The 256038-nt window shown below is 37.7% G+C and overlaps 1 protein-coding gene across 16 annotated transcripts; it reads right to left on the minus strand.

Annotated features, from left to right (window-relative positions):
- Nucleotides 1-5293: 5293 nt before the first annotated feature.
- On the minus strand, nt 5294-226807 carry RPS6KC1 (ribosomal protein S6 kinase C1). Of its 16 annotated transcripts, XM_031001493.3 has the most exons (16): nt 225977-226077; nt 206413-206448; nt 204467-204583; nt 199627-199747; nt 172830-172945; nt 159972-160065; nt 147495-147857; nt 110594-110709; nt 102068-102160; nt 48138-48185; nt 46441-46573; nt 36386-37981; nt 36025-36114; nt 17034-17116; nt 15867-15962; nt 5294-6237 (listed from the first exon to the last, which is right to left on the minus strand). In XM_031001493.3, exons 7-16 carry the CDS (start codon nt 147784-147786, stop codon nt 6127-6129), a joined length of 2658 nt encoding a protein of 885 aa, XP_030857353.2. In that variant the 5' UTR covers nt 147787-147857; nt 159972-160065; nt 172830-172945; nt 199627-199747; nt 204467-204583; nt 206413-206448; nt 225977-226077; the 3' UTR covers nt 5294-6126. The 16 variants fall into 16 exon arrangements, with proteins under 16 accessions (XP_030857353.2, XP_030857349.2, XP_055227329.1 ...); XM_031001489.3 differs by lacking the exon at nt 204467-204583 and having other exon boundaries at nt 225977-226807; XM_055371354.2 differs by lacking the exons at nt 204467-204583; nt 225977-226077 and adding an exon at nt 215938-216078.
- Nucleotides 226808-256038: the final 29231 nt, after the last annotated feature.

Genomic DNA, 256038 nt, shown 5'->3' on the forward strand with positions numbered 1-256038 from the left:
CCACATTCTGCCCTACTTATTATTTATGCTTCTTTCTTTCCCCTGTGTTTTATAAGATCCTTGAAGGCAGGTGCCATATCTTTTATTCAGAGACCAGAGAAGCCCATAATGGGAGGGAGGGGTGGATGAAGAGGGGATGAAGAGAGAAAGAAGAATTGAGAGAGCAGTAGAAGCATATGGTCGGGGGAAGAGTTCAATTTTAAAGAAGTTTTCTTAGTCATTTAGAATCCTTTTGCTAAAGACAGACCCTTCAAATATCTAACACATTTTCTCCCTATAACAATCCTGAGAGACTCAAGTGTTCTACAAATTATCTTAAATGTCTTGCAAACATTACCTCTCCTTTTCTTCTTGTTTTCCATTGGATCAATTTTATATGTATATCCCACATAATAAGGGCAACAACACACTTCAGTCATTATATTGGCACTGAAACAGGCTCCAATTCTTCTACAGTCCCCTTTGACATCTGTCTCTTGGTGGGGTTAATCAAACATCTGTCTTGTGGATTCCTAACCAAATACCCAAACTTTAGGAAGTTTTTTTTTTTTTTTTTTAAGTCTAGGTCACAGTCTGTTGCCCAGGATGGAGTACAGTGGTGTGATCGTGGTTCACTGCAGCCTTGACCTCCCGGGCTCAAGGAATTCTCCCAACTCAGCCTCCCAAGTAGCTGGGACTATAGGTTCATGCCACCGTGCCCAAGCTAATTTTTGTATTTTTTGTAGAGACAGGGTCTCTTCATGTTGCCCAGGCTGGCCTCGAACTCCTGGACTCAATCAATTCACCCGCCTTGGCCTCTCAAAGTGCTGGGATTACAGGCGTGAGCCACTGCACCCAGCTTTAGGAAGAATTTGATCAACAGAGTTGATATGAAATTTTTGATGTGTTTCAATTTGACATTTACAAAAGCAAGATGCCAGCAATTCTAAATGTGCCCCAAAGCTGGCTCATTTGTCATTCTTTCCTACCACATTAAGAGGCATTCCTGCCCAAAAGAAATCACAACAGCCCTTCGCAAACACTCATGGCCTCTGCCTTAACTACCAGTTGTACCAGCTGTCTTTAGCAAGGAGATGGAGATAGAACTGACTTAGGATAAGCATGTCAATTAATTCTTTCCTAAAAGGCAGGTTGGCCATCTCTTTTCCTGGGATAGTAGAAATAGTGTCAGTTTTTGCCTCACCCTTCCTTGGGGAAGAACAAAGAATTAGACTTTAAATCCAGATGAAGAGCCAAAGAAGGCTCTCTATTGCTCCAGGTACCTGGGCCAACATGCCTGCCAAGTGCTCTGCTGCATCTCCCTGGCCCAACTTACTCACTCAGGTTACTTTCTCTCTTACACCGCCACAAATTCTCTCTGCCTCCATTTCTCCCTGAGATGAGACAGCTAGATCAAGGTGGCAAATCATGTGATAGGGACCAAAAATACAAGGCCAAACCATCTGACTACATATCACCAGCAGGATCATAAATCTTACCAAAAAGGAAGCTTGCTCTCCGGTTTCCTATTTACTGTCCTTGAGAGAGTAAGTGATGCTGAGTCACAAAAACCTGTAGTACTCTGCTTTCCATTTCCCTGCTGCTATTCTGTTTACAACTTTATTTAGAAATAGCTGACTTCACAGCTTTTGCCATTCAGTAACCCTTCAACGTGAGGGCTTAATATGAAATCCTTAAAATGAGCCTAGTGGACATAAAATAATCAAAAATCTAAATTACCAAACTGGTAGAGGTTAATGTTCTGCACTAAATAGGAACAGAAAGTATCCATTTTTTACTCTGATTATGCCTGCCAAAGGACTGAGTCAAATAAACACACAAAATATGACAGATGAGGGCAACAGGTGTACAAATACCACCATAGTTACTGAGAAAGGTCTAGGAAACAGGCAAATGTAGGTGTGGCCCTAACCTCCTTTCACCTTTATGTACTGCTATCTGGACCTTCAACTCTCCTTTTCCAGTGTAGAACTGAATGAGAAACAACCTTTTAATATCTCATTTTAATTGTAATTTTATAACTATATAACCACCAAGGGCTATGCTACTGAGCAGATGTACGGCAGCAACCCAAGCATCTAGGATTACTAGAAAAACAATAAGAAAACAGTTAAGTACCAATTTAAGACTTTCATTAACCTTGCCTTTCCTATAATGTTGTTTTATCAAATTAGCTCACTCTGAAAAACCAAAAATCCATCATATACTTGTAAAGCTTAGAACTCACCTACCCTTTCATTCTATAGGTAAGGGAACAGGTCCAGGAGAGTGTTATTTGATTAAGGTTACATGGCTAATTAGTCACAGAGACATGACCAGGACACCACTCTAGACTTTGCATTATTGCACAATTCTCGAAGAAAGAGCTTGAAATACCAGGCTCCACTGCCCAGACCATTTAGATACACCAGAGTTTAAATCAACTCCTCTAAAGAAAAAAGATGATCAGTTTTATGCTTAGGCCTTTACTAGAAAGATATCCCTAAGTGAATCCGATAAATATGCTCTGAAGAGCCTTGGGAGGCAGAATCTCAGGGCTCTAGTCAGACCTCTTGCTATTTGGATTCCAAACTTGTGGGCAAGTAAATTCAATCAAGGCATACTAGGTGTGGAGCTCTAATATAGTGTTACTGGTTATAGCATGAGTATGATCTATACATTTTATGCTCTTCAGTGCATGCACCATTTGAAAGCAAAGGTCAATCAATCTTGGTTCACACTGACCTTGAAATAAGTGAAGACAGGAAAAGCATGAAGGTCAAAACACAATAGGTATTGCAGCTGTTTAAAAGACAGGTTTAAATATATTATCAACAGTTCAGTTAATTAATAGAAGTAGAAAGTAAAATGGTGCTTACCAGAGGCTGGGGGCCAGGGGAGAATGAGGTAAGGGGAGACATTGGTCAAAGGGTAAAAGTTTCAGTTAGACAGGAAGAATAGGTTCTGGCAATCTACTGCATAGCATGGTGACTACAGTTAATGACATATTGTATATTACAAAATAGCTAAAAGAGTGGATTTTAAATGTTCTCACCACAAAGAAATGATAAGTATTTGAGGTGATGGATAAGTTAATTAGCCTGATTTGATCATTCTACAATGTATACATGTATAGAAATATCACATTGTACCCCATAAATATACATAACTATTATTTGTCAAATAAAAAAAAATGTTGTCATTATAACAAGTTGAAAAGGTCCATGTCTCAAATAGTATTATTTCATGTCACAGTTAAATGGCTAAAATGACATTCTTTTCACTCTTGGGAAGCTTAACTTATCCATCTTTGACATAGAAACAGTAGATTTTTATATTATATCTTAGGATAAGTGGCACTGCACCATAATGGCATTTGCAATCTATCTGGAAAAACCCTTCTATAAAGATCATGGTAGAATAATAGTGAATGATATTGGTAATTTTACATAAAAATAAAACACAAAATTGAATGACAGAAAGCAGACTCAAATATCTGTACATCAATATTCATAATGGCATTATTCACAACAGCCAAAATGTAGAAACAATTCAAATGTCTATTGACAGATGAATGGCTAAACAAAATGTGGTAATACATATGATGGAATATTATTCAGCCTTAAAAGGGAGGAAATTCTGATAAGTGCTACAGCATGGATGAACCTTGAAAACTTTTTGCTACGTGAAATAAGGACAAAAAACAAATATTGTATGATTCTGCTTATATGAAGTACTTAGAACAGTCACAGTCAAATTCATAGAGACAGAAAGTAGAATAGTGGTTGCTAGGAGCTGGAGTGTGGAATGGGGAGGAGTTATTGTTTAGTGGGTACAGAGTTTCCATTTGAGGTGATGAAAAAGTCCTGGAGATGGATAGTGGCGATGTCGCACAAAAATGTGACTGTACTTAATGCCATTACTGAAGTGTATATTTTAAAATGGTTAAAATGGTGAATTTTATGTTACGTATATTTTACAATAAAAAAATCAAATGAGAAACACTCATGGCAACTTCTTTTATGATTTTGACCCCATATTCCGCTCTTCTGCTTAAACAAACAAAATATAAAAAAAAAAACCAACCACAAAAATCAGTACCATTCACAGAAGTACAGCTTAAAATATGTACACACCATAAAATAAAAACAGCCTCTGGTTCATCACCCCAAAGCTATTTATCCTGTGTTTATTACTAAAATAATTAATGTCCATTCTAATTATGAATGACGTATTTACATTAGGCACAAGCTCCAACCAAACATATAGAGAGAAAAGGGGAAAAACTGAAGCAATGGAATTGTGTCAACAGACTGACATGGCAACCATCTGTTGACATTAATGTCCTTTGAATCCAAGAGACTCAAATCATGTGGTAGGGCAGGGATCTTCACCTTAGTCGTGAAGTCCTACTTTCATGTCACAGGGCACTTCTGGAAGGAAGTTCTGTAATGGCCAGCTCTAAGTACTTGCAGATTTCCTACTAGTCCTACACAGGAAGTCATTCTTGTGTCTCACCTGCATAAGTTCCTGTTATGAGGCCAGGGGACTAGTGAGTTGAAATCTAGTTCCAGGGAGTGATGTCATTTTGACTGAACTATGATCCTGGTGACCTGCTCCCCAACCTGGTGTTGTTGCAGCCTTTCAGCTGGGGTTTGTATTATAAGGGGGCCAAAAAGGAAAAAGGGAAATAGAATAATAGAAAAAGGAAAAATGCTTGCACATTTCCTTTGTTTCACTAGAGCATTTTCTGTTCCATTTAATTTGATGAGAGGACCTGGTCGATGGCAGATGGAAGCTGTACAGATGCTCCTGGAGTGGGGTTGGGCTCTCACACAGATCTCAAAAATACAAAGAAGATTAGAACATATCAAAAATTTCAATTATTTCTGGTGGTTTCTAACTTGGAAATAGTGACTTCTTTGGCTAATGTTTAAAAAAAAAACAGATGTTAACACTTTTAAAACATTTGTTAATTTTTGCAACAATGCATAACTACAGGAGCTACCTTAGCAACAAAAAGAAGTAACAAATACAAATGTTTGGAGATGTGTGAATACTTACATTCTTTCTAAATCATGTCAAATAGATTAGTTCAAATCTGAAAATCTCATCACCATAAGTAACAAACTAGGACTGCCATTCAATTCCATTTAGATGAGATCCTTTGCTTCTTAGTATACCAAGCCAAAAAGTAAAACAAAGTCAAGCATGAGAAGCAATGGTAGAAACTGATAATATTTCACAAGGAAAGGAACAGAGGCATTTCTTCAAGGAAAAAAAGGGGGGAGGGTTATTAAATGAAGAAGAGATCTAATGTTTCACCATGTTTATTTGATATCATGATTTCTTAGTCCTTACACAAAGGGAAATAAGCACTCCCTTCCCTTTTTTGTTGCATGTGTGTTAGCAGGAGTCGGAAGAACAGAATATGAGGGAACAAGCAGAGGGTGCAGAAAATGGAAAGATGGGGAAAGAAAGATGCTGTTGAAGACACAGAGTGAGTGTTTATATGAACCCTTCTCTAAATAAGCAGTATCAACAAAGAGTACAAAGCTGACAACATGGAGTGTCTTCTTACAGAAATAATCTGGGACCACATTCAACATACATTAATTATACAGCATCAGGGTACAGGTTTTCCGTCAGAAATTATGTGTATATTCTTTTTTCTCACTTTTAAGTTGCATTGATGACATTGTTCATATACTTTTAGTGTATTATTAAGCAAATATTAATTTAATCATATAAACCAATCCTGGTCAGCAAAAAGCACTGTTAGCTGCCATGTAAAGGTCCTTCTGTCAAGTAAAACTTCATTCTACACTTCTAGCTTCCTATCAGAGGAACCTCTTGAAGGAACTCTTTCAGTTGGCTTTACAACTCATCTGCAACACCAAATGTGGATTAAATTCAGATCACACCTTGGTCGAAGTTATGTATATAACAGCCCCTGGCACAATTAGCTAATATCTTGTAATTGTAAACGAATTGTTCTCTTTTAGCCATTTCCCCCCCATTTCCTATAACGGTCTTTATCCAAATGCTTTGGTGCTCCATAAGTAACTGTGAGGCAGAGGTGCCTCAGTGCTGGAGATGCCTGTCACAGAGAAGATCAGAATGTGTGAAGATAACCCTGTATTACGTTCATCTCATCAGTTCTGCCCAATCCACAGGGGTAAAAAATGGATGAGATTTGATATCTTCAACACCAGCAACTCCAGCACCAAGTCGTTCCAGAGGATTGAACTGCAAGAGCTAAAAAAAGACGGACTTAGTGAGTAACAGGAATCCAACTGGCAAATCAAAGGAAAACCAATATTTGAAAAGAAACAACTTCTAAATTCAACCCTGGTAACAAACAGTCTTGATTAATAGCCAAGTGACCATTTTTCTTGAAAGGGAGCTATGTCTAATACCACTCTAGCTGTGGGGTGTGAGAGACACCTGAACTGAGTTTATGGCTTTTCAACTGATGGGAAACATGGCCTTGAGTAACTTACTTCGTTTCCCTCATTTTCATGTAATATAATAGGATAGTTATACCTATCAATTTCCTACCCCAAAAGTACACCATGACATTAATTAGATATTGCACTAGATTCTGAGATAGCCAGTTACTTCCTTCATGATTAGAAAATTTGGGAAGCACAGTAAATCTTTTGACCCCTAATCAACTAGGTATGTATTGAGACTAAACTTTACCTAAAGTGTGAATAAGCTGATTAGTATTCCAAAATCACTAGTCTTTGGCATAGTTGACACAAATGAAATAATTTAATATAATGAATGAAACAAGTTTTGGTTTCTTCAGAAACAGGAATCATGTGTAAAATAAGTAAAAAAAATTTTGTGGTTTAATAATGTCAAATTTTTGTGTTAACAACTTTACTGAAGGATAATTTATATAAATTCATCCCTTATAAGTGTACAATTTGATCACTTTTAGTAAATTTAAAGAGTTGTGCAACTAGCACCACAATCTAGTTTTAGAACATTTTGATTACCCTAAAAAGTTTCCTCATGCCATCTACAGTTAATCCCCACCCCCATCCCCAGCCCTAGGCAACCACTGACCTGACTTTTGTCTCTATAAAGTTGCCCTTTCTGAACATTTCATATAAGTGAAATCATAAAATATGTAGTCTTTTGCTGCTGCCTTCTTTCACTTATCATTATGTTTCTGAGATTCATCCACACTGTAGCAGGTATCAACAGGCCATTCCTTTTTCTTAGTATTCCATTGTTTGGATGTCCACATTTCATTAATCCATTCACTAGTTTTTAGATACTTAGACTTTCCAGTTTGGGGCTATAATGAATAATGTTGCTATTAACGTTCATGTACATGTCTTTGTGTAGACATATATTTTCATTTTTCTTGATTACACTGCTAGAAGCAGAATTGCTGGGTCACATAATAAGCTTATGTTTAACTTTCTATAAAATTGCCAAACTTTTCTAAAGTAGTTGTACCATTTTACATTCCCACAAACATTTATGTATGAGGATTTCGGTTTCTCCACATCCTCAGCTCTTGGTACTGTCATTTTGATAATAGCCCTTCTCCTGATATTAGTAGTATCTTGTTATGGTTTTAATTTACAACCCCTAACAACTAATAATGTTGAGCATCTTTTCATGTGCTCGTTAGCCATTCAAATAGCTTTCTTGGTGAAATATCTAACTTTCTGCCCATTTTAAAACTGAATTGTCTGTCTTACTTAATTACAAGAGTTCTTTATATATTCTGAATATAAGTCCCTTATCAGATACATGATTTGCAAATATTTTCTCCCAGTCTGTGACTTGTCTTCATTTTCCTTCTTTAAAATTTTTATATTTTTATTATTTATTCATAGAGGCGGGGTCTCACTATGTTGTCAAGGCTAGTCTCAAACTTCTGGGCTCAAGAGGTCCTCCTACCATGGCCTCCCAAAGTGCTGGGATTACAGGTATAAGCCACCACACCCACTCTATTGTCTTCATTTTCTTAATGGTGACTTTTGAATGCACAAGTTTTTAATTTTAAGGAAAACTACTTTATCAATTTTTCCTTTTATGGACCATGCTTTTGGTATCACATCTAATACTTCTTTGCCTAACTCAACATCAAAGATTTTCTCCTTTGTTTTCTTCTACAATTTTTATGGCTTTAACTCTTACATACAAATATATGAGCTATTTTGAGTTAACCTTTGCAAACAGTATGAAGGGTCTAAGTTCATTTTGTTTTTAGTATGTGCATATTCAATTTCCCAGTGCCATTTGTTAGAAAAACACTGTGGTCTTAAAACTATCATGGTTTTATAGTTAGTGTGGAAATCAGACAGTGTAAGTCCTCCAACTTTGTTCTCTTGCAAAATTGTTTTGGACATTATAGGTCCTTTGCCTTTTTATGCACAGTTTGGAACCAGCTAAAGGTTTCCCAGTTTTGCTGATCTTTGCAAAGAACTACCTTATGGTTTTACTTTTCTTATTCTTCTGTTTTCTATCTTACTGATTTCTGCTTCCTTTCTTCTGCTTGCTTTGGATTTACTTTGCTTTTTACAGTTTCTTTTCGTAGTTTCTTTCTTTTTTAAATTTAGAGACAGGGTCTCACTGTGTTTCCCAGGCTGGTCTTGAACTCCTGTACTCAAGTGATCCTCACGCCTCAGCCTCCCAAGCAGCTGGGACTACAGGAGCACACAACCACATCTAGCTTTGTTTCATAGTTTCTTACGGTGCAAGCTAAGATTCTGATTAAAAACATTCCCTTTTTTTCTGATATAGGCATTTAAAGCCATAAATTTCCCTTAAGAATTGATTTAGCTGCATCCTATACATTTTGATACATTGTGTTTTCCTTTTCCTTCCATTTAAAACCTTTTTTAGTTTTCCTTGGTATTTCTTCTTCTGACCCATACATAACTTAGAAGTATACTGTTTTAATTTTCAAATATTTGTGGATTTAGCAGATCTCCTCCTCTTGTTGATTTCTACTTTGATTGTTATGGTTATTATAATCAGTGTACAACGTAATTCAGAATACAGTGTATGAATTCAATTCCTTTAAATGCTAAAACTTGTTTTATGGCCTAGCATGTGATCTATCTTGGAGATTGTTTTGTGTGTACTTGATAAGAATGTGTGTTCTGCAGTCACTGGGTGAAGTGTTCTACACATGTCAGTTACAGTTTGTTCAAGTCTTCAATGTCCTTGCTAATTTTCTATAAACCGTATTGAGCCTCCACTTACTATTACTAAATTGTCTATTTTTCCTTTCAATTCAGTTCAGTTTTGTTTCCTATATTTTGAGGTCATTATTAGTGCATATACATTTGTAACTGTTACAGCTACCCCTGTACTATCACTATGAAACATGTGTCAGACCCTAGTAAATCTATCTTAATATCCATTTTATCTGATATTTAATATTGCCACTCCAGCTCTTTCGTGGTTACTGTTAGTATGGTTTATCCTTTTCCATCCTTTGTCTTTCAATCTGTTTGTGTTTTTGAATTTAAGGTGTGTCTCTCACGCACAGAAGATCCAGCTTAACAGAATCTGCCTTTGGTTTGGCATATTTAGATATTCACTTTATTGACACGGTGGGTTTATATTTGCTATTTTGCTACTTGTTTTCTAGATTTACTGTCTTATTTGTTCTTCCTTTACTGCCTTCTTTTGTGTTAAATGCTTTTTGCTGTACCATTTTAGTTTCTCTACTAATTTTCATTTAGTATTTAGTTTTTAGGTTTTTTTTTTTAAGTGGTTGCTGTATCCCTACAATATGCATCTTATCACTTAATATATCACTTATCTTATAAGATCATTTATCTACTTCAAAATAATAGTAACTTTAATTTAGCAAAAGGTAGAAACTTTGCTCCACCATAGCCCCCTTCCTTTGTCTATTCTTGTCATAAATATTTAGATATTGCTTCTATATATGTTAAACCCAATAGCATGGTTTCATAATTGTTGCTACATGCAATTTTATGTCTTTTAAATAAAAAATATATATTTATATATACAACATATAAATATAATATATAAATAAAATATATATTATATATAAATAAAATATATATTATATATAAATAAAATATATATTATATATAAATAAAATATATATTATATATAAATAAAATATATATTATATATAAATAAAATATATATTATATATAAATAAAATATATATATTTTTTAGTCTTTTCTATGAACTCATATCTACAATTTTCAGTGTTCCTCATTTCCTCCTTGGACTTAAGTTACTACCTGGTGTGTCATTTCTTTCCAGCCTGAAGGAATTCCTGTGGTATTTCTTGTAAGGCAGTTCTGCTAGCAATAAATCCTCCCAGTCTTTCTATATTTGGGAATGTCTTTATGCACCTTCATTTTTGAAGGATAATTTTGCTGAATTCTTGGTTTACTGCTGCTTCTTGATTTCAGCACTTTGTGTCATTCCAATATCTTCTGATCTCCATGTTTTTGATAATTAGTTAGACATTAATGCTTCCTTCTATGTAAGTTATTTTCCTTTTACTGTTTCCAAAATTTTCTTGTTTTTACCTTTCAACAATTTGATTAAGTGTGGATATGTCTAAATATGTTGAAGTGTAGACCTCTTTGTATTTTCCTACATAGGGTCTGTTGAGTTTCTTGAATGCATAAGTTAATGTTTTTAATCAAATTTGGAAAGTTTTTAGCCATTATTTCTTTTTGCTGTCCCTTTCCCTTTCTCCTCTCCTTCTGGGACTATCATTATATGTATACTGGTACATTTGCTATTGTCTTACAGATTTCCATAGTCCTGTTCATTTTTTTCAATTTTTGTGTCCATTTTTCTGATTCAATAATTTCTATTAATTTAAGTTCATTTATTCTTTCTTCCTCTATCTCAAATTTGCTGTTAGCCACTTCAGTCATTTTTTTTCTAGTGAATTTTTCATGTCAGTCATTGTATTATTCAACTTGTGACTTCTACTTAGTTCTGTTTTTTAAAAATATACTTTCTGTCTCCTTATTACAGAATCTCTTTGTTGATTCATTTTTGTCATACTTTCCTTTAATTACTTAAACACAGTTTCATTTAGTTCTTTGGAAATATTTACAATAGCTGCTTTAAAGTCTTCGTAAATCCAGTGTCTGGGTACACTCAGAGACAATTTCTACTGATTTTTTTTTTTCTGAATATGGGACATACTTTTTTGTTTTTGTGTATGTCTTACACTACACTTCACTGAAAACAGGACATTTTAGATAGTATATTTTAGCAACTCTAGACTCTGATGTTTTCCCCATGAAGTTTATCATTGCTGTTGGATTATCTGTTCTTTGTTTGGTAACTTGTTTCAGTTAGATCTGTAAAGCTGCTAAGTCCCCTTCCCACTGCATTGTAATGTGCAGCTGCTGACAACTTTCCACATTTTTTTTTCTTTTTAAAGTTGGCTTTCTCGGGGTCACCCCTGTGTCTGTATAGCCTATGGGTCAACCAGTGACTGAACAGAGGTTGTATTCAAATATCTCAGCCCTTCAAGCTTCTGTTCTCTGCCAACGCATAGCAGAACACATTCAAAGTTTAGGCCACAAAACCACATCTGCCCTGGCTTTTACTTTCTGCTGGGCCCACTCCCTGTTCCTGTGCACATTTATACAGCCTCAGGATCAGTCCTCATGGTTTATCCCACCCTGGCAGAACCTTTGCACCTGACCAAGCAGGAAGGGGAGATTGAAAGCAGGCCTGGGTCAAGAGTCCCACTGTTCTTTCCCAGAGTTCGGCTGTTTTTTGTTTGTTTGTTTGTTTGTTTGAGACAGAGCCTCAATCTTGTTGCCCAGGCTGGAGTGCAGTGGCGCGATCTCGGCTCACTGCAACTTCCGCCTCCCAGGTTCAAGCAATTCTCCTGTCTCAGCCTCCCAAGTACCTGGGACTACAGGCACCCACCACCACGACTGACTAATTTTTGTATTTTTAGTAGAGACAGGGTTTCATCATATTAGGCTGGTCTCGAACTCCTGACCTCAGGTGATCCACCCGCCTCGGCCTCCCAAAGTGCTGGGATTACAGGCATGAGCCACCATGCCTGGCCAGTTCAGCTGTTTTTTAAGCATAAACACCTTTCGGATTGTTGTATCCTTTGATCCATTTCCAGAGCACTGAAATGACTGGTTTTTTACCAAATCTGTCTAACTTCATACTTTTTGGGGGAAAGAAACTCTGCCAACTAACTCATGAAGCCACAGCCACTCAAATTTAAGAATACTCACAGTACATATTTTTTTTCCACAGAAAGTAGTCAAGTGCAACTGAAATATTAAATTATTTATTTACAACATTTGTAGTCCAATATATAGGAAATTCCACTCTTGGATGTTAACCAAAACTTCTATTTCTTCTCTTTCTTTTTCATTACTTCTAATTTTTCTTTCATTCATAATTCAATTATTTGTATAAGTATCAATTGTTTGCCTGTTATATGCCAGTCCACTACTTTTTTGGAATTTTGTTGACCTGTGTCAATAGCAATAGCCTCATTCTTCATTAGCAGCCCTATAATTCCAATATATGCTTCATCAAATTGCAAATTACTGTGTCATGAATGTTCGTCACTGTCCTATCAATAACAAAGATATACACGACACTTATCACATGCCAGGTACTTATTCTAAGTGCTTATGATAGGTTAACTCATTTAACTCACAACTCTATGAATAGCTACTATTATCTCCATTTTATAGTTGAGAAAACAGAAGCTCAGGGAAATTAAGTAACTTGTTTAAGATAACACAGGTAGTAAGTGGCAAAGATTTGAATTCAAGCATTCTGATTCCAGAATCCATGCCTTAACAACAACATTACACTGCCTCACAAAAGTGAGATCTGCAAATGCTAAGAATCTATTACTTCACTTGGGTATTACCAAATCCATAAGGGGAGTGAAGCATACGCTTCAAAAGACTATACTAACAGTCTTTTACTTGAAATTATGTCTAGCACTCAAATTGAACCATACTACACTGTTTATTAAACCTAATTGCTCAAAGAATTTTTATATTAGTAGTTGCTACGATTTGTTAAGAGAAAAGCTATTGTTATAAAACAAACATCACAGGAATATCCCACATGTATCAAATCCACTTTCACAATCAGACAATTTATGTCTACTGACTGAAATGTGGAAGGCACCAAACATCTTAATATAAATCTAACATTTCAAATATTTTTAAGAATTAACTGCAATGACAATTATATTTAGTATTTCAGGAAACACATAAACATGTAAGTTCTTTCTTCTTCATTATAAACAACTGGCTTCTTTCTAAAATACACTTTAAATGTGAAATTCTAAAGGTTCATATTTTGACTTTTACTAAAGTCAATTTAATTAGTTCATGAACTCCTCTATATATCTGCAAGTATAAATCTATAGGCAAAAGTATAATTGTTTTAACTATGACTATCTTGCTTATTCTGCCATTTTAAAGGCTATAGCACACCTCAAGAGAGGTCACACAAAGATTCTGCTGCTTAAGAAAATGTCAGCCAGTGGCACATTCAAGTTAATGAATCCAAGACAACAGCTGCCAACCTCCTTTCTCCTGAAGAATAGACAACAGAGCTGAGCAATGAGGGCACGAAAATTTGTTTTGGTCTTTTCCTCACATAATTTCTTAAAACTGACCAAGCAACTGTGTCATAATTAACTAATGTACATGCTAAAGCACAAACATACATCCTCTGAGGGATTTTTTTAAGATTGCATTTAAAATGTAATTATGTTTACTTTGGCACCATTTGCTTGACTCGGACAGATAACTGAACCAGGGGTACAGGGGATTATGAGATCTAAGAACAAAGCAAGGAGCTAAAAGACCAAAGAGGAGAAAATTTCCCCCACGTAGAATTATTTCCATATAAATCATTTTGTGATTTTTTTTTTAAAGTGACCTCTATGACCTGTGAGGTAGTGGAAAAGGAAAGTCAAAATGACAAATTGCTAATCATGCCAAGAGACCCCTTTTCCCTTTCCTGATGATGTTTCCTCAACATGAGTGGTAGTTTCCTTAGGCAGGCCAATGACATAATGCTGATTTACTATATAAGCTACACATATCTGAGTTTGGGGACTTACCATATCTTAAGCCTAGATTCCTTTACAACCTAACTTCTAATAAAGACAAAAGCAGAACTTGATAACTTATTATGAGGAATTCTATTTTTAATATTATATAATAATGACTACCTCTTTAAGGAAGAGAAACAAAAAAATAGCAGTTGCTAGTCTTTCCTAAACTACTTACTAAAAAATACCTTGAATTTATCTCGTGCCACAACGAATAAGATGAAATCAAATGAATAGCTGTTCTTTTTTTCTCCATTAGAATGAAATGTTTTATGTATCTCTTCATTACCTCTTAATCTAAAGTGCTCTAGGTATTCTCATCTCAACATTTCCAACCTGATTGTTTCTTTATAGTTTGCATACTCTGGGCAAATTAATCTTCCTGAAGTACAACTCTAAACTGTTTACTCTTCTCCACAAACTCCAAATCTCAAATTTTAATGAATTAAATATTATCACGTTACTCTTGTGTTTGTGATGATAGAACCCCATAAGAAAACCCCAACTTATTTTTTTATGCTCACCTGTCACCCATACCTTTATTTATCTCTCTATTCCAGATAAATCAAACTTTGTTTCCTAAACTTGGGTCTTTCAGACTCCTTCCTTGCCTTTGTTCAAACCATTCATTCCACCGAGACTATTCTCCCCACATCCTTGCCATGCTGAAATCCTAAGGCCCAGCAAAAGCAGCATCCATTCCACAAAAACTTCCCCTAATACTACCACTCCACTGATTATATCCGCCCCCTTCTTTTGACTTGCCACAGTATTTTTTAAAACTCTTTGACAGCCTTTATCAATTTCCATGTGGTATGGTTATTTACCTGTCTTACCTTTGTAGCTTATAGCACTGTGCCTTGTATATAATATTTGTTGAATGAAAGCAAAATCACTCTTCAAGAGAATACTAGTTAATTATCTTCCTAATATATGCTCCCCTGCCCTCTTTTAATTTTTGTTTTCCCTGACTTTTTTTTTTAAAAATCCATGTTTCATTACATAATTTTAGTTCTTGATCTTTTTCAAAGAACTTTTTCCATTATATTTTTCATAAAAGTATAAGGATCCCAGGCCTTCTTGTTCCTGCTGATAGCCCAGCAATGGGCCTGTCACACCGGAGTACTAACAACCCTCAATATCAGCAAAATTCACTACACGAAACTAGAGGAGTAATTTAAGTATGAGGAATCAATCTAAGAAGTTCACTGGAGTTCCAAGCCTGTCTCTGGGATACTGAACTTTAATTATCAATGGTCTCTTTCTTCAAAGCCACCAGAAATATAATCACTGACACCAATGCCCAAGTTCCACCAATGATGAAGTATCTAACTTGACAAGATTTTCTAATATGTCTCTCCTAAGCAACCTGAGTAGCTTTATAAATAACCTGAGTAAACTTATAAATAAGAATTAAAAATTGAAAATAGCCATTCATATAAGGTTACAAAATGTAACTGCAAAACTAGAGCAGCCCCAGACAAGCTAAAAGCAATACTCAAATCACAGAGTTACACAAATATACAGAATTGACTAACTGTGAGCCCTAAATTTTTGGGAAAAAAATTAATACCAAGAAGTTTTAACTATACTCTCTGACCCCATCAATACTTTGATGACAGCAAAAGCCTGAAAATATACAGTATTAATTCCGAATGTGTCTTTGTTTTATGTTAAATGGGTTTTTCTTGCTCCAAACTAATCTCTTTTTAAGGTTTTGGAGTTGTGGGCTCTGCTAATCTGCATGGTTGATAAACCTGGCCAATAGGTCAGTTAAATTACCTGTTGAATGAGTGAGCGAGCCTCTTCAGAGACACATTCTGGCATGTTCAAAGTAGTGTGAGTATTTATTCCTGCTGGATGGCATTCAACCAGAGTCTGAAACAATCAATCAGGTACACTTCTTATCCCAAATAACATCATATTTTGTTCTATCATAGGATTTATGGACAGCAAGTACAGAAAGCTCAACAACCATTTTAACTGGAAGTGTAGTAATCAACACAGTGCCGCCTAAGCAGTTTAGGATGAGGGCTGTGAGCCTATCGAACTTTTAACTGAAATGAAGACAATCACCATGATCACATCATAAGCTTATGCTACTGTCCCGTCGTCCTTAGTTATAAAATTAATGGCTCAGAATATTACAGAAAAGCTTAAATTATACGCAAAACTAAAAAGGGATTTGATACCTTTAAAATGTTTTAATGTTTTAAAAACCCTACAGAGTTTAGAATTTGTTAGTCATAATACTTTACATACATATATAGCACTTTACAGTTTAAATGTATGTAAAGGTGATTTGTAAACTCCCCAGCAATCTTAGGTCAGTATTATCTACACACGTAGGTAGATGACTATTTACAAAAGTTTAACTGTTCATTTCCTTCATTTTCTTCCCAGGAGGCAATCTGCACAATACTTTATTAAAGTCTACTAACTCAAACATCATATTCAAAAGTCATTCATCTGAGAGTATAATTTCTGTCCTTAAGCTAGAACAGATAGGAAAAATTTATGGTACTGAGAAAAAGATAATGTTAACTTTAATATCTACGTTAATTTTCTTAAATAAGAATTCTCTCCTGGTTTCAGACAATATGTTTAAAACATCCAGAGAATTTTAATACATCCTTACATAAACCTTACAGATTTGACCCTGTTAAAGCTGAATCATGGAAAATTAAAAGAAAAAAGTTTTAGTCATATTTCACTATGAAATATTGTGACATAAAATAACTTTACCATCAATTTATTCAATGTAATGCAATCCAACTTTTAAAAAAAATCTGGACTCTTGATAAACTTGCATTTCTCTACTTGCTTTCGATATCAAAGTTTTTCTTGCTTAGTCCCTGATTTAAAAACTAAGGGTGAAGGCTAATGTTCTCAATTTGAAATCAAGGTAGCATCTGAGTAAATTTATTAAACGTCCAGGCCACTGCTTACCTTGCCAGTGAGAAGTTCAAAGAGGACAGCACCCAAACTCCACCAATCACAGGCTTCAGTTTCTTCAGTGATTGCTCCAACCTCTAACCACACCAAAAAAGGTTGATATTAAAATTCCAAAGGTCAATTAAACTTTCAAAATTAACATGTATTAGCAAGGTGACCTTTTTAATGCTGAGAGAGCATATACTAAATACTACTGGGCTTTCAAAATTCCTGAAAGTTACTTATCCCTTTGGTCACCTACTGCGGTTGCATATTTTTTTTTTTTTGATGCAGTCATATATTAAACTCAGACATTTGTTCTTCAGTTGATAGAGGGACACCTTCAAGATGCTTTACTTAAAAGTTATGTGAACCTACTAGATCAGCATTTTGCTTAATTTTTTACATTTGAGAATGTATAGCCAATTCTACCTCATGGGTGATTTTTTTGTTGTAGAAATAAAGACCCTTCAGGTTCTAAAGGAACTTTAAAAATTATCTAAACCAATATTAATCATCCTTTTACTTGCAGGTTAGAAACCAGAGAGACGAAATGCCTTGTCCAATGTCATATTGTAGCAGAATGAAGACCTAGTTTATAGTATCATCTTCCCTTTCCTATGTAATCAGTTGTTTTCAACCAAAGGAGGAGCATGTGAAATGCAAATCCACCCATTTTGCTAAAGTACAGATAGATATATTGTTTTAAGCCACGGCTGAAACTATTGGCTAAGATAAGGGATTTTAGAATATCTACAAATTACACTTTTATCTGTGTTATCCCTATCTCTCGCCAGCACAAGTTCCTGAAATGTAATTTGAGTTTTCAGGTGTCATCTTTCAGGTTCCTGCACCAATCAGCAACAACTCCTCATTTCACCTTTTTTTTTTTTTGAGGCTTTTAGCCCTTGTGCTTTCCTAATGGCATTAAATTAGTCCCGAAGCCTTGCCAATACCACCCTTTCATTTCCAATTGACTGAAAAAAAAAAAACCCTACTATTTGACTATAGGTAACCCACAATTCATAACTACTTTCAAGTTTATAAGTAGTTAGGTTGGAACTTGGAAAGTAAAACATGTAAGTGGTACTCAGGTGCCTAGCCTTTTAACCAATGCTTAGTCAATCTACTTGTGTGGGAGAACCCCAAACTTACAAAATAGCTTGAGCAATAGTCTTAAAGCAAAAGTCATACGGACCAGAAAAAGAAAAAGAGCTATTCCTGTGCAAAACACTGAAATTACTCCATTCAGCAACCTTTTTCTACATCCCTTTTTCTGAGGTTCAAACAGCCTATATGGAACTCTACCCCTTCACAGCCCTTCCCGAGCCCACCCTCTTCCTGAAGTGCTTCATGCCAAATCACAATTTCCATTCTCCAACTAGCTGCTCTCAACTAGGTAGTAAAAAGAAACCAGATATTAACTAATTCGAACTAGTATGTGAATGACTCGAAGTCTCCTAACGTTCTTAGAACTATTTGCATTTATAAAATAGTTGCTTGTTTGAAAAATTGAGAACTACCTAACAATAGAGATTTAATCATATATGTTGTGGCACATCTGTATGATGGATTACTACTACATAACCATTTTAAATAGGGCCGGGCGAGGTGGCTCACGCCTGTAATCCCAGCACTTTGGGAGGCTGAGGCAGGCAGATCACCTGAGGTCAGAAGTTCAGGACCAGCCTGGCCAACATGGCGAAACCCCATCTCTATTAAAAATACAAAAATTAGCCATGCGTGGTGGCAAGCGCCTGTAATCCCAGCTACTCAGGAGGCTGAGGCAGGAGAATCGCTTGAACCCAGGAGGTGGAGGTTGCGGTGAGCTGACAGCATGCCACTGCACTCCAGCCTGGGCAACAAGAGCAAAACTCCAACTCAAAAAAAAAAAAAAAAATTAAAAAAATAACACCTACATATACTTAAGTGAATGTTTGTATATATAAACATATAAAAAGCTATAAAACAATACAATTCTAATTTTAAAAGTACACATTTAGAAAAAAGACTGGTAAGAAAACATGACAAGATGTTTTACTGATTTGCCTCTGGGGTGGTGAGTATTTTTTGAGATGGAGTCTCACTCTGTAGCCCAAGCTGGAGTGAAGTGGCACAATCTTGGCTCACTGCAACTTTCACCTCTGGGGCTGAAGCAATTATCCTGCCTCAGCCTCCCAAGTAGCTGGGCCTACAGGTGCGTGCCACCACACCCAGTCAATTTTTTTGTATTTTTAGTAGACACGGGGTTTTACCATGTTGCCCCGTGTGGTCTCGAACTCCTGAGCTCAGGCGATCCACCCGCCTTGGCCTCCCAAAGTGCTGGGATTACAGGCATGAGCCACCGCACCCGGCCAGTGAGATTTTTTTATTACCTACATGAATATGTAATTGACACAAATGTTTAAATTTTTAAAGTGCAGCAAGATGATATGAAAACATTCAGGCTTGTTGGAAAAGTTACTCTGGAGCAGGGAAGAAAAACTACGTAAACCAATTCTCCCTTCTGTTCATCTGCATAGTTTTTCCCACAAATTTAATGCATGAGAAAGAACAATGAACTAGGAATCAGGAGTCCTGGGTTGAGTCAAGGAATTCACTTGATGTCATCTATAACATGAGGGTTAGAGCTGAGGGGCTCTAGGAACTCTATGATTTGATACTCAAGGATTCTCTAAAATAATGATACTCATGAAGGACAAATCCCTGGGTGCTCTCTTTCAAAGTACATATGCTACCCCTCCCAGATTCAAATACATTACCGTCACCCCCATTCCCGTTTCACAGGGAGCCACTATCACCTTTGGAAGTGTACTCTTAAGACTTTATAAAGGGTGTGTGCTCTTAGAAATGTTAGCAAAGTAAAAGGGAAATTTATCATAGTTCTATCATAAAATATAACCTTTTGTACATTTCCTTCCAGTCTAAAACAAGCAATGAATGACATCATTTCCCTGCTCAAAATTCTCACTGACCATTAGATAACATTCAAATTCCTTCTTAATCAGGTATATATATACGATTTGGCTTCCATAATAAGGTATCAACCCATCATATTCATTCAACCAACACACATGAAGCAGCACAAATTAGGCACTGTACTAGGCACTATTCCTCCACAGAATTCTATGCTTTGGCCACACTGTTAAATTATGTGAAGCTAAAATCAGTTTTTCCCCTAGTATAGTTAGTGGTTTTATTTCTTAAACATCTTTTTGTTCAAGAATTTCATTTGCTCCATTTTCTTTAATCATATCACAAGCAGTGTATACTTCTTAGTATTATAAGAATCACCTGAAGTCAGGAGTTCGAGACCAGCCTGGCCAACATGGCGAAACCCCATCTCTACTAAAATACAAAAATGGGCCAGTGTAGTGGCTCATGCCTGTAATCCCAGCACTTGGGAGGCCGGATCATGAGGTCAGGAGATCGAGACCATCCTGGTTAACACGGTAAAACCCCATCTCTACTAAAAATACAAAAAATTAGCCAGGCGTAGTGGCGCGCATCTGTAGTCCCAGCTACTCGGGAGGCCGAGGCAGGGGAATTGCTTGAACCCAGGAGGCAGAGGTTGCAGTGAGCCGAGATCATGCCACTGCATTCCAGCCTGGGCAACAGAGCGAGACTCCATCTCAAAAAAATAAAAAATAAAAATACAAAAATTAGCCAGGTGTGGTGGTGTGCACCTGTAGTCCTAACTACTTGGGAGGCTGAGATAGGAGGATCACTTGAACTTAGGAAGCAAGGGTTGCAGTGAGCCAAGATCACACCACTGGACTCCAGCCTAGGCGACAGAGTAAGACTCCATCTCAAAAAAAAAAAAAAAAAAAAGTTTTACCTGTTTACAATTCAAGATCCAAAGTTATCTGTCAGCCATCAGTTTTGAATGTGCCACCAACCAGCTTTACCTTCCATTTATAATGCTGCTTTGTTCACAGTAGGTACACATTGCAATAATGATAGCAGCAATAATAAAATAGCAGCTACCATTTCCTGGCTGCTCACTACATGTAAGAAACCATGTTTAATACTTTACATGAATTATTTACAATCTCTAAGCAACCTTATGGAAGAACTTATTTGGGTATGGTGACTTTGGGAGAGAATATTGTATTTATGTGCCCAGGAAGAAGCAGGACATCTGATCCAGTTAGCTTAGAGATGTAAAAATTAATGAGATGGTTTATAGGGTCTAATAACATGTGCTAAGGAGCTCTAGACTGAAGCCCCATTCTAAGTCTCTGCTCATGAGGTTTCTCGTTAAAACTGAGCAGAGGATTGCCCAGATGGGTCTGTCTAATCAATGGCTAACACACTTATAAAGGTACCTTTTAAATTCAGCAAAAGGTCCAAAGTGCCACCAACAACGTAGCCAAGATCCTCAAAAGCTACATGTTATGTTTGTTTTCCACAGCACTGCAGGGAACACGCACCCCAGATGAAATGTGTTAGTGGGGAGGCCGAGGGAGAGCGTGTTCTTGAAGCCACAAGATAAGCACAGTCCATATTCCTGAGCCTCAGAGACTTTCGTATGGGGGGAGGGGATGGAGTATTGTTTTACTATTACTATTTTTTAAAATAAATAGACCTATTATGGAACACAATGTAAAATTTGCATGGATTTGCAAGATAAAAAGACTTCAAAGAAACCTCAGAATCTTATTTCACTGGTCCCCTGGGATACTCATTTCATATCCCCTCTACAGTCAAGTACATAAGCAGAAAAATTTGAGAGGCACTTCATGAGACAGACAAGGTGGATGCCTGTATTGGTTTCTGTGAACTTGCTCAACTGCAGAGTCTAAGAACTAGGCTTTATACTGCTTTGAAATCCCTAAGTAATCTTCTGCCAGGGTCCATAACAGGTAAATAATGACCAATGTACTGCTCCAAATGTGGATTGCCACAGTGTCTGATGAGCCCCAATCTGAATGGGAGGCAACACAGACAGCAGCAAGAGACCTAAGAATCCCCTAGAGGAAGCCTGTGCAACCCACAACCTGTGGGCTGAATGCAGCCCAATGCAAATTGGCTTTCTTAAAACATTATGAGATTTTTTTGTGACTTTTTTTTTTTTAGCTCATCAGCTATCGTTAGTGTTAGTGTATTTTATGTGGCCCAAGACAATTCTTCTTTCAATGTGGCCCAGGGAAGCCACAAGATTGGACACCCCTGCAAAGCTTACTTACATTCCCACTCCTCAGTGGGCTTGCTAGCTAGTCCAAGACACCAAGTGGCACCTGAGGTAACTGCTGGAGACACTTTAGCTAAGCTGTCAACCACAGTCTACCTCTTTCACTCCCCATTTTCCATCTTTCCTGGATCTTCATCTCCTCTCTTCCACGGACAGCCTGCTTCATTTCCTCCCCATTGACTTTCTTTCTTGCCTCCTCTCAGATATGATTAGTTCAGCTTTCTAACACACTTAGGCCTAAAGACACTGCTGGTCCCATCTAAGGAAAACTGCTTTTGAAACTATGAAGGCAGCTAGGCTGAATGTCATCTTTAATCTGACTGGAGTAGTAGAGAAGGATAAGAACTGTAAAAAGGTAAAATGGTTTTTCATGGAAACCAGAAAAGAAGACATTGAATAATTTTTAAATCCATCCCCTTAACAATGCAGCTTGAAACTGTTCAAAATGACTTTATATCAAGCAGGGATTCATTAATTAATGTGAAATTGGTAACATGACCAACTGTCCTTGATTTTCATACATGACTCTAAACTACGACAAAGAGTTCTGTATTTAGGCTGTATTTAAGTAAGATATAAAGAAGAACTTCCTAACAGCTAGGAAGCTTAAATATTAGAACAGGTGAAGGTAAGCAGTTGTTCAATTTCTTTATAGGTGTTAAAACAGAAAAAAAATTCTTTCAATTATCAGAACAAAGGACTTTACTTGGTTGCCCTTTTAACATCCTTAAATATCAGTAATTCTTAGATTAAAAATTTTAAGATACACACTGAAACTGTATTGCCAAAAAGAAGCCTGAGGTTGTGTGGCTGTCAAAGACCACTACTCTAAAACTACTTTACTTGCAAACTCTATATAAAAAAATCTAAGCATAAACCAACAACACTGATTTATATATAAAGCAACACGATAGTTACTATAAACATCAGGTATATGTGCCTAAAATCAAAAGTAGAGAATGAAAAGAAATACCATGTAAGTCTCTGAGGCTATTTTAAAAGAATAACACAGTGAATTTGAGAAATCCCCTTTAACTCCTACCTCAAATTTGAAAAATCTCTAGAAACAAGTAGAAAAACATTTTGTTTTCTTTTCCTTTTTTTTTTTTAAAGGTTCTCATCCTGTCACCTAGGCTGGAGTGCAGTGGCAGGATGATGACTCACTGCAGCCTCGACCTCCTGGGCTCAAGCAATCCTCCCACCTCAGCCTCCTAAGTAGCTGGGACCACAGGCATGGGTCCCAGGACCACAGGCATGGGACCACACTTGGCTAATTTTTTTATTTCTATTTTTTGTAGACAGAGGATTTCACCATGTTGTTCAGGCTGGTCTCAAACTCCTAGGCTCAAGTAATTCTCCTGCCTTGGCCTCACAAAATGCTGGAATTACAGGCACAAGCCACCATGCCTGGCCTAGAAAAATATTTTAAAGGATAAATTCTACCACTTTTTTTTTTTTGCCAATTTTCAAAACATTTTTCCTATAAAACACAAGGTGTTAAGTTTCTGGGCATGCCCCATTCCCTACCGCTACATTCTATAATTGCAATTTCTAGGCTTGGTAAAACAGTATCCTTATTCTCCACAAGTGTAGTGGCACACTACAGGCATTAAGAAACATGATCAGAGAAAAACAAACTATTACCTCAGAAAAAAATTTCTCAGTTTATTCCCATAAAAACTCAAAAAGAGATGCTGATATCAAAGAATCCTGGATTTTTGTCCTTAAGTCAAACAGATGTATTGCCACGGCTCTGGTTATGCTGCTGTTTGAGCTTGGCTGAGTATATCACTATGCTTCTCTGAAAATGAGAACAGCCAGACCTCTAACATTCTTTCAGCCTCTTATAATCTGTAATTTTATGATCCTGAAAGTGTTTTCAAAAGCACTCATGAGCCTTTCTCATAACTTCTTCTCCCTCCATTAACCTAAGATGCCCAAAGAGTGGATTATGCTAAGATGAGCAAGCATTCCTCAATCTTCTTCCTTTTCTCCTTTCGATACATAGCCACTCCTCTCTCTCCCTAAAAGACTAATTACCTGGTGGTAAGTGAAATGAATCAGGGTCACTAAATCTAACCATTATCATCTTTTAATGTAATGGAGACACAGAATCAGCTCCTGATTAAATTTCAACTCATCCACAAATTTTAAAGGACATCAAACATGTGCAAACTGTTTAGTAAAATTCTAGAAATTTCACTTCAGTATTCTGATATTCTAACTACAATATAGACTCTTACTGATTAATACTAATGATTCAAACTATGATGTTTCACAAGTGAATAAGATTAAATAAAACAAAGATATCAAAACATAAAATGTGCTTTGCCTACCTTTGCTTTACTCATGTTTAACACCTCATAGAACACTCTTCAATAAGCCAAGATATTTTTCAGAAAAATAATGTTGTCTTGGTAGCCCATATTGCCAAAGAGCTTGCTAAAACACAGAATAACAAAGTTTTATAGTCCTTATGATATTCAGAGTCTTCCAAGTCTCCCTCTTACAGCCAAAATAATAATGTTTACTCTAAATCCAGAACTGCAACTATAATAAGCTTGGCTCCCAAAAGTAAAGCAGCAAAAAAGCAGAAAGCTTGGACTCAACCATATGATGTCTATATAGCGATGGGAAAGGAAAGGAAAGAAGAACAGTACACACTCTCAGACTTGAGGAAGTCTGAAAGACATTGGAGAGACTATGTGATTCCAACATACTAAAATCATGATGTATGCTTCATGACGTACGTTTATCTAAGGGTACAGGCTTTGCCTTTTAAGATTATACAATTTAAACTGCATGGATTTGTCAAAGACATGACGCAAAAATAACCAAAGACAGATCTAACATTATACTGGAAATTGAATCGAAAATTGAGAAAACTAGAAACTGCAAGTTAAACTCAAGCTTTAACCGAAAACATTTCCATAAAGTTTTATAAACATGAACCATCTTGCATTTTAAGCAATTGTGGGGCCTTCAATATCCCAAATTTAGAATTTACTTTTCTTTAAAAGACATCACTTTTAAAATGCTTAATAAGGAAATCTGATATTCCACATTTATAGATATGTGTTAAGACACACCGTCAGACTGGTGAGGCCATCTGACTCAGTTCCCTGGTTTTTCCACTAAAGGAGAACCACATAGATCATCTCATTCTTCACTTTACCTTTACTAACAATATAGTTACCCATCCCCATTCCAAAAATTCCCAGAGACAAGTCCATAACCTCCTTCTGGCAATATATTCTGTTGTTGCTATCTTCTCTCCCCAAGATACAGCACGAAATACAATATGTTCAGAATCTTCTTAGAAGAGAATTTCACTTACAGAGAAATTCCATTGTAATTTAGAACTCCTAAACTATTTTTCTTAACTAGGCTTTTTTAAATGAAAAGACTCATTTCTTTTCACTCTCAAAGTTATAGCAACTGTGGAACTGTTATTAAGAAGTCATATAAAATTTAATTAAAAAGCAGCCATCATTGTAAATAAAGTGTTTGTGTAATACTCAAAATAAACCAATAGTTAGATGCTGGAAGAATTTATCACATAAGTAACATAATGTTTTATCCAAATAGCAGAATGATAGGCTAATTTTAAGGCCACAAGATCCATACAACACATTAAAATGATAATCAGTAGTAAATACACTAGGGAAGAAGGTGAAAGATAAATACAGTTTTCTAATGCCACAGGATTTTTTCTCAAAATAATAAAAAATTTTCACTTTAAATATCTGACCTTAAGGATTCCAAAGTTCTCTTTGGGGGAAAAAAACCATAAGGAACAAAAATATATTAACTTTCAGGATCAAAAAAAGATCTCTGGTAAATAAGACAACATAAGAACAAAGGCAAATTCTTATAAACCTTAAAATTAAGCACAATGTATACCTTTATACTATCAGAAAGGAAGCTGGAATGTCTAAATTTTCTATAAATTCTTTAAGTGTTCAATTAGAAATGCTGTTACAATTGGTCAAGAATTTAACTTTCTTCCAAGGGAGTCAGACTTCATTAATGGATTTAGGAGTAGAGAAAGGTTAAAAAAATCTAATCTGTCATTGGTGACAACTTCAACCAAGGAAAAGAACATCTTTCTTTTTGCAATGAGCATTCCATGTCAGCTAGGGCACAGAAACATTAGTACTGTGTTCCTACACAGACAATCTTTCCCTGCAGCATCTGTTGCTAATTGAAAGGGACTAGAATTACAAAATCCTAGTCAATTTTTCTCACCAGCTCTTGCTGTGTATAAAGATTTTCTATGCAGGGGCTGAGCATTAGTCTTCCACTGCAGCCGATGACTAAAGAGCAAAGAGAAAGAAACACAGAAGAAAGCATTTTTTGTATCCAACAATATATGGAACTAAACTGTGGGAAGGGGGACAGCTAAGCATGTCTTTTGTTAGCTCAGAAAACTACCATTCTATAAATACAACTATTCACCTATAAAGGTCTATTAACATCCTAGTTAACCAATTGTATATTTCTTCTGTTTGGGTAGACTCCTTTTCATGTAAATCTTCAAAAGTAACTGTCAATATTATACCAATTATGTCTTTTATTTCTGGCTCCTAGGCACAGTGCCTGGGACACAGGAGGCATTTAATAAATGTTTGTTGAATAAATATATCAATCTTGTATTTTGTAGCACTGTCCATTCAAGGCATTCAAAGCACCTCCAAAGCCCTCATCACATTCATTTTCTTTAAGTTCCATTGAGCATGCAGATCTACATCAAGTCCTTTTGCACTTTTACAAGTTGTAGGCTAAAAAGTTTAAAACATTATCTAAAGCATACTCAGCAGTGGAAGAAACAAAGATTAGAGGGTGAGAGTGGAAGCCAGTCAGCTGACTGCACTATTCCAGGCAAGAGATGAAGGCAGCCTAAACTCAGGTGGTGGTGGAATGGACACCTTCCAGTGCTCCCCATGCAAAGCACAATGACTGCCTCTGGATGGTACAGTTTGCTCTGGCACAGGTGGCCTGTGCTACATCAAGAGAAGAAAGCTGGGCTGGGAACGGTGGCTCACGCCTGTAATCCCAGCACTTTGAGAGGCCCAGGCAGGTGGATGACCTGAGGCCAGGAGTTCAGGACCTGCCTGGCCAACATGGCAAAACTCCGTCTCTACTAAAAATACAAAAAATTAGCCAGGGCATGGTGGTGGCCACCTGTAATCCCAGCTACTTGGGAGACTGAGACAGGAGAACTGCTTGAACCCAGGAGGTGGAGGTTATAGTGAGCCCAGATCACACCACTGCACTCCAGCCTGGGTGACAGAGCAAGACTCTGTCTCAAAAAAAAAAAAAAAAAAAAAAAAGCTGAAAAACCTGGCGGAATAAAGAAGACAGGACTGGGAGATAACTCAAGGTTTTTTCTATCCCTATTCAATTAAAGGAATTTAGGCACCTAATTCCATAAAATGTGCCACAAATTTGTAAGCTGGTTCTGTTTGGCTGGTGGGCTGGTGAGATAGATCATTTGTATCAATTAAAAATATTTTTTAAATGTTATCAAAAACAAATTCATTTAAATGTATTGTAGGACAACTACACTACCTAGCCACAGTATTATTTTAAATACAGAGACAATTTTTTTAAGTTTTTGTATATGACAATAGAAAATGTTACAACCGAAAGCAAAACTAAAAGCCATAGCAACTATGAGAATAAAATTTCATTTTAATTCCAGGTTCGGAATGCTCCTCTAATAGTTATAAACTAAAACATCAAAGTTTAATAGCTTAAAGTTTACAAGTTCAAAGGCGCAAAGCTGTTCACAGGGCCCTTGTACTTGAATTGAGTCAAGTCAGACAGAAGAAACTTCCCTATAGTCTCACATTTCTGAGGCAGATCTTCATTCTTACATGATAGACTAACTAGAGCCTGGAATTTTCATTTCCATAGACTAACTAGAGCCTGGAATTTTCATTTCCTAGCCTATCCTTTCAAATGGGCATCTTGCTCCTTTTTTCTTATTTTATACTATTTCAGAAAACATTGACTGCCTAATTATCCATTCTATATTCCATAAAGTCCTCCAGCATTGTACTCAATTGCTTATTCAAATGCTGTATTTGTTGAGCAGGGTACATGAACTGTTTGAAAGTTCCTGGAATCACATTACTCTAATTAGCGTATTATCCAGAGAAGACCAATGACGGAGACTGGCACTTTCCAGAGAGAGAAGTCTGCAGCAGCTGGGGCCCCCACTCTTCTCCCAGTGCTGCAAGGTAACGGGGGATATGTGGTGCTGCTCCACCCTATACGCATTCGCTTTTTCGGCTCACCTCAGTCTCTAGCCTCGCTTCCTGCCACCACCTCATCATTTATTCAGTTGGTTTTTAGGTAATTCAATTACCTGAATCCCTGGGCCTGCTGTATTGTGGGGAACTGGACATGAGTGCAGACCACACTCAGCTAGTTCAGGCTAGGCTTGGCTACATGTCTAATTCCACTTTTCTCCCACTACCTAGCTCTGAATTTCTTGTTGTCGTGGTGACCTGGCAACCATGTTCTGAGCTTTCCTGCAATTATCTGTACAACTTAAGTCAAAACTCCTTAATTTCACTTGATTCGGCACTCCAGAGCCAAGAATTACTTGTTCAAGGGAGTTTATAGGTATCATTACTATACGGTTTTCTTGTGAGATAAAATAAGAAACGAGTAACTACCACATGACTTCTGGTTGACCGATTATAATTATAATTCTGAGCTGTAAACAATCTTGCTTACTCTCTCACCCTGTATTTCTAGTAGGAAAAAACCAACAGCATGCCCCATTTTCCATTGATCATATCACAACAACTCCATTCTGAATAGCCATCAGGTGTCACAGTGTTACCCAACCAAAGCCACTACAGTTGATTGATGAGAAAAAGGCTAACTGAAAATTGTGAGAATGACAGGCATAGCTCTCTCGCTTGCTTGCGCTCTCTCTCTGCCGCTCTGCTGCTGTGTTAGGCAGAGAGCTACATGCATGGCTATTAAAGGAGCTTCAGAAATCCTACTTGCCTTATCCTCACTCATTTTTAAAAACCTTAGCATTTTTAAACATTTATTCGAAGGAAGAATTTGTGAAGAACTGCTCAGAAGGAATAAGACCTGGTAACCTTATGGAGATTAAAATTTACAAAATGTTATGGGATACAGAAACTGATGATTTGATAAAAGTAGTTAGCCAATTGCTCTGGTATATAATGTTTAAGACTCAGCATTACATCTTTGTTAAACATTAAAGGCAAAAGACAGTTCACTTTCTTCTTTATAATAATGCAGTGGTGAGGCCAATTACTGAATATTTGACAAAAGTCAATTGAGATATGAAAAATAAAAAGCATTACACTGTAGCTAATACTTTAAACTATAAGTCTCTAGTCTCATGTTCCTCTTCTGAAAAAGAAATTTGCCCAAGATCATCAAGAAAAAAGGTTTGGGTAAATAAAAGGTTAAGATGAACTTACTTTTAATAATCTAAAGCTTGACATAAACGCTTCACTCCAAATATCAGGTAGTATTATGAAATGTACAGAGACATTGTTTTTCACCTCTTCTGTATCAAAACATCAATTCACTGAACTTCTCTTGGGATGTGCTAATGTGTCATTTGCTAAGATGCCAAATAACAGGGACTGAATTCTTTGCTCTTACTTTGTCTCATTCTCACCACTAGAGACAAATCACATTCTGGCTTGATAGGAGAATCATGATTTCAGAATAGTCTGTTTCAATATGGAGCAACCTTAACTGAGATGTGATGGTGACTGGCCCATGGATTCCAGCGTTCTAGACCCTCAAGTCCTCCTAAAGTGATCCTTTAATCTTCTTTGCACCACAAGGGCCTTGCCTAGACAAGGTAAGACTTGTGTTAACTTGAAGTGTTTTTTGCTTGTACTCTATACTCACGTTACAAGTTTCATGGATATACAGTGGTGAAGTGTATCAAGAAATTTTCTTCACTGGAAAAGTCTCACTATTCTATGGCAAACTGAAAAATTAACTGGTTCTCCTGAAGAATAAATAGATTTGGTTTTTATGACGATAAGAACTGAGGGCAAAGGACTAAACATACTTGTGAATCATTCAAGGAAAACATTAAAATACTATGTACAAGATAGCTAGCTATTGCTGAAGTTTTACTTAAGGGTAAATAAAACAGTTACTGTCCGAAACATAATATTTAAATATTAACCATAAATATTTTACTCAAAATTATTCCTATAGTTCCCTCTTGCTGCCACCTTCTTTCTGTTTTAGGAAAAAAAGTAGTATCTCCTGGTTATGTCATTATTATTTTGAAATATACATCTATATTTATTTGCTTTCTCTATCAATCTCACATTCTTAAAATTAGATTTCTCATGTTTGCTGAAATTACCCAGGTCCCATAAATTATCACATCTAAATATTTCTTTCTTATTTAAACAATTTTGTTTGTTGAGAATCTTGACATTCAACTTTCACCCCAAACAGAAGTTGTTTTGGCTTCATTCCTCTAAATGAAAGTATTTTCCATAAATCCCTTATTTTCTACATGATATACTTTATGTACAAACTCTATAAATGAGTAAAAATATATACTCAGTCATCCTAATGAAATAATTTTTTAACTCTACTAACATTAGATAAGAAATCAATATTTACCCTTGGGGGAAAAATCCTGCCTTAATATGATGAACTTCAATTTTGAGTACATTTTGTGTAAGGAGGATGTCAGATGATCTGACATCTGTGATTTTACTTATATCCAACAAATCTATTTTACTACTGTTAAATTGAGGCCTAGAAAGTCTTAAATAAATTTCCCGAGGTCAAGCAATCAGTTAATACATGATCTGGGACAATATGCAGGTTTGGTAGTTCTCAATTCCGTCTAAATGTTCTAAACCTTAAAAACTTCTGATAGCCTCAAGATATTTTAAACTCCATCCATGGTCTGAGTCCTAGTTTTAATTATCAGATACATAACTATTACATGGAGCTCCATGCCTAAAAAGAAACAAATGCCATGGAAAGCATGTTTATGGAGAAGAGCAGGGGAAACTATTCCCCAAAATATATTCATGGATTATTTGATAAAGTCAGGCTAGAAGAGCAAAGAAAGGTAGTCAATAAATGTCATGCTCTAAAACTGAATTTTTACAGATAGTTTTCAGCATGATTTTTCTATGTTTCACTTTTCACCGTCAGCTGTGAGCTGTTTCCAAGTGTGAAATTGCCTAAGAGAGGAAGCAAAGCTGTCATTTGACATCTGGGAGCATGGAGATCGGGCTGCAGTGAAAAGCATTTTGGACTTCTTCAATTTACACACATATGCACCTATAAATTCTCAAGTCTGAAAAGTATTCAATGACAAATATCAATGTAAATTTCAAGCATTTAAAATTAAAGACTCATAATAGGGCAGAAAATAAAAGTGAAGGACACACACTGATAGGATACCATATCAACTTGTTCAAGACTAGAATGGGAAACTTAAGTGACTATATTAGGTTAACTAACACAAATAATTTTATGCACTTGTCTCAGATTGTATATTAAGCTTTCAAATATCATTTTCTTGTATTTTTCTTTAAGAGACAAAGTCTTGCTATGTTGCCCAGGCTGGAGTGCAGTAGCTATTCGCAGGCATGATCATAGCACACTGCAGTCTCATACTCACAGCCTCAAGCAATCCTCCCACCTCAGACTCATTTTTTTTGTATTTTATATGCTTAGTAGTACAGGTTCTATTTGCTAGCTGTTTTTGAATGATAAGAGTCAAGAAAAAAAAAGTAGTAAAAAAAAATACTTTCTTGACATTTTATTTTTCCTTTATACGTAAAACACTATAAACAAAGGTTTATTCTTTATTATCATAAGTTAATAAATCAAATGATAAAGCACATAAAATCTTTTGGCTAAAACTTTTGTGTGTATGTGTGTAAAAACAGACATAAAATCAGAGTAACCAGAAGAAAGTCCTCCAGAGAAAAATAACCAATTTACTCCAGTTTTTATTCTTTAATCCCTCACAACAACAAAAAAAAAAACAGAAGAACCTGTATAAAAGTATCCTAATAAAGTATCTAGAAGTCTCCTAATGTGGAAACCAGACAGTGTTATATTTATATTGTCATGCTATACAATCTGTTCCTAATTTGTGGACTATTTCTTTTGCCTTTTCTCTTCCTGAACTCCATTCTGTGTTTCTGTGGTATGAAAGGAACCCATTTACCATGAATGATGTTTATTTAAAATAAAACCTTTCTAGAGAATCATCCTAGATAATCTAAGGATACAAAGTGAACCTAAAAGGAATGGCTTCTACTTTGAAAACAGGGCTGGGTTTGATCAGTGAATTCGTATTCTCAAGACCCTCTTGATGGGTCTGCAGCTGCAGCCATTTATGCGCTGGCTTTTTCACAGATGTAGCCAGAGAAAGCTCCATGGTTTTTGTCTTTTTGTTGTTGGATTTGTTTTCTTTAATATAAAAAAGTGGCAACTTTTTTAAAAGTTCTCAGTTTTGTTATAGAAACTTGTGAATCTTGGGCATCCTTGGGAGTATACATTGTTGAAATAATTATGACTTTTTAAAATCTAGGATCACTAAGTTGGCAGAAACTATACTTAAATAACAGAAGGTGATCATTTGCATTTCAAAATTTATCTGTCTTGCTTTTCCCCTCAATTAGACCAAAACATGTTGATTCACAGGTTTCTGTGTGTGTGTTTCTTTTTTAAACTTATTTATAGAGCAGAATAATGGCCCCCCTGCTAGTTTGGCATTTGCTCAAGTTTCTGTCCATGCAAATCAAATCTGTTACTGGAAATTTTTCTCAAAATATAAAGGCACATCATTCACAAGATAAAAAGATACACTGCTGACATTATAAAGTACAGGGCAGGTGGATAATGTTTTCAGGACAAATATGCGATAAGGATTCCCAGGAGGTGAAGTGGCAGGGTAGAGGGTGCACACTGTTTAAACAGAAGTGAGTTGCTCTCATCATAATCTTGTGACAACTTTTCTTTCTAACCAAACATCAGCTGCTTAACATGCTTTAGAGTTACTTGGACAATAATACTAAGGTTAGATTTGGGAAGTAAGAGGGAGGGGATCACATGAAAGGAAATTACTTCAATCCTTAGTGTTCCTAAGGGTAGATCAAAAGGTGGTTAAACAATCTATGCCCCACGTAGTTACTGATTTGTATTTTTAAGTATTGAAATATTAACATATTATCATTGCTTCCATCCTTTGAGGAGAGGAAAACCTATCTGTAGTTTTGATTTATCAGTAGCACTGCCTATGAACTTTTGGAGCAAACAGTAATTCACAAATTTTTGCTCCAATTTCCCTTGAGTTATAAGTAAGGGGTACGAGCACACAGACTTAACCAAGTTCTATAACTCTCTAGATTTAAGGTCATCTTAATAAGAACACTGGTATTACTTTTCTGTTAAGGCCATTACTCGTTTTGTTTTACCTGGTTGCTAAAATTAACAGGCCCAATGAATGGAAAGCCTTTCCACATTGTTCACAAAGCATGCCACAACACTAGAACACTTTTGCAACTCACAAAGCTTGGAAGTACAATTCTTTTATGCAAATAATGACAACAAAGCACCTCTTCAGACTACAGCTTTTTTCAAATGCTAGTGAAGGACAACCTGGAAGAGGACAGCAAAATCCATTAATGGTAGACTGCCACCTGCTGGTCAACTAAGAGAATTGTAATTTCTGGGACAAGGCTTAAAAATTAGAACTTAGAAACTGACCTGTACTAAATTCGGTATTTCAGTATATGAAATTGAAAGTGTGTATCTGTTGATTAATGTAATATGGTTCTGTTCCACATATATTAAAACTCTCAGGATACCAACATGTTATGGATATTAAAGTAAATATGACTGTGCTTGAGAATAAAGAAAAATAATCTGCTAGAATGTTCAAGCACAAATTTACAGATAGTTTCCAATAAGTAACAATATATACACTTACTAGGAACCAGGAGAAAAAAAAGAAAGTAACAACAAAAATAAGAAATAAGAAACTACTTACAAATATTAAACAATATTCCATAAATGTGTGGTTTTGTTTTGTTATATGGTTCCCACTGTACTTCACTTTAGCATGTAACAGGCTTGACTCAAAAAAACTCCCAAATTAAGTTTGATTCTAAAACTTCCAAATTCATTATAATTAACAAATATATTTCTAAGTACACTGGAACCTAAAATGTTATTTCTTATCAAATTAGAAAGTTGGGAGGATCTGGTTTTTTTTTTAATCGAGTAACTGTAATAAAGTGAATTCAACATGCAATTTTTTATCCTATTTACTAACATGATTTCAAAACATAACATCACATTATCTATTTGAGAAAAAAATGTAAGTGTGCTCTATTGTCTCTAACAATAAACAAAAACCAAACAGTCTTAATTTGAAGGAAGAAGGAGGAAAGAAAAGAAAACCCTAATAGTTGCTTTCAGGAACGTTTTAGGATATTTATTTTATAGGTTGGAAAACTTTAGTATTCTCTACTGCAGAAATAATTCTTAACAAGGAAAGTTGTAACTAGAAACAATCTAGCTCTTTTAATCCTTATTATCATCCCTTCCCATTATGCAGAGAAACAAGGTTAGCATCAATACACTAGTTAGCTGTTAAGTATTAAATACTATATTGATCAACACCTAAGCAGATTATATCAAAAAAAATCAGCTTGAAACTCCTTTGAAGGCCAATGGGGTGACAGGTGAAGTGACTCTGGCCATCCAAAGAGGCTAAACGGTAAGCAAAAGGTGAACAAACTTTGGATTCATAATACAGCCCCATCTGCACTGATGACTGAGAAAAACCAACTCAAATGCAATTCATATGCTTATGCTACCTATAATTGTCAATAAAAGATCTAATACCCACAGAATAAATCTCTAATTTTTAAAAAATAAAGACAATACAGTAAAGGCAAGATAAAACTGTTTTGTCTTAAAAATTTGTTATAAAATGCCAGGTTGACACATCACTAAAATCATATTGCATTTTTAAAACCTCCATTGTGCCAGGCACCATGGCTCATGCCTGCAATCCCAGCTATTCCAGAGGCTGGGGCAGGAGGATTGCTTGAGGCCAGGTGTTCAGGACCAGTCTGAGCAACACAGCAAGGCCCTGTTTCTATTTAAAAAAAAAAAATTTTAAATTAGCCAGGAATAATGGCATGCACCCGTAATCCCAGCACCTTGAGCCCAGGAGTTCTAGACCAGCCTGGGCAACACAGAAAGACCTCATCTCTACAAAAAATGCTTTTTAAAAACATTAGCCAGGCATGGTGGTGCACAAATGTAGTCCCAGCTACTCAGAAGCTGAGGCAACAGGACTGCTTGAGCCCAGGAGTTGGAGGCTGCAGTGAGACATAACAGCACCACTGCATTCCAGCCTGTGTGACAGAGTGAGGTATGTCTCAAAAAAAAAAGAAAGAAAAAAATCATGCATCTAAAGAGGGTCAGGGTATTTAAAGGTCCTTGTAAACACTAAGAAGTTAAGACATTTCTAAGAATTCACTGCAGTTCTTAATGAGGTATAAACTCATTTAACAATAATAAATATGTGGACACACATATATATATACACATATATACCTATGAATTACTTAATTGGTTTAGCCCCAAATTTTCTTTTTTGAAGGGTTAAACAGATAACCAAATCCAACACATATGTAAACTGCTAGTGAACAATACAAAAATACAACTTCTATAAAGAAATGAGAGCTGCCGAACCACTTTTTCAAATGAAACATTTTAGGAGATTGCTCTAACCTGGGGCACAGTACATTCTCTCTATGGCATCGCTGTCACAGGAATCTTCAACCTCACTCCACCTGCTAAAATACGTTAGCTGAATGTGTCCTAAAAACAAAACGACAGGAGAAATCAAAACATTTTTCTCTTCCATTTTCTGCAGAAGTGAACTGTAATTACTCCTTTTGTAGCTAAAAACAGTATCATTAAGAATAATGGCATCATTAAGTACTAGAAGCTATTACTGGGGGTGAATTTGCTGCACTGATAATGAAGCTCTAGACAGGAAATGAAGATACTAATTACAAGATAAAACGCCTACTCAGTTAATTGGAAGCAACAGCGAATAAAAAGAAATGCATTTGCAAAAGTTCCTGACCTCTATCATTCAATAAGATGTTGTTTGGGTTCAAATCGCGGCACACAATTCCCTCTCTATGTAAAGCATCAAGGGCTACCACCATTTCAGCTGCCCATCTTTGAATGCAGCCCTCTGGGATGTAAAACCTGGAGGTTAGTGCTAATTTTTTATCAAGGTCCTCAAAAATCTGATGTATTTCCTTGTCTCCTTCTAGCACTAAACCACTTTCACCCTTAGTCTCAGAGTCTCTCTGGAATAAAGAAGTTGGTTCCTCTTTAGCCAAATCATCAGTCTGATCTGTAAACAGCAATACTTCTTCTGTTTTTAAAGTGTCTGTGCTTGCAATATATTCATTAGCACCTGAGAGTGGACTACAAATACGGAATAAGCTTTCTTCTGTGTTGTTTGCAGTTACTGCTGACTCAACCACTCCAAGTCCTTGAAACTTAGGATCTGAGCTGGGTAACAAAGACATATCTCCTGAACTACTATGATCAACAGCTGCTACAAATAACATCCTGGGATCCTCCTGTGCATAGTGTTTCTCTGTTATACTATAGGATTTGGGCCCAGAGGGATCACTCAGTTCCTCTATGCCTTTCTCCTCATGTGCTTGGCATTGTTCAGTACTAAGCCTGAGGCATAAAACATCAGGGGCTTCCAAGAGTTTATTTTCTATTATCCCTATATTAGTTTGTGTAAACTTAGTAGGTCCCATTGCTGCAGCTTCTCTTGTTGACTCCAATTCACCAGGTAAATTTACAAGAAGATCAGGTCTTCCTTCATCAGTACCACTGACATCATCAAAAGCAGCATCTTTAAATGAAATAACTGGCACTGAGTCATCTGAGCCCCTGCTAATGGTGTCCTGAGCTTTAAACTCTACCTTGCTTTCACTAGTATTAAAACTCCTAGAAGCACTGTCTCCATCTGGAAGAGTAAAGAATGGTTTCAAAGGTTCTGATTTTAGACTATACAATTTTTCTCCAAAGTCAAGTCCCAGGAGTTCACTTGCGCTATCCTTACTGTCTATCCTAAAGAATTCCATGGGGCTATTTTTTGATCTACTGAGGGAATCTGATGTTCTTGGAGAACTAACTGCTTCTGGGTCATCGTTGGGGAAGAACTTCAGCTCGTGAGCTCTCAGCTGTGTGCTGGGGCTGTCACTGTCAGCAGCAAGGTGTGCTGGGAAGCTTTTAATAGCTTTTGTATCAACACCATTCCCTTCAGTCTTCATGAAGGGCTCCTCATTCAAAGACCCTGGTTCAATCTTTTCTTGCCCATATTCATTGCATAATGTTAAATAACTAGTAGTACATTCTTCTTCTGAACTTGAACCAGAATCTGGCCACTTTGGAGAGCTATCTTGGCCATCATCTTCCTGGTTGCTGTCATCTTGAGAACTTGGAGTAAGACTACTCTTCAAAGGCAGAGCTTTAAGCATGCTTCCACCATCACTTCCTCTGGATTCAAAGCTACTGCTGTCCTGAGGACTAGAAGTTGGCTGCTGCAGGTGAACTTTTGCAAGTGTAGGTTTTTTCACTTCCTTGATGTCAAAGCTTTCTTCAGGACTTCTGTTTAGAAATTTACTGATATATGACCACAGTTTGCCACCTGTGAACAAGTATTACAAAACAAACAAAAGTATTAAGATCTCCAAATTGACAGTTATTTAAGCCATTAGAAAAACAAAAACTATCTTAAAAATCAATCAAAACAAGTCAATAATATCCATTAATATCAAGTGTGCCATAAGATAAGCATATTTAATAAAATGCTTGTTATTGCTGACTGGTGAGTACGGTTTCAAGCATATCTCCTGATATCAATTTTTTTTTAAGTGACAACCTATTTCTTCCTTTGAAGGGAAATTAGTTATAACACATACTAATATGAAATTTCACAGCTAAAATTCTACTCTAAAGTTAAATATCATTTAGTCTTAGAAACATCTGATTATGTTCTGTTCTGTTTATATAATAATTTTTTCACGCATGGCCCCTTGGTCAAGTGGAAATACATAAATAAGTGCTGCTTAAAATTGTATACTACAATGGGGGGAGAAATCGACAATATTATTCTATTTTGAAAATGTCCAGTCCAGGATTGGAGGAATTTGGCATGTGGTATATAATTATGCCTTTATAAATGACATATTAATATTTCCCCTTTTATGCCCAGCCTTACATGTAATATGTTATATAAGTAAAGCTACTGAGGAAAATTAATTGGGCAACCATTAATAAAGCAAGCTACAGAAATTCTGACTGTGTATTCTGACATATATCTTTAAAACTAAAATCATAAAAATCACTTTCATGTAAATCAGAGAAATAAAAAAAAATCCAGTATTTTACCAGCAATACTTGTAGTTATTATTTCACCATAGTTTTCTTTTATTTTAACCATTAAAATACCTCAATCCCTTTGTCAATTATAACTTTTACGTTAAACAATTATGGCTGAGTACCAAAAACCTGCTATAACAGTAGTGATTAGAAACAGTATTATAAGAAAGAATAATTAATTAAATTTGATCCAGAAATCTCAAAAGCAGTAACTACGGAAGTATACTTTGTGGAGACAGAATTGTAGTTGCAAAGAAATGAAAAATTAAGAATAATGTGTTAAAAATAAATCCCTCTATTCATGTAAAGAAGACAATTTTTCAGCACATATTTACTGTAATCATTAAGCATCATATGCCAAGGGTACCTAAACCTTAAGGAAAACAACAACTGACAGTCAATTGCATGTGTAAAAAAGTCAACGGAAACATCAAAAATAACTCTTCCTACTTCACATTTCATTTTGAGAAATTCAATAAATACACATAGCACCTGACATGGTACCTAGCATAGAATAAATGCTCAATAAAGGCTAATTGTCATAATATTAATCCTAGGATTCTCATACACCTCTTTGTAGCAGCGATCTAGTTAACCATCTTCTCTATTTTATTTATTTAACTTTTTTTTTTTCTTAGAGTCTCACTCTGTAGCCCAGACTGGAGTGCAGTGGCGGGATCTCAGCTCACTGAAGCCTCCACCTCCTAGGTTCAAGTTATCCTCCTGCCTCAGTCACCCAAGTAGCTGGGATTATAGGCATGTGCCACCATACCCAGCTAATTTTTGTATCATCTTCCCCATTTTGATACCAGTTAGTGGTACAGGATATTATGGCATTTAACTTTTTCCTCTCATTTTTTTCTTAGCTAATGCTTTCTGTCCTCTTTATACTCAGTGTTTCACATTTCCCCATATTTCAACTGAAGTTTAAAAGGAGCTATGCATTGAGTCTATATTCTTTAGTCTATTGACAACAATACTCACATTCTCTTACCACAAATACCTATATTGTGGCACTCTAACAATGCTTGAACCTAAAACTAAGATTCTTGTATGCAATCCAAATAAAATGATTTGGGTGGTTTTCAATTCTCCTAGATGATGACTACTTTGAGGAAAGGATCAAGTCTTTTTCATCTTTGTATGTCTACTGCCTACACAATGTGCAGGACATAAAAGTCACTGCTTGTTAAATCAGATGATGAGATGTACCGTATAAGCAATCCATAAAGTTCCACTGACCAGCAAGAAATGGTACCTTTTAATAAAGTTCTAAGAAAAGCTTCATTCATTCCTAGGCCAATTCCACCTGAATAAACTACTGAAATCTAAAATTCAATGTACTTAAAGTCTTCATTTTTGGGGATAATGCTATAACTACAACTAGATCCTTACTTTAAGTCCCTCTTGTATCACTCTACCCTACTAATTGCTGCCTAATTAATCTTCTATTTCAGCACAGATCTTATGCCATTTCTGCATTCAAGAAGCCAAGTTCCCTCCATCTACTGAATCATATACCAACTCCGCATAGGCATTTGAACTCCTGAGTAATACAGTTACCAACCCATGATTTGGTCCTCTCCCCCTACTCAACAAAGAATTCATGATGGGCTTTTCCCCATACCATGCTTGCACTTGGAATGTTTTTTTCCTAATAGTTTCCCCAGTATCTGCTTGTGAAAATCTTACCTATTCTTGAAGGTCCTTCAGAATCTGTTCTCTTTTACCAATTTCTTTGTATCCCTTAACTGGACACCATATATACATTCTCTCAATCCTCTATCATCCACCTTCATACTCCTTATGACATTTACATCATATTAATATTACTTTTATACTTTTATTATCTCCTTCATGAGACTGTAAAGTCTTAATAGCTGCAGGCAGAGGATTCTATCTAGCATGTAAAACAGGCATTAAATAAATATTTATTAAACTGAGTTATAAAAAGATAACATCTGTACAAATTTTTTGAAAACCTTTCAAGGAAAACAATCTATAAGTAAGAATCTATAAGGATCTATAAGTATAATGTCATTTTGGGGGTCATATGTTCTTCCAAAGACATATATTAACCTTAAAAAAACCTGTTATTGCTAAGGTACATAAAATTTGTCTAATTTTTAACACTCTAAGACTGTAAATGATACTTTTCTAAGTCTTTTTGAAGCACATAAAATTGTAGATATTGAACCATTTTAAGATTTAAAAATTGGAATTCATAATGTTTAATTAAAACTCTTTGTCTCTCCTCAGATTTTAAGTCTATTGTTTTTCTATAAGATTGCAAAGTAAGTTTGTTAATTTGCTTGGTCAGAATTAGGACTTAAATTTCATATGTATGATAAAACACTGCTATCACAGTAATCAAAATCATCTTTTGGCCAAGGAATTCAACTTGAAAAAAATCTGTCCTACATATAATTCTCAAAAAATACAACAAACAAAAACATGTATGTATAAATACATGTTTATACATGTATTTATATGAGTACTGGAAACAATTTAAACATCAATTAATAATAGCCATTTGCAAATACATAGTGCTCACCATGTACTAGGTACTATTCTAAGCATTTTACATATACAACTATTTAATCCTCACATCAACCCTATAAGGTAGGTAATTAATATTATCTCTATTTTACAGATGAGGAAATTGAGACACAGAAAGGTTAAATAACTTTCCCAAAGTCACACTAGTAATGGTGAACCAGCATTTACATTCACATAGCATGGCTCCACAGTCCTTATTTTTAATCACTATAGTGTATGCCTCTCTTAATATGGACCTAAATATACTCATAAAGATATACTAAAGGCATCCAAGGTACACTTTTGAGATGGGGGAAAAAAATGCAAGCTCAAGGCAATATGTAACACCCATTTAAGTTTTTTAAAAACAGACAGGTAGGGAGTGAATGTTTATAAACATAGAAAGTTATTGGAAGACATATAATTACTGTTAAAAGAGTGCCTATTTCTGGGGAATAGGTCTGGGCAACAAAGTGAATAGGGAGGGATAATTTTTATTTTTACTTTATAGACTTCTATTTTGTTTGAATTTATTTTATAAATTAGTTTTATAATTTTAGAAAACTAATTAATAAAAGAATCATTTTACTCCTTGGGGCCTTAAGTAACTTGGAGAGAAATTCTTTTCTACCTCCTTTCTATTTTGTATATCTACAGTCAGAGACTTTTGCAACTTCTGTCTTTTAATTTGGTCTTTCATCTTTGACTGACCCAGTATTCAACAATTATACACTGAGCACCTTCTAAATACCAAGTATTTTGCTAATTCATCATACTTATGATGAATATTACATAATCCCTAATCTTAGAAACTTAAACTCTCATGGCCTTGACTGAATACATTTTGTTTCCCCACCTTTCTCTCTCAAATAGTTTAAGAAAGGGCTTTATTAAAAGGAATAGTAAATATTTTAAACCTCTCTCCTAAAATCCTGACTGACATAGCCTGTCTACTCAACATCACCTGAATATTTAATAAGAATCTCAAATTCACATGTCCAAAATGGAATCCTTGATTTTCCTTCTAAACTTACTTCTCCCACAGCTTAGCAAATGGAAACTCCATTATTTCAATTATGTGAGCCAAAAACTTTGAAATCATGTAAAACAGAATCATGCCGTTCTACCTTCAAAATACATTCAGACTCTAATAACCATTCTTCACCACCTACGCCAGCAGTTCCCAACCATTTTGGCACCAAGGACCAGTTTCATGGAAGACAATTTTTCCATGGATGGGGACAGGGGTGTGGGTGGGGTTAGAAACTGTTTTGGGGTGAAACTGTTCCACCTCAGATCATCAGGCATTAGATTCCCATAAGGAGTGTGCAACCTAGATCCCTCGCATGTGCAGTTCACAATAGGGTTTGTGCTCCTATGAGAATCTAATGCCACTGCTGATCTGACAGGAGGCGGAGCTCAGGCAGTAATGTTCACTTGTCCGCCACTCACCTCCAGGTACCCATCTGTGGCCCGGGGACCCTGACCTACACACTAATACCTTGTCCAAGCCATCAGCATTTTCACCTGGGGTGCTGCAACAACTTCCAAATTGGTCTCCCTGCTTTTCCTTCTGCTCTCCTATATTCTGTTTTCCACAGAGCAGGCCAATGATCCCTATCTCATCACTCCTTTGCTCAGCATGCCCCAATAACATCTTATCTCATTTAGAATAAAAGTCCAGTTCTTAACGTGGCCTACAATGCTATACAGGATCTGCCTGCCTGCCTCCTCACTTCTCTAAGCATTCTTCCTACTGCTCTTTCTGTTCTGCTCCAGCCACACTGATCCTGCTGTTTCTTGAACACCAAGCACACCCCTGCCTCTAAGCCTGTGGACCTATTTGTTTTCTCTTGCCAAGACATCCTTTCCTTACATATCCACAATGCTCCCTCTCTCGCTTCCTGAAGGTCTCTGGTCAAATGTCCCTTCTCAATAAGATGACCACCCTATATAAAATAGCAAACCACCCCTCTCACCCCTTTGGCATTCCCTTCCCCTTTCCTTTAATTTTTCTCCATAGCATATTTACCTCCATCTGTCATATATTTACTTAAATATTTGCTTATTGTCTGTTCTGCCTCTATAATGTAATGTAATGTAAGCTCCATGCAGGCAAAGTCTTCTGTTTTGTTCACTGCCAAATTAGAACTATGTCTGTGTCCCAGCAAGCACTCAATACATTTCTAATGAAATGAATTAAAAATGGAAAGAAAGAGTCCAAGAGACTCACATAAATCATGAGTAGTTCTGTAAGCAGTGGAAAGCTAAAGCCACAAATCATAAGTATTCAAAGCATTCATGTTATGGAGAAAACAACTGTTCAAGGTTTGCTTTCTCAGTAATAACTATTCACACATATGAAAAGTTACTTTTCTATGACACAGGCCGACTTCCTAATCTACGGAGGTGCCACTGATGTGTAAAAGAAAACACACTGTTCATCATCCAGTTCACTGCATTGCTCAAGCCAAATCTGAGAAATTACTGTAGATTTTCCTCTTCCTAATCTCAAATCCATTACAGGTCCCATTACTCTACCCTCAAACATCTCGACTGGCGCCCCAGAAGGCCAAGCCAGCAGCACCTTTTGACTAGCCTCCTGTATTAGCCTTTTTACTGCTTCTATTCTTGCCTTTCTACAACCCATTCCCCATACAAGAGCCAGTGACCTTTTCAAAATGTAAATCAGATTCTGTCACCCCTTAAGAAGTCCAATGGTTTCCCAATGCACTTGAATAAAAGCCAAAGTCCTTACTCTGCTGTACAAGGCTCCTGCCTACTTCTCCAACAGCCTCATGTACCAACATGTGCCTCACGTTGTCCTCACTCTGCTCCATTCCAACCAAATGATGCCTTTCTTGGTCATCAAACATCCCAAGTTTGTTTTTATACTCATCCCTGTACCTGTATCTTACATTCAAATGATTGTTTCTTTTGCCATTCAGAACTTCTCTTAAATGCCACCTTCTCAGAGAGGGCTCCCTCAACTACTTAATTCAACATAGTCCCCCAGTTGATATCTATTAGATCTCCCTTTGTTAAAGATCTGTATAGTTCCTTTTATTATCCGATGTTCTCTTGCTTTTTGTTTTTCTGTTTTGACTTTTCACAACAAGAATTTAAGTTTCAGGCCTGGCGTGGTGGCTCACACCTGCAATCCCAGCATTTTGGGAGGCTGAGGCAGGAGAATCGCTTGAGGCCAGGAGTTTAAGACCAATTTGGGCAACATAGAGAGACCCAATCTCTACAAAAAATTTTAAAACTTAGCCAGATGTGGTGGTGCACGCATGTAATCCCAGCTGAGGTGGGAGATCACTTGAGCCCAAGAGTTCAAGCTTACAGTGAGCTATGATTGTACCATAGCACTCTAACCTAGGAGACAGAGCAAGACCCTGACTACCCCCCAACCAAAAAAAAAAAAGAGAGAGAGAGAATTTTCTTGTCTTGTTCACCTAAAAAGGAGCCTACTCTACAGTACATGCTCAATAAATTTGCTGAATATTTAATTAATCCAGAGTCCCTATTTGCACTATAATTTACTATCTTTATATTATAAAACCATCTTAAAATTAAACAATAGACACCTAAAATGAATGGTCAAAAGAGACAAATTTTATGGTCATGTGAGCATTCAAAGTCAGGTATGCTCGATAGTAAAGAAGGATCTAAAATAGTAGAAAATTTAAAAGTCATAAGTCTATGATTTTAAGAGATTATAAAAATTTTCTACATTATTCAAGTAAAATCAATTGAAACATCAGTTTCAAGAGGTATGTGGGATGGTGAGAAGATGGTAGAAAAAAATGAAAAATGATTTGGAGAAGGAAGAGGAAGAAGAGGAAGATACAGCTACAAATAACAGAGGTAAGTTAAGACTGAAAATTTTGCCATAGATAATCTCCAACATGAATAATCCACACTGGGTAATAGAATATTGACTATAATTACATTCATCCTACTGACCTTGTTCTAAATTATTATGGATTATTACTATGCAAGTTATTTTGTTCCACACCAGAGGTGGCTGTATTTCGCTATCAGATGACATGACCTCTAATTCAATAATGTCTGTAATGCACTAGTATCCTCAGATAAAAGCTGTCTATAATGTCTGAACAAAGGTGAATTAGTTATCCAATTCACACACACAATTAACTCTCTTAATACCTGAGAGACCACAGAGCCCCTTCTGAATTTCCTATTAAATACTGCATATGGAGGTCTTCCCTCCATCTGTAGTTATCTTGTGCTGTACTTCACAATAAACAATATTAATTGTTTACTGCCCCCATCAAAAATCTTGCATTCATTATCATATGAGACCTCATTCCAGAAAGCAATGACTTCTTTTCCTAAAAAATTATATTAAATACAAATGTTATGCCTATTAGTAAAGTACAATAGTTATACAAAAATAACAATGCCTTCACGAGATACGGAAAACAATTTAAAAATTTTTTACTATTTTACGAACACCTCTTAAAAGCCAAATGGCAATATGTATTAAATGAATTTATATTTATATGCTGTTTTCAGTCATCCTAAATAAAAGACTACTTATTTAAATTCAGGTATTAAAGGGCAAAAAAAAATCAAAACATAATATTTTTTGCCACCTGTTCCCTCTACAAAGAGCTGAAATTTCATAAATAGTTTGAAGGCAGAGAACTGTGCCTCTGCTTTGTACCCATATGTGATGCCAATGGCTGTATTCATAAAAACTCAGATCAGAATAACTAGGTAATGTCAAATGTTAAGCAAACACCCTTGCCTTCTAAAAGAAGGAGGTAATTAATTAATTCTTCAGGGGATGCTTTTCATTTTAGTCATCTAACATAATGTATCCTTTTAGCAGGGAACAAGCGAACAAAATACCACTAAAATAAAATCTAGCTCTCTTAGCACACATTCACATTAAAGTTCTCATTATATTAGGTAAATTCCATGAGAAAGTAAGTAGTGAAATAAATCTACAAATGGTACCATAGTTCACATGAAATCTTCTGTTCACCTGGGTTTTCATTTTCCCTCACAACTCAAAGTAGGGAGGTAGAGCAGAGGAATAGGAAATGGTTTCTTAAACGTGTTTCATATATTCTATCTGCTCATGAAATGACAGAGAGAAACTGGAAGCTAAGTAGGTGACATTCTTCACTGCATAAACAATCCAAACTACAAACCAACCTTCCGCATGCTGCAGCACAAGAAATACTGACTCCTCAGAGATGATGTACTTATGCAGACACACCATGTTGGGCACACAGCGGGGGATGATGGTCTTTCTGTTCCTGCTGTATTCACTGCTTTTCCTTAGACCCTGACAGAGAACAAAAAGGTCAGTTGTATCCTCAGTTGCCTTTGGAGCCTGCTGTGCTCTGTGTTTATCAACCAAACTAATCTATCCAAGTTACTCTGGGCTTCAGAGAAACCACTCATCTGCTGCTCTATGCCCCCCAGTCCCTGGAGCCTCTGCTGATGGCATCTGGCGTGAATCCAGAGAAGGAAGATGCCACAAAGCTGCCATTAAAATCAATTACGTGGGTCAGTGTTTTTATTAGAGATGCTCTCAAACTAAGTCATCAGGATGACACACAGTTATTTCTCTGTGACCTTTTCTTAAGTTTTATTTTACTTATCTATATCTTTAAAGCAGTAGACATTGTAAGACCAATGCAAACTCCTGAGACACAAAAGGTATTCTTAGATTAAGCAGGCAATTTTAAAATCCTATCCCCCAAAAGTACAAACAATATTAAGTCTTCTTACAAGGAATAAGGTTTGTCTATTTTCTGGTGTCATACTCTGTTTTTAAAGAAATGTCAATGATAAAGTATATTCACACACACACACAAAATGTGTTTCAGTATGTGTCAATGTGACCTACTGCCATGCCTTATCAGCAAAAGAAAAAGCATCAGAAAAAGAAATATAAAATTAATAAATTCACCTTCTGAATGCTGTGGAAATGCTTAAATTAGGATATTTTCAGAATATGTACTATCACAGCCCATTCCAAATACAATTTCAAAATTTCAAAATTGAGGGTTCTCTCTCTCCTTATTCATTTAGTTATAAATTGCATTATGTATACATTCAAAATTGAATTTAGATCAAAAAGAGGACCAGGAATGTAGATACACTTTCCCAAAATACCTGTAACTAGACTTTAAGGCAAAATTTTAGCTCCTTATTAAGAACTGTAGTGATAATCGAAAGTGAGACTGTGTGTAGTCTTCACAATTAAACAAAATGTTCTTGAGATGTATTTAAACAACACACTACACATTCAAACCACACAAAATGGTTCTTCAGTTTATCCAAATTATTTCCTCCATACTCTGTATCAAAAAAAATGTTGTTAAATGCATGCTATCAACCGTGATGAAAGGATAGAAAGAAAAGTAAATAAACATCACCAGAAACAACATAAAAGGACATTCAAAACCTAGGGGGGATATATTAACTACTTAGTTAATATTAACTAAATATTAACTAAAATATTAACTTTTCTTTCAGAAGCATAATTTGAAATTCAAATTTTAAATTCATTAAACATATAAATTTTACTTACTCTTTTTTTTTTTTTTTTTGAGACAGGGTCTCACTCTTGTTGCCCAGGCTGGAGTGCAATGGTGCAATCTTGGTTCACTGCAATCTCTGCCTCCTGGGTTCAAGTGATTCTCCTGCCTAAGTCTCCCGGGTAGCTGGGATTATAGGAGCCCACCATTATACCCGGCTAATTTTTGTATTTTTAGTAGAAACGGGGTTTCACCATGTTGGCCAGGATGGTCTCGAACTCCTGACCTTAGGTGACCTGCCTACCTCAGTCTCCCAAAGTGCTGGAATTATAGGCACCGCGCCTGGCTACAAATTTTACTTACTTTTAAAATGAAAGTCTGTTCGGTCCTTGTGTCCATTACAAGTAAAACCTACATAAAAGACACGAGTAATAATTTATTAACAATACAATGAAACATTAACTCTTAGCTTTAAACTAAACTTTAAGAGTAGGGCAGGGCTGAAATTTAATCCCCTCCCCAAAATTGTTCATTTCTGAATAAATTTTTTTAAGTCAGCAAATTATAGGATCAAAATAATCTTATCCAAAATAGGTTTTATTATGGTTTCCTTTTCTAAAAATGCCATATTTTAGAAACATTACTGTTTCCTAAAGTATTTTAAAATTTATTTCTTAGAAGTAAAGGAAATACTATTTTAAACAGAGTTTTTCCTGTTGGAACATATATGATCAACAGGAAGTGGTTCAAAAAAAATTGTTCAAGTCTCAATTTTCTTCCTAAAATCTCCTATGTAGCAACTTGCTATAATGTGATCTCAATAACTCAGGCTCTAGCCTAAGGCATCCTTTTGGTATCTCTTCACCCTGGATTCACCTTAACACCCCTTTCCACCACCGGCAAATCCTGTCAGCTCTGTCTTCAAAATGTATCCAGAATCTGAACTCACCTTACCACTTCCACAGTTATTACTCTGATTCAAGCAAAGATCAACTCTTACCTAACTTGTAACTACAGTGTTCCAACTGATCTCCCTGCTTCCATCTTTGCTGCCCTGTAGTCTATCCTCAAAACAGCGGCCAGGGTTTTCTTTTTAAAACATAAGTTAGAACATGGCACTCTTCTTATCTCACTGAGAGAAAAAGCTTAAGCCCATAAAATGACCTCAAGACACTTCATAACCTCTCACACATTGCCCCCCTAAACTACTCATTCCCACCCCTCATCTTGATGGATAAAATAAATTAACAGAAGTATGAAATTATCCTACCCTATTAAAGCTTTATTATTTTGGAAAAACTACTGTAGCAAAGATTGGCAAACTTTTTCTTTAAAGGGCCAGACTGTAAATATTTTAGGCTCTGCAGGCCTATGCAGTCTCTGTTACAGCTTTTCAACTTTGTCATTATAGAACAAAAGCAGCCACAGACTGAAATTGGCCATGGGAGGAGGATTTGTACTACAGAAATCAGCAAACACTGCAAATGAGCCTTCTTCCCCCTACCAGAGAGCTGACTGTCAAACATTTACCAGCCCACCACTGGGTAAGGAAAGACAGAAATTAAGGATGAAAAAAAAAAGATGTTAAGCTTGAAAAAAATAGAAGAATTTTTAAAAGGTGAGAAGAAACAAGGAAGTTGAGATGGGAAACCAGTTCGAGAAGATGGAAAATTCCATTTTAGATATTAAAGTTGAAAAAATAGTGACAACTTCATCTTTGTCTTCTGTTTGACCTACACTATTTAAATTTCCATTAATTTCAATACAATATTCTCACAGGTACCTCATATCCTCTTCCCAAGGCCCTGCCTTCACCAAACAAACAAACAGCCTGCTGCTCCTCCTATAGTACTAAGACCATCTTCCATGCATGCTCTGAAACTAAACGTGGTCTAAGTTACTCTGAACTGTCTCCTGTCTCCCACCTTCAGAACAAGTGACTGATCCAGGATTCAACAATTATACACTGAGCACCTTCTAAATACCAAGTATTTAGAATCAATTCTAAATCAATCAAATCAATTCTACCTCCTAAGCACTTCTCTTATCCACCCTGTATTCTCTAATCTGCCATGTTTTAAGCATTTACTATGTGCTATACTTTACCCAGGTGTAATCAATATTAATCCTCCCAAAAAGCCAATGATTTATTTGTTTTGTTTTATCTTATTTTTATTGAGACTGGGTCTCACTCTGCTACCCAAGCTAGAGTGCTCTGGTGTGATTTTAGCTCACTGCAGCCTCAACCTTCCAGGTTCAAACGATCCTCCCACTTCAGCCTCCCAAGTAGCTGGTACTACAGGCATGTGCCACCATGCCTGGATAATTTTTTTTTTTTTTCGTAAGACAGGGGTCTCATTATATTGCCTAGGCTGATCTTGAACTCCTGGGCTCAAGCGATCCTCCTGCCTTGGCCTCTCAAAGTGCTGAGATTACAGGGATAAGCCACCAGGTCTGGCTCAGTGAAATAATTTTACCATTCCTATTCTACATTAGAAGACATTACAGACATGTCTTCTTATGGACATAAGACATTCTTATTATGTAGAAGCTATAATAGTCGGTAACAGTATCTAACACTTGTGAGGATTTCAGTAAGATAATCTTATAAAAGTACAGCTAGTTGCTATTACTGCTATCACTATTATTGCTTGTTTTTCCCTGAAATATTCCCCCAGGCACTTATCAAACAAGTATGCATCTTTCCATACGCAGCACAAATGTCACTCTAGCTCTCAGTAACACTGACTACTTTCTTCCTTTCTTCTGCTGTTTTACATAGCACCAGCATCTATTATAGAATCTCTAACCCTTCGATTTGGGGGTCTGTCTCCCAGTGAGACTTCGAGCTCTTTATGGGCATGCTGTAAGGCAGGATAATGGGCCCCAAAGATGTTCATACCCCAAGAATCCCCAACATTTGTGAACGTGTTATGTTACTGGCAAAAAGGCCTTTTCAGATGTAATTAAGGTACAGACCTTAAAACAGAGAGATTACACTGGATTATCTGGGTGGGTTCCAAAATATCACATGAATCCATTTCAAAAACAGAGAACTATCGTCTATGAAAAGAAAGGCAAAGCACAGAAATGATAAGGCTGAAAGGGAAATCATATTCAAAGCATGAAAGGGATGCATGGCTGCTGGCTCTCAGGTGGCAAAGGCCCACATGCAAGAACTGGAGAGAGGCTTCTAGGATCTCATAGCAAGCCTAAGAAGGAACCTAGGCAACTTCTAGGAGTATAGCGCAGTCCTTGGCTGACAGCCAGCAAAGAAACAGAGTTCAGTCCTACAACTCTATGAAAAGAACAGAATTCAGCCAACAACCTGAATGAGCTTGGAAGCAGATTCCTCTCCTGAGCTTCCAGTAAGGAATATAGTCTTGCCACCATCTTGATTTCAACCCAGTAACTGTGTCAGACTTCTGACCTATAGAACTTTAATAATTTAGTTGTTACAGGCTGCCAACTTTGCAGTAATTTGTTATGTCAGCAACAGAAAACCAACAGCATAAAAATTATTCTATCACATAACACACTGTTCTCACACAGTAAATGTTTAATAAACATATGGTTCGTGAATTCAACTCTAAAAGTTTGTAAGGTAGATGACGACATGGGAATAGAGCTTAGAAAATAAGTCGGTACTAATGATTTATATTTGAGCATTCTCCATAAAGATAAAAACTAAAGACACAAGAATGAATCCCACTGGGACACTTCCTTTATATCAGGCACTGTGCTGGGCTTTAAGGAATTAAATCATGTAATTCTCTCAACAATCCAAAGAGGTAGGTATCTTTTATTAATCAAGTTTACAGATAAGGAAATAAACATAAAACTGATTGTACTCTCTGGAGTGCACTCGGAAACACTGGAACTTCTTTAACCTCAGGACTCTGTCCATACTCACAAAGATAATAAGTGGTAGAGGGTAGTCTGGCTCCAGGTTTCTTCCTCTTTAATTGCTAAGCTATACTATTTATTTCTGAATTTTGAAAATATACATAGTTGAAATATTGTCAGTAGATAAGACAATAACCAACAGTGTAGTGACAAAAGTACAAAGAGAAAACATAGTGGTTCAGGTGACAGAGAAAGAGAATGCTTAAGATGAGTGTAATCTATGCTAAACAACAGAGAGAAGCTATGAAGAATAAGGACTGAGAAACCATCACTGGTTAGGGCAGTTAGGAAGTCATGTGTAACTTTCAATACAGTACAGCATTGTACAGTTCACTGTACAATGAACTGAGGATAAAAGCCAGATTGCACAGAGTTCATAATGAGTGATAAGAAAATAGAGGTGACATATATAAGCCTTTCAATAGTAAAGTCTGTCAGAAGAAGGAAAAACACTAAAATGAAATAGTGGGATCATCAGTTGAAACAAAGGGTTTGACTTTTATTATTTTTCAGATAGGATAGACTTATTCTCTCCATAGCTGCCCTATGAGTTATAATGAACACAAATCTTGAGCCTCCAAAACATGAAAACACATTTGTGAACTTTAAGAGTTAAATCAACATATCAAGAATGTAAAAGGAGGCACCATGGCCTTCCTTCTGCAAAGGAGAGCTCAATAAATATCTGTTGAACATCTGTTGAATCTGTGAAGACATTTAGTGTTCCTTAAGTCTCATTTGTTTTTACATGAGGTGTGACTTTTTTTTTTTTTTTTTTTTTTGAGACAGAGTCTTGCTTTGTTGCCCAGGCTGGAGTGCAGTGGTGCGATCTCTGCTCACTTCAATCTCCGCCTCCCGGGTTCACGCCATTCTCCTGCCTCAGCCTCCAGAGTAGCTGGCACTACAGGCGCCCGCCACCACACCCAGCTAATTTTTTGTATTTTTAGTAGAGACAGGGTTTCACCGTGTTAGCCAGGATGGTCTCAATCTCCTGACCTCATGATCCGCCCGCCTCGGCATCCCAAAGTGCTGGGATTACAGGCATGAGCCACCACACCCAGTTTATATGAGGTGTGACTTTTAAGTCACTTACCAGAAAGCCAATTCTATTTGAACAAGACATATCTATATAAAGTAGAACACATCTCACTAGGTAAAAGGCATGGAAGCTGTATAACCAAAGGAAAGAACTTCTCCCTATTAAAAGCCCCTTAATTGACTCAACAAAATATACCTGCACAAATCAGGAGTGATACCTTCTTACTGATCTCACTTAGCCATGAAGCATGAAGCAGATCAGATAAAAAGGCCAAACCGGATGGGCACAGTGGCTCACACCTGTAATCCCAGCACTTTGGGAGACCAAGGTGGGCGGATCACCTGAGGTCAGGAGTTTAAGACCAGCCTGGCCAACGTGGTGAAACCTCGTCTCTACTAAAAATACAAAAATTAGCCGGGCATGGTGGTGGACACCTATAATCCCAGCTACTCGGGAGGGTGAGGCATGAGAATCGCTTGAATCAGGAGGCGGAGGTTGCAGTGAATTGAGATCGCGCCACTTCACACTCCAGCCTGAGCAAGAGTGAGACTCCATCTCCAAAAAAAAAAAAAGCAAATTAAGATGGATAAACGTGGCTGGGAAATGTTGCTTTGTTTATATTTACTTTCTTCTCCTACGAAGTTTGTGTGCAACTAGACAACATTCACATTGAGGCAATAAACACAAGAACATATGTGATTTTTTAAAAATGTGCCCTTTCACTGTCAATTTCTCCCAAACAGGTGTTGGCTAAATGATTATAAATTGGCCTCTGGATATACCTCTTCAACTGAGCCGTACAGGGCTGGTGATAATATAATTAGACCCAAAAACATCAGGCTGGTGAATGCTTTCCATCTGTTTGGCAATAATGTTTAGTTAACAATAGTCTTTAAAAGAAGCACCTTCAACTTCAGTTCTTAAAGTTATTTATAGAGTCATTCTTAACACACCAGCACTCCTGCTAACAAGAGCTTTAGCCGCTTGGAAATTATTAGCCATACAGCTGTACACAAAGAGAAATGACTGCATTTAACATCTGTATCTTTCCAAATTTACATGCTTCAACCTCATTTAAAGTCATTTCTTAATGAACAGTGCTATGGTGCTGCATTAATATTATAGTTGCATGCACAAAGATCATAAGGAGCCAAACATTTTTTTTAATGCCAACAGTAGGCCAATCTGTAATGAAACTGTCAGCATAAAGGACAAAATAATAGCTTCTTTAACCCTCAAACAGAATTTGTTCACTTGTAGACTAGAACACATCAATTTAAAAACTGCTCATGGGTTTGCTCACCTTTATAAAGACAAAAATCTAATTTGTACTAGCTTGATACAATTGTCTTTCCAATAAAAGGCTCCTAAAACAATCTTTTATTTCATGATAAAACAAGTACTATAACTAAAACTGTCATGAAATAATTACCTTGGATAGCATACCTTATTGAAAGAATACAATTAATGTATTTCTCCCTTTCATTTTTCACACTTACTTACCAGCCCTATATTAGCATATGGTCTAACAGAAGAAATTACTTCATCTTTGCCCATACTAATACATGAAATAACTGCTCCTAACTGGGGGAAAAAAAAGAAAAAGCAGGCAACTTATTCCTTAAGGATTAGCCTCATCTGTTCTTCAATTCCACAAGTTTCACCTTTCCCACTTTTCTGTCATAATAGTAGTAGGAAAAGCTCCAGCTGATTACAGGTTCGAGTCTATTTGTTAACTAGAATTAAGAAAGGACTAATATTTAAGTAGGCAACCATCTTTGCAAAGAAAAGAGGGAGAAGGGGTACACCAAAAGTATCAAATGATGATTATTTTTAAGCAAATAAAGAAAAATAATATGGAGAAGAGAAAAGAGATATGCTACTATGAAGGCACTATGACTGTGGTGAAGAAGTATGGAGAATTCCCTTCAGTGGGGATTCAGTGTCTCCCCATTCATGAATCTTTTTAGATATTTAATTTAAATGTTAACACTGGAAGTCTGGAAGTCCCTGAAAATAACTTCAGCTCCAATTCCTTTTAAAAGAAAGATTACTTGGATAATTTGAGGGACTGTCTGTCTCTACTTTAGTGCCAGTTACTTCATGGGACTCCAGAACAATTAATACAAGTTAAAACAATGCTTAAGTCTATAGAAAATTAGTACAACCACTATGGAAAACAATATGGAGATTCCTTAAAGAACTAAAAGTAGAACTACCATTCTATCCAGCAATCCCACTACTGGGTAGCTACCCAAAGAAAAAGAAGTCATTATATGAAAAAGACACATGCATATACATGTTTATAGCAGCACGATTAGCAACTGCAATGATACCAAACCAACCTAAGTGCCCAGCGACCAATGAGTGGATAAAGAAAATGTGGTGTATATATACTCCATAGAATACTACTCAGCCATAAAAAGAAATGAAATAATGTCTTTTGCAGCAACTTGGATGAAGGTGGAGGCCATTACTCTAAGTGAAGTAACTCAGGAATGGAAAACCAAATATTATGTGTTCTCGTAAGTGGGAGCTAAGCTATGAGGATGCAAAGGTGTTAAGAGTGATATAATGGACTTCGGGGACTCAGGAGGGAAGGTTGGGAGGTGGGTGAGGGATAAAATACTAAGTATTGGGTACAGTGTACATTGCTCGAGTAATGGATGCACTTAAATCTCAGAAATCACCACTAAAGAACTTATCTGCGTAACCAAAACCACCAGTACCCCAAAAACTATTGAAAAAAAGAAAAGAAACAAAAAGACTACAGGACAAACACAGAGCATCCCTTAATGGTGTCACATATAACCTGATTTGTGTTTGCTGCTTATAATCTGGATGAGATATCAACTGTGTAAGTCATGCTCCTGGTAATTCACATATAAATAATGACAACAGAAAGAATGAGATCAACACAATAAAGAAACTAGAGAAAATAGTACTAATCCGATTTTGCAAATAAGTTTTTCCCAACATACTTTCATGTGAACATGATTGTACTTACTACACTCTCTTTCAAAGGTAATCCATACTTGACTAGCATTAGATCTGAATTTTTAACCAGATGGGCAAATTTACAAGAGCTGGTAATGTTATCCTTCTATAGAAATGGATTTGAACAACAAACCTAGAGCATTAAAACTTTGCTTTCCTCCCCTAACACCATGCATAATTATCAAATGTTATTCATATTTTCTGCTAAAATAAACCTCATTTTGTATTCTTAAAACATTCAAAATGTGTTTCTACTCTTAATACCACACCTTATTCTCATGAGGCATCTTTATAAAAATTCAACTACTAGAAAACAAGGAATAGTACTCAGTGGGCTTTAATATCAACAATTCTCCCAACCGGGGTCTAACTTCTCTTTCTTTGGCATCAGAAGGCCAGCAATGTTCCCTGTACCATTGCCCAGCAACTCCAAAAGCAAAAGATGTTGCACCTACAGCTTCAGTCCATCAGAAGCTGCACCATCAAGAGCATCAGCATGAACAGACCATGCAGAGACGCTTCTCTCATGTTATGCCATGAAACCAATCTGTCCTTGGTTTCATAAGTTTTCCACTGATGAAAATTCAAGCATAAAGAGTAAAATTTGACAGGGATACTTATAACTCTAGTCTACAAGATATTTTCAGCTATTACTCTCAAGGATACATTTTCAATTGAGAAAAGTATATAAGGTACCCAAGATTTATGGGTAACAAAGAAAATCCTTTGGAGCCTTACCAATGTTTCATTTGTGCTAGAATTTCCCACATAGCAGATTATCATGAAGTGAACAAATAATCCAAAAAGGTTAGCAATGTTCCCTGTACCCACTGCTCAGTAATTCCAAAAGCAAAATATGTTGTGCCTACAGCTTTAGCTCATCAGAAGTCGCTGCATCAATTTCTGCAAAGTTAACAAAGTTAAGAACAGCAGAGTCAAGAATCACCAACTAATTTAGAACAAAAGGAAATAACTCTTTGAGGCAGGTTGAGTTCTTCAGGCTCCTATTTGATCCAGAAATACCTTCAAAGGTAGAAGGAAACAGACCAAATCTACCAGAATTATATGAAGATTGTACTTAAAATCCACATCTCTTCTTAGTTATTAAAATCCAAAATGCCATAATTCAAAATATACTTTGTTTATGCAAACACCCAAGATTCCTAAAAACATCCTATATTTTAATTTATGTAGTTATCTTATTTATCTTAACTACCAACAAACTGGGGTAGAAACAGAGGAAAAAGAACCAGGTTAGGAAGAGCAAGTAACATAAGACTAAACTGGTAAATAAATACTTCTATAAGAACACAACTAATTGTAGATTTCTTTAAATGCCCAGACATTCACAAAGGTTTTAGTATGCTAATTTTTAATTAAAAGATATTTCAGCAGTGAAAGCTCTTTCATATGCACTACTGATTCTTCATCAAACGTTAACTCTCCAACTTAACACCAGTTTAGCCGGTGGCAGCCTGAAGGTTTACCATCTGCTGCTACCCAAAGTCACTGTGGCCACCTTCAGAACATATGCATCAAAGCCCCAAGATAAGAGACTGAAGAAATATTGCCTAAGTCAGCATAAGGGGGATGACGAACCCAGAGGCAGGCAACAGGCAAGCTACCAGAAAACACAGAACGTCATGAAGCATCAGTTAGCCTACGGAAAAAGTACCCAAGGTCACAGGGGACTCCAATGGCTGAACAAAAAGACAAGAGAAATACCACTCCTAATGGAATATACTTAAGTCATTATGTGATCTTTCTATTAAAAAAAAAAGTCTAGTCATATTTAAAATCACCTGTAATTTTATTGAAAATAGGCATTATGGTGAATAAAATGAAACATAAAATGTAAGATGTTTTATTCAGTCTATGGATAATAATAAAGATTGTATTTTTTATGGAGTCATAAAAGTAGAGTATTTTGTTTTGAAAGGCCTGTTTTTCTGGGTACTATCATACCCATACTTCAAACATAACATGAGAAAATAGACTTTGAGACAGATTTAACAAAATCCACAACATACCACTTTAAAAACCTGATGCCATATATTTAAGGTAATGATCACATTTACCATAATACTTCATATAAAAACAAAATACTGTGGTGTCTTTTAAAAACAGAATCTCAAGAATCTAACTATATTCAATTCTAACACTGAATAACTGGCATATATTTATTGTAAAAGAAATGTATTCACAGGAAATTTGCTTAGACTTCATTTTTGCTTTCTGCTTTTTAAAATGTATTTTAAATGTAGTTAGAAGAAAATAAGTATAGAAGATATTTTCTAGAAAATTATACAAAAGCATCTTTTAATTCTTAGTTTTAAAATGGCAACAGAAGGCTGGGCACAGTGACTCACATCTGCAATCCCAGCACTTTGGGAGACTGAGGTGGGCAGATCGCTGAGGCCAGGAGTTCGAGACCAGCCTGACCAACATGGTGAAACCCTCTTTCTATAAAAATACAAAAATCAGCTGGGTGAGGTGGCACATGCCTGTAACCCCAGTTACTTGGGAGGCTGAGGCACAAGAATCACTTAAACTTGGGAGGCAGAGGTTGCAGTGAGGTGAGATCACACCACTGCACTCCACCCTGGGTGACAGAGTGAGACTCCATTTCAAAAACATAAAACAGCAACAGATGCATTTTTTTGTGTGTTAATTCTGATCTTAATTCAGATTTTTAAAGATTCTACAATGCTTCCACAGAGAATTAGTTGTAAACTAATTTAAAGATAGGGCATTATTAAACATTAATGTACCATAAAAACTGTTGTAATAACGGACATTTATCTTACCCTATATTTAAACCTGATTAATACAAACATAACCTGTTCAATGTAAATATCAATATTTCTACAATACAATACTGTATTGTGTGTGTATATATCCCATCTGAATTCAATTCATACCTATAAATATTTAGTACTTTGAGTAAATATGATGGGTTTTTTTTAATTATTATACTTAAAGTTTTAGGGTACACGTGCACATTGTGCAGGATTGTTACATATGTATACATGTGCCATGTTGGTGTGCTGCACCCATTAACTCGTCATTTAACATTAGGTATATCTCCTAATGCTATACCTCCCCGCTCCCCCCACCCCACAACAGGCCCCGGTGTGTGATGTTCCCCTTCCTGTGTCCATGTGTTCTCATTGTTCAATTCCCACCTATGAATGAGAACATGCAGTGTTTGGTTTTTGTCGTTGCAATAGTTTGCTGAGAATGATGGTTTCCAGCTTCATCCATGTCCCTACAAAGGACATGAACTCATCCTTTTATATGGCTGCACAGTATTCCATGGTGTATATGTGCCACATTTTCTTAATCCAGTCTATTGTTGTTGGACATTTGGGTTGGTTCTAAGTCTTTGCTATTGTGAATAGTGCTGCAATAAACATATGTGTGCATGTGTCTTTATAGCAGCATGTGTTATAATCCTTTGGGTATATACCCAGTAATGGAATGGCTGGGTCAAATGGTATTTCTAGTTCTAGATCCCTGAGGAATCGCCACACTGACTTCCACAATGGTTGAACTAGTTTATAGTCCCACCAACAGTGTACAAGTCTTCCTATTTCTCCATATCCTCTCCAGCACCTGTTGTTTCCTGACTTTTTAATGATCGCCATTCTAACTGGTGTGAGATGGTATCTCACTGTGGTTTTGATTTGCATTTCTCTGATGGCCAGTGAGGATGAGCATTTTTTCATGTGTCTGTTGGCTGCATAAATGTCTTCTTTTGAAAAGTGTCTGTTCATATCCTTCACCAACTTGTTGATGGGGTTGTTTTTTTCTTGTAAATTTATTTGAGTTCATTGTAGATTCTGGATATTAGCCCTTTGTCAGATAAGTAGATTGCAGAAATTTTCTCCCATTCTGTAGGTTGGCTATTCACTCTGATGGTAGTGTCTTTTGCTGTGCAGAAGCACTTTAGTTTAATGAGATACTATTTGTCAATTTTGGCTTTTGTTGCCATTGCTTTTGGTGTTTTAGACATGAAGTCCTATGTCTATGTCCTGAATGGTATTGCCTAGGTTTTCTTCTAGGGCTTTTACAGTTTTAGGTCTAACATTTAAGTCTTCAATCCAAATTTAATTTTTGTATAAGGTGTAAGAAAGGGATCCAGTTTCAGCTTTCTACATATGGCTAGCCAGTTTTCCCAGCACCATTTATTAAATAGGGAATCCTTTCCCCATTGCTTGTTTTTCTCAGGTTTGTCAAAGATCAGATAGTTGTAGATATGTGGCATTATTTCTGAGGGCTCTGTTCTGTTCCATTGATCTATATCTCTATTTTGGTACCAGTACCATGCTGTTTTGGTTACTGTAGCCTTGTAGTATAGTTTGAAGTCAGGTAGTGTGATGCCTCCAGCTTTGTTCTTTTGGCTTAGGATTGACTTGGCGATGCGGGCTCTTTTTTGGTTCCATATGAACTTTAAAGTAGCTTTTTCCAATTCTGTGAAGAAAGTCATTGGTAGCTTGATGGGGATGGCATTGAATCTATAAATTACCTTGGGCAGTATGGCCATTTTCATGATATTGATTCTTCCTACCCATGAGCATGGAATATTCTTCCATTTGTTTGTATCCTCTTTTATTTCATTGAGCAGTGGTTTGTAGTTCTCCTTGAAGAGGTCCTTCATGTCCCTTGTAAGTTGGATTCCTAGGTATTTTATTCTCTTTGAAGCAATTGTGAATGGGAGTTCACTCATGATTTGGCTCTCTGTCTGCTATTGGTGTATAAGAATGCTTGTGATTTTTGCACATTGATTTTGTATCCTAAGACTTTGCTGAAGTTGCCTATCAGTTTAAGGAGATTTTGGGCTGAGACGATGGGGTTTTCTAAATATACAATCATGTCATCTGCAAACAGGGACAATTTGACTTCCTCTTTTCCTAACTGAATACCCTTTATTGCCTTCTCCTGCCTGATTGCCTTGGCCAGAACTATTCAACAATACGTTCAATAGGAGTGGTGAGAGAGGGTATCCCTGTTTTGTGCCAGTTTTCAAAGGGAATGCTTCCAGTTTTTGCCCATTCAGTATGATATTGGCTGTGGGTTTGTCATAGATAGCTCTTATTATTTTGAGATACGTTCCACCAATACCTAATTTATTGAGAGTTTTTAGCATGAAGGGTTGTTGAATTTTGTCAAAGGCCTTTTCTGCATCTATTGAGGTAATCATGTGGTTTTTGTCATTGGTTCTGTTTATATGCTGGATTATGTTTATTGATTTGCATATGTTGAACCAGCCTTGCATCCCAGGGATGAAGCCCACTTGATCATGGTGGATAAGCTTTTTGATGTGCTGCTGGATTCAGTTTGCCAGCATTTTATTGAGGATTTTTGCATCGATTTTCATCAGGGATATTGGTCTAAAATTCTCTTTTGTTGTTGTGTCTCTGCCAGGCTTTGGTATCAGGATGACGCTGGCCTCATAAAATGAGTTAGGGAGGATTCCCTCTTTTTCTATTGATTGGAATAGTTTCAGAAGGAATAGTACCAGCTCATCTTTGTACCTCTGGTAGAATTCGGCTGTGAATCCATCTGGTCCTGGACTTTTTTTGGTTGGTAAGCTATTAATTATTGCCTCAATTTCAGAGCCTGTTATTGGTCTATTCAGAGTTTCAACTTCTTCCTGGTTTAGTCTTGGGAGGGTGTATGTGTCAAGGAATTTATCCATTTCTTCTAGATTTTCTAGTTTATTTGCGTAGAGGTGTTTATAGTATTCTCTGATGGTAGTTTGTATTTCTGTGGCATCGGTGGTGATATCCCCTTTATCATTTTTTATTATGTCTATTTGATTCTTCTCTCTTTTCTTCTGTATTAGTCTTGCTAGCTGTCTATCAATTTTGTTGATCTTTTCAAAAAACCAGATCCTGGATTCATTGATTTTTTGAAGGGATTTTTGTGTCTCTATCTCCTTCAGCTCTGCTCTGATCTTAGTTATTTCTTGCCTTCTGCTAGCTTTTGAATGTGTTTGCTCTTGCTTTTCTAGTTCTTTTAATTGTGATGTTAGGGTGTCAATTTTAGATCTTTCCTGCTTTCTCTTGTGGGCATTTAGTGCTATAAATTTCCCTCTACACACTGCTTTAAATGTGTCCCAGAGATTCTGGTATATTGTGTCTTTGTTCTCGTTGGTTTCAAAGAACATCTTTATTTCTGCCTTCATTTCCCTATGTACCCAGTAGTCATTCAGGAGCAGGTTGTTCAGTTTCCATGTAGTTGAGTGGTTTTGAGTGAGTTTCTTAATCCTGAGTTCTAGTTTGATTGCACTGTGGTCTGAGAGACAGTTTGTTATAATTTCTGTTCTTTTACATTTGCTGAGAAGAGCTTTACTTCCAAGTATGTGGTCAATTTTGTAATAGGTGCGGTGTGATGCTGAAAAAAATGTATATTCTGTTGATTTGGGGTGGAGAGTTCTGTAGATGCCTATTAGGTCCACTTGGTGCAGAGCTGAGTTCAATTCCTGGGTATCCTTGTTAACTTTCTGTCTTGTTGATCTGTCTAATGTTGACAGTGGGGTGTTAAAGTCTCCCATTATTATTGTGTGGGAGTCTAAGTCTCTTTGTAGGTCTCTAAGGACTTGCTTTATGAATCTGGGTGCTCCTGTATTGGGTGCATATATATTTAAGATAGTTAGCTCTTGTTGAATTGATCCCTTTACCATTATGTAATGGCCTTGTCTCTTTTGATCTTTGTTGGTTAAAAGTCTGTTTTATCAGAGACTAGGATTGCAACACCTGCCTTTTTTTGTTTTCCATTTGCTTGGTAGATCTTCCTCCATCCTTTTATTTTGAGCCTATGTGTGTCTCTGCACGTGAGATGGGTTTCCTGAATACAGCACACTGATGGGTCTTGACTCTTTATCCAATTTGCCAGTCTGTGTCTTTTAATTGAGCATTTAGCCCATTTACATTTAAGGTTAATATTGTCATGTGTGAATTTGATCCTGTCATTATGATGTTAGCTGGTTATTTTGCTCGTTAGTTGATGCAGTTTCTTCCTAGCCTCAATGGTCTTCACAATTTGGCATGTTTTTGCAGTGGCTGGTACCGGTTGTTCCTTTCCATGTTTAGTGCTTCCTTCAGGAGCTCTTGTAGGGCAGGCCTGGTGGTGACAAAATCTCTCAGCATTTGCTTGTCTTTAAAGTATTTTATTTCTCCTTCACTTATGAAGCTTAGTTTGGCTGGATATGAAATTCTGGGTTAAAAATTCTTTTCTTTAAGAATGTTGAATATTGGCCTCCACTCTCTTCTGGCTTGTAGAGTTTCTGCCGAGAGATCAGCTGTTAGTCTGGTGGGCTTCCCTTTATGGGTAACCCGACCTTTCTCTCTGGCTGCCCTTAACGTTTTTTCCTCCATTTCAACTTTGGTGAATCTGACAATTATGTGTCTTGGAGTTGCTGTTCTCGAGGAGTATCTTTGTGGCATTCTCTGTATTTCCTGAATTTGAATGTTGACCTGCCTTGCTAGATTGGGGAAGTTCTCCTGGATAATATTCTGCAGAGTGTTTTCCAACTTGGTTCCATTCTCCCCGTCACTTTCAGGTACACCAATCAGACGCAGATTTGGTCTTTTCACATAGTCCCACATTTCCTGGAGGCTTTGTTTGTTTCTTTTTATTCTTTTTTCTCTAAACTTCTCTTCTCACTTCATTTCATTCATTTGATCTTCCATCACTGATACCCTTTCTTCCAGTTGATCACATTGGCTACTGAAGCTTGTGCATTTGTCATGAAGTTCTCGTGCCATGGTTTTCAGCTCCATCAGGTCCTTTAAATACTTCTCTGCATTGGTTATTCCAGTTAGCCATTCGTCTAATCTTTTTTCAGGGTTTTTAACTTCTTTGCCATGGGTTCAAACTTCCTCCTTTAGCTCAGAGTAGTTTGATCGTCTGAAGCCTTCTTCTCTCAACTCGTCAAAGTCATTCTCTGTCCAGCTTTGTTCCGTTGCTGGTGAGGAGCTGTGTTCCTTTGGAGGAGGACAGGTGCTCTGATTTTTAGAATTTTCAGTTTTTTATGTTCTGTTTTTTCCCCATCTTTGTGGTTTTATCTACCTTTGGTCTTTGATGATGGTGACGTACAGATGGGGTTTTGGTGTCGACGTCCTTTCTGTTTGTTACTTTTCATTCTAACAGTCAGGACCCTCAGCTGCAGGTCTGTTTGGAGTTTGCCGGAGGTCCACTCCAGACCCTGTTTGCCTGGGTATCAGCAGTGGAGGCTGCAGAACAGCGAATATTGCTGAACAGCAAATGTTGCTGCCTGATTGTTCTTCTGGAAGTTTTGTCTCAGAGGAGTACCCGGCCATGTGAGGTGTCAGTCTGCCCCTACTTGGGGGTGCCTCCCAGTTAGGCTACTCAGGGGTCAGGGACCCACTTGAGGAGGCAGTCTGTCTGTTCTCAGACCTCCAGCTGTGTGCTGGGAGAACCACTACTCTCTTCAAAGCTGTCAGACAGGGACATTTAAGTCTGCAGAGGTTTCTGCTGCCTTTTGTTCGGCTATGCCCTGCCCCTAGAGGTGGAGTCTACAGAGGCAGGCGGGCCTCCTTGAGCTGCGCTGGGCTCCACCCAGTTCAAGCTTCCCAGCTGCTTTGTTTACCTACTCAAGCCTCAGCAAGGGCGGGCACCCCTCCCCCAGCCTCACTGCCGCCTTGCAGTTTGATCTCAGACTGCTGTGCTAGCAATGAGCAAGGCTCCGTGTACGTAGGACCCTTCAAGCCAGGCGCGGGATATAATCTTCTGGTGTGCCGTTTGCTAAGACTGTTGGAAAAGCACAGTATTAGGGTGGGAATGACCCGATTTTCCAGGTGCCATCTGTCATCCCTTTCCTTGGCTATGAAAGGGAATTCCCTGACCCCTTGCGCTTCCCGGGTGAGGTGATGCCTCGCCCTGCTTCGGCTCATGCTCGGTGCGCTGCACCCACTGTCCTGCACCCACTGTCCGACAATCCCCAGTGAGATGAACCCAGTACCTCAGTTGGAAATGCAGAAATCGAAATTCATCTTCTGCGTCACTCACGCTGGGAGCTGTAGACTGGAGCTGTTCCTATTCGGCCATCTTGGAACTGCCCCAGTATGATGGTTTTTTAAAAATCATAGTTTGTCATTGTGATAATAGCTGAAAACAGAGCAAATGCTACCAGAGTTAAGTTTATCTTCCAAGATATGAGTAGATTATGAATAATATTAGAAAAAGAAAATAAGCATATTTTGATAGTACTAAAACAGATTTACAAATAAAATTTACTGAAAATTCAAAAGCATCATGCCTACATTGTTTCATTCCTCCAAGGGCCAGTGAAATATGATTGGCAATGTTTTTCTTTGACAGACTAATATTAGGATCATTAAAGATAAAGAAAAATTTTAAATGATTTTCTAGTGGTTATCAACGAACTGATTCTAAACTTTACGTAGAAATGCAAAAGACCCAGAATAGCTAACACAATACTGAAGAACAAAGCTGGAGGACTGATACTACCTGACTCCAAGGCTTCCTATAAAGCCACAGTAATCAAGACAGTGTGGTATTGGCTAAAGAACAGACAAATCAATCAATGCAACAGAACAGAGAGCCCAGAAGGAGACCCACATAAATATACTCAACTCGCTTTTGACAAAAGAGCAAAGGGAATACAATGGAGCAAAGAGCCCTTTCAAAAATGGTGCTAGTCAGCCACATGCAAAAATGTGAATCTAGAACAGACCTTACACTCTTAATAAAAATTAACAAAATGGATCATAGACCTAAATGTAAAATATAAAATTATTAAAATCTTGGAAGATAACACAGGAGAAAACCTAGATAACTTTGAATATGGTGATGACTTTTTAGAGATAATATCAAAGGCAGAACCCACTCATATGAAAGAAACAATTGATAAGATAGACTTCGTTGAAATTAAAAACTTATGCTCCGTGAAAAACAATGTCAAGAGAATGAGAAAACAAGCCACTGCCAGAGAGAAAATATTTATAAATGATACATCTGATAATGGACCATTAGCCAAAACATACAAAGAACTCTTAATAATTTTAAAAACCTGATTAAAAAATGGGCCAAAGACTAACAGACACCTCACCAAACAAGATATACAGATGGCAAATAAGCATATAAAAAGATACTCAACATTGCATGTCATCAGGAAAGTGCAAATTGAAACAAGATATCACTACATACCTACTAGAATTGCCAAAACCCAGAACACTGACAACTCCAAATGCTGGCAAAGATACAAAGCAACAGAAACTTTCATTCATTGCTGCTGGAAATGCAAAATAACACATCCACTTTGGAAGACAGTTTGGCAGTTTCTTACAAAACTAAACATACTCTCACCATAAATGAACCAGCAATTACATTCCTTGGTGTCTACTCAAAGGAGGTGAAAATGCATGTCCACAAAAACCCCTGCACATGGATGTTTATAGAAGCTTCATTCATAATTGCCAAAACTTGGAAGCAACCAAAACATCCTTCAATAGGTGAATGGGTAAACTGGGGTCATCCAGATAACAGAATACCATCGAGCATTAAAAATAAATGAGCTGTCAAGCCATGAAAAGCATGAAGAAACCTTAAATGCATATTACTAAGTGAAGAAAGCCAATCTGAAAAGGCTACATACTGATTCCATACTGATTCCAACTATATGACATTCTGGAAAAGGCAAAACTGTGGAGATAGAAAAAAAAAAGATCAGTGGTTACCACATGTTGGCAGGGACTGAATAGGCAGAGCACAGAGATTTTTAGGGTAGTGAAAATACTCTGTATGATATTATAATGCTGGATACATGGTCATTATACATTTGTCCAAACCCACAGAATGTACAACACCAAGAATGATCTTAATATAAACTATGAACTGTAAGTCATTATGATGTGTCAATGAAAGGTCATCAATTGTAATAAATATACCACTCTGGTGGGGGTTGTTGACAATAGGGGAGGCTATGCAAGGGTGGGGTCAAGGGGGCACATGGAAAAACTCTGTCTCTCTCTCAATTTTGCTGTCACCCTAAAACTGCCCTCAAAAAACAGTCTTAAAAAACAAAATGCTTCTCTACTTCCCATCTAAAAATCACCTGGCCAGATCCTTGGATTACACATCTTTACACAAATAACTAAAACAAGTCCTGCACTAAAGTGATGCAAAATCCAGGTCATCCTCCAATAAATAAACTACAAACACAAATTTAAAATCTCTCATATTCATATGAGCCAAATGTCAATGAACATGAGCCATTCCTCAATGATGTCTCATACTAAAATGTGAAGTTAACGATTTAGTGAACAATAAACCTATCAAAGAAATATCTTTTATATGTATGTAAAAAGAATTTTACTTTGTATAATTTTTCAAATTCTAGGCCAATACATCTATTACTTTATAAAACCTGCTTCCAAAGGACAATGGTGTGTCTTTGTAAGGAAAATGGATATAAATATAGCAGAAGGCAGAATATAAAAGACAGAGAAATTGGGTTTAAAATAGAATTGCTAAAGAGCTAGAAGAAACAACCACTTAGGAGGCTCTTCTCAGATCCAAATGCTTTAAAAGCTAGATCTCTCCACACCTTTGTCATTCTCATTTTGATTGTCTGTTTTCTGTTTTTGTGAAGAATCTGCCCAAGGCCATAAAGGGATTATGCTAAAGAGAGGTTAAAACTCTAAAGTTCTGGGTTTATAGGCCCAAGTTCGGCTCATGCCATTCAATCCCATAATGAATCCATTTATTCTATTATTCTAGTTTGAATTCTGAAGTTCACCTGGGATGATAACTTGACACTGTTAAATTTAGATGAAAATTAATTCAATTAAAAGTATAGTCTATTGTATTTAGCTTTAGTTCCTTATTTGCATTTGCTAGAACAACCAAATACTCTGATGCTGATGTAAACTATTTCACTGTCCATTCATACCCTAGTTTAATATTTTCTGTCCGCTGCTAGATGTGCTCTATAAATACACTTAAAATAAGTCCCTAAAAAGCACCAAATACATCCACATAGTTCTCGTTTATAGAATCAGGGCAGTATGTAGTCAGACAGTTAATAAATGTTCTCTCATAATGATAACAGACACAGAAGCAATATTCTTAAGTCGATCAATACATATCCAACTAAGTTGCCAATGTCAAAGGTAGCCTGATTCCAATTCAGAAGAAAATGCCTCAAGGGCAAGGAAGCTTTAAATGTTATTATTTTTAAATGTGTTTAGTGAGTTTGTACTTTTGTAGCAGATGGAGCCAAACTTCTGGTATTGATTAAAATTTAACATTATTTTTAAATGACCTAGAAAATTTATTGAGTATAAGAACACAATGTGTTCATGTTCTGAAAAATTCCAAAATGTTTTAAAGCACATATGAAACACAAAGGCACAATACTCATTCTCAAATTGACAAGTTCATCGACTGCAACAAAGTATTCTGTCAACAGTCTACAGGTACACTCTGTGAGAAAAGGTGGAAACAGGAGAAGTAGGAATGTTTGGACGGTTTTCAGTTTGTAATATCCTCTTGCTCTGATGCTTCAAGTGTAATATATTTTGAGGCACAGATTTACAGATTATTTGAAATGTTAAGACACAATTTTGTCTCTTTTTGTTACCTTCAAACTTACTCAACAAGTATACTTGGTCAAGTACACTTCAGAAATCTGAAGGCTTATTGGAAAAGGCACAGAAATAACATCAAAAACTACTGTATAATATAGATAAATATTATTGTCAGAGGTGTTCAAACCAGAGCAACTCCACCTTGAACAGGGGTTGGGTAAAATGAGGCTGACTCCTGCTGGGCTGCATTCTCAGGAGGTCAGGCATTCTTAGTCACAGATGAGATAGGAGGTTGGTACAACATACAGGTCACAGAACCCCCACTAATAAAACATGATGCAGTAAAGAGGCCAACCAAAACTCACCAAAACCAATATAATGACAAAAGTCACCTCTGGTCGTCCTCACTGCTCATTGCACACTAATTATAATGCATTAGCATGCTAAAAGACACTCCCACCAGCACCATGACAGTTTACAAATGCCATGGCAATGCCTGCAGGTTGTCCTATATACTCTAAAAAGAGTAGGAACATTCAGTTCTGGGAAATTCACACCCCTTTCCCAAAAAACTCACGAATAGCCTACCCCTTGTTCAGTTTCTATAATCAAGAAATAACCGTTAAGTATCCTCAGTCAAGCAGCCCATGCTCCTACTCTGACTACAGAGTGGCATTCTTCTATTCCTTTTTTTTTTTGAGACGGAGTTTTGCTCTTGTTGCCCAGACAGGAGTGCAGTGGCATGATCTTGGCTCACTGCAACCTCCACCTCCCAGGTTCAAGCCATTCTCCTGCCTCAGCCTGCCAAGTAGCTGGGATTACAGGCATGTGCCACCACACCAAGCTAATTTTGTATTTTTAGTAGAAATGGGGTTTCACCATGTTGGCCAGGCTGGTCTTGAACTCCTGACCTCAGGTGATCCACCCACCTCAGATTACCAAAGAGCTGGGATTACAGGCATGAGCCACCACACCTGGCCTCCTTTACGTTCTTAATAAACTTGCTTTCACTTTAATCTGTGGACTCACCAGGAATTCTTTCTTGCGTGAAATCCAGGAATCCTCTCTTGGGGTTTGGATCAATATCCCTTTCTGGTAACACTATCAAAGATAAGTTTGAGGTGGTAAAAGAATACAGGTAAAAGATATTTAAATCAGACAGTAGATGAAAGTGAGCAGGGCTACTGAGAGAAAACAACAATTAAGAATAAGAAATTGTGGAAGAAAAGGAAAAGAAGGCACTGCAGGTAGAGGGGTACATCACGTGTGAAATGTGATGCGTTTGTATCCCTCCAAGTTCAATGGGCTGTAGCCAACATAGTATGTTGTGGTGTGGTCTTAGTTCATCCAGAAGGGGAAGAACCAAGTTAGGAACCAATAGAGAAAGGAAGGACTAGATCACAAAGAACTTTATAGGCTTAGCTTGAAGTTTAAACTTTACCCTTAAAACTGTGAAAAGGTTTTAGATTTTAAGTATATCCTGAAATTATCTCCTAAAAACAGGAGGACATGAAAAAAGTATATATACTCTATGCCACTGCACAGCCAGCGAGATAGCCACCCTTTTCTACACAAGCAGAAGACTAAAGGTTCAACCTCTGAAGATGTGGAATGAGACAGATACTACAAACAGCTAAAGGTGGGACTGAAGAGTGGTACTGAAAACAGAGGCATTATGTGAAAACCTGTACACCAAATGGTGAGGACATCATTCCTGCTTCCACCACTGGGCTCCCACAATGATGCTGGTCTTAAACTAACTCCCTGAGCAGATTATGAGGTTCTTCTCTAAGAAAACCAATTGGCCCAAGAGATAAAACATACAGATACTGATATTTGTTTGATCTCCCAACAAAACATCTAGATTGTTACCCAAATGGAAAAAAGATAAGCAAAGACACAGCTCAAAAAATGAGAAAGATTTCCACACCACAACATCACTGTGAAATTATAGAACACCAGGGACAAAAAGAAAATCCTACAGGCCTCCAAAGAGAAAGGCAAAGGAGGAGAAAAACAAGTCACATACAAAGAATCAGGAATTGAAAAGTAATACAGAAGACTGGTGAAGAGATTCCCAGAATAACAAAAAGTGGAAGTATAAAGAGGAGAGCTAGGTAGTATGCCAAGAGAGGAAACCAATGCAGACTTGAGCAGAATAATGAAAGAATCCAGAAGGGAAGGTTCTGAGGAAACCACATATCTGATGGATTATTTGAGGTGTTTGTACTTGAGAGATATTTTAAAATTCCATCAGAGGGTTGGGAGATAGAGATAGATACATATAAGCATACGCAAATGGGGGAAAAAGTAACATACAAGAGCAAAGGAAATTTTAATTCCTCCCCCTTCTGAAGGTTTGATAATTTGTGTCTATAAAACAAACTGACAATAGACAGATTAGCAGAAGAAAAGGCATTCAAGGCCGGGTACGGTGACTCACGCCTGTAATCCCAGCACTTTGGGAGGCTGAGGCAGGCAGATCACTTGAGGTATGGAGTTCAAGACCAGCCTGGCCAACATGGTGAAACCTCTCTCTACTAAAAATATAAAAATTAGCCAGCATGGAGGTGGGCACCTGTAATCCCAGCTACTTGGGAGCCTGAGGCAGGAGAATCACTTGAACTCAGGAGGCGGAGGCTGCAGTGAGCTGAGATCGTGCCACTGAACTCCAGCCTGGGCAACAGAGTGACACAGTGTCTCAAAACAAACAAACAAAAAAAAAGGTATACAAATTTATAAACATGCACATGTGCAGGGGAGCCACAAAAAATATGAGACTCTAAGAAGGGACAAATGACTGAAGTTTTTATACCATACAGAAAATACAGAAAAGAGTCAGGGGCTTGGAGCTCCAGAGTGGGGAAAGATAGCTTACAGGTTGTGGAAGGGTGAGGGGAGGAAATGCAAGCTGAACAAAAGCTATTTTGTATTGCAAATGAAATCTCTCAGGTAGCAGCCCTCAGAAAGAATAGATGGTAGCCTGTTGAAAAAGTTTCTCTGTCACACCTTTAACAGTGTCAGACCTTCAGTCTCTTTTCCTGAGAGTTAGTTTTTTCCTAAATCCAAATAAGGCAGATAAGGGATTCTCAAAGAAAGTCCATTTCTGTCTGCTGTTTACTTTCCTAGTGTGGATTTCTACCAGAGATGCAAATCTCCCCCACAAATGGACAGCTTTTCAGAGCTATTCCTCTTTCTGTAGCTTTTCTGAATAGCCATCTCAAAATATGCCAAAGCAGTATATTTTGGGGTGGCATATTTATTCCACAGAAGCTATATATATATATATAGTGAGTCTCACTCTGATGCCCAGGCTGGATTGCACTGTTGCGACCTCAGCTCACTGCAACCTCCGCCTCCCAGAGTTGTGATTCTCCTACCTCAGCCTGCCGAGTAGCTGGGATTACAGGCGCACAGCAGCATGCCCGGCTAATTTTTGTATTTTCACTAGAGACAGGGTTTCACCATGCTGGCCACGCTGGTCTCAAACTCCCGACCTCGTGATCCACCCGCCTTGGCCTCCCAAAGTGCTGGGGTTACAGGTGTGAGCCACCACACCTGGCCCTAGAAGCACTATATGAACCCCAAGAGAAAAAATTTTGTACAAGGAAGATCCAAAAATATTTAACAAATTGTAATTTAGGCCAATTTTAAGCAAGATAAAATTTTAAAGAAATTAACATACAAACAATACCAATCAGAAATATAACTTAACTATCTTGAAATAACTGAAAGATGATCACTGGAGAAGGGCGGTATTTAGACCTAAAGAAGCAGTATTTGGCTCAAGAGAAAAAAGGACTTTCTAAGACTTTGAACTGTGTAAAATGAAATGACTTTGTGACATTAAGTGGCTCTGTCTTTTTTCATGCTTTTTTATGGCCTCTTCTGTGCTGCTTTACAATTTATGTATTTACTTATATCTTTCCAACTAGACTAAAAAAAAGAACCATGTCTGATATACTGTAATATGTCCAGCACCTAACACAGTGCCTGCCCCAGGGCAGCATTCAAAAGGTATTTGTTAAATTGATAAATAAAAGGCCCTGAAGCTGAAGAGCCACTTAATGGGGCACTGTAGATAGACCACAAGATCTGTAATGCACTGGGTCAGATAACCTTAAAGCCCTTTCTAATCCTAAGATTATAAAACCCATGCCCTAGGAGGTAAAAGGAAACTAGTCCTTTTATTTCAAAATTACTTAAAGGTTGTCCTATTATAAAAGTGTCCACACAATGCTATCTCTAAAAATGTTAGGAAACCATGCTTTAAATACTAAGGGAATTTGAGCTCTTTGGAATAAAAACACCCACAAATCCAAATATAGTATCCAAATGCAAGTACAGAATGCACTGTATATACAAGTTGAGCATCTCAAATCTAAAAATCCAAAATCCGAAATGTTCTAAAATCTAAAACTTTTTGAGCACCAACATGATGTTCAAAGGAAATGCTCATTAGAGCATTTCAGATTTGGGATTTTTGGATTTGGGATGCTCAACTGGTAAATATAATGCAAATATTCCAAAAAAAAGAAAAAACACACCAAAATCTGAAACACTTCTGGTCCCAAGCATTTCGAATAAGAGATATTTAACTTGTATACTCTTAACTTTAAATAATATATACATTTAACTGATAGGGATACAGAATAAAATATCAAAGCATTGAATTGAAGAAAAATAACTATAATTTATGTCAAAAATATATGGTTGCATCTTATTTTCAAAATAAGTATATTAGATGAAGTCCTTAAGATGATATCATTAATTATAATCAAATACTATGCTGATTATATATATAAAACCTATGGGACTGCTACATTCTTTTGAAAAAAATATATATATATATAAATTTGTTTGTTGTTATTAACATTATCTGCATAATCTGGTGGTATAAGTAACTATTCCTTAGGTTCTTGGTCGTTCTTAAAGCTTTGATTAAGAGGGCTACCTCCCACCATCCACATCACAGTGACTCAAACTGCTTCATGCATTACCTTATCACTTTCTTCACATCACAATGACTGATGTTCCATGGGACTCTTAAAAGCATGACTTATCTTTATCTAGCTTGCTGTCCTTCCAGAATCCCAATATGTAACAATTGTCTTCAGCAGAACATCTCAAGTGTCTCACCATGGCTGTGTACTAATGAATCAGTAGAGTAGATTAAAAAGTAGAAAGTACATTGTGATAGCAACTTTCTTTTGGTGATCCTCAAACAGACAGGTAAAAATTTAATGGATTAAGCAAGGTATACAACACAATTCTACTTAGAGCATGGATCCAAAGAGATGTATCTGATACTATAACATACCATAAGCAGCCTGGGAGTAGTACAATGCTCACAGTGCCCAAAAATACTTTGGCCACTAATCAAAATGAGATGTATTCATGTGCTAAATGCTAGGGTACTTTTAAAATAACCAAACTGATTTAAGTCTGTTATAAAAAGTGAGGCCAGGCATTGTGGTTTATGCTTGTAATCCCAGCACTTTGGGAAGCCAAGTGGAAGAATCTCCTTGAGCCCAGGAGACTGAGACTACCCTGGACAACAAAGCGAGATGCCATCTCTACAAAAAATAAAATTAAAAAATTAGCCAGGCATGCTGGCATACACCTGTGGTCCTGGCTACACAGGAGGCTGAAGTAGAAGGATTCCTTGAGCCCAAGAGGTCGGGGCTGCAGTAAGCCGTAATCATACCACTACACTCCAGCCTGGGTGACAGAGTGATATCCTGCCTCAAAAAAAAAAAAAAAAAAAAAAGTGACAATTAAATTAGAAATTGTTTAACGGCAAATTATTTAAAAATGTTTTCTTTACAGCATGTGCAGATTTAGACTGCTATAAGTGAGAGTTTAGAGGTATTTATATTGTCTATTCCAGCATACTCTAATACTAAAATGAGATTTTTCAGGAATACCAACATGGAAAACAAACTTTATTGTACTACAAATAAAGGATACAAAAAGTTATCTTTCTGGTTATTAAAAAGAAACTAATAGCATCAAAGGCAAACCGTAAAGGAAAAGCATAAAAAGATAAAAGAACAGAAATTGACATTATACATATACTTGGATGTATGATGGGAAAGTGTGCAAATAGGAAGGTGTCTAACTCTCCAATCGAGTATTAAAATTCAACAAAAGTCAATTCAACACATATTTACTGAATGCCTGCTATGTACACACAGATTTCAGACATAAAGAAAAACCATGAACACAGCAGATAGGGTCTGTGCTCTACAAGAGCTGAAAGTTTAGCATGGAGGAGAGGCAATTAAAAACAGTTTAAGAAGTGCTATGCTGAAGAATTACAGGTGCAACTGGAACAAAGAAGAGGGGTGTCTAATTCAGACATGGACCATCAGGAAACTTCTGGAGGACTGGAAAATGGCGGAAGAATAGGAGCTTCCAGCAGACACACATTCATTCTCAAACTTATTTGAGACCATACTCTCAGAAATACTTCCGGGATGGGAAAGGTAGAAAAGGACATCCCACTAATTAACAGGTAAAAGCTACCAAGTCTTTATAATTTATATGGTAATGTCATTATGACCTTATGTGAAAACACAGGCTAATGGGGCCCTTAACAGCGTATATATGTGCAGAAAGAACACAGCAGGAGTATAAATCAAAATGTAAAAATAATTCTCAGTAGGTAGCAGGGTTATAGGTGAATTATATCTTTTTTTAGCTTATTGTTTGATTTTTCTATAATGAACATGTAAGAAACAGAAAATTTTTGTCTTGAAGGAAAATACCCCTGTATATTCAAGACAAAAGTTTACATATTCTTATAAAGAGAGCTTCTGAAAATTCAGTAAGAACATATAAACCTCTAATAAAAAAATTTAGGAAAAGGACTTAGGCATTTCATAAAAGAAGAAACACAGTCAATAAAAAATTTTTAAAATACATCCTATTAACAATTAAAATTGCACATTAAAATGACAGTGAAATCCAAATTTTCATCAGCAAATGGCAGATGTTGTCAGTAAGGATATAAGGAAGTAAACCTTCTCACATACAGGTTGAGCATCCCAAATCTGAAAATGCAAAATCCAAAATGCTCCAAAATCGGAAACTTTTTGAGAACTGACATGACACTCAAAGGAAATGCTCATTGTAGCATTTCAAATTTCAAATTTTTGGATTTGGAATTCTCAACCAGTAAATATATATAATACAAATATCTCCAAGTCTGAAAAACTTCAAAATCTGAAACACCTCTGGTCCCAAGCATGTCAGATAAAGGAAACTCAATCTGTACTACTAGTAGGAGTTTAAAACACTGTAATATTTCTGGAGAGGTTAAAATATGCATATATACTGTTGACCCATAATCTCCAACTCTGAAAAAATATACTAAAGAAAACATAAGATGACTGACCTCTAAGAATATTCATCACAGGCAGAAAAAAAGAGGAAAACAACCTAAAGAGAATGAATTAAATAAACCACAGTACATAGTAGAAAACTATGAGACCATTAAAGAGCATTTAGAATAGCATAATAATGTTATATGTTTCCCATTTTCAATTTTTAATCAATAAATACAATCATAATTAAAATATTTTTGTCTTTTAAAATGGTTTGAAAGCATTGAGGTATTTATAAAACACGCAATGATGGTGTCTAGTAAGGATAAAATAAGACCCTAACTCAGCCATTCAATTAACCCTATTTGTCACTGTAGGGGGTTTTGACTGCTGTCTTTTTTGGTTTGTTTTTTGTTTTTGTTTGTTTGTTTGTTTTTTGTTTTTGAGACTGAGTCTCACTCTATCGCCCAGGTTGGAGTGCAGTGGAGCGATCTTGGCTCACTACAGCCTCCACCTCCTGAGTTCAAGTGATTCTCCTGCCTCAGACTCCCGAGTAGCTGGGATTACAGGCACCCGCCACCACACCTGGCTAATTTCTGTATATTTAGTAGAGACAGGGTTGCACTATGTTGGCCAGGATGGTCTCGAACTCCTGATCTCAAGTGATCCACCTGCCTCAGTCTCCCAAAGTGCTGGGATTACAGGAATGAGCCACCACGCCCAGCTGCTGTAGTTTTTTTAAATGCTATTATTCATATTGTAAATTCGTTAATTAGGGCACACTGATTTTTTAAAGGAAGTTTAATGAATAATGATACTGTAATACAGTAAGTTGAGAAGGAATATAAATGTTATAATCATCAAAGAAATTCAGTTCTGAATAATGATAAAGAGCTATAGTTTTGGAAAGAGACCTGAGTTCAAACCCTTGATCTGTAACTTAGTGTGTTTATACAAAACACTTAAGCTCTCTGGCCTCAGGTTTTTTATCTGCAAACTGTCTGAGAGCATTAAATAATTTATGTAGAGAGCTTAGAATTCTGCATGGCGTACACATAATATGTAATCCTAAGACTTTGACCCCAAGCAAACTAAAAACCACCTAGAAACACAGTGGTCTGTCCCACATCTGGAATAGCTAGCCAGCTGTCTGGGACACTCAGCTCAAAATTTCTCCTATATCTCTTAAAATTTTAACATCAACTATAGTATCACAATTTTAGATGAAGGCACACTATTGAAGGTACCACATGCCTTTCACCAAACATGGTAGTGACTGTATTGATTTTTCTCCTTTTAAACAGACTTCATTTTTTAGAACAATTTTAGATTCATACAAATGTTGAGCAGAAAATAAAAAGTTCCTTTGGCCTCAAACACACACAACCTCCAAAACTAAGAACATTCTGTACCAGAGTGGCACATGTGTTGCAACTGATGAACCTACACCAATGACTCATTACCATCTGGAATACACAGTTTCTATTAGGGTTCTATCTTGCTGTAGTATATTCTATAGATTTGGACAATCCACCATTCTAGTATACAGAATAGTTACACTGCCCTAAAAATCCTCTGCACTCCACCACTCATCCCTACCTCCTGCCCAATATCTGGTAACCACTAACCTTTTTACTGTCTCCATGGGTTTGCCTTTTCCAGAATGTCATACAATTGGAATAATATAATATAAAGCTTCTTCATGCTGTCATCTTTCAATTAGTAATATGCATTTAAGGTTTCTCCATGTCTTAAGGCTTGATAGGTATTTCTTTTTTACCAGTGAGTAACATTCCATTGTCTAAATGTACCACAGTTGATTTACCCATTCACCTAGTGAAGAACAACTTGGTTGTTTCCACATTTTGGCAATTATGAATAAAGTGGCTATAAACATCCTTGTGCAGGATACTGTATGAACATAAGTTTGTTTTTTTAAAGTTCAGGGGTACATGTGCAGGTTTGTTACATAGGCAAACTTGTGTCAACGGGGTCTGTTGTACAGATTATTTCATCGCTCAGGTATTAAGCCTAGTACCCATTAGTTATTTTTCCTGAACCTATTCTTCCTCCCACCCGCCACCCTCTGACAGGCCCCAGTGTCTGTAGTTCCGCTCTATGTGTCTGAGTGTTCTCATCATTTAGTTCCCACTTATAAGTAGGAACATGCGGTATGTGGTCTCCTGTTCCTGCATAAGATTGTTGGCTGCATGTATGTCTTCTTTTAAAAAGTGTCTGTTCATGTCCTTTGCCCACTTTTCAATGGGGCTGTTTTTTTCTTCTTGTAAATTTAAGTTCCTTATAGATGCTGGATATTAGACCTTCGTTGGATGCATAGTTTCCAAAATTTTCTCCCATTCTGTTTGTTGATAGTTTCTTTTGCTGTGCAGTTTAAAGTTTGCTCTTTAGTTTAAATAGATCCCATTTGTCAATTTTTGTTTTTTGCCATTGCTTTTGGCATCTTTGACATAAAATCATTGCCAGTGCCTATGTCCTTAATGGTATTACCTAGGTTGTCTTCAAGGGTTTTTATAGTTTTGTATTTTACATTTTAGTCTTTAATTCATCTTGAGTTAATTTTTGAAAATGGTGTAAGGAAGGAGTCTAGTTTCTGTCTTCTGCATGTGGCTAGCCAGTTATCCCAGCACCATTTACTGAATAGGGAATCCTTTCCCCATTGCTTGTTTTTATCAGGTCTGTCGAAGATCAGATAGTTGTGGGTATGCAGTCTTATTTCTGGGTTCTCTATTCTGTTCCATTGGTCTACGTATCTGTTTTTATGCCAGTATCATGCTGTTTTGGTTACTGTAGCCTTGTAGTATACTTTGAAGTCATGTAGCATGATGCCTACAGCTTTGTTCTTTTTGCTTAGGATTACCTTAGCTATTCAGGTTCCTTTTTGGTTCCATATGAATTTTAAAATAGTTTTTTCTAGTTCTGTGAAGAATCTCAATGGTAGTTTAATAGAAATAGCATTATCTATAAACTGCTTTGGGCAGTATGGCCATTTTAACAATATTGATTCTTCCTATCCATGAGCATGGAATGTTTTCCCATTTGTTTGCATCACCTCTGATTTATTTGAGCAATGGTTTACAGTTCTCCCTGTAGAGATCTTTCACCTCCCTAGTTAGCTTTATCCCTAGGTATTTTATTCTTTTTGTGGGAATTATGAATGGGATTACATTCTGGATTTGGCTCGTGGCTTGACTGTTGTTGATGTATAGGAATTCTAGTGATTTTTGCACATTGATTTTGTATCCTGCGACTTTGCTGAAGTTGTTTATTGGCTTAAGAAGCTTTTGGGCTGAGACTATGGGGTTTTCTAGATATAGCACTGTGCAAACAGGGATAATTTGACTTTCTCTCTTCCTATTTGAATGCCCTTTATTTCTTTCTCTTGCCTGATTACCCTGGCCAAGACTTCCAATACTATGTTGAATAAGAGTGGCAAGGGAGGGCATCCTTGTTTTGTACCAGTTTTCAAGGGAAATGCTTCCAGCTATTGCCCATTCAGGACGAGGTTGGCTGTGAGTTTGTCATGGATGGCTTGTATTATTTTGAGGTATTTCCTTCAATACCTAGTTTATTGAGAGTTTTTAGCCTGAGGAAATGTTGAATTTTATCAAAAGTATTTTCTGCATGTATTGAGATAACCATGTGGTTTTTGTCCTTTAGTTCTGTTTATGTGATGAATCAATCATGTTTATTCATTTGCATATGTTGAACCAACCTTATATCCCAGGGATAAAGCCCACTTGATCGTGGTGGATAAGCTTTTTAATGTGGTGCTGGATTCGGTTTGCCAGTATTTTGTTGAGGAATTTGCCTTGATATTCATCAAAAATAATGGCCTAAAGTATTCCTTTTTTGTTGTATCTCTGCCAGGTTTTGGTATAAGGGTGATGCTGACCTCATAAAATGAGTTACAAAAGAGTTCCTCCTCCTCAATTTTGTGGAATAGTTTCAGTGGGAATGATACCAGCTCTTCTTTGTACATCTGTAGAATTTAGCTGTGAACCCATCTGGTCCTGGGCTTTTTTTGATGGGGAGGTGTGGTAGGCTATTTATTACAGCCTCAATTTCAGGACCTGTTACTGGTCTGTTCATGGATTCAACTTCTTCCTGGTTCAGTCTTGGGTGGATGTATGTTGAGGGGACTGAAGTTTTAATTTTATTTGGATAAATTTAAAAACTGGTAATAGAATAATGCTGGCCTCATATAATGAGTTAGAAGTATTCCCTCTACTTCTGTCTTCTAGAAGAGATTGTAGATAACTGATATAATTTATTCTGTAAACATTTGGTAAAATTCAACAGTAAAACCATCTGGTCCTGGTGCTTTCTATTTTGGAATGTTATTAATTATTGATTCAGTTTCTTGAAAATATACATACTTACTCAGTAGTCTATTCTTCCCATTTGAGTTTTGACATTTTGAATCTTTTCTTCCTTCCTCCCTCCTACTCTCTCTGGCATTCCTGAGGAAGAAGAGAAATCTAAAAGTTTGGAAAACTTATTTTAGGGAATAATCCAGGAAAACTTCCCCGGGCTTGCCAGAGATCTAGACATCTAAACACAAGAAGCTCAAAGAACACCTGGGAAATTGGTTGCAAAAGATCATCACCTAAGGCACATAGTCATCAGGTTATCTAAAGTCAAGACAAAGGAAACAATATTAAGAGCTGTGAGGCAAAAGCATCAAGTAACCTGTAAAAGAAAACCTATTTAGATTAAAAGCAGATAGTTCAGCAGAAATTCTATTAGCCAGAAGGAATTGGGGTTCTATCTTTAGCCTTGTTGAACAAAATAATTATCAGCCAAGAATTCTGTATCCAGCAAAACTAAGCTTCATAAATGAAGGAGAGATAAAGTATTTTTCAAACAAAGAAATGCTGAGAGAACATGCCACTACCAAGCCAGCACTACAAGAAATGCTAAAAGTTCTAAATCTTAAAACAAAACATCGAAATACACCAAAATACAACCTTCTTAAAGCATACATCTCACAGGGCCTATAAAACCATAACACAATGAAAAAAAAAGGCCATGGTTTTCAGGCAACAACTAGCATCAGGAATAGAACATGATACCTCATATCTCAATACTAACATCGAATGTAAATGGCCTAAATGCTCCATGTGAAAGATACAGAATGGCAGAATGAATAAAAATCCACCAAGTATCTGTTGTCTTCAAGAGACTCACCTAACACATACGGACTCACATAAATTTAAGGAAAAGGGATGGAAAAAGGTATTCCCTGCAAATGAAAGCCAAAAGTAAGCAGGAATAACTACTTATATAGCAGACAAAACAGACAGATCATATACCTAGAAAACCCTAAAGACTCATCCAAAAAGTTCTTAGATCTGATAAATGAATTCAATAAAGTTTCAGGATACAAAATCAATGTACACAAACCAGCAGCACTTATACACCAACAGTGACCAAGCTGAGAATCAAATCAAGAACGCAACACCTTTTGCAACAACTACAAAAAATACATACATACATACATACATACATACATACATACATACATACATACATACATACTTAGGAATACACCTAACCAAGGAGGTGAAAGATCTCTACAAGGAAAACTACAAAACACTGCTGAAAGAAATCACAGATGACACGAAAAAATGGAAACACATCCTATCCTGATGGATGGGTAGAATGAATATTGTGAATATGACCATATTGCCAAAAGCAATCTATAAATTCAGTGTAATTCCCACCAAAATGCCATAATCATTCTTCACAGAACTAGAAAAAAAGAGTCCTAAAATTCATATGGAACCAAAAAAGAGCTCACATAGCCAAAACAAGACTAAGCAAAGAAAATAAATCTGGAGGCATCACATTACCCAACTTCAAACTGTACTACAAGGCTATAGTTACCAAAACAGGATAATACTGGTATAAAAACAGGCATGTAGAGGCCGGGCACGGTGGCTCATGCCTGTAATCCCAACAGTTTGGGAGGCTAAGGTGGGCGGATCGCCTGAGGTCGAGTTCGAGACCAGCCTGACCAACATGGAGAAATCCTGTCTCTACTAAAAATACAAAAACCAGCCAGGCATGGTGGCACATGCCCGTAATCCCAGCTACTCAGGAGGCTGAGACAGAAGAATTGCTTGAACCCAGGAGGTGGAGGTTGCAGTGAGCCGAGATCGCGCCATTGCACCCCAGCCCGGGCAACGAGAGCAAAATTCCGTCTCAAAACAAACAAACCGAAAAAAAAAAAGGCACGTAGACCAATGGAACTTAGAAATAAAGCCAAATATTTACAGCCAACTGATCTTCAACAAAGCAAACAAAAACATGAAGTGGGTAAAGGACACCCTAGTCAACAAATGGTGCTGGGATAATTGACAAACCACATGTAGAAGAATGAAACCAGATCCTCATCTCTCGCCTTACACAAAAGTCAACTCAAGATGCATCAAAGACTTAAATCTAAGACCAGAAACCATAAAAATTCTAGAAGATAACATCAGAAAAACTCTTCTAGACATTAGCTTAGGCAAAGAGTTCATGACCAAGTACCCAAAAGCAAATGTAATAAAAACAAAGATAAATAGATGGGATGTAGTTAAACTAAAAATTTCTGCTCAGCAAAAGAAATAATCAGGAGAGTAAACAGACAACCCACAGAGGGGGAAAACATATCTGCAAACTATGCAACCCACAAAGGACTAATACGGAGAATCTATGAGGAAGTCAAATAAATCAGCAAGAAAAAAACAAATAATCCCATCAAAAAGTGGGCTAAGGACATAAATAGACAATTCTCAAAAGAAGATATTCAAATAGCCAACAAACATATGAAAAAATGGTCAACATCACAAATTATCAGGGAAATGCAAATGAAAACCACAATGCAATACCACCTTACTCCTGAAAGAATAACCATAATTAAAAAATCAAAAAAAAAATAATTTTTTGGTGTGGATGTGGTGAAAACGGAACACTTCTACACTGCTAGCGGAAATGTAAATTAGTATAACCATTATCGAAAACAGCATGGAGATTCTTTAAAGAACTAAAAGTAGAACTAACATTTGATCCAGCAACCTGAGTACTGGGTATCTACCCAGAGGAAAAGAAGTCATTATATGAAAACGACACTTGCACACACATTTATAGCAGCACAATTTGCAATTGCAAAAATATGAAGCCAGCCTACGTGCCCATTACCAACAAGTAGATAAAGAAAATATAGTGTATATATATATACACACACACACACACACACACACCCATGGAATACTACTCAGCCATAAAAATAATAAAATAATGGCATTCACAGCAACCTGGATGGAGTTGGAGACCATTATTCTAAGTGAAGTAACTCAGGAATAGAAAACCAAACATCATACGTTCTCACTTATAAGTAGGAGCTAAGTTATGAAGACGCAATGGTATAAGTATGATATAATGACCTCTGAGGACTCAGGAGAAAGGCTGGAAGGGCATTGAGGGAGAAAAGACTATACAATGGGTACAGTATACAATGCTCAGGTGATAGATGCACCAAAATCTCAGAAATCACCACTAAAGAACTTACTCATGGAACCAAACACGACCTGTTCTCCAAAAACTATTGAAATAATTTTAAAAGACAGACCAATAAACATGTTGCGAATTTTTAAAACTTTTTATTTCAGAAATAATTGTAGAGTCACTAGAAAGTTGCAAACATTGTACAGAAAATTCCCATGTACCTTCCATTAAGTTTTCTCTAAGGGCTACATCGGTATCTACAGTATACTATTATAGGCAGAAAATTGACACTGGTATTATGTGTGTACATATTAATAGTTCTATGTCATCTTATCAATTGTATACATTCTCATAACCACAAGCACAATCAAGACCCAGAAGTGTTCCACCAGGATGCTCACTCTGTGATTCTCCTGTTAAATAAATGTGTTTGCCTTTTCTCCAAAAGGGACAAAAACAAAAAAACTAGAAAATTAAAAAACAAAAGTGTTGCATCACCACAAACCTCTCTCTGCTGCTATCCCTTGCAAATCACCCCCCAACACACACACACCCTTCTCTCCTCCACCATCTCTAATCTAAACACTGGCATCCATAGATCTGTTCTCCATTTCCATAATTTTGTCATTTTAAGAATGTTATATAAACCAGCAGTCACCAACCTTTTTGGCATCAGGGACCAGTTTCATGGAAGACAACTTTTCCACAGACTAGTGGGGGTAATGGTTTTGGGATGAAACTGTTCCACCTCAGACAATTTCTCTTGGGGACAGGGGGTACATGTAGGGCATGGTTTTGAGATGAAACTGTTCTACCTCAGATTATCAGGCATTAGAGTCTCATAAGCAGCACACAACCTAGATCCCTCGCATTCACAGTTCACAATAGGGTTTGCGCTCCTATGAGAATCTAATGCTACCACTAATCTGACAGCAGGCAGAGCTCAGGTGGTAAATGCTCACTTGCCTGCTGTTCACCTCCTACTGTGAGGCCTGGTTCCTAACAGGCCATAGAGTGACATCTGTCTGTGGCCCAGGGATGGGGGACCCCTGGGTTATAAGGCAGTACTTGCAAGCCCCCTGGTAACTTCAAATCAAAAAACTTACAATAGATACACAAAAAATAAGAAGCAAGAAATTAAATCATACCACCAGAGAAAAATCACATTCACTAACAGGAATACAGGAAGGAAGGAAAAAAGGAAAGACCACAAAATTACCAGAAAACAAAATGGCAGAAGTACGTCCTAAACTATCAACAATAACATTGAACATAAACAGATTAAACTCTCCAATGAGAAGACACAGAGTGGCTGAATGGATTTTAAAAAACCCAATGATGCTTTGCCTACAAGAAACCCACTTCACCTATAAAGACACACAGGCGGAAAATAAAGAGATGGAAAAAGATACTCCATGCCAATGGAAACCATGCAGAGCAGAAGTAGCTATATTTACATCAGACAAAATAGATTTCAAGACAAAACTATAAGAAGACACAAAGGTAATTATATAATGATAAAGGGGTCAATCCAGCAAGAGGACATAATAATTGTAAATATATATGCACCCAGCACTGGAGCACCCAGATATATAAAGCAAATATTATTAGAGCTGAAGAAATAGACCCCAAAACAATAATAACTGTAGGCTGGGCATGGTGGCTCACTCCTCCAATCCCAGCACATTTGGAGGCTGAGATGGGCAGATCGCTTGAATCCAGGAGTTTGAGACTAGCCTGGGCAACATGGCAAAACCCCATATCTACAAAAAATGCAAAGCTAGCTAGGCATGGTATTGCGCACCTATAGTCCCAGCTACTCAGGAGGCTGAGGTGGGAGGATCGTTTAAGCGCAGAGGTTGCAGTAAGCCGAGATCTTGCCACCACACTCCAGCCTGGGCGACGTAGTGAGACTCCATCAGAAAAAATAAAAATAAAAACTAAAAAAAAACTATAGACTTCAATACCCCACTTTCAGCATCAGACAAATACTTCAGACAGAAAATCAACAAAGAGGCCAGGCATGGTGGCTCACATCTGTAAGCCCAGCACTTTGGGTGGCCAAGGCGGGTGGATCACTTGAGTTCAGGAGTTCAAGGCCAGCCTGACCAATGTGGTAAAACCTCATTTCTACTAAAAATACAAAATTAATTAGCCAGGCATGGTGGCATGTGCCTGTAATCCCAACTAATCATGAGACTGAGGCAGGACAATCACTTGAACCCAGGAGGCAGAGGTTGCAGTGAGCCAAGATCGTGCAACTGCACTGCTGCCTGGGCAACAGAGCGAGTCTCTGACTCAAAAAAAAGAAAAAAGAAAATCAAAAAAGAAACATCAAATTTAATCTGTGTTATAGACCAAATGGACCTAACAGATATTTACAGAACACTCCTTCCAATGGCTATAGAAAATACATTCTTTGCCTCAGCACGTGGATCATTTTCAAGGACAGACCATATGGCAGGTCACAAAACAAGTCTCAAAACAGTTTAAAAAAAAAACTGGAATAATATGAAGCATCTTTTCTGACCACAATGGAATAAAACTAGAAATCAGTAACAAGAGAAATTTCTGGAAACTACAGAAATAGACGGAAATTAAGAAATATGCTTCTGAATGGCCAGTGGGTCCACAAAGAAACTGAGGAAAAAAACTGAAAAATTTCTTGAAACAAATAATGGAAACACAACATCCCAAAATCTATGGGATACAGCAAATGCAGTACTGAGGGCAGTTTACACCTGGAAGTGTCTACATCAAAAATAAAAGAAAAATGTAAAATAAACCACCTAATGATGCATCTTAACCAGAAAAGAGCAAACCAAACCCATAATTAAAAGAAAAGAAATAATAAAGATTAGAGCAGAAATAAACTTGAAATGAGAAAAACAATACAAGAGATCAACAAACCAAAAAGTTGGTGTTCTGAAAAGGTAAACAAAATTGACAAATCTCCTAGAGACATACAACCTACCAAGATTGAACCATAAAGAAATCCAAAACCTGAAGAGATCAATAACAAGTAATGAGATTGAAAGCATAATGAAAAGTCTCCTAGCAAGAGAAGCCCAGGCCCCAATGGCTTCACTGCTGAATTATCCCAAACATTTAAAGAACACCAGTCCTACTGAAACTACTCTGAAAAACAGAGGTGGGAATACTTCCAAACTCAGTCTATGAGGCTAGTATTACCCCGATATGAAAACCAAAGATACATCAAAAAAAAAAGAAAACCATAGAACAACATGTCTGATGAATACTGATGGAAAAATACTCAAAAAATACTACCAAAGCAAATTCAACACATTAAAAAGATCATTCATCATGACCAAGTGGGATTTATCCCAGGGAAGCAACGATGATTCAACATATGCAAATAAATTAATGTCATACATCATACCAACAGAATGAAAGACAAAACCCATATCATTTCAACTGATGCTGAAAATGCATTTTATAAAATTCAACATCCCTTCATGATAAAAACCCTCAAAAAACTGGGGATAGAAGAAACTTACCTCAGCTGGGTGCAGTGGCTCACACCTGTAATCCCAGCACTTTGGGAGGCTGAATCGGGCAGATCTACAAAAATACAAAAATAAGCTGGGCATGGTGACACGTGCCTGTAGTCCCAGCTACTTGGGAGGCTGACTCAGGAGAATCGCTCGAACATGGGAGGCGGAGGTTGCAGTGAGCCGAGATCATGCCACTGCACTCCAGCCGGGCAACAGAGCAAGACTCCATCTCAAAAAAAAAAAGAAGAAACTTACCTCAACATAATAAAAACCATATACGACAGACCCATATCTAGTATCACACTGAATGGGGGAAAAACTGAAAGCCTTTCCTCTAAGATCGAGAATATAACAAGGATTACCATTTTCACCACTCTTATTCAATACAGTACCGGAAGTCTTTGCTAGAGCAATCAGACAAGAGAAAGAAATAAAGGGCATCTAAATTGAAAAGGAAGAACTCAAATTATCCTTGTTTACAGAGGATATGATTTTACATTTGAAAAAAATCTAAAGACTCCCCTAAAAAAGTATTACAACTGACAAACAAATTCAGTACAATTGCAGGATACAAAATCAACGTACAAAAATTAGTAGCATTTCTATACGCCAACAGCAAACAATCTGAAAAAGAAATCAAGAAAGTAATCCCATTTACAATAGCTACAAATAAAATTAAATACCTAGGAATTAACCAAAGAAGTGAAAGATCTCTATGATGAAAACTATAAAACACTGATGCAAGAAATTGAAGACACACAAAAAAAGGGAAAGATATTCCATGTTCATGAATTAAAAGAATCAATATTGTTAAAACAACCACACTAAAGGAATCTACAGATTTAATGCAATGTTTATCAAAATACTAATGGCATTCCTCACAGAAATAGAAAAGGCAATCCTAAAATTTATATATAACCACAAAGACCCAGAATAGCCAATGCAATCCTAAGCAAAAACAACAAAACTGGAAGAAACACATTACATTACTTTAAATTATACTAAAGAGCTATAGTAACCAAAATGGCATGGTACTGGCATAAACACAGACACAAAGATCATGAAACAGAATAGAGAACCCACAGATAAAGCCATATATCTACAGTGAACTTATTTTTGACAAAAGGTGCCAAGAAAATACACTGGGGAAAGGACAACCTCTTCAATACACAGTGCTGGGAAAACCGAATATCCATATGCAAAAGAGTGAAACTGAATCCCTATCTCTCACCATATACAAAAATCAAATCAAAATTGATTATTAAAGACTTTAATCCCTCAAGCTATGAAACTAAAAGAAAACACTGGCGAAACTCTCCAGGACACTGGAATGGGCAAAAATTTATTGAGTAATACGCTACAAGCGCAGGCAACCAAAGCAAAAATGGACAAATACGATCATATCAAGCAAAAAGCTTTTGCACAGCAAAGAAAACAATCAAAAAAGTGAAGGGACAATCCACAGAATGAAAGAAAATATTTGCAAACTACCCATCTCATAGGGGATGAATAACCAGAATATATAAGGAGCTCAAACATCTCTATAGGAAAAAATCTAAGTCTAATTTAAAACATGGACAAAGGATGTGAATGGACATTTCTAAAAAGAAGACATAAAAATGGCAAATAGGCATATTAAAAGCTGTTCAACATCATTGATCATCAGAGAAATGCAAATCAAAACTATAATTAGACATCATCTCACCCCAGTTAAAATGGCCTTTATCCAAAAGTCAAGCAATAATAAATCCTGGCAAGGATGTGGACAAAAGGGAGCCCTCGTACTCTCGGTGGAAATCTAAATTAGTACAACCACCATGGAGAACAGTTTGGAGGCTCCACAAAAACCTAAAAATAGAGCTACCTTACCCTCCAGCAATCCCACTCTTAGGTATATACCCAAAAGAAAGGAAATCAAGAAATCAAAGAAATACTTACACTCCCATGTTTACTGCAGCACTATTCACAATAGCCAAGATTTGAAGCAATCTAAGTGTCCATCAACAGATGAACGGATTTTAAAAATGTGGTATATATACAAAATGAAGTACTACTCAGGCATAAAAAAGAATGAGATTCAGTCATTTGCAACAACATGGATAGAAGCTGAGGTCAAATTACATTAAGTGAAATAAGTCAGGCACAAAAAGACAAACTGCCTGTACTCACTTATTTATGGGAGTTAAAAATTAAAATAATTGAACTCATGGAGGCAGAGAGTAGAAGGATGGTTACCAGAGGCTGGAAAGGATCGTGTAGGGTTCAGAAGGGGAAGTGGGAAGGGACAATGGGTACAAAAAAATAGAATTAATAACAACTAGAATTTGATAAAACAACAGAATGACTACAGTCAATAACAACTTAATTGCAGATTTTTAAATAACTAAAAGAATATAACTGGATTATTTGTAACACAAAGAATAAATACTTGAGGGCATGGATATCTATCTCCCTTGATATGATTATTACACATTGCATCCCTGTATCAAAATATCTCATATAACCCATAAATTCATACACCTACTATGTACCCACAAAAATTAAAAATAAAAAAAATTTAAGAAGTGTGAGGATATGTCAACGTACACTTTTTTTTTTTGAGACAAAGGCTCACTCTGTCACTCAGGCTGGAGCGCACTGGCATGATCTCGGCTCACTGCAACCTCTGCCTCCTGGGTTAAAGCAATCATCTTGCCTCAGCCTCCGGAGTAGCTGGAATTACAAGCACCCACCACCACACCTGGCTAATTTTTGTATTTTTAGTAGAGACAAGGTTTCACCATGTTGGCCAGGCTGGTCTCGAACTCCTGACCTCAAGTGATCCACCCACTTCGGCCTCTCAAAGTGCTGGGATTTCAGACGTAAGCCACCATGCCTGGCCAAGGTACACTTTTATTGCTAGAGAATACCCAATTACTCTAGCAATATTTGTTGGAAATATTAACCTTCCTACATTATACTGATTTGAACCTATGTCAAAAATCAATTAGCCATATTTGTGGGACTATGTCTACATTTTGTATGCTGTTCTCTATGTGTATGTCTCTATACCAGCACCACACAATCTTGATTACTGTAAAGTCATGAAATCAAACAGAGTGACTCTCCCACCTTACTCTTTTTTGAAAACTATTTTAGCTATTATACTTCCTATAACTTCCCAAATAAATTTTAGAATAATCAGGTCTATATTTACATTTAAAAAAAAAAAACCTTGCTGAAAATTTGATAGAAACTCTGTTTAAAACTGTGTATCAATTTGGAAAGAATTTACATCTATGGTGAGTCTGCTAATAAATATGTTTCTCCAATAATTCAGACCTCTGATTTCTTTCATCAGTGCTATGAAGTTTACAGCATAAAAGCTCGTATGTCTTGTTATATTTACATCTAGTAATTCAATATTATTATAAAGGTATTGTATTTTTAATTCCAGTTTTTATGTGTGCATTGTTCATACATAGAAATATAAGTGCAAGCTGTTTTCACTCCCCCCTCTCCAATAGAAAAACAAACAAACAAACAAATATATAAGTGCCAAGATTTTTACCAGTAACAACATGGAACTCAAATATGAGAATGAGATAATTCCTGGGGCCGTGGAGAAGTAAGAAAAAAACAAACAAACAAACAAAAAACAACTCTGAACAGATGGTAAGGGAATCAGACCTCCACATCTGTGACACCCCTCCCCCTCCATTCTGCCTGGCACCAAGCAGAAAATCTCGCCCTCCCTCCACCCAACTACATTTCTATATTGGAAAAGGTAAGACTGAGGGGGTCATCCAGGTTCCCCAACATCTTGGGTTCCCAAGCAGGAGACCTGTCCCCACCTTAATCCATGGGAAGCATCGTGACTGCCTAAAGGGAGAAATATTCCTGAGGACAGGCAGAGACAAAGACAGGAGGTGGGACTATCACCCCCAACCCTGGAAAGTCTGCTCTGCTACTCAGCAAACAGAGATGCCCAATCTGAAAGGCTGCTCAGCAGAAGAGGTATGGACTCCTGGGCACAAACCTCTAGCTAGCCTTAACACACTGCCAGCCTAATCCCTTTGGGACCTCTCACCTTCAGAGCAGGCATCACTCTGATCATTTACCAGAGCCGAGGTCAACCCAAGTTTAAGGTACCTCCTAGAGCTAAAAAGAGGCAGTTACCTAGATGTAAAGATTCACTAAGCAAATATATCCAGTAGAAACCAAAACAAGATGGACAGAAAAAAAACTAGAATAAATAACTATTCTATAAATATCTATTAATAACTATCCTTCAATGCAAAGACATAAAATACACCCACAAGAAACAACAGCAAACAGGGAACCATGACCTCCCCAAAAGGACAAAACAAAAATCCGGCAACTGATCCTAACAAGAAAGCAATTTGTGAGTTCTCTAACCACAAATTCACAATAGTAGTTATAAGAAAAGTCAGTGACCTCCAAGATAACATACAAAAGCAACTCAAAAATTTATCAAAGAAATTTTAAAAAAGAAATTAGGCCAGGCACAGTGGCTCATGCCTATAATTCTAACACTTTGGGAGGCCGAGGCAGGTGGATCACTTGAGGCCAGGAGTTCAAGACCAGCCAGGCCAACATGGTGAAACCCCATCTCTACTAAAAATGCCAAAAATTATCCAGGCATAGTGGCGCATGTCTGTAGTCTCAGCTACTTGGGAGGCTGAGGCACGAGAATCACCTTAACCTGGGAGGTGGAGGCAGCAGTGAGCCAAGAACCACTGCACTCCAGCCTAGGTGACAGAGTGAGATCCTGTCTCAAAAAAAAAAAAAAAGAAGAAGAAGAAAAAACTTTAAAAAAAAGAAACTGAAATAATCTTTTAAAATCAAACAGAGGCTAGGCATGGTATAATCACAGCACTTTGGGAAGCCAAGGCAGGAGAACTGTTTGAACCCAGGAGTTCAAGACCAGTCTGGGCAACATAGGAAGACCCCCATCTCTACAAAAAAAATTAGCCAGGTATGGTGGCACAAGCCTGTGGTCCCAGTTACTCCGGAGGCTAAGATGGGAGAATCACTGATCCTAGGCAATAGAGGATGAAATGAGCCATGATTGTGCCACTGCAGTCAAGCCTAGGCAATATGGTGAGACACTGTCTGAAAAACAAAAAATCAAACAGAAGTCTTGGAACTGAGAAACACATTTGCTGAACTGAAGAACTTCCTGGAGGCTCTCAAAGCAGATGAATGAAGCAGAGGAAAGAACTGGAAAGCTCAAAGACTGGCTATCTGAAAATACATGATCAGAAGAGAAAAAAGAAGAGTAGAAAAGAATGAAGCTGCCTATAAGATATTAAAAATTATCTCAAAAGACCAAAGCTAAGAATTATTAGTGTTCAAGAGGGAGCTGAGCAACACCAAGGGCTAGAATGCTTACTCAAAGAAATAACAGAAATTTTTCCAAAAGATATACATATCCAGATACAAAAAAATCTCAGAACACAAAATAGGTTCAACCCAAGTAAGACTACCTCAAGGCATAATAATCAAACCCTCAAAGGTCAAGGGCAAAGAGAGGATCCTAAAAACAACAAGAGAAAAGAAGCAAATAACATATAAAGGACCTCCACATTGTCTGACAAGACTTCTCAACAGAAACCACGCAGACAAGAGTGAAACAACATTTTCAAAGTGCTTAAAAAACAAACCAAAAATAAAACTGCCATCCGGGAATACTGTATTCAGCAAAATTATACTTCAGATATGAAGGAGAGAGAAACTATTTCTCAAACTAAAGCTGAAAGAATTCACCACCATCAGATCTACATTATAAGAAATGCTAAAGGGAGTTCTTCAATTTGAAGGGAAAAAAAAAAGGTTTAAAAAAAAAAGAAAAAACACTGGTGAAATTAAGTATATAAACAAACCCAGAATCCTATACTACTGTTAACAGTGATGCAAAATCCACTGATTTTATCAAATTACCTGATTTTATCAAATCAGGTAATATAGAAAATGTAAAGTGAGACAACTAAAAGTCAAAATGTGGGGGTGATGATGTTAAACTGCAGATTATTTTTGTGTAGTTTTTTTTTTTGCCTTTGTTTCTATTCTTATTATTTGTGACCTAAGATGAACTGTCTCTTGTTATATTTGTAAGATATTTTTTGTAAGCCTCACGATAACTGGCAACCACAGCACAAAACCTATAAGACACTCCCTAAAATAAAAAGCAACAAACTAAAACATACTACCAGAGAAAAGTACTTACCCACAAAGACAGACAGAACCACAAAGGAAGACAAGAAAAAAGACAGGAGTGTCAAAATAACCAGAAAATAAGCACGAAAAAAAAAAGATTGTTAAAATAAAGTAAGTCCTTACTTATCAATAATAATAATAATACTGAATTTAAATTTTTTTTTTCTTTTTGAGACAGAGTCTTGCTCTGTCACCCAGGCTGGATGGAGTGCAGTGGCGCAATCCCGGCTGACTACAACCTCTGCCTCCTGGGTTCAAGTGACTCTCCTGCCTCGGCCTCCCAAGTAGCTGGGATTACAGGCATGGACCACCATGCCTGGCTAAGTTTTGTATTTTTTAGCAGAGACGGGGTTTCACCATGTTGGCCAGGCTGGTCTCAAATTCCTGACCTCAGGTGATCCTGCCCACCTTGGCTTCCCAAAGTGGTGGGATTACAGCCATAAGCCACTGTGCCAGGCCTTAATTCTCTAATTAAAAGGCACAGAGTGGCTGAATAAAGAAATAAGACCCAACTATATGCTGTCTTCAAGAAACCTACCCTACCTATAAAGACACATAGACTAAAAGTGAAGGGGTGGAAAAAGATATTCTATGCAACTGGAAAACAAAAAAGCACAGGAGTAGCTCTACTTAGATAAAACAGACTACAAATCTAAGATTGTAAAACCAAGCATATAAAATAAACATAATAGATCTAATAAAGAAAAGACAGATTGCAATACAATAATAGTAGGAGACTCTAGCTGCCACTCTCAGTAATGGACAGATCATCCAGTGGCAAATCAACAAAGAAACCAGAGTTAAACTACACACTAAATCTAATAGGTCTACTGACATTTTCAGAATATTTCACCCAACAGTTAGAAAATACACATTCTTCTCATCAGCACATGGTACATTCTGTAGAACAGACCACAAAATAGGCCATAAAACAAGTATGAACGAATTTTTTAAAAAATCATGTCAAGCATCTTTTCTGACCACAATGGGATAAAACACAAAATCAACAACAAGAGGAACATCAGAAATACAGAAACACACGGAAATTAAACAATATGCTCCTGACTGACCAATGGGTCAATGAAGAAATTGAGAAAATTAAAAAACTTCTCGAAACAAATGAAAATGGAAATACAACATACCAAAATCTGTGGGCTATGGCAAAATCAGCACTAAGAGAAAAGTTTATACCAATAAATGCCCAATTTTTTAAAAAAAGAAAAATTTCAAATAATTTAATGATGTACTTCAAGGATCTAGAAAGTAAGAACAAACCAAACCTCAAATTTGTAGAAGAAAATAAAGATCAGAGGGGAAATAAATCAAATTGAGGCAAAAAAAAAATACAAGATCAATGAAATGAAAAGTTGGTTTTCTTGAAAAGATAAATATGAATTTAATGAAATTAATGAATTTAAATGAATTTAAATAATAAATTCATGGTATAGAATTAATTTTAGATTTTGTTGCTATTTTCTAATATTTTGTTGAAGGTTTCTATACCTACACTTATGATATTGGTCTATAGTTTTCTTTCTTCTAATACTGGTCTCATAAAATGAACTGGAAACTGTTTCCCTTTCTTCCATTTTCAGGAAGAAAATGTGTAGAACTGGTGTTGACTCTTCTTTAAAAGTATGGTAGAATTCTCTGGTGAAACTATTTGGGCCTCAAGATTTCATCTTAGTAGTATTTTAATTATAAATTCAGTTCCCTTAATAGTTAAAGAGCCATTCAAATTATCTATTTATTTTGGGTGGTAATTCGTACTTTTGTATGAATTGGTCCATTCCATCTAAATTATCAAATTTACATGTGTAGGGCTGTTTGTAGTATTCCCTTATTATCCTTTTGATGTAGGCAAGATCCATACCTGTTTCATTCCTGACAGTAATAATTGGTGTATTCTCTTTTTTGTCTCTCTTGTTAGAGGTTTATCAATTTTATTGATCTTTGAAAAGAACCAGCTTTACGCAATAATTTTTGTCTACGGTTTTTTATTTTCAATTTCATTGCTTCCTGCTCTTTACATTCCTCCTGCTTGCTTTAGGTTTATTTTGTTCTTTTTCTAGTTCTTTTGAGTTAGGAACCTAGATTTGACTGTTCCTGTTTTCTGATATAATCATTTAGTGTTATAAGTTTCTCTCTGAACACTGGCTTAGCTGTGTCCCATAAATTCTGGTATGTTCTGCTTTTGTTTTCATTCAACTATATGTGTTTTTTTTTTAATACCCTTTGAGATTCTTCTTCAACCCATGAATTACTTAGTAGTATAACTGTTTGTTTCTAGGTATTTGGAGAGTTTCCTGTTATCTTTCTGTTACTGATTAATAATTTGATTCAGACATGGTCAGAGAACACACTCAGTATGATTTCAATACTTCCAAATTTGTTGAGGTTTTTCGGCCCTAGAAATGGTCTGTTCCATGGGCACTGAAAAAGAATGTGTAGTCTGCTGTTCTTAGGTAGAGTGTTCTATAAAAGTCAGTTACATTTTGCTGGTTGATGGTATTATGGAGTTCTTCTGTATTGTTGCTGATTTTCTGTCTAACCGTTTTATCAGTTTTTGAGACAGTTGAAGTCTCCACCTGTAACTGCCTATTTCTCCTTTCACTTTCTATCAGCTTTTGCTTCATATATTTTCCAGTTCTGATGTCTGGTATATACATTTGTAGGATTGCTATTTCTTCTTGGTAGATTGTCCTTTTATCATTATCTAATGTCCTCTCTGTCTCTCATAATTTTCTTTGGTATGAAGCATATTTTATCTTGTATTAATATAGCCACTCCTGTTTTCTTTAATGTTTGCATGACATGTCATTTCCATCCTTTTACTTTTTACATATATATATATATCATGATATATAAGAAACTTCAAACATAATGATATATATCATGATATATATCATATATGATATATACATCATATATATGCATCATATATGATATATATACATATATATCATGATATATAAATCATGATATATAACAAACTCACTTCAAACATAATGTGATATATAAAATATGTATATATCATATATATCATGATATATATGTATCATGATATATGTATATATATCATATATATATCTCATTATATTATGTTTGAAGTGAGTTTCTTATAAACACCATAAAGTTGGGTCATATCTTTAATCCAATATCAATCTCTGTTTTTTTAACTGGTATATTTATAATGTGTTAGGGCTTAAGTTTGCATGTTATATTTTGCGTTCTGTTTGTTCTCTCTGTTTCCATTTTCCTGAATTTTTGTGGGTTATTTGAACATTTTTTAGAATTCCATTTTGGTTTATCTACAGTATTTTTTGTTTGTTTGTTTGAGATGGAGTCTCACTCTGTTGCTCAGGCTGGAGTGCAGTGGCATGATCTCATTTCACTATAACCTTTGCCTCCCAGATTTAAGCGATTCTCATGCCTCAGCCTCCTGAGAAGCTGGGACAACAGTCGTGCACCACCATGCTGGTTAATTTTTATATTTTTAGTAGAGACAGGTTTTCGCCATGTTGGCCAGGCTGGTCTCAAATTCCTGACCTCAGGTGATCCACCCACCTCGGTTTCCCAAAGTGCTGGAATTACAGGTGTGAGCCACTGCACCCAGCCTATATAGCATTTTTTAGTGTATACTTTAAAAAGCTTTTTAGCGGTTGCTCTAGTTATATTATATATACATAACTCATTGCAAACTACTGGTGTCATCATTTTACCATTTCAAGCTAAGCATAAAAACTTTACCTTCCTTTATGTCCCTTTACTCTCCCTCATTTATAATTGCCTTAAATATTTTCTCTGCATAAACTTAGAACTACACCAGAGAGTGTTAGAATTTTTGCTTCAACCATAAAAGATAATTTCCAAAACTAAAGAGAAAGAAAGTCCACTGTATTTACTTGTATTTTACCCTTTCCAATGTTCTTTCCTTCTTCCTAACGTGACAAGATTCTTGCATGTATTGTTTCCACTTTGTTTAGAGAATGCACTTTATTCTTTTAAGGTAGGCTGGTCAGCAACAAATTCTCTTTGCATTTCTTCATCTGAGAATACCTTTATTTTCCCTTAACTCTTGAAAGGTTATTTTCACAGGATATAGAATTCTGCGTTGATAGTTCTTTCCTTTTAGCACTTAAAAAATGTTGTGCTATGTCCTTTTGATTTAATCCAGTTCAATCCAGTGTTCCCTTAATGAGCAAATACCCAAATATTGATGCTTCTGTGTTCCAAATACATGTTTTTCCACATATTATCAGAGAAGATATTACTTAGGTACCTTAAAAAATAAGTACCAATTTTTCAACAGCTACTCAATTTGAGCAATTTCCACACATTTTCTCAATCATATTTTAGCTACAAAATAGAAATGCCTACATTTTTCCAATGGCAAGTCAACTTAAGAATTCTGCCTGGCAGGCATCAGATAAAGTTGGGAAGCTATCTTGATTACAAAATGTGAAGGCATCTGACCTAGTAAATAGTCATAGACTTACAAAGTGTGTGGCATCTCTTATAACAATGACTTGCAAAGCATATTTAAGTTGTTTTTCAGTGACAATAAATTTGGGCGATCCAGATATACGATCTTCACCGATCTTCCTTGTGAATACCATACACACATGTACACACAGAATGACTCAGGCTACACACAAACCAGAAGAGTTAACTGGCCATGAGGGAATCAAATCTTAGTATACCCTGGGTTTCAAGTAATCAATGTTCCCCTTACCCTTTTCTTGTTTTAACTCACAGGAGGCTGCAGTACAAAGAGTCTCGTGTACCCTTCACCCAGCTTCCCCCAGTGGTGACACCTTATATAGTTCTAATTCAATATCAAAACTAGGAAAGTAACACTGGTACATTACTGTATACTAAACTATGGGCTCCTTTATACTTTTTATAGAGAAGTTATACAACAGTGATCTTTCTCAGAAACTCTCTTAGCACTTGGGCATTCTACTACCAAACTACCAATCTAGACTCTTCTAACCCAACTACAAATTACCATATATAAACAATCTTTATACACATACAAATATAAGCACATCCCGTATATTCGTACCACACAAATACAACAAAAAGAATTGCACCCATGTCTATAAAAACTTATATTAAAATAATAGTAATGCATCCTCCTCATCCCATCAGAGTTTTTTTTCCGCTGATTTCTACTCTCCCCTGCTATTGCTACACAAAGACTATATAAATAAACCTGCAGGATCAAAGAAATATTTAAAAGTTATCTAATGTAAAATTCCATCCAGTTCATTCTACAGCATCCCAACAATCAATCTTTCAGCCTTCGCTTGAATGTCTCAAATGACAAGAAACTCTTAAGATCTAAAGGAATCTAGCACACCTTTGGTCAATATGCTAATTCTCAAAAGGTATTTCTTATCATGAGCAATAATTTGTTTCTCTTGAATTTGTACTAATTTAGTTCTAGTTATATCCTATGAGGATATTATCATGCAAGTCTCTTCCCTAACTACCTTTTTCACAGAGAAACCAGACTTCCTGGTTTAACTGAGATGATTTTAGTTTGCACTTGTTGTTCTGACACAATTAATAGCCCTTTTCACCCTCAAGATTAGAGAAAACATTATATAGTTCCCCTATTCAAGACAGCCCTCAACTATTTGAAGACTACACATTTTTTTTAATCAGGTTAAACATTTCCTTGTTTTCTGGCTATTCTTCATATATAATTTTTGCATATCTATGTTAATGAGGGATTTTATAATCCCAGTTGAAGAACAGAAAGTCATTTACTTCTCTTTGAATACTAAATCAACATACAGCTATGGAATTACTATCCCTCTGGGTAAACACTTTCTGAGTTGTCACCTCATACAATCGTACCAGGTAGCAGTCTCATATTGTACCAGTAGGTGTCATTCTATATATATTTAAAATTAATTAAGTTTCAATTCATTTATTCAACAAATATTTATTGAGCACCCATTATGTGCCAAGCGATTCTAGGTACTGAGAACATAGTGGTGACCAAGAAAGACACAATTTTGTTTTCACAGAGCTTACAGTCTAGATATTAATAAAAAATCTGCTTTATTTTTTTCTACATAAAAGTTTGTGAAATCCTAATCCTAATGCAGTTCAATTCAGAACTGTATTTTTCCTAGGTTAATAGATAGCACTCAAAATAACTCATAAAAACCAAATACTGTAATGAAACAGAATCAAAGAAAGTGTGTTCTGTAGGACTAGATCAATATATCCTGGCTATTTTCTAACCTTTTGAATTTATTCAACATTTATTTTCCATACTTCAAGTTTCTAAAACCCAAATTTTAGGTAGTCCTCAGTACAATAGAAAGTAACTTATCTTTAAAAAAACAGTTCAACTTTCAAAAAATGTACCTGCTTTTTTTTCCCCCCCTCTTTTTTTTGAGACAGGGTCTGGCTCTGTTGCCCAGGCTAGAATGCAGTGGTGCAATCTTGGCTCGCTGCAACGTCCACCTCCCAGGTTCACACAATTCTCCTGCCTCAGCCTCCCGAGTAGCTGGCATTACAGGCGCCCACCGCCGTGCCCAGCTAATTTCTGTATTTCTAGTAGAGATGGGGTTTCCCCATATTGGCTAGGCTAGTCTTGAACTCCTGACCTCAGGTGATCTGCCCGCCTCGGCCTACCAAAGTGCTGGGATTACAGGCACGAGCCACAGCTCCCGGCCTATACCTACTTATGTTTTCACAGGAATATGTTATAAATTTTAAAGACTTATTAATTCCCAAAGCTTCTTAATTCCCCAAATACATATTCCCTTATCTCTACTAAGAAAAGTTAGGCCAGGCACCATGGCTCACACCTGTAATCCCAGCACTTTCAGAGGCCGAGGCAAGTGGATCATCTGAGGTCAGGAGTTCGAAACCAGCCTGGCCAACATGGTGCAACCCTGTCTCTACTAAAAATACAAAAAACTATTAGCCAGGCATAGTGGTGTGTGCCTATAAATCCCAGCTACTCAGGAGGCTGAGACAGAAGAATTGTTTGAACCCACGAGGCAGAGGCTGCAGTGAGCCAAGATTGTACCATTGCACTCCAGCCTGGGCAACAGAATGAGACTCTGTCAATTAAAAAAAAAAAAGTTAAATGTAACCTTCTAAACACCAAACACTTTTCCCAGCTAAACAGAGTAAGTAAAGACAGTACCAAATTATCCCTCAGCAGAACTTAGGAATTCTTCTACTGTCAAAAGTCCTTCTATTTTCTTTCTTTCTTTCCTGTTTTGTTGTGTTTTGTTTGTTTGTTTGTTTGTTTTTTTGAGACAGAGTCTCAGTCTGTCGCCCAGGCTGCAGTACAGTGGCACAGTCTCGGCTCATTGTAACCTCTGCCTCCCAGATTCAAGTGATTCTACTGCCTCAGCCTCCAGAGGAGCTGAGATTACAGGCGTGAGCCACCACACCCAGCTTTTTTATTTTTATTTTTTAAAGACTTGATATTTATTTATTTATTTATCTATTTATTTATTTATTTATTTTGAGACAGAGTCTCACTCTGTCACCCAGGCTGGAGTGCAGAGGCATGACCACGGCTCACGGCAGCCTCAAACTCCCCAGGCTCAGGGGATCCTTTCCCCTCAGCCTCTCGAGCAGCTGGGACTACATGCCCAGCTTTTTCTTTTTTTGTAGACGCAGGGTCTCACCATGTTGCCCAGATAGTCTCAAACTCCTAGGCTCAAGTGATCTGCCCACCTCGGCCTCCCAAAGTGCTGAGATTACAGGTGCAAACTACAGCACCCAGCCAAAAGCCCTTATTTAAACAAACCTGTGAGACTAATAGCTATTACTAGGACTTCAAGGTAACTTACTCACACTTATAGCATAGCAATGAAAGGCCATACTTTGTCAAAGAAATAGATCTAAGAGAGGGGGCAGACACTGTACCTCAAGAAGGTATACTTGCCTGCAAAAAAATCTGAGAACCTAGAAACTACTCAATTACTATATTGTCTTCATCTACTCTCAAACTGAATGTTTTCCAAACTGGAAAAGCCACAGAAAACACGGTTATGAAAATATTTCAGGCTCTTAAAAAAAGAAAAATCCTACTGCTTAGAATTTTTTAAGTTCAAAATTCAGTAATATGAATTTGAGAAAAATGATCCTTGCCAGAACTTAAGACACTGACAGCTTTATGTAATATCCAACTTAATGTTCCCTTTGGAATGCTTCAAACTTTTACTGTCTAAATTGCTAGAGAATACTACATATTGCTCAATTTTAGGATGGAATCACACGCATACTTCACAAATAATGTATAGTAAGTTAAAAATGAACATTAAGGTGCTTCATAAAAAATGGTTAATGGTGAAAAAATATCTAAATTAACCTATCCCTTAATATTAAATAAAGCATTTTATTTACTTTGAATGGTAAAGCGGTGGTTGAGCAAATATACTTAAAACATGGTTTGTTGTCTGTGGCTTTTAAATTACACTTGTAAACCATCTGATAGGAACACTACTGTTAATATTTGGCGTGAGATGTCACCAAATTTGCACATACACAATGGCAGATAACTCTGTGAGGCCAGTATTTTTACCCCTAAAATTAAAATGCATGTGGGTGTGAAGTGAGGGGTTAGTGTACTAGAAAAAGTACAGCTTTTGAGTCACAAAAATTAATGTTCAAATCCCAGCACCATCCTAAATTAGCTATGTGACTTTGGGCCAAGTTATTTAATCTGCTCTAAACATCACTTTTCCACCAAGATGCAAATAAAATTGTAAGAAAGATTGTTTCATATAAAATGCCTAACATAGGGTCTGACACATAGCAGGTGCTCAATAAATGGTAATTATAAGGGGATTCCACTTTTTTGACCATTACAATGACCGTATTAATTAATGTTGAACAACTACTGGCTCACAATTGTAATTAACACAATACATCTTTACTCTGCTATAACACTTCTATAAAACCAAACCCCTTACTCAACTGAATGTCAACAAATATGCACCTTCTCCTTTAGCTCAAATATATTTTGCATGACCTTACATGAATTGCTCAGATAAAAGCTTTTTCTCTTCTGCTTTTGTTATTGTAAAGTGCAGACGCATTTGAGTCATTTTCTCCTTTTGTTTCATATCCTTAAGATCCAAACCTTCAAAGACAGAATGTCAGCATGCAGTCGATTTATGACTGAACTCTTGAAGAGACACTGAAGAATTACCTTGTCAATCACCCCAAGGACTCTGAAGGCCTTCAGCTCCTCGGCAGGGCTCCTTAGGTTCCAAAGGGGCCTTGAACTTAGTGATCCTGGAGGCTAATGGAAGATATCAAAGATTATACATCAATCAGGGAGGTACTTGAAGGAAGGCTGCCTGCTGAAGCAAATGCCAGGCCAAAGGAAAGTAAATTCATCATAAATCAGAGAATGGAAAGATGAAAGGAAGAAGTTTCTGTTTGTCTGTAATATAAAATTTTTAAAAATAAAAACTAAAGAAAATCAAAAAGAAAAGGCAAGAAAAAAGTTGCAAGTAAATAAATCATAACATTGAAAAAAATTTTAAAAAGAAAAATTAATGAGCTGACAGTTTCTAGAGCAATAATTCAATTCAGACCATACAGCTACCATAAAACTTTGTAACAAATGGATAACTGGGCCAACAATCAATCCCAGTCTTATATTTAACCCAGACACCTCAAGAGTAATTTGGAAGTGGGGGAACTAAAAAACAATATAATAATAAGCACACATGGGGAGGGAGGGGCAAAAGCCATTCTCTCTCATCATAAAGCTACAGTTCTATAATTGTTACTTTATGTATTATGTGTTTTCAGAGGGACTGGTCCATTCAAATGCAACCAGAAAAATTACCAATAATTGTGAAAAATTAAGAAGCTTCATCATATAACCAATAATTACTAAAACTGAGCCTGCTTAAGAGATGATTTGTAAGAGAAAGAAATTTTTCTTCAAATATTTGAATATCTGTGATGTGGAAAACAGTCTGTTAGCTACAAAAAAGATTTTAAAAGTCAGTGAACATAGGAAGGAAGATTTAAATTCTGCACACAATTTTAGAATAATCCCAACTTCCATTTATTAGTTTTAGTTTTTCCCTATCAGTAATACAAGCCATTAAATTAGATAAATTCTAAGGGCACCTCCATATGACATTTACAACTATAAAGTACTGCTACATTGATCCTGTATTAAAATGGCGATGCTGCAAAGGACAACAGGAGACACAAAGCCTTATTACTTACTTAGAGCAGACCTTATTGCTATCAAAAATCTATTAGAATACAGTGGAAACATTGTGACCCTATGAATGGAAGATAAAATATCCTGATCAAACACCATGGTAAGGGAATTACTGAGATACCATTTTTGATACTTTAAGTTCCTGTACAGACCAACGTCACCAGACAGGCAGCTCCTTGAGAACAGAAAATGTGCCTTATTCATGTCTATATTCACAGTGCCTAGCATATTGCTAGTATTTAGTTAGTTGGAAAATGTGAGGGAGAGCAGAAATGAGGAGAGGAGGGAGAAAGGAGGGAATCCAGGGAAGGAGGTTACTTGGAAAATTAGGTGTCATTTACAACTGGGAAAACTACCATTTGTGAATTTTTCTAAAAGCAGCAATTCTAATTGTTTTCAATTTTTTTGTTTTGTTTTCAGATTTAGCAAGCAAATAATAATTTAACTGTACCTGAAATCATGTTTAAGTTTTAAAAGAGACTTTTTATTTCTAAAGATGCTTGAGAAAGTTGGTGATAGTGACAATTAGACTAGATAATAACCTTTAAATTGATTTAATTTATGCTTCTTAGATACATTTCAAAAATATTTATTTAATGTCTCAATTCATGAGGTGCTGAGCTAGGTACCATAAAAAAACGGATATATTTCTGCCTCCCTATAAGCTTAAAAACTAAGGGGAACCTTTTTAGGGGTATAAAAACATTTAGCAAGGTATTTTAGTGTTATAATATGTAAACAGACATGTAACAGCAATAACCTCTTTTTTTTTTTTTTTTTTTTTTGAGATGGAGTTTCACTCTTGTCGCCCAGGCTGGAGTGCAGCGGCTCAATCTTGGCTCACTGCAACCTCTGCCTCCCGGGTTCAAGCAATTCTCCTGCCTCAGCCTCCTGAGTAGCTGGGATTATAGGCGCCTACCACCATGCCCAGCTAATTTTTGTATTCTTAGTAGAGACGGGGTTTCATCACGTTGGTGAGGCTGGTTTCGAACTCCTGACCTCAGGTGATCCACCCACCTCATCCTCCGAAAGTGCTGGGACTGAAGGCATAAGCCAGCACACCCGGCCAGTAGGAACAGTCTTTTCTATCTTCATTTATATTGTTTCATCTCTATTCTTCACCCCATATCAGGTGATGTACTTACAGGAAGTTGGTATTATATAATTCCCATTTTACAGATGAATAAAGGAATTCTCAGAATGCTGGAGTGTTTGTCTGTGGTCAGGAAGAGAGACAGTGGAAGAACTCCAACTACTATTCTAAAGTTTGCAATCCTTTTACTAACCAACACATTCTGAAAATTAAAAATTCTTTTCTGCTGCTGCCTCTTGCTACAAGAACAAGAAAGAACTGCTTGTGATTTTGGCAAAAGGAATGCTAAGGAAAAGTCATAAAGTCATAAGGAGGGAAAAAAGAATACTTTAAGTGATATTTAATCCATTACATTTGTCTTAGAAAATATGGCCAAGTATCTCCAACATCCCTATCTCCTATTTATACCTTCTTATTCACAGATGCCACTGTTTCTTTCAGTTTCCAAAGAAAGTTATTTGTTCACTTTGGCAATTTAAAGAGCAAAGAAAGCAAATTATGAAATCTCTATTGCATCTTTCAACAAATAATTACTGTGCACCCACTATGTGCATGATAACTGAAAGGGCTATAAATTATCAAAAGGCTCAGTCTAACCTCAAGAAGTTCACCATTTATTTGAGAAGATAAGACAAATACATGAACAGTTAAATAACAATAAAACACTCTCTTAAAAATACAGGACTACATAGATACATCATTAGTGTATGAAAAACTGTGGTCTCAGAAAGATGTGGGACTAAAGGTGATTTTAAATGTTATGTGGAAATTAGATTAGGAAAAAGTTATTCTATACTGTATACAATTGGAAAGCATTAGCCTGTTGGGGAAAAGTTGTTCAAATTGGAGAACAGAGGAAAATAAAATTATATACTTAGGGTCAGTTTTCACAGGCCTTGAATGCCGAGAAGAAAAGTCTTGACTATATACAGTCTCCGAAGTCTAGACAACAAGTCTTTCTATGAGAAATAACCCAATGAAAACAGTGATTTAGTAAGGTTACTCTTGCAAAGACGAGAATGGGGAAATTGAAGGGGAAATGACCAAAGGCAAAGTGATCATTAAAGTTCTCTTTTTACTTTAACCATCTATAAAAGTTTGAGATCACAGAAACGAACAAAGAAAGACCATGAAATAAAATCATCAATAAAAAAACTGTATTTCTCATATGTAGTGCTTAAATTGGGTAGAATCCTATAGATCTACTCCTTTCTTCAGATGGCAAAAGGACATACAAATCCACAGAATTTTAAGAGCAGAAAGAGACCTTAGAGATCAAGTCCAACTTTTTTTTTTAGATGAGAAAACTGAGACGCAGCAAGGTTAGCAAAAGTAGGTAATAGATAAGAGGGGATTTAAATCTTACTTATGAAATAATAGAATGTTGTTAGGGGAAACTTGGCCCATTGAGCTATGAAGCGCGACGGGAGAAGCAATGTATTTCTAGGTAATATGATTGAGTTCCTTGATGGAAAAGTAAGATTTTCACTTACATTTATTAGCGATTATAGCAGAAGATGCTAAGAGAGGCAAAGAATAGTTGTATTCATCTATACCAGGACTAAAGACAAGGGAAGAGAGGCAGGAGTACATGATGACCCAACAATCTTCAAAAGCAGAGGTGGCAAGTACATATCACTCAACTGGTCAAGTCCACGGCAGGCATCTCTGTTAATCCCACAGTCTCACAACTCTTCTCAATACAATGCTCCTGGCAGCCACTACTCATGGCTTAGAATTGGCACACTAGTTAAAACCTACTTACTATTGTTGTTCTCGCTCTGTCACCAAGGCTGGAGTGCAGTGACACGATCTCGGCTCACTGCAAGCTCGATCTCCCAGGCTCAAACGATAACCTTGTGCCTCAGCCTCCTGAGTAGCTGGGGTTACTGGCATGTGCCACCACACCTGGCTAATTTTTTTATTTTTTTATTTTTTGTATTTTTAGTAGAGACGCGGTTTCACCATGTTGGCCAGGCTGGTCTCGAACGCCTGGCCTCAAGTGATCCACCTGCCTCAGCCTTCCAAAGTGCTGGGATTACAGGCCTGTTGTATATTCTTTAAAAGGCTTTGTTTCTGTTTGGGGATTTGTTTTTGAAGTTGGTGTTCAGCCTGCCCACTGTCTTTTTCACTTGATATTATTTTCTGTTCTCAATGAGATCTCTCTCTCTCTCTATTCTTCCCAATCTGTTGGTGCAGTACTTCTTAAATTTTACGTGCATCACCTGATGATCTTGTTAAAAAGAAGAGTCTGATTCAGTAGGTCTGATATTCTACATTTCCACCTAGCTCTCAGGTGATGCTGATGCTGCTGTTTCACCAACCACATTTAGAATAGGGTTACTTACTCCTCAAATAACCTGAGAGAGAGTAACCATTACTGGGGGAAAATAAGCAATCAAGGGCAAAAGGAAAGCACCACAAAGAATGTATCAAGAAACCACACTCTGAACTCTACTGTCTAATTATGACAAAGCTCCTGAATTTGGCTTCATCCATGAAGTTTTGGCTTTGCAAAGACTTTCACAGGCAATCTACCAACCCTAATACCCAGTCTCCTGAGCCGCACTAGGTCACATTTCAAGCCTGACACTAAATTGCAGACCTATTACTGACTTAAGCAAATGTCTCACTGAGGGCAAATTTAAAATATTTTCTAAGGAATAATGGAATAATATCAATTAATAATGCAAGTAAACAAAATGCACAATAGAAAAATACTTTCAATATTATATCAGTTGTACTCAAAATCTACAAATATTCAGGAAAGGCACACATTCTACATATTAATTTTCATTCACACCTTGTAACTGCATAAAAACATATTCACACTTTAGAAACTACACAAATATTTTATGTGCTAAATTTAGATCATTTATTGTCTTTTTCTAAATTTGATCTTTAGTTTCAAATTCCTATAGCTAAAAAAAGCAAAAAAACTATTCTAAATCTTTTCCAGGGAAAGCCTCTTTCAACATTAATTCTTAAATCATTCAACGTTGTCTAGGATTTATTTTTAAAAAAAAAGAAAGAAATCTGTCTCCTTCAGTTAAGATTCAACCTTTACTTCAAAAAAAACCTCATTTCCTTTTTATGTGAAACCTGCTCCTAAATTTTCTTGGAGCCTTTTAGTAATGAAGCAATGAAGAAAAAGAGTAAGAGAGTGCTTTTTTTCCTTTCTGTGCTTTTGCGAAAAGGATATTAACATGAATGACTGGGAAACTTAGAACTTTTATATTTACTATATAAAGATCTCTAAAGTTCAATACAAACACTTAAAACATCACAGAAAACCTGGGTGGAAGAAGTCATGACAGACTGTACCAAAGGAGAAAACAATAATTAACAAAAATTTAAAAAGCCAAAAAGGGTTCCTTTATTGTCTTAATCAACCAGGCTAGAAAGAAATGTTTGCACACTGATTCCAGAGAGAAATAATATCTGCTTTGCACCAAATGTGAGCTAAAGGGGCCTTAGAAATCATTTACACAAATCCTCTCATCGTGTTGGTTGAAATTCAGACCCAAAGATGGTTAAAGAAGTGAAATAATAAATGCACCAAGCTAATCACAATCCTCTGGAAGACTTTTAACGTAAATTATACATAAGAAAATAATCAAGGATGCTCTTGGCCAAAAAGGGCCAGGCTTAACAAAATAACATACAAAAGGAAAATTTAAAAAGCAAATGTTTACCATAAAAGAAAAATACTGTGCCTACTCTCCTCTAGCCTCCTTGCCTAAGAACTGAAAAAATCCTACATGTCAAATCAGATTCAGAAGGCACCCCTTTTTATCCTTTCTGATAGAATTTCCCATTAGGATGGCTCTTACCAGTGTAACTTTGTTTGCTCAACTATGTACATATACAGGTCCTCAACTATGCTACAGGATTTGCAAGAGCAGGCTGTGTCATCATCTTTTGTATAACTCCAAAGGATATCTAGTTTGATTCTATATACAGTCTTAAAAGATGCTTAATGAATTACTGTATAATCAAATGTAATCAGCTTTCCTATATTAGATCTCTTCTGTTTTATTCTCATTAGAAGTTATACTTGAAGAAATTCTGACTGATATACTTCATGGTTCTATTCTTCTAGTTAAAACTATACAGCAGGCTCAACATACTTATTTACCTAAGAAATTATTGCTTCATAGATATGCCTATAGGAAACTAACAGGGATGCAAAAGTAGGAGGATTACATGAATAAGTATAGGTAGACCATTCAAATTTAATATTATAAGAATGAATAGAATACTGGTAATTTTAAATCCCTAAAACTTTTAGAATACTGGCCAGGCGCGGTGACTCATGCCTGTAATCCCAAGCACTTTGCGAGGCCAAAGTGGGTGGATCACCTGAGGTCAGGAGTTCAAAACCAGCCTAGCCAACATGGCGAAACCCCATCTCTACTAAAAATACAAAAATTAGCCAGGCATAGTGGCATGCGCCTGTAGTCCCAGCTACTCGGGAGGCTGAGGCAGGAGAATCGCCTGAACCCGGGAAGCGGAGGTTACAGTGAGCTGAGATCGCACCACTGCACTCCAGCCTGGGTGACAGAGCGAGACTCCATCTCAAAAAAAAAAAAAAAAAAACTTAAAAATTTAAAAATTTAAAAGAACTTTTACAATATTTATATACAAGATGGATTTAGTAAAGCAAGTTCACAGGGAATTATGTTAATGCTTTCATCAATGCCCCCCCAAAATGAAATTGAGTATATACACATTAGTACTGCACAGGAGGAAGGTTGTCAATCCCATGGAAAATGGGAATTGAATCAAAGTAATGTTTACATAAATATTCCACTTAAAAAGATAAAATTCAATGGTGAAAAAATAAAGGAAATAAATTTAATATAATTAAAAGAACAATGATAGAGAATAGGATAAGATTAGCAAACAGAATACAGACTAAAAGAGTCGCAGTAATTCACAATCTGAAGATTAATCAGCAGAATAATGTCATTTAAAACACAATCATTATGTTAGAGCAACATAAGTATATGGCTTGCAAGTTGAAACACAATCTTTTTGTTTTATAAGAAATGTTTAAACACTTAACATCAGAAATTCTCAGAATGTCTTACACTGATTAGTACAGTTTTGACAACTGCTATCTTATCATTTTCAAAAAGTATACAAAGCATAAAAATGTGTGGGAAAAAGTGTATAAGCCGGTATATGAAGGGGAAATGAAGAATGAGGCTAAAACTTAGTCTTTGGCTTATGGGCTGATCTTCATGCTAGAGAGGCACTTGATTTATGTGTATATGTGTAATCCACAGAAGTTTTTTTTTTTTTACTTCATTTAATCCTAGTAACTACCCAGCAAAAAATTACTATATTCTCATTATCCAGATATAGAAACTGACATGCAGAAGTGGGATTAAGTATCTTGTCCAATCTTCTATGACTTCGAGTGGCAGAGCTGGATATCAACAAGCCTGCCTGACTCTTAGATCAATTAAGAAAATAAACTATTTGGGAGGCTGAGGCGGGCAGATCACGAGGTCAGGAGATCGAGACCATCCCGGCTAACATGGTGAAACCCTGTCTCTACTAAAAATACAAAAAAGTTAGCCGGGCATGGTGGTGGGTGCCTGTAGTCCCAGCTACTTGGGAGGCTGAGGCAGGAGAATGGCGTGAACCCGGGAGGCGGAGCTTGCAGTGAGCCTAGATCGTGCCACTGCACTCCAGTCTGGGGGATAGAGCGAGACTCCATTTCAAAAAAAAAAAAAGAAAAGAAAAGAAACTAAACCCTTTCTCCCATTTCCGGAAGACACAATTCTTAAATTGCATTTGATATAAAGAAAAAAATAACAGAAAAGTTTCCTCCAGAAATTTGCCAAATCCAGGTTGATACAGCATAAAAACAATAATAACCTGCAATGTTTCTAATGTTTTCAGCATTCATCTGAGTTTTAGACAAGTCTAGCGGAAGTCCCAAATAACCTATCTCTGCTAGAATTATGCTTTTATAATTCCAGGTGACCAATAGCATATACTTGTATAACTTAGGCTTAAAATGAATAGTTTTAACATGAATCAATAAAACTGGAGAACAATTATACAAGAATCACAATCTGACTTTAAAATGTCCAAATACAAATAGATATCATAACAGTATAAATTACTGTCAATCTACAGATGAGGAGATTAAGGGTACAGTAAGAAACTAATAAAAGACCAAGAAAAGGAGAAAGCAAGTCTTATTTTATTCCACTTTTGGTGGTTTGCTATAATGCTTTTCTTTCTACCAACAACCTTTATGAAAATCATTAACAAAATTCAAAAAATCAAAATCCTATAACATTCTAATAGAAATAAAGCAGAGAGACCAGACAGCAAAAAATCACTGAAGAAAATACACAACAAAATATGAGACATACCTGAGATACATCATCAAGCTGAGGTTTCCCATAAAGACTAGAGATACTTTCTGCCCGCATGAGGTACTCAGCTGTTCTTCTCTTCACAGCTTCTCGACGGGTAGGGCTTGACTCTCCTAAAAAAAAAAGTCTGGACATGTAAAAAATAAATTTTCCTCAGTTCAACCTGAAAATTAACTTCCTTCTACCCAATACGCTGCTTGTTCACATTTCTAACAAAAAAGAAGAGATATTCAAAATTGGAAAAGACATGAAAGTTATTAGTATCAACCAAGTCTAACTATTACCCCCCATTGATTTCATTTATCCAAATTCTAACATTCTCCTATTTAAATATGTATTGATAATTTGATGTATTTTTGTAGGAGTCAAATACATAAGAAATGTCTATTTGTAAAAAGCTCTGAAGACAAAAAGACTAGCCCTAGTCCAGACATTATACAACTAAGCAACTCAACGAATAGGACCAAATGCAACAGCTGTTTTGTGTGTTTGTGTGTGTGTGTGTGTGTGTGTGTGTGTGTGTGTGTGTGTGTGTGTGTGTGTGTTTTCAACCTTGGTTTTTTTCTAAAAACCAAATCCTACAAAATAATGTTTCCTGGTTTGCTGAACTGAAGTGAACTGAATTATAATAAAGAGATAATTTCCCCCAAAAGACTACCAGTAGAACCCTCTTCTTATTTCTGCCTGGAACAGCATCTTCTCCTGCTTCTGGGAAATGTCCCTTTCTTCTTCCCATCATACTCTTCTACCCCTTCCCCTCGTCACTAACCAGGTGGTTTGAATGAAAGCTGCTTTCTTGTTTCAGATGTCAGTCCCTCTAATCACCAAGGTCCATTTAGCCAAGGATGGGCCCCCCTAGTCAGGAGCTGAGCCAATCATAGAACCCTATCCTCCTGGCCACAGTTGAAGAAGGGAGGAATTGGCACAACACAAACTGGACTGTCTCTGTTATTCGAGCTGTAAATAAAAGGAGTAGGAACTGCCAACAGCTGGTTTCTGCCAATGCAAAAAAAAGGCCAATGTGAAAGAACGAACTTGACTCAGAAAGCAGATATACGAGACTTAAAAGAAAAAACAGAAAGAAATCCCAGTGTTTTCAGGTGAACCTACTTTCCTCTAATGTAACTGGCATCCCTGATTTCAGGCAAAGCTACATTCCTGCCCTTCTTTCCCTGAGGTAGTTCAAATTTGGATTTCCGCACATGCAAACCAAAGAATCCTGACTAAATACGGACCTCAACGAAAAGCTGCAACAAAGTTGGGATTGCAATTTCTCTAAATAACTTTCATTTCACACCTTTTACATTACTATTCCACCTCTTCTCTCCTTCATGAGGAATTCACAAATATAACTGGTCTTGGTGGGGGGAAAAATTCTACTGCTTTTTAACTGTGGAACCATCTACATTTATTTATTAACTCTCCAACTCCTCAACCTGCAATTAAAATGTCAGTGTACTTCTGCCTCTACCCTTACAATCTGCTTACTTCCTAAATGCAAGGTTTTAGAGGGCTTTTCTACTCAGTTGAAAAATGAGTATACTCTGTGAAAATCACTTAAATAACTATAACATACTTTGAAGATAAAACGTGCCACATAATAAAAGCTATCTATTCGCTATTTCTACACAATACTAGTCCTTTGGTTTAGGGTTTACTGTGTCTGGAGTCTGCTATTTCCATTGTCATTAGCTCTTCTCATTTCAGATTATATAATGCCTTCCAAGCCCTAATTTAAATCCCCATTTAAGATTTTTGATTCACCTTAGGCTCAAATATAATAAAAACTATGGCAATTTACTTTTTAATTCAGTGTGTTTAAGCTTTAATAAAGTTTCAAAATTTGCTTTGTAAAAAAAAAAAAACTCACCAAATAATTTGGAATTCGAAAATGTCAAGATATGGAACAACTAGTTAAAGCTAGAATTAAAGCCATATTTTATAATCAAATTACTATTTTTTAAACTTTTGGTTTTTCTGCCACTTTCTATGCAGTCTCCATAATAACAGAGAAACAAGAACCAGAAGCCAGAAGTTGAAATGGACTCCTGCTGAATATGGTGGTTCCACTTCCAAGGAAACTACAATGATGTGATGGAAATACTGAAAGGCTTTTTAAATGTAGCCTTATATATACGCCAGGTGCGGTGGCTTGTGCCTATAATCCCAACACTTTGGGAGGCTGAGGCAGGCGGATCACCTGAGGTCAGGAGTTTGAGACCAGCCTGGCCCACACAGCAAAACCCAGTCTCTACTAAAAACACAAAACTGGCCGGGCGCGGTGGCTCATGCCTGTAATCCCAGCACTTTGGGAGGCCAATGTGGGCAGATCACGAGGTCAGGAGTTCGAGACCATCCTGGCTAACATGGTGAAACCCCGTCTCTACTAAAAATACAAAAAATTAGCCAGGTGTGGTGGTGGGCACCTGTAGTCCCAGCTACTCAGGAGGCTGAGGCAGGAGAATGGTGTGAACCCGGAAGGCGGAGCTTGCAGTGAGCCGAGATAGCGCCACTGCACTCCAGCCTGGGCGACAGTGCAAGACTCCATCTCAAAAAAAAACAAAAACAACAACAAAAAAAACACACACACAATTAGCCAGGCATGGTGGCGGGCACCTGTAATACCAGCTACTCATGAGGCTGAGGCAGGAGAATCATTTGAACCCGGGAGGCAGAGGTTGCACTGAGCTGAGATCACGCCACTGCACTCCAGCCCGGGCAACAGAGCAAGACTCAAAAAAGTAACCTCATACATAAATACTACGGTTCCTTCCTTATCAATCCCTTAAAAGGAGGTCATAATCACTGCTGATCAAGAGCAGCATCCAAGAATAAAAACTATCTCTTGAAGATTTCTGCTCCTGAATGCTTATTCAGGTTTGTCAGTACCAGAAAAAAAAAAAAAGATGACTCTATAGATTTCCAGGATATTTCTAACTAGTCAAATTATTGACAAATGTGACTTTAAACAGATTTTAATTGACTAAAAAATGTTTAATTAACTCTAACCTGCTTGATTTCTTGTTCTCCCTTTTAAAATACACACACACAGTCCACAATGATTATCTGTTAATCAATTCAGCTACAGCAAGAATTTCCAGCAGGCTTAGGCATTCAAAAAAGAAAAACTAGGCTGTGGCTCACTCCTACAATTCCAGCACTTTGGGAGGCCAAGGTGAGAGAACTGCTTGATCCCAGGAGTTCAACACAATCCTGGGCAACATAGCAAGATCCCATGTCTGTCTCTACTGAAAATACAAAAGTCAGCCAGGCGTGTTGGTGCGCACCTGTGGTTCCAGCTACTTGGGAGGCTGAGGCGGGAGGATCACGTGAACCTGGGAAATCATGGCTGCGGTGAGCCACGCTCATGCCACTGCATGAACCACTGTACTCCAACCTGGGGAACAGAGCAAGACTCTGTCTTTAAAGAAAAAAAGAAAGAAAAATTGTTCCCATTATTTAATAACCTTTATGTTAAAAAGTTCTGGTGTATCATAAGAGATGTCTTAATGTGGATTGTGACAACCTGTGTTTCTTCACCTTCTCAATTTCTGATCATACAGGGTGATTATAGTGTGTGATCTCTGATAGGGAGCAGCTGAGTAGATATGAGGAGAAAACCCAAAGTTGTTGATGAAATTTACAGAAACACTCAATTACCCATGCTGTGTTTCTCAGTGCACCATCTCTGACTTCAGTCACTAAGAAAAGTTTATAGAAGGCACGGTATACAGATAACGGAATCCAGAAATTCTAACTTATCCAAGAAGCCATCACCATTTGGCACCCTTCATTATACCATATTCTATTTATAAGAAATATATCTCTTCTCTTTTATAAGAAAATTAAGTTTGAGGAATGTGAAATGTCTTTCTCAGTTACACAGTTACTATAAGAGCCTGAACCTAAACCATGTCTTACACCATACTTCAGGGTACTTGCCACTATCCTAAGCTACCTTTCAATATAAAGTACCATAACTGAATTTGAATTTGATTATTCTACTGTTTCTGAGTAGGACAAGAAAAATACAGAGCACGGGAGAAGTACAGGTGAGTATGGAAACAAAGATACAGAGAAATAAACATAAGAATTTGAGAAAGGTGCCTGTTAGGCAACAAAGCAAAGCAGAATCAGAATGGAGAGACGACAGACAAACATACAGGAAAACTGGAGCTACAAAGAGGTATATGTCATACCATGTAAAAGAGAATAGGTCTTTCTGAGAAAAACTGGTCTCTTGAACATCTTTATTACCCGAATATTTATTTGGATAACAATGGCCTTTTCTCATTTGCCCATTTAAAAAAAAAATCAAGAGGCATTTTTACTCATGGAACTAATAAAATTCAGTTTCGCAACCTAGAATAAAAAAACAGTTCTTTCAATTCTACCCTTAGTCACTAAAAAGAATATAACTAACAGCCTCATCATTTGTTCAACAAAAGAAAAGCCATGCTGGAGGAAGAACAAGCCAATTTAAACATCTTGAAAGACAGTATGTCTATATCTGTGTTTCATGGGAAATTTTAAGGGACTATTAAGAGTATTTTGACTCTATTTGATTTCTGCCACATGCACAGAACTTAATCCCCACATAAGACTCTACTTAGTCACATTTTATTATATTCTTATCTTTATTTCTCTACACCACAAATACTCTCCCAATGGGCCCTGTGCTTAGTCAAGCATGCTTGATTTCATTCAGATTTATCACAATAGAAAGAACATCCAAATCAAACTCGGTTTGAGTTTTTGTTTGTTGCTGCTTTTTTGCTTTCTTTTTTTTTCGTTGTTGTTAACAACTTTAGTCACATAAAAGAAAACTCACACTTGAGATGGCCTTGGTAGTTACAGTTAGTTTTTTTTAAGTGCTGATTTATTATGTTTAATGGTGTTTTGTTCTTTTCAGGTACAGCCTACCATTTCTGCCTTATGCTAAGTGTTCTGACAACAAAAGGCAACCTTGAGAAGAACAGTAATTTATAGTTCTACACGTCTACCACAACTCTGAAGCCATCAGTCTTTCCATGTATAACATGAACCAGTCAGGGAATCTGATTTCCATTTGCATTTAGTCAACCCCCTATTAATGTTTTTTCAAAACCAATTTCATGTGACCCTAGAAATTCAGAGACTCACCAAAGAATAGTAAAAGCAAAAGTCATAATATTGATGCCCAGGCAATGCCTCAATTATGACTGTTTTCAATAATGTCTAGCAGTTTTTCTGCTATCAGTAACACTAACTGAAAACAAATATTATACATCATTATATCATAGAGTGTTAAATACCTACAGAGACAGTGTTCTTAGATTCAACAATTTCTTTCTGCTCCCTAACCTATTTTTCCTTGTTATGCAATTTTAAAGAGAGAATCCAAAGACTCATTTACTCCCTTCAAAATAACATTGCTGGCCAAGTATGGTGACTCACGCCTGTAATCTCAGCACTATGAGAGGCTGAGGCAGGAAGATGGCTTGAGCCCAGGAGTTTGAGACCAGCTGGGACAACATAGTGGGACCCCATCTTTACAAAAAATTTTTTTTAATTCGCCAGGCCTGGTGGTACACACCTGTAGTCCCAGCTACTGGGGAGGCTGAGATGGGAAGATTGCTTGAGCCCAGGGGTTCAAGGCTGCAATGAGCTGTGATGGCACCACTGCACTCCAGCCTGGGCAACAGACAGAGATACTGGCCAGGCAATAAAAATGGCCAGTCTCTTAGTGATGAGAAACTCTTGTCCAAATAATAATTTGCAGTCCAAACTCTTGTCCAAATAATAATGATAGCAGTCCCTTAAGTTTCTCTTATGTTCTAAAGTCAAATGGCTTATAAAAAATTAAGATTAAAACATCACAAAGAGCTAATGACAGACACCAAAGGAAAAAGAAAGAGCCAAAACTAAGGAACTAAAATTTTTCCTCATGAGAAGGAATAAAAATATCATCAGAGAAAATTTGGAAATGAAACTCCACATAAATTATGAGTTTTTAATCTGGTAAACATGGAAAGTCTCCTGACCCCCAAAAAGGATTTTCCTCATTCTTTCACTGGCCATAAGACACACATCTTAAGAGAAGTAGAAAATCTACAGAAGAATCTAGAGTCCAATAATTGTTTTCTTGACGCCATGATATTAATTCCCATATTTTTCCTTTGAAATGATCTAAAGTGATCAAGACAATTACTGATAACAAGCAGTTTATTATTCTCAACCCATGAATTCAGACTCCTTTAATGCATCTCTACCTTAAAAATTAAATTGACTTAGTGTATTAATACATCAGAATTAGAATAGACTCCATTTCATCTTTTTTCAAATGGCTGTTAACACAAACAGATATATCTCCATATTTAAATGATTCAAAGAATGAGGGCAGGTGCAGTGGGTCACACCTGTAATCCCAGCACTTTGGGAGGCCAAAGCAGGTGGATCATTTGAGGTCAGGAATTCAAGACCAGCCTGGCCAACATGGTTAAACCCCATCTCTATTAAAAATACAAAAATTAGCTGGGCATGGTGGTGCACACCTGTAATCCCAGTTACTCAGGTGGTTGAGGCAGGAGAATCATTTGAACCTGGGAGGCAGAAGCTGCAGTAAGCCGAGATGGTGCCCCTGCACTCCACCCCGGGTGACAGAGCGAGACTTTGTCACCAAAAAAAAAAAAAGAATGAGTCAAGTAATACTCTCAGACTATATCACATTTGAAAACAATTTCAGAGTAACAGAGAAAATCCTAACAATTAACTTTCTTTATATAAACCACCAGAGTGAAAATGTTCTCTATCATTTATTCCTGCCCTTCCTATCCCCTTTAATAAATGCCTAATAGTTTCTGAGTTATCTACTATGTTCCAGGCACATGGTCATCTCAATGTTTATAGTCATCTCAGCACTGTCATAGAACATTACATGTAGAAGACCTTCAATAAAATTTTATTAAACAAATGAATGGATAAGTATATAAATTACTTGCCACCACTATTTTTTTTTATTATACTTTAAGTTCTAGGGTACATGTGCACAATGTGCAGGTCTGTTACATATGTATACATGTGCCATGTTGGTTTGCTGCACCCATTAATTCGTCATTTATGTTAGATATTCTCCTAATGCTATCCCTCCCCCATCCCCCCACCCCATGACAGGCCCCAGTGTGTGATGTTCCCCGCCCTGTGTCCAAGTGTTCTCATTGTTCAATTCTCACCTATGAGTGAGAATATGTGGTGTTTGGTTTTGGGTCCTTGCGATAGTTTGCTCAGAATTATTGTTTCCAGCTTCATCCATGTCCCTACAAAGGACATGAACTCATCCTTTTTTATGGCTGTATAGTATTCCATGGTGTATATGACTTGCCACCACTATTATAAGGTCTGATAACAATACCTTCATGCCTACTGATGTCTCAATTACCTCTTTCTATAACTTAGTGCCTTTCTCTAACTTAAACAACAGTTACATAAAATGCATGTCAGGGAAAGTATCTTTAATTATGGTCTTCATCATCCGTGTAGCTGAAATGCAAACAAAAGGAATACAGGTGAACATAGTCCAAAAGATGCATGATTGGACTAAAAGGAGAATCTATATTTTGATTTAATTTTATGAAAAATTGTAATAACATGAGGAAAATACAGCACAGATATTCTAAGTAATTATAAACCACTGTGTAAACAGAATGATGTCTACAAAGCTATCTTTTTATTGTTTGACAGTTATAATTTTGAATGATGTGTTCCGTAATATTTTGTAAAGGTAAAATATCTCTGTATAATGACCTGGCTATTTTTCAGATGAAACCCATTTTGAGAACACTAACGGCAACACAGTATGCTTCTAAGAAAAAGCAGATTTACAGTTTTAATGCTTCATAAGAGAGAACAAATAAGCTGAACTGTGTAATTTACACGACAAAGTTTAATTATAAAGATATAATAAGCTATAAGTAATATAAAACTGCATAACTCAAGTAATTACAAAATAATGATTAACTCTTTCTCAAGGTGCCTAATAACCTGTCGGAACTAAAATAATAGATTTTCATTTAGGGTTTTTTGGGTTTCATTTGGTTTACTTTAAAATAATCGTAGATATCCACATTTCTTCTGATCAGAATCAAAGATTTTTGAGTAATCACAGGGAATAAACCAGCCCTCTCAAATGTTTTTAAACTGTATTGCTACAGATATAAAAATGTGGTGATACTGATGACAGAGATCGGCTAATAAAAAACACTTCGAGAATCCTCATCTATCTCTCTGCTTTTGCTATAGAGCAGCTGTGCCTCACAGATTCACATGAATGAAAATATTTAGACGAGAAACCACCCACTTAGTTTATTTTCCATATGACTTTCCTGTAATTATTTTGTAAACTGTTCACACAACAATACATAAAAACATCTGCAAAAACAGGTAATTAATGTGTCAAGCCAAACTAATGCATTTTTTATGGTGTCCATGCTTCGTCAACTGTAATTATAACTCTTTTTTAAGCAAATGATGATGTGTTTGTTGCAACGTGCAAGTGGTTATTTTAGATGCTCTGTTTACTGTTCATACAATCTGAATATAAAACTCCACAGCTACTTTACCCCACATCAATGCTTTACCTAGCTTTCTACTGAAGCAGGAAAGTGGCTCTCTTTTCTAAGCTATAATTTCCAGTAAACATTTTTGTCATTAAAACATGAAACTCTCAACATAAAATTTGACACCAAAATAGCCAACAATTCAAGAAGCATATGCCAGGAAACTACTCGTCCAGACTTTCTTCCTTCAGTGGTAACCCTGGGGAAAATTCAGCACTTTATGCCAATAGGCTATAGTATACTAAGCCTCCTGAGTATCAACAGAAGTTTAAGGGTTGTTTTTTTAATGATACAAAATCCATTCCATCTAGATCCACCAAACATATATCTTGAAATGGCAAATGAAGAAGCAAAACATACTGTTTTGCATATGAACTTTGTCCTTCTTGGGTTCTCACTACATGAGAGATCATCATAACCATTATTATTACTACTACTATTATATAATAAGTAATAGTGTATAACAATAATCATTCCCAGATAGACATTCCTGAAGGTTCTGGGTAAGTAATCTCTAAAGTTCTATGTTTCCAGAGCAAATTAAATCTAAGATTAAGGAAGAACTACAAGCCTACACTAGTTTTCTAGGGTTCCTTCTCTTCCTTAAAAAAGGAGGGCAATTTTTTACATATCTGTGACTACTAATTTTAGCACAGAAAAAACTTGGTAATAAACAACTCTCAGGGAACATGCCTTTCTGTCTGAATGTTTTCAAAAAAAGTTTAAAAAAAAAATACTGGAGAAGTAGCCCTATGTGTCCAAGCTTATTTAACTCTTTATTTAGATACAAATCATTCTAAACTGGGCTACTCCATTTGTAAGTAGAATAAACTAAAATTAATTAAACTTTGCTTTCCCTGAATATTAGCTACTGTGATATGTTATGGGTATCTGTCTATCCCCACCTTGTTCCCACAAAGATCGGAAAAGTATTATAACAACTTAAATGAGAGTTTCCCAGCTGCCAAGCCTGAGTTTTAGGTCAAATGGTTATTTTGAGGAACCTGTAGGTGGGTCTGATCAAAACTGAACAGAGCCCTAGTTTCAAGGGTGCTGGAATAGCAAGCACATTGCCAAGACAAGGCAAGAGAACAAGATAGATCTTACCTGTTAAGGCTAGTAATCAAACACACGGTGAGAGTAGCAAGAAGTCACAGTACTGATTTACCTGGCTTACACAGCTACAAATGTATTTAACTAGTGCCATTTCAAATGGCTGAATTCTATACATTGTCAAACATTAAGTGTACATAAACATGTTAATCAAAAGCAGAGATTATTTCTAAGACTGGATTAAAAAAAAACTATACAGGATCTAACTATATCCTGTCTATAGAAGATACACATTGATTCAAAGAAGCAACCAGGTTGTAAATAAAAAAATGGAAACATACTGTGCAAAAAGTAATCATAAGAGAGAACAGCTATACCAATATCTGACAAAATCTATTCTAAGAAAGAAAAGTTACCACAGACAATAATAGACATTTTATAACGTTAAAAGGTTATATTAATCAGGAAACTATAACTATAAACACGCCTGCATCTACTAACAGATCTCCAAAACAGATGAAGCAAAAAATGACAGAAATAAGGAAACAGACAATTCAACAATATTCATCAGATATGTCTCAATAATCTCTAGAACAGAGACAGAAAATCAGTAATAATATAGAAAACTTGAGCAGTATTATCAACCAACCTAAATTCTGAATCTACAGAATACTCCATACAAAAACAGCAGAATATATGCTTCTTATAAGCACACACAGAACATTCTCCAGGACAGACCACGTACTTGGCCACAAAACAAGTCTCAATAAATGTAAAATAATTTAAATCATGCAAACTATATTCACCAACCATAACAATTAACTAGAAATCAACAATTAAAGGCCGGGCGCGGTGGCTCACGCCTGTAATCCCAGCACTTTGGCAGGCCGAGGTGGGCAGATCACAAGGTCAGGAGATCGAGACCATCCTGGCTAACACGGTGAAACCCCGTCTCTACTAAAAAAATTAAAAAATTAGCCAGACGTGGTGGCGGGCACTTGTAGTCCCAGCTACTCAGGAGGCTGAGGCAGGAGATGAGGCAGGAGGTGGAGCTTGCAGTGAGCCGAGATCGTGCCACTGCACTCCAGTCTGGGCAACAGGGCAAGACTCTGTCTCAAAAAAAAAAAAAAAATTAAAAATTGGAAAATTCACATATATTTGAAAACTAAAGAATGCATATCTTAAAAATACATGAATCAAAGAAGAAACAAAGATAACTGGAAATTATTTCAAGCTGAGTGAAAATGAAAGCAATTTATCTAAATTTACGGGATGTGAAAGCAGTGCTTAGAGGGACACTAATAGCTTTAAACACCAAATTGAAAACAAGATATCAAATTGATAACCTAAGCTTTTACCTCTTAAGATAAATTCTAAAAAATAAAAAGCAAACCATATAAAAGAAAACAGTGAAAGGAGAAAAAAATGAAACAGAAAATAGAAGAAATATAGAGAAAACAAATGAAATTTTAAAAATTAATTCTTCAAAAACATCAACAAAATTGGCAAACTTTCAGGTAGACTGACCAAGAAAATCAAAGAGAAAACAGAACATACTCATCACTCCCAAACAATTCCTTATTTTGCCTATATTTTTAAAGATATTTTCACTGGGTATAGAAATCTCAGTTGACAGGTTTTTTCCACCTTTTTCTCTACTCAGATATATTGATCAATTGTCATCTCTCTTACATTGTTTTCAACACGAAATCTGATGACATTCATATCTTTGTTCATACATGAATTGTCTTTTTTCTTCTGCCTGCTGTTAATCTCAAGGTTTTCCCTTTATCACTGGTTTTGAGCAATTTGATTATCATGTGCCTTGGTATTCATGTTTCTTTGCTTGGGGTTTATCGGACTTTTTGGACTTGCGAATTGTTTTTATTAAATGTGGAAAGCTTTCAGGCATTATTTCTTCAAATATTTTGTTTCCCCCTCTCCATTTTCACACGTCCCAGTTCCATATACAGAAATAGTTCTATAGTTCAGTGAAGTCCTTTTTTTTAATTTTTAAAAATACTTTTATCTCACTGTTTCATTTTGGATAGTTTATATTACTATGTCCTCAAGTTCATTAATCTTTCCTTCTGGAAAATCTAATCTGCCACAGATCACAACCTTTGTATTCATTTCTGACACTGTGGATGCTACCTATAGAAGTTCAGTTTGGTCTTTTGTAATTCTTCCATGTCTCCACTTAACTTTTTCAAGATAATAAACAAAGTTACAACAACACTTAAAGCCCTTAACTGATCATTCTAACATCTCTGTCAATTCCCGGTAGGATTAGATTGATTAATTTTCCCTCAATTAAGGGGGTATTTTTCCTGCTTCTATGCATGAATGGTAACATTTTGAATTTTACCATGTTGGGTGGTGGGTGTTTTTCTAACTACTATCAATATTTTTGAGCTTTGTTCTAGGATACAGAAATGGTTCTTGAATATAGTTTGATCCTTTTAGGTCTTGCTTTTACAATTTGAGAGGGTGGGGACGGTGGAACAAGATAGCAGAATAGAAAGCTCCACCAATCATCCCCAAGCCCACAAGAACACCAAGTTAACAACTATCTACACAGAAAAAAACACCTTCATAAGAACCAAAAATCAGGTGAGTACTCATAGTACCTGGTTTTAACTTCATATTACTGAAAGGGGCACTGAAAAGATACAAAAAAAAAGCAGTCCTGAATTGCTGACGTCACCCCCTGCCACCCCAGCAGTAGCAGCATGGTGCAGAGAGTGTCTATCAGAACGTCTGGGGGAGGGAGAACACAGCAACTGTGAGGTACTGAACAGCAACTGCTGTCCTGTTAGAGCAAAAAGGAAAACTGGACCAAACTCAGCTAAAGCCCACCCAAGATGGGAGCATTTAAACCCACTCTAGCCACAGGGGAATCACTGATCCTAGTGGTCAGAAATTGACTGCCTGCAAACCTCGCCAACAAGGGCTACAGCACTCTGTGTCTCCAAGTAAATTTGAAAGGCATTTGAGGCCATAAGGATTGCAACTTGTAGGCGAGTCCTAGTACTGAACTAGGCCCAGAGACAGTGGACAGGAGGACACACGGCATACTGAGATACTAGCTGAGGCAGTCAAGGGAGGGCTGGCATCACCACTCCCTTAACCCCAGGCTGCACAGCTCATAGCTCCAAAAGAGATGCCATTCCTCCACTTGAGGAAAGGAGAGGAAAGTGGGGAGGACTTTGTCTTGCATCTTGGAAACCACCTCAGCCATAGCAAGATAGGGCACTGGTCAGAGTCGTGCGGTCCCTATTCCAGGTCCTAGTTCCCAGACATTTCTATACACACCCTGAGCCAGAAGGGAACCTGCTGCCTTGAAAGAAAGGACTTCATGCTGGCAGCATTCATCACCTGCTAACTAAAGAGCCCTTGGACCCTGAATAATCAGCAACGATACCCAGGTACTACACTGACGGCTTCAGGCGAGCCTGTGAGACTTGCAGACTTTAACTGAGACTCAGCACATTACCAATTGTGGTGACTACAGAGTAAAACTCCTTCTGCTTGAGAAAAGCAGAGGGAAAAGTAAAGGGGACTTTGCCTTGTACCTTAGATACCAGCAAAGCCACAGAAGGGTAGAGCACCAAGCAGGCACTTAAGGTGTCCCAATTTCAGGCCTTGACTATTGGACAGCATTTCCGGACCTGCCCTTGGCCAGTGGGGAACCCACTACCCTCAAGGGTGAGTCCCAGTCCAGGCAGCATTTACAGCAAGCTGAGTTAAGAGATCCTGGGACTTAAGAGAATGCCAGCAGTATTCTGGCAGTAGTCCTATGGTCTGGGGTGAGTGGCTACAGGGTAAGGCTTGTCTGCCTTCAGAAAAGGGAAGGAAGAGTGGGAAGAACTGCATTTTGTGGTTTGAGTGCCCCAACAGTGCAATACAAGATAACACCGGGTAGACTTCTAAGGTTTTTGATTCTAGTCCCTGACTCCCTGACAGCACTTCTATATCCACAAAGGGACTGGGAGACTTCATCACCAGGAAGGGAAGGACACAGGCCTGGCTGGCTTTGCTGCCTGCTGACTGCAGAGTCCCAGGGCCTTCAGCAAACATAGGCAGTAGCCAGGGAGTGGCTATAACAGGCCTTGGACAAGACCAAGCACTGTGCCAGCTTCAGGTCTGATGCAGAGCAGTCATAGTGGTGTTGGCCCCAGGGGTGCTTATGTCACTCCACCTCCAGCTTTAGGTGGCTTAGAACAGAGAGAGAGATTTTATATGTTTGGGAGAAAGTAAGGAAACAACAAGAGCCTCTGACTGGTAATCAAGAGAATTCTCCCTGATCTTGTCCAAGACCATCAAGGTGGCTGGTACCTCTAAGAGTCTGCAAGAACCATAACATTACCAGGCTTGTGGTGAGCCCTAAAGCAGAAACAGCTTAGATCACAACACGCAAGTCCTTTCAAATGTCTGGAAAGCCTTCCCAAGAATTACATATTTAACATGCTGAAGAAAAAAAAAACATTTACCCTAGAAGAGTATAGCCAGCAAAAGTATCCTTCAAGCATGAAGGAAAAATAAACACCTTCCCAGACAAACAAAAGCTAACAGATTTCAATATCAGACCTGTCCTACAAGAAGTGCTAAAGGGAGTACTTCAATCAGAAAGAAAAGGACATTAATGAGCAATAAATGATCACCTGAAGGTACAAAACTCACTAGTAATAGTAAGTACACAGAAAAACACCAAATATTATAACACTGTAATGTGGTGTGTAAACTACTCTTATCCTAAGTAGGAAGTCTGAATGATGAACCAGTGAAAAATAATAACTTTTCAAGACATAGGCAGCACAATAAGACAGAAACAACAAAATGTTTAAAAGCTGGGGGACAAAGTTAAGGTGTAGAGTTTTTATTATTCTTCCTTTTGCTTGTCTGTTTATACAAGTGTTAAGTTGTTATCAAGTTAAAATAATGGGTTATAAGATATATTTGCAAGCCTCATGGTAACCTCAAACAAAAAAACATATAATGTACATACAAAAAAATAAAAAGCAAGAAACTAAATCCTATCACCTTCACTAGAGGAAGACAGGAAGGAAAGAAAGAAGAAAGACCACTAAACCACCAGAAAAAAAAATAACAAAATGGTGTAAGTCCTTACTTATAAATAATAACATTGAATGCAAATGGACTAAACTAAAATCAAGACATAGACTGGCTGAATGGATGAAAAAACAAGACCCATTAGTCTGTTGCCTACAAGAAACACACTTCACCTATAAAGACACAAACAGACTGAAAATAAAGGGATAGAAAAAGATATTCCACACCAATGGAAACTAAAAAATATTTTTTCTGATATATTTGTCTCAGACAAAATAGATTTCAAAACAGAAACTATAAGAAGAGACAAACAAGGTCACTATATAATGATAAAGGGGTCAATTCAGTGAGAGGATATAACAATTTTAAATATATTTGCACCTAACCCTGGGGTACCCATATATTATAAAGCAAATATTATTAGTGCTAACAAGAGAGATAGGCCCCAATCTAATAATAGCTGGAGACTTCACCCCACTTTCTGCATTGGACAGATCTTCCAGACAGAAAAAGCAACAAAGAAACATCAGGCTTAATCTACACTACAGACCAAATGGATCTAATAGATATTTACAGGACATTTCATCCAAGGGCTGCAAAATCCACATTCTTTGCCTCACTACGTTGATCATTTCCAAGGACAGACCATATCTCAGGTCACAAAACAAGTTTTAAAACATTCAACAAAAATTGAAATTGTTTCAAGGATCTTCTCTGACCACAATGGAACAAAACTGGAAATTAATGACAACAGGAATTTTGGAAACTACAGAAATACATGGAAATTAAACAACATGTTCCTGAATGACCAGTGAGTAAATGAAGAAGTAAAGAAAAGAACTGAAAATTTCTTAAAACAAATCATAATGGAAACACAACATCCCAAAACCTATGGCATACAGCAAAAGCAATACTGAGAGGGAAGTTTAGAACTACAAGTGCCTACATCAAAAAAGAGGAAAAACTTCAAATGAGCATCTTACACAACTAGAAAAGCAAGAGCAAACCGAACCCAAACTGAGTAGAAAAAAATAATAAGATCAGAGTAGCAATGAATGAACTGAAATGAAATAATACAGATGATGAGTGAAACAAAAAGTTGGATTTTTGAAAACGTAAGCAAAATTGACAAACCTTTAGCCAAACTAAGAAAAAAAAAGAATATACAAATAAATAAAATCAGAAATGTAAAAACAGACATTATAACTGTTACTGCAGAAATTCAAAGGATCATTAGTAGCTAATATGTGCAACTATATGTCAATAAATTGGAAAGTCTAGAAGAAATGGACAAGTTCCTACTTACATACAACCTACCAAGACTGAACCAGGAAAAAACACAAAACCTGAACAGACCAATAACAGATAATGAGATTGAAGCCATAGTAAAAAATCTCTCAGTAAAGAAAAGCCCAGGACTGATGGCTTCATTGCTGAATACTACCAAAAATTTAAGGAAGAAATGATACCAATCCTACTCAAACTATTCTGAAAAATAGAGGAGGGAATACTTATAAACTCGTTCTGTGAGGCCAGTATTACCCTGATATCAAAACCAGACAAAGACACATCAAAAAAAGAAAACCATAGACCAATATCTCTGATAAATATTGATACAAAAATCCTCAACAAAATACTAACTAACTGAATTCAACAATACATTGTAAAGATCACACATCATGACCAAGGGGATTTACCCCTTGAAATGCAAAGATGGCTCAACATATGCAAATCAATCAATGTGATACCTCATATCAACAGAATGAAAGATAAAAGCCAAATAATTATTTCAACGGATGCTGAAAAAGCATTTGATAAAATTCAATGTCCCTTCATGATAAAACCCCTCAAAAACTGGATATATAAGCAACACACCTCAACCTAATAAAAGCCATATATGACAGACCCAAAGATAGTATACTGAATGCAGAAAAACTGAAGCCTTTCCTCTTAGATCAGGAACATGACAAGGATGCCCACTTTTACCACTGTTATTCAACACAGTACTAGAAGCAATCAGACAACAGAAAGATATAAAGGGCATCTAAACTGGAAACGAAGAAGTCAAATTATCCTTGTTTGCAGATGATATGACCGTGTATTTGGAAAAACTTAAAGATTCCACAAGAAAATTATTAGAACTGATAACAAATTCAGTAAAGTTGCAGGATACAAAATCAATGTACAAAAATCAGTAGCATTTCTGCCCCCTCCCCCTCCCCCTCCCTCTCCCTCTCCTCCCTCTCCCCATGGTCTCCCTCTCCCTCTCTTTCCACAGTCTCCCTCTGATGCCGAGCCGAAGCTTGACTGTACTGCCACCATCTCGGCTCACTGCAACCTCCCTGCCTGATTCTCCTGCCTCAGCCTGCCGAGTGCCTGGGATTGCAGGCACGCGCCGCCATGCTTGACTGGTTTTCGAATTTTTTTGGTGGAGACGGGGTTTCGCTGTGTTGGCCGGGCTGGTCTCCAGCTCCTAACCGCGAGTGATCTGCCAGCCTCGGCCTCCTGAGGTGCCGGGATTGCCCACGGAGTCTCGTTCACTCAGTGCTCAATGTTGCCCAGGCTGGAGTGCAGTGGCGTGATCTCAGCTAGCTACAACCTCCACCTCCCAGCCGGCTGCCTTGGCCTCCCAAAGTGCCGAGATTACAGCCTCTGCCTGGCCGCCACCCAGTCTGGGAAGTGAGGAGCGTCTCTGCCTGGCTGCCCATCGTCTGGGATGTGAGGAGCCCCTCTGCCCGGCTGCCCAGTCTGGGAAGTGAGGGCCTCTTCCTGGCCGCCATCCCGTCTAAGAAGTGAGGAGTGTCTCTGCCCGGCCGCCCATTGTCTGAGATGTGGGGAGCGCCTCTGCCCGGCCGCAACCCCATCTGGGAGGTGGGGAGCGTCTCTGCCCGGCCGCCCCGTCTGAGAAGCGAGGAGCCCCTCCGCCCGGCAGCCGCCCCATCTGAGAAGTGAGGAGCCCCTCTGCCCGGCAGCCGCCCCGTCTGGGAAGTGAGGAGCGTCTCCGCCCAGCAGCCACCCCGTCCGGGAGGGAGGTGGGGGGCAGCCCCCGCCCAGCCAGCCACCCCGTCTGGGAGGGAGGCGGGGGGCCAGCCCCCGTCCGGCCAGCCGCCCCGTCGGGGAGGGAGGCGGGGGGCCAGCCCCCGCCCGGCCAGCCGCCCCATGCGGGAGGGAGGTGAGGGGCCAGCCCCCGCCCGGCCAGCCGCCCCGACTGGGAGGGAGGTGGGGGGCCAGCCCCCGCCCGGCCAGCCACCCCCACTGGGAGGGAGGTGTGGGGCCAGCCCCCGCCCGGCCAGCCGCCCCATCCGGGAGGGAGGTGGGGGGCCAGCCCCCGCCCGGCCAGCCGCCCCGTCCGGGAGGGAGGTGGGGGGTCAGCCCCCGCCCGGTCAGCCGCCCCGTCCGGGAGGGAGGTGGGGGGGTCAGCCCCCTGCCCGGCCAGCCACCCCCTCCGGGAGGGAGGTGGGGGGCGCCTCCGCCCGGCCGCCACCCTGTCCGGGAGGTGGGGGGCGCCTCTGCCCGGCCGCCCCTTCTGGAAAGTGAGGAGCCCCTCTGCCTGGCCACCACCCCGTCTGGGAGGTGTACCCAACAGCTCATTGAGAACGGGCCATGATGACGATGGAGGTTTTGTGGAATAGAAAAGGGGGAAAGGTGGGGAAAAGATAGAGAAATCAGATTGTTGCTGTGTCTGTGTAGAAAGAAGTAGACATGGGAAACTTCATTTTGGTCTGTACTAAGAAAAATTCTTCTGCCTTGGGATGCTGTTGATCTGTGACCTTACCCTCAACCCTGTGCTCTCTGAAACATGTGCTGTGTCCACTCAGGGTTAAATGGATTAAGGGTGGTGCAAGATGTGCTTTGTTAAACAGATGCTTGAAGGCAGCATGCTCATTAAGAGTCATCACCACTCCCTAATCTCAAGTACCCAGGGACACAAACACTGCGGAAGGCCGCAGGGTCCTCTGCCTAGGAAAGCCAGAGACCTTTGTTCACTTGTTTATCTGCTGACCTTCCCTTCACTATTGTCCTGTGACCCTGCCAAATCCCCCTCTGCGAGAAACACCCAAGAATGATCAATAAAAAAATAAATAAATAAATAAATAAATAAATAAATAAAATAAAAAATAAAAAATAAAAAATCAGTAGCATTTCTATATGCCAACAGTGAACAATCTGAGAAAGAAATTTAAAAAGTAATCCCATTTACAACAGTCACAAATAAAACTGAATATCTAAGAATTAACTTAACCAAAAAAGTGAAAGAGCTCTACAATGAAAACTATAAAACACTGATAAAAAAAACTGAAGAGGACATCAAAATATGGAAAAATATTCCATGTTCATGGATTGGTAGAATCAATATTGTTAAAATGTCCATATGACCCACAGCAATCTACAGATCCAATGGAATCCTGATCAAAATATCAATGACATTCTTCACAGAAATAGAAAAACAACCCTAAAATTTATATGGAACCACAAAAGATCCAGAATAGCCAAAGTGATCCTAAGCAAAAAGAAGAAAACTGGAGGAATCACATAACCTGACTTCAAATTATGCTACAGAGCCATTGTAACCAAAACAGCAAGCTACCAGCATCAAAACAGACACATAGATGAGTGGAACAGAATAGAGAACTCAGAAACAAATCCACACACCTACAGTGAACTCATTTTCGACAAAGGTGCCAAGAACATACACTGAAGAAAAGACAGTTTCTTCAATAAATGGTACTGGGAAAACTGAATACCCATATGCAGAAGAATGAAATTACACCCCTATCTCTTGCCATACACAAAAATCAAATCAAAATGGATTAAAGACTTAAAGTCTAAGAACTCAAACTATAAAACCACTACAACAAAACATTGGGGAAAATCTCCAGGATATTGGTTTGGGAAAAGATTTTTGGAGTTATACCCCACAAGCACCAGCAATCAAAGCAAAAAATGGACAAATGGGATCACATCAAGTTAAAAAGCTTCTGCACAGCAAATGATACAATCAAAAAAGTGAAGAGACAGCCCATAGAATGGGAGGAAATATTTACAAACTACCCATCTCACAAGGGATTAATAGAATATATAAGATGCTCAAACAACTCTATAGGGAAAAAATCTAATAATCCGATCAAAAAACGGGCATAAGATATGAACAGACATTTCTCAAAAGACATACACATGGCAAACAAACATAAGAAAAGGTGCTCAACATCACTGATCATCAGAGAAATGCAAATCAAAACTACAATGAGATATTATCCCCGCCCAGTTAAAATGGCTTATATAAAAGACGGGCAATAACAAATACTAGTGAGGATGTGAAGAAAAGGGAACCATGGTACACTGTTGGTGGGAAGGTAAATTAGTACAAGCATTATGTTGTACATAGTTCAACAGTTTGGAGGTTCCTCAAAAAAAATAAAAATTGCAATCCCACGGCCGGGCACGGTGGCTCATACCTGTAATCCCAGCACTTTGGGAGGCCGAGGTGGGCAGATCACAAGGTCAGGAGATCGAGACCATCCTGCTGACACAGAGAAACCCCGTCTCTACTAAAAATACAAAAAATTACCTGGGCATGGTGGCAGGCGCCTGTAATCAATCCCAGCTACTCAGGAGGATGAGCAGGAGAACTGCTTGAACCCAGGAGGTGGAGGTTGCAGTGAGCCAAGATCGTGCCACTGCACTCCTGCCTGGGTGACAAAGCAAGATTCCATCTCAAAAAAAAAAAAAAATTGCAATCCCACTGCTACGCATACACTCCAAAGAAAGGAAATCAGTGTATCAAAGAGATATCTGCACTCCCATATTTACTGCAGCACTATTTACAATAGCCAAGATTTGGAAGCAACCTAAGTGTCCATTGACAGATGAACAGATAAAGAAAAAATGGTACATATACACAACAGGGTACTATTGAGCCATGAAAAAGAATGAGATCCTGTCATTTGCAACGCCATGGATGGAACTGAAATCATTGTGTTAAGTGAAATAATCCAGGCACAGAAAGACAAACATTGCATGTTCTCACTTATTTGTGGGATCTAAATATTAAAAAAAAAAAAAAAAAAGAATGAATTCATGAGCACAGAGAGTAAAAGAATGGTTACCAGAGTCTGGGAAGGGTAGTGGGGGGTTACAGGGAGGTGGGATGGTTAACATATACCCAAAAAAAAAAACAAAACAGACTGAATGAATAAGACCTATTTGATAGTACAACAGGGTGACTATAGTCAATAATAACTGTACATTTTTTAAAAACGTAGAGTGTAATTGGATTGTTCATAACTCAAAGGATAAATGCTTAAGGGGATGGATACCCCATTCTCCATGATGTACTTATCTGACATTGCATGCCTGTATCAAAACATCTCATGCACCCCATAAATATATACACCTACTATGTACCTACCAAAAAATTGAAAAAAATAAAAATTATGTATTTTTTAAAAGACTTGTGGGGATGGGCCTAATTATTATTCCACAGTACTATTACTCCTTCTATGTATTCTACCTAATGCCACATGATTGAGGTTTCTGAGACTACTTCTTAGGAAGACACTATTCCTAGCCCTGTGTGAGCAACCAGAATTGTGTCTCGTAATCCTTTTGGGATATCTTTTTTGGTCTTGAGTAGTTTCCCCACAGCATACACTAATGAGTACTCTGTGTATATTCCAGGAGACACTACCAATCTCTGTACCATTATCTCTCCTCTAGACAATACACTGGACATCAGGCAATAATTCTAAATATCGTATCCTGCAAGCTCTAACTACAAACTCTAACTTCATTCTTCCTAGCCTCTCAACTTCATCTTCTTAACTCAGAGAGAACGTTCTGCCAGGATCCAAATGGCTTCCTTCTCCCTGCACCACAACCTAGAAATTCAAGACAGCAATCTGGGACAATCATGAGCCTAACTTCATTTGTTTCCTCTCAGAAATCACTGTCTTTCATTACCTGATGCCCAGTGTCTCGAAAATCATTGTTAAATATATTGTCTGGTATTTTTAGTTGCTTCAGGAAAGACTGTTACCTACCTTGGTCAGCAGTATAAATCTTTTTTTTCAGATGGGAGTCTTGCTCTGTCACCCAGGCTGGAGTGCAGTGGCGCGATCTCAGCTCACTGCAACCTCTGCCTCCCGGGTTCAAGTGATTCTCCTGCCTCAGTCTCCTGAGTAGGTGGGATTACAGGCGCCCACCACCATGCCCAGCTAATTTTTGTATTTTTAGTAGAGGTGGGTTTTCACCATGTTGGCCAGGATGGTCTCGATCTCCTGACCTCGTGATCCACCTGCCTCAGCCTCCCAAAGTGCTGGGATTACAGGCGTGAACCTCTGCACTGGCCCTGAATCTTTTTTTTTAATGTGACTACTAGAAAATTCAAGATTACATATGTGTTGATATGATATTGCTATTGTACACTGCTGTTGTAGACAGTTATTAAAGTAAGTAATCCTGAAATCACCTAAGGAGAGTAGGGTAAAGAGCCTAAGAAGGTTGATAACCAAGTCACGATGAATTTCAGCATTTAAAGATCAAGTGGGGAAGAACAAGCTGGTAAAGTAGACTTAGAAAGGTCAAGAAAGGGGGCCAGGTGCAGTGGCTCACACCTATAATCCCAGCACTGTGGGAGGCTGGGGCTGGAGTACTTCTTGAGGATGGGAGTTCAAGACCAGCCTAGGCAACATAGTAAGATTCCCATTTCTATGATTTTTTTCACAGCTATAATCCCAGCTACTCTGAAGGCTAAGGTGGGAGGATCACTTGAGTTCAGGAGTTTGATGCTGCAGTGAGCTATGATCGTGCCACTGCACTCCAGCCTGAGCAACAAGGCAAGACCCTGTCTCTAAAAGATAAAAAACTAAAGAACTCCAACTGCCAGAAAATTAAACAATATGCTTATGCTATTTATGACATGCTTCTAAGTAATTCACAGGTACAGGAGGCAGAATAATGATGGGACTCTTGAAGATGTTCATGCCCTAAGCCCAGAACCTGTGTCTATGTTATTTTACGTGGCTAAAGAAACTTTACAAATGTGATTAAGGTTAAGCGTTTTGATATAGGGCAACTATCCTAGATTATTCACATGAGCCCAATCCAATCATATAGCTCCTTAAAACCAGATAACCTTTCCTGGCTGAGGATCACTGTGAAGTGTAACTATGAAAGAATGGTCAGAGCGATGCAAAACTGCTGGCTTTGAGATGGACAAAGGGGACCATAAGCAAAGGCATGCAGGTGGCCACCAGAAGCTAGAAAAGACAAGAAAACAGTTATTTTTATGTGCAGTTTCCAGGAAAAAAAAAATTTTTTTGCCCAGTGTGGTTCACGTCAGATTTCTAACCTACAAAACAATAAAATTAAAAATTTGTTTTGAAAATCATTAAGTTTATGTTAAGTAGTTACAGCACCAATAGAAAACTAAGAAAATGAGATTTAAAAACCAAAACAAAAAATGAAAAATATTTTGAACTGATAACTAAGGTTTGACATACCAAAATCTATAGGAGGTAGCTAAACAAATACTTAATGGAAAATTTAATAATCCTAAACGTATATTAAAAAAAGGCTGAAACTCAAAGATGTAATCTTCTAACTCAAAAATAAAAAGAATATTCAGACTTCATGTAAGTAGAATGAGAGAAAGGAATACAAATCTATAAAATAGAAAACACAGAACAGCAAAATAAAAGTTAAAAGTTAATTCTTTTGAATATTAAAAAAACTGATAAAATGCTAACATGAGTGAATAAGAAAAAAAAAAATACGTAACAAATAACCAAAATCCAGAAAAACCCAACAGACATCCAAAAGATTAGGAGACACTATAAACACTTCTACAACTAAATTTCACCTTTTATGTGAAACAGACAAATTTCTTGAAAAATAGAACTTGCTGAGTTTCACGAAAGAAGAAATATATAAAACAGTTGAATATCTACTAAAGAAATTGAATCTACTATTAAAATCCTTCCCATAGAATATGTTAAGTATGATAAATATATTGTGGATATGAAGAAGAATGACCCTATATTCTAGAGATATAAACTACACAACGGTAGTAAAGGCCACGATGTCTTTAATTTACTTTTAAATTTGCTAAATATACCTAATCTATGAAAAATAAAAATACATATACAGGCATATCTTTGGAGATATTGTAGGTTCTGATCCAGACCACTGCAAAAAAGTGAATTTGATAATAAAGCAAGTCACACATTCTGTTTCCCGGTGCATATAACAATTATGTTTACACCATTCGTAGTGTACTATGAGTGCAATAGCATTATGTCTTTAAAAACAATGTACGTACCTTAATTTAAAAATATTGCTAAAAAATGCTAACGATCATCCGAGCCTTCAGTAAGTCGCAATCTTTTTGCTGTTAGAGGGAATACTGCTTTTATGTTGCTGGCTGCCGACTGATCAGGGTAGTGGTTGCTTAATCGCCATCTACTGGATGGCAGCCCAAACTTCAACATCAAAAATACTTTGCAACCCTGTGAAACCAATGCCAAGAAATCAGCCACAAGCAAAGACCCTTTACAAACATTCATCCACCCGAAAACATCCAGAAATAAAGCCAACTGACTATACTCAAATTACACCACAGTTAAAGGAAGATCAGCCCACACAAATGAGAAAGAACCAGTGCAAGAACTCTGGCAACTCTAGGAGCCAGAGTGTCTCCTTACATCCAAAAGACCATACTAGCTCCCCAGTAATGGTTCTTAACCAGAAGAACATAAACAGATTAAATGCCCTAATTAAAAGGCACAGAGTGGCAAGTTGGATAAACAGCAAGACCCAACTATATCCTATCTTCAAGAGACCCATGTCACATGCAGTAACACCCACAGGCTCAAAGTAAAGGAATGAAGAAAGATCTGTCAAGCAAATGGAAAACAAAAAAGAGCAGGGTTCCCATTCTCATTCCAGAAAAAAACTGATTTTAAATCAACAATGATCAAAAAGGACAAGGAAAGGCATTACATAATGATAAAGGGTCGATTCAACAAAAAAACTTGACTATCCTAAATATATATGCACCCAACAATGGAGCACCCAGATTCTCGAAACAAGTTCATAGAGACCTATAAAGAGACTTCGATAATCACACAGTAATACTGAGACACTTCAACATTCCACTGACAGAACTAGACAGATAATTGAGGCAGAATATCAGCAAATATAATCACAACCAAAACTCAACATTTGACTAAATAGACCTAACAGACATCTACAGAACACTCCACCCAACAAAACTAATGAAAAAAGAAAAAAAAAAAGATACAACATACCAGAATTTCTGGGACATAGCTAAAGCAGTGTTAAGAGTAAAGTTAACAGTGCTAAACATCCACATTAAAAAGTCAGATCTCAAATTAGCAGCCTAATGTCACACCTAGAGAAACCTGAAAAACAAGAGCTAACCAATCCCAAAGGTAGCAAAAGAAAAGAAATAACCAAAATCAGAGCAGAACTGAATGAAATGGAGATGAGAAAAACCATACAAACGATTTTTTTAAGTTGGTTCTTTGAAAGAACAAATAAGATTCAGACTTCTAGCTAGACTAAAAAAGAAAACAAGGGAAAATATCCAAATAAACACAATCAGAAATGACCAAAAGGACATTACTACTGACCCCACAAAAATTCAAAAAATAAAAATAAAAAAACCTTCAGAGACTATTACCAACACCTCTATGCACACAAACTTAGAAAACCTAGAAGAAATGGGTAAACTCCTGGAAACATACCACCTCCCAAGACTGAACCAGGAAGAAACTGAGTATCTGAATAGATCAATAATAAGTTGCAAAACTGAATCAGTAATTAAAAACCTACCAAACAGAAGGCCCTGGACAAAATGAATTCATAGCCAAATTCTGTCACATGTATAAAAAAGAGGGGATGGCCAAGCATGGTGGCTCATGCCTGTAATCCCAACACCGTGGGAGGCTAAGGCGGACAGATCACCTGAGGTCAGGAGTTTGAGTCCAGCCTGGCCAAAATGATGAAACCCCGTCTCTACTAAAAATACAAAAATTAGCCAGGCGTGGTGATGGGCGCCTGTAATCCCAGCTACTTGGGAGGTTGAGGCAAGAGAATCACTTGAACCCGGGAGGGGGAGGTTGCAGTGAGCCAAGATCATGCCATTGCACTCCCACCTGGGCAATGAGTGAAACTCTGTTTCAAAAAAAAAGAAAAAAAAATGAGGAGGTACCAATCCTACTGAAACTATTCAAAAAAAAAAAAAATCAAGGGATTCCTCCCTCATTCTATGAGGCCTGCATAATTCTGATACCAAAACATTTCAAACCACTACCCTTGATGAATGTAAGATGCAGAAATCCTCAATAAAATACTAGCAAACGGAATCCAGCAGCACATCAAAAAGCTAATCTACCATGCTCAAGTAGGATTTATTTCTGGGATGTAAGGTTGGTTCAACAGATGCAAATCAATAAATGTGATCACCACATAAATAGAACTAAAAATGAAAACTACATGATCACCTCAATAGACACAGAAAAGGCTGTCGATAAAATTCAACATCGCTTTGTGTTAAAAATCCTCAATGAACTACTCATCGAAGGTGCATACCTCAAAATAATAAGAGTCATCCATGACAAACCCACAGCCAACATCATACTGAATGGACAAATGCTGGAAGCATTCCCCTTGAGAACCAGAACAAGACAAAGATGCCATCTCTCACCCCTCCTACTCAACATAGTACTGGAAGTCCCAGCCAGAACAATCAGGCAAGACAAAGAAATAAAAAGCATCCAGATAAGAAGAGAGGAAGTCAAATCATCTTTCTTCGCAAGATACTATACCTAGAAAACCCCACAGTCTCTGCTCAAAGGCTCCCAGATCTTATGAACAACTTCAGCAAAGTTTCAGAATACAAAAATCAATGCACAAAAATTAGTAGCATTTCTATACATCAATCACGTCTAAGCTGAGAGCCAAATCAAGAATGCAGTCCCATTCACAACAGCCACAAAAATAATAAAATACCTAGGAATACAGCTAACCAGGGAGGTAAACGATCTCTACAATGAGAATTACAAAACACTGCTGAAAGAAATCAGATATGACACAAACAAATAGAAAAGCATTCCATGCTCATGGATAGAAGAGTCAGTATTATTAAAATTACCATACTCCCCAAAGCTATTTACAGATTCAATGCTATTCCTATCAAACTATTAATGACATTTTTTCACAGAATAAGAAAAAAATTCTAAAATTCATTTGGAATAAGAAAAGAGCCTGAATAGCCAAAGCAATCATAAGCAAAAAGAACAAACCTGGAGGCATCACACTACCCAACTTCAAATATACTACAAGGCTATAGTAACAAAAACAGCATGGTACTGGTACAAAAACAGATACACAGACCAATGAAACCCTTCTTTATTTCTGGGTTATGGAACCCAGAACACCTATAACTATCTGATCTTCGACAAAGCCAACAATAGCAAGCAATGGGGAAAGGATGGCCTATTCAAAAAATGGTGCTGGGATAACTGGCTACCATATGCAAAAGACTGAAAATGGACTCCTACTTTTTACCATATATAAAAATCAACTAAAGATGGATTAAAGACTTAAAAGTAAAACCTAAGACTATAAAGACCCTAAAAGAAAACCTAGGAAATACCATTCCACACATCAGCCCAGGCAAAGACTTCATGACAAAGACTCCAAAAAAATTTGCAACAAAAACACTGACAACTGGGCCTAATTAAACTAAAGAGTTTCTGCACAGCAAAACAAACTATCAACAGAATAAACAGACAACCCATAGAACAGGATAAAATATTTGCAAACTATGTATCTGACAAAGGTCTAATATCCAGAATCTATAAGGAACTCAAATCAACAAGTAAAAAACAACCCCATTAAAAAATGGCCAGGGACATGAACAGGCACTTCTCAAAAGAAGACACACTAGCAGCCAACAAACATATGAAAACATGCTCAATATAACTAATCAGTAGAGAAATGCAAATCAAAACCACAATGAGACAGCATCTCATACCAGTCAGAATGGCTGTTATTACAAAGTCAAAAAATAACACATGCCAGTGACATCGCAGAAAAAATGGAATGCTTATATACTGCTGGTGGGAATGTAATTTAGTTCAGCCACTGTGGAAAGCAGTCTGGAGATTCCTCAAAGAACTGAAAATAGAACTACCATTCAATCCAACAACTCCATTACTGGGTATATGCCCAAAGATACAAATTATTCTACCATAAAGACACATGCACACATGTTTATCACAACACTATTTACAATAACAAAGACATGGAATCAAGCTAGATGCCCATCAACGGTGAACTGGATAAAGAAAATATGGTACAGATATACTACAGAATACTAAGCGGCTATTAAAAAAAATGAGATCATGGCCTTTGCAGCAACAGAAGATGGAACTGAAGGCCATAATCTAAGTAAATTAATATAGGAGCAGAAAACCAAACACTGCATGTTCTCACTTATAAGTGGAAGTTAAACATTCAGTACACATGGACACAGAAGGGAACAATAGACACTGGGGCCTCTTTGAGGGTAAAGGGTGGGAGGAGGGTGAGGACTGGAAAACTACCTACCAAATATTACACCGATTACCTGGGTGACAAAATTATCTGCACACCAACTCCTGTGACACACAATTTACCCATGTAACGAACCTGCACATGTACCCCTTGAACCTAAAATGAAAGTTGTGAAGAAAAAAAAGAAAATGGCCCCAAAAGACTTGCTCAATACAGTGTTGCCACAAAACTTCTATTTGGTTTAAAAAAAAAAAATCTGCGAAGTGCTATAAAGTACAACAAAACAAGGTAAGCCTGTACATAAATGAATAAATATTAGCAATTAAATCCAACGATATATAAAAAGGATAATGCATATCACAACCAAGTAAAGTTTATTTTAGGCATACAAAAGTTGTTGAACATTCTGAAATCAATCTGTGTGAACTCTTGGGCCTAGAGGACAACAGTGGCCACCAAATTTCAAATGTCTCCACATAACCTCTCAAGAAACAAACAAAAAACCAAGAGCACAAATAAATCCACATATGACTCACATTTTCAGCACCACTAGGAAACAAAGATACCATGACCTTTGGATTATCTGTAAATAGAAAAACCAACCAAATTACAACAGCACTCCCAGGGCCCCCTATTGTAAGCCAATGGATGTGGTGACCAGAGGAAGAAAAGCTTAAGAGATCCCTTGGTGGGGGTGGGGGGAAGGAAAAAAAAAATATATATATATATATATATATATAGAGAGAGAGAGAGAGAGCAAACTGGACTTAAACCAAAGCACAGGAAAAAACAAACAAACAAACAAACAAACAAAAGAGAAAAAGGAAGCCCAACTAAATGCCAAACACAGGTTGGCATCTGATAGTCAAAGAACAGGCTGTGGCAAGGCACGGTGGCTCACGACTCTAATCCTGGCGCTTTGGGAGGCCAAGGTGGGCAGATCACCTGAGGACAGGAGTTTGAGACCAGCCTGACCAACATGGAGAAACACCGTTTCTCCTAAAAATACAAAATTAGCCAGGCGTGGTGGCACATGCCTGTAATCTCAGCTACTCGGGAGGCTGAGGCAGGAGAATCCCTTGAACCTGAGAGGCGGAGGTTGTGGTGAGCCGAGATTGCACCATTGCACTCCAGCCTAGGCAACAAGAGTGAAACTCCATCTCAAAAAAAAATAAAAATATAAATAAAATATAAAAATTAAAAAAAACCGGCTTTATAGGCTCGAAAGTGAAGAAAATAAAAAGTGAGAGCCTTGGTAAAACCTTCCTACTGGGGAAGAATCAGATATATATAGAAAATGAGTGATACCCCTTCAAGGTGTGGCAGTGAAAGGCCAAAGGGAAAGAAGAAAATGAGAGAAAGGTCAGGATCCTACAGAAATAAAAGAGAAACAAGACCCCAACCCATTCCCCATCATCGTCCATAATGGAAATTGCAGAGAAGAGGGTGGAAACAACAGAAAGCAGGCTCTCAAAACTGGAACCCTGCCCTTGTAAGGAATGGGAATAGAAAAAAGCAGACCTGAGCCAGGTGCCATGGCTCACACTGAAGTCCTGGCTTTTTGGGAGGCTGAGGCAGGAGGACTGCCTGAGACCAGTTCAAGACAGTCTGGGCAACATAGCAAGACTCCTCCAAAATATTTCTTAAAAGAAAAAGCAGACCTCTTGCACTCAACACTGTTAAAGATCAGAATAATAATTTCCTTTGAAGAGGGGAGATGAAGAAGCTTCTAGGGTGCTGGCCAAATTCTGCTCCTTGATCTGGATGCCAGTCACACGGGAGTGTCCCATGTGTGAAAATACATTCAGCTATATGATTATGATATTTACTTTTCTGTATATATAATATACTTCCATTAAAAGTTTAAAAAAAGTAGATACCATGCCGGTTCTCTAGAGAATTATCATCTAAGAAACATGTAAGAGAACACACATGAACAACCAAAACAATCATTTTTGTTTTTTAAGGCCAGGGGAGAAAGGATAATAAACGGCACTGTTGGGCCATGACAGATAAGCAGAAGATAACATTTCAATGTGTTTTTTTTGTTTCTGCCTAACATCCCTTCCTCATTTTGATCCACTCCTTCCACATTCCATGGTTATGCCATTCAGTTCATGCAGTGCATCAGGGATAGCTCTGTCCACCTTTCCAGGGATGACCAAATAACCTATGCCTAATCAGGTTACAAAGACAGAGGTGAAAGCTATGTGATGCATGCCAGGCCAATCCTCCCTGGGGCTTTTATTGGAGCTATGAGGGAAAATACCCTCTTCCTCCAGGATCCTGAGGACAAAGTCTTTGTAAACCTGGAGCTAGTCAGGGGTTATCTTTCATGCCATGAAGATAAAATCAAATAAGAGAAAGGGGATAGCAAATACAGGGTGTGAACAGAGACAGGCAAATAAAAAGACAGAGACCTGTTGGCATTTCTTGAACACCTGAATTGAGCTATATGTAATCATTTACATGGAATAAAACGCTCTTTTTCAGATGGACTAAAACAATGTTTTCTATGTGAGCCTCTTTGAGTTGGTTGCGATTTTGCTACCTGGAGCTGAAAATCTAGTCTTAACACAAAACCTGAAAGAGAATTACCTGAGTATAGGATAATTTAAAAAGCAACTCTCTTTTCATTTGTGAATATTGAGAACAGAGAATCTGTAAGTCTTCTCTCTGAACCTATGAAATAGTTCCTTCTGAGTTCACTGCATTAGTAACTGCTTACTCCTATTGGCAGACACTTCCTGGATCAACTAAAGAAAGGAAAAAACAGAATGCTGATGAGGAGGGAAGACAGAAGACTAAGTGGCATATTTAAATCATTTCAAATCTCTATTTTTAAAAATCTTAATTAGACTGTTTTAAAATGCTTCCTTCTAGCCAGTTTCAAAACAGTTAAGATCTGAAAAATTCTCAAGGCAATTTATTAAATCATAGTGAAAAGTACACATTTTATTTTAAAACAGAAAAAGCTGTGGAAAATTTTCATGACATTCAGGTCACAGGTCACAACTGAAGGAAAAAATAAAATAAAATAAGAAATATTCTGTATTTGTTTAATACTCCTCCCTATTGAAAAATAAGATCTCAACTTCCAGACAGAGACGGATAGAAGGCTCATACCTCAATAAGCAGTCCCTCTTTTCCAACCATATTACAATGATAAACAAAATACACAAGAGATACCAAAAGGCACAACTGGGTTCAAACTTAAGATAAAAATCTCTGTGGCAAGTGGGATTTATCCTAGGAATTCCAGAGTGGTTCAATATAAGAAAATCAATGTAATATACCACATTAATAGAACAAAGAAGAAAAAAAGCACGATTGTTTCAAGTGATGCAGAAAAAGCATTTGTCAGAATCCAACACCCTTGCAAGAGAACATACAAAAAACTAGGAATAGAATAGAGCTTCTTCAACATGATAAAGGGCATCTATGAAAAACCAACAACTAATATCATATTCCACGGTAAGACTGAAATCTTTCCCCCTGAGATATCAGGAACAAGACAAGAATGTCTGCTTTCCCAATGTTCTTGTACATTGTACTGGAAGTTCTAGCCAGAGCATCAGGTGAGAAACAGAAATAAAAGCCATCCAAATTGAAAAGGAAGAAGGAAAACTACCTCTATTCTCAGAATTATAATTTTATACAGTTGCCCTTCAGTATCCACAGGGGATTGGTTCTAAGATCCCCTAAATACCAAAATCACATGACTTGCTTCCCTTTATCAAACCTAAACTTACTACCTTTTTCATATTATCTATCTATTTCCAAAGCCAAAAACTTTATCCTTTGGGTTTCTAAATATTTGAGTAACTCTTATTCATGGAATAAATCAACGGTCCAAGCTCCATACAAGGTCATGGTGTTTGAAATATGTCTGGACATCCCTGATAGCCTAGCACATATCTACCCAAGAATAAACTATAAAAAATGGTTTGGTACTGCTTATTATACCATTTACCAGAATGAAAATGTTTGCATCTCTTAATCTGAGTACTAACATTAAAAATAGTCTCACTGGTCAAAAATACCAACAAAATCTTCAAAGAAAAATTGGATATCAACAATATCCAGAAATATATTATGAAATGTCACTCATAATGTATGCAAGAGAAGAGAAGAGGAGAGGAAAGGAGGTAAAAGGGAAGGAGAGGAGAAGGAAGAAAATGAGACAGGAAGAAAAGAAAAAGAGTGAGAAGGGCAGGGGGAAATAATGGGGTATTTTTTAAGTGTGGCATCAACATCAAGTTAAGTGAAAAGCAACAGGTATAACTATGGCAGCAAATCTACCAGATATTTTCAACAAGATATACACTACAAAATCATGGGTCATATTAGCATGCTATTAAGTTGACAGAAACATCTCATCTTGAAGGGCCGTCGCTCAATTTTATTCTATATTTTTAGAAAATAACCATTTTATATTCCCTATTACAGGGCCTGCTACATACAAGAAATAAATGCTTGTTGAACGATCAACTAGATGAATAGATGGCTGAGTGAAAACAAACAAATGGATAGAAGGAAAAATGACAAATACTCAAAATAAGAAAGTTTTCAAATATTCTACAATGGAGAGGATTTCCCACTTCTCCATCTTAAAATGCTAATCTAATTAGGAGGAACATGTGAGAAGTAGCATAGTACAATACGAAGAAAATATGATTTAGGCTCAGAAAGACCTAGATTAAAATCCTAGCTCAACTTTTACTAGTTTGTGTCCTTGAGCAAATTGCTTAATTTATGTAAGTCTTAGTTTTCTCCACCTATAAAACAGGGATCACAATATCTACCTTACAAAGACATCAAACCAGTACTTTTGGCACCTGGAACAAACTACACAAAACCAGCTCTCAAATCGACTCTGTAATTCATGATGTAGCCCACAGATGGGTGTTACTAACAATGCTCGCCATCTGGTAGCTTCCTGTTTTAAATAATTATTCTTGCTAACTAGGTGCCAAGCTTTTAGAATCATTATATTAAATGTTTGCACCCTCTAAATTTTGGTGTCCTTAGACAAAGTCCAGTATGGCCAGTCATAGTTCAACTTATAGGGTTCCTTTGAAGATTAAGAAAAATACCTTGTACAGTGACAGGCATGTAATAAATTACTTAAACATTTTATTGATACTTTTATGTAATCCATTTACCACTCTATATTACCACAACCACTCCAATAAGCCCACACATAGATTAATCATATCCGCCACTTTCAGTAATATATAAACAAGATGGACAGGAAAGTGTGATATATATTGCAACATCCTTTTCAAAAATTCAAGTTGATTCCTTCAACTCTGACTTTTGGATTTTCTCTCTTAAATCCATAAAGACCTGAGAATTTAGAAGAGTAGACAGTACTTTCATTCCAAGAACCATTTCTAAGAGGGAGTAAGTGAAGTGTCAGGTTCAAAGAGAATTCAAAGTTACCACTATCAGGGTATACTTATTCTCTGCCGGATGGGCAAAGAGAGCTGTTGCTATTGTGTTTTGCATGTGGTCTCAGCTGTGCAAATACCAGTTAAATAAGAAAAACATCAAGCCATCTTTATCAGACCTACTAACAACCCAGATAAACTTCTTTAGGATGAATAGTTTAGTAACAAAATAACAAAATTTGCCAACCCACAAGAATCTTTGTATAAAGCACTACTTAGCTCTGAAAGCTTATTTTCTCTGTATTATCAGATATCCAGAAATACTTATTTTATTATAAGGCATGCCAATCCATGCCAATAAAGGTCACAAGAACAAATGTTATGAAGAGTTCAATTTAAATGATTCATACGTTTTACTGGCTATAGAGATATTTCACTAACAGTTTTGTCACCCCAGAACAAACTTTACCCAAGGAAACATCTCTTCTGAAAATAAAGGTCAAATCAAGCTCACAACTAGAGCCCCCAGTTTCCCCAGAAATTGAAGGACAATGCCCATATGTCTGTTAGGTGGTGACTAGTATGCTAGTACAGAATCCATGGACTGGAAGCACTGTCCTGATCTTACATTTGACACAGGGTCAAATGTGTAACCAGGAGGACTGAAACAAAGGTTCTTTTATATACTGGTTAAAAATTAGAATTCTATGATTGTGGTTCCCATAGTTTGTCTGAATAAAAATTGATCACATTATGAATAAACAATAAAAGACTAAAATCAATTTAGTCAGTTATTAACTTCTGGAATTGTGGCATATTAATAACAGAAACCAATCCAGAGCAGGAATGGAGATTGTGCTTTCAAAAAGACAAACATGCATTAAATAGGAGATACATGGTTAAATCGTAATGTTCCTTAAGATAGCAGTCTAGTAGGTTTGGTATCAAGTTCTAGTGGAGAAATAATTCACCACCATAATCAGCAAAGTAACTAACCAATTATTTGTTATTTTCTGACATGCATCTATAATTCTCATTTTGAAGCACAGATTTTTATTTTTCTGGTGCCATCAAGTGGTAACATTATGAAATGTTCTAAGATTAAATGCAAATAACTTAAAAAATGTCACACTGACCACACTGATGTGTTTTATTAGTGTCAATTAAACACCAGTGATGTTTTAGCACATAATTCTCTGAAAAGAAATGGAAAAAATGTCAGAGCAGATTTTTTTATAACTCATACCCATTTTAAACTCCCAACCCAAAATGAGAGTTAAGGCAAAGAATAAAAATGAATAGATCTTTAAGACCAGAATGCTCCACTAGCAAACAAAAAACCCAACAGACGGCCTGGTGCAGTGGCTCACGCCTGTAATCCCAGCACTGTGGGAGGCCAAGGCAGATAGATCACCTGAGGTCAGTAGTTCGAGACCAGCCTGGCAAACATGGTGAAACCCTGTCTCTGCTAAAAATACAAAAATTAGTTTGGCATGGTGGCACACACCTGTAGTCCCAGCTACTAGGGAGGCTGAGGCAGGAGCATCACTTGAACCCCGGAGGCAAAGGTTGCAGCGAGCTGAGATCATACCACTGCCCTCCAGCCTGGGTGACAGAATGAAACTCTATCTCAAAAAAAAAAAAAACCTAACATTATAAAACCATTTGAAAAATAAAATTAGGGTGAAAATGATCTTTCCATCAAAGCAAGAAAACAAGTAACTTCAAAATTAGATATCAATTAGAAACCTTAAAAGTGATAGCTAATATTAATCATATCAAGATGACAAAATTAATGAAAAATGAATTTAGAATCAATTATTTGAAACTGTGTTAACAGGTTCCAAATGGTTATATAAGCAACTTTAGTAAGACAATAACTAATGAAAAAAGAAACAAGACTCCAGCTCCTCTTATTGCTATACACACAAAACATTAATAGCTGTTTGATCCTCAGGCCCACCGAAATTAAGTAACAATTGTGAAATCTGAATTCCCAGTTGAAGATGGCAAACTGAACACATTTCTTTAGCTATTCTCCCTCCAGAAACTCTATTAACATGGCAGTCAAAAATTTCTTTAAGACAAAACCCCACAAGAACAAAGAAACTGAGAAGGTAACAGCAACAAAATTTTAGAATATAAAAGCTGCCATGGAATATAATTTAAAAAAAAAAGGTAGATGGATGAGAGGTTACTAAAAGGAAATCAAGAAAGTTGCCTGATTTACATGGCGTGGTAAAACTCTCCAAAAATTCAGGAATTGGTGGCATTAGGAAGTGGGAGTGAAACCTAAAAACAAGAGAAATGGTCAAAATCCTGGTTAAGAAGCAGTTAGGACCCTCCATATACAGGCAGGTACACCATTTTATAAAACTGAAAGTTTATACTCCAGAAATAACAAAAGGCTTCTGGACTACAGGATACTAGGCATAGTGAGAAGTACTGTAGTAAAAAGTGTTAGTAATACAGGAGACTGGTAATCTGAATGGTACCGACAAACCCAAGACCACAGAACAATGAAAATGATGATCTTCCGTAAATGAAACCACTGGAAGAATGTCAATATCAATCTTTGATTACTGCATCCAAAAAGTCATGCAACTAAATGCAGAATGCTTCATTCTGTTTTTATAAGGAAAAGTTTAAGGGTTAAAACAATAGCTGATACTTCAAAAAAGTAAGTTCTATATACAGACATTCAGTTACAGTCAGTTCTACATGTCCCACATCACCTCCATTAATTAAATGAGAATTTACTACAACTACAAAGAACAGAATAGTCGGCAAACCCAAGAAACTTTTATGCTCTTAGTTTAAAAATCCATTTCATTTTGTCTCTTCAGGTCATCAAGAATCTCTGTGAATTACTCCTGAGAGAGATGAAGGCCGGTAAAACGCTGCCTTTTCAAATCAGAAAAGAAAGATTATTATTCATACAAGAGACTTCAAGACATGCTGACTTTTTTTTAAATCCTGTTTTTGTGGATGAATTGATTAAAAGTAGAGGGTTAAGTACCTCCGATAATGTCTAACATCTCAAGGAACTTAAAGTATATATCCATATATAGGTCTTTTAAGCTTCAGTAATTTCTCATTTTCAGTATTATTTCTGTAAGACTATACAGAAGATATATGTATGTACTTTTTTTCCCACATACCAACAAAAGAGCATGCCAAAACATAATATACATAAAACCATACCTTGAACACCTTCTAGGAGTAAATCAACTCCCTTCCTATAAAAATCAGAAGCAGCTTCATAGTCGTCTTCTTCTTCCTTTTTTAAAGCCAGCTTTATTAATTCTCCTGCTTTCTCCAAATAATCTCTCTTGCCAAGCTTCGGCTTTAAACTGCCAGGAAAGAGGCTACGACTTTCCCGTTCTTCTTCTGTTTTGCTCTGTTCACTGTCAGAAGCAACAGCCCCTAGTGCTGAAGAATCCGAAGAAAGATTGAGACCAAAAGTTCTAATGGGAGAATTTTGATTGGAAGCCATTCCATCATCTAACTCAGCAAGAGAATCCACATCAACAGTAAGAGATACCAGATCACTGTCACTGGAGAAGCCTAGAAATATGATCACAATAGTAAACAGATATTAAATTGAGAATCAGCCAAACGAATACAAATCATGCTAATTATTCATTTTTCATATTATCCAAGTCAATTTGGAAGGCTGTAATTTACTGATGGAAGTCAGTGTCTAGCAATTTGTTTAGGCTTAGTCCATTCATTTTACTGTCTCTCTATAACTCTGGAAGACAACTTCTTGACTTAATCATCAAACTAAAATTGAAGACAAATCTTTATCTAGTTTGGTTGCCAAAAAGAGCCTTTACCACAAGATCCTGTAAGCTATTTACAGAAAGCTGTTGCCTGTACACACAGTTGCTATAAATAATAGCATTTTAATAAAGGAAAAAGTACTTGCATCTCAGCTCTCTTTTTTTTGTTTTGTTTTTGTTTTTGAGGACAGCATCTTGCTATGTTGTCCAGCTGCACTCCAACTCCTGGGCTCAAGCAATCCTCCCACTTCAGCCTCCCGAGTAGCTTAGACGGCATGAGCCACCAAGCCCAGCGCCAGCTCTTAAAACTTACTGTGTGACCAACAGCAGGTTACTTAATAGTATTACTTATTATGCAAGTCTTTAAATGAGGAATAGAGTTAATGCATATAAAGCATAATAGACTATCATTATATTATAACTTTTATAACAATTACATAAACAGGTTGAATATCCTTCATCTGAAATGCTCGGGACAGAAGTGTTTCAGATTTCAGATTTTCAGATTAGGGATACTCAACCTGTAACTATATAACAACTACACAATGCATCCTCAGAAGTGTGCTTTTAGGTAACCATCCGTAACTGGAAAATGTATGCTATTTAGCATTTTTTAAAAACTGAATTTTTAGACATTTTCATCTCAGCCTCTTCTACAAGCTTCTGGAAAGGTATATTTCCACCTTAGTTTTCAGACAAAAAAGAGGTAATAGGTGCTACTGAATTATTTAGCAGTGAAAATTCCTTCTCCTAGTTCATATAACTGACATCACGGTAAATGAGCATGATCCACAATACATATCAGACTTTCTGCTCCCAGGACTGCCTTTTATATTCTTCAAAATGATTGTGGACTCTAAAAAGCTTTTGTTCATGTGAATTGTATCTGTGAATATTTATTAAATACCAATATTGATATTTACAAAAGAAGTCTAGAAATGTATAAAATAAAGCATTAAAGCCCCATTACATGTTAAGATAATTTTTATGAAAAATAACTATATTTTCCAAAACAAAAAAAGTTAGTGAAAGAAGTGGCATTGTTTTACATTTTCGCACTGTTTTACATTGTTTTACATTTTTGTTAATGTCTGGATTAACAGAAGATAGCTAGACTCTCATATCTGATTCTGCTCACAATCTGTTGTCATATGTTGTTTTGGATGAAAGATATGAAGGAAATGTCACATAGATAATGTAACTGAAAAAGAAACAAGTATTAGCCTTTTCAAATAATTGTGAATATTGTTCTTTGATACTACACCAAAACTCAACAAGTGATAGGTTTTTAAAGCTTAGTTGTAATGTGGAATATAAAATCCTATGAATGAAATTTCTGTTTCTGTTACATTCAAATCCATTGGTCTGTCTTGCACACTGAATGGATCTTTTATCTGTGCATGAATTTATAACATCACACATTGGTCATCCTGAAAATACTGGTTCCCTTAGTTATAAAGATCTTCGAAATGTTGACAGCACATTTCATTATCCCAAAAAATCATATGTCAACATTTCATTATCTACCAATCTCATCAGAAAACTATTTAAGTATTGGGAAACTGTCAAACCCAAAGTGGCAGACAGAGGTTATCTGAAAATCCTAATTTTGAATTGAAAACTCCAATTTTATGATTGGCAACAAATAATATCAGTTGTTTTCCTTGAAGTGTCAGCTTACTTCGCTCCCTTTCAAGAAAAAAAGTGCCAAATACACAAGTCTGAATAATGACAGTTTGTTAATTGTTCTTTCAAGCAAAATGGTGTCCCATGAAAAAAGCAGCTAGTTCAGCTAATGGCTCAAACAACTGCATAAGTGCTTTTCCTCAAGACGACCATGGTAGTTCCGTATGCAGAGTGCTTTATGTATAATTCTCATTTTTTCACACAGCATATTAAAAAGACAAGTGACAAGGGTTAAGATTTAACAAAATGTAACAGTTTCTACTACTTAGGAAAAATTAGCATTGGTTTTATAAGTATGTGCAATGAGTACTGTTACAGTTTGGTGACACTGCCTTGATTCATGCCCAAGCACAGCAGTTTCACCTACCACGGCTTTTGCATCATCAGGGCAAATGTCAATATGGTGAAAAGACAAAGAATGTCCTGGCATTATTATCAAAACAGTGTTGCTTTATGAACTCCCTGAAAATATCTCAGAAACACCCAGAGATGTGAAGATTACATTTGAGAGCCAGTGATCTATACCATTAAATAAGACTGACAACAGAGTTATATAAAAACTAGTTTGGAAATAACTATGAGATCTGCATTCACCACTGAACATTATCTGCCAAGTTTCTCAGGAAAAAAAATTAAAAAGAAAATGATATCCTCAGGATTATATACTAAATCAAAATTAAAAGTGGATTAGACTATACAATTCTAGATCAGGGATCAGCAAGCTTTTTCTATAAAGGGCCAGAAAGTAAATATTTTAGGCTTTGCAGGCCATATGTGGTCTCTGTCACCACTCAACACTGCCGTTGTAGTGCAAAAGCAGCCATAGACAATATATAAATGAATAAGCACGGCTGTGTTCCAGTAAAACTTTATTTACAGACATTGAAGTGTGAATTCCTTATAATTTTCCCATCACAAAACCACAAAATCATATTCTTTTAATTTTTTTAACTATTTAAAAATGCAAAAACCATTCTTAGTTTTCAGGCCATACAAAAACAGGTGGCAGGCCAGATTCAGCCCACAGAACATAGTTTTGCCAACCCCTATTTTAAATTCAAATTGCCTACTTCATATCAAATAAAGTAAGTTAGGGTAAAAACATGTTACTGGCCACTAAGCTCAAATTTCTAATCAGCTTTAGATGCTGCTTTGGCACCCTGTCAATATATATCCTCATTTTCAACTTTTTTTCAAGTCCTTAGAATGCCCAAAAAGAACAAATTCTATTCCCAAAAAGCAACAGATTTCATTAAACCAACAATCTCAAATGAGATTCACTGAGCCTAGTGAAAATCTTTTCAGTTCTCTGACATTTCAGCCATACAGACAGTAACAGTACTTCATAATAAGAATCTTTTATAGCAATCTACAGTTATTTATCTACTATCCTAAGAAATATATATAAATTTTATGAGATTTTTCTTCTCATTTTAAAATATTTTATGTATTTCAATGTAAACTTATTTCCTTAAATGATGCCAATATATAATCTAGCCCATTGAAACTGATAAACAAATAGATAAGGTTGAAAAAAGTTCTGGTTTATATAGCTAATCACAAAAGAAAGGAAATGCTGTATTAGAGATCTCTTTTGTCTGTTCTCTGGTATCTTGTCACTATAACCTTCACACCATCTATCACATTGTTCTGTTTCATGTTTTGCCCCATTTTTCCTTTTAACAATAACAATAACACCAAAGGGCAAGAGGGCAAAGTTATGTATACTCTGTTTCTTGGCTTTTGACCACAAAAAACTGGTACCATAGTCATATTTCCTCTTACCTTTCAAATCATATTTTATTAGCAATGAGAATCATGATTAAATGAGATTAGATCAAAAAAGAAAGACCATTAAAATACCTAGAGAGAAAGATAGTAGGATTAAGTAAATAAACATTCTATACAAAGTGTTCCTTTTCAAATTCTAAATAATTTCTTAATTCGGCATCTTTAAAAGCAAGCAAACACACACACACACACACACACACACACACACACACACACACACACCAGCAGATAAAAAAGAGAAATTTATATAGCCAAACCAGAAGAAGCACAGAGAAATAAAAAGACATCTACTTTAAACTTTTTATAAAGAGGACAATTTGCCAATGCATATCAAAAGCGCAAAATTGCTTCTCTCTTTCACCCAGAAATTCAGCAATTTATACCAAAACCTATCAGAGGTGTACAAAAAAGATCTACATACAAGAATGTCCATCTGTCCATCACAAAAATTATTAAAAATGTGGCAATAACAAATTCCTAACAATAGATTATAATATCTCCTTATGATAAAATATTATACAGCTATTAAAATCATTTTATAGAATATTTAATGCTAAAGTGTCTTATATTATGCAAAAACAACAAACTACAAATGAGTATGTATACTATAATTCTACTTTAAAAACAAACACACACAGAAAAAAGGCTAGAAACATACACTAACTATTAACAGTGATTTTCTGTGTATGGTAAGATTATAGGTAATTCTATAATATAGAATTTAATAATATACTTTGTGTATGGTAAGCCCTTAAGTTCAATATCTAAAAGATATCAAAGGAGATGCATCAAGGGCCAATACTGGGAATTTATTTGAGTAAAAGAAAGTTATACAGGCATCATTTGTGAAATATAAACCTCTATGGATCAACCAGCAGCTAGCGTCAAGAATTCCAAACTTAAAAAAGGAGTTAGATATGAGTACAAAGACAGATCTGTTTAAAGCAGGCAAACCCCTGACACCTCTTCCTTGCCCACCTTATTCCTTTAATTATCCTCTTGAAGTTGCACCTTACCATGCCTGAAAAGCCTAACCCTACCATATCTCCTCGACCACACAATGCAACCAATCATCTTCTAGTACTCACTGATATCTTTCTCTTCCATATTTAAGCAGTTTCTAAATTCCCTTCTTCTCAATGACGTATTCTCCGGCCAGCTCGAGCAAGATAACATTTAAAAACTCCTTTCACCACCACAGCAATCAATCTTATTTATAAACATATTATATGTAAATATTCAATGCCTAGTTTATTTATATTATATACTTAACACATCTGCTTAATACAGTGCTTGTTCAACTCCTAGAAATCACACTACGATTCAACTTATTTCATACAAAACTATATATAAATATCATATGAACCGCAAACTAGCTCCCTGAAGCCCAGAAAGAAAGTTAACAAGAAAGACACAGGGAGCAACAAGCAAGTGACAGGTTCTCAGTCTAGGTAGGAAGGACATTGTGGATAAGGCAGGGCAATCACTGACATTTGACACAATACAGAGACTATTTGTCAAAAGTTAAACCAACCTGAAGTCAACCCCATACTTAAACAGGCCCTCTGGGCCATCGCAAGAGTAAAAGGTGCATCCTTCACCAACACCATCAAGGCAAAAACCTAAGCTTTTTTTGGAAGTGATACAAGGGGAAAAAGTCAAAGGTTCTATGAAAGCGTTCTGCCTCCAGGTTCGTATCACAGAAATTCAAGTCTCAGGGCTATTAGAGGGCCCCAGGTGACTTGTTAAAAAGCAGCTACAGACATAGGCGTTTATTTAGCATCCCAGTTCACCTACCTACCCTTACCTCTGTGCTTTGAACTGCTCAGAGTAGGGCAGTATAGTGAAATCTGTCTAGGACACCATCTCTGAAAGACAGGCCCCAGGGGAACAGGTTGAGTTGCCATAGAATAAATCTTTATACTATAAACTATCAGAAATCTGTATTTGAAGACCATCTGTAAAAAGAGATCGGTTTCCTTTAGAACAACAGGTGGTCTCTCATGGGTGACTATATATAAAATACATGGCCTCATTATTATTAGCTGATAGCTTTCACTGAGCCCTGAGGTTCAAATATTGCCATAGTCAACAAAAAGGAATTTCTATTTTTCCTAGTAGCAATGACTCATGCTCCATGCACAAAGCAAGTTATCTAGCCAGTAGAACAAAGGTTACCCTAAGGTAGAAGACATACATATCAGTTTCCATTAAGAAAGAAGCCCTTATAAACATGATTTTAAGTGAATACCTAAATCTAAAGCTTAATGCTAGTTAAGATTCCTGTATGTGATTCCCTATTCATCATTTAGTAATAGCTATTGTTACAAAAAAGAACCTTTCCTTTGAAGTTTCACATTTTTATAACGTTCTTGGGTCATGTCTATTATGCTTCATCCTTGAAAATGTACAAAAAGAGCCTCAGAATACCTCATACAGATTTGGTAAAACAACAAAATAAGCCCAGAAAACAACACAGCAATCTTAATTACAACCCTAATACTGCTATCTTATCATAATAAAGATCCATCACTTGGCTTCATTTTTTGCCAAATGAACTTTATACTCTGCTACTCTCCATAACTTTCTCTAGCCTCCAGGACATCAAGCCCATTACCAGTATGCAAGTAGCTCATGCTGAGTTTTCTATACCAAATATGTCTTCTCCCCGCCTCCCCTCCATAAAATGAAATCTCTTCATTTCAAAATATAGCTCTGTGAGTGCTATCAAATACCTGGAGTATCTTCAGCACATGGCTAAACTTCTCTGAAATTCAAACTCTGTAATTGTGAAATAAGACATTTAAGTGTATCATTTCTAATGATTCCCATGGCATACCATGAATTTTCTGTTATTTGTCCCACCCAACCCCTAAACTCCTAATATCCAATATTATCCTCAATAGCCCTAGAATTTGTAAGAGTCAATATTTATCATCAGTGTCATGTGTATCATTTACACACACTGGTACATTCTCATTTGTGGCTATCTTGGGGGAAAAAAATGACCTGTTCTTTTTTGTCAAGCTCCACTACCAAGGAAAATTCAATTGGGGGCAGGGAATAAAAATAAGTTGGGTAAATAAGTACATAACAGAAAAAAGAATCTCTTCAAGCTGAGTATGCAAGAGATATTCTAACATACATAACACCAAAGAGCCTAGAAAAATACCAGTAACAAGATTTAGAGTTCTTATGGTGCCACCTAGTGGACATTTGCACTTATTTTTACTTTAAATTACTTGCACTTTCTATAAATTTACATTTAAATTAATATTTAATACTTTCTGTATTTTGTCATCTCACACTATATTATGTAGTAAATAGACTTTAAGTTTGTCTTGAAAATAGATTTAGGTTATTAAGTAACCAATCATGTGACAAATATTCCTATTTAAAATGATCTTGCCTCAAAGTGTCAAGTTTAAATCTATTAAGTGAAAATAACACAAATAATAAGACAAAATAAATGGTATTTCGATACAGAAGATTTTTTTCAAACTTAAATAACTATACACCTTTCCAATTAGACCAACCAGTGCTTTAAATATAATCAACACCATTCAATTTAACACAGTTTAATCACAACCTTCATGTCTGTCTACACACCGTAAAGAATTATTAGGTGATTGTAACCACAAAGACAAATTGAGTGATCAGCTTATTGCATGTAGCAGATCTTAAGAATTAATATTCTTAAATGTCTCCTGGAATAACAAAATCTACCCCCACCTGCCATCAAATAAACATACAAATCTTGAGCTTAATGTCATTTAAGGGATCCGTTACAAAGACGAGCAATAGATGCTATCCTCAAAATGCACATTTCATTTACTTTAAAATAGTTAATTCAAGACAGTTTAATAGATCCTTTCGTGTCTCTACAATAGTTACAATAAGCACTTGAGGAGTTCTTAATTCACAATTTCCAGCCAAAAAAAGGTGGGGGTAGATTTTGTTATTCCAGAAGACATTTAAGCATATTCATTCTTAAGATCTGCTACATACAATAAGCTGATCATTCAATTTTTCTTTGTGGTTACAATTACCTAATTATTTTCTCTCATTTGCTGCATGAACCAGAAAAAATGTCCCTCCCCAAACTAAAAAGTGATGTATTAGGAAGAGGAAATGACACAGGTTACCAGATGAGACTATACCAACATCCAAGTCTCTGATATCAAGGCCAGCATGGCAGTAAAGCAATCTATACCCTTCAAAAAGGCCAACAGGTGAGAGAAATATGTCAAGGAGCTCAAATGATATGCACCAATTTGGGCAGGTTTCTACAAATGTCCTAGTAACTTCACGGCTAAATTTAATTCAAGGAAAAGACATAAGTTGAAATAGACATAATGGAAATAAGATGTTAGCAACCAATTACATCTTCTTTCATCTTTGAAAAAATATAGTTTAACTTCTTTGAACAAAGGAGATAAAGAGTAACCAGGATTTCATTTTTAAAATGTAAAACAATATTTTGTTTAAAAACCTACTAAATAATTTCTTAATTTTCAATTTCATATTAAACAAAATATATTTACCAGTTTATCACCAAACTATTTTTTACAAAACCTTAAAGGGGTTTCTCTATCCCATGCTACTACAAAGTAACTGTAATTTTAAAAAACAGGCCCAAGCACAGTGGCTCACACCCATAATGCGAGCACTTTGGGAGGCCAAGGCAGGAGAATCACTTGCGTCTAAGAGTTCGAGAGCTGCCTGGGCAGCACAGTGAGACCCCATTTCTACAAAAAATTTAAAAAGAAAAATTAGCCAGGCATGGTTGTGCCTGCCTGTAGTCCCAGCTACTCAGGAGGCTGAGGAAGGAGAATCACTTGAGCCCAGGACATGAAGGCTGCACTAAGCCTGGGTAACACGGTGAGACCCTATCACAAAACAAATAAACAGACATCCAGATCTTCATGTTTTCCTCAGAAAACTTTCATTTCAAGTATATTAGGATCTGTTGACTGCATTTTAAGGTATTAACAAAAATAATGATCACTTCACCTCTACCTCTGTTCTCTGAGAAGTGATCAACTTGCCATGTCACTCTAACTGTAACTAAAGAACATTCAAACAGCAGACTATATATTAAGATTTACCCCCTCTGCCTCACTCCACCAGCTAGCTAATTCACAAATATGAAAAATGACAATCCACCTTTAAAACACGGCTTAAAATAGTACATTTAGAGAAGTTTTCATGGGGTGAATCACTTCCTCACATTTTAGCTCTAAATCCAAAACATAAGCATTTGTCACCACGATCCCTCTAACAACCCTCCATTTCACTGCGTACCTGTGGGGCTTGGCTGGCTGCTGGCTTTCCTGCTCTTTTGCTACTAGATGTTCCTCTCCCTGGTTGTCTCCAGAGTTTGCAGACCTTTTGGTATGAAGTAAATCTTCCACTTTCCCACTATGCCAAACAATCTTAGGATATTTAAAAGCCATTTTCCCTCTCAAATAACAATGAATTTGCAAGCTGTCTGACACTTTGATCTATCTGTATTTATCAACCTAATATCTTGCAGCAGGATTAATTTGCCAGGCATGCAACTTTTAAAGGGAGGTGAGAAAAACAACATAACCATTAACAGCATTTCCAGTTCCATGGTTTTCATTCTTCATGGATCACAGTGTGTTTCAGAGATGGTAACGTAGTTGAAAAACTAAACTGCACTGACAGGATAAAATGTCAATATTCCTTTTAGATGTCATAAGTCATTTTCCGTGTTTTTGACAGAACTGTTAGCCCCAATTTCTCTCATAAAAGCACATTCCTAAAAGATAAATCCTTCCAAAGAAAACACATCTTTTTGAAACTTCAGAGGTAAACTCTGAAACAACTGCTTTAGGAAGGGTCACCCTTACAGCTCAGTTTGCCTGAGGCTGTCCTGTGTCATGTTTGCGGTCTTGGTATAATTATTAATAGCACTGTCTATAATCCTCAGAAGTGTCCCAGTTTGGAGAATAAACTACATGCTCACCCTAGCTTTAGATTGTGTCTCCTTTAGCATTAATACAGCCATCTGTTCACCTTGAACAGCATCAGTATTTTAGAATACCATCCCAAGAAAACTCATTCCTAATAATCATGCTTCTCCCTTTCTGGCCTAGACTACAGCAAAGAACAGAAAGATCTCTGCAGAGCTTGCATCCATGATTGCCTTATACTAAAATAGGCTCCTAAGATACGGTTTTTTCACCATGGTTGACTCCCACCTAGTAACAGAAGCTTATTATAGATATCAGAAGAATATAACTACTCCCATATCACAGAACCTTTGATTCTTGTATCAAAAAAATAGAGAAAAGAAACATTCTGCATTTCTGACTATTGCACTCCTCATTGAATACTCTCATATATATATATATTTGAGATGGAGTCTCACTCTGTTGCCCAGGCTGGAGTGCAGTGGCATAATCTTGGCTCACTGCAACCTCCACCCCCATGGTTCAGGCAATTCTCATGCCTCAGCCTCCCGAGTAGCTGGGATTACAGGCACCAGCCACCTTGTCTGGCTAATTTTTGTGTTTTTAGTAGAGACAGGGTTTCACCATATTGGCCAGGCTGGTCTCAAATTCCTGACCTCAAGTGATCCGCCTGCCTTGGCCTCCCGAAAGTGCTAGGATTACAAGCGTGAGCCACCATGCCCAGCCTCTCCTACAAATATTTCTAACTCTCCTACTTGTTCTCACAGAATCAGTATAGAATCAGGTGGAAAATGTGCACTCCTCTTTCTCAGGAGTAGGGAAACTGAGGCAACAGCCAGCTTAGGTTATACAGAAAAGTCACCTTCCAAGGAAACTAGTTCTATTAGAATCACATTGGGATCCCAAGCAGGGACTAGATTTTCCAAACCTTCGCAAGGATCTCTAATTAAAATAGGTCACAAAGAACAGATATTTTACCACCACCACCCCCGACACACACACACAAAAAAAATAGATTATGAAGTAAAATTACTGTCAACAATGTTTTTCTATGACCCTGGCAGAATCAGGGTGGAGTCAAAGATATTGAGAACTCAGTGAAGACCCCTGGGCATGTGGCCCCCATGCATTACACAGAACACTAAGTTTAAATAACGAGATGCTAAGTCAATGGAAAGTACAATGAAAAAGAATAAAAGCTAACCACTTCTCAATATGGTAGTACCAAAAGAAAAAAAAAACTTAAGTGCATCAGCCCACATAATAAATAAGAACATGTTGCTCTTACCAAATCACGATGGAAATTTACTACAAGAGATTTACGTTAGTGTGGCTGCTGCTGTATGACAGGAGTACATACCCTCACAAAAACAACACTACAATGAGATGATGGCTACCTCATCCTCATAAAGCATCCTCCTCCACCATAAACTCTTACTCATGAAAGAGATAAGAAATATTTTTAGTCTATTATTTTACCTTTAATAAACCAAACCTTAGCCACCTAAAACAAATCTAATTATCTATTTTGATTTTAAAAATCCCTCCTACCCCTGCCCACAAATCTCTTTTTTTTCCGTAACCTTCCCTGAAAAAAAACTAGTTACAGAAATCCAAAGGCTGAAATGTATAAATTCAAGTGTACCTTAATAGAAGAATAAAACAAGAGATTAAGCATTCTTGAATGAAAGTGATTAAAACTTGATTTAGACTCATTTTATTTAAAAACGTATCAAAAGCACTAAAACTGCCTTAGGGTTTATTCTTTATGGCTAAATGACTAAATCTCTAAAGCCAGTCTTGAAATTAATTCTCTAAAAGTCAGATGCGCTAAAGAAATGAGTAAGGCTTTTTTTTTTTTTTTTTTTTTTGAGACAAAGTCTTGCTTTGTTGTCCAGGCTGGAGTGCAGTGGCACAGTCTCAGCTCACTGCAAACTCCATCTCCCAGGTTCAAGCGATTCTTGTGCCTCAGCCTCCCTAGTAGCTAGGATTACAGATGCCCGCCACCACACCCAGCTAATTTTTCTGTTTTAGTAGAGACAGGGTTTCACCACGTTGGCTCGGCTGGTCTCAAACTCCTGACCTCAGGTGATTCACCCACCTCAGCCTCCCAAAGTGCAGGGATTACAGGCATGAGCCACCATGCTTGGCCAAGTAAGGCCTTCTTACACTAGACAATACAAATTCTGAACTACTCATTATACCATATTTCATCAATTCTAAGATCCCATTAATTGGAGGATGAATCATTATTTTATATACCACTATGAAAAAAAAGCTGCCAATTAAATATGAGATATGCCTGACCCAATATCATGCACCCAACATCAGTGATAGTAAAATGTGAACAAAAAAAGTATCTTAGAATCAGTGAAATACCCTCAAATTCCTATATACATCTGTCTTTTTGCAATGCAGATATGATTTATAGTCTTCTGTAATCAAAACCTTTGAAATGCAAAAAAATTAAAATCTCTTACCTTCTGTACTACACTCAGGAAAGGTATCAATGAGGGAATCTGAGTGAGCTTCAGCAGGACCAATTAATTCAGAACTATCATTAATTATTCCACCCTAAAGAGATAAGAGCAATTGTGTTTCATTAGCATTAAGAGCAAAAACAACACTAAATAAAAAATAGTTATCCCAATTAAGTATGTGTAAAGATGTACAGAAACGACTATACTAATCTATTAAACTAGATGACAAGTGTTTTCAAAAAAATCAATAGGTATATCAATATTGGTTCACTGACTGTAACAAATGTACTACACCAACCCAAGACATTTAATGGCAGAAACTGGGGGCTGGGGAGGAAGAAGAGATATATGAGAAAACTCTGTACTTTCTGCACAATTTTTCTATAAACCTAAACTGCCCTAGAAATAGACTATTATTTTAAAATTCAAAAAATGTTAAGGGCAGCCAGAGAGAAAGGTCGGGTTACCCTCAAAGGGAAGCCCATTAGACTAACAGTGGATCTCTCGGCAGAAACTCTACAAGCCAGAAGACAGTGGGGGCCAATATTCGACATTCTTAAAGAAAAGAATTTTCAACCCAGAATTTCATATCCAGCCAAACCAAGCTTCATAAGTGAAGGAGAAATAAAATACTTTACAGACAAGCAAATGCTGAGAGATTTTGTCACCACCAGGCCTGCCCTAAAAGAGTTCCTGAAGGAAGCGCTAAACATGGAAAGGAACAACTGGTACCAGCCACTGCAAAATCATGCCAAAATGTAAAGACCATTGAGACTAGGAAGAAACTGCATCAACTAACGAGCAAAATAACCAGCTAACGTCATAATGACAGGATCAAATTCACACATAACAATATTAACTTTAAATGTAAATGGACTAAATGCTCCAATTAAAAGACACAGACTGGCAAATTGGATAGAGTCAAGACCCATCAGTGTGCTGTATTCAGGAAACCCATCTCACGTGCAGAGACACACATAGGCTCAAAATAAAAGGATGGAGGAAGATCTACCAAGCAAATGGAAAACAAAAAAAGGCAGGGGTTGCTATCCTAGTCTCTGATAAAACAGACTTTAAACCAACAAAGATCAAAAGAGACAAAGAAGGCCATTACATAATGGTAAAGGGATCAATTCAACAAGAAGAGCTAACTATCCTAAATATATATGCACCCAATACAGGAGCACCCAGATTCATAAAGCAAGTCCTGAGTGACCTACAAAGAGACTTAGACTCCCACACATTAACAATGGGAGACTTTAACACCCCACTGTCAACATTAGACAGATCAACAAGACAGAAAGTCAACAAGGATACCCAGGAATTGAACTCAGCCCTGCACCAAGCGGACCTAATAGACATCTACAGAACTCTCCACCCCAAATCAACAGAATATACATTTTTTTCAGCACCATACCACACCTATTACAAAACTGACCACATAGTTGGAAGTAAAGCTGTCCTCAGCAAATGTAAAAGAACAGAAATTATAACAAACTGTCTCTCAGACCACAGTGCAATCAAACTAGAACTCAGGATTAAGAATCTCACTCAAAACCACTCAACTACATGGAAACTGAACAACCTGCTCCTGAATGACTACTGGGTACATAACGAAATGAAGGCAGAAATGAAGATGGTCTTTGAAACCAACGAGAACAAAGACACAACATACCAGAACCTCTGGGACACATTCAAAGCAGTGTGTAGAGGGAAATTTATAGCACTAAATGCCCACAAGAGAAAGCAGGAAAGATCCAAAATTGACACCCTAACATCACAACTAAAAGAACTAGAAAAGCAAGAGCAAACACATTCAAAAGCTAGCAGAAGGCAAGAAATAACTAAGATCAGAGCAGAACTGAGGGAAATAGAGACACAAAAAACCCTTCAAAAAATTAATGAATCCAGGATCTGGTTTTTTGAAAGGATCAACAAAATTGATAGACCGCTAGCAAGACTAATAAAGAAAAAGAGAGAGAAGAATCAAATAGACGCAATAAAAAATGATAAAGGGGATATCACCACTGATCCCACAGAAATACAAACTACCATCAGAGAATACTACAAACACCTCTACACAAATAAACTAGAAAATCTAGAAGAAATGGATAAATTCCTCGACACATACACTCTCCCAAGACTAAACCAGGAAGAAGTTGAATCTCTGAATAGACCAATAACAGGAGCTGAAATTGTGGCAATAATCAATAGCTTACCAACCAAAAAGAGTCCAGGACCAGATGGATTCACAGCCGAATTCTACCAGAGATACAAAGATGAGCTGGTACTATTCCTTCTGAAACTATTCCAATCAATAGAAAAAGAGGGAATCCTCCCTAACTCATTTTATGAGGCCAGCATCATCCTGATACCAAAGCCTGGCAGAGACACAACCAAAAAAGAGAATTTTAGACCAATATCCTTGATGAACATTGATGCAAAAATCCTCAATAAAATACTGGCAAACCAAATCCAGCAGCACATCAAAAAGCTTATCCACCATGATCAAGTGGGCTTCATCCCTGAGACGCAAGGCTGGTTCAATATATGCAAATCAATAAATGTAATCCAGCATATAAACAGAACCAAACACAAAAACCACATGATTATCTCAATAGATGCAGAAAAGGACTTTGACAAAATTCAACAACCTTCATGCTAAAAACTCTCAATTAGGTATTGATGGGACGTATTTCAAAATAATAAAAGCTATCTATGACAAACCCACAGCCAATATCATACTGAATGGGCAAAAACTGGAAGCATTCCCTTTGAAAACTGGCACAAGACAGGGATGCCGTCTCTCACCACTCCTATTCAACATAGTGTTGGAAGTTCTGGCCAGGGCAATCAGGCAGGAGAAGGAAATAAAGGGTATTCAATTAGGAAAAGAGGAAGTCAAATTGTCCCTGTTTGCAGATGACATGATTGTATATCTAGAAAACCCCACTGTCTCAGCCCAAAATCTCCTTAAGCTGATAAGCAACTTCAGCAAAGTCTCGGGATACAAAATCAATGTATAAAAATCACAAGCATTCTTATACACCAACAACAGACAAACAGAGAGCCAAATCATGAGTGAACTCCCATTCACAATTGCTTCAAAGAGAATAAAATACCTAGGAATCCAACTTAGAAGGGATGTGAAGGACCTCTTCAAGGAGAACTACAAACCACTGCTCAAGGAAATAAAAGAGGATACAAACAAATGGAAGAATATTCCATGCTCATGGGTAGGAAGAATCAATATCATGAAAATGGCCATACTGCCCAAGGTAATTTACAGATTCAATGCCATCCCCATCAAGCTACCAATGACTTTCTTCACAGAATTGGAAAAAACTACTTTAAAGTTCATATGGAACCAAAAAAGAGCCCGCATCGCCAAGTCAATCCTAAGCCAAAAGAACAAAGCTGGAGGCATCACACTACCTGACTTCAAACTATACTACAAGGCTACAGTAACCAAAACAGCATGGTACTGGTACCAAAACAGAGATATAGATCAATGGAACAGAACAGAGCCCTCAGAAATAACGCCATATATCTACAACTATCTGATCTTTGACAAACCTGAGAAAAACAAGAAATGGGGAAAGGATTCCCTATTTAATAAATGGTGCTGGGAAAACTGGCTAGCCATATGTAGAAAGCTGAAACTGGATCCCTTCCTTACACCTCATACAGAAATCAATTCAAGATGGATTAAAGACTTAAACGTTAGACCTAAAACCATAAAAGCCCTAGAAGAAAACCTAGGCATTACCATTCAGGACATAGGCATGGGCAAGGACTTCATGTCTAAAACACCAAAAGCAATGTCAACAAAAGCCAAAATTGACAAATGGGATCTCATTAAACTAAAGAGCTTCTGCACAGCAAAAGAAACTACCATCAGAGTGAACAGGCAACCTACAAAATGGGAGAAAATTTTCGCAACCTACTCATCTGACAGAGGGCTAATATCCAGAATCTACAATGAACTCAAACAAATTTACAAGAAAAAAACAAACAACCCCATCAAAAAGTGGGCGAAGGACAAGAACAGACACTTCTCAAAAGAAGACATTTATGCAGCCAAAAAACACATGAAAAAATGCTCATCATCACTGGCCATCAGAGAAACGCAAATCAAAACCACAGTGAGATACCATCTCACACCAGTTTGAATGGCAATCATTAAAAAGTCAGGAAACAACAGGTGCTGGAGAGGATGTGGAGAAACAGGAACACTTTTACACTGTTGGTGGGACTGTAAATTAGTTCAACCATTGTGGAAGTCAGTGTGGCGATTCCTCAGGGATCTAGAACTAGAAATACCATTTGACCCAGCCTTCCCATTACTGGGTATATACCCAAAGGACTATAAATCATGCTGCTATAAAGACACATGCACACGTATGTTTATTGCAACATTATTCACAATAGCAAAGACTTGGAACCAACCCAAATGTCCAACAATGATAGACTGTTAAGAAAATGTGGCACATATACACCATGGAATACTATGCAGCCATAAAAAATGATGAGTTCATGTTCCTTGTAGGGACATGGATGAAATTGGAAATCATCATTCTCAGTAAACTATCGCAAGAACAAAAAACCAAACACCACATATTCTCACTCATAGGTGGGAACTGCACAATGAGAACACATGGACACAGGAAGGGGAACATCACACTCTGGGGACTGTTGTGGGGTGGGGGGAGGGGGGAGGGACAACATTGGGAGATATACCTAATGCTAGATGACGAGTTAATGGGTGCAGCACACCAGCATGGCACATGTATACATATGTAACTAACCTGCACATTGTGCATATGTACCCTAAAACTTAAAGTATAATAATAATAAATAAATAAATAAAAATTAAAAAATAAAGTTTGAGAACCACTTGTATACAATATAGGTAAAACAAAAAAAATTAAGGTACTTTTAGTAGAGATATTTTTTAAAGATATAAAAAATAAATACAAAATTGATTTCTCTATGTGGCTATCATTTTAATTCCCTATTTAGGTTTGCAAATTCACACCTCAGAAAGTTATCTTACTCTACATGCAGCTAGAGAATGATATCACCAGACAAGTAGTGGTGGTATGACGCTGTGCTATGGCTTTATGTATGCTCCAATCACAATATAAGAGCTTATAATCCTTAAATAATTAAAACAATAGCTCTTCTGCTCCTTAATACCTTCCCCTCTACCTTCTACCAACAGTTCTATGCCTCCAAACACTACTAACAGAATAATAAAGCTCAAAAGAATTACAAGCCCCCATTTCCTCTCTACTTCAGCACAAAAAAAACTCAATTACTATCTTTACCTAATCAGAAGTCCCTTCTCTGTCAGCTTGTTTTTAAGGAACATAAATTTGAAATGGTCCCTCTCAAATTACCATATTTTACTTCCCTGAGTGTTATGTGAACTAAAACCTTAAAAATGATTATTCTCTTTAGGAGCAACAATTTGTATTACTTTATTCTACATTTTATTACAATATTCAGATTACAGCTTATATTTGAACTTTTCTCCAAAAAGAGTATCTATTCTAGACTAAGCCATGTTTTAAACAACATCCAAACCAAATCAAGATTTTCAAGTATTCTAGAGAATGTTAAAAGATAAAGTTAATTTTAAAACAAAGTATCTTTCAACTATTAACTACCTCTTCTACCACTAGGTGTGCAATTTAAGTTACCGACCTATAAAATATCTTCTAACTAAGACATTATTTTATTTTACATATTTCATGCAAAATAAAAATACACACAAAGTATTTAGAACAATGTAGGCACTCAATAAATGTTTATTATTAGTTGACATAAGATCTTCTTGTAAGATAAAATTTAAAATGCAAAATGTTTTAGCTCATAATCCTAAATATTTTATTTACCTAGTTTAACAAACACTGTTATAAAAAATAAATAGGAAAGAACAAATATTTAATGAAACACAACAAAAACTGTTATACAGGAACTAGAGGGATGTAGCAGTAAAATAATGCCACAATCCTAATTTTAAACTTCTAATTCAAAAATAACCTTTTAGGTGTTTCTGAGTATGCAGTAAAAAAATTTCATAGAAATTTTGGGATATATAGTATCTCAAAGTTTTTTTGTTAATGAAGAGTCTAGCAGGGAAGGACTTCTGGTATAGTTAAGTGAGGAGATCCAGCAAATGCTTTCCCCAAAAGGCAATCATAAATCTGGAGAAATCTGTCAAAACCACCATTGAGGGCTCTGGAAATTGACTAAAAGCATAAAGCAAATGAAAGAGTGGTTACCGAGAAACCACGGAACCACAGGTAAGAACTATGGACGTCTGTGATGTTCTTGCCTCAGTTCCTCCCAACCCCCATCCCAGCTGGGTGGTCACAGTAATTATATAAGGGCAAGGCAAGTCTTGAAAACCAGCAGGTTCACTTTTGAGGAGGCTAATGTGATTTGGATTGAAGCACAGAAAAAAAAAAAATCCACCCCAAATATTGTCAATAATAGTAGCAATCTCAGGGCCAAATATATAGCAAGGAAAAGTGATGGCTCAGCACAGCTGAAGTTGCAGTCAGGAAAAGACCAGACAGCAGGGAGATCCAGAAAATAACACAGCCATAGGGGGTCTTCATAAAGCTCACTACCCATCTATGTAGAGACCAGAGAGGGGTCAAGCTATCCATGAATACCTGGCAAACCATGAGACAGTGCACAGGCACAGAGGAAATTCAAGACTTCAGAGGAAAGTAAAAGCCAGGGCAAATTTTAAAACAGCTGAGACTTTGAAAACACATTAAAAAATCATCAGCATTAAAAGGAAAGCATATAATGGCACAGGTGTTTAAGCACAAGCAATGACCGAGCACTGGCTGACCACAAAGCTATGCTGACACAGGTCTAACCCCTACATAGCCTGGCTTAAAAATAAAATTAGAATTAAATATTGGGCAGAGATATCAGCAGTCACACACTTCACAGGAAATGGACTCCACAGATTTACTACGGACTAAACACATTAACAAAAAGTATTAGTTACTAAACACACTAACATAAAATGGCAAGAATCCTCAGGAAGAAAAAAAAATCAGAACTTAGAGTTCTATCGTATATTATCCAAAATATAGATTTTCCAACAAAAAAAATTACAGGACATACAAAGACACAGGAAAGTATGTGACCCAAACATGGGAGGTAACCAGTCAATCGAAACTATCTGTGAGGGAACAAAGATGTTGGACTTGGCAAAAACTTCAAAGCAGCTATTAAAAATATGTTCATATTATCAAGGGAAAACATGATTAAAGAATTAAAAGGACCATGACTCATGAAATAGCAAATATAAATAAATCAAAATTATAAAAAAGGATCAAATGAAGCATTTTTCATAACAGCCATAAGCAAAAACAATCTGAATGTCTATCAACTAATGAATGGATAAGCAAAATGTGGCATATCCATATCCATTCAATGAAATATTATTTAGCCATAATAAGGAATGAACTACTGATACATGCTACAACCTGGATGAACCTTAAAAACACAAATATATGTACAAACATACACACCCTCTAAATCTCCAATAAAAAAAAAAACTTCCCACCTAAATTCCACTCCTAGGTGTACCTATGAGAAACAAAAATACATGTCTGCACAAGAACTTGTATGTCAATATTCATAACAGCACCATTCATAATAGCCAAAAGGGGAACAACCCAAATATGCACCAACACACACTGTAGATAAACAAAACGTGGTATATCCATAGCCACACAAAAGAATATTACACAATCACAAAAATGGATAAAGTACTCATGCATGCTACAACATGAATGAACCATTAAAGTGTAATACTACATGGAAAAAAACACAGTTTCATTCAAAACAGCATCATAAGATTAAAATGCTTACAAATAAATTTAAGGCAAGAAGCTCCAGACTTATACCCTGAAAATTATGAAACATTGCTTAAAGAAATTACAGAATATCGGGCCGGGCACGGTTGCTCATGCCTGTAATCCCAGCACTTTGGGAGGCCGAGGCAGGTGGATCACGAGGTCAGGAGATTGAGACCATCCTGGCTAACATGGTGAAACCCTGTCTCTACTAAAAATACAAAAAAATTAGCCAGGCGTGCTGGCAGGCGCCTGTCATCCCAGCTAATCAGGAGGCTGAAGCAGGAGAATGGCATGAACCCGAGAGGCGGAGCTTGCGGTGAGCCAAGATGGCACCACTGCACTCCAGCCTGGGCAACAGAGCGAGACCCCATCTCAAAAAGAAATTACAGAATATCCAAATAAATATAGAGTCATTTCATTTTCATGGATTGCAAGATAATATTGTTAAAATGACAATTTTCCCCAAACTGAACTACAGATTCAATACAATTCTAATCAGAATTCTGAGGAGCAAGCCAAAATAGCTCAGTTGGGAGAGCATCAAACTGGAGGATTTTAGCAGGTGTTTCCAATACCTTCGGCCAGGTGAGGTGACTCACACCTGTATTCCCAGCACTTTGGGAGGCTGAGGCAAGAGAATTACTTAAGGCTAGGAGTTCAAGACCAGCCTGGGCAACACAGTGAGAACCTGTCTCTACAAAAATATTTAAAAATAAGCTGGGTGTGGTGGTTCCTGTCCCAGTTACTTGGGAGGCTGAGGTGGGAGGATCCCTTGAGCCCAAGAGTTTGAGGTTAAAGTGAGCTATTATTGTGCCATTGCATCCCAGCCTCAGTGAAAAAAGTGAGACCCCAATTCTTTAAAAAAAAAAAAAAAAGAAGTAAAATAATAAAATAATTTTAAAATTCTATGATTATTTTTTATTCACATGGTTAAGCTGCCACTAAAAATTTTTATGGAAGTTCAAAGAACTCAAAATTGCCATAACAATTTTGAAAAAGTAAAGTAGGCAAACTTACACTAGCTGACTTCAATACTTAAAAAGCTACAGTAATCAAGACAGTATGGTTCTAGGATAAGAACAGGCACGTAGATTAATAGAACTTATCAACAGTCCAGAAATAAGCCATTATATTTACAGTCAATTTATTTTCAGCAAGAGTCCCAAGGTGATTCAATGAGGATAGTCTTTTCAACAAATGATGCTCAGAATATTAGATATACACACACCAGAAGATGAATTTAGACTGTTCCTTCACATCGTATATAAAATGAACTAAAAATGAATCACAGACCTGTAACATTAAAACTTCTAAAAGTAAACACAGAAGAAAATCTTCATGATCTTGGGATACTCGAAAAGTTCCTGGGTATGACAGGCATAACCCAAAAAAGAAAAAAATATATAAATTATACATCACATCAAAGCTAAAAGCTTTTGCACTTCAAATGACACCACTAAGAAAACTAAAAGGCTACAGATTGGGGAGAAAATATTTACAAATCACTTATCTGATAAGACTATTTATACAGAATATATTTAGAACTCTTACAATTCAATGACAACCCAATCAAAAAAATGGGTAGATTTTAATGGACATTTCACCAAAGATATATGAAAAAAGCAGAGGAAAACATGCTCAACATCATTAGCCATTAGGAAACTGAAATTAATACTATGGTGAAATGCCACTGCACACCTGCTAGAATGGCTACAGTTAAAAAATCAGACAATACCAAGTGTTGGTGACGTTGTGGAACAACTGGTAAGTTCAAACATTACTGGCTATTTTCCGTTTGGAAAATAGTTTGGCAGTTTCTTAAAAACATGAACTTACCATAAGATCCAGCAATTCCTCTCCTCAGGAATCACCCAAGAAAAATGAAAACATATATCCACACAAAGATTTGTATGCAAATATTCACAGCAGCATTAGTCATAACAGCCAAAACGTAGAAACATCCAAACATGTCCATCAATTTATCAATGAATGAAGAAAATGTGGTATTATCTATACAATGAAATACATTTCAGCAACATAAAAGAACAAAATGCTGATACATAACATGAATGAAGCTCAAAAGCATTATGCTAAGTGAAAGAAACCTATATACATATGTTGTGAACAAAACGCTACATATATTGTGTAATTCCATGTATTTGAAATGATGGGGAAAGGCAAATCTATAGACAGAACAAGGTGGTTGCCCCAGGCTGGGGATGGAAAAGGGGATCACCATAGCAAGCAGACACAGAGGTGCGGTAATGGAAATGATCTAAAACTGGATGTTGGCCAGGCACAGTAGCTCACACCTGTAATCCCAGCACTTTGGGAGGCTGAAGCAGGCGGATCACTTGAGGTCAGGAGTTCAAAACCAGCATGGCCAACATTGTGAAACCCTGTCTCTATTAAAAATACAACAATTTGCCAGGTGTGGTGGCACACACCTGTAATCCCAACTACTCAGGAGGCTGAGGCAGGAGAATAGCTTGAACCCGGCAGGCAAGAGGTTGCGGTTAGCCGAGATCGTGCCACTGCACTCTAGCCTGGGCAAGAGAGTGAGATTCTGTCTCAAAAAAAAAAAAAGAATAAAATAAAATAAAATTGGATGTTGGTGATAGGTGCAAAACTCTATAAATTTACTGAAAATCAGTGAATTGTACAATTATAATTAGTAACTGTACTAATACTAATAAATAAACAGCCAACCAGTGAAGAGTATGGGATGGAAAGGTGTAGATAAAACAAGTTTGGCAATATACTGATAATTTCTGAAACCAGGCCATGGGTCATTGAAGTTCATTATACTATTCATTCTACTCTTATGTATGTGGTTTTTTAAAGTCAATATAAGCAAGTGGCTATATGGTCATTTGCATGTGGCATCATCAATGTCTCTAAAGAGAAAAATAAACTATGATACTATAGCACACCCTGTGAATTAGCTACCCCAGAACCTTCCCCACAGCCTTCATCCATGATCAGAACTAGAAAGCTAAGAGTCACCTTCCCAGACTCCTTCAAATTAAGGATGGGCATGTGACCCAGTTCTGGCCAATGAGATGTAAGAAAGACTATCTCTAGATCATGTTTCTGGGAAAGCTTTTAAAAACTGCCATGTTTCTTTTGGCCTTTTGCCTTTCACACCTAAACCCAGAAACCTATGTCACTGATGACATTACTGAGCTCCATACCAGTCCTGGACTACCTTCCTCATTCATACTTCTTGTCATATGAAAAATAAATACCTTTTTTTTTTTTGTTCAGGCTAATGGAATGAGTTTTTTTTTCTTGCTTGATTATCTCTATTTAAAATGACTGAATACCACTCTTCTGATATTCCCAAATCAGTATCCTGTTCCCGCCTAGCACACTGTTAAAGATAGTTCTAAGATACTTTCCAAGATTAGTTTGACTTCTCTTAAACTGTCCAATCTTTCACAAACTCTGAAAATGACAGTCTCATTTCCCAGTGACTTCCAGCAACAATTACAATCAGGAATTCCCATATCCAGAAGAAATACAATGAACAGGTAACTTTTACTTAAATTGTTTAAAGTCTTTAATAGGACTTCCATAATCCCTAATTATTTTTAGCCATATGGCAGGTGGTAATTTGCACGACAGCTTTTCACAATTTCTATAAAGCAATATTCTTGTTTAATAATAAACCCTTTTTCCATAAAAACAGACTCCCTGACACATAGAAACAATTATAACAAAGAACAGCAAAGAGCTAAATACTCTATCAATTTGACTTGGCCTTTATCCTAAAGATCTGCATAGGGCCATATGCAGAAACCACATTTATTATCTCAGCCTAGTTTGCAGAATGGTGAAAAATTAAGCAACACGGTCAATCATCAGAAATGTTATTGTTACTACAAACTCTTCTATTACTATCATTATTTCTATTACTGTAAATTTGCAATATCTTTCAAAAGAACTTTCTTCAGTAGATAAAACATCATAAAAAATAAATTCCTGGGTGATGAAGCACTGGCAGAAAAAAATAAATAAATAAATAATCTGTGTAGATCCACTAAAATCAGAAAAATTAAGTATCTCACTATTCATACATATCACTGGTTATATAGGCTAAGAAATTTAACTTATACAAGTGAGTAGATTTTAAAGAAGTAAAAACAATTACAGCACAATCACTTAGATTTCTTTTTTTTTAGAAGGCTAACTCAATGCAACAGGGAAAATGTGGTAATTAAATACAACAATACCAACTGACAACATATACCGATACAGTTCAAAATAAATTAGAAAATTATTATTAAAAATGGTAAAAAAAAAAAAAAACTTAAAATGAAAGCATTACATGTCTAGGAACTTAAAACACTAATATCCAATGATCTCCAGTAATATAATTTGCACTGGCCTGCTCTCTAAAACTGTGCAGTTTTATATTTTTGTTGTATCTTTATACAAGTCAATATAATAACAAATTTAATATAGACTTACAGTGGCTTATATTCCAAGAGTAATCTGCCACTGAAAGACACTTCAAAAAGTGAAGGTAAGTACTAAAGTTTCATGATGCTTCATTTTTTTAATGTATTTCAATTATGACAGAGTGAGTTAAACAATCTCTAAACTCTTTGCATCAATTTTTTAAGATCCATGAATCAAAAATACTCAGGAGTCTGAGGCAACAGGAGGCTTGAGCCCAGGAACTCAAGACTATAGTACGCCATGATCACACCTGTCAATGGCCACTGAACAATAGTCTAAGCAACAGAGCAGAACCAGTTCCTTTAAAAAAAAAAAAAAAAAAGGCATAAATTTCTACACTAAAAATAGGAAATATGCCATAAACATTATTATAGAGCTATTAATTTCTACTTTTATAGTGAATAACGAAATTCAAAAGTGGCATTTTTTATTTTACTTTACTACAAATTACAAAACAAAAGTATTTAATAAGATATAAAATATTCCAGAAAGACTACCAAACCTTGAAAAAGTCTTCAAGCTGTTTACTATTGTAAAGAGCAGGAATATTGGCAGAGAATTGTAGCAGGTCTTCAGCACATTGTCTTCTCTCTTCGATAACAGTTTCATCAAATCTCCCTACAATTAAATAAGAATCAACACTTAAGGGAAGAATGATCAAACACTGGTTTATGATAGTTTACGTCCACAGATCAGAAAGCAGCAGTATGCCTATCACTTAGTTGCTTTATTATGCAAACTTCTGAAGTCAAATCTAATCTCTACAATTAGAATCAGCAGTACTCTCAGTAGAAAAGAAAATGTTTCTGATAAAACAAGAGACAAAGGTGTCAACCGATAAATAAATGGTACATTCATAATTTAGAGCCTGTCAATTTAAGAAAGTTGACATTTAAGAAGCTGGTGATTCGAAACTAAAGATGAAAAGAGAATTTTAAAGAAGTGAAATGGTTTTCTATAGTAATCTAATACTGTAATTACTCATATAATTTTCCCTTTTCTACTCTTTTTGATTTATAAAGGGGCTGAAGAGAGGAAATTATGAGAACATCTGTATTATCAGTGGGGTCAAAAACCTCAGCTTGAAGCAAAAAGCTTTTATGCTAAATTCCACGTGTGATGCTGTCGGCGTACATAACAGCATGCTTGTGAGAAAAAAGAACACACATACAGCACCAGTGAGTTCTGCTTTACAAGGTGATCAAAAGGTGCTTTCCATAGAATTTTTAAATGATACATAAAATTGGAATGCTGATAAGACATTTTCAAAATATGATCATTTTGTAGTACTCTTAGATTAGATTACCAGTTGACATTTATCATATGCCATGTATCATACTGATTGCAATAAAAAAATACAAAATCAGAAAAGTAGCATCACCACATAAACATTTTAAGTGCCTTTGCAGAGTATTAACAGAAAACTGAGGCACAAAGAGATTCCTAGTTATATAGGCAAGGCAAGTGCCTATATGACTGGAAGTGAAACTGAACCACTAAAATACCCTCTGCCCAGTGTGTCTCATGCTTATGGTGAAGTGTCTATTTCACGATAACTAAAAGGACCTGAGTTCAAATACTACCTCTATCATTCACTAGCTATAAAATCTTAGGCAGATTATTTCCTCATTTTTAAAATGTAGGAAATGAATAATGCACTTAAGGTTCCCAGTTTCATGCGAGGCACATAGTAAGCACTTAATAGAATATCATGGTTCTTTGAATCTTCAAGTTCTATCATACTGACTAAAATACAGAGCATGCTAGCAAGCTTTTATTGACTGTGTGAGTGAATAACAAAAACTTTTAAAAGCCATGTAAAAATAAATAAATAAATGTCTTACAGTGGAACATTATCACAGATAATCTTTTTTTTTTTTTTTTTTATGAGACAGGGTCTCACTCTGTCGCCCAGAGTGATCACAACCTCCCTGCAGCCTCAACCTCCCAGGCTCAAGCAATCCTCCCACTTCAGCCTCCCAAGAAGCTGGGACTACAGGCACGTGCCACCACAGCCAGCTAATTATTTTGTAGAGAGAGGGTCTCACTACGCTGCCCAGGCTAATGTCGAATTCCTGGATGCAAGTGATCCTCCCATCTAGGCCTCCCAAAGTGCTGGGATTGTATTGCAGGCATGAGCCACCATACACAGCCTATAACAGGAAATCTTAACAGTGGATCCATACACAACCTCTTAGGCAATGGTTCATGGATGGGCTCCAGAGACAATAATCCCACAGAATTCCATGCATATATATACACAGATGCATTTTTCTAAGGATAGGGTCTATAACTTTTATCAGTATCTTGATAGAGCCTAGGACCAAATAAAGGTCAGCAGGCAAGTAGCAGAGGATTCCTAACATTCTGTATACTGCTTTACTTACTATGGAATAGGCTGTCCACTGCTATCCAAATATTTGTTCTTGCTTTCTTCCTCAATTTTTATTCAAATGGGTACATGACAGCCCAGGAAAAAAAAAAAATTGTAATTGCCAGCTTGCTTTGCAGTTAGGCATAGATATAAACTAAGTTCTGGCAAATAGCATATAAACAAATTATACTGTAGCTTCCCAGAAATCTTTTTAAAAGACAAATGACATACAACCTCTCTCCCTTTCTTCTTTGTCCCTTCCCCCTTTCAAGAAGAACCAAGAAGTGGAAGGTTAAAAATGACACAAACAGGGTACAGTGGCGCAAACCTATAATCCCAGCTTCTCAGGAGGCTGAGGCCAGAAGGATCACTTGAGCCTAGGAGTTCAACTCAGCCTGGGCAACATAGCGAGACTACATCTCATTAAAAAATGACACAGCAACAAGACAGGAGCTTGGATTCCAGATCACTGTGCAGCTGCCACGCTTGAGGCTACCTCCAAATCTTTTGCCATGAGGAAGAAATGGACTTCTATCTTGAGTTTTCTCACAAATAACCAAACCCAACATAATCCATTATGCCACATTTGTTTTTGTTAGTTCTCAGCTCAAATGCTCTCAGTTCAAATGCAACAATTAAACTCAACCCTCCCAATAACAATACCAAATCTAAAATGACACTACTCGCTTACCTATCACTAATATTATCTAGAAACAAATCTGCAAGAACCCCAATAGGTAAAACCAATTCTCTGGCTTGAAAACAATCTAAATGATTTAATCTTAGGAAAAAATCTACTGGCCAACTAGATTAAACGCTCATTATTCCTTATTTTGCCTAAATAAGAAAGTATGAATCAGTGCTTATGATTATAGTCCAATATAGTTATCCCTTAAAGAAAAAAGTAAATTCAAGTGCCTATAAATTAATATTAGTAATTGTGTAAACATCTAAAAGCTTAGAAAAATAACCTAGAAAATGCACACATTATTTTATACTTTGACCCACCAGACTACCTGAGAATATCTTTAAATGCATTAACTACTTGTTGAGAAATCTTAATGGAAGTCTTCTTAATACTTAATAGTACCCTAAAAAGATCTTATTTCTATCTGAAACAAATACAAAAAAAAATTGGAGGCTTTAATCTTCCCCATTAAGCTAAAGTAAAACACTTAAACAATGGAATAAATGTCAAAAGCATTTCTTGTACTGCTATTGATTTATTGTTTCTATTCCACTAAACTTTGACAAGCAGATATGAATTGAGACTTTTTTTCAGAGTAGTGCACAACCAAAAATAAAGGGCTATGTATTAAATAAGCTTCAATTACATTGAATCCTATTATCAGAACAAATACGATAAAGGAACATGCTCATTTCTTTGTTCCTAAAATACTTCAGAATAACAACAGAAGAATGGCATTAAGTGGGCAAAGGACATGAACAGACAGACTCTTCTCAAAAGAAGACATACAAGCAGCCAACAAACATGAAAATATGCTCAACATCACTGATCATTAGAAAAATGCAAATGGAAACCATAATGAGACACCACCTCATGCCAGTCAGAATGGCTATTACTAAAAAGTCAAAAAATAACAGATGCTGGCGAGGTTGCACAGAATAGGGAATGCTCATAAACTGTTGGTGGGAGTGTAAATTAGTTCAGCCCCTGTGGAAGGCATGTTTGAGATTTCTCAAAGAACTAAAATTACCATTTGACCCAGCCATCCCATTACTGGGTATATACCCAAAGGAAAACAAATCATTCTACCAAAAAGACACCTACACTCTCATGTTTATCGTAGTGCTATTCACGATAGTAAAGACATGGAATCAACCTAGGTGCCCATCAACAGTGGACTGCATAAAGAAAATGTGGTACATATACACCATGGAATACTACACAGCCATAAAAAAGAATGAAATAATGTCCTTTGCAGCAACATGGATGCAGGTGGAGGCCATTATCCTAAGTGAATTAACACAGGAACAGAAAACCAAATACCGCATGTTCTCACTTGTAAGTGGGAGCTAAACACTGGGTACACATGGACACAGAGATGGGCACAACAGACATTGAGAACTCCAAAAGCGGGGATGGGAAGAAGGAGATAACTGTTAAGAAACTATCTATTGGGTACTATATTCATTATTTGGGTGGTAAGTTAATTTGAAGCCCAGATCTCAACACCACACAATATAACCAGGTAACAAATCTGCACATGTACCTGCTGAATCTAAAATAAACTAACGTTTTCCCATTTCCTGATAATAATAAAATTTTTAAGAGACCATTAACACATGAATAGACGAACAACTGACTGGGAGAAAACATTTGCAAAACATCAAACTACTGGTGTCTAAGATATACAAAGAACTCCAGCCCCACAAAATAGGCAAAAGATGTAAACAGATACTTCAAAAAAAAAGAGAGATATGAGTGGCTAATAAGCATGTGAAAAAATCTTTAGCCTATTAGCCATCAGGAACTGAAAGTTAAAACCACAATAAGATACCATTACACATGCCCCAGAATGGCTAAAATTAAAAAGGCTGATAATGCCCACTGTTGGTAAGAGTGTGAAGCAGCCAGAAATTTCATACATTGTTGATGGGAATATCAAATGTACAAGCACTTTTGGAAAGTCTCTTAGTTCCTTATAAAATAAAACATACACCTATCTTATGATCCAGAAATTATATTCCTAGGTATTTACCCAAGAGAAACATATGTCCATATAAAGATGTTTATTGTAGATTTACTTAAAATTGCCCCAAACTGGAAACATTCCAGGTGCCCATTGACAGAACAGTGGATAAACAGACTGTGGTACATTTAAACTAAACAGCAATAACAAGGAATGAACCTCTGATGAACAAAACAGTATGGATGAATCCCAAAAACATGCTGCAGGAGGGAAGCCAGACATGAAAAGTTTGTACAGCGTGATTCCATTTAAAATCCAGGATGTACAAAACTAATATATAGTAGAAAAAGTTCCTTCTGGGTAGCTTGAGGGCAGGGATTGACAGGGAAGGGGCAAGAAGCAAACTTTTAGGTGTTGGTAATGCCCTATATCTTGACAGGGGTTTGGGTTATACAGGTATATGTTTGTCACACACACAATGGGATACTTAAGATTTGTGCACTTAACTGTGTGTAAACTTATCTAAACAAAATGTAAACAAATACTGAACTCTTATTAATGACAATATGTTAAAATATGTATGGGTGAAAGACACTGGCATCTGCACTTTATGCTGAAATGCAATAAAAACAAGACAGATTATGGAAAGATATATGATAAGGAAAATATAGCAAAATGTCACTGTCCACATCTTTCAACTTGTCTATATGCTTGAAAATTTTCACAATAAAATGTTGTGTAAAGTCTACTACAAAGAAAAAAATAGTACTCATAGCATAAATGAAAAAACACAGATGAATTTTAATGAAATAACTTCTAGAACTAATATATTTAATAAAGACAACCTAATTTGAAAATTTTCAAAAAAGTAGCAGCAACATTCAACAGTCATCCTAATGGCAGACAATAACCTTGCAACCATTCTCTACTTGTGTATCCTTCAACATAATCAAAATTTCACTTGAAAGGCTGTAACAACATAGGAAATCATAATCAGGTGCTTCTCCTACTACAGCTTTGAATTTCCATTCGTAGTACCAATGTTTATTTTCCTGTGAACAGAGTAGAAAAATTATAGACATAGAAACATAGAAAATGCAAAACAAATTTTTCCCGAGGTTTACAGTGCATTATATACCTCATCTTATTGAATTTCAATTTACTGCTCTTCACAGATACTGCATTGTTTTACAAATTGAAGATTTATGGCAACATTTTTCCAGCAGCATGTGCTCACTTTATGTCTCTGTGTCACATTTTGGTAAATGTCACAATCAAACTTTTTCATTATTATTATATCTGTTGTAGTGATCTATGATCAGTAATCTTTGGTACTGGCATTTGCAATACAATAACATTGTTTTGAGGCACCACAAACCACAAGAATATAAAACGCAAACTTAGTTGATAGGTGTTGTGTGTGTTCTGACTGCTCCACCAACCAGCTGTACCCAATCTCCCTTTCCTCAGGCTTCTGTATTCCCTGAGACACAACAATATTGAAAGTACGCCAATTAACCTCTACAATGGCCTCTAAGTGTTCAAGTGAAAGGAAGAGTTACAGTTGTCTCACTTTAAATCAAAACCTGGAAATAAGGCAGGGTGCAGTGGCTTACACCTATAATCCCAATACTCTGAGAGGCTGAGGCGGGCTGATCAGTTGAGCCCAGGAGTTTGAGACCAGCCTAAGTAACATGGTGAAACCCCGTCTCTACAAAAAAAAAAAAAAAAAAAATTAGCCGGGCATGGTGGCACATGCCTGTAGTATGCCTGTAGTTGCCTGTAGTATGCCTGTAGTCCCCTGTAGTCCCAGATATTCAGGAGGCTGAGGAGGGAGGACTGCTTGAGTCCCAAAGTTCAAGACTGCAGTGAGCCATGATCGCATCACTACACTCCAGCCTCGGAAACAGAGCAAGACTCGGTAAGGAAGGCATAACACAAACCAAGAAATGTTGAAAGTTAGGCCTCTTGCACCAGTTAGCCAAGTCGTGAATACAAAAAAACAAGTTATTGAAAGAAATTAAAAGTGTTACTCCAGTGAACACGTGAATGATAAGAAAGTGAAGCAGCCTTATTGCTGATATGGAGAAAGTAAACCAGCCCCAACATTCCCTTAAACCAAAGCATACTCCAGAGCAAGGCTCTAATCTCTAATTCTATGAAGGCTGAGAGAGGTGAAGAAGCTGCAAAAGAAAAGTTGGAAGCTAGCGGAGGTTGGTACATGAGGTTTAAGGAATGAAGCCATCACCGTAACATAAAAGTGCAAGGTGAAGCAGCAAGGGCTGATCTGTAGAGGCTGCTTCAAGTTATACAGAAGATCTAGCGAAGATCATTGATAAAGATGGCTACACTAAAGAACAGATTTTTAATGGAGATAAAACAGCCTTCTTTTGGAAGAAAATGCTATCCAACACTTTCATACCTAGACAGGAGAAGTCATGCTTGGTTTCCACACTTCGAAGCACAGGCTGACTCTTCTGTTAGAAGCTAATGCAGCTGGTGACTTTAAGTTGAAGCCAATGCTTACTGACCATTCTGAAAATCCTAGGGCCTTTAAGAATTAGGCTAAATCTACTCTGCCTGTGTTCCATCAACAGAAAAAGCCTCGATGACAGTGCATCTGTTAATAGCATGGTCTACTGAATATTTTAAGACCACTGTTGAGATCTATTGCACAGAAAAAAAGATTCCTTTCAAAAAGAATTTTTTTGAGACAGAGTCTCACTCCATCCCAGGCTGGAGTGCAGTGGCACGATCTCAGCTCACTGCAGCCTCCGCCTACCGGGTTCAAGTGATTCTCCTGTCTCAGCCTCCTGAGTAGCCGGGATTACAGGTACACACTACCATGCCTGGCTAACTTTTGTATTTCTAGTAGAGACGGGGTTTCACCATGTTGGCCAGGCTGGTCTTGAACTCCTGACCTCGTGATCCACCCGCCTTGGCCTCCCAAAGTGCTGGAATTACAGGTATGAGCCACTGTGCCCTGCCCTTTCAAAATATTATTGCTCACTGACAATGAATCTGGTTCACTCGAAGCTCTGGTGGAGGTGTACAAGGAGATTAATGATGTTTTCATGCCAGCTAACATAACATCAATTCTGCAGTCCATGGGATCAAGGAGTAATTTTGTACTTTCAATCCTCCTTATTTACGTATATATTTCTGTGTGTATATAATATATATAAGCCACTCCCTCACCCCCAATTACCCAACAATGGTTTATTATTTATTATTTATTTAAGAAATACATTTCATAGGCTATAGATGACATACAAGTGATTCCTCTCAGAGATCTAAGCAAAATAAGTTGAAAACCTTCTGGAAAGGATTCACCATCCTAGATGCCATTGACAACATTTGGGGGAAGGTAAAACTATCAACTTTTTTTTTTCTTTGATACAGTGTCTCGTGCTGTCACCCAGGCTGGAGTGCAGTAGCGCAATCTCAAATCACTGCAACCTCCGCCTCCCAGGTTCAAGCAATTCTCCTGCCTCAGCCTCCCGAGTAGCTGGAATTATAGGCGTGTACCACTATGTCCGGCTAATTTTTCACCATGTTTGTCAGGCTGGTCTCGAACTCCTGACCTCAAGTGATCCACCCACCCTGCCCTCCCAAAGTGTTGGGACCATAGGCATGAGCCACCATGCCCAGCCAACATTAATAAGATTTTAGAAGTTGATTGTAACCCTCATGGATGACTTTGAGGGGTTCAAGACTTCAGTGGAGGAAGTAACTGCAGATGTGGTAGAAATAGCAAGAGAATGAAAACTGGAAGAGGAGCCTGAAGATGTGACTGAATTGCTGCAATCTCATGATAAAAGTTAAATGAACAAAGAGTTGCTTCTTATGGACGAGCAGAGAAAGCGGTTTCTTGAGAAGGAGTCTACTCCTGGTGAAGATGCTGTGAACACTGTTGAAATGACAACAAAGGATTCTGAATGTCACATACACTTAGTTGACAAAGCAGTCACAGGATTTGAGAGGACTGACTCCAATTCTGAAAGAAGTTCTACTGTAGGTAAAATGCTATCAAACACCATCACATGTTACAGAGAAATCTTTTGTGAAAGGAAGAGTCAATGGATACAGCAAATCTCATCGTTGTCTTATTTTAAGAAATTGCCACAACTACCCCAACTTTCAGCAACCACCACCCTGATCAGTTGGCAGCCATCAATATGGAGACAAGACGCACCATGAGCAAAAAGACTACCACATACTGAAGGCTCAGATGAAAATTAGCATTTTTAGCAATATAGTATTTCTTAATTAAGGTATGTACTTTTTTAAGACATAGTGCTACTGGACACGCAATAGACTACAGTACAGTATAAACACAACCTTTATATGTACTAGGAAACCAAAATATTCTGTGTGACTCACTTTATTGCGATGGTCTGAAACCAAATCTGCAATATCTCTGACGTATACCTATATATTTCTGTGCGTGTATAATATATATAAGCCACTCTCCCACTCCCAATCACCCAACAATGGTTATTAAAAGCTGTGGAGGGGAGGGAATTAAATCCAAACATTCTAACTAAGCTCATTACTCACTAAAAATAAAGCCTCTCTGTTTGATTTATAAGCTGTCTTTGGAATCTTCCCTATGTTGTTTTTATTATTTAGAAGAACTCCTAAATAGCAGAGTTTACAACTTTTTTAAAATGCATGTTAGTCATCAAAAGCTAGTTCATGGAACTAAAACTTATCCTTGACCAGTATGAAATTATCTAGAAAAGCTTAATGCTGATGATTCTTAACTATATCAAAAGTTCATTCACAGAGTAAAAAGAAAGAGAGAAGTCAAGATTCTCTGGATTAAATTCTCTCTAGCCAAACAGCACCAGGAACACACTTGTAGTTAAACAAGCTGAATTTATTACTTCTTACAACTAAGGAGAATACATACCATTGGGAACACTGGGGCATTTCACCAAGAGGGTATCAGAAAGGACTTACAGGGCTTTGGCTTGTGTTAGGGAAGGGTTCAAGGAAGTGGGGTTCTGCCCTGGATTGGACGCTGTCAGGAAGTGGAGGTAATTCTATGATTCTCTCAATTCTAATTCTATGATTCTATGATTTTTTAATGTATCTTACTATGAAGCAGGAAAAATAAAGCAAGGCTAAGGTTATGATTTATAAAGAAGCAGTGGTCATTCATTGTAACCAGAATGAGGATATTTGATCATTTTTGTGACTTGAACAATGTTTATGTTTTTGTCTGTGTTCAGATATGACTACAGGATGGTCTTGTTTTTGTCGTCATCCAAGGACATGGAGTGATCTTGTCTAATGTTCATGTTCTATGGAATTGTTTTTGTTCAATACGAGAACAACACAGCCTAAATGTGAATTCCAGGCCAACTCTAAGAAACACCAAGGTCAAACCAATATAGTGCCTGGCCAGTTCTTAGCTATTGGGAGCTGCCTGTCTCTCTCTCACAGGAAGTCATACTCTGATGACAGATAGAAGAAAACAAACAACAAACAATGATCTATTCATGAGAAAACAATCAGACAGATATAGCTTGTGAAACTGGCAAAACTACTGTTCTACGTTCTTGAAAAATGTCAGTGTTATGAAAAATCAAAAAGAAAAAAATAAGAACTATTCTAGATTAAAGAAACCAAGAGAGGCATGATTATGAATCAAAAAAAAAAGCTAAAAAGGACATTTCAAGGACAATTACAGAAATCTGAAGATGGACTGCCTATTTTATAATATTGCATCAATGTTAAATTTCATAGGTGCAATATGGTATTATGATCATAGCAGAAATATGGGGAGTAGGGATGAAATATCATGATGTCTGCATTTTATTCTCAAATGGTTCAGGAAAAACTGAGAAACACATACATAGAGACAGAAATGCAGAAAATGTGGCAAAATGTTAACAATCCATGAATTTGGAAAAAAACATATATATATGTGTTCACTATACTATTCTCTTGGTGGGGGGGAGCATAAATTTGAAATTTTGTCAATTTAAAAAAAATGGAGAAAAATACATGAGTTAAGTGCTATACTCATGAGATGAATAACCAGGAAGGGTAAACAGTTAACTCAGCTGAAAAGAAGCATGGCAAACTTCCTAGAAGAGATATCTTCTGAAAGGCTAACCAGAAACTTCACAGCGGAGCAACACAAAACTAAAGAAGAAGACACAAGAGAGTAAGGTATGTTAGAGGAATGGTAAACTCACTGAGTAACAGATAATAGCTAACACTAGCTGACATGCATCTAGCATGGAGCTAAATATTATACAGATATAATTGTTAGAACAGTAAGGTATTATCCTTACCTTACCAGTAAGAAAACTAGACTCAGATGTTAATTTGTATAAGATCACACTGGTAGTAAATAGTTAACAGAAGATATGGGTCTAAATCTATCTGACTGCAAAAAATAAGTACTTCTCACCATACCATTAGAACAATAACTACATCAGCTCGATCATATGCAAACTTACAAGAGGACTCCTTTGCTGCTGAAGTTTACTTACTAATGTAAGAGGACCTATAAAAAGGTAGATGATTGGCTGGGTGCAGTGGCTCACACCTGTAATCCCAGGACTTTGGGAGGCTGAGGCGGGAGGATCACCTGAGGTCAGGAGTTTGAAACCAGCCTGGCCAACATGGTGAAACCCCATCTCTACTAAACTACAAAAATTAGCCGGGCATGGTGACAGACACCTATAATCCTAGCTACTCAGGAGGCTGAGGCAGGAGAATCTCTTGAACCCGGGACGTGGAGGTTTCAGCGAGCCGAGATGGCACCACTGCACTCCAGCCTGGGTGACAGAGCGAGACTCCGCCTCATTAAAAAAAAAAAAAAAAAAAAGTAGATTATTAACCAACAATTCCTTCCATACAACCACAGCTGCTGCCTACAAGGTTCATTACAGTTATCAAACATTACAAATGAACGGTACCATTTATTAAAAGAGATAAATTGCTTACTTATTAAGATTAATATGAAACTTTCATTCTATAATATGGAAGGATGTGGAGAAAAGTTTAAGATAATCCATTAGCCACTGATAATAACAGCTAAGAACTTCAACCAATTTAAAAGCCACTCTCTTTCACCCAGTGACAAGTTTCTTTTTTAAGAAGCCAGCTATGTATCCTCCAACATTAAAGATAAATATGTTAAATTCCACAGCATAGAAAGTGCAATGCAACAAGTAAAAATATCCCTCCTACCACTCCCTCAGAGGCTACATACACTATACAAATGTGTATAGGTATGATTCATATATGTTTATTTACACATACACAGGATCTTACTAAACATCATTATACGCGTTTGTTTTGTTTAGCTTAAAAACATATCTTGGATATCGTTCCATACAAGTGTATTTCTTTTTTTTTTTTTGAGATGGAGTCTTGCTCTGTCACCCAGGCTGGAGTGCAGTGGTGCGATCTGGGCTCACTGCAAGCTCCGCCTCCCTGGTTCAAGCAATTCTCCTGCCACAGCCTCCTGAGTAGCTGGGACTACAGGTGCCCGCCACCACGCCCGGCTAATTTTTTGTATTTTTAGTAGAGACGGGGTTTCACCGTGTTAGCCAGGATGGTCTCGATCTCCTGACCTTGCGATCCGCCCGCCTTGGCCTCCCAAAGTGCTGGGATTACAGACATGAGCCACCGGGCCCGGCCCATACAAGTGTATTTCAAACAGCCCCAAAATCCTATTACTTGGCTAAATTATGGCACATCCATACAATCACAGATTGAGAAACATTCAATTTTCAGTTTTCTTCTACTGAATATAATGCTGCAATGAACACCATGTGTATATGTATATATGTGTGCAAGTGTGTTCTCTATGAGCCATCCACAGACTGCAGATGGTCTCTGCAGGGCCTTTCAGGCAATCAGCAAGGTCAAACCATTTTCATAATAATACTACAAAAGCAGTTGCATTTTTTTACTGCACTAACATTTGCACTGATGATCTAAAAGCAATGGTAATAAAACTGCTGACCTCTTAGCATGAAATCAAGGCAACAGCACCAAACTATACTTACTCGTAATCATTATATTCCTTACTGCCACTCACTCATATTTTTAAAAAAAAAAGAAATGTAATGCCAGTTTCACTTAGAATGTCCTTGATAAAGCAGTAAATATTATTAACTTTATTAAATCTCAACCCTTGAGAACATTAATTTTTTAAATTCTGTGAAATGAAACAAACTATAGCTATTCAGATTTGGATATTTGACAGACATTTTCTCAAACATAAACAACTGGGCCTAACAATTCAAGGAAAATAACCAACAGTATTGTTATCAGTGATAAAATTCAAGCTGTCAAACCACTGTAAGCTTGACAGCTTCCCAATACTTTAAAATTTTTTCCTTAGAAATCTGTGATGATATTAATGATTTTTAACACTGTATAATAAAATGGGTAAGCGTTTACAAAATCTGCATAATTCAGGAAACCAATATTTTTCAAATGACCAATACATGGTGTTACAAACTCATGCCCAGGTAAAAGATATATTCAAATCTAAGACAGACCAACGGATTGTAATGTAACAAAGTACAAAAGGTTCATTTATAGGGTTCTGATTCCACAATGCAACTAGCCTTTATGAAATTACCACACATCAAGTTTTGGTGTATCAAAGAACACCTTTAATTATCTGAAAAAGGTATTAAAACACTCCTCCCAGGCCAGGCGCGGTGGCTCACCCCTGTAATCCCAGCACTTTGGGAGGCTGAGGCAGGCAGATCACGAGGTCAGGAGATCGAGATCATCCTGGCTAACACGGTGAAACTCCGTCTCTACTAAAAATACAAAAAAAATTAGCTGGGCATGGGGGCTGGCACCTGTAGTCCCAGCTACTCGGGAGGCTGAGGCAGGAGAATGGCATGAATCCAGGAGGCAGAGCTTGCAGTAAGCCGAGATCACACCACTACACCCCAGCCTGGACAACAGGGCGAGACTCCGTCTCAAAAAAAAAAGCACTCCTCCCTTTTTCAACTGCATTATCTTTGTGACCCTGAATTTTACTCATGTACTTCAACCAAAACAACATATCTCAACAGGCTGAATACAGAAACAGCTATAAGAATCCAGCTATCTCCTCTTAAGCCAGACATTAGAGATTTGTAAAAACATAAACCAACACCACTCTTCTTGCTATTTCTTTTTTGCTTTGGAAGAATCATTTTTCATAAAAACGTCCTTTTATGTTAACATGTAGTGTATTTTTTATTTTTATTTAATACAATTTCTAAAATTTCTAGTATGGTAAATATTAATAGCTATAACCTACATAAACAACAGTCCTTTGAAGTCTTCAATAATTTTTAAGAATATAAAGAAGAATCTAAGACCAAAACATCTAATACTCATTGATATATATCTCCCATGTAGACATGAGAATAGATGTGTAGAAAAATTAATTAGAAACAGAATAGAAAAGGTTTATTTCAAATTGCCCTCCAAAGAAACTGTATGAATTTATACTCTTCCTGTTGTATATCTATTGCTCCATACTAGGTATAATCAAACATTTTAATTTTGGCTTTGGGATTGACTTTTGATGACATCATCACCTATAACTACTCTACCTTTTAAATCTTAACTCATACTTTTATTTTGCTCAACTTATTTATATGTCAGGCACAGTCCTACATGCTGAAGATACATTCATAACACCAAAGCAGTCTCTGGATCGTGCAGCTTAGGGTCTTGTCAAGGAATCAAAGAGAAAGAGAGAAAATTATAATTAAAGGGCAAGGGAGGGTTCTTACCTTTAGAACACAAGAAAAAATACTGGCTGTAGGTTTAGAAGCATGACTCTTAAAACTCCTCAGACTGATGACTTCTTAAAATTATCTTCATCTTCATATTTAGAGCGCCACAAGTCTTAAAAACTTGATGGTGAGGATACCACATCCTGAAACAGTTCTCTTTCTCAACTCTGGATCCTAATGCTCACTTCTTCAACCATAAGACTCTAAGTTTCTTAGAGGGGCTGTTTGCATCATGATATCCTCAGTGTCAATTTTTAGAAAGCTTCTTGAATTAAATATGTCCATAAAATTTCTAGATAATTGATAGCTGGACTGAAATTAGTCAAAGAAGATTATTAATAGCTACATGATCCAGAGACTGCTTCAGTCTTATGAATGTATCTTCAGCATGTAGGACCACGCCTGACATATAAATACTTGAAAAATAAGTTGAGCAAAATAAAAGTACAAGGTAATAGATTTTTGGCATGTAAACATGCTTGCCAGGCACTTTAACAGCAAAATGGGGCCGGGCGCAGTGGCTCACGCCTGTAATCCCAGCACTTTGGGAGGCTGAGGCAGGTGGATCACCTGAGGTCAGGAGTTCGAGACCAGCCTGGCCAACATGGTGAAACCCTGTCTCTGCTAAAAATACAAAAATTAGCCAGGTGTGGTGGCACATGCCTGTATTCCCAGCTACTCGGGAGGCTGAGACAGGAGAACCGCTTGAACCTGGGAGGCGGAGGTTGCAGTGAGCCAAGATTGCGCCACTGCACTCCAGCCTGGGTGACAAGGGCAAAACTCCATCTTAAAAAAAAAAAAAAACTGCAAAATGGTGGTCAAAAGAGGTAGTAGTTGCAATGGGAAAGGGCACACACATACATCTTTAAATGGGAAAGGTATCAAGAAAAAAAGTAAGGAACCATTGATATTGAATAGTAACTGTAAAGAGAAAACAACAGAAATGTGAAGCACCATGGAATATAAGATCAAAGGCCAAAAGCAGGCAGTCACATGCTAACAGCTACAACGGTAAGAGTTCATGAACTCCCTAATGCTTGGTAGGGGAACAGAATGGATTGAAGACCCATCATCAGAACTAATGGTTCTATTGCTATTGACCTGTTGCCCACATCCCTCAACTGCTTTCACATAATAAAAATGCTTTTCTTTTTATTATGTGCCAAGTTACCTCTATTACATATATCTCAAGATATTAAAAAATCATAAATTGTTACTATTAAATATTTGTTAAAATTAAAGAATAGTAGCAATAAGCTTTTGATGATCACTTCATTCTGGCACAAATGCCACTGAAGTTGCTATACTATGTGAGATTCTCTATATCTTGTCCCCAAATCTCAAGTAGGCATGAAATGTAAAACGTACTGAGGAAGCAAGTGTCAAGTTCAGTGAATACTGTAATCCTATAATCAGCCTGGAGAAACCCCTGTTCCATGTAGACTACTAGCCAATGGAAACAGGTCATTCAGAATCACTTCAGACCATTCAGAACTCTTCCTAAATCAGAGTATCAATATAGGGTTCAATCAAGAGACAGAAGCCACACAGTAATTTGAACAGGGAAAAGTTTAATATAAAAAAAATTAGCCATGAGGCCAGGCGCAGTGGCTCATGCCTGTAATACCAGCACAGCACTTTGGGAGGCTGAGGCGGACAGATCACTTTGTGCTCAGGAGTTCGAGACCAGCCTGAGCAACATGGCGAAACCCCATCTCTATTAAAAATACAAAAATTAGTTGGGCATGGTAGCCTGTAATCCCAGCTATTCGAGAGGCTGAAGCCGGAGAATCGCTTGAACCCGGAGGTGGAGGCTGCAGTGAGCCATGATCACACCACTGCACTCCAGCCTGGGCGACAGAGCAAGACTCCATCTCAAAAAAAAAAAAAAAAAATTATTAGCCAGGAGAGTGGAGTAACAATAAAGGTAAAAAGAGAACTCCGAAGAATATCCTAGTGAGGGAGAATACCCAAAGAAGGAACAACTTAGAAAGGGGAACTCTTCTCCAAGGCTGGGATTCGGATCTCTGTAGAGAAGGTGTGGTTGCAGCCATTGGATGGAAAAAAAGTTTGCTAGGTTCCCTGGGCCATCGTTGAACCACAGTTGCCAGAAAAACAGTAAAGACTCCTCCAGAATTCAAGCATGCCAAGGCTGACAGGTGAGCACACAGTCATGGTATGAGGAACCAACTCACCAGCAAGGTAATGCAAGTCCTGGGGTACCTAGCATCTGCAGTGGGAAGACCATAGGAAACAACTTTCTGGGGTTAAAGCAGGCCAAGGCTAGCAGACAGGCCTGTAGAAGGAGAGGGGGTTATTAGGAGCGCACTCTCCAGGAGGGCAACCAGGTCTAGAGTCCAAAATGTGTTGGCAGGGAGGGGGAACAAGGGACACAGGAAACAACTCTGCAGGGTGCTAGCAGGCCAAAGCTGAGGGGAAGATACACAGACAAATTCTGGGTACACAGAAGGAGTCAGAGAGTTAGAAACTCAGTCTCCAATAGGACTGCGGCACCTTGGTGTCCTTAGCTAGGTGATCACCAAACTGGCTGAGCCTGCAAGCTTATCAAGAGATTGTGTGGCCAAGGCAGAATAGCTCTGGTAGCAATGCAAAAAGAGCAAGAAAAAACAAAATCCATAGGATACTGGAAGAAGGAAGACAAGCCCCCTATACTCCTGCAATGGAGTGCCCTCCGCTGCTAAGCTTAACAGTGTATTCACCATAAAGAAAAAATACTGAAAGAATCCTACCCATTAACCAAGCAGGAAATGAAGAAAGAGATTTGAAGCTAAGAAGCAATAAAGGGATAACTGCCACAGCCTCTTAGAACCAAGAATTATCACTGTAAGAGCCCCAGGAACTCCAGGCTGATCTTGAAAGGCAATAATTTCCCCAATGTTGATAAGAAATATAGCTGGTATTAGCTATCAGAACATACTCTGTAAAGCCGCTGCATAAAAATCAATGTGATATAGACATAGGTATTTATATAAGAATAGACAAATAAATGCCACAAAAGAGAAAATCCTTAATTAGTGAAAACTCACATGAAGTCTATATATAACAAAGATAATAATTCAACTTTATTGAGAAAAAGGGGGATTATCTAACAAGTGATCTTATAAGTCCATTTCATCGGAAAAAAAAAAAAAAAGTAAAGTGAAACATCATCTGACATCCTGTTCAAATATAAATTCCTCAAGAATTATTTTTTAAACTTCTTTTTAAACTAGTACTATAATAATCATCTTGTAAAACATGTAGGCATTAGGAGACATTTCTAGTCAAGACCAGAAACCCAAAACCAGGAGGTGGGAGGAGAGTACAAAGAGAACTAAATATATAATTGAACATATAAAATTTTGTTTCACTAAAAGTATTATAAACAATTCTAAAATATATGTATATCTATATAATACACATGCACATATACATATATATATGCAGGTTTGCAAATGATTAGAGGTATGTATAAATGTGTGCATTATACCTATGCATATAGATAAATGTATTACATTTCCTATCTCTAGCTGTTGAAAAAAGCTTAGAAGCAAGTTGCAAGAAGCATACCTACTGTCCAGATAGTGATCTCTGTAGCAGCCAGGGTCTGAACAGAAAATGAAATCCATACAGCAATTTAAATAGGGAGTCTTATAAAGAATTATTAACTATTTACACAGAATTAACTACTAAGAAGAAATAAAAGACAACTCTTAGGAATGCCTAGGTTAAGGAGGAAAACCAAAGGAAATACCTGAAAGAGGTGCCTCCTCACCAAGGCTGGAATTCAGATCTCATTGGAGGCAATGTGGCTGTAACCCACTGGTTGTCCTTGACATAGCTGTTCTAATATGATAGTAGGAGGGTCAAACTTCATGGGCAAGGAACTACAGGCCGAGACTGGCAAGCAGGAAACTCTGTTGTGGTGCCAGCAGATCCAAGCTGGAAGGCAAGGAGCCGCAGGCAGTAACTGACAACAAAATTTCCTAGGGGATGAGTACCACTAGGCATCCCACACATGCCACTGGCAGCACAGAGCAAATGGGAACGGAAGCACACCAAAACCCTACTTCCTACAGTGTCCTTCCAACACCTTCTACTGACTAAGCTCATCCATACCAGCTGGAAAAGGAGATCTGACAAAGCAATGAAGGATGGATGTGCAGCTAAAATACAATAAACTGAGAAGCAGCATAGTCTTTAACACCATTATCCACAAAAAGCAACTAGGGTTCCTTGAAGAAATGGTAGATTTCAGGGCAGGAGCAGAATAAATTCAAGATGAGCACTGAACATCTTGTTATGCCTAAAAATAACAAGTGCTGAAATAAAAAAAAAAAAAAGAAAATAGGATGAGAGGAAGTTACAAGGACACAGAATCCAGCTTAAAAGGGCTCCTACTGATCAAAGCTGGGACAATTTGTGAATCAAAATAATTAAATGTATTAATGAATTCTAAACTACTAGAAAAAAAAGATATGTGAGTCCAGATCAATTAGGGATAGATGGACAGATTCATGGATACAATATATAGATATACAGACACAGATACACAGCTGTATAGATACACAGAGAAACGTACATGCATAAACAAGGGACACAGATAAAGGGAGAAGGAAGGGTAACAGCAAAGGTGGAGAAGTACAGGAATTGGAAAATCATTATTTTGTAACTATTATATAAACATTGAGTCAGGCAAGAATCATCAATGGATGCTAAATCCAGGGGATAATTTTGTTTTCATGATCTTACAAATATCTACCCAAAGGTTACTTATTAGCTTCAAGCAAGAAAAAAAAATGAATATACATTGTGTAGTAGTCTGAAAAATGGTTCCCCAAAGCTAATCCCTAGAACCTGTAAATGTTACCTTATTTAGAAAAAGAGCCTTTGCAGATATGATGAAGGATCTCGAGATGGGGATATTATCCTGGATTATCTGGATGGGCACTAAATGCTTCACAAGTGTCCTTACAAGAGAGTCAAGGGAAATTTCACAAAGAGGGAAATATGAAGATGGAACAGAGGGAGGTTTGAAGTTGAGGACCCTGAAGACTAAAGTAATGCTGCCACAAGCCAAGGAACATAGGCAGCTATGAAAAGCTGAAAGAGGCAAGGAATAGTGTCTCTCCTCTGAAAAGAGACCATCCCTGCCAACACCTTGATTTCAGCCCAGTGATACCAATTTCAGACTTCTGGCCTTCATAACTGTGAGAAAATAAATTTCCATTGTTTTACGCCACCAAGTGTATGGTAATCTGTTATGGCAGCCCCAGGAAACTAACACAGTGGAAAAGCTTGACAATACCTTGACCAGGTGACACAAATTCATATCACTAATGAGGGGCAGACAGACATCACGTGCCTTCAGATGAGATACTCTGAGGACACCTATGCAGTATCCAGCCAGGAAGAATTCATAACCTAGAACTAAACATGAGAAAACATCAGAGAACCTAAAATGAGAATAGTTCTCTTTAAAAAGGGGGAAAGGGATATGGATAGAGAGGCAGAAGGTATTCTTCAAAAATGCCAATATAATGAAAACAAAAAACGGCTATATTAACATTCCAGTGACTAAGTAAAATACCAATCCTAGAATGGATCCTATCCCAGAGAGAAGAAAAATGACATTAAAAGGTCAACTAACAAAAGTGGAATACAGATGGTAGATTATATCAAAGTATTGTATCAATATTAAATTTACTCAAATTGATAACTGAACTCCATTGATGTAATAGAATATCCCTATTCTTAGTGAAGAACCGAAGTGCTTAGGAGTAAAGGGACATGAAATTTGGAATATAATTTGGAATAGCTCGCTAAAAAATTATGGCCAGGTGTGGTGGCTCACACCTGTAATCCCAGCACTTAGGGAGGCTAAAATGGGAGGATCACTTCAGTCTGGGAAGTCGAGGCTTCAGTGAGCCATAACTGTGACACTGCACTCCAGCCTGGACAACAAAGTGAGACCCTGTCTCAAAAAAGTTAGAAAAGAAAGAAAGAAAAGTTAAGAAATTAAAACTTAAAATAATGTAAAATTATGTGCATATATTTTATATGTGTGTGCTGGGGGAGAAAGGGGAAGAGGGAGAGAGAGAGGAGATAGAGGAAGAGAGGGAAAAGGAGAGAGGGAAGGAGAAAGAGTGAGAGAGACACCAGCAAATGATAAAGTAAATGGGATAAAAGCTTAACAATAAGTGAATCTGGTTGGAAAGTATAGAGGTGTTCTTGTACTATTCTTCTTCTTGCAACTTACTGTAAGTTTGAAACATCCCTCATCTCCACAGGCTGCCTGAGTGTTCTCACCATACAGCAACCAGTTTCCCCAAAACATGTAACGACACATGGAGGGGAGGTGGGAGCATGAGCACACAAGATGGAAGCTACAGTCTTTTTTATAACCTAATCCTGGAAGTGATATACCATCCCTTCTGCATATGCTACCAGTCATACAGACTAATCCTGGTTCAGTGTGGGAAGGCACTTCACAAGAACATAAATACCAGGAGACAGGGACCACTGGGGGCCATCTTGGAAGCTGGCCAACACAGACCTCTCTTTGGCCCCAAAGATTCACACCCCTCCCACATACAAGATCTCCTCACCCTCCTCCCAAGGTCCCCAAAAGTCTCATCCCATTATGGCAGCAATTCAAAGTCTAGAATCTCATCATCTAAGTCACATCCACGTGTGACTGAGGTTCTTCAGGTGTCGTTCCCTAAGTGTAGCTCCTTAAGTACAATCTTCCTAACCTGTGAAACTATAGACAAGTTACCTCCCCTCTACCCACTCAATACACAATAGTGGGATAGGCATGGAATAACTGCTATAGACATTCCTGTACAAAAAGGGGAGTAAATGCGAGCCCCAAAGAAGTCAATGGGTCCACAGTAATTCTGAAATCCAGCAGGGCAAATGTTGGAAGTTTCTGATTAAGGCTCACAGGCTGGGAATAAATTCTCCAAGGCTATGGCTCTGCCCTCTGAGCTACTGGTTCCACCCTCTGAGTCATACCTCCTTTTCGGTGAAAAACAGCAAGGTGTGTGGCTTCATGGTTGTTTTTAGCCTTCCTGCCAGTAAAATTTGGGGGAGACAAAAGTCTCTTTTCACTTTGTACTGCTTTTCTGCTTGTCAGTCCAAGCTAACAATGTTTCTGCATATATAATTACTTATAACTTTTTTGTGGGGGGGTCACCTGTGACTCTTATTGGGGTTTACTCAATTAAACAAAAGTGATAGCCACAAATCTCAAGTTAAACCCTTCTGTAGCTTTGGCTTCTGCTGAGTTGGCAGAGGCTTACACTTCCACGAAGCCCTACTATTTGAGAGGATGTGTAAGGCACAACCTTAATCTTTATTGGGAGCATTTGGTCTGACTGAATCTTTCTGAGGTCTTAGAAAACATTTTATTTCACACTGGGCTTCATCTTTAGGCCATATTTGCTCAGAAGTCATTTCTTAATTTTAGTACTCTCTGCTATCCAGAAAGACAGCATTTTCAGAACAAGTCCTAGGACCTTTTTGTTTAACAATCCTTCCTTTAGTTTCTCTCTCTCCTTTCACATTTTACTATGAGCAGCAAGAAGCACCATACTGTAAACACTCTGGGTGGAAATCTCTTCAGCTAGCTTACCCAGTTCATTTGCAAAGTACATTTTCAACTTTCCACATAACTGCAGGCAACAGTGTTGCTAAACTTTCTGCAACTACATAAGAGGGATCTTCCCTCCAGTTTCCAGTAACACTTACCTAACTTCTTTGGGAAACCTCACTTGCAGTCTTACCGAATACCATGAGGCTCCAATTAATCACTACTTTTTTTTATTATTTATTTTTTTGAGATGGAGTCTCGCTCTGTCGCCCAGGCTAGAGCGCAGTGACACGATCTCAGCTCACTGCAAACTCTGCCTCCCAGGTTCATGCCATTCTCCTACCTCAGCCACCTGAGTAGCTGGGACTACAGGCACCTGCCACCACGCCTGGCTAATTTTTTTTTTCTTTTTTGTATTTTTAGTAGAGACGGGGTTTCAACGTGTTAGCCAGGATGGTTTCAATCTCCTGACCTCGTGATCTGCCCGACTAGGCCTCCCAAAGTGCTGGGATTACAGGCATGAGCCACCGTGCCAGGCCCAATTAATCACTTCTTCAAGGCACTTCAGGCACTCACCAACACTCCTCAAAGCCCATAGCTCATTTCAAAACCACTCCACATTTTCAGTTTTGTTACAAAGTCTATTAAGTAGTTATTGCTGGGTAACAAATTATCCCAAAACATGGTAGCTTACAAGAAACATTTACTATCTCACTCAGTCTCTGAGGGTCAGGAATTCAAAAGTGGCTTGGCTGGGTGGCTCTAGCTCAGGCCCCTCATGAAATTGCTGTTAACTGTCATTCAACGCTGCAGTCATCTCAAAGTTCAACTGGGACTGGAGAATCTGCTCCTAAGTTCATTCACATGGCTGTGGCAGGCTTCATGCTTACTAGTTTTTGGCTGGATGCCCCTGTTCCTCACCATGTGGGCCTCTTCATAGGCTACCAGAATGTTCTTAACCATAGGAAAAGCTGGTATCCCTCAGGGCAAGTTATGAGAAAGAGAAAGGGAAAAAAAAAACAACCTTAAGAGAGATGCCACAGTCTTTTATAAATAAATCTCAGGAATGAGATATACCATCACTTTTATTATTGGTCACACAGACCAACCCTGGTACAATCTGGGAAGATGCTATGGTTTGGATATGGTGTGTCTGACCCCACCAAGTCTCATGTTGAAATTTGATCCCCAACGTTCAAGGTGAGGCCTGGTGTGAGGTGTTTGGATCACGGGAATGGATGTCTCATGAGTGGCTTGCTGGTTCTCACTCTTAGTTCCCGTGAACTAAACCTGTTGGAAAAAGCCTGGCACCTCCTCCTCTCTCTCGTTTCCTTCTCTCATCATGTGGTGGCCTCTCATTCCCCTTCTGCCATGAGTGGAAGCAATCTGAGGTCCTTCCTAGATGCAGATGGAGGCCCCATGCACCTTTTATCTCCTGTAAAACCATGACCCAAATAAACCTCTTTTCTTTATAAGTTACCCAGCCCCAGGTATTCCTTTGTAGCAACACTAAGACTAAGTGTTGCTACACTTAGTCTAAGACAGACTAAGACAGACTAAGACAGAAGGGAAGACACAAATGTGTGAATACCAGGAGAAAAGAATCATAGGAGGCTATCTTGGAGGCTGGCTATCACAAAAGGCATGGTCCAAATATTTAGCAAACTAAAATGTGGCATGAGTTCAATTCCCTGATGTAGTATAAGGAAAACAGAGACTTCACTTACACATTTTTCTTATGTTGGCACAGTAATTGTAACAATTGAACCTTGCAGAACAAAATGTAATTGTGGTATACCACCTGACGTTATAATGAACAATATTTGCTCTGTCATAATAACGTTAATAAGGCAGGGTGCGGTGGCTCACGCTTATAATCCCAGCACTTAGGAAGGCTGAGGCAGGAGGATTGCCTGAGCACAGGTGTTAAAGACCAGCCTGGGCAAAATGGTGAAAACATGTTGCTACAAAAATTACAAAAATTAGACTGGCATGGTGGCATGTGCCTACAGTCCCAGCTACTCGGGGGGCTGAGGTGGGAGGATCGCTTGAGCCCAGGAGATGGAGGCTGTGTGATTGCACCACTGCACTCCACCCAGGGTGACAGAGTGAGACTCTGTCTCAAAAAATAATAATTTTATAAATGATGTTTATTAAATTCTAGCTTTGAGAATTATTCTATACATTACGAGCTTAATTATGACTATTAAAGAGAATATAAATATTACCACCTTTGACAAATGTTAAAATATAAGCACAGATTTCAAATGTTAAGTGGTGAAGAGAGCTGAAGAGGTAGGAGGAAGATCAAAAATGCTATTAGAATCATCTTAGACAAATGATATTGTCCACACTTACAGAACGAGAAATAAAGTCAACAGAAGAACTAAAAATATTATGTAATAATACAGAGAAACAGGGTAAACAAGCTAAATCCTTACCCACCAGAGTAGTGAGTCAATAGATACGTAAAAGTTGTTAAATCAAGAAAAAATGGGCCAGGCGCAGTGGCTCATGCCTGTAATCCCAGCACTTTGGGAGGCCAAGGAGGCCAGATCACCTGAGGTCAGGAGTTCAAGACCAGCCTGTCCAACATGGCGAAACTCTGTCTCTACTAAAAATACAAAAAATTAGCTAGGCGTGGTGGCAGGTGCCTGTAATTCCAGCTACTCTGGAGGCTGAGGCAGGAGAATCACTTGAACCCAGGAGGCAGAGGTTGCAGTCAGCCGAGATCACGCCACTGCACTCCAGTCTGGGCGACAAGAGTGAAATTTCATCTCAAAAAAAAAAAAAAAGAAAAAAAGAAAAAATGGTATAAGCTTATTACAGATACAGATATAAGTACTTGAAAAAAAGGATTAAAATTCAGTTATGTCTAGAAGCAAAACTAGGTGGAGGGAAGGAGCAGGAAACTTGTTTTTAATGTACATTCTTCAATACTACCTTTGTGTTTTGTTTTTATTTTACTTAGCCACATGCCTCTTTAAAAGTTATCTGCCAGGCGCGGTAGATCACAACTATAATCCCAGGACTTTGGGAGGCTGAGGTAGGCAGATCACTTAAGCCCAGGAGTTCAAGACCAGCCTGGGAAATGTGGTGAAACCCCATTTCTACAAAAAATAGAAAAATTAGCCAGGCATGGTGGTGTGCACCTATGGTCCCAGCTACCTGGGAAGCCAAGGTAGGAGAATCACCTGAGCCCAGGAAGTCAAGGCTACAGTGAGCAAGATCACACCACTGTACTCCAGCCTAGATGACAGAGTGATACTCTGTCTCAAAAAATAATAATAATAATTTAAAAGTTATTCCAATGTATAAAGGACAATGATGTTACAATTATTTAAAACTACGAGGCAATATGCATCAAAAGTCTCAAAAATATGCAGACCCCTTGAGTGAGTAATTCTCCTCCCAGGAATTCACCCTACTGTACACCTGCACAGTAATGTATGAACAAGAATAGTAACTGCAGTGTTATTTGTAACAGCAAAAGGCCAAAACTAATATACCAGTAAAAGATTGGTTAATAAATCAGTTCAAAAACTGGAATACTATGTACATATTAAAATTAGTAATGTAGATCTTTTTATTGACATGAAAAGACAATCATAATATGCTGTCATATAAAAAATAAAGAAAAAATATATATACTGTTATATAAAACCAGGTTACAAAATCATACATAGCAAGATTCCATTTTTGAGGTTTCTATACATAGATGGGTAAAAAGGCATATACATATTAATAAGCACAAAAATACACCATACACACACACTGATACAGAGTCCAGAATAATATGCCAAAATATTATACTATCTAGGAGATGGTATTATTGCTGAATTTCTCTTTACGTTTTAAGTATTTTTCTGTACCATCTGAGTTATTTGCATATACTACTTTCATAACCTGAAAAAAAATTGTCTAGTTTGAAAAATAAATGTGCATATACCTTGACTCTGCAATTACATATGCAGAAATTGGTTGCAAAAAGTAATAGGATAAAATGTTCTGGCCCGGGCACAGTGGCTCATGTCTGTAATCCCAGCACTTTGGGAGGTCAAGGCGGGTGGACCCCTTGAGGTCAGTAGTTCGAGACCAGCCTGGCCAACATGGTGAAACCTCATCTCTACTAAAAATACAAAAATTAGCCAGGTGTGGTGGCAGACGCCTGTAATCCCAACTACTCGGGAGGCTGAGGTGGGAGAATCACTTGAACCCAGGAGGTGGAGGTTGCAGTAAGCCAAGATCGTGCCACTACACTCCAGCCTAGGTGACAGAATGAGACTCCATTTCAAAAAAATTCTGTCCATACAAGAACATTCATGTTAGAGTTATAGAAAAAAAACATGAATATTCTATACTTCCAGTCAAAATCCAGACAGGGGACAGAAACTACACCAATTATTTTGACACAGAAAATGTAATATAAAAAACTGTTACCTAGGTATTTGAAAACTGATGAGGCAAAAAAAAAAAAAAGAATACTAAGGTATCAAAAAGAAGTTGCAAGAAGCAAATACTAGAAAACCACACCATTCATACTATAAGCAAAGTGTCAGGGAAACGTACAAAATGAGACTTAATTTAAAAAAAGGAAGAATTTTAAAACTATAAGAATAACTGAATATCATCTTTTCTTATGTTCCTACAGGGTTTTTTATTTGGTTGGTTGGAACTGAAGTTGTTTTGTTTCATAGATAGGAAGAGTAAATATATTCTGGGTACACAAAACTATAACAAGAACAAGAAAAGACAATTTCAAGTGCTTGTTGAACAATATGAATTATCTCAATAAGTAAAAGGGCTTCTGACTTCATAGTGTAGTTATGTTAGAGTTCAGTATATATACAAAATTAATTATCATTTTTTTAAATTACAATTTCAAAATAATCACTTACCAAACACTATTCCTTTAGCAAATGGAGGAAACAACTCTGAATGTCGGAATAAGTTTTTGTGAATTTGCCATAGTTCTTTGTGTAGTTTCTTAAAATCACTGTATCTCTTCCATACAATTATCTAAAGAGAGAAAAAAATTAAACATGTATCTCATAACCATTTAGGTTCAGATATCTGAACAACAAATAATCTTTTCATTAAAGTATTCAAAATTGTCATGCAAAGGCAAACACATGTCCTAAACAACATGATTAACTGACTGAAATTAACTAATAATATTTGCTTTAAAAATATAAGGCAGATTCCTGCTGACCAGGGGTACAAAAAAAATAAAGTAAAAATATATTACATATAAAGCGGCAATTCTTCCTTAAACTATTCTGTTTTGGTTTCAAATTTTCATTTTAAACAAGTATGGTTTTATTCATACTGGAAAAATATTCAACCCAGTATGGAGAAGATTTATACTATATAAAATGTCACTTCATGTCTTCAAAAACCAATTACAATTAGCCTGCAAATGAGTTAGATGTCAAAACATGTATCCTTTCTCAAAATAATATATTTATAAAGACAAAATAATTAATTTAGGCAATTTTTAAACAAAAGTACATACTCAGTATTTGCCTAAAAGGATAAACTGGCCGGGCGCAGTGGTTCACGCCTATAATCCCAGCACTTTGGGAGGCCGAGGCGGGTGGATCATCTGAGCTCAGGAGTTCAAGACCAGCCTGGCCAACATGGTGAAACCCCATCTCTACTGAAAATATAAAAACTAGCAGGGTGTGGTGGTGGACGCCTGTAATCCCAGCTACTCGGGAGGCTGAGGCAGGAGAACTGCTTAAACCCAGGAGCTAGAGGTTGCAGTGAGCCGACACAGTGCCACTGCACTCCAGCCTCAGCAACAGAGTAAGACTCTTGTCTTAAAAAAAAAAAAAAAAAAAAAAGGATAAACTAAGTAACACTGAAGAAATAGCTATGCAGCAAGCAATTAACATGGACTTTCATGTCATAAATCTTAATTTACACTAGTAATAAGATGTCTGCAGGCAAGCTGAATCCTGACCAGAATATCATTAAAATTAGCATATTTTTAAAAAACAAAATATCATCTAGATTAGACAACATGTAAAAGTGCGCTTTCCTTCATTAGTCTGAATTATTATTTAACCTTACTCAGATTATACCTAAAAAAAAAAAAAACCACTTTGTAAAGAAAAAGGATTTGAAACATGGCCTTGATATCACAGATTCAGCCCCTCAATCTCTAGAAAATAGAGTAAAATTGAGTTTTAAATCCCATTACTTCACATACTGGGGTCTTTACTTCTGAAAAACTTAATCATCTCAGTTCTAACGAAGTTTTCTAACGAGTTTTTCATGTACAATAGAGTATAATGCTAATGAGCAAATAACAGGTCAAGCAGGTAACCAGGTGTGATTTAAGAGATTCCTGCCAAAAAACCTACCCTCTGCATGTATAAAACTCTTCAGCAAACTTTTTCATGCTGCCAAAAATTCTACCTTAATTAATGTTTATTGTTTTTAATACAGTTATAATCCTAGGAGGCTAGGCAGACTATAATATGAATTAATTTTTAAAAACTGCTTCCTCCTGATGCTTCCCTTGTTCCTCCTGATGTTCCCTGTTCATTTACTCAACAACAAAAAGAGTCACCAAACAAATATTTCTATGGCCCTACTTTCCACTAAGCATCATATTCTTACAAAGTATGAAGAGAAGGGAAATACAGGTCCTGCCTTCAAAGAGTTCACAGTCTAGTTAGGAAGAATAAGCCAACACATCATAAGACAACATCATCATAAGACGGCTTGAAAAATGCTGAGAGGGGCAGTCCAAGAGTGCTGTAGATGTAGTACCTAAATCAGCCTTGTATGTCTGAGAAGCCTTCACAAAAAGTACTACCTTAGAGAGTCCTGAAGGGAAGTGGTCAGTAGACTGACAAAAATAAAATAAAAGGGGAGGGCACTGGGGGTGAAGTTTCTAAAAGAAGAGTGAGATGCTAAGTATATATTACTAAATGAAGACAATTAATTTAGGCAATTTTTAAACAAAAGTACATACTCAGTATTTGCCTAAAATGATAAATAAACTGAAGAACACTGAAGAACAAATAGCTGTGTAGCAAGTTTTGCTACAGAATGGTGGTGCCATGCCCTGAAGTGAACACTAAGGAAGAAGCAGCAGTTCTGAGGCAAGAAAGAGGTTTAATTTTCAACACATTTGACTTAGGAGCTCGTGAGGGAGCTGCTTGGAGCTGTTCAATGAGATAGGTTTAGGGTTGAAGAGCAAAAACTGAGCAGGATCTATTAGCCTGTAGATTAAAAGATCAGTAGCAGATAGGCAGTAATCACTCAGGAAAGGTTTCTCAGCATACGCAGTGAGATGTGAGGATTCTAACAATGAAATGATGGGAACAAAAAATTGTTATTTTTATATTTTAAAAATATATCAAATTACAATCATACGACATTGCCAAGGAATTAAAGGAGAAATGGTTGATGGGCTTATGTAAGCAGTACCTTATATAAGGTAAATGTCATTATAAACTGGACATTACACAAGGTTAAGGTCGTTATGACCTGGACATGAAAGTTATTCAAAAGACTGTAGCTCATGGAAACAATTAGATTTGCAGATAAAATTTTTATTCTAGGCCAGGAGTGGTGCCTCACGCCTGTAATCCCAGCACTTTGGGAGGCCAAGGTGGGCGGATCATGAGGTCAGGAGATTGAGACCATCCTGGCTAACACAATGAAACCCCATCTCTACAAAAAATACAAAAAATTAGCTGGACGTGGTGGTGGGTGCCTGAAGTCCCAGCACTCGGGAGGCTGAGGCAGGAGAACGGCGTGAACCCGGGAGGCGGAGTTTGCAGTGAGCCGAGATCATGCCACTGCACTCCAGCCTGGGTGACAGAGCGAGACTCCGTCTCAAAAAAAAAAAAAAAAAAAAAAAATTTATTCTAGTTAAAGTCATTTTTAAATACTGCAAGACAAACTTAAGGAGCAAAATTTAACAATTTAATCATAATAATTATTAAAATACCATGGTATATGAACCAGTAGATAGTCTGTCAGAGCAAGAATTAGAACCCCCCAGGTGAGAAACTGTGTTTCTTCACCATGCCCTAATTTATTCACTCTTATATTCCTTCTTCTCAACCCTAGGGCTGCAGAACCAAAATACCTAACAGCATCGCAAAATGTCACATCCACTGCCTCCTTTTCTTCTTACTCCTTCTAAGTTCTGAGGTTTCCAGAAATCTTCAAAATACAAAAGTGAACAAAGGTATACTTCCACTACAACAGCAAGTACTGATGTTCATATCTGGACTACACAAAGTCCTCAGAGACACATATAGAAATTATTTTCTCTAATTAATGTTCAATACTTTCCCATTGAAAAAATAGGTCTATAACAACCTCTTTCTTTATTGAACCAAGTCTCCATAAGTTTCTTATTTATTAAAGTCACTCTGAAGAAAATGTCTCAATGAAATATTAATTCAGTGACAACCATATAAAACATACAAATAAAAGCTTAATTTTAAAAACATTCCCTTAAATATTTTCTACATAAATGTTTTCTTTTCAGATAATTACACTTAATAACACCAAAAGCTTTTTAGATTCCTGTATTTTACAGAACCACCAATTGAATTAACTTTGTCCTTTTCACACTCAAATAGTTTTAATATTTAAAATTTGCTGGATTATCTCTTCTTACAACCAACATCACTACCACACTATTTGCTTATGGATTTTATTTTCCCTCTTTTCAAGAGGCTTTCCTTTCCCGATATATTTCTGAGTGTGTACCTATTTTCTAAAACGATTTTTTCTCACGCTTGTAATCACAGCATTTTGGGAGGCCGAGATGGGCAGATCGCCTGAGGTCAGGAGTTTGAGACCTGCCTGGCCAACATGGTAAAACCCCGTCTCTACTAAAAATACAAAAATCAGCCAGGTGTGGTGGTGGGCACCTGTAGTCCCAGCTATTCAGGAGGCTGAGGCAGGAGAATCACTTGAGCCCGGGAGGCAGAGGTTGCAGTGAGCCGAGATCATGCCACTGCACTCCAGCCTGGGTGACAGAGCGAGACTCCATCTCAAGAAATAAATAAATAATAAAAATAATAAATAAATAATAAAACTATTTTTTAAAAAAGGATTTAAAAGTTAGAGATTTCTGACATAATACATAGAAAGTCCTGTTTCAGTTCTTTTCCTTTCCCAAATTTCACCAGTGAAATATCCTACCTGTAGAGAGAAACAGGTACAGGTTAATTTGTTTAAAAAAGGGTGAGGGGGAGCAAAACCATCTCTTCTTCACTTTTCTGCTGTCTATTCATGTTCTACACAATCTACTGAATGAGAGGCCACAGATCTTTTAGCATTCTTAGGAAGAAAACACTGATGTGGTGGCATGTGCCAAGGTATATATAAAAGAAAAACAACAAAATTTCTCCTATTTTATAAGGCTAGCGTATTACTAGCCCTACATTTTGTTAAACTATCAGTACATCTAGTCCTCAATAGCCCTTGTGAAGCTTTACTATATAGTCTAAAGCAGTAACAAATGAATAAGTTAATGGAGAAGGAAAGTGAAAGGAAGTGAAAAACAAACTCTAAGTGGTGAATTCCTCTCCCAAATGAGAATTCTAATGTTTAAATATACTAAGTGGGAAACTAAAAAAAGTACTGTTATAATTTCAAGATTATTCTATATTTTAAGAAGCCAACTAAATAGAAAACTTTTAAAAATTTATACCACTTCTAACAAAGAACCATGCAATTGTCTAACTAAAAGACACTTACAAGAGTTTTCGGATGAATGGTTCACCAACAGTTGTTATTATAAAAGAGTTTTCCCGAAAAAAGGACTAAGAAAATGGCAGAGAGTATGTTCATGGATAGGTTGGTTCAGGATTCTCCCTGGAAAATGGGAACATCAAGCTACAAACTACAGCACAGCAATCAGACAATGCATTCAAAGGAAATACACCCATTTTCAATTTTAAGAGTTGTAAACTAGAAATCTAAAGAATAGTTCACACTCATCAATTGATACAAGTAAAGACAGAAAAGTACTTTAATCAATGGTGCAAATTACTTTCACTGATACATATATATGTATGTATACATTTTTTTCTTTCAAAATAACAATATTACAATACTCTTTCTGTTTCCTGGTAGGGAAGGAATTGTCTTAAAACCCATCAGGAAAATAGTATTAAATCTATTTTTTTTTTTTTTTGAGACAGAGTCTCGCTCTGTTGCTCAGGCTGGAGTGCAGTGGTGCAATCTCAGCTCACTGCACCCTCTGCCTCCCAGGTTCAAGCAGTTCTCCTACCTCAGCCTCCCAAGTAGATGGGATTACAGGTGCCTGCCACCATGCCCAGCTAATTTTTGTATAAAAATATATATGTTTTAAATCATAGGACAAAAACAACTATGAAATCAGACATAGCCAGAAATGGTAATGTATAAAATTTAAATATTATCTAAACCTGGGGCCATACACTCATATCAACCAGTACCAAACAGTCGCCTTAAATGTATGAATCAAGCCAGGTATTTTCTGTAGAGTAGTGGGACCCGTGGCTAAACAGAAAGAACCTACCACCCAAAGACATTCATATTTAATTGTGGGAAAAAAAAAAAACAACACTGTTGCAGAATCAGGACTGTAAACTTAAAGTATCTGTTTTAAACACGTTAGGGAGGGGGAAAAAATCCTGATATATGTCCTTCTAGTCTTAGTGAAAATGAGCACGGACTAAAATGAAAATAAATCAAGAAACATTCAAAGCAGCAAGCTCCTCAGTAAGGATTCCTAAAGATATACAACAAGCACAAAGTAAATACAAATAGAGAATTCCACAATTTTAAGCAAAACATAACAGGCTGGTACCATTATAGAAAGAAGGAAAAAAAAATGAAAAAATGCACAAAAGAATCTGCAAAAGAACTTACTAACTTAAAGTTTAAAAAAAAGGAAACATCTATGCCTAAAGCAGTTTTCCAAGATGTCAACATGTCAATTCAATATAAAAGTGAAAGTAAGCGGAGACCCATAATTTACTGTTAGAATCTTTAAAATAAATATTAGTTACCAAATACTTTTTATTACACAGGCATTATGATCTTGAAATGGGTAAATAGGGGCCCTTAAGTGATATTGAAATCTTGTAAACACTAGTTACCAGAACAATGATCACTTAGTAAACAGTACCATAATACATTAAATTCTTATTTATATAACTTAACACCTACTAAAACTTAACAATTACTTAATAGGTCTCAAATAGGACACTTCAGCTACTGTTTTGTGAAATGAAGACAATCTTCACGCAAACATATAAAGACTGATGTACAGGCCAGGCACAGTGGCTCACGTCTGTAATCCCAGCACTTTGGGAGGCCAAGGCAGGTGGATCACCTGAGGTCAGGAATTCGAGACCAGCTTGGCCAACGTGGTGAAACCCCGTCTCTACTAAAAATACAAAAATAGCTGAGTGTGGTGGCAGATGCCTGTAATTCCAGCTACTCGGGAGACAGAGGCAGGAGAATCACTTGAACCAAGGAGGCGGAGGTTGCAGTGAGCCGAGATTGTGCCACTGCACTCCAGCCTGAGCAACAGGAGCGAAACTCCGTCTCAAAAAAAGAGGTTGATGTACAAATGATTCAGGCAATTTCCTCAAAAAAGCATTTAGTTAAATTTTTATCAAATACATAAAATAAAATCTTCATATAAATGTTACCTCCTGGACATCCTCTGGATTTCTTCGTGAAACAACCTAAAACAAAACATACATAGAAATCTCTAATCATTATCAAAATTTAAGATTTCATATTTGTATAATTAACTTCCAATAGTATTTGTATGAAAAATTCAATTTGCTTAAAAAATAAACACTATATCATTTATCCAAAACTCAGCTATATAATAACTTCACTATCTGAAATTCATACTGTTAAATCAAGTTTAACCTAAAGTTACCTCCCTTAGGCTACATATTTTAAGTTTGGCCTAAAAGTTTCCCTGTACATAATGAACAGAGAAATAGATATGTAAATAGATGTGTAAAGACTGTAACCTACTCTGGCGCCAATCACCAAGTTTTGGCCAAAGAGAGCCAACTGTTCAAACGGTGTTCAAATAAGGCAAATGCTTAGTTGGAACCAATACAGCTGTTTCAGTCTCCTTTTCTGTACATCACTTTCCTTTTTCTGTCCATAAATCTTCCACCACATGGTTGCGCTGGAGTCTCTCTGGACCTACACTGGCTGAGGAGGCTGACCAATTTGTGAATCATTCTTTGCTCAATTAAACTCTGTTAAATTTAATTTGGCTAAAAATGTTATTTTAACAATACTAAAAATTAAGCAAAAAAACAGCTAAAAGTAAGTCCACATGCTAAAGTTCATATATGCACTACATTCTTAAGAAAAAGCATCTGGCCTTTACTCTTACTTAATTAACATAATTCTAACAAGTTTGTTCACATCTCCCCTTCCCAGCAAGCCTATATACAAATTAGAAGCATAAAAAGCAGCTGCACTTAGGCAAAGTGTACAAGGGATCTCTCTACATTATTTCTTACAACTGTATATGAATCTACAATTAGCACAATAAAACTTTCAATTAAAAAAAAGCAGCTACAATGCTCGGACACAACATGTGAGAAGTATGAGAAGTAATCACTGGCTGCCTAATGATGAAGAAAACAAAAGTAATATAAATTATTTACAAACATTCAGGGACAAATAATCCTTCTATCAATACTCCCTAAGCAAAGAGGAAAAGGGGAGATTCTTTCAGACTTCTCTGATGACAAAGGCCAAAAAGTCTAACACCAGGTAAAAAGATTTTTTTCACAAAACTTTTGAAAAGGCTAGGTGTTTAAATCATCAAACAGCATCCTAAATTAGGAAAATCTCACATTAGATTACATAATACGGTACCATCCATGTAAGTGTCAAATTAACGGTTTTGAAGCTACAATGGTGTATTTTGCAAAAATGAACAAAAAAAAAAAATCAGGCTGTTCTGCCTATGGAGTAGCCATTCTTTATTCCCTTACTTTCTTAATAAACTTGCTTTCACTTTAAAAAAAATTTTAAAAAAAGATAAATCAAACACACATTAAAATGGTTGCCTATGAGTGTGAGGAAGAAAAGGGTCTTTGATATCCAATGACAATACACCATGAACTAGGGATTATAATCCATTCAGCACCACCCCTAAAGTCCAAAACAAGAACAAAAAATAGAGGATGTAAAGTCAGACAAACCTTGGTTCAAATTACAGTTCCTCTTACAGGTTTGATCTCATCGATAAAATGGAGATAATACTAACTGCCTGGCCTGGCTGTTGTGAACAACAAATAAGGACACAGCAAGAACCCTATAATTTAAAAGTTTCCTCTGTCCCCTACCAGACAGGTTAACCATTGTAAAAGGTCCCACCTAAGAATTCCAGAGAACAAATATCTTGCACTCTATTCTCCAACTTTCAGAATATATAAACTTGGTGAAATCTTGTAGTAATTGTCATTAATTTATACTACAGTGCTATGCAATAGAACTTTCTGTGATAACGGAAAAAAAGGTTCTCTATTTGCAGTGTTCAACACAGCCACCACTAGCCACATGTGTGTGGCTACTGAGCCACTGACATATGGCTACTTTGAGAAACTACATTAATTTTATTTCATTTAAATTAATTCAAAAAAATTTTTGTTTTAAACAGACAGGGTCTCACTCTGTCACCCAGGCTAGAGTGCCATGGCATGACCATAGCTCACTGCAGCCTCAAACTCCTGGACTCAACTGATCCTCCCACCTCAGCCTCTTGTGTAGCTGGAACTATAGGCACACAACACCACAGTCGGCATATATATATATATATACACACACACACACACACACACACATATACACTTTTTTTTTGGTACAGATGGGGGTCTCCCTATGTTGCCCAGGCTGGTCTCAAATTCCTGGGATCAAGCAATCCTCCCGCCTCAGCCTCCCACAGTGCTAGGATTATAAGTGAGAGCCACTGCAAGCCTTAATTTAAATTTAAATCAAAATAGCTACATGTGGTTAATGGCTACCAAATTAGACAACACAGATTTAGTATAAGAGACCATAACAGGTAACTAACAACTATACATTATTCAAATCTTTGATTTTAGCTATTACTTTCAAATACCAGCCTGTCCCCTCACACACCTTTCCAAAAGTATAGTATTTCACATAGTATGACTAATTTTGCTTCTTATACGTGTTTCTTTTTTTTTTTTTTTTTTTTGAGACAGAGTCTTGCTCTGTCACCCAAGCTGGAGTGCAGTGGCGCGATCTTGGCTCACTGCAACCTCCGCCTCCTGTGTTCAAGTGATTCTCCTGCCTCAGCCTCCTGAGTACCTGGGACTACAGGCATGTGCCACCACGCCCAGCGAATTTTTGTATTTTTAGTAGAGACAAGGTTTCATCATGTTGGCCAGGATGGTCTCAATCTCTTGACCTCGTGATCTGCCCGTCTCAGCCTCCCAAAGTGCTGGGATTACAGGCGTGAGCCACTGCGCCCCGCCGTTCTTAGGTTTTTATGATATGTATTGAGAAGAAAAGTCATGGATAACCAATCCACTAATAATCCACCCCCCAAAAATAGCACATGATCACTCACAGCAAGGTCTATTCAAATGTACTTTAAATTTCACAATTTATGTTTTTCTCAGCTTAATACATTTCCTGAATTTATAAATATATTCAGGTATCTTAAGTATTTTAAATAATCTTCCTTAATACAAGCAAATGATCTTTTTGAGACAGAAGAACTTATTTCTTAGTTTGGTGTACATATTAGAAGTACCACATTTTGGGTGTTCTTCAGATGAGCCAGTCCTGGAAATCAAATACATGTGTACTGCATAAACAAAAACACATTAGCCATCCCCTAACAATAGCCACAATATTAAAACCATCTTATCAGAAATAACCAATTTGATTACTATTTCTCAGCCGTCCTCTTAGTGGTTTACATACATCTATGTGCTGGATTACAATGGTGAGCAAGTCCCTTTCCTCCTGGAGCTCATAGTCTAGTGGTACACAGTGGTGGGGTGGGAGGGGAGTGCAGAGTGGAGGAGGGTGTATTTCCCAAACATATTTCCATACCTCAGATAACAGTAGTGTGCTAAGCAAAAGATTGGGAAACACTTCATCCTAGATCCTTCCCATGACACTGAATCCTCACTGTGCAGAGCAAAGTAGCATCCCAAAAGCAGTCAACCAGTCATGGTTTAGTGATGTAAGACTCTTAATGTCTTCATGATAATAAAAGTGAAACTGACCCAATAGTCCCACGGACAGTTTTTTTGGATAAACATGGAAACTGACCCTTCTGGTATTAAAGCTTGAAACTTAACATTTGTTTTATCAGAGTTCCTTCTTCAGGAAAGGGCCCTCAGGCCTCTCAAAAAGTATTAATATTGTGCACCCCGAATATCTGAGACAGGTCTTAGTTACTTTAGAAAGTTTATTTTGCTAAGGTTGAGGATCCACACCCGTAACACAGCCTCAGGAGATCCTGACAACATGTGCCCAAGGTGGTAGGGGCACAGCTTGATTTTATACATTTTAGGGAGACATAAGACATGAATAAATATGTGTAAGATGTACACTGGTTCAGTCCAGAAAGGTGGGACAACTCGACGTGGGGAGGGGGCTTTCAGGTCACAGGTAGTTAAAAGACAAATGGCTGTATCCTTTTGAGTTTCTGATTCGCTTCTCCAAATGAGGCAATCTGGTATGTATTAATGGTTATCTCAGTGAGCCGAGGGGTGACTTTGAAGAGAATGGGAGGCAGGTTGGCCCTAAGCAGTTCCCAACTTGACTTTTACCTTTAGCTTAGTGATTTGGGGGCCTCAAGATTTATTTTCCTTTTACAATATTAAATAAACTGAAATTCACCAGATCACTGCATCCAAACAATGAGATGCCAGACCTCTCATCCGTCACAATTGCTTCCTTAACCCTCTGTAGTTCCTGTCTTCCCATAGATAATCACATTTTCTCCCTGCTATATAAACTCCTAATTTTAGTCAGTCAGGGAAATGGATCTGAGACATCTCCTTGACTGCAGCACCTGATTAAAGCCGGCTTCCTTAGCAATACTCATTGTCTCAGAGATTGCTTTCTGTGTGACAAGCAGCAGGACCTAGATGGAACCCCTGGTGTTTTGGTAACAACAGTAACTCATGATTATTATGCAATATACAGAAAATCAAATTTGAAGTATACTTAAACTACCTAAGTGAAGGTCTTTAATTTTAGGCTTACAAAAGGAACTACTCTGTGCCCACCAAATACTTCACAGTGAAGGAGGAAATTTAGACAGGGTTTGGAAAATCAAATCAAAAGCTACTTAGGTATTACCTGACAAGCCTAAAGCTTAGTGAAAACCGTGTCTTAAAAGCACAGGGTTACACTTCCCTGATTCTCTTTCCTCTTTGGTGCTTTTGCTTCTCTTTTGTAGGTTATTCTTCATCCTTCTGCCCCCTGGTATTCTGTGAACACTACAAGAATTAGTTTTAAACTCTTGTTTTTTAGCCTCCTTTTTATTATTAACAGTCTATATCTGTGCTAATACTGTTCAAGGCACTGCGCTAGGCATAGGGAAAATTTGACTCTGTGCATTTACATTTGCAAAGAATTTTATATTAATGAATCACTTCATTTTCTCAACAACCTATGAGTTAGGCAGGAGTAGCTATTATGACTTTCCCTTTTACAGATAAGAAAACAAGGTGGTTCAGAGTCCTGTCTAAAGCCACATGGCTATTCACCTTCAAATTTAGAATGAGATCCTCGACTGTCTGACTCCTGGTCTACTGCTCTTTCCACTCTATTACACTGCCTCCCTCTATTTATCCATGGTATTTTCAGCAATAATGAAGTTTACTTATTTCCATAAAATTCCATCGCCATTAGGCTTTTGTTTATTTCACCTATTCATTCAACACATATTAGTGCCTACTCTGCTGCCAGGTACTGCAGTACAATGGAGAATATACTAGGTCTGATTCCTACGCAACTGCATTATAAAAATACAATCACTTCCCAAATACATTACCAACTTCAACCACTTGGTACTCCACTATTAGGGATTCAGTATTCCCGAATGTGTTATCTCATTTAAATGCTTCACAAATGTGTCCCCCAAAACGGAAACGAAAACCACAAAATGGCTAGGATAATGTGAATTGAGTGCGAAAATCCATGAGTAACAATTCTTTCTGTGTAATTATCTTCCGTGACTGAAAAGTTAACGAAAAATAAGAGTATCAATCAGAAATCTGAGGGAAGAATATAACCATACTGACAATAAATAAAACTGAGCTAGCAACTCAGTAATTTTTCTCTGGATAAATTTCAAGAGAGTTTGTCACAAAGTTCAACCAATAAATTCCACAAAAGTTGGAATTTAAAACAGTGACTGTTTTCATTAAAAGTTCACAAAGGGCCAGACACGATGGCTCAAGCCTGTAATCCCAGCACTTTGGGAGGCCGAGGAGGGTGGATCACGAGGTCAGGAGTTCGAGACCAGCCTGGCCAAGATGGTGAAATCCCATCTCTACTAAAAATACAAAACTTAGCCAGGCACGGTAGCAGGCGTCTGTGATCCCAGCTACTCGGGAGGCTGAGGCAGGAGAATCACTTGAACCCAGGAGGCAGAGGTTGCAGTGAGCCGAGATCACGCCACTGCATTCCAACCTGGGCAACAGAGCAAGACTCTGTCTCAAAAAAAAAAAAAAAAAAAAAAAAGGCCTGGCACGGTGGCTCACGCCTGTAATCCCAGCACTTTGGGAGGCCGAGGCGGGCGGATCACAAGGTCAGGAGATCAAGACCATCCTGGCTAACACGGTGAAACCCTGTCTCTACTAAAAATACAAAAAGTTAGCCAGGCGTGGTGGCGGGTGCCTGTAGTCCCAGCTACTCGGGAGGCTGAGGCAGGAGAATGGCATGAACCCAGGAGGCAGAGCCTGCAGTGAGCCGAGATCACACCACTGCACTCCAGCCTGGGCAATAGAGCGAGACTCCATCTCAAAAAAAAAAAAAAAAAAAAAGTTCACAAAGGCCAGGCACAGTGGCTCACACCTGTAATCTCAGCACTTTGGGAGGCCAAGGCAGGAGGATCACCTGAGGTCGGGAGTTCGAGAACAGCCTGACCAACATGGTGAAACCCCATCTCTACTAAAAATACAAAAATTAGCTAGGCGTTGTGGCATCCACCTATAATCCCAGCTTCTAGGGAGACTGAGTCAGGAGAATCGCTTGAACCCGGGAGGTGGAGGCTGCAGTGAGCTGAGATTGCACCATTGTACTCCAGCCTGGGCAACAAGAGTGAAACTCCCCCTCAAAAAAAAAAAAAAAGTTCACAAATTTGGCCGGGCCCGGTGGCTCACGCCTATAATCCCAACACTTTGGGAGGCCAAGGCAGGTGGATCACTTGAGGTCACAAGTTCAAGACTAGCCTGGCCAACATGGTGAAACCCCGCCTCTACCAAAAATACAAAAATGAGCCGGGTGTGGTGGCATGTGCCTGTAGTCCCAACTACTCAGGAGGCTGAGGCACTAAAACAGTTCGAACCAGAGAGGCAGAGGTTGCAGAGAGCCGAGATCATGCCATTGCACTCCAGCCTGGGTGACCAAGTGAAACTCCGTCTCAAAAAAAATAAATAAAAATAAAAATAAAGTTCAGAAATTTCCACTGCAAGCATTTTTTAACTGCCACTGACTCAGTTAGTACTACCTATATATCTTGAAATGCTTCTTGCTTTTTAGAAATTTATCACCAACTCATCTTAAAAAGTATTACCTTACACTCTACTAAAAATACAAAAAAAAAAAAAGTATTACCCTACAGCAGTGCTTCACAAAACATGTTACATGGAATACCAGTATTCTTTAAAATCAGTGATCTCACAGGAAGGGCTTAATAATCAATTCAGTTTACCTCTTTTTAAGAAGGGAATGTTGTTTACAGCAGAATTCTTCAAACCCTTTAATACATTAATATGCCTAGTAAATCCCCAAAAGGAAGATACATAGTATTTCCCAAAGACATCTAGCCACTCAACTTTTTATTTTTGTTATTTATTATTATCATCCTCATTATTTATTTAGTACAAGACCTACTAAAATCTGAAGCACTAGAGAAATACTACCACAATTTCTGTAGTCTATCTGCCTCTGTTCATGAACAGCAAATTATGAATTTAGAAAAACAATGTCTCACAGCAAAAGTAACTATCTCTTATTGTGCTAAGAAATTAAATACTCTACTTCATTCAATAATCACTACAACCATGCTTGGTAAGATGAGATAATCAAAGACCTAGAAAATAGACTCAATCAAATAACAGAGGCAGGACCAGATCTCACAACTCCATGACTCCAAGGTGCTCTCTCCAGGACATAAGTCAATTGGCTCTCTTCAAGATTAAAATTCCAAGTATTCAGGTAATATTCCTGACAAAATATCTCTGACAAAATGCCTATAGGCATTACAGTTAGGTAAACCCTTTGTCTTACAAGTCAACTAAAATACAGAAATTGAAGAACCACTTTGGAAAAGCAGAAAAAAAACAAGGGGCTTGGAACTAAAAAGAATGGGGTCTGAATAATGGTGTTGGCACTGCCCATGAACTGCTTTTTCTGCCAGCTCAGTACTAAAACAAAGTAAAAACAAAGAAAAGACCCAAAGTCAGCCCCCTTGCCTATTCTGAAAACAAAGATCAGACTGTGAGGCTTGGCCTAGGTCAGTTCCATAATAATCAACAGGTCACATTGCCACTGGGTCCCTGAAATCCTTTCCAGTATGCTAACTTATTCTATCTACTTCTTAATAAATATTACCATGTTTCCTTAAAAGTCAAGTCAAAAGCACTCTCTTGCCCGGATGCAATGGCTCACGCCTATAATCCCAGCACCTTGGGAGGCCGAGGCTGGCGGATCACAAGGTCAAGATTGAGACCATCCTGGCCAACATGGTGAAACCCTGTCTCTACTAAAAATACAAAAATTAGCTGGGTGTGGTGGGGCTCGCCTGTAGTCCCAGCTGCTCGGGAGACTGAGGCAGGAGAATCCCTTGAACCCGGGAGGCAGAGGTTGCAGAGAGCCAAGATCGCACCACTGTACTCCAGCCTGGTGACAGAGCGAGACTCCGCCCAAAAAAAAAAGATTCAAAAGCACTCTCTTATCTGATTATCACCATAATGATGATTAGAAATCACTCTGTTAACTCAGACATATACAAAAAGCTGTATTTTTTGTTAAGATTAACAAAGAGTAGCTACAGGTGGAATATCCTTTTTCCAAAATGCATGAGACGAGAAGTGTTTCGGATTTTGGATTTTTTTTGGATTTTGGAATATTTGCACATACATGAAATATATTGGGGACATGACCCAAGGCTAAACACAAAATTCATTTGTTTCATATATACCTTTATATACAGAGCCTGAAAGTAATTTTATACAGTATTTTTAATAATTGTGTGCATGACTGCAACCTATCACATGAGGTCAAGTGTGAAATTTTATACCTGTAGCATCATTTGACACTCAAAAAGTTTCAGATTTTGGAGCATTTTGGATTTCAAACTTTCAGAATAGGGATGCTAACCTGTACTAGAAAACAAAACTACAAAAATTATTCAAACTTATAGTATTTCCTAGGTTAAAAGATAAAATAAGACCCTTTAGAAACCAGTATTGATAAGAAGTTAAACATAAAATTTAAGAAGCTACTTTTATGAGCAAAGTATTGTAATCAAGTCTTCTGAGGGCTACTTCACTATCACTGTTCAGCTGCTAGTTGAGGGTAGCAGAGCTAAGAAGAAAAAGTGACAAAATTAATACTAGTAATTACACTAAGTGTCAAGGTACAAATAATCAAACATGGAAAACATGTCCACTCTTTTCATTTTTCAAAGATATGAATCTCTGAATGTGGGACAGGAATAATATAATATGCAGAAATGGAAGGCTACACTATTCTGAACTTTCTCCTTGTGGTGATTAGGTATACCAAGTGGCACATTCATCAATATAATGCATGCATTCCTGATTTTCAGACATTAACTTTAATAAAATCCATACTTCCATGTTAACATACTGACATATTTAAACTGTACTTCATACATACAAAAAAAAAACACCCAAGTCTTGCAGGAAAAGTAGGTCAAAGCACCCAGCTCACATAGGCAATTGTTACCTTACCAACTCAACCTCCCTTTCACGACCACCTGCATCTGAGTTCCTCTCTCCCGCTCTTCCCTGCAGAGCCACAGGTGGCACTGGTTGGCAAGAATATTTGGGCTGGTTATCACCCACCAGCCAGGCAGTCTGGACCCAAGAGGCAACACCTGCACAAACCATAATTAGACATTTTATAATTTTTAGTTCTCTGGAGTGAAAGAACTCCCATATAAGATAGATAAGTCAATGGGACAAATTTCAGACATTCAACTTTCTAACAAGTTTTCACGAAAGCATTATGTCAAAAGTACTACAGACTGAATGTTTGTGTTTCCCCTAAAATTCATATTGAATTTCGTGTTGAAACTCTAATCCCCAAGGTGATGGATTTGGATGTGAGGCCTTCCAGAGATAATCAGGTCATGAGGGTGGGAACTTCATGATGGGATTACTGCGCTTACAAGAAAAAGACAATGATCTCTCTCAGCCATGAGACCATACAGCAAGAAGGCAGCTGTATGCAAATCAGGAAGCGGGCCCTCATCAGGTATTAAATCTGCTGGCCTCTTGGTCTTGGACTTCCCAGCCTGCAGCCTTCAGAACTGTGGGAAAGAAATGTCTATTGTTGAAGCCATCTAGTCTATAATATCTTGTTATAAAAATCCAAACTGACAAAGACAGTAAGGAGTTGTGGCTTTCTATATTATTAAAATCCCAAAATCTCAGGGAGAGTAAAGAAGTTAAAACTGCAAGTTATCTCTAGATACTCAGTAAATGTTTGCTAAAGTTATTTTTCTCACCTCAAATTTTACCAATTATAGCAATATTCTAAACTATTTTCCAATCAAGGCTCAAGGAAAATCAAAATCCTTAATGTTAAAGAAAGTCTGCAGTTTAACATAAAATCTTAATATCTGAGATCAAGTTGTCAACAAACAAGATGAAATCAGGAATGGTTTACATTTTTTAAGTTCCATTTACTGAAATTTTTGGTATATTAGAAAGTTTTCTACTAAACAATATTACAAGTCAAAAACAAAGCAACAGTAGAATAAAACTAGACTCTAGAAAACACAAGACACCTTGAGAGCCATTTTTCAAAAATTTTAAGCATAAATATATTTTACAACAAACTAATTGCCCTCCCTATCCCTATGATTATTTTGTTTGTTGAAAATATCTCCAGATTAAGCCAAAACTAAGTATTTATTCAAGAAATCTTCAAGAAGCTACTGATTTAACAACTGAAATCTAACAACTCCCACTGCCTTAATATCAGACATTTGTTAATAATCCTAACAGGTTAAGGATTTAAAATTTAGTAGGTTCTTTTTTTTTTTCCTTTAAAGTGACTCAAATTATTGCTTGAAATGTGTATGACTACATATTACTTCAAAATGTAAAAGCTAACAAAACTAAAAAGTAAAACATGCAGCTGGACGTGGTGGTTCACACCGGCAATCCCAGCACTTTGGGAGGCTGAGGTGGGCGGATCACCTGAGGCCAGAAGTTAGAGACCAGCCTGGCCAACATGGCAAAACCCCGTCTCAACTAAAAATACAAAAAAATCAGCCAGGTGTGGCTGGGCGCAGTGGCTCACGCCTGTAATCCCAGCACTTTGGGAGGCCGAGGCAGGCGGATCACGAGGTCAATAGATGGAAACCATCCTGGTCAACATGATGAAACCCCATCTCTATTAAACGTATAAAAATTAGCTGGGCACAGTGGCGGGTGCCTGTACTCCCACCTACTCAGGAGGCTGAGGCAGGAGAATTGCTTGAACCCGGGAGGCAGAGGTTGCAGTGAGCCAAGATCACGCCATTGCACTCCAGCCTGGGCAACAGAGCGAGATGCGTCTCAAAAAAAAAAAATTAGCCGGTGTGGTAGCACATGCCTGTAATCCCAGCTACTCGGGAGGCTGAGGCAGGAGAATCACTTGAACCCGGAAGGCGGAAGGCTGCAGTGAGCTGAGATCGCGCCACTGCATTCCAGCCTGGATGACAAGCGAGACTCTGTCTCAAAATATATATATATATAAATAAATAAAACGTGCAGCCTCCCATACACAAAAACTCTACCGTGAAAATTATACTAGAGGATAAAAGACTGAATGCTTTCCTCCTAATATCAGGAACAAGGCAAGGAAGTCTACTCTCACCACTCCTATTCAAGACTGTGGACTACAAGTCATAGCCAGTGTAATAAAGCAAGAAAAAGAAATAAAAGACATACATTTTGGAAAGAATAAATAAAACTATGCCTTTTGGCAGACAACACAGATTGTCTATGCAGGAAAAAAACAAGAATTCTACTAAAAAGTCTTAGAACTAATAAGTCAGTTTGAAAGGTCACATGATACACCAACATGGCACATGTATACATATGTAACTAACCTGCACGTTGTGCACATGTACCCCAAAACTTAAAGTATAATTTTTAAAAAGTCACGTGATATAAAGACAACACAAAAATGAACCAAATTTCTATATACTAGCAAAGAAAAGCTGAAAACCAAGATTTTTAAAAATACTATTGACAATAGCTACAAAAATACGAAATAGTGAGGAATAAATCTAACAAAATATACAGAGAAGCAATTTGCTCAAAACCACAAAATGCTGATAGAAGAGATCAGAGAACACAAATAAATTGCAAGACATACTGTGTTCATAGATTTGAAGATTCAACATAGAAAAGATGTCCATTTTTCCCTAAAGTGATCTACAGATTTAATGCACTCCTAATCAAATCCCAAAAGGATTTTTTGTAGCTATAGATAAACTGATTCTAAAATATATATGAAAAAGCAAAGGAACTAGGGTAGTCAAAATAATTTTGAAAAAGAATAAAATTGGAGAAACAATATTGCCTAATTTTAAGATTTAGTATAAAGCTATAATAATCAAGATAGTATGGTATGGAACAAAATAAGAGAATCCAGAAACAGCTTTACACATATATAGTCAATTGACTTTTGGCAAAGGAGTAAAGGCAATTCAACGAAGAAAGGTTAGTCTCTTGAACAAATGGTGTTTTGTTGCAATGGGACAACCAGAGGCAAAAACAGAACCTTCACCCAAACCTTACACCTTATAAAAAAACAAAAAAAAAAACAAAAAAAACCTCAAAATGGATCATAGAGCAAAATATAAAATGCAAAGAAATAAGTTATCTAGAAGAAAACACTGGGAAAAGTATTTGTAACCTGAGGTTAGGCAGAGATTTTAGGTATGACACTAAAAGCATGGTTCATAAAATAAAGAACTGATAAACTGGACTTCACCAAAATTACAAATTGTGCTTTGCAAAAACACTGTCTGGGTGCGGTGGCATACCTGTAGTCCTAGCTACCTGGAAGGCTGAGGTGGGTATCACTTCAGCCTAGGAGGTCGAGGCTGTAGCACACTATGATCACACCTGCGAATAAGCACTGCATTCCAGCCCTGGCAACACAGCAAGACCCAATCTCTAAAAAAAAAAAAAAAAAAGGCCAGGCGCACATCTGTAATCCCAGCACTTTGGAAGGCCAAGACAGGCAGATTGCTTGAGACCAGGAGTTTGAGACCAGCCTGGGCAACATGGTGAAACTGGGTCTCTATTTAAAAAATACAAAAATTAGCTGGGCACAGTGGCACATTCCTGTAGTCCCAGCCACTCAGGAGGCTGAGAGGTGGGAGAATTGCTTGAGCTCAGGAGGTCAAGGCTACAGTGAGCCATGATCACGCCACTGCACTCCAGCCTGGACAACAGAGGGAGACTCTGTCTCAAAGGAAAAAAAAAAAAAAAAAAAGATACTTCAGAGAATTAAAAGATATGCTCTAGATCAGGAGAAAATATTTACAAATGTCATATCTGACCCCAAAACAAAGATACCCAGAACATAAAGAACTCTCAAAACTCAGGAGTAAGAAACAAACAACCCAAAGAAAAAAATAGGCAAATTATCAGTCTAAAAGGCTAAATACTATATGATTCTATTTATATGACATTCTCAAAAAGACAAAAGTATAGTAGTATAGATAGATCACTGCTTGCCAGGGTATAAGGAGTAGGGGGAAGGGTGTGAAAAAGAGATAGCATGAAGGAGTTTTTTTAGGATGATGAAACTTCTGTTTCTTGATTATGGTGGTAGATAAATGAATTTATAGTCATGTTAAGATTCAAAGAATTATACAAAAGAATAAGTCAATTTCATTGTATGTTAATTTAAAAATCAATACTTGAAAAGCAAAGCGCTGCCTCCTTCCAGCCTACCCTGAAATCCCTACGATAGTCCAAGCTCTGTGCTAGGCACCAAGAATATACAGTTAAAAAGACAGAGTCGGCCGGGCATGGTGGCTCACGCCTGTAATCCCAGCACTTTGGGAGGCCGAGGCGGGTGGATCACTTGAGCTCAGTAGTTCCAAGATCAGCCTGGGCAACATGGTGAAACCCCGTCTCTTAAAAAAAAATAGAAAAATTAGTCAGGCAGGGTGGCATGTTCCTGTAGTTCCAGCTACTAGGGAGGCTGAGGTGGGAGGATTGCTTGAGCCTGCAAAGTCAAGGCTAGAGTGAGCCGTGATCATTCCACTACACTCCAGCCTGGGTGACAGAGTGAGACTCTCAAAAAAGAATAGAGTCTGCCATCAGAAGAGGTGTCAAACAAGTACATTATGATAATGGAGGAGATACTAGACATATAGAGAGCAACGCATAAAAAAAAAAAAAGCTTCCCGGAACACAGGGTATAGCTGACACCTGAGATGAGCAGAGATTGCCACGACAAAAGGAAAGAGTATTCCAGACAGAGAAAATAGCATCTAACAGAGAGATATGGAAGAATGTAGTGTTCTAACCTAATTTGGAAACTACAAATAATTCCATTCCCAGGCACAAGCAGGCTGCTTAAGAATATGGTCAGGAAATGAGGACAGGTTCCCTCCAAGCAATATAAATAGTGCTTCGATTTGAAGCTTTGGAAATGGTAATTTTTCAGACTTAAGTGAAGCTCAGTACTTCCCATTAATTCCCTTACTCCCCTTTGTTCACATCATCACAGTTACTTATTATTCATGTATCCATCACTTTTGCCAAACTATAGTAATGCCCTTGTGGGGACACGTAGGTGTCCCCATATGCACACTCACAGCACCTAATGAAAAATGTTTTATAATACAGGTATTCGGCAGCATAGCATTGGGATTAAAAGCACTGTGATTGGGACCAGTCTACCTAGGTTCAAATGTAGACTCTACCACTTGCTGGCTATATGACCCTGGACAAGTTACTAAACGTCTCTGTGCCTCAATTTCCTCATCAAAAATGTGGAAATGATAATGGTGCCTACTCACCAGGCCCCTGTGACAAATGTGTTAATTTAATATAAACTGCTTGACTCAGTAAGCGCCATGTGTTTGCTGTTATTACTCAACAAACACTAGTTACGTATAATAAAACTAGGATTTATACATTCTCCTGGTTTCAAAATAAACCCAAACTACTTTAAATATGTGCAAAGCCAATGAGGTAGCTTGTGCCCACAATCCCAGGCAATAGGCTGAGGAGGGAGTAACACTTGAACCCAAAAGTTCAACCTGCAGTAAGCTATGATTGCGTTACTGCACTCGAGACTGGGCGATGCAGTGAAACCCCCATCTCTGAAAAAGATCAATAAATAAAAATAAACATGTGCAAGACTGTATCCTGAGAATTACAAAGCACTGCTCATACTGAAGAGCTAAATAAATGAGGAGATATATTATGTTCACGGATCAGAGACAATATTGTTAAGATATCAATTCTTCTGAAATTCATCTACATTCTCAATATAATCCCAATCAAAATTTGGACAGGCATTTTTGTAGAAACCAGACAAGCTGATTCTAAATTTTATACACAAATGCAAACAATCTAGAATAGCCAGAACAATTTTGAGAAAGAAAGAGTACTTAGACTACCTGATTTCAAAACTTAGTATAAAGCTACATAAACAAAGCCATGTGGTATCATGAGAAATAAAACCATATGTCCATACAAAGACTTGTATATGAATGTTCATAATAGCTGTATTCATAATATCCAAAAACTGGAAACAACCCAAATATCCATCAGATAAAATGCAGTATATACAGATAAAATGCAGTATAACCATACAATGGAATATGAGTCAGCAATAAAAGGGAATGAAACACATGACAACATGGATAAATCTCAAATAATCATACTGAGTGGAAGAAGCCAGACCAAAAAAAAAAGTGCATACTATATGATTCCTTGTATACAAAATTCTAGAAAATGCAACCCAATCTATAATGACAGAAAGCAAACCAGTGGTTGCCTAGAGATAGGGGATGAGGGGGAGTGACTGACTGCAAAGGAACATGAGGGAACTTGTGCAGTGATGAACATGGGTAGTTACACAACTGTATACATTTGTCAAAACTCATCAAATTGGACACTTACAATGGGTGAATTTTACTGTATGTAAATTATGACTCAATGTAAATTAAATAAGTTATAATGCAGCACTGTCTTTTGAGAATAAAAACATACCTTTTATACTCATGGAAAGAATACAGGCAAGAACTGCCATTCACCTACTGTTGCTGAGAAATCTATATTACAATATGAGAATTTTGTAAACTTAGCATGATGAAATAACTGAAAACACTGCTCATGGTTCTCTTATACTTGTGTCTCCTTCAACTAAATAATCAAAGGGAACTTATGAAAGAATTTTCCAATTCTGAATAGAGGTACTTATTCTAGATAAAAATTAAGAAATAACACTGAGTTTAACTGCAGAATCTGTTAGTATGCTTGCAACTGGCCTCAAAATCATCTAAGCTTGCCAGATTTCAGAGAACTGCAAAAAAGCACAAAGGAGATTTAAGAAGATGAAAAAGCTCTTTTGCTATCCAAAATTTAACATTGGTACTTCCAATGATTAAAACTCTACTCCTACAGAAATAACCCTGCAAGGATCAAAAATATAGAAAATTGTTCCTTGAAGCTAGAAGTAAATCAGTAGTAGAAAATATACAGAAGACATTCTTAATTTTTATCTCATGAAGTTCTCTCAGGAGAGCACTATTTACCTGGTTAATTATCCTGAAAAAAGGTGTTTTTCTCCTTAACTCTCAAGAAATATTTTATAATACTAAGCACAGTTATTTTAAAAGTATGTCTCCATGTTGACTCTCAGACCTTATATTTTAAAAACAAAATCTGTAACATAAGCAATAAATGAAGACGTAAACATTTACGGGAAGAAAAAAGGCAGTCTGTGCAATTTTCAAGTTCAAATAACCAGAGCAATATGTAACATGCATATATATAAATTTGGTTAGTTCTAAGGCAATGTGCTACTTTATCTTCTAGTTTATATTGTCAAAACTTAGCTCAGTAAATAGGTCACAGCTTCAGATATTTAAGATCTGAATTTGGCCCATGCGGTGGCTCACGCCTGTAATCCCACCACTTTGGGAGGCTGAGGCGGGTGGATCACCTGAGGTCAGGAGTTCGAGGACCAGACTGGCCAACAAGGCGAAACCTCGTCTCTACAAAAAATAGAAAAATTAGCCGGGTATGGTGGTGGGCGCCTGTAATCCCAGCTACTTGAGTGGCTGAGACAGGAGAATCGCTTGAACCCAGGAGGCGAGGTTACTGTAAGCCGAGATAGCGCCACTGCACTCCAGCCTGGGCAAGAGAGCGAGACTATGCCTTGGAAAAAAAAAAAAAAAATTCTGAATTTGGTTAACCTTTCCTTTTGTAAAGTAACAATACAAATAATTATACTCAGTGCTTCCAATTCCAGTTCCACACACATTCATACCTCCAGGTCTTTATGGACTCTACCCCTTCAACTGTCTACCTTTTCATACCCTCTCCTTTTCTGGATTCTTCCCCTCTTTCAGCTATCTTGATTGGTACATATTCCCCAATCTCTTGATCCAGAAGCAATCTGTCTTCCCACAGCCCTTTTCTGCAGTGTCTGCTGGAACTTCCTGTGTTATATCACACTTAAGTATACTAAACTCTCTTCTACTATAAGTATCCTTGAAAGGAATAAAGATCCCTGCTTTATTCAGCCTTATGTCCCTCACAGTATTTAGTGCCTGGATCTAAACATTTATTGGGTGTGCTGCGTACAATGAAGAGGAAAACATTCAACAATGTTTTTCAGGCACTGTGTGCCATGCACATGCATGTTCTTTTATCTACTATTTGATATAAGCAGAAACAAATGCCAATGATGAGAACTGCTCTAAATCCACTAAGAGACACAGACATGCAACTAAATTAATACAATATAACTTTCTTGTTAAATTAACGGATAAGTAGGATGCTGTGAGAGAAACATTATGTATGTTGAAAACTGTTCTGATTCCATATACTATGTGTTAGGAAACTAAGCCTAGATTTTCAAAGGGCCCAATGACTAGAAAGGTTTCAAGAGTGGTATAATAAGGGCCCCTCAATATCACAAAATTTCTTACACAACCTGAAACTAACTTTCCACCCATGTAACAACCTTAAGTGCAAGCAGGGAGCAACAAACATCCCTCTATTCTCCGAACAGCAATCGGCAATAGCAGGTCAGGTCTTCTCATTATCTTTATACAGACATGTTCATCTATCCCTCCTTCTCACATTTACCTGAATTGTGCACCATTTCCATACACCACGTGCCACTCCCATGCCCCAAAATGATCTATTTAACCTTTAAGATTCTTCTCAGGCTGGGTGTGGTGGCTCATGCCTGTAATCCCAGCACTTTGGGAGGCCGAGGCGGGCGGATCAGCTGAGGTCAGGACTTCGAGATGAGCCTGAGCAACATGCAGAAACCCCATCTCTACTAGAAATACAAAAAATTAGCAAGGCATGGTGGCACATGCCTGTAATCCCAGCTACTCGGGAGGCTGAGGCAGGAGAATCGCCTGAACTCAGGAGGCAGAGGTTGCGGTGAGCAGAGATCATGCCATTGCACTCCAGCCTGGGCAACAAGAGTGAAACTCCGTCTCAAAAAAAAAAAAAAAAAAAAAAATTCTTCTGAAGGCCTTCTTTACATCCTCCAAATGTATATTGAACTATTGTTACTTAATCTGTACCTCTCTTCTTTAAAAATTGATAAAGTTAATTATTAACATTTTATATAACTTGGAGTTAGGCAAAACTGGTTTCAGATCCCAGACAGATCTGCTACTGCCTTGCAATGTAAAGTTGGGCAAGTTACTAAACTTGCTTTAATCTGTTTCTTCCTCATTAAAATGAGAATTAAATTGGGTGATGTGTATAAAACGCTACTATACACATATATTCATGCACACATACGTCACATACATATATACTTATTTAATTTTGATTTATTCTTACTTTCCTAGAAGATGCAGACTCTCTTTAAAACTCAAGGCAAAAGCAATGAAACATAAAGTGGGTACTAAAAATTGGACCAGTTAGTTGATGTAAAGGAGCCTCCCAACTTTAAAATGTGCCCTCATGGTAGCTCACACAAGCCACCCTCAGCAGATTTTTTTCACGTCTCCTACTGAAAAACATGAAAAACTCAAGGGTTTGACAAAGCCCGGATCCACAGTTCCTAGGTTGGTGGCCTAACACTGACATCTGTCCCAAGAATCTGTCTTTCTCACAGCAAACCTGATAAAGGTCAAGAGAAAAAACAACTTATATTACATAAGCCAAACAATACATAAATTAACACTTTTTAATCTGCATTATCTTCCTGGAGCAAGCAAAACCACTTCTGCAAATTGCGAACTCAGAAGAGAAAGTCCAAACGGGATGGGAACTGAGTCATCAATTTAAAACCATCAACCACTGACTGCCCCACCCCCAGAAAGAGGACTCTACCACGACCTACTACAGTGAAGCCCTGGGCATATCACACTCAGCCACTACTCTAAAAATCCCAACCTCCGACACCCAAGTCCCGCCAGTAGGAGCAGCACCCAGTCCCACCCTCGGCTCTGAGCCAGAGTCAGGTACCCTCACACCAGGGTCCCCACCCCAGATCTTCAGGTCCCAATCCAAGCTCCTATCCCAGCCCGACACCAGCACTCACCCGGGCGGTGACCTTATATACTGTGTAGCCCCTCGGATGTCGCTGGGGCTCGGTGACAGTGTAGAAACGGGCCAGGTCGGCACTCCGCTCCCGGTAAGAGGTCATCCTCCCGCCGCCTCTGCCGCCGCCGCCGCCCGCCCGGGATCATGAGGGCAACCCGGCGCCGCCGCGGTCCAGGTTCCCCAACGCAGCGGCGAAGCGGCGAGGGGGCGGTGGCTCCAAGGCGGCTCCACGGCGGCGCCTCAACTGCACAGCTCTGCTTCCGGGTCAGCAGAGAAGCTTCCGGGCCAGGCTGTCTCCCGCTTCTAGGGGGAGGGGAGACTCCTCCTTAGCTTCTAGCCCCTTTGGGGCACCTGGGACTGGCCTGTAGTTGAAGACTAAGGGGTCGCGCTGCCACCCCCGTCACTGCGGAGACCTCAGGCCTCTCCACTAAAGACGACCTCTTGTACGCTAGCTCCGTCACCTTCTAGATTTTATGAGAGTTGGTATAGCCACGCCACACCGGGAGAGCGTGGTCCTCCCTGCCTCCGCCCCGCCGTGGTACAAACACGTGGAGTGTTGAAGGGATGGAGAGATACCATAGCCTAGCACCTTCTTTCCTTACCTATTCACGGTCTATCATTTCAAATACCCACAGCAACATCTCATTCTCTGAGACATATCCCTTACTTCTTTCTAAGACGAATTTCCTTCCATTGAGCGCTTTTCTGTAACACATCTGCACAGCAAGCCCCCAACCCAAAAAAGCTCCCAAGCCAATATCAGTCTTTTAAAAATCCCCACAGGTTCGAAAATCTGGAGTCCGCCTCTGGCTAGAAGAAAGAAATATGTCACTCGACCTCTCCGAGCCACTCACTACAGTTTCCAATTTCAGCTGAGGTTGTTATCAACGCTTGGCAGTTCCTTTATCTTTTTGTGATCAAGGTTCCTTTTCATTCCACAAAATAATCATTCCAAGTCTTTGCCATTATCCTAAAGACTCTGTTCCTCTTCCTTTTGCCTCCCTACTCTCTGCACCAGCACTCTTCTTTACAGGGAAAAAAGAAGAGGAAGAAGCAGCTATGGCCCTTAGTACCAATTCCTTTGTCTTCTCACATTTCCATGCCAGTCTGAAACGTACACATATCACTTGCTCATTTTTACAGCTAATGACTCCACATGTGATCTGAATCCCATCCTCTTTGGCAAACCTTAAGACACTGTTTCAATGACATTCCAAATCTCCTTTATGTTTAATCTCTTTCTCACCACTGGCTCCTTCTTTTCAACCTACATATATCTAAGTCTATTAGTCATTCATTAAACCTGAATTCACCACCTACTATGTGCCAGACATGATGCCAATTTGGCATTGGAGTTACAAAGATAGTCCCTGTTCTCTGACCGGGCGTGGTGGCTCATGCCTGTAATCCCAACACTTTGGGAGGCCGAGGCGGGCGGATTACCTGAGGTCAGGAGTTTGAGACCAGCCTGGCCAACATGGTGAAACCCCGTCTCTACTAAAAATACAAAAAATTAGCCAGGCGTGGTGGCAGACGCCTGCAATCCCAGCTACTTGGGAGGCTGAGGCAAAAGAGTCGTTTGAACCCGGGAGGTGGAGGTTTCGGTAAGCCAAGATCGCACCATTGCACTTCAGCCTGGGGGACAAGAGCAAGACTTCCCTCAAAAAAAAAAAAAAAAAAAAGGTAGATAGTCCCTGTTCTCAAGTACCATCTAGTAGGAAAAATAAAGACACAAAATATACTGTGATAAGTACCATGGTGAATGTATATATGGAGTACTAAAGAGCACATCAGTTCAGAATGGAAGATCGCCTAAGGCTTTCTGATAGAAGACTGAGTCTTGGAAGAGAGATGGGAGTTAGCCAGGAGAGAAGGGAGTAAAGGGCATTACTCATTTTGCCTTCTTTTCTTCCTTTCTTTCTCCTTCCACTCACCGTCAAAGTTGTTTAAATTGATTTTAAAGTAATCTACATCAATATTGCATCATCACCCATTTATTCCCATGTCCAATTCAATCTGGTTTCACCTCTATATTGCTACTCTGAAACTGCTCTGAAAACAGTTTCCAGTGACCTCAATTTGCCCAATATTTCTGGATTTTGAAAGTCTCTGACCATTTCTACCTTTTTAAAACTTTTCTATGTTCTTAGCGTATGAGTCAGCATTATTTCTCTTTTCTCTTTTATACTCAGATGACTTGCTCTTTTTTCAGTCTCCTTTGCTGGTTTCTCTTCCTTCCAAGAACTTTTACTATTCTTGTTTCTCAAGATTTTGCCTTTGATCCTTTGTTCTTTATTCCCATTGACTTGCAAATCTCCCAGCATATCTCTCTTCCAGGACTTGACTCACTTTACCTACATCTTTATTATATATCTAACACTGGAAACGGAACAAATCAAAATCTCAACATTTTTTCCCCTCATATGCCTATTTCTATCTCCATGACTGGTTTTACTCTCCATTTAATTACATTAGTTAGCTATTTGAGATCATCCTTAGCAACTTCCTCTCCGTGTTCTCTAAGTTTCTTTGATTTACCAGATACTATTGATTAAAAATTTAAAAAGTGGAAAAACATGTGCCACGAAAACACTACTAGAAATACTTAAGACAAAGAAATATGATCAGGAATAAAGAAGGACAAAACTTAAAGAATTCAATTCATAAAGAAGACAGAGCAATTCTAAATGTGTATATACCTAATAACAAAACTAAAAATGTAAAAAGCAAAAACCATTAGAACTAAAAGAAGAAATAGACAAATCCACAATAATAGTTAAAATTTCAACACTCAGGCCTGGCATGGTGGCACATGTCTGTAATCCTAGCACTTTAGAAGGCTGAAGTGGGTAGATCACTTGAGGCCAGGAGTTCAAGACCAGCCTGGCCAATATGGCAAAACCTCATCTCTACTAAAAATACAAAAATTAGCCAGGCATGGTGGCACATTCCTGTAACCCCAGTCACTTGGGAGGCTGAAGCACAAGAATCACTTGAACCAGGGAGGCGGAGGTTGCAGTGAGCCAAGATCATGCAACTGCACTCTAGCGTGGACAATAGAGCAAGAATCTGTCTCAAAAAAACAAAAAAGATTTCAACGCTCCTCTCTCAGTAATTGACAAAACACGTAAACAAATAAATGAATAAGGATACAGAAAACCTGAAAAGCTCTATCAGCCAACTCTACCTGATAGACATTTATAGAACACGCCACTCAATAGTAGCAGAAAATGTTTGTTTCAAGTGTACAGAAAACATTCAACAAGTCAGGCCATATCCTGGGCTATAAAATAAATGTTAACAGGCTGGGTGCAGTGGCTTATGTCTGTAATCTCAGCACTTTGGGAGGCCAAGGTGGGCAGATAGCCTGAGGTTGGGAGTTGGAGACCAGTCTGACCAATGTAGAAAAACCCTGTCTCTACTAAAAATACAAAATTAGCCAGGCATGGTGGCACATGCCTGTAATCCCAGCTACTCAGGAGGCTGAGGCAGGAGAATCACTTGAACCCGGGAGGCGGAGGTTGCAGTGAGCTGAGATCGCACCATTGCACTCCAGCCTGGGCAACAAGAGCGAAACTCCGTCTCAGTAAATAAATAAATAAATGTTAACAAAATTTTTAAAACCAATATAAATTGGATTTGCTCTGTGACCTCAGGGAATTAAACTAGAAGTTAATAATAGAAAGTTACCCATACAATTCATGAATATTTGGAAAGTAAATACAATTCTTAAAGATGCCTGGATCAAAAATAAGTGACAAAAAACTTTTAAACATATTTGGAATTGAATGAAAATGGAAGCATATCATAATGTATGGGACACAGCTAATGCAGTGCTTAGAGGGAAATGTATAACCTTGATGGCTTATAGTAGACAAGAAGAAGGCTCATGAACTAAGCTTCTACTTTAAGAAGCTAGAAAAAAAAATATTGAACCCTAGAGCAAGAATAAGGAATAAAACATAAAGAAAAGAGTAATAACTCAATGAAATTTTTTTAAAAAGAGAAAAACAATGAAATAGAAAAAGAGAAAAGCAATAAAGAAAAACCAATGAAACCAAAAACTGATTCTTTGTTAGGGGGAACTCTGAAAGTTCACTGCTCCACATAAACTACGAAAAAACTAACAAAAACTCTCAGTATTAACTCTTTCAGAACTCTGGAAACTAACCAAAAGCTTACAGCAACCCAGGAACACTTATTTAAGAAAATAGGCTGAATCTCAGCTGGGCACGGTGGCTCATACCTGTAATCCCAACACTTGGGGAGGCCGAGGTGGGCGGATTATGAGGTCAGGAGTTTGAGACCAGCCTGGCCAACATGGTAAAACCTCGTCTCTACTAAATATTCAAAAAATTAGCCGGGTGTGGTGGTGGGCATTTGTAGTCCCAGCTATTCGGGAGACTGAGGCAGGAGAATTGCTTGAACCTGGGAGGCGGAGGTTGCAGTAAATTGAGATCACGCCACTGCACTCCAGCCTGGGCGACAGAGCGAGACTCTGTCTCAAAAAAGAAAAAAAAAAAGAAAGAAAGAAAATGGGCTGAATCTCTAAGAACAGCAAACTTTCTGGCATTTTAACTAACCCTAGGCCCATCCCCTGCTCCTCAACTGAGGGATATCCTGGAAACTAACAGCCAACATTCCTACAACTAGTTCTGAGGGAGAAGAGACCTCATTTTTATAGAATAGTAATTATTACTATAAATAAATAAATATCTGGTCTTATTTGTCTGGTGGCTTTCAGAAGACCAACTCAAAAGGCTTATCTTCACCTTGTCCCAATGCTAAAGCCATTAACCAGGGGACATTTTTCCACAATATTTATAGGTAAATGTGTTTGTCTTTGCTCCCTGAAGTAATGGATAACAGCTGAGCAAACAATCGACTGCCCAAGAAGCTTGAGAGAAAAGGCTGGAGAATGAGAAGCTTTGGAAGAATAAGGGCCTTGAAAAGTTCCAATATATTCTTGAGAATCTAGAAGAACATGCACATGACCAGAGCTATGCAGATGCTCAGGAAAGACTTGAGAAGGCTTTAAGCTTTCACATCTGGCCAACCTTGAAGCTCTGTACAAGCAAGATGAGAAGACTAAGGCAGGGTTGTAAACTGCCTGGCTGAGTGTTGAAGATGTACACCTGCATAAAAACAGGGCCTCTGCAGGGTGCAGTGGCTTACACCTATAATCCCAGCATTTTGAGAGGCTGAGGCAGGTGGATCACTTGAGCCCAGGAGTTCAAGACCAGCCTGGGAAACATAGTGAGGCCCCCATCTCTATAAGAAAATACAAAAAAAAAAAAAAAATAGCAGGGCATAGTGGTGTTGGGAAAAGGGCTTGTGGAGTGCCTGTATAAACTGACCATAAAAATATGGACAATAGGTTGTGGAAAGCCACAAAAGGCCTCTGAGGAGGAAAACCTCCTAATTGCCATCATGTTCCCATGCTCAGAGAGAGACCAGCTGTCTTATCTGTAAACACTGTGTTCAGGGAGAAAGACACTCCTTTAAAACACTGAAATGTAGACAGACATGCAGGCTCCTAGTTAAGCCGCTCCCACTAGCTACTCTCCGATAAGTTAAAGATATGCTGTTTGAGCATAAAGGAGATTCATTTAAACCGCTATTACTATAAATTACGCCTATGACGCACTGCAACCCTTTCACTGTTTCGCCTTGAACATGTGCTTCTTAGATCTGAGTGATTGTACTCAATAAATAGTGTGGAGACCAGAGCTCTGAACTGTTTGCAGCCTCCATTTTGCAACTGGCCCCCTGGCTCCCACCTTTATAAACTCTCAACCTGTCTCTTCTCATTCAGGAAAAGGGCTTGTGGGGTGCCTGTATGAACTGGCCGTAAAAATATGGGACATTAAGTTGTGGAAAGCTGCAAGAGGCCTCTGAGGAGGAAAGCCTCCTAATTGCCATCATGTTCCCATGCTCAGAACTAGACCCGCTCTCTTATCTGTAAACACTGTGTTCAGGGAGAAAGACACTCCTTTAAAACACTGAAATGTAGACAGACATGCAGGCTCCTAGTTAAGCCGCTCCCACTAGCTACTGTCTGACAGTTAAAGATATGCTGTTTGAGCACAAAGGAGATTCATTTAAACCGCTATTACTATAAATTACGCCTATGACGCACTGCAACCCTTTCACTGTTTCGCCCTAAACATCTGCTTCTTAAATCTAAGTAATTGTACTCAATAAATAGTATAGAGACCAGAGCTCTAAACCTTTTGCAGCCTCCATTTTGCAACTGGCCCCCTGGCTCCCACCTTTATAAACTCTTAAGCTGTCTCTTCTCATTCCTTTGTCACCACCAGACTTCGAGTACCCTACGGGTGGTGTTGAGGCTGGTCCCCAACATAGTGGCATACACCTGTAGTCCCAGCTACTCAGGAGGCTGAAACAAGAGAATTGCTGGAGCCTGGGAGGCAGAAGTTGTGGTGAGTTAAGATCATGCCACTGCATGCCAACCTGGATGATATAGCAAGACGGTGTCTCAAAATAAATAAGTAAATAAAAATAAAATAAGGCCAGGCGTGGTGGCTCGTGCCTATAATCCCAGCACTTTGGAGGCTAAGGTAGGTGGATCCCTTGAGCCCAGAAGTCTGAGACTAGCCTGGGCAATATAGTGAGACCGTGTCACTATAAAAAATAGAAATAAAATAAAATAAAAACAGGGCATCTCTGCAAAGACTGGGAGCTATTTTTTTGGTTCCAGCACCTAAGGAAATCACTGTCCAATCATTTGCTGTCCAATCTCTGCCTAATTAATAAGCTAACGGAACAGAGACTTTAGTGGTCACACACAACAAATAACAGACTTAACAAAATTAGTTCAGAAAACTAAATAAACAACTACTACAATAAGCACTAAAAATGAACTCTAGGAAGGAGAGATAATCTGACTTTCAGAGTTGTCATATTAGAATATTTAAAATAATTAATTTTTCAACAAAAATTTATGAAGCATTATAAAAAACAAAAAGTGTGACCCATACACAGATAAAAAAAGCAATCAATTAAAAACTATGTCCATGAGGAAGCTCAGATGTTGGTCTTACTAGACATAAATTTTAAATTGGCTACTTTAAATACATCCAAAAAGCTAAAGAAAACCATGTCTAAAGGAACGAAAGACAAAGCCAAAACTGACTCAAGAAGACAAAAATGTCAGAATAGACCAGTAAAGACATTAAGTCTGTATCAAAAAATGTCAACAAACAAAAAGCCTGGGATTAGAAGCTTTTTCCAACAAATTCAGTGAAACTGAGTGTTAAAGAAGAATTAACGTCAATCTTTCTCAAACTCTGTCAAATAAAAGAAGAAAAGAGAATACTTTCCAACTCATTTTATGAGGCCAGTATTACCCAGGTACCACAGCCAAATAATCACAAGAAAAAAAATTTCCTTGTGAATATCCTCAACTGAAAACTCACAGACCAAATCGAGCAGCACAGTAAAAGGATTACGTGACATGACCATGTGGGATTTATCTCCAAAATGCAAAGTTGGTTCAATATATGAAAGTAAATCAATGTAATACACCATATTGATAGTATAAAGGGAAAAAATACAGGATCATCTCAATAGATGCAGAAAAGACATTTGACAAAATCCAACATCCTTTCATGTTAAGAATACACAACCAACTAGGAATAGAAGGGGAACTTCCTCAAACTGAAAAAGGGCACTGATGAAAAACCCACAGCTAACATCATTCTCAATGGTGAAAAACTGAAAGCTTTCCCCCTAAGCAGGAACAAGACAAGGATGTCCGCTCCTCCACATCCATTCAATATTGTATTGGTAGTTCTGGCGAAGGCAATTAGACAAGAAAAAGAAATAAAAGTCATCCAGGTTGGAAAGGTAGAGGTGAAACAATCTTTATTGTCAGATGATATGATTTTTTTTTAATTGAGACAGGGCCTCATTATGTCACCCAGGCTGGAGTGCAGTGGTGCAATCTTGACTCATTACAGCCTCGACATCCCGGGCTCAAGTAATCCTCTCACCTCAGCCTCCAAAGTAGCTAAGATTACAGGTGTGCACCACCATGCCCCGCTAATTTTTGTATTTTTTGTGGAGATGGAGTCTCACCATGTTGCCCAGGCTAGTCTTGAACTCCTGGACTCAAGCAATCTGCCTGCCTTTGCCTCTCAAAGTGCTGGAACTACAGGTATGAGCCACAGCATCCAGCCAAAGTTGTTTGTTTTTAGGTTTTGTTGTTGTTGTTGTTTTTTAAAATCTTGGCTCACTGCAGCCTCAACCCACCTCCTCACCTCACCACCTCCCCCAACCCTCTCCCTCTGCTTCATGTGATCCTCCCACCTCGGCCTCCCCAGTAGCTGGGTCTACAGGTACGCACCACCATGCCCGACTAATTTTCATATTTTTTGTAGAGATGTAGTTTTGCCATGTTGCCCAGGGAGGTCTCAAACTCCTGGGCTCAAGTGATCCACCTGCCTCAACTTCCCAAAGTGCTGGGATTACAAGTGTGAACCACCAAACCCAGCCAACATGATCTTATATATAGAAAACTCTAAAGAATCTACACACACTCTCAAAAAGCTTTTAGAGCCAAAGAATAAGTTTAGCAAAGTTGAAAGATACAAGGCCCCTATATAAAAATTAATTGTATTTCTATACACTAACAATGAACAATCCAAAACTGAAATTAAGAAAATAATTCTACTTACAATACTGTCAAAAACAATAAAGTATTTGGAAATAAATTTATTTATTTATTTTATTTATTTTTGAGACAGAGTCTTGCTCTGTCATCCAGGCTGGAGTGCAGTGGTACAATCTGAGCTCACTGCAATCTCTTCCTCCTAGGTTCAAGCGATTCTCCTGCCTCAGCTTCCCGAGTAGCTGGGACTACAGGCATGCACTACCACACCTGGCTAATGGGAATAAATTTAACAAAGGAAATGTAATGCTCGTACACCTAAAACAATAAAATATTGAGAGAAAGTCATTAAAATGGCAATACTCCCCAAATTGAATACATATTCAGTGCAATCCCTATTAAAATTTCAACTTTTTTTTTAACAGAAAGGAACAAGTTGATCTTAAAATTCGTATGGAAATGCAAAGGACTCTGAATAGCAAAACAATCTTAATAAAGATTGGAGAATTCACATGTCCTGATTTCAAAACTCACTACAAATCTACAGTAATCAAGGCAGTGTGATACTGGTATAAAGGTAACTACAGATAATTGCATAGAGTTGTGAGTTCAGACATACATCTATATGTTTACAGTCAAGCGATTTTCAACAAAAAGCAATCAATAGGAAGGAGAGATGGGGAGAGCAGAGAAATAGTCTTCAACAAATGGTGCTGGGAAAACTAGATATTCACATGTAAAATAATGAATTTAGACCCCTCCTAACACCACATACTAAAATTAACTCAAAATAGACGAAAGATGGAAATGTAAGAGGTAAAAGCATAAAGCTCTTAGAAGGAAACGTAAGTGTGTATCTTCATGGCCTTGTAACAGGAAATGGTTTGCTATGACACCAAAAAGCACAAGCAGGCAAAGTAAAAATAGATAAGCTGGAATTCATCAAAATTAAAAGCTTTTGTGTGTCAAAGAACACTATCAAAGTGAAAAGAGAATCCACAGAATGGGAGAAAATATATGCAAATCATGTATCTGACAAGAGTCTAGTATCCAGAATATATAAAGAACTCTTTCAACCCAACAATAGAAGGATAAATAACTCAATTTTAAAATAGGCAAATGATCTGAAAATGTTTCTCCAAAGAATCCATACCAATGGCCAATAAGCACATGAAAAGATGTAGCATTAGTCATCAGGGAAATGCACATCAAAACCACAATGAGCTACAAATTCACATTCATTAGGATGGTGTTATGGGCTGAACTGTGTCCCTGCAGAATTCATATACTGAGAAGTTATGCCTGCAGTACCTCGGAATGTGATTGTATTTAAAGATAGAGCCTTTAAAGAGGCAATCAAGGTAAAATGAAATTATATGGATGAGCCCTAGTCCAATATGACTTATGTCCTTAGAAGAAGAGGAAACTAGGACGCAGAGGAAAGACCATTTGAAGACACAGATGATAGGCATCTATGGGCATGTTGTATCCCAATTAGTATTAGTAAGTTAGTATTAGTAAATTTAAAAGCCAGGAAGAGAAGCCCTCAGAAGAAAACAACTCTGCTGACACCTTGATCTTGAACTTCTTTTTTTTTTTTTTTTTTGAGATGGACTTTCACACTGTCACCCAGGCTGGAGTGCAGTGGCACCATCTCGGCTCACTGCAATCTCCACCTCCCGGGTTCAAGCGATTCTCCTGCCTCAGCCTCCTGAGTAGCTGGGATTACAGGCGCTCACCACAATGTGCAGCAATTTATTTTTTCTTTTTTTTTTTTCTCCCTCTGTCGCCCAGGCTGGAGTGCAGTGGCCCTATCTGATGAGTTCACTGCAACCTCCACTTCCCGGGTTCAAGCGATTCTCCTGCCTCCAAGTAGCTAGGATTACAGGCGCCTGCCTCTGTGTCTCACCTGACTGACACAGCTGAGCCTAACTCTTCTCCTAGTCAGGGCTCTCCTAGAAAGTGGCTCTCATGATAGGAATAAACTGGACACGGTCAATCATGGAGCCACATGGGCATCTGCAGTATAAACAAGTTTCCTTTCAGAGGGACACATTGCAGATCAGGCATTTAGGTGTTAGGCGGCATTCCAGGATAAAGAAGTATCCCATGAAAGGCATACTGTAAATATCCATGACCAAATCTCTTGGCTTTCTACCAGGACAGGGCTAGAATTCATAGCCACTCTACAGAGACAACCTCAAGACCAAATTAGAGGAAAATACATCAAATCCAGATTTAGCAGAAATGGATGCTTTGTCACTCAGGTGAGTTTTTGATACATTTGGACCTAAAAGCTACTCCACAGCCTCAATGACACTAATCTTTGTTAACAGGCAACATGCTCGCTCTAAGCTCTTTTTTTTTTTTTTTTTGAGATGGAGTCTCACTCTGTTGCCCAGGCTGTCATGCAGTGGTGCAATCTTGGCTCACTGCAACCTCCGCCTCCCGGGTTCAAGTGATTCTTCTGCCTCAGCCTCCCAAGTAGCTGGGACTACAGGCATGCACCACCAAACCCAGCTAATTTTTGTATTTTTAGTAGAGACGGGGTTTCTCCATGTTGGCCAGGCTGGTCTCGAACTCCTGACCTCATGATCTGCCCACCTCGGCCTCCCGAAGTGCTGGGATTACAAGCATGAGCCACTGCACCTGGCCCAAGCGTGCAGTTTTAAAACATAGACTTACTAGTCAAACAAGTTTTATCTCCTAGATGGTTAAGGTCACAAAACTATAAATCCAACCTAGGAGCCGAATGCATGATGAAAATAAATTGGTTAATGCATGTCATTAATGAAAGGAAAAACAGAGGGAAAAATCATACTTAACTTTTTCATTTCTTTGCTTCTGTGATATTTTTGATACTTGCCTGACTTGTTAAAAAGTAACTTCAGATGATGGCAAGCCTTGTTTGCCATGAGCAATTCAAATATAATTGTTAAGAATGAGTAAGTTAGGTTAATGTAATAATTACAGAATTCTTTTTCATAACTTGAAATCTTAGCTATATTATATAAGAGATAGAGATCCATGAAATGTCTGAGTCATTTCTGAGTAAGTTAAAATACCGAAACATTAACTGTTGAACTTAATTTTAAAATATATATTGGCATCTTGTTTTTGTACAGTGTAAAGAAGCTAAATATATTTGGATCTGTTAATTAACATGGAAAATGGAGGAAACATATTTCTAGAAATTATGAAATGGTGAATGCTGATATAAGACAGTTTACAACTGTTAAATGAAAATTATAGAAGGCCATGGGAAGTTGATAACTTCATGCTTTGGACAGCTTTTCCCAAGACATCAGAACAGACTCCTCATCGTAATGAGACTCCTCCCTCTCTTAATTTTTCTTTGCTTATACCTACCTCTTTCACTTGGCAGGATAATGCTGTAATTAGAATTTCACAATCAGTAGCTTCTGCAGACAACTTGAAGTGTTGGATCCATCATGTCAAACCTGAATCTTTACATGGCTTTCAAGATCCATTAGTTCACCCATTGGCTAACTTTAGCAACATCCCTAATGCCACTGTTTTTTTTCAAATTGTACTCATGGTCTCTTTTATAGAGTTAAACTTCTAGATCCACTTGTTCTCATTCCCTGTTTTAATTTAACCCCGTCATGGGATGCTAGATTATCTGCTAAGTGAATAGGATGAGTCTGTGCAGTTGCTGACATTTCTTGTTGCACATGGATAGATACATCAGATATTGTAGAGCCTCATTTGCAAAAATTAACAAACAGGCTACTTGGTTAAAATGAGTAGACTCCTCATCTGGCTCTCTCTGTGATCTAATCAATTTTAGTTGGTTTGGTTCATGGGGATCCTGGCTCAAGAGTATACTCCAAACTTTTGGATTACTCTTCTGATAGTCATAACAGAAGTCTCTCTGGTATGCTGTATTCTCTCAAAAGCTTTAAATGTTTGCATGCAGTCATCCATCAAATGTCAAATAATCTCTCTTTGGCTGGAACAAAGAAATGTATTATCATGAGGACATTGTAACCTATGAATGGTGTATTGAGACTGGAAACCCAGAGTGGTGGTAACTGAGAGTAGCGCTAACACTCTCAGAGTTTTGGTCACACTCCCACCTAAGAGAGAGCCTGACCAAAAAGGGAAGAATTGTTGAACAAGATTATGAAAGGTCATTGTTTGAACTGAGCTCCTGCAATGGGTCCAAAACAAACCAAACCAAAATGGAGTCACTCATCCTAAACGCCACCTAACCAAACTGAAACTTTAAGGAAGTAGATAGGTTCCAAATAATACCAGTTTCTTTTCTGAAAACAAGAGATTCTAGTCTAACTGAGTCATCGTAAGGAAGTCTCTTCTGCATTATCCTTTACAAAAAAGTAACCCAATGTTAACCAGTTAGGTTTTTTTTTTTTTTTTTTTCTGAGATGGAGTTTCGCTCTTGTTGCCCAGGCTGGAGTACGAGGGCGTGATCTCGGCTCACTGCAACCTCCACCTCCCAGGTTCAGGCGATTCTCCTGTCTCAGCCTCCCGAGTAGCTGGGATTATAGGTGTGTACCACCATGCCTGGCTAATTTTTGCATTTTTAGTAGACAAGGGGTTTCACCACGTTGGCCAGGCTGGTCTTGAACTCCTGACCTCAGGTGATCTACCCACGCCGGCCTCCCAAAATGCTGGGATTACAGGCCAGGTTTTTTCTTTTTTTTCTATTTTTCTGTTTCCTTGCTCCCATCTTACAAAACCCATTTTTCTGTTATTGGCCAATGGAAGTTCTTTTCTTTCTTTTCTTTTCTTTTTTTTTTTTTTTTTTTTTTGAGATGGAGTCTTGCTCTGTCACCCCAGCTGGAGTGCAATGGCACTATCTCAGCTCACTGCAACCTCCGCCTCCCGGGTTCAAGTGGTTCTTCTGCCTCAGCCTCCTGAGTAGCTGGGACTACAGGCGTGCACCACTACGCCCAGCTAATTTTTGTATTTTTTGTAGAGACAGTTTCATCATGTTGGTTGGTCAGGATGGTCTCAATCTCTTGACCTCATGATCCCCCTGCCTTGGCCTCCCAAAGTGCTGGGATTACAGGCGTAAGCCACCATGCCTGGCCGGAAGTTCTAATTCTATTTTGTAGAATGGAGGCTGTCCAGTATAATTAATCACAAATAAAAGGCAATTAATGTATAACTAAATTAAATATATTAAATATTAATATAACAACAATATCATCTTTTTTTGTCTTTGCCAATTGAAGTCATTGGCAGATCTGAGCTTCTGACCAGAATAACAAATCTTACCATATTAAACTTATATATTATCAATCAAAAACAAAAACACAAGGTTTTGGTGAACTTTCACTTTATGGCTGTGAATTTTTCTTCAATTTCTATTAGATTTTTTCAAAATATTATAATAGCTCAAAGAGTCCCTTAAATCATTTTTTAACCTCCAGTATTCCAGACACCCAAGGTTTAGATATCAATAAACAAAACATTCATTAAAAGGAACAAAAGGATACATACCTTACTCCTTGATGTTAATCATCCTTAAGAACATACACTACTTCCAGATCAATATCTAGCTTTGGCATGGGCAGAGGCAGAATACCTGACCACCAAATAGCCATTTATTTATTCATTATTTAACAAACAATAGACATGGTTTCTCTCCTCAAATGGATATCAGACAATCACAGAAAGCACTTTTGCTCTTTCTTACATGCAGCTTTCTCATTTCTCCTCTGACTTTCCATTGCTCAGCCTCTTCATTCTTTCCTGGGTCTAAGGAGCCCCTTAGATTGGCTCTTGCTTCTTAATACCTTCCAAGAAAAACCATTTTAGGAACCCTAAAACAAACCAGGCCAGGCACTAAGGTCATCTGCTAGAGATGAGCTCAATTACATAACATCCACAAGTCTCTGTAGTATAAGTTCTCACAAATCTGCAAAGCCCTATTCTGGGGCTGAGAGGTAGAAATAAGAAAGGGTTGGCCAGGTGCAGTGGCTCACACCTGTAATCCCAGCACTTTGGGAGGCCGAAGCGGGCATATCACGAGGTCAGGAGTTCGAGATCAGCCTGGCCGACATGGTGAAACCCCATCTCTATTAAAAATACAAAAATTAGCCGGATGTGGTGGCACACGCCTGTAGTCCCAGCTACTCAGGAGGCTGAGGCAGGAGAATCGCTTGAACCAGGGAGGCGGAGGTTGCAGTGAGCCAAGACTGCACCACTGCACTCCAGCCTGGGTGACCAAAAAAAAAAAAAAGAGGGATTTAGGGATGGAGGAAAGAGAAGGGCTAACTTAAATTTTTTATCCTGAATACCAAATTCCTATCACTGTTCTTCTGTTTTAAAAGCCTGGACATCAAAAGTTCTTAGTCTACACATGTTAGAGAAAGAAATTAGAAATTCTAGAAAGGGCTAAGTGCTATGATGTTTTCATCAAGGACCACTGCAGAACACATACTCATGGAGTACTCTATCAGCGTTATAGACTGACTTACTGATGACTATAAGACCATTGGTTAAATCTGCCCTGCTTCAGATTAAATCTATAATTTGCTACCACTTCAGCAAGCCTAGATATAATATTCAGTTGGAAAAATAAGAAATAGTACCAAAAAGAAAGAAAGAATTCCACAACCATAAAAAATTAGGAAACTACCATACCAGACTATAAGGTTCTGTACGGGAAAAACTATGTCACCATGACGACCTGGGATATTTTTATTGAAAGAGTTGGTAGGTTATACAGAAACGTTTTCCAGGATTTGGAGGCTGAGAGCGAAGTACAAGTACATGTGTGGGAGTTGAGAGACATTCCGAATGGGCTTTTCATCCTTATTTTTTAGCTTTTCCTCACAATCTGTATTTTGCCAAATTCTGTTTTATAAGAGGTACTATGGGTTTGACTTTGTCCCCTCCAAAACTCATGCTGAAATTTGATTCCCATGGCCGGGCATGGTGGCTCACAAATCCCAGCACTTTGGGAGACCAAGGCAGGTGGATGGCTTGAGCTCAGGAGTTTGAGACCCACCTGGGCAACATGGTGAAATCCATTCTCTACAAAAAATACAATTAGCATGGGGTGATGGTGTATGCCTACAGTCCTAGCTACTCGAGGGGCTGAGGCAAGAAAATCACTTGAGCCCAGGAGGTGGAGGTTGCAGTGAGCCAAGATCATGCCATTTCACTGCAGCCTGGGCAACGGGAGTGAAATGCTGTCTCAAAAAATAAATAATTAATTAAGAAATTAAAAAAAAGAGAAAAGAAATTCGATTCCCAATGTGGTGGTATTAGAAGGTGGGTCCCAGTGGGAGGTGTTTGGGTTATGGGGGCAGATCCTTCATGAATGGCTCGGTGCAGTTCTTGCAGTAGTAAGTGAGTTCTCAGTCTTACAAGATTGGATTAATTTTTGTGGGAAGGTCCCATGGGAGTGAATTGCTGTAAAGCCAGTATGCCCCTCAGATTTTGCACATATTCCCTTCCCCTTTGACCTTCTCTGCCATGTATTGAGCCAACATAAAAGCCCTCACCACAAGCTGAGCAGATGCTGGGGTGCCATGCTTTTTGAACTGAGCCTGCAGAACTGTAAGCTAAATAAACCTCTATTCCTTATAAACTACCCATAGGTATTCTGTTACAGCAACACAAAACAGACTAAGACAGAAGAAAAGGGCAAAGTAATTTTTATACCCTAGAATTATATATACATGTTATCAGCATGTATGTATGATTATGTAACTACTAATTAGGGAGATTTTTAACAAAGGGTATTCATTTTCCTGATGGACAGGAAGATTAACATCAATCTTCCAAAGGAGTATGCTAATGTACAATAACCAAAATAAATACTTTTTCAGAAAAATCTGAAAGTATCAGATAGATACTTCTCTTATGTATTGAATCTATATGATATTAGTTCTCATTTTATATAATTTTTGTCTTCTGTTTTTAATTTTTCTCTGTACTATTTTCCAAAGGAACAGAACAGCACAAAGTTCTGTTATATTATCCACTCAGTATATGCTACTTTATTTTTCTTTTTTTTTTTTTTTTTTTTCAGATGTTGTCTCACTTTGTCACCCAGGCTGGAGTGCAGTGGCACGATCTTGGCTCACTGCAAGCTCCGTCCCTTGGGTTCACGCCATTCTCCTGCCTCAGCCTCCCAAGTAGCTGAGACTACAGGCATGCACCACCATGCCCAGCTAATTTTGTGTTTTTAGTAGAGATGGGGTTTCTCCATTTTGGTCAGGCTGGTCTCAAACTCACGACCTCAGGTGATCCACACGCCTTGCCCTCCCAAAGTGCTAGGATTACAGGCATGAGCCACCGCCCCCGGCTAAGCTACTTTATTAATCAAGTATATGTGATGAAAAAATTTGCATATAAATGTGATGAAAAAACAAAATATTTCTGCCCCTCTGTATCTTTTGACAGATACTTTACATCTATCATTTTATTTATCTTCATTTTTATTTATTTATTTATTGATTTTGAGACAGAGTCTTACTCTGTTGCCAGGCTGGAGTGCAGTGGCGCAATCTCGGCTCACTGCAACCTCCATCTCCCAGGTTCAAGCAATTCTCCTTCCTCAGCCTCCCGAGTAGCTGGGACTACAGGCACATACCACCACGCCTGGCTAACTTTTGTATTTCTAGTAGAGACAGGGTTTCACCATGTTGGCCATGATGGTCTTGATCTCTTGAGCTTGTGATCTGCCCACCTTGACTTCCCAAAGTGCTGGGATTACAGGAGTGAGCCACTGTGCCCAGCCATCTTCATAATATTTTATAAGTACTATTATCCCCATTTTGCAGATAACTGTGACCAAAGAGGTGATATGTTTGCCCAATGCCACAACTGAGAAGTGTCAGAGTCTGTGTTAAAACCCGGGTCTATTTGATTCAAGCATCTTCCAGCCAGCTGCGGTGGCTCACACCTGTAATCCCAGCACTTTAGGAGGTTGAGGTGGAAGGCATGAGCCCAGGAGTTCAAGACCAGCCTGGGCAATATAGCAAGACACTGTCTCTACCAAAAATAGAAAATTAGCCAAGCATGGTGGTGCTCAGCTACTTGGGAGGTTGAAACAGGAAGAACACTTTAGCCTAGAAGGTTAAGGCTGCAGTGAGCTGAGATCCCACCACTGGCACTCCAGCTTTGAGACTCTGTCTCAAAAAAGAAAAAAAAGTTTTCGCATTTTACTGTGCTACACTACATCTCAATAATTCTTGAGGAACAGACTTTCAGCTTATAAAGATATTTTTTCTGAATATTACATAATACTGTATATTTGTACTTCTAGTGAAGATACTATTTAAGTTCTTGCATTGAAGACATTCTCTGCTCAAAACACATGGCAGTGAGAGATAAAATATAAAAAGCGAAATCATAACAAAACAGAACTGGAAAACACCATCATGCTCAAAAGCAATATTAACTTTTTTTGAGGCCCAGAAACACCAAAGCTGAGACATGCTGGGCCTCCTATCTAGGAATTTTGCTACTGAAGGTTAACAGGAACTAAAAGTCTTCCCAAGAAAGAGAAGGGATAGATTCAGGCTCACTGTTGAAACTAAGGGCCACTTTACCCATGAAGAAAGGCTGAAAGGTGCTGCAGTGACTACTTCCATAGCCATGGCCTAGGGAGGCAGGAGAAAAGGGATACAGCTTCACATCCAGGACCTGGGCCAAGCTATCCACTAGCTCACAGACTAGAAATGTAACATCTCTGATAGCATAGCTAGACAGACCCAAGCCACCAATATAAAACCTGATTCTGGTCAAGGAGTCCCTTGAGGGGGAATGGAGGCAATTAAGACAAACAGGGTCAACAGAGAGAAAAAATAAAAATCTCTTAATCAGGAGGTTTGCACATGAAAATTCCAAAACACATGAAGAAATTCACACTAGAACAGCCACCAACAAAATCAAAATAGGGAAGATAAATTTACTCTGGACAAAATGAACATAACAGAATAATCAGAAAATGAGCTCTAAACAAGTGTGATTAGTATCATTTGAGAAAGTTAAAAGAGAAAAAAATAAGAAATTTTTTTTTTTGAGACAGAGTCTCGCCCTCTCATGTTGGGAGCAAGCCCCCCAAAATCTGGCCATAAACCAGCCCCAAAACTGGCTATAAACAAAATCTCTGCAGCACTGTAACATGTTCATAATGGCCCTAATGCCCATGCTGGAAGGTTGTGGGTTTACGGGAATGAGGGCAAGGAACACCTGGCCTGCCCCGGGCCGAAAACCACTTAAGGGCATTCTTAAGCCGCAAACAGTAGCATGAGCGATCTGTGCCTTAAGGACATGCTCTTGCTGCAGTTAACTAGCCCAACCTATTCCTTTAATTCGGCCCATCCCTTTGTTTCCCATAAGGGATACTTTTAGTTAATTTAATATCTATAGAAAAAATACCAATGACTGGTTTGCTGTTAATAAATATGTGGGTAAATCTATGTTTGGGGCTCTCAGCTCTGAAGGCTGTGAGACCCCTGATTTCCCACTTCACACCTCTATATTTCTGTGTGTGTCTTTAATTCCTCTAACACTGTTGGGTTAGGGTCTCCCCAGCCGAGCTGGTCTCGGCAAGTGGCATCCATTGTGGGGGCTCGAATCCAGGTTGAAGGGTCACTGGAGCAATGGTTGGAATGGAAAACAAGCTGGAGGACAAGCAAATACTCTTAAAGCAATCCCCATGGTGAGTAAGAGGGGGAGCTTGGAAGCGTCAGGGTAACAATGGGACAGGTATGGGGTCTGGTTCATTCCACCTTGGAACTTTTTCACACTGATGATGAGGACAAACGTGAGTATAATGAAACAACAGAAGAGGTTACAGAGCATGTTTATTTACCAGCTAAAGCTAAAGTGGCAAAGGAAGGAGAGGTTCATCCCTACCCTTCTGCACCCCCTCCTTATTATTTTGAAGAAAAAGACCCTCCAGATCTTTCTTTTCCGGAGGACACAGCGAAAAGTAGTTGCCCCAGTGACTGTTCAAGCAGTGCCTCGAGCGACCACTCTTAGTTCTATTCAGGCAGGAATTCAGCAAGCTAGATGAGAGGGTGATAAAGAGGCTTGGCAGTTCCCTGTTAGAATACACCCACCAGGTCAACAGGGAAATATTACAGCTACATTTGAGCCTTTTCCTTTTAAATTACTCAAAGAATTTAAACAAGCTATAAATCAGTATGGACCAGGTTCTCCTTTTGTAATGGGACTGTTAAAGAATGTTGCTGTTTCCAGTCAAATGATACCTACTGACTGGATGCTCCTACTCGAGCTTGTCTAACTCCTGCTCAGTTCTTATAATTTAAAACTTGGTGAGCAGATGAAGCTTCCATTCAGGCAGCTCAAAATGCCCAGGCCCAACCTCAAATTAATATAACTGCAGACCAACTTTTGGGGGTTGGCGGCTGGGCTGGTTTAGATGCACAACTGGTCATGCAGGATGATGCCATAGAACAGCTTAGTGGAGTGTGCATTAGAGCTTGGGAAAAAAAATCACTTCAGGTGGAGAAAAATACCCTTCCTTTAGTACTATAAAACAGGGACCAAGAGAACCATATGTTGATTTTATAGCTCCGTTACAGGAGTCTCTTAAAAAGATGCTTGCAGATTCGGCTGCTCAGGATATAGTGTTGCAGTTATTGGCTTTCGACAATGCTAATCCCGCTTGCCAGGCTGCTCTGCGACCTATCAGAGGGAAAGGTGATGGTATCGAAAGTAATCTGCATACAGCTACTCTGCTAGCACAGGCAATGGCAGGACTGAGAGTGGATAAAGGAAATACTCCATTCCCTGGAGCTTGTTTTAACTGTGGGAAGCATGGTCATACTAAACAAAAATGTAGAAAAAATCAGCAAGTCAGGCCACCAGACAGGGGAAAAAAGAAAACTGCTGATCCTGAAATATGTCCAAAATGTAAAAAAGGAAAACATTGGGCTAATCAGTGTCACTCTAAGTTTGATAAAGAAGAGAACCCGATTTCGGGAAATGCCACGAGGGGCCCGTCCTGGGTCCCATTCTAAACTGGGACATTTCCAGCTCAGGCCATTCTCTCACCCCCGTATAATGTCTATCCCCTGCCACAGCCAGTAGTGCCACAGTAGATTTATGCTGCACAAAAGCTGTGAGCCTTCTGCCTGGGAACCCCTGCAAAAGGTCCCAACAGGAGTCTGTGGACCCTTGCCAGCAGGGACAATAGGATTACCTTTAGCAAGGTCTAGTTTAGGTTTAAAAGGGGTGCAAATACATACAGGAGTCATTGATTCAGATTACAATGGGGAAATTCAAATTGTTATATCTACTTCTGTTCCCTGGAAAGCAGAGCCAGGAGGGCGTATAGCACAGCTCCTGATTGTGCCATATGTGGGAATGGGAAAAAGTGAAATTAAACAAACAGGAGGATTTGGAAGCACAAATAAACAAGGCAAAGCAGTGTATTGGGTAAATCAAATTACTAATAAATGCCCTACCTGTGAAATAACTATTCAGGGAGAGAAATTTAAAGGTTTGGTAGATACAGGAGCGGACATTTCAGTCATTTCTCTACAGCACTGGCCACCCATGTGGCCAATTCAACCCTCTCAATTTAACATAGTTGGAACTGGTAAAGCCCCAAAGTATATCAAAGTAGTTATATTTTGCATTGTGAAGGACCCGATGGACAACCTGGGACTATTCAACCAAGTATAACTTCTGTACCTATAAATTTACGGGGAAGAGATTTATTACAACAATAGGGAGTGCAAGTTCTAATTCCAGAACAATTATATAGCCCTCAAAGTCAACATACAATGCATGAAATGGGGTATGTCCCTGGTATGGGACTAGAAAAAAATTTGCAAGGTTTGAAAAAAACCGCTTCAAGTGGAAAGACAAAGTTCCCGCCAAAGATTAGGATAACATTTTTGATGGTGGCCATTGTTAAGCCTCCAGAACCTATACCTTTAAAATGGTTAACAGATAAGCCGATTTGGATAGAACAAAGACCGCTAAGTAAAGAGAAACTGGAGGCTTTAGAGACATTAGTTATTGAACGATTAGAAAATGGGCACATAGCTCCAACATTTTCCCCTTGGAATTCTCCAGTTTTCATCATTAAGAAAAAATCAGGTAAATGGAGAATGTTAACTGACTTAAGAGCTATCAATTCAGTTATACAACCTATGGGAGCATTACAGCCAGGATTGCCTTCTCCTGCTGTAATTCAAAAAAAAAATGGCCTTTAATAATCATATATTTAAAAGACTGTTTCTTTACTATCCCTTTAGCTGAGCAAGACTGTGAAAGGTTTGCATTTACAATTCCTGCAGTAAACAACCTGCAGCCTGCTAAGCATTATCATTGGAAAGTGTTGCCACAGGGCATGTTAAACAGTCCCACAATTTGCCAGACGTATGTGGGGCAAGCACTTGAACTTACTCGTAAAAAATTTTCAGTGTTACATTATTCACTATATGGATGATATACTTTGTGCTGCCCCTACTCGAGAAATATTACTCCAATGTTATGATCACTTGCAAAATTTGATTTCTTGTGCGGGTTTAATTATAGCTCCTGACAAAATTCAGACTACTACTCCTTACTCCTACTTGTGAACCTTAGTAAATGACACTACCATTGTGCCACAGAAAGTAACCATATGTAGGCATCAACTAAAAACATTAAATGACTTTCCAAAATTGCTAGGGGGTATTAATTGGATATGACCTGCTCTAGGCACTCCTACGTATGCCATGAGTAATCTGTTTTCTATCCTTAGAGGAAATCCTAGTCTCACTAGCCCTCAGCAATTAACAAAGGAGGCTGAGGCAGAGTTACAACTGATTGAGAAGCAAGTCCATAAAGCTCAAATAAATAGAATAGATCCAGAGAAGACTCTAGATTTGCTAATTTTTTCAACTCAACATTCACCTACTGGTGCTATTGTCCAAGAACAGGACTTAGCAGAGTGGCTTTTTCTTCCACATACTAATTCATGGACTCTAACTCCTTATTTAGATCAAATTGCTACTACGATAGGGATTGGGAGAACTCAGATTGTTAAATTACATGGATATGGTCCTGGAAAAATTATTGTCCCACTCATGATGGCACAAATACAGCAAGCTTTTATAAATAGTCTTACTTGGCAAACCCATTTAGCTGACTTTGTAGGTATTCTTGATAATCATTTTCCCAAAGTGAAGCTGTTTCAGTTTTTGAAATTAACTAATTAGATTCTACCCAAAATAACTAAATTTAAACCAATTGAAGGTGCTGAGAATGTTTTTACAGATAGGTCTAGTGATGGTAAAACTTCTTATTTTGGCTCAAAAAGTACAGTTTTCCAGATGTCCTATACTTCAGCTCAAAAAGTGGACCTTGTAGCTGTAATTGAGGTATTGACTGCTTTTGATATGCCTATTAATGTGATTTCTGATTCTTCATACGTGGTTCATTCCACACAGTTAATTAAAAATGCTCAGTTATGATTTCATACAGATGAACAACTGATGACTTTATTTACCCAATTGCAAAGAGCAGTTAGAAGTAGAATGCACCCTTTTTACATCACTCACATTAGGGCTCATACACCTGTTCCAGGACCTTTGACTGAAGGGAATCAAATGGCCAATCACCTAGTTGCTAATGCAATATCTAATGCTAGACATTTTCACAATTTAACCCATGTTAATACCTCTGGTCTCAAATGCAGATACAGCATTACCTGGAAAGAAGCTAAAGCTATTATCCAGCAATGCCCAACTTGCCAAATGGTACATTCCTCATCTTTTACAGCAGGAGTTAATCCTCGAGGATTGGAACCAAATTCTCTTTGGCAAATGGATGTCACACATGTTCCCTCATTTGGGAGACTAGCTTATGTACGTGTATGTGTGGACACCTTTTCTCACTTCATCTGGACTACATGCCAAACAGGAGAGTCTTCTGCCTGTGTTAAATGTCATCTTTTGCACTGTTTTGCAGTGATGGGCATTCCAGCTTCTATTAAAACAGATAATGCCCCAGGCTATACTAGCCAAGCTGTAGCTACATTTTTCTCTATGTGGAATATTAAACACATTACTGATATCTCATACAATTCTCAAGGACAAGCCATAGTGGAAAGAATAAATCTCTCCCTAAAACAGCAGTTGCAAAAGCAGAAAGGGGGAGACAGAGATATGGAACCCCACAAATGCAACTGGATCTAACATTATTAACTTTAAATTTTTTGAGCCTGCCCAAAGGCCAGATGTTATCAGCAGCTGAACAGCATCTACAGAAACCAGCTGCAAAGACAGAAGCAGAACAACTGATTTGGTGGAGAGATCCGATTACAAAAAGTTGGGAAATAGGTAAAATAATAACTTGGGATAGAGGTTATGCTTATATTTCTCCAGGCCAAAATCAACAGCCGATTTGGATATCATCAAGACACCTGAAACCTTATCATGAGCTAGATGCTGAAGAAGAGATTCCAGGAGGATCCCAAGGACCCCTCGGTTGCAGCCATGTGGAGACTGACACTGAGGAGGACCCCAACTGTCACAAGCAACACCTGTTGAACACAGCCACCCACCAGGGGACAGATCAAGAAGCTGTCACAGATGGTGGAAGAAAACCTGAGGAAAGCAGGACAACCAGTCACAATGAGTAATTTAATGGTAGCTATGATAGCGGTTATCACCACTGCCATGAGTATTCCTTCAACAAGGGCTGACACAGAGAACAATTATACTTATTGGGCATATTTATCAATCTTGGCTGGCAATAATGCCTGGATGCAATCACTCTATGACACAGTTACACATGCTTTCTGATCTCAGTATTTACCATAATAAATCTGCTCCTATAATTGAGGCATACTGCCCTCAAAAACCTTTTTGTAAATAGGATTGGACCCAGTTAGAAAAAATGAACATACTTGTTTAGGAAGATTGCTTTGCAGAACAGGCAGAGGTGCTGCACAACGATTCCTATGGAATCATTATTAATTGGTCCCCTAAGGGGACGTTTAGCTTAAATTGCACCTCTCAGTCTGCGTGCCATGGCCACACTATGTTCAGCTGATCTGAACAAAATGGTCAGATGGTAGATATAAGAAGTATGGCAAGAGTTCCTATTATCTGGAACCATGGCAGTATAGTGGCACCTCAACTTCATGATACAGCCTGCTCTAGGAGCTAAACACAAGGATTTGTGGAAACTATTAATAACTCTTAATAAGATCAAAATTTGGGAAAGAATAAAAAAGCATCTAGAAGGACACTCTAAAAACTTGTTTTTGGATATAGCAAAATTAAAGAACAAATATTTAAAGCATCCCAGGCACACCTGACCTTAATGCCAGGAACTGGAGTGCTTAAAGGAAATGGATAAAAACACTTGGAAGCTCTGTGATTTCAGTGATGACTGTGCTTTTGATTTGTGTTGTTTGTCTTTGTATAGTCTGCAGATGTGAATCCTGACTCCTGCAAGAAGTAGCTCACCGTGACAAAGCTGCCTTTGCTTTTATCGCTTTGGAAATCAGAGAAGGGGGACATGTTGGGAGCAAGCCCCCCAAAATCTGGCCATAAACTGGCCCCAAAACTGGCTATAAACAAAATCTCTGCAGCACTGTAACATGTTCATAATGGCCCTAACGCCCATGCTGGAAGGTTGTGGGTTTACGGGAATGAGGGCAAGGAACACCTGGCCCACCCAGGGTGGAAAACTGCTTAAAGGCATTCTTAAGCCACAAATGATAGCATGAGCAATCTGTGCCTTAAGGACATGCTCCTGCTGCAGTTAACTAGCCCAACCTATTCCTTTAATTCGGCCCATCCCTTCGTTTCCCATAAGGGATACTTTTAGTTAATTTAATATCTATAGAAAGAATGCTAATGACTGGTTTGCTGTTAATAAATATGTGGGTAAATCTCTGTTCAGGGCTCTCAGCTCTGAAGGCCGTGAGACCCCTGATTTCCCACTTCACACCTCTATATTTCTGTGTGTGTGTCTTTAATTCCTCTAGCACCTCTGGGTTAGGGTCTCCCCGACTGAGCTGGTCTCGGCACTCTCACCTAGGCTGGAGTGCAGTGGTGTGATCTTGACTCACTGCAACCTCCACCTCCCAGGTTCAAGCGATTCTCCTGCCTCAGCCTCCCAAGTAGCTGGGATTACAGGTGTGCACCACCATGCTGGGTAATTTTTTGTATCTTTAGTAGAGACGGGGTTTCACCATGTTGGCCAGGCTGTACTTGAACTCCTGACCTTGTGATCTGCCCACCTTGGCCTCCCAAAATGCTGGGATTAGAGGTGTGAGACACTGCACTCAGCCAAGAATAAGGAATTATAAAAGCAAGCAGAAATAAAACAAAAAAGGGGATGCAGAAAAAATCAACAAAGAAATCCTGGAAATAAAAAAACATATAGCAGTTGAAATAAATACTGAATAGACAAAACACAGTATAGACTGGTCTCAGTTAAAGAAAAAATTAGTAAGTTAGTAGAACTAAGGAATTCATCAAGTTCTCAGCATAGAGAGCATGAGAAGGAGGAGAAATACTAAATGTATATCAGCAGAATAAAGGATTAATAAATTGTGATTTGTATTCAGAATATAGTAGTGAAAAAGCAATTAACCAGAATTGCAGGTATAAGCATGGTTAAATCTTAAAACATAATGTTGAGACTGAAAAGTTGGAGAAAGATACAGAGTATGATACCATCTACATAGTTCTAAATATGTTCTAAAATATGTTATATAAAATTATTATATATTTAAAATTATATATATTTACTATATATAAAAATTATATGTAGTTCTAAAATATGTTATATAAAATTATTACATATTGTCTATAATACACATATAAAAATATATAATGGCACACATGAGAATGAAAAGCACTAAATTTAGGATGGTAGTTTCATCTTGGGAGATGGAGAGAAAAGGGTTTGCAGATGGGATGCCAAGGCTTCAACTGTATTTGTAATATTTTATCTCTTAAACCAGGTGTGGAGATAAATAAATGAATGAGTGAATGAATTTTGAATTTGCAAATGTCATTAGCATCCATCTGGTATAGAGATAGAACTTTAATAGTATCTGGAAAGATTTTTTAAATTGGAATTTAACAAATTGCAAAGTGCTATGCTCTTGTTATGGTTTTTCTGTTGAGGAGAGAGACCAGGGATGGGGTCTTACTATGTCACCCAGGCTGGACTGAAGTGGCATGATCATAGCTCACTGCAGCCTCGACCTCCCAGGCTCAAGTGACCCTCTTGTTTTAGACTCCTGAGTAGCTGGGACCACAGGTGTGCACTACCATGCGCAGCTAATTTTTATTTACTTTTTATTTTTTTAAAGACAGCGTCCCACTATGTTGCTCAGGCTCGTCTTGAACTCCTGGGCTCAAGGGATCCTCCTGCTTGGCCTCCCAAAGTGCTGGGATTATAGGCATGAGGCACTGTACCCAGCCTCTTGCTGTGCTATTAATATTAACTTGTGACTCTTGCCCTCTAGAAACTAATGAAGGCCTTATATAGGCATGTCAAAATAAATGTTTCTTTTCTAGTCTGTTCTGGATTTTTCCTCCATCATAACCCTGGCTCTGCCTTGTTTTCTGAGCCAATCTGGATATTCTAGACCAGATAGCTGAAATGGTCACTCTCCTGCTCAGGGATCTGAAAAACAATCAATTTTCAGATAATTCTAAGGGTCTCTGCTATTTGCTGAAAATTCATATGCTGAGTTTCTTCCTCTGTCACATTTCAGTAGCTCTAGCCTTCTCAATTTCTAGTTGTACAGTCCTTAATGAGATTCCCTGTATCTTGGTCACACTCTGAAAGTACCTCCACTAGTGACTTATTCCTCAGGACAGGAGACACATTGACTTCATTACACTGTACCTCTCAATCCTCCTCTCTTTTCTGTAATCAGATCTGGCAATACCAGTAGAAGAGAGGACAGTTTTACCTGCTTTAGTTTTTGCCAGGGAGAACAACTCCCAGTGAGTGCCCAAGCTCTCTCCATTTCATAGAAATGTGAGTTCTGAAGTACTTCCATTTTCTTTCAAATCTCAGTCCTTCTGGGTGAGGTTTAACTCATACTTTTGCCATATTGGCTACCCACACCCCAGCCAATTCAAGTTCCTGAACTTCATCCATAGTATATGAATCTCTGTGTGCTTGTCCAAAATACTCGGCTTCTCTTTAGCAGAGACCTTGGTCTCTGAAGTTTTTTTGCCCACCCTTCTTCATTGTCTCAATCCCTGACTAGGTATGCAATTATGGTTGGATGGTATTCTAAAAATCAATCAATGTTTCTCCCTACCCAATTCTTATTAACATTAAACTACTTCAAAAAAAGAAATCACCTTTCACTACAGATTGACCTTAATGATGTAAGCTTGAATTCTTAAAATATTTCTGAGTTAGTTTCTATATATATATTTTTTCTTTCTTTCTTTCTTTCTTTTTTTTTTTTTTTTTTGAGATGGAGTCTCACTCTCCCACCCAGGCTGGAGTGCAGTGGCACAATCTTGGCTCACTGCAACCTCTATCTCCCAGGTTCAAGCAATGATCCTGCCTCAGCCTCCTGAGTAGCTGGACCACAGGCACGAGCCACCATGCCTGGCTAGTTTTTTGCATTTTTAGTAGAGACGGGGTTTCACTGTCTTAGCCAGGATGGTCTCGATCTCCTGACCTTGTGATCCGCCCGCCTCGGCCTCCCAAAGTGTTGGGATTAGAGGCGTGAGCCACCGTGTCCAGCCGTCTATTTTTCTTTAAAGTATATTACATTTGGAATGTCTTGATTTACTTATTTTCAGGTGATTTTAGGAATTAAATTTATGTAAGTGCTTATTTATCTCTATAAGCCAATCAGAGCAGAGATCCTTTGATAAAAATAAACTAGATTTTAATTCGTAATACCTTACAGAGGTAGGACAATATCTTATACTCACATAGTGAGGTATAAAGACGTTTATAAATTACAGACACACAGACAGATATATGGAGAATTTATGGCTTCAATTCTACCATTTCAACCATGGGTCAAGAGTAAACAGAGGAACACAAAAACTCACCAGTCCAGATATAAATGAGCGTTCTCCTTCCAACGGGCACAAAATTCTTGAGTTGAACTCAAAATAGGCAAATAGACAAATAAATAAAAAGAACATACAAGGTTTTCTGTTGTCTCTCACTCAACAGAAATTATATCTCTGTAAACCACTAGTCCTTTTATAGAGATCACCAAATGGTTAGACCATGTAACCAAACTCTTAATCATTGCTTCCAACAGAGGGAAATAACTTATTGGCCATGTACAGGCACATCTCAAAGATATTGTGGGTTTGGTTCCAGACCACTGCAATAAACCAAATATTGCAATAAAGTAAGTCATGCAAATTTTTTGGTTTCCAAGTGCATATAAAAGTTACTATGTTCACACTATACTGTAGTCTATTCAGTGTGCAATAACATTGTGTCTAAAAACAAAGTATGTATCTTTTTTTTTGAGACTGAGTTTCACTCTTGTTGCCTAGGCTGGAGTGCAATGCCGCGATCTGGGCTCACTGCAACCTTTGCCTCCCAAGTTCAAGCGATTCTCCTGTCTCAGCCTCCCGGGTGGCTGGGATTACAAGCGCATACCACCACACCCCCTAATTTTTGTATTTTTAGTAGAGACAGGGTTTCATCATATTGGTCAAGCTGGTTTGGAACTCCTTACCTCAAGTGATCCACTCGCCTTGGCCTCCCAAAGTGCTGGGATCACAGGTGTGAACCACTGCGCCCGGCCTAAAGTATGTATCTTAATTAAAAAGTACTTTCCTGCTAAAAATTGCAAACAATCAACTAAGCCTTTAGCAAGCCATAATATTTTTTGCTGGTGGAGGGTCTTGCCTTTATGTAAATGGCTACTGACTGATCAGATTGGTGGTTGCTGAAGGTTGTGATGGTTGTGGAAATTTCTTAGAAAAAAATGAACTTTGCTGCATAGATTGACTCTTCCGTTCATGAAAGATGTCTCTGTACATGTGATGCTGTTTGATAGCATTTTATACACAGTAGAAAATGTCTTTCAAAATTGGAGTCAATTCTCTGAAATACTCATTCCACTTTATCAACAAAGTTTATATAATAGTCTAAACCCATTGTTGTCATTTCAACAATGTTCAGAGCATCTATACCAGGAGTAGATTCTATTTTAGGAAACCACTTTCTTTGCTCATCCGTAAGAAGTAACTCCTCATTTGTTCAAGTTTTATCATGCGATTGTAGCAATCCAATCACCTCTTCAAGCTCTAATTCTAGTTCTCTTGCTATTTCTACTACATCTGTTGTTACTACCCCCACTGAAGTCTTGAACCCCTCAAAGCCAACCATGAGGGCTGGAATCAACTTCTCTCAAGCTCCTGTTAATGTGGAAATTTTGACCTCCTTCCATGAATCAAAATGTTCTGAAAGGCATCTAACATGGC

Source organism: Gorilla gorilla, chromosome 1, assembly GCF_029281585.2.
Source record: "Gorilla gorilla gorilla isolate KB3781 chromosome 1, NHGRI_mGorGor1-v2.1_pri, whole genome shotgun sequence".
NCBI lineage: Eukaryota > Metazoa > Chordata > Mammalia > Primates > Hominidae > Gorilla > Gorilla gorilla.

Bases quoted from the DNA above. Each gene is read 5' to 3' on its own strand.
- RPS6KC1 (XM_031001489.3), bottom strand. From the start codon at position 226,081: ATGACCTCTTACCGGGAGCGGAGTGCCGACCTGGCCCGTTTCTACACT. The intron at 110,710-147,494 runs GTATGGTTTTAT...TTTTTTTTTTAG, and splicing joins ACTCCTAGAAGGTGTTCAAG to GAGAGTCAAGCCCTACCCGT. The intron at 15,963-17,033 runs GTAAGCAGTGGC...TGATTGTTTCAG, and splicing joins TTGAACTTCTCACTGGCAAG to ACTCTGGTTGAATGCCATCC.